Source organism: Ruditapes philippinarum, unplaced genomic scaffold (assembly GCF_026571515.1).
Source record: "Ruditapes philippinarum isolate M1 unplaced genomic scaffold, ASM2657151v2 ctg861_1_1_1_1, whole genome shotgun sequence".
NCBI classification, from domain to species: Eukaryota; Metazoa; Mollusca; class Bivalvia; order Venerida; family Veneridae; genus Ruditapes; species Ruditapes philippinarum.
Genome location: NW_026854651.1, coordinates 1 through 224,918, shown reverse-complemented (window position 1 = coordinate 224,918; position 224,918 = coordinate 1). Strand labels below are relative to the sequence as shown.

At 32.6% G+C, this 224,918-nt stretch overlaps 13 protein-coding genes and 1 pseudogene across 22 annotated transcripts; 8 read left to right on the top strand and 6 right to left on the bottom strand.

Annotated features, from left to right (window-relative positions):
• Nucleotides 1–8,535: 8,535 nt before the first annotated feature.
• Nucleotides 8,536–10,640, bottom strand: LOC132740671 (uncharacterized; annotated as a pseudogene).
• An 11,292-nt stretch (nucleotides 10,641–21,932) lies between these two features.
• Nucleotides 21,933–23,719, bottom strand: LOC132740675 (uncharacterized). Its single transcript, XM_060728619.1, has 2 exons — nucleotides 23,644–23,719; nucleotides 21,933–22,564 (listed from the first exon to the last, which is right to left on the bottom strand). Exons 1-2 carry the CDS (start codon nucleotides 23,717–23,719, stop codon nucleotides 21,933–21,935), a joined length of 708 nt encoding a protein of 235 aa, XP_060584602.1.
• A 6,730-nt stretch (nucleotides 23,720–30,449) lies between these two features.
• On the top strand, nucleotides 30,450–31,741 carry LOC132740674 (uncharacterized). The gene is made up of 2 exons (XM_060728618.1): nucleotides 30,450–30,483; nucleotides 31,203–31,741. The coding sequence occupies exons 1-2, from the start codon at nucleotides 30,450–30,452 to the stop codon at nucleotides 31,739–31,741; spliced, it is 573 nt and encodes a 190-aa protein (XP_060584601.1).
• Nucleotides 31,742–33,624: 1,883 nt separating this feature from the next.
• LOC132740682 (antizyme inhibitor 2-like) lies at nucleotides 33,625–47,577 on the top strand. 4 transcript variants are annotated; one of them, XM_060728630.1, is made up of 10 exons: nucleotides 33,625–33,889; nucleotides 34,221–34,317; nucleotides 34,645–34,721; nucleotides 35,438–35,610; nucleotides 36,830–36,967; nucleotides 37,381–37,546; nucleotides 44,219–44,378; nucleotides 44,929–45,068; nucleotides 45,240–45,445; nucleotides 45,976–47,577. In XM_060728630.1, the coding sequence occupies exons 1-10, from the start codon at nucleotides 33,788–33,790 to the stop codon at nucleotides 46,022–46,024; spliced, it is 1,308 nt and encodes a 435-aa protein (XP_060584613.1). In that variant the 5' UTR covers nucleotides 33,625–33,787; the 3' UTR covers nucleotides 46,025–47,577. The 4 variants fall into 4 exon arrangements, with proteins under 4 accessions (XP_060584613.1, XP_060584614.1, XP_060584617.1 ...); XM_060728631.1 differs by having other exon boundaries at nucleotides 33,826–33,931; XM_060728634.1 differs by having other exon boundaries at nucleotides 33,841–33,889; nucleotides 34,221–34,370.
• Nucleotides 47,578–48,195: 618 nt separating this feature from the next.
• LOC132740673 (ornithine decarboxylase-like) lies at nucleotides 48,196–51,611 on the bottom strand. Its single transcript, XM_060728617.1, has 7 exons — nucleotides 51,521–51,611; nucleotides 50,586–50,758; nucleotides 50,167–50,304; nucleotides 49,548–49,713; nucleotides 49,235–49,400; nucleotides 48,728–48,867; nucleotides 48,196–48,219 (listed from the first exon to the last, which is right to left on the bottom strand). Exons 1-7 carry the CDS (start codon nucleotides 51,548–51,550, stop codon nucleotides 48,196–48,198), a joined length of 837 nt encoding a protein of 278 aa, XP_060584600.1. The 5' UTR covers nucleotides 51,551–51,611.
• A 17,881-nt stretch (nucleotides 51,612–69,492) lies between these two features.
• Nucleotides 69,493–71,277, bottom strand: LOC132740672 (acetyl-coenzyme A synthetase-like). Its single transcript, XM_060728616.1, has 3 exons — nucleotides 70,294–71,277; nucleotides 70,050–70,134; nucleotides 69,493–69,650 (listed from the first exon to the last, which is right to left on the bottom strand). Exons 1-3 carry the CDS (start codon nucleotides 71,221–71,223, stop codon nucleotides 69,493–69,495), a joined length of 1,173 nt encoding a protein of 390 aa, XP_060584599.1. The 5' UTR covers nucleotides 71,224–71,277.
• Nucleotides 71,278–81,301: 10,024 nt separating this feature from the next.
• On the bottom strand, nucleotides 81,302–83,473 carry LOC132740670 (putative acyl-CoA synthetase YngI). The gene is made up of 2 exons (XM_060728615.1): nucleotides 82,479–83,473; nucleotides 81,302–82,212 (listed from the first exon to the last, which is right to left on the bottom strand). The coding sequence occupies exons 1-2, from the start codon at nucleotides 83,406–83,408 to the stop codon at nucleotides 81,463–81,465; spliced, it is 1,680 nt and encodes a 559-aa protein (XP_060584598.1). The 5' UTR covers nucleotides 83,409–83,473; the 3' UTR covers nucleotides 81,302–81,462.
• A 5,203-nt stretch (nucleotides 83,474–88,676) lies between these two features.
• Nucleotides 88,677–142,052, bottom strand: LOC132740680 (period circadian protein homolog 2-like). 5 transcript variants are annotated; one of them, XM_060728625.1, is made up of 24 exons: nucleotides 141,931–142,052; nucleotides 130,545–130,635; nucleotides 126,478–126,537; nucleotides 125,865–125,948; nucleotides 122,996–123,162; nucleotides 122,577–122,722; nucleotides 120,733–120,819; nucleotides 119,976–120,072; nucleotides 119,394–119,445; nucleotides 118,610–118,902; nucleotides 118,260–118,338; nucleotides 115,151–115,257; nucleotides 114,720–114,873; nucleotides 114,237–114,351; nucleotides 113,883–113,961; nucleotides 113,257–113,425; nucleotides 112,570–112,664; nucleotides 108,433–108,561; nucleotides 101,893–101,963; nucleotides 100,728–101,361; nucleotides 99,354–99,529; nucleotides 97,836–97,937; nucleotides 96,446–96,715; nucleotides 88,677–94,580 (listed from the first exon to the last, which is right to left on the bottom strand). In XM_060728625.1, the coding sequence occupies exons 2-24, from the start codon at nucleotides 130,613–130,615 to the stop codon at nucleotides 93,681–93,683; spliced, it is 4,137 nt and encodes a 1,378-aa protein (XP_060584608.1). In that variant the 5' UTR covers nucleotides 130,616–130,635; nucleotides 141,931–142,052; the 3' UTR covers nucleotides 88,677–93,680. The 5 variants fall into 5 exon arrangements, with proteins under 5 accessions (XP_060584608.1, XP_060584610.1, XP_060584609.1 ...); XM_060728627.1 differs by having other exon boundaries at nucleotides 96,446–96,700; nucleotides 141,931–142,051; XM_060728626.1 differs by lacking the exon at nucleotides 141,931–142,052 and adding an exon at nucleotides 141,673–141,697.
• Nucleotides 142,053–147,351: 5,299 nt separating this feature from the next.
• Nucleotides 147,352–152,379, top strand: LOC132740679 (dromaiocalcin-1-like). Of its 2 annotated transcripts, none has more exons than XM_060728623.1 (7): nucleotides 147,352–147,626; nucleotides 149,218–149,306; nucleotides 149,636–149,807; nucleotides 150,004–150,153; nucleotides 150,859–150,900; nucleotides 151,350–151,384; nucleotides 152,043–152,136. In XM_060728623.1, the coding sequence occupies exons 1-7, from the start codon at nucleotides 147,566–147,568 to the stop codon at nucleotides 152,061–152,063; spliced, it is 570 nt and encodes a 189-aa protein (XP_060584606.1). In that variant the 5' UTR covers nucleotides 147,352–147,565; the 3' UTR covers nucleotides 152,064–152,136. The 2 variants fall into 2 exon arrangements, with proteins under 2 accessions (XP_060584606.1, XP_060584607.1); XM_060728624.1 differs by lacking the exon at nucleotides 152,043–152,136 and adding an exon at nucleotides 152,188–152,379 and having other exon boundaries at nucleotides 147,359–147,626.
• Nucleotides 152,380–157,505: 5,126 nt separating this feature from the next.
• LOC132740678 (C-type lectin 1-like) lies at nucleotides 157,506–165,525 on the top strand. The gene is made up of 7 exons (XM_060728622.1): nucleotides 157,506–157,529; nucleotides 158,456–158,553; nucleotides 159,097–159,268; nucleotides 159,934–160,080; nucleotides 161,079–161,126; nucleotides 162,232–162,330; nucleotides 164,307–165,525. The coding sequence occupies exons 2-6, from the start codon at nucleotides 158,500–158,502 to the stop codon at nucleotides 162,291–162,293; spliced, it is 483 nt and encodes a 160-aa protein (XP_060584605.1). The 5' UTR covers nucleotides 157,506–157,529; nucleotides 158,456–158,499; the 3' UTR covers nucleotides 162,294–162,330; nucleotides 164,307–165,525.
• Nucleotides 165,526–168,544: 3,019 nt separating this feature from the next.
• On the top strand, nucleotides 168,545–174,771 carry LOC132740669 (uncharacterized). The gene is made up of 3 exons (XM_060728614.1): nucleotides 168,545–168,690; nucleotides 169,664–169,821; nucleotides 173,091–174,771. The coding sequence occupies exons 1-3, from the start codon at nucleotides 168,683–168,685 to the stop codon at nucleotides 173,504–173,506; spliced, it is 582 nt and encodes a 193-aa protein (XP_060584597.1). The 5' UTR covers nucleotides 168,545–168,682; the 3' UTR covers nucleotides 173,507–174,771.
• A 261-nt stretch (nucleotides 174,772–175,032) lies between these two features.
• Nucleotides 175,033–180,033, top strand: LOC132740668 (sex peptide receptor-like). The gene is made up of 3 exons (XM_060728612.1): nucleotides 175,033–175,473; nucleotides 177,297–177,433; nucleotides 178,730–180,033. Exons 2-3 carry the CDS (start codon nucleotides 177,322–177,324, stop codon nucleotides 179,920–179,922), a joined length of 1,305 nt encoding a protein of 434 aa, XP_060584595.1. The 5' UTR covers nucleotides 175,033–175,473; nucleotides 177,297–177,321; the 3' UTR covers nucleotides 179,923–180,033.
• An 8,675-nt stretch (nucleotides 180,034–188,708) lies between these two features.
• LOC132740677 (aromatic-L-amino-acid decarboxylase-like) lies at nucleotides 188,709–201,736 on the top strand. 2 transcript variants are annotated; one of them, XM_060728620.1, is made up of 15 exons: nucleotides 188,709–188,925; nucleotides 191,226–191,466; nucleotides 191,743–191,856; nucleotides 193,108–193,159; nucleotides 193,922–193,986; nucleotides 195,262–195,393; nucleotides 195,892–196,002; nucleotides 196,613–196,645; nucleotides 197,100–197,261; nucleotides 197,823–197,890; nucleotides 198,256–198,326; nucleotides 198,752–198,771; nucleotides 199,677–199,775; nucleotides 200,255–200,356; nucleotides 200,727–201,735. In XM_060728620.1, exons 2-15 carry the CDS (start codon nucleotides 191,266–191,268, stop codon nucleotides 201,234–201,236), a joined length of 1,740 nt encoding a protein of 579 aa, XP_060584603.1. In that variant the 5' UTR covers nucleotides 188,709–188,925; nucleotides 191,226–191,265; the 3' UTR covers nucleotides 201,237–201,735. The 2 variants fall into 2 exon arrangements, with proteins under 2 accessions (XP_060584603.1, XP_060584604.1); XM_060728621.1 differs by lacking the exon at nucleotides 188,709–188,925 and adding an exon at nucleotides 190,342–190,476 and having other exon boundaries at nucleotides 200,727–201,736.
• A 4,938-nt stretch (nucleotides 201,737–206,674) lies between these two features.
• On the top strand, nucleotides 206,675–209,749 carry LOC132740683 (uncharacterized). Its single transcript, XM_060728635.1, has 3 exons — nucleotides 206,675–206,963; nucleotides 208,500–208,640; nucleotides 209,639–209,749. The coding sequence occupies exons 1-3, from the start codon at nucleotides 206,814–206,816 to the stop codon at nucleotides 209,747–209,749; spliced, it is 402 nt and encodes a 133-aa protein (XP_060584618.1). The 5' UTR covers nucleotides 206,675–206,813.
• The last annotated feature ends 15,169 nt before the right edge of the window (nucleotides 209,750–224,918 follow it).

Here is a 224,918-nt window from a genome sequence, read left to right as displayed (position 1 = left end):
GGAAGATTACTTTAAAAAAAACTACTTCTATAAATAGATTTTCGGCCTTTCTTTATGTTAAGGTCATGTCTATTTATAGCTTTGTTCCCGTTTTCATTCATTAAAATGTCATGCTGCGGATCACCGAAGGGGAGACCAATATATGACTTTACATAATAGAAATCGAAAGGATATCGTGCTTCTGAATTTATTTTTAGCTGTATATCGAAGGGATTTAATGATAAAATTCGGGCCCATGGACAAAAAAAAAGTAAACACAAAAACCTCCGCGCCTGTGGGCGCGGGGCATTTAATGGATATAGAAAGATTAAATGATACACAACATATTGATATACAGTCGTTGTTCTAAACACACTGTAACGAAAACATTCCATAAACCAATGGCTAGCTATAAATATTCAAATGATTTTTAACAGTCGATTTTACTTGAATATGGATAGTAACCTCCCTTTGATATTTGATCGTCATTAATACTTCAAAATAACTTATTGTTTATGGGATTGTATTTGCTTAAATAGAAAAACCGTTGTTGTTTTCTTTTTTTTACTTATTAACCTTATTTACATTTGAATTTTAAATAATTTAATTTTGTTGTCATTTGTCAATAAGTTCAAACAATTATTATAGCTTTTTCATAGAATTGTTCAGAAGATGCTCGGAAGACGATCGTTATTTGAATAGCAACGTTAGCAAAACGTTTTTCAACTAATTAAAACTAGGGTAACCAGTTCTTCTAATGTAAAATGAATTTGTCTATGCATATAGATACCCCAGTTTTAGTGCAAGTGCAGAAAGAGTGGGTCGAGTTTGGGGTCTGGAAGAGAGCACATGATTAAAGTTAAGGAATATTATATCATTTTCATATTCCCGAAGGGTCATATTATGTTATACCCCCTGGCGCCCGTCTGTCTGCCCGTCCGTCCGTTAGCAATTTGGTTTCCGAAGCATAACTTAAGTTCCATTTGGCTCACAATATACAAACTTCATAGGATGATTTTCCATATTGAGTAGAAGACTCCTATAGATTTTGGGGTCACAAGGTCAAAGGTCAAGGTCACTATTGCCTTAAAACTGAAAACAGTTTCCGGGGCGTAACTTAAGTTCTATGTGACCCATAATAGTCAAACTTCATAGGATGATTGTCCATATATGGTATAAATATATATATTAAGACCCCTATTGATCAAAGGTCAAAGTCACAATTACCTTAAAAACCAAAAGCAGTTTCCAGAGCATAACTTAAGTTCCATATTGCCAACAATATTCAAACTTCATAGGATGATTGTCCATATTGGGTAGAAGACCCCTATTGATTTTGGGGGTAACAACGTCAAATGTCAAAGTCACTTTTGCCTTTATACTGAAAACAGTTTCCGCTCAATAACTTAAGTATTAATCAACCTACAGCTGTAAAATTTTATAGGATGAACAGCTAATTCCCATGTTTACAAATGCTTCATCCTTACTAAAAAAAGCACTTTCGGGCATATAATGCTCCGCCTAGCGGTGCTGTTGTTGTATCTTTGATGTAAAATCTTACTACCACCTCCTTTCCTGTATTCTCAGCGAAATAATTTCATCCGAGAGAGAATATTTATAGAATATATATTGATAACTATAAGTGTAATAGAGATTTATTAATGATATAGATTAAAGGATCCGGATCAGCTATATAATTTTTTATAGGTTATGTAAGAAGACTGACAGATCAGTTTGAGTTTTTTTATTGTTTTGATTTTTTTTTTTTTTTTTTTTTTTTTTTTTTTTTTTGTTACAGCTAATTAATTCCAGATCTTTTCTTAATTTCAAACAAAATTCTTATTTTTGTGAAATCATTTACGAATGTATTGTCTACCAATCAAGCACTGACGAAATTATAATTTATATTTGATTAACTTTTGTGGTAGATAAGATTATTGAAGTGTATGTAAGGCATTCAATCGGTGCAAGTTACACGTAGTTTGAAAAATGCTTCGTCTTTCCTTCACTCTTTACAATAACCTTAATAAAGGACCAATATAAAAAACAAACTCATAAATGCTTTGCCGGACAAGCATGTATTGTAAGATCACGTGGCTCATCATTCGACAACAGCATATTGGCATATGAATCAACAAATGATTGTTATTTCTCATGATACAAAACCATTCACAAATTTCACAATACTCTAATAATGATCACGGTTGACTCGCCCAGGAAAAACCAGAGATAAAAAACTTTTACTTTTGAAAGAAATTTACTCTGGAAACCTGTTCCCATTTGTCAAATGTCATACCGCTGAGTGTTGGGACTCACTCTTACATACATCTAACCCTGCTTATTATCTCATTTTTTCTGAACATTATACATATAATATAACATTAAAAAGAAAATGCAACATAAACCAATCTGATCAATTTAAATTGATAATATAATTATTTAAGCTCCATATGTTTGTCTACAATAGCGTAAAATGATGCCTGATATAAAACTTTATTTTTTTTTTTTTTTTTTTTTTTTTTTTATAATAATTACAGCAGATAATCAATATAGATATCCAATCCTTGACCTTAACCCATTACTTCATGAGCATTTTGTGAAAAATGGCTGTTTTCAAATTGAAAAGTCTCCCGTTACAAGTTCAAATTGCTATAATACTATAAAAAACTGCTTCAACACTAATCAAACTTGGCACAAATGTTGACTGGACCATTGCCCTTGCAACAACATGCTCAGGCTTAAATTTTCTGTTACCATGGCAACGAGGGGACATCTCAAAATTGCCAAATATCACTATTTTGAGTTGATTTTTTCCATCAAAATTGATTTCAAAGTGCTGTAACTTTTCAATGGATTGAGATAGAGTCAAATGCTTTTCAGCGTTGGTTACACGTTACCTTATAATCAATCTGGGGTCATTTACAGCCTCTCACAAGTCCAAAATTTTCCTGGCGATGAGGGGGACTCCGCCGCCCTTCAAACCCCCCAAACAGAAGGGGGCACATCCCCCTTCTGGCAACCCCCTGATGTATCTTTTGGTTGGGGGGCCGCGCCGAAAAAGAGGTCACTTTTTTTAACAACATTTTTCAAACAAAAACAAGTGTTTGGGGCCTAAATAAGGCATTTTTTCATCATTTGAGACAACAAAAAGGGGGGGTGATAAAGGCGTTAACACGTGCAGATACTATATACATTTCAAAAACTGACCATTACAATATTGTGTATACGCATCGTTAAGACAATATTTTCACGCTATACTTGGACGAAACGCGTGAAAATTTTAGTCTTTCCTTCACTCTTTACAATAACCTTAATAAAGGACCAATATAAAAACAAACTCATAAATGCTTTGCCGGACAAGCATGTAGACATTAAAAAATAAAGGGCTTTACGTTCACGTAGCGTTTATAAGTGTCCGAGTCAATTAAAGAAGAAGCATCTTAGAAACCTCAAGTCGTCTAGACAAAGAATCCGCAACATAGCCATCTTTACTACTATCGGACTTCCACCGACCATGACGCTTCCAAAACCTATCATTTACCCCCGGCATTAGCAGCTACGGTAGCTCCACCGGATCTAAGCGAGTGCAAGCCAATATTTAAATTACCCGTAAAAGGACGTAACCTTTCTAAAATGCACTCTCTAGCCCTTGTATAACTTAACGGCTTATTCTTGTAAATCAATTTACAATTATTTCCTGATCTAAAACAAGGTCTAAATAAAAACTTTTTCATCAGAAACATCTTGTTCAGTAATTAACAAATAACGTTTTTAACATGTTAAAAGGACATGCAACGGTTTTGCCTTTGGAAATAACAACTTCGCTACCTAAACGATTATTGATCAGTTTTACATTTTGAAATTTTCAAGAAGACATATAATCTTCAAAAAAATTTACATCATTACATTTCAGTGAACTAAGTTCATCAAATCTCAGAAAACCCGAAAAACCTAAAAAAATCATACATAAATCTCTTATAATTAAAATATCTCTTGAATTTTCAAATTCGTTACAAATGCTTATCAATACTTCTGCATTTTAAAGGCTCCTTTTTGTTAACTACTTTAACGTGAGTTCGTTTCGCAGATTCTAATAAATTTTTAACAAACAAATTGTCAGTGGGATCCGGAATCCCTTTAAACCATGTGCCCATTTAATGCTGTATACAGTCGCTGAGAGATAACACTAGCCGAATTCATTTTATCCAAAAGATCAGTCAAATATAAAGCTATGTGTATAGGTGACGCAGGTACAGAGTTTCCTCCCTTTTCTTTGATGAAATTTTCCCACTTTTTAAAATATGACAAATATTTAACGTTTCTATTATCACTACGGGAATTCGATAGTTGTCCAGCCATTTTACGAGGTAAATCACCAAAACCTTCTGGAGATACACCTGCCTCATATATGTTGTCGATGATAGCCTCTTCTATTTTCAAACCTGAAAAAATAAAACGACATTAAACACCTGTTTCTATTCTTAACGCCATCAACCCAAATTTTAAAGGCCTCCCATCAAAAATACCGTTCCTACCCCTACCACGCCTAGTCAACACGCCAGGCTTGAACTGAAAACTGTCTTTAATAAAAAACGAAGCATAATCTTTTCCTGTTCGGAAATATAAACGGCCAATAATTTGCAGATCTCCAAATGGGAACAATCAGCGTACAAGTACACCTATCTGAAATAGCTTTTTCTATGCATTTAATGATAAGCCTAGGTGGTGGAACCAACCAATTCACATGGCCCGTCCATGTTTGTTTAAAGCATTTATACCGCTTGTATTAGGACACCAAAATCTCGAATTAAAAGCCTTACACTTCGTATTAAAGTCGCAAGCAAACCTATCAATAGAGTGGTGCCCCCATTTCTGTTCAAGTGCAAAAAAATCCAATCAAGCACCGCCCAGTCATCGCTATCACAGCACCTGCTCAAAAATCTGCCTCCGTATTTATCGACCTAGGTACCCATTCAGGCAGTAAAATGATTTCACTTCTTCTGCAAATTTCATCTACATTCAAAGCTATTTTTTGCAAATGCTGCTTAGAACTACCAGTACTGAGAATAACCGGTACGTTTTTATTATCAGTCTTCCATATAACAGATTTCCCCTTTAGACCATTAAGATTACTTAATAGCATCCTGTTTACACTCTCAAGTTCTCTCCACGTGGAGCTAGTCATACTCTCGGACTCGGACCAACTTCCGGTGACCTCGCTATCGGTCACACCCTCTATATAGCCCCCAAAACCGACGTCACTTGCATCGGTGAACACTGTACTCTCGTACATACACGAATTAACTGCATTATCTATATCGCAAAAATTCAATTTTTTAATATGTTCCTTCCAGAACAACATTTCTGATAAAACGTCAGCATTTATAGAAACAAGAGCATTCCAGCTCGCCATTTGATTCAAACATGCATACATAGCACGTGACCTCAGTCTCACTATCTGTCCTAACAACACTTTTCATAGACATTAACTGGCCAATGAGACACGCCAACTTTTCGTGCATGAATCAAAGTTGTACCCTCAGTCACATTCTTAATAATAGAACATAAAAAATCTCAAAACGTTTTTATTTCTTTCATCTGTAACAGATATGTTGCCTAATTGTGTATTCCCAAACGAAACCAAGCCAGACGACAGTTTGAGAAGTTTTCCAAAAACATTTTATCGTCTGCTAATAAAAAACCCAAATGCCTGCAAGTCATGTCTAATAAAATCACTCAAACAGAAGATTTTGAAAGGAAACGTCCCCTCCCATACCATCATCTAAGAAAAAGTACAATCCTATGGCCCATAGAGCGCCAATACTTAACAACTTCCCTTAATACTTTTGTAAAGATATACCCTGCTACACATATACCAAAAGGCAATACATTAAATATGTAAAATGTTTTTATACCATCTTCTTCCCATGAAAACCCTAAAAATGTTCGATGGTTTCTGAATATCTCAATATGGTGGTAAGCAGACTTTAAATCAAATGTAAATAAGTAATTTCCAGTAGAAAATAATGATTTTGCTACCGATTGATCTTCAAATGTACATTTATATTTGAACAAATCAAGATTCACGTGTCTACAATCTAATACCAAACGGGGCTTCCCGGACCTGCTAAAAGCAACGGTTAAAGGATTAACTACATGTGGGGCAGTTGTAACCTCTGTGATACACCCCTTGACTAATAATTTTCTAATTTCTTCCAAAACAAAAATACGATTTCCAGCGCAACTTATTATTTTTAAAACTTTTTTCTTAGGTAAAACTTTCAAAGGCAGCTTAAAGCCTTCTTTTATAACCTCTAATACAAAGCTACTTGCGCCTGCTTTTTCCCAATAGGAAATATTTTCCCGCAGTTTGCCAACTGGAGATAGAACCTTTTCATTGTTCTCTCTTGATCTACTATCAAAAACTTTCTTATTTGACCAATTATTCAACAATGAAACAGGATTTACATAAAATCTACTTATCTGAGACGCTTTAGCATCCTGTACCTCCGTAGATCTCATCTTACAGTCCGCCTGCCAATGCCCTGGTTTCCCACAACGAAAACACAAGCCCGGTTTTCGACCCATCGTCTGAATACGTGCGCCTGAAGGTGAACTGGTTGCCGGAACTACATATGGAGTATTCCGCTTAGTCCTGGCCCGTCTTTCCTGCTTGGCTTTACGGTCCGCATGAAGCTGGGCTCGATATATCTCCTTTTCATCATCCGAATCTTCGGCTAGCGGGTGTGCCTCGTATTCATTTACAACCCTCCAGCCCAAATCAGTTGAGTCAGCTAACTTTATTAGCTTTTGACGGTGAATAAGAGTGCTCATACCTTCGACAACTTTCTGCCGAACTGCCTCTGCTTTTGACGAACCCTCAGCTGCCATGTCACTAAGCTGACCCTCTGCCTCACGTAGACTGCCCAGCACTTTGAAATTAATCTTAAACTGCTCCTCATTTCCTTTCTTTCGAAATTGATAATTGTCATTGGAAACAAAGCTCTGTTGAAATTTAGCTATCTAAGCCTCAGCAAGCTGTTTCTGCGTTTCACAAATCTTCTTTTCAAAAGCAGCCAACTTATTTGAAACAAGAGCCTCCATCCTAGTCAATAATTGATTTTCTTCAATCTCTAATGCCACGTGGTCCGCACAGCAAATATCAAAAATTGGATAAAACCGACTGAACAATGCGCTAGTGTCCGGTAGACTGAATTAAACCTACTGTAAAACCCCTATATATACTAACACGATATCGCACGCATAACACGTGCAGATACTATATACATTTCAAAAACTGACCATTACAATATTGTGTATACGCATCGTTAAGACAATATTTTCACGCTATACTTGGACAAAACGCGTGAAAATTTTAATATTTTGAAGTCTCGATCGGCATGTCCGACGCTTACCACATAGACCCATCTGTTGGAAGTTATTGTCTTAAACTTTCTTGAAACAGTTCCCTCTCCAACAAAAAGATAATCTTGTTATTCTCCCCGAGGTTGTTCACATGGGCCCAGGTTTTGCCATATCATGCTTATGAAAGTATTTTTATAACGCCTGTGAAACATTCTGTTCCTTATTTTATACGCTTTTTACTACTACACACCTAAACATAGCAAAGTGTTAAATAATGGCCCATATTTGATCAAAATTTAGCAATTGATATCATTGACCTTTTGACCAAAATTAATGTTGAATTGTTAGCAGGGTCAATTCTCAACGCTGAAAACTAACACAGGTTTAGTTATCAACATTGACACGTTCACTAATATTTCCAAAAACGTAGATATTTGGAGGGGTTGGTATGGACGGAGAATGGTCATGACTGAACTGAGGTCAATCGTTAACATTTTCAATACTGAAAGTCCGACAAATTAATATTCCGATGTCTGTTCTTAGTGATTAACAAAGAAGACAATTTGTTTCCTATATATACCAAAACATCCATTGAAGTTAATTATTTATGAATTCTAATGATTTTAAGTACGTTTCATATAATGATTTTAAAGTGGGACGAACCATCAATAATTTTGGGCGAAAAGTCAATAAAGTTGGTTGTGTCGACAATTTAGCAAATCGTTATCAAAAGGCATAAACTATTTATAAAATTTTAGATTATATCGCTTAAATGCCATGATGATATTACAACCTGAACGAATGTCAAGAGGATATTTTTTCGTTTGAGTCAAATATGGAATATATTTTCACGAAATATGTGGTATTTGATCATGTAAATGCTAATATAAACCATATTTCACGAAAAACGAAAAATTCACCTTTTCATTTAATTTTATTATAAAAAAAATGTCACGAATCCCCTTGCTTCCTACGCAACTGCAATAATAGAGAGCGCAGTAATATATTTATTATTAATATATGCGTCTTGTTTTGCACGCGATGTTTAGCGCTACTTTTTGACGTCACATATACAACACTTTAAACGTCTCTACAGCGTTAATGACTGAATTAAAGATATGTGTTCGTATTTATTGTCTTAATTAGACCATTTTCTATCATTCTAGATAGTTTTCAAAACAAAATTCAACAAAAAATTGTTGTTTTTTAATCATATTTTTTAAACAAGCATGTTTGTTGGAATAATGATTGATCGATAAAGGTTGCTATTACATAGCAGATGTGATGTCCTTTAAAATGTCCTTTGAAATTGTTAATTAATAAAAGATATCTTCAAAACCATAACCATTTTTGCCAATTACTTATATGGCTGGATATTTGTAGACTTGGCATTAGGTGAATATGAACAAACAGCACAGGTGAGCTCCAAACCCTCTCTATATGGCGGACATTTGAGTGACCCACACCCGCCACTAACGAAGTAGAATAATTTGCCATCATGATTGGCATAACCACCAGGTAACACTTCAGGCTCATCATCAATACAGATAAATTGAGATGGTGATGCATGCTTGTGATGGCTTGACATTAGATATCCCTTGTATTCCAGTTGGTAATTTCGTGGCAGATATTTCGTCCTGGTACCATCAACAAGTTATTCCTTGGTATTCTACACACTGAACACGGAATGTCTTGGTTATTTAAATGTTTCCATGCTGAATGGAGGAATGTTTCATACTCTGCACCGTATATAATACCATCAAAAACTCCAGGACTATATTTGTCGTATATAGGATTCTTTGGTAGACACAAAGGATCGACAGCGGTTCCACTATGAGAGTAATGAGATCCTGCTGCGTACCCAGTGTAAACTTGATATGCAGTCTCAGGGCATATTGTTCTCCCCCATCTTACGTATGTAGTGCCATCAGCTGCTTTCTGGTTTGTTTGAATAGTTTGGTTCAACTGAACGATAGTGGCTCTTGCATCTGGAATAATATACAAAATATATAAATTATATTTCGTAAAGCCAGTTATAAATGAATTCTGACAATTTGCTTTTCTTGCATGATATTATTGAAACGATTGTTACTATCACTGCTTTGAAATCCATGTATTCAAATATCTTGAATTCATCATTAATTGATAAATATTTTTTACACATCAAGAAGCATAAAAGAATCAAGTTAAATAAAATAAAATATTGGAAATGTGTAAAAAAAGCGTTGTAACGCGAAAGAAAGAGCCTTATAACGCAAATATATGAACTAAAAACGTTATAACGCGACAAAAGTCATAATATCCCGAAACAAAACGCAAAGAAAGGCAAAACAAAATGCGTTACAATGACAACTTAAAACATATTAATGCTAATTAAATAGACGGACCGGTTACGCGAAAACATGATACTTATATTGATATGAATTAATTGCACACGATATATTTGCTTCATGTTTTTAAATATCTTCGAATATTTCATAATGTCACAGTCTGTTTTTTTTATCTTTTATATGAAGATACAAACACGAGTTCACTTTCATTATTACTAATGAGATACTTTTACCTACTTTTACCTATTTTACCTATTCTATCACTTAAAAAGAGGATATGTCTGATGATGAGGACTTAACTTACACCGAATAGTCAAGAAAGGCATTCAATATCAGCAAACATTTATGATACCAAGAGTGCATGTTTTGTAAATAATAATTGTCAGTAGCGGTTAAAATAGAATCTTAAAATAACAATTAAATAAAATTAACTGTCACCTTGAAATCATACTATTAAGAATCACGAATAAGCAATGTGACTTAAATAGATACTCAAAATGACGTTGTAGCATTTACATGTACATACTTTGAAATCATAATTTTAAGAGTTACGAAATGGTATTAAACTGAATATATCACTAAAACACGTAAATTACTTTATAAAATGTACATGACTGGTACATAAAATAGCAAATTTAAACAAACCCTTGAGCTCTTCAATCAGCGATGCCACTTTTTTGCTCTGATGCGAAAAGTTTTCCTCAAGCTGAATCAGTTTCTTCAACACGTTATATTCGCACTGAAATTTGTGTTCACACAAACCATTTTCTGCGGAAGACGACGCTGCTCTTTCAATACTCAGCAAAAAGAAAATTTTTGCAGCCACATAGAAAAACATGATTCTGTTTGGAGTTGAGGACATCTATCACTATGATCCTTTTCAAAGCGAATATTGTTTTGTTTTACTCTCTTGTTAATATGCTTAATTGGTTTAAACTGGTTTAAAAACAAAACAAAGAACAATCCCTAAAACGTGGGTTTATTGTTATAAAAAGGAAGAAGGAAGAAAATGTCTTAAATCTTGTAACAAAAGGTGTTATTAAAAACATCTTATTGCATTAAAGACTATTCACGATACACATGTTTCAACACTTTAATGTTGTTATAAGCGTGAAAATGGCCATGATTTAAAGAAATCAAGAAAAAGATTATGATTATCGTTTTCCAAGGCCTAATTTAAGTCCTTAATAAAACATGTTACGGTGATGTGTATTTAACTAGTAATTAATTCCTTTCTGTGATAGGTACTTTTTATATTAAAGTCACATTATGCCCATTTTTCTCATTTTCGAGTTGAGCTGAATTGACTATATATTTTAAAAGATTGACTATTGTAATGATCATTGGACAATATTTGCTTAAGGAAAATGTTTAGGATAAATATAACAATTGCCTAAAAAATTCATAGGACTGTCCTATCCTATTTTAATTAAACAATAACGATATATTCTGAAGGATATTTATAGAATTTTCTGTGAGCTGCGTAGGTTATTGTTTAAACAAATGAACTAGAATATAAAATGAAAAAATAGAAAAATCTAAAGTTATTATGACTTTAACCTGGAAACCCCAAATTTACACTTGGATGCGCATTATGCTACTTATGCTAAGTAGACGGTAGTGATTTGTTTGATAATATAAGCAACACAGTCCAACTGCTTGATATTTATGCTTTTAGAATTTTATCATCACTGTTAAGCCAAGCTGTAGTGTTTTAGGTGTTAAAATGTAAAAATAAGCTTTGCAACTCATTCTGTTAAACAAACATTATACGAGTGTTCAGAGAATTACTTTTTAGATGTGTGTTTGCATATGTAAAAGATATTTATTTTATAAGGAACAAACTAGCACACGATTAAACAGTTTCTTAATTCTTACCAAATGGGCTTGTCAATGTTTCAAGCCTTCACTGCCGTAATTATACGTTTTTGTAAATTAGCTGAAGTGTCAATTATAAATGTTTCTATCATAGTGAATTGGTGATGAAATATAAGATAAAACGTTTTAGATCTACACTATTTGGGCGTGTAAGATATTTTCTAAATAGCTACATATTTTAGCAATCTATAAAGTAGAGAATAAAAAAAACAGAATCATTGAAGAACACCTAAAACGGCAAAACTTAAAATGTTGCAAGCTTGGTTTGATTAAGCCTGTTCATTGACGGTAGTGGTAAGTAATAAAATGTAATCGCATGTCATGGTTAACATGAATGTTAGTTTAAAATGCAATATGAACGTAGTGGAAACGGAATATCATTTTTTACTTGCTTGTCCGTATTACATTGATCTACGAAGAAATATTAACCTAAATACTACTGCTCTTGGCCAAATGTACACAAATTTAAAATGTTAATGAATAACTCACAACAGAATGTTATAAAGAAATTATCTCAATTTATTTACTATGCAACTTTAGCTAGAGAAACAACTGGTAGCTAATTTCAACTAATTTCAAACATTAATTATTATAGTCTTAATATTTATTTCATGACTGTGATATTATATATGTAATATTACTTTTCTCGTATTTAGATGTTTTATGCATTTGTTAATATGTTTATATGTTTATATGTATGTATACACGCCATTATTGTTTATGGCAATAGACATTATGTTTGTGCCTTAATAAAATCTTGAATCTTGGTGTAACATTACATTTTGATCCCGCTTAATAACCCGTATGTTTAATGACCCAATGGGTCATTTTCAACGGACTTTTCTGATCAGGGTAAGTAACCGCGGCGATAGGTGTAGCATATCAGTAACTCTTACTTCCCCTGATCAGTACTAATGAGTCAGCAGGTTGGTGAAGCAGACCTACAATATTTATTGGTATGAGATAAGAAACTGTTGACTTTATACATGAGCTTTGGGTTAAAAAAAAATGATGAGTAGGATTAGAAAGCAAGTCGTACATTAAAGCGCACAACTGTTATTACGTAAAACATAACGTGGGTCTATATAGTGGCAATGTAAAACCATCCGTTTTAAAGCGCGGGAAGATATTAATTCATAGGTAGATTAATTTATACGCAACATATTGAGCATATTGTCGTTCTAAACACAATGAAAATAGATTATTCCTTAAACCCATGGCTAGCTATACTCGATTTTCCTTGTTCGTAAAATGATCAATATCATGGGACAAACCTTTGATCATTGGTCGTCATTAATACTTCAAAATAACTTATTGTTTATGGGGTTGGTTTGATTAAATAGGAAAACCGTTTTTTACATATCAAACATAGTTACATTTTATTTGAACTTTGAATAATTACATTTTGTTGTCATTTGTTAATAAGTTCAAATATTTATTATAGCTTTTTATAGAAGAGTTCAGAAGAAGCTCGGAAGACGCTCGTTATTTGAATAGCAACGTAAGAAAAAACGATTTGATATAGTGTAAGCATAAAATAATAGGATAACCTGTAGATTTAATGTAAAATGGATTCGTCCATACATATAGATACCTCAGTTTTAGTGCAAGTGCAGAAAGAGTGAGTCGAGTTTGGGGTCTTGAAGAGAGCACATGATCAAAGTTTAAAAATATTATAATTATCATTTTTGTATCGTTGTTGTAAAATCTTACTACGAGATTCCTTCCCCTGCTCTCAGTGAAACAATTTCATTCGGGAGAGATTAGTTCTAGAATGTATCTTGATAACTATTAATGTAATAGAGATTTATTAATGATATAGATAAAAGGATCCGGATCAGATATAGAATATTATATAAGTTATGTAAGAAGATTGACAGATCAGTTTGAGTATTTTTATAAAGCTATTAAATACTAGTAGAATTTTTATTTTTATGAAATCATTTACAAATCAATTTTCTACCAGTCAAAGTGGCAAGGAAAGCCTGAAGAAAAATATAATTAATATTTGATAAACTTTTGTAGTAGATAAGATTATTGAAATGTCTGTTAGGCATTCAATCGGTGCAAGTTACACGTAGTTTGAAAAAGTTTCATCTGTGGAAGTCTCGATCGGCATGTCGGACTCTTTCCACATAGACCCATCTGTTGGAAATTATTGTCTTAAACTTTTGTAAAACAGTTCACTCTCCAACATACGAATAATCTTGCCTTTTTCCCGCCACAGTAGATCGCATGGGCCCAGGTTTGGCCATATTATGCATGTGAAAGCATTTTATGACGCCTGTTTGAGATACTGTTTCGCCTAAGCCTTTTTCTACTACATACAGACGTTTCCGTAAAATTCAACTGACTTAAAGAATGACCCTTATTTGATTAAAATTGAGCATTTATCATTTCATTGATCATTTCGCAAAGACTTTTTGAACAATGTTTAATGTTAAACATTATTTATTTTCAACTGAAGTACCCACTTATCACAGTCGTAGCACAGTTTCACACTAAAATACCTGGCCGTTCAAAGCAGATTGGATTTTAAAAATCTGGAGAAAAGGTGACCCCTCGGAAGCATTAATCGCAAAAGAGTACAAGAAAGACTCTGTTTAACTGAGTCTGTACATGAGAGATAATGAAAAAGTACAACATCACTGACACCTCTAGCACTGGCTTGAGCGGAATTCAATCTTTTTACGCTTAAAAATGCTATAATTAATTATTCCGAAGAACCAGAAAAACTTTACAACAACACTGAAGTAAAGTACGGAGTAACATTTTACAGCTGCCACACGGTACTTGACACCTGCTGTTGTGAAGTATTAACATTTTGAGAAAATGAAATCCATGAAAAGCATTAATTACAACAAAATTACATAAAAATTATATTTAAACCAACCTTTTTTTATTCGTTAAACTTTTCTATAAACCAATTTGTACGTTCGTCAGATTCTGGTTAATCTTGCTTTGCTGTGATTTTATTTATCTATTTATTTATTTATAATTCTTATTTTTATTTTCTTATTCATTTATTGCATTTATTGTCATCTTTTCATTTGCTTATCAAAGTACATAAAAATATTTTACGATCTGAGTATGAAGCTTTCTTTAAAAAAAGCTTTCTTTAAAACTATCATCGTAATCAATATTTCACAAATTTGTAAAAGATGGTTACATGGCTTTCTAGACATCTTCATTTGTTTGTTTCTTTTTAATCTTTTATTTTTAAATTTCAATGGATGATGAAATAGTTAATCTCTTAGTTCGACTTGGAGATCGTTCCATTCTTTTTTAATCGAAGACAGTAAAAATAATTACAGTAGAGTTGAGTTTGACAGAAGATATTTCAAGACATTATAAATGTAATTTGCAAATTTGTTAATTGTATTTTAATGAAATGTGTTCTACTGTAGGGAGGAACCACGGAAAAGATATTGTTGAGATAGGTGATTGAACATTTTATATAATAGTACAGTCTGTTAGTGTTTTAGCGCTTAACATTAAGAGGTCGTAAGCAAGTCATCTTCAAAACGATTTGAGAAAGAAACAAGGTTCGTTGTTACGGTTATTATAGGACAGGCTCCAAGTTTGATTTTCCTAGCTTAAATTCATCTTGTTGAGATATATTATCCCTGTCTGCACCTGAGTATTCAAGAAGAGGTCGGACAAAGAAAGATATAAAGTTTCAAGTGTACTGCGATCAATACTGAATTTTTGTAATGGATTTGTCCAGCTTTGAATTTCGAAATGTTAAAATTTGATGTATTTCAATATAGAAAAACAGAAAATTTCATATAAACAGTCAAAAGTTTGCCTTTATAAAGTAGTAGAGCTTGCAATACTCTTTAAGATTATGTGGGTAGTTACAAAAATATCAAAAAATGGCCTCGACGATATAAAACATTTGACACAAAACTTAAGACTTTTATTGATAACAATACATTCTGCGTTGGTTTCTGACAAATTGAATTGAGTTTGAGATTAATTTCTTTATAACCTTTGAGCCTTATATATGGTTCCAAATTGATGTGTCATCGATAAAATGGTTATTACAAATTCTTGGGATAGTTAACACTGCAGATGATCATGTGACAAAAATCGTACAATGGGCTCATAGAATTGCGGGTTGAACGCTCGATAAAAGCAATATAATAGGGGTAAGCATACAGTTTGTAAACGTTAAATTTATATCTAAAACTAGGACGCAAGGAACACTAGTATAAAAGCCACGTTTTTTTCTGTTATTGGTTACTTTGTAGCTCTCTCTGTTAACCCATTACTTCATGAGCATTTTGTGAAAAATGGCTGTTTTCATTGAAAAGTCTCCCGTTACAAGTTCAAATTGCTATAATACTATAAAAACTGCTTCAACACTAATCAAACTTGGCACAAATGTTGACTGGACCATTGCCTTTGCAACAGCATGCTCAGGCTGAAATTTTCTGTTACCATGGCAACGAGGGGACATCTCAAAATTGCCAAAAATCACTATTTTGTGCTGATTTTTTCCATCAAAATTGATTTCAAAGTGCTGCAACTTCTCAATGGATTGAGATAGAGTCAAATGCTTTTCAGCATTGGTTACACGTTACCTTATGATCAATCTGGGGTCATTTACAGCCTCTCACATCCCCCTTCTGGCAACCCCCTAATGTATCTTTTGGTTGGGAGGCCGCGCGGAAAAAGAGGTCACATTTTTTAACAACATTTCTCAAACAAAAACAAGTGTTTGGGGCCTAAATAAGGCATTTTTTCATCATTTGAGACAACAAAAAAGGGGGGGGGTGAAAAAGGCGTTAAAAGGCGTGTATATGAAGTAATGGGTTAACAGAAAATGATGAAAATACTTGAAATTACCCTAAATCGCGTTTTTTCATGTTTAAACATGGCCTCTCATATAAATTTGAAGAAAAATTGTTGTTTTGTAGATTTTTTTATTTTTTTCATAAACCCATTACTTCATGAGCATTTTGTGAAAAATGGCTGTTTTCATTGAAAAGTCTCCCGTTACAAGTTCAAATTGCTATAATACTATAAAAACTGCTTCAACACTAATCAAACTTGGCACAAATGTTGACTGGACCATTGCCCTTGCAACAGCATGCTCAGGCTGAAATTTTCTGTTACCATGGCAACGAGGGGACATCTCAAAATTGCCAAAAATCACTATTTTGTGCTGATTTTTTCCATCAAAATTGATTTCAAAGTGCTGCAACTTCTCAATGGATTGAGATAGAGTCAAATGCTTTTCAGCATTGGTTACACGTTACCTTATTATCAATCTGGGGTCATTTACAGCCTCTCACAAGTCCAAAATTTTATTGGCGATGAGGGGGACTCCGCCCCCCTTCAAACCCCCCCAAACAAAAGGGGGCACATACCCCTTCTGGCAACCCCCTAATGTATCTTTTGGTTGGGAGGCCGCGCCGAAAAAGAGGTCACTTTTTTTAACAACATTTCTCAAACAAAAACAAGTGTTTGGGGCCTAAATAAGGCATTTTTTCATCATTTGAGACAACAAAAAAAGGGGGGGTGAAAAAGGCGTTAAAAGGCGTGTATATGAAGTAATGGGTTAACAGAAAATGATGAAAATACTTGAAATTACCCTAAATCGCGTTTTTTCATGTTTAAACATGGCCTCTCATATAAATTTGAAGAAAAATTGTTGTTTTGTAGATTTTTTTATTTTTTTCATTAACCCATTACTTCATGAGCATTTTGTGAAAAATGGCTGTTTTCATTGAAAAGTCTCCCGTTACAAGTTCAAATTGCTATAATACTATAAAAACTGCTTCAACACTAATCAAACTTGGCACAAATGTTGACTGGACCTTTGCCCTTGCAACAGCATGCTCAGGCTTAAATTTTCTGTTACCATGGCAACGAGGGGACATCTCAAAATTGCCAAAAATCACTGTTTTGTGCTGATTTTTCCATCAAAATTGATTTCAAAGTGCTGCAACTTCTCAATGGATTGAGATAGAGTCAAATGCTTTTCAGCATTGGTTACACGGTACCTTATTATCAATCTGGGGTCATTTACAGCCTCTCACAAGTCCAAAATTTTCTTGGCGATGAGGGGGACTCCGCCCCCCTTCAAACCCCCCAAACAGAAGGGGGCACATCCCCCTTGCACAAATGTTGACTGGACCATTGCCCTTGCAACAGCATGCTCAGGCTTAAATTTTCTGTTACCATTGCAACGAGGGGACATCTCAAAATTGCCAAAAATCACTATTTTGTGCTGATTTTTTCCATCAAAATTGATTTCAAAGTGCTGCAACTTCTCAATGGATTGAGATAGAGTCAAATGCTTTTCAGCATTGGTTACACGTTACCTTATGATCAATCTGGGGTCATTTACAGCCTCTCACAAGTCCAAAATTTTCTTGGCGATGAGGGGGACTCCGCCCCCCTTCAAACCCCCCAAACAGAAGGGGGCACATCCCCCTTCTGGCAACCCCCTGATGTATCTTTTGGTTGGGGGGCCTCGCCGAAAAAGAGGTCACTTTTTTTAACAACATTTCTCAAACAAAAACAATTGTTTGGGGCCTAAATTAGGCGTTTTTTCATCATTTGAGACAACAAAAAAGGGGGGGGGTAAAAAAGGCGTTAAAAGGCGTGTATATGAAGTAATGGGTTAAGGCCTATAATTGGAAAAAGTTGTTTTTTAAGGTTATGAGTTCAATTGGGGAACAGTTTCTAAAACGCTTTGTGTTCGGTAAAAGAAACGCATTTTAAGCAACGACATCTTGTGTACAATTGTAATTTTGCCCGTCATGAACAATTTCCATCCTTTGTAAAGTTATATAAAGAAGTTGTTCTTCTTTTAAAAAACGAGTACAATAGTGGAACCATATTTAATGAGTAAAATGGTGGAACAATTTTATTGCCTTCCAATTTCGTCATTTTGTTTTATTTAAAATTACTTGTGACTCGCTTCCTGTCCTTGAAGTCATACAAATATGATATTTGAAAGTTAAAAGTAAGAAGAAGTATCAGATTGAATGAATTCATCATTCTCTTGTTTATAGTATTCTGCTTTGATAACGCACGTGTACACCAGCTTAAAGGTATTTACAAAATAGAATAATAAAGAAATACAAAATGTCAACATATAGAATTTATTTCACCAGCAAAATATCACTTCCATTTATATACATAAAATGTCATATGATTTTGACAATTATTTTGGATTTTTTTGTATTTAAGATGCAGAAAAAGCGTTTCTTTAAAAGATAAGCACATGTAATATGTATTGCATATTTTACAGTTCAATATTGCGCTAATATTATAGGTTAAATACTTCATTACACTATTTTAAGTATTTCAACGTTCTTCCAGGAATAAAAAATTCTGAGGTGTTTATTTGCCGGCATTGTTTCAAATCGTATAGAAGACCAACTTTATATAGTCACGAGCAGGTGAACGAGTGAAAAACACCCTATAAAACTGTGATACATTTTTCCAAAGTTCCGGTATTTGCAAAGACATAGGTTTGAAAATTACATTATATTACCTGAAGTACATAGCTGCCTGACATTTCTACAAACGACTTGTGTGTCAAAGATGGAAAGAACACAAAGAAATGGTTAAACAATAATAAAAAGAAACATTTAGAAAACGTGGTTAGCTTGCCATGGAGCAGTACATTGCTCAATTATTTGCTATTAGCAACTTAAAGCTACATACAATGTACGTTGTGTGTTGAGAAATGAACGCATTATACGAAGATGCATTAATAAATTCGTAAACTAATTCAATAGCGTCAAAACTACTGGTCCGTTTAAAATGAAACTTTAAATGCTGTGAAAACAGATTACTGTATGTGTAGAAATATTCGCGGGCTTCAAATTTTCGCGATCTTCGCGGTGACATTCGATCCGCGAATTCATGTTTAGCGCGAATATTTCTACACCAATAATTTCTTAATAGTCATATTTTCGCGCTCTTATAGAACAATGTATATCAGCGTGTGATATGCTTTCACACTTTTTATTTAAATCTTTACTGAGTAATTGTGTTTTTTTTTTCCAAGTTATTCATCATTTAAAATCGTTAATGTTTTTTTCTTCTAATTGTTTGTTCAGAAAAAACAAAACATGATCTGATCAGATGTCAAGACGTTTATGACGCAAACTGTGAAAAATTATGCACGTTAACGGGCATTCATTTGTTTGCTATCTGTCCGCTAGACAATGTTCTTTTTCTGTACAATATAGAGTATGGTTTGACACTTGGTATTGAAAATAACTGTGAACTCCCCACGATGATTACAGTAATTTTCCTTTTTAACCTGAATGGTCTACGCGAATTAATGATTTTCGGCAGTCACCTCCGCGAATTCAAAAAAGCGCGAATATTTGTATAGACCCCCAAAGTGGACCTTCCCGCGAAAATTTGCTTCCGCGAATTTAAATACACATACAGTATTTCAAATTGAATCGTAATATGAACACAACTTTGACGTCATCACTTATGACGTCATAAACCGTAAATAACGTCACGATATTACCGTCTGTTAGAAAATGGCGTCACACAGCGTCAACGAATAGCGCAAAGTTATAAAATTTTACACAAAACTCGGAAGGTCTCGTGAAGATTTGCAAAAAGTTTATGGAGAGGCAGCTCTGGCAAAAGATGCCATTTCAAAGTGGATCAAGCGGTTTAAAAACGATAGAAAAAGGCAACTGAAGACGACAGTCGTGCAGGTAGACCAGTGATTGTAATAGATGAAGAAACAGTGGCTGCAATACAGGAGTACATACTCCAAGATAGGCGAGTAAGTGTGGAACACGTAGCAGATAATTTCGCTATTTCATATGGTACAGCTCAGGGCATTATGACTGATAGATTAGGAATGCACCGCGTTTTAGCAAGATGGGTGCCTCGTTTGTTGACGTGGGAGCAGATGGGGGTAAGGGAAAATGTGTCGGCAGTACGACAGGAGGTATCGTGAAGAAGGCGATTACTTCCAAAATCGAGTGATAACATGTGATGAAACGTGGAATCACTTTTTTGAACCGGAATGCAAACGTCAGAGTTATGTCTGGAAGCATCCTTCCTCGCCTTCCCCTACAAAAGCGATAATTTCCAAGTCAGCCGGAAAGGTTATGGTCATTATATTCTGTGATAGATTCGATGTTGTGCCAAACCACTTTGTTCTTCCGAAATCGACAGTCACTGGGAACTATTATGCAACATTACTTTAAACGGAACTCATGGCGGCAATAAAGAGAAAGCGCCCACATCTACTTAGGTCCCAATTCATCACGACAACGCGCCGATCCATTCAAGCCACGTTGTCATGGATACACTAGAAAAACTCGACGTCGAACTGTTACCGCACCCACCCTACAGCCCGGACCTAGCAATTTGTGACTTCTGGCTGTTTCCAACTTTGAAAAAACAGTCTTCGTGGTACGAAATTTGAGTCAAGAGAGGAACTGAGGTGTGCCGTGGACAGACAGCTGCGGGAGATGTCACGTGACGGGCTACAGCACGTGTTCGAGTCATGGGTCGAGAGATGGGACAAGTGAAAATCGTGCATGGGACGTTACTTTGAGAAGGAGTAATCATTTAAGGTACTTGAATTAAATCATTTCCCCGCTATTGAATAAGTTTACGAATTTATTGATGCATCCTCGTATATGCTCCTTATATACTGGTCAGCAGACTTTGTTTTTGGCCATATGATGATATTTTCGACACGTTTGTCACATGCAACAACGCAAATAAAGTTCCACTGAGTTTGCTTTGATATTTTACAATCACCGTTGCCCTAGTTCGAAAAGCTTTGGAGCAGATGTTGCATGTTTCGCCGGAATAGGGAGAAAGATTATCAATCAGCTTTGCCCTAGTTCGAATAGCTTGGAAGCATCCATCACCCAAAACAAATCTTTCGACATTCAGACCTAAACAGATCGGGCTACAAAGTATCCAATAACAGAATTATTACATTGCTTTTATCCCATTTAATGAGCCCATTGTACGTTTTTGGTCACGCGACCATCCGCATTGGCTAAGGACAATATTGTGTTATGGAAATTAGCTGTTATTGCTACATAATTACTTAGACTTTGCTGTGCTGATGATTTATAATATATTAAGCTATATGTTTGCATTATTTTATGAAATTTTATTCACAACAAACAATGATTAATAGGTTTATAAGATTTTTGAAGAATAACAAAATAATATATTAAACAGATACTAGCAATTCTTAAGCAAACATAATATCGAGCATGTTAGTTCAAATAATGTTTGATGGATAGATTTCCCGATTACATAGCAGACACTAAGTACTCGTCTGAAGTGATGTCCATTCAAATTGAAAAATTGCAAATGAATAGACTGATATCTTTAAACCCATAACCATTTTCTAAGTTACTTATATGGCTGGATATTTGAAGACTTTGCATTAAATGAATATGAACAAACAGCACAGGTGAGCTGCAAACCCTCTCTATATGGCGGACATTTGAGAGATCCGCAACTGCCACTAACGAAGTAGAATAATTTGCCATCATGATTAGCATAACCACCAGGTAACACTTCAGGCTCATCATCAATACAGATAAATTGAGATGGTGATACATGCTTGTGATGGCTTGACATTAGATAGCTCTTGTATTCCAGTTTGTAATATTCGTGGCAGATATTTCGTCCTGGTACCATCAACAAGTTATTCCTTGGTATTCTACACACTGAACACGGAATGTCTTGGTTATTTAAATGTTTCCATGCTGAATGGAGGAATGTTTCATACACTGCACCGTAAATAACACCATCATAAACTCCTGGAGTATATTTGTCGTATATAGGATTCTTTGGTAGACACAAAGGGTCGACAGCGGTTCCACTATGAGAGAAACTAGACCCTGCTGCATACCCAGTGTAAACTTGATATGCTGTCTCTGGGCATGTTGTTCTCCCCCATCTTACATATGTAGTGCCATCAACTGACTTCTGGTTTGTTTGAATAGTTTGGTTCAACTGAGCGATAGTGTCTCTTGCACCTGGAATAATATACAAAATATGTAAATTATATTTAGTAGAACCAGTTATAAATTCATTCTGACAATTTGCTTTCCTTGCATGATATTATTGAAACGATTGCTACGACCACTGCTTAGAGATTCATATATTTAAATATCTTGAATTTAACATTAACTGATTAATATTTTCTTACACATCAAAAAGCATCAAAGTATCAAGTTGAATAAGATAAAATTATGGAAATGTGAAAAAAAAGGTGTTGTAACGCGAAGGAAAAGGCATTATTACACAAACTAAAGGCGTTAAAGCGTTATAACGCGACAGAGAGGCGTAATATTCCGAAACAAAAGGCGAAGAAAGGCAAAACAAAAATGCGATATCAAATAGACATACCGGTTACGCGAAAACATGATACTTATATTGATATGAATTAATTGCACACGATAATTCGCTTCATATTTTTAAATATCTTCAAATATTTCATAAGGTCACAGTTTGTTTTTTGATCTTTCATATGAAAATACAAACACGAATTACGAGTTCACTTTCATTATTACTAATGAGATACTTTTACCTACTTTTACCTATTTTACTTATTCTATCACTTATAAAGAGGATATGTCTGATGATGAGGACTTAACTTACACCGAATAATCAAGAAAAGCATTCAATATCAGCAAACATTTATGATATCAAGAGTGCATTTTTTTTAAATAATAATCATTAGCGGTTAAAGTAGAATCTTAAAATATCATTAAAATAAAATAAACTGTCACCTTGAAATGATACTATTAATAATCACGAATAAGCAATGTGACTTAAATAAATACTCAAAATGACTTTTAAGCATTTACATGTACATACGTTGAAGTCACAATATTAAGAGTTACGAAATGGTATTAAACTAAATATATTACTAAAATACTTAAATTACTTTATAACATTTACATGACTGGTACATAAAATAGCAAATTTAAACAAACCCTTGAGATCTTCAATCAGCGATGCCACTTTCTTGCTCTGATGCGAAATGATTTCCTCAAGCTGAATCAGTTTCTTCAACACGTTATATTCGCACTGAATTTGTTTTCACACAAACCATTTTCTGCGGAGGACGACGATGCTCTTTCAGTACTCAGCAAAAACAAAAATTTTGCAGCCACATAGAAAAACATGACTCTGTTTGGAGTAGAAGACGTCTATCACTATGCGCCTTTTCAAATATTGTTTTGGTTTACTCTCTTGTTATACTTTATTGGTTTGAATTGTTTTAAAAACAAAACAAAGAACAATCCCCAAAACGTGGGTTTATTGTTACAAATAGGAAGAAGGAAGAAAATGTCTTAAATCTTGTAACAAAAGTGTTATTTTAAACATCTTATTGCATGAAAGACTATTCACGATACATATATTGCACCATTTTTATGTTGGAATGAGTGTGAAAAATGGTTATGATCTAAAGAAATACAGAAAAGATTATGATTATCGTTCATTCACCAATATATGTTTAATGAAAAAGGTTAAGGATAAAATAAAGCAATTAGCTAAAATATGATAGGACTGCCCCACCCTAATTTAATTGTACAATAACGATATATTCTGAAGGATATTTATAGAATTTTCTGTGAGTTACGCAGGTTATTGTTTAAACAAAGGAACTAAAATATAAAATTGAAAATAAAAGAAAAATCTAAAGTTATTTTGACTTTAACCTGGAATCCCAAATTTACTCTTCGATGCGCATTATGTTACTTTGAGTAGATTGGTATGATAATATAAGCAACACAGTCAAACTGCTTGATCTTTATGATTTTAAAATTGAATCATCACTGTTAAGCCAAGCTGTAATGTTTTAGGTATTGAAATATAAATATAAGCTTTGCAACTTATTCTTTTGAACAAACATTATACGAGTGGTTAGAGAATTACTTATAAGACGTGTGTTTGCATATGTAAACAGTTGTTTAATACTTACCAAATGGGCGTGTCAATGTTTCAAGCCTTAACTGCCACCAGCTGGCTATGGGTTAAACATTTGTAATTCTCGTTTAAAAACGGCTCTCTTCGTTCCATAAAGTGTGAATTATATATGTTTCCATTATAGTGAATTGGTGATGAAATATAAGATAAAACATTTTAGATCTACACTATTTGGGCGTGTAAGGTATTTTCTAAATAGCTACATTCATATTTTAACAATTTATGAAGTAGAATAAAAAACATAATCATTGAAGAACACCTAAAACGGCAAAACTGAAAATGTTGCAAGCTTGGTTTGATTAAGCCTGTTCATTGACAGTAGTGGTAAGTAATAAAATGTAATCGCATTCATGGTTAACAACAATGTTGGTGTAACATTAAATTTTGACCCCGTTTGATAACCAGTATGTTTAATGACCCCATGGGTCATTTTTCAACGCAGTTTGATCTGTTCTGAACAGGATAAGTAACCGCTGAGATAAGTGTGGTGTATCAGCAACGGTTACTTCCCCTGATCAGTACAGATAAAGAGTAGTAATTTATCAGCAGGAAACCGTTGACTTTATACATGTGCTTTGGGTTACAAAATGTTGAGTAGGATTAGAAGGCATGTCGTACATTAAAGCATACAACTGTTATTATCGCAAGTATACCTTGGGTTTATATAGCGACAATTTTTAAAGGGCTGGAAGATATTATTTTATTAATAGGTATAGATAGATTAATTTATACACAACATATGGAACATATAGTCGTTCTAAACACAATGAAAAGAGAGCATTCCTTAAACCTAAACCCAAGGCTAGCTATAGATTTAACAGTCGATTTTACTTGTTCGTAAAATTATCACTATCATAGGACAAAACATATGTAAAGATTATGCATATTAACCTCCCTTTGATAAACGATCGTCATTAATACTTCATAATAACTAAGTGTTTATGGGGTTGTTTTGGTTAAACAGGAAAACCGTTTTTTACATATCAAACTTAGTTACATTTCATTTGAACTTTGAATAATTAAATTTTGTTGTCATTTGTTAATAAACAAACATTTATTATAGCTATTTTAAAGACAAGTTCAGAAGAAGCTCGGAAGACGCTCGTTATTTGAATAGCAACGTTAGAAAAACGTTTTTATATCTTGAAGGAAATAGTATTGAATAATAGGATAACCTGTTGTTCTAGTGTAAAATGGATTTGTCCATGCATATAGATACCCAAGTTTTAGTGCAAGTGCAGAAAGAGTGAGTCGAGTTTGGGGTCTTGAAGAGAGCTGCTGAGCACATGATTAAAGTTAAAAAATATTATATTAGTTATATTATATCAGTTATATTAGTTATATTATATCAGTTATATTAGTTATCAACATTGACACGTTTTCTTATATTTCCAAAAACGTGGATGTTTGAAGGGGTGGTATGGACGGAGAAGAATCATGACTGAACTGATTGATGTTAATCGTAATCAATTTTAGTACTGAAAGTCCGACAAATTAATATTCCGATGTCTGTTCTTAGGGATAAACAAAGAAGACAAATTATTTCCTATATATACCAAAACATCCATTGAAGTTGATTTTAAGTACGTCTCATATAATGATTTTAAAGTGGGACGAACCATCACTAATTTTGGGCGAATAGTCAATAAAGTTGGTCGAATCGACAATTGAGCAAATCGTTATCAATTAGCATAAATTATATTTATATTATAATAAATTGTATTCGCTTAAATGCCACGATGACGTTACAACCTGCACGGATGTTTCATCATATTTTGTATGGTGTCAATTTTTCTTTCTGATGGAGACGTAATATAGTCAAAAGTAGTAGAATGAGTTCTCATTATCTTTACCACTTGTATTAAAAAGAAATAGATTATTTTAATTTTAGAAACTTTACAGCATTTTCAATTAAGATTAAATATTTCATCAGTTAAATGATAATTAAATATAAGTGTATATAAATAGATAATAAATGAATATAAAATTTTAATGTATAAACTTAATTTCTTATTGAACATTTCTATCAAATTTGGCTGAATTTTATTTAATAAAAAACTGTTTTGGAAAACCACAACCCACATTTGTAAAACTGCCCCTTAAAATAAAGGATTAAATCTCAAACTTGTTCCAAATATCTCTAAAATTTTAATGTTATGATTAGCCAACGAAGCGGCTGTCAAATGACATGAAATTTCAGTTTTCCAGACATGTCTATCAGGAACTAAGCTTTTATGAACACAAGTTGGTTAGATCATTGTATCTGCTAGTGAAAAATTAACAGCTCATGAGTGAAAGGTTTCAGATATGTGTAAGGTGTGAGAATAGGTACATTTACTTTATATACAATAATGTTTTTCAAACAAAAATGCGAGAAGAGACAAAGAGGGCATAAAATGTTAAATGATAAATAACCTGTACAAAGCATTTTATCCAATTGCGTTGACTGTTATGGTGACCTTTTTAGCTCACCTGTCACACAGTGACAGGGTGAGCTTTTGTGATCGCTTTTCGTCCGGCGTCCGTCCGTCTGTCGTCTGTCCGGCGTCCGTCCATAAACTTTTACTTTAAATGACATCTTCTCATAAACCACTAAGCCAATTTCATCCAAACTTCATAGGAATGTTCCTTTGGTGGTCACCTTTAAAAATTGTTCAAAGAATTTAATTCCATGCAGAACTCTGGTTACCATGGCAACCGAAAGAAAATACTTTAAATATCTTCTTTTAAAAAACCCAAAGAGCTAATCTTAAATATTTGGCATGAAACATCTTCTAGTGAGTGTCTACCAAGTTTGTTCAAATAAAAGCCCTGGAGTCAATTTTGGCCCCGTCCCAGGGGGTCATTGATTTTCCCTATATGCTTATAGTAAAAACTTTAAAAATCTTCTTTTAAAGAACCCAAAGAGCTAGAGCTAAGATATTTAGCATGAAACATCTTATATTGAGTGTCTACCAAGTTTGTTCAAATAAAAGCCCTGGGGTCAAAATTGGCCCCTCCCCAGGGGGTCATTGATTTCCCTATATGCATATAGTAAAAATTTAAAAATCTTCTTTGAAAACACCCAAATAGCTAGAGTTTAGATATTAAGCATGAAACATCTTCTAGTGAGTGTCTACAAAGTTTGTTCAAATAAAAGCCCTGGGATCAAAATTGGCCCTGCCCCGAGGGTCATTGCTTTTCCTTATATGTGTATGGCAAAAACTTAAAAATTTTCTTTGAAAAAACCCAAATAGCTAGAGTTTAGATATTAAGCATGAAACATCTTCTAGTAAGTGTCTACAAAGTTTGTTCAAATAAAAGCCCTGGGGTCAAAACTGGCCCCGCCCCAGAGGTGTCATTGTTTTTAATTATATGTGTATAGTAAAAACTTAAAAAATCTTCTTTTAAAAAAACCCAATGAGCTAGAGGTAAGATGTTTAACATGAAACATCTTCTTGTGGGTGTCTACCAAGTTTGTTCAAATAAAAGCCCTTGGGTTAAAATTGGCCCTGTCAGAGGTCATTGTTTTTCATTATATGTGTGTAGTAAAAACTTAACATCATGAAACATCTTCTAATCTTCTAATGGGTGTCTACCAATTTTGTTCAAATAAAAGCCCTGGGGTTTAAACTGGCCCCGCTCAGGGGCCTATATACAGGTGAGCGACTTCAGGGCCATCATGGCCCTCTTGTTTGCATTTTGCTTTTGTTTGTGTAAAAATTATACGTTTAGTCTGGTTTCAGATGTAATTCGTATGTTTTTAAAGCACGCTCTTCCAGATTAACGCTTATTTTTTATGAAAATTTCAAAAATGTATAATATTGTACAGGTATTAAAGAAAGCAATTTACACATTGCAAACGGAACTTAAAATTCACGTTAATTACCGAAAAAAGGTCAATAAATTTTAACGTTTATAATTGATAAAAATCCGTTGAAAGGCATGCGAATACTTGTAAAGCGTTAAAGTGTCATCAGAATTTGCAATGACATTGTCATTTGCAAAAAGAACTTGCATCACCGTTTGAGACATAGAAACTATGACGTGGAATAATTGTTATATAAAATAACTAATCTAAATAAATCTACATTAAAAGGAACGTCACTCAAATATTTGTTTAATTCATTTAATGTATACTTTACCTCTGGTTTAAATAAAGTAGTCCTTGCAATGATATTTTCTATTTTTGACACAACATAATTATCCAAAACTGTAGTTTGTCATTATTCTATCACTTACATCACACAGGTAAGTTTAACCGGCTTTCTGCTTTACCATGTGATAAGGGCCGTGTACAGAATCTTGCAATTACCACTACCGACATGAACAGGGTAAATTAAACCAAGAAATTGGCCGCTTTGGGCGTTGCTTAATAATTCTGTATTTTCTCTACTTTATAAATTGTTTAAAAAAATGAATGGGATTGTAGCTATTCATGCCTTCACGCCAAAATAGTGTTGATCTAAAACGTTTCAGTACAAAAACAATTACTTCAAGATAAAATGTATTTGTGTGATTACTTCAGCAAATTTACATACACGATCGACTCATTAGTAAAAATGAAACCTAAATAGCTTTTAAGCGAAAAATTTAAAAGTAGCCAACCGGGGGCAACTGCTTTTACATATGCGATCAGTACAGGACAAGACCATGGCTAACGTTTGACTCGTTTTGTCCAGAGTGGACATGGGCAAGGCCATTTAAGATATTTGGCGTGGTAAGGATAACAAAACTGTTTAGTCATGTGCTAGTTGTTACTATCAAAATAAATACTCTTTATAAAATTACTTGTCTAAAAAGTAGTTCTCTGAATACTGGTAGAATGTTTGTGCAAGGGGATGTATTGCAAAGCAAAATGTAAAACACTACAGCTAGGCTTAACAGTGATGATTCAATCGAGCATTTTGACGTTGTTGATTTATCAGACAAATCCCCACAGTCTTCTTAAGGTAACATTATGCCCATCCAAGTTTAAATGGTGGGTGTCCAAGTTAAAGTCAAAATAACTTTAGATTTTGCCTTGTATTCAATTGTATATTCTTATTAATTTGTTTATACAATAAACTACGTACGTGACTCATAGAAAATTCTAATAATATCCCTCAGAATACATCGTCACAAAGTGGGGCACTCTTATATTTCAGACAATTGTTATATTTTATCTTCAAAATTTTTAACATTTTTTTTTTCATTGAACAAATTGGTCTATGAACATTAGAATAGCTAATGTTTTAAATATATAGCCAATTAAGCACAACTCCTTAATGAAATCAATTGGCATAATGTGACTTTAATATGAAAAAAAGAACCTATTGTAAAAAAGCTTCTTTAATATAACCAACTTTATATCATTATAACATAAACGTGTATAAATTTGTATCGTTAATAGTCTTTATTGCAATATATAATACGATGATTTATTAATAAATAAAATCTTTTGTTAAAGATTTAAGACATTTTCTTCCTTCTTCTTATTTGTAACAATAAACTCACGTTTTTGGGATTGTACTCTGTTTTGTTTTTAAAACACTTCAACCCAATAAGCATAACAATAGAGTTAAACAAAACAATATTCGTTTTGGAAAGGCGCATAGTTATAGATGTCCTCAACTTCAAACAGAATCATGTTCTTTTTTGTGGCTGCAAAAATCTTCTTGTTGTGGATGATTGGAAGCACTTCGTCGTCTTCCGCAGAAAGTGGTTCTTGTTAAACAAAGAATGTGAATATAATGTATAGAAAAAGAGGAAATCACTTCGCATCAGAGAAAGAAAGTAGCATCGCTAATTGAAGGCCTTAAAGGTTTGTTATAATTTTATTTACTTGTTAATGTTGCATAGTCATTTAAATATTTTTGGTAATCCCTTTAGTTAATTACCGTTTCGTAATTCTTAATGTTATGATTTCAATGTATGTTATTGTCAATGTTACATTGTCATCCAAGTATGTTGGATATTCAACACTTTGGTTATATATTTGGTAAATTTCGTGATTCTTAATGGTATGATTTCAACGTTCCAGTTTATTTCATTTAATTTATATATTTTAATATTATTAACAATTATTTTTTCAAATACATTAACACTTGAATCATATATGTCTACTGATCATGAAGGCTTGTCTTGTTGTTAAGTCCTAGTTATCATACATATCCTATTATTAAGTGTTAGATTATCTAAATTTCGTAAAGATATCTCAAACCTAAAGGTGAAAGTTAACACCTTATTGGATGTTACTATCTCCTTAAAGGAGAAAAGCAGTATGTAGCATAAAGAAAGATCCGTAGAAAATTGCAAATTTGAAGCATATATATCGTGAACAATAAATTCATATCAATATTTTTTTTCCTTTGTCGCGTCACCAGTCTATCTAATTAGCATTAATATGTAATTAAAGTGGCATCACAACGTCTTTTGTTTTGCGTTACTTCGCCTCTTGTTTCGCGTAAATGCGCCTTTCTTTCGCATTATAGACGTAATAACGCCTTAAGTTAGCGTTATATCGCATTCGCGTTAAAATACTTCTGTTCGCGTAAGAGATGTATGGATCTATAAGCAGTCGCTCAATAGTATCATAAAAGGGAAACAGAATCTTAGAATGAATTTATAACTGGTTTAAAAACATTAAAGATTAAGCACTTTTGTTTAAATCAATGCCTTCCTCATTCATTTCTCTATATATTTTGTATATTATTTCAGATGCAAGAGACACTATCGCCCGGTTAAACAAAACTATTCAAAGAAACCAGAATTCAGGTGATGGCACTACATACGTAAGATGGGGGAGAGACACTGCGTATCAAGTTTACACTCGGTACGCAGCAGGGTCTAATTACGGGCATAGTGGAACAGCTTCCGACACTTTGTGCCTATCAAAGAATCCTATATACAACAAATATACTCCAGGTTTACAAGGAGGTATTATATACGGTGCTCAGTATGAGACAGGTCGTCCTAATTCAGCATGGAAACATCTTAAAGACCAAGACATTCTGTGTGCAGTGTGTAGAATAACAAGGAATAACGTGTTGATGGTGTCGGGACGAAATACCTGCCAAGAAAATTACCAACTGGAATACAAGGGCTACCTAATGTCACGCCATTACCAGCATTCAGCATCTCTATTTATCTGCATTGATAATGAGCCGGAAGTTCTACAAGGTGGTTCTTTCGATGATAATGGCAAATCTTTCTACTTTGTTGATGGCACTTGTGGATCACTTAAATGTCCGCCATAAAGAGAGGGTTTCGAGCTCACCTGTGCTGTTTGTTCATATTCACCTTATGCTAAGTCTACATATATCCAGCCATATAAGTAATTGTTAATGATTTCGAAGATATCAATCTATTCATATGCAATTTCAAATCATTTTAATAGACATCACTTCAGACGAGTACTGCATGTCTGCAATATAAAAGCGACCTCTAACGGTCAATCATTATTCGAACTTACATGCATGCTCGATACAATGTGTATATATGTATGTATGTATGTATGTATGTATGTATGTATGTATGTGTGTGTATGTATGTATGTATGTATGTATGTATGTATGTATGTATGTATGTATTTGCCAAATATATGAATTTTCAGTCAGGTAAGTCAGTGAACTGCAGTCAATATTGACCTAAATGTGCAATAACTTGAGACAATATGATAAGGAGGTAGCCATTAAATGAACTGTTGCTGCCAAACAATGGACCTGTCTTTCCAGACGTCATTCGTACTAGAGGCTCACGCACCCTAGTATACCATCCTTTGTAGGGTCACTACATTCGGCTTTAATCAGGACACGGCAACTAATCTCATACAGTATTAGCCGTGTCGCCTTAGAAGTAACCGCGTCTGTAGAGTTGTAGAGTTTTTAAGCTAACAAGAGCAAAACTAAAAGATTATGAAATCAGACAACGCAATTGTAAACATTTGCATGTACTACCTATACTAGGTAAAACTGACACTTGTGATTTATCATTTAACATTTTTATTTACTCTTTTGTTTTGTTAAAAAATGAAATGTTTGCCCTTTTATTTAATAAAACATTTAGATGATTAAATGTTTATTCATAATTGAAAATGCCTCAAAGTTTCTAAAATTGAAGGTGAATGTTTTTTTTCTACATAACATTAGTGTTAATGAAAATTAAGGAAACACATTTTCCTAGTTTCGATTTTATTACGTCAATAACATATGTCCATTCAGGCTGTAACGCCAGCGTGACATTTTAACGAACTGATAACGCTTCTACTTTATTGACGATTCCCCCACGTTAGTAATGGTTCATTCCACTTTAAAAATAATAATCTGAAACGAACTTAAAATCATTAAAATTTATAAATGATTTAATTTAATGTATGGTTTGGGTATATGCGTGAAATAGACAGGCAACGGGCAATTAATTTGTCGGGATTTTAGTATTAAAACGATTACGATTTACTTCAGTTCATTGATATATTACGGAAGCTTATCAGGGTCTCCACTTATCTAAAAGTTTCACGTCAACACGTTTCTTCTCGTTTTGACATTCCATGAAGACAGTATGATTAATACGTCATACGTAAAACATTCCATGTAATACTTAATACGTTGAAGTTTTAATCATTGCCAAAAAATGTTGAATTACGTGGGCTATTTGTCAATGCAAGTAAAGTTTTTGCGTCCTACTAAATATTTCAGGAAAGTCGTGAACAAAGTATAATCTTTTTTTTTTGATGGATTTTTATCGAAGATACAAAAGCATCAATCATATCGAGAAAAGTTAAGTTGCAATGCCTAAAACCTCCTCATCTTTTTCAGTAAATTTTATTGAGATTTGAAAAAACATTTATCAATGCGAATAAAAATAAGTTGATTTAGCGGAAAACATCCCATCAACTGTAGTCCCTATTAAGCTTCCGTATTGACATATACAGTTAACGATTATTTTATTGTATAGTAGTTTTATTTATATACTTGTACGAAATTTTTTATGACGATTACATGTATACTAAAATGCCAATGGTGTACATGCTCCATAACATGCGTTCATTATTCTATCAAGTTGTGAAAGTAACATTATCTTTAAATAAGTGCACATACACTTTATGTAAACTTGTAAATTCTACAGATTAATATATGTTTTAGTTCGCGCATTATGTAAACGTAAGTAAATGGTTGACTTATTTCTTATAACTTAAATATAAAAAGAGGATATATCGTGTTTGTAGTGAAATGCTTGTTAATTTGTAACGATTTGTTATTTAATTCGCGTAGTGAACTAAAAGACACGATAAAACATTTCAAAATATGATGAAACTATTACTAGATGAGTGTCGTGTTAAGCTGTACAAGGAAGAAAGGTCGAATCGGGATATCATTAATGAAATAGTGACTGCTAAACAGAAAGAGGTATTTTCAGACGTTACATTTATGATACAATGAGCATTATAGGTGAATTTTCTAGTGATTTGCTTAAAAAGGATATATATTGACTTTTCAGTCAGAATATTGATACGCGCATTAAATCAATCGAAATGTTACTATTATTTACAATCAATGAGTGTTAATTAGAACACTCAATTTAGTTCTTATACTGCGTAATACTGTTTATTAGTTCAAATCTAGAAGAACAAAACTATTGTTAAATAAAACTATTGTTAAATAAAGTAAAATCAGATCTGAACATCTAAATGTCACAGAATTGAATACTTTTAAATTGTGTATATTTATATTTGACAAGGGCGATGACGACAGATTCGTTGTATGTGATCTTGGTGACGTCATTAGCAAAGTTCAGCGTTGGAGGAAACTGATGCCGAGAGTTAAAATATTCTACGGTATGGAATCTTTTATTTACCGGGGAAGGATTGTGCCTGTAACGAGACTCGAAGTAAGTTTTGTATACAAAGTGCTTATACGCAAAAAGTTGCTTTAATGCCATCAACTATTTGAAATAATATCATCAGAATGTTTAACATCAATTTGGTAATTAAATTAAAAAGTCTAAATATAAAGTATAAAGTAATACTAAAAGATTTAGTACAAGGTTTCAAGTATTTCGTCGGAATTATGTGGCTTAATGAATCAGTTTTGTTTCTTGTTGGTGTTCAATGACTTATGTCACAACGTTTATATAAATTAAACAAAAGTTATCACAATTTTAGCTGTGAAATGCAATTCTTCTGAACCACTGTTGAAAGTTCTTGCTGATATGGGTGTATCGTTTGACTGTGCAAGCAAGGTAAAATGAATGCAACACAAACATTTATTTCCATTTAATTTAATGTAATAAATGAACACTTTTAGATTATGCCCCTTGTGATTTCCTAAAATAAATTACTTATCTGTTGGGTCCAGTCTCGTTTTTACTTAACGAGTTAATAGATTTTAAACCTCTTCTAGCTTATTTATTTTCCGAATCCAAAGAAATCTATATGAAATATTTTTACTCTATTGTTTTTTTTTGTTTTCATTTCCGAGTTCAAATATTCCGTATCAAACTTTTATTGTACTTAAAGTAACAAAGTTAACAAAGTTTTGTGAAAATGTCAAAGCAAATGGTACTGTGAAATAAAGAGGTCATTATAATGTTGTTGACTAAAATACAATTTTATCGGACGAGATCAAAGCTGAAAAGCCTTTGTAATCCTCGATTAGCGCCTCGTTCAATGTAGGCTTAACAAAAATGTGTTAATTTATTTGTATTAGTTTGATTACGTGTTTCATTTTTTGAAGCAACATTTCCAATTCACCAAGAAACATGTTAGAATAAAATAAACAAATTACAAACAACGAAACGCTAGTACATTAGATGTTACTGTATATTTATTTACCTGCATTCGGTTTTAATTTTTCTATCATCGAAATGTTTTCAAAATATATTGATCTTGACTGATGAAATATTCCAAGCATTGATATATATACAGTATGTTTAATAGCAACGCCGTCGTTTTTTAGAATGAAATTGAGGCAGTGCTCAAACTTGGTATTTCACCGACTCGTATTGTATATGCCCATCCTTATAAGCCGGTATCAAGTTTACTGCATGCAAAATATAAAGATGTTTCATTGATGACATTTGATTGTTCTGAAGAACTTTTCAAAGTGAAGGAATTCTATCCTTCAGCAAGGTATACCAATATGGTTAAATTTATACATTTTTATGTGTTTCATTTTAATTTTGTTTTAGTCGCCTCATTCATTCATATTTTAAAGACATATGTTTAACTTCAAAATAGAAATATTTCATCAACTTATTCTATATTCCTATCTTTACGATGTTATTTTACTTACTTATATTAAATTACTACATTGTTATTCCTATACAGAAATTTAATACAATACAGTAGGCGTCCAATTTCAATGTGGTTATCCATTGCATATCGTTTATCACTTTAGAGTATCATATTTTAGGGACCTTTATGTTGAAAATGATCAAAAGTATACATATACATGGCACAGTGCGTTAACACGACTGAAGGTGTCAGTTGATTGGCCCATTTCTGCTGGGCTGACGGCAGAGAAAGGGAAAGCGATAGAAATATCATATTCAGATGCTCGTTCATTGGTTACATTTTTCTGGGGTTTCATATTGTGACAACAGGGAACGTGTTTTTATGTTTGACTATGATACAAAAAAGAAAGAAAATCAACACACACTAGGTGAAATTTCCCCAAATCTGATTTTTACTTCCCTTTACTAATTATTTCCTACTTACTTACCTACAATCAAATTCCATTACCCCAAAATAATTCAAAATTTACTATCAACTATTTTTAAATTAAATCAATTTCCTTTTTTCATTTTACAAAATATTTTAAAATTATTTATCTTCAAATTTTTTCCTACTTTTTATTTTACATCTATTTTTCCTACCACCTTTTTAACGAACATCAACACACAAACCCTTTTAGTTTATCACAAAAAAATCATTTATTAACATTGATTTATAATATCATAGATCCAAGTGAATTGGTCAATTATGGACGGTCTGTAATACAATACCTTTTTTAGATAATTACGTTGCTAGTATTTAGTATTACACATCACACAAGCCACAAAAGAATTATGCATGGATGTTGCATGATTCGATATTACATACTAGTAAATTTTATAGCAGATAATTAATTGCTCTAGAACAAAATATTATTATTCCTCAATAAAATGTGTATAAATCACTTATAACTTTATTAACATTTTTTTTCTTTTAAGGCAATATCCAAATTGTACATTTCTATAGTTTTTATCGTTATTTTAAATACTTATGGAAAATTTTGACTTTGTAGACCAATTCGCAATAATTTACTGGTCGATAACGAGTATACTTTAGAATAGTTAAAAAATTTCAGGTTACTTCTACGACTTTTACCTGAAGTTGAATTCCAGGCTGAAGTACAATTTAACGGCAAGTTTGGTTGTCCTTTGTCTGATGTAGAGAATGTGCTACGAGTAGCAAAACAACTGAACCTTAATATCGTTGGTGTCAGGTATGTCCCAGATTTTACACTTTATACGAACATTTATTTGCATTTATTTGAGTGTTCAGTTGTTATTTGTAGAAGTTTAAGTTTTGTTAAAGAAAAATGGTACATTTAGGAAATTTCCGCACTAGGTGCAAATGATCACCTTTACGTTTTCCACTTGTGGGCTCATATCAATTATCAATTTTTAGAGTGGGCTAAATGTCTTGGGGATAATAAATGTCAGTATGAGTTATATTTTTTACTATCAGATTATTATATATATTTATGGCTTAAATATTTGTCAACAATTACGATTGTCCCATTGTTATTTCATTTATGGTATGCATGATGACTGCAATGAAATTGAATGAATATCAATGTAGTCAAAGTGCAAAGTAATTGTTTCTTATGTACAGCTCAGCTGCTAATTGTTTAAGTTTTCATGTGGGAAGCGGTGTACAGGATCCCAAAGCTTATGTGCCGATTCTCCACCAGTCAAAGAAAGTCTTTGACATTGCCAATTCACTTGGATTTGTTTTGAATGTACTAGACATCGGTGGAGGTTTTCCGGGACATCAAGGATCACTTAAACGTTTCGAAGCGGTATGCAGATATAGCATGTATAAAATTCACATATAAATTGTTTTATGTTTCATTTAGTAGAATTAATATTTGTAATCTCAGATTTATGTTATAATGTGCAGCCGGGTGAGCAACAGATCATTCAGAAAAAGAATTTTTTACAGGACATGTTATACCGTTGCAAAAAATTAATTTTAACTATTTTTTTTTTCAAATTAGCACACATAAGTGGAAAAATAAACGAGACTTACCTGTAAGTTGAAGTTGGATTTCAATTCTCCGAGGCGCAAGGTAACTGTGATGGGCTCCTGTGAGAGATGCTTGTAGTATCCAGTAGGTCAAACTTTAACTTGTTTAGTGAACACTCAAAATATTATTACCACATACATTAGTATATATATCAGGGTGGGCAAAATAAGTTATCTCGGAGGTGCACATGAGCCCATCACAGTGACCTTGTGCCTCGGAGGATTGAAATCCAACTTCAACATACAGGTTAGTCTCGTTTAATTTTCCAATTCTCCTATCAGCACAAGGTCACGTGATGTGGCCCCTGTGAGAGCTTTAAAGGTGTTCACGAACAACCCAGAAATACAAACAAATAATGATTGTTAATCTTTTACTTAACTACTTATACATTTATATATAATCTACTAAAACTTATCATTTGAACATCTGACAATGATTAAGTAATATTTGTTGTAATAATTTGTTTAATCTAAAAATAAATTGTATTTAAATCAAAGCACTTTGCAGAATGCTTTTAGCAAATTCATTACCTGTCCTAACAGATTTTTTATAAAATTGCGCAAAAGTGTTACTTGAAGACCAGCCAGCAGCTGACATAATGTCTTTTTTAGGCACTCCAGCCCTATCAGCTGCACGTACGGCAGCTGCTGTAGTGCTATGTCCCTTAAATTTGCTAATATATATTCCAGATGTTGCCAAAATATCTTTAAATAATCGATTTTGATAAAGTATTGACTCACACTGTGCGGTTTTTGTATACTAATGAATAATGAAGTACAATTTCCTGTAAATTCTACTGCTCTATCTAGATATGCATTCAATACAAAACTTATAAACAAATCGGGATTATGAAAAAACATCAAATATCAATGGCTGTACATGAAAACCAGGTCTACTCTGCTTGACACACAGTTGTATATAAAATGTCTCTTTATCAGGTAACAATGTCATATGATTTATATCTAAGAAATGTAAAGATTGTGCCCGTTGGCCAGACAATAGTGCCATGAGCATAACAAACCTTCATGAAAAAGTTTTGTCAGGAATTCTGCTACATGATTGACACTAATGATTCATGTAATCCATTACATTCACAAAACTCCTGCCATTTTTAAAATACACATTGTACTGTTTTTTCGTGGTAGCTCGCCACGAATTAATAATAATGGAAATTGCTGATTTTGAAAATCCTGATTGCTGATACATGTCCCTGACAGGTGACAACAATCAATTGAAGTTTTGGGATAAAGAGGGTGAATTTGATCTAGGGCAAATGATAATGTCAACAGATCTTTCCTCCGTGGAAGGCGATATGGGCGCGACACACACATTTTCAGTACATTGGGTTACTAGGGTTGAGTTGTCCAATGTAGCTGCAGAACAAAAATCCCCTGAGTTTTGTCTATCAGAAGTTTTTGTAAAACTCTGTCGATGACACGGAAAGGCAGAAAAGCATAACAAATTAAATCTGTCCAGCATAGCTGAAATGCATCAACAAATAAAGCCCCCGGATCAGGCTTTTACGAAATATTTTTTGCTAGTTTTGCCTTTAATCTCGAAGCAAACAAATCAATTACTGTCTGATAAGAAAACCTTACTAAAATTTTCTAGAAAATAGTGTCATTTAAAATCCACTCAGTATTATCATGAAACACACGACTCTCTTTATCCGCTTATGAGTTTTCTTTACCAGACAAGTGAGTTGCTGTCAGCCATATATTACATTTCTGAGCAAACTGCCAAATTAACTTGGCTATTAAATTACACTGATATGAGCGCGTGCCCCCGTATGATTTATAAAGGCTACCGTAGAACTGTTGTCTGACCGAATCATAACATGTTTATCTTTTAAAAGTTCAAGAAAGGTCATCATTCCCAGACAGACAGCCTTGAGTTTAAGATAATTTATGTTACCAGATAGTTCTGATGTACTCCATTGACCCCCTGTGCTAACATTATTACAAACAGCTTCCCAGCCGATTAAAGGCCTCAACAGACGGTAGGATTTTGAAGTACAACACCAATTAAAACTAAGATGTTCAGGCAAATCTTAATGTGTGAAGGCTACTATTTCTTGAATTTGGAAACCTTAAGTCTAGATGTAAGGTATAGGACATGTTCTTTTTTGAAAATCTTGTCTTACATATTTTTACAGACTTTCCACGATGACAAGTAACAGATTACCTAATTATCTCCTGATAATGGGTGTAATGAATGAAATTCCAGAACAACTACAGTGCTAAAACGTAAACATAGTATTAAGATGGGGTAAAATGATGTTGAAAAAAACTTTCCAGGAGACCAAAAGTTGTGTTATGTTCGAATCCCAAATTATTCCGAAAATGATTATGTCACGGTACATGTATTGAACTGTTCTCTAATTAGGGGAGGGAAGGTAACCGAGCCGGATAGCTTAGTCAGTAGAACCGCAGAACGGTATTCCGAGGGGCCCAAGTTTGAGTCTCGGTCAGGCTTCACATTAAAAAAATATATATATATTTCTTTTTAGTGGTGGTGTTTCAATCATTGCTGATGACGAAAAAAGTATTTAGTGAGTAAAGTATGTAAAGGATCAATTGGGAGGGATTCTTTTTAGGGAAACCTCAACTGATTCCTACAGTGTAGAATTACCGTCTGAATGCAAGTGTTGTATTGCTTTGAAAAATGTACATCTTATCTCTAATTAATGTTGTACAGCTAAATCCTACGTCTGTTGAGGCCTTAACGGAGAGTCTGTTGTCAGAGTTATTTGTGGGAGAGGCTTATAAATAGGTGAGCCAACAATGTACACCTTCAATCGCTGTAGGTGTTAAGCACATTTTCCTATCAAAATTGCCTTTCGTACCTTTTAAAGCAGCTGATTGTTCTTGTTCTTTTAATTTTGTATAAACAAATCCAAACTGAATAGCGACACAGCAGGAGGCAAAAGTTCCTATAAGTTCTGCGATTTTGCGTATAGTTATACCCCTATGTTGCATAGCTAGTGCTTCCTGTATTTTCTTTTTTAGCTTTGTTTGGTTTGTTTCAATTCAGTCAAATATATACATAGTGATTGAGTTAAGTATAAACCCTAGAAATGTTAACATTTGCGTTGGTTGGAACAATGATTTATTTTCATTGATACTAAAGCCTAACTGTGAAATAAGATCTCTTGTACACTGAACATTGTGTTAACATTCTCGATAACTGTTACCTTGTAAATAGGATTCATCAATGTAAATAACTGACAGCAAACCTTGTGCACGTAGCTGACCATATACGAGTTTCATTAATTTAGTAAACAGTCTTGGAGCACATGCTAATCCATTTGGTAGACATACATGAATCGTAAATATTTTCGAAACCGTTTGTCAACGTTATCTGTATAATAAGCGTCTTTAAAGACAATTAAAGTCATGTAGCAAACGGGAGTCATCATTCTGGTAGCTGATTGCAAACATTCCATTTTAAATTGTACATATTCAACAGACTGATTTAATTGCTTTAAGTTTAAAATCATTCTAAAAGAACCGTCCTTATATGGGCACAGAAATACAGGAGAAATATATCCCCCTGGTTCATGCACGGCTTTCACAATCACACCAGCAAAGAGAAACTTTTGGATTTCAATATCAAGAATTTCGGCTTCTGATTCATTTACAACTGTAGTCCGATAAGAGCCTTGAAAAGGTTTCTGTTACAACCTTGTGCTATTTCTAAATTTTGTTTATCTGATGTAATAGTTTTCCACTTTTCAAGAAAGTCTGGTAGTCGACCAGCCTTAAAAGTGACACAGTGTCCACTAACCTCACTTTCTAATAATGGCGCGTTTTGATGAATGGACGGCTCGGCCCATTGTTGTGTGCTTGAGTTGCTGAAGTTGCTGACTTGCCTGCTCTCCCCTTGCTTTGAACATTCAAAAAAACCCAAGGGGAAGGCCTGTTGTGTAAAAAAGGCCTACGTCGCTGCACATCAACTGGTTGATATATATGGTCCGTACTGTGCCTGTTTTGTTTCCTTTTCTGCCCAACTTTGTTTGCTTCTGAAATAAACCGATGTTGTCGTCAAACAAATTTTCAGTGACAGGATTATGCTGAGAACAAGGGGATGCATAATCCTGATTCAATTTTTTCTGCATTTGATCTCTTCTTCTGGCGTTCATGTCATTACTGGCCAAAGTGGTAAATGCCAAATTGTCCACTAATAGAGCAACAACATCCTCTATATTCTCATGCTTTGCGTTTTGTTGCGTTTTGATCTCGTTTCTGATGATAACACCCTCCATATTTCAGGATTGACTTCTATGGTGTAAAGAAATGTTGTATTCTCCGGTATCAACTAACCCGGCTTTTTTGCTCTCGTCTAGGCTTGTTGCCATCAGATTTTGGACAAATGTCGACATTTCACCAAACACTGATAACCCTTTCACCTCTGATAGTGAAAGCGAGACTGTACACTGTCCCAAAATGGAGCACTCGTTCTTTTCTTCGCCTTTTTGAACTTGAATCGGATCACTTTCATAATTTGCAATGTTTTCATTAAATTTTGTAGTCTTTAATGTTTTAGAAACACAACATCTTAAATTCAACTAGTTCGAATAACAAATACCATAAAATCACTTTTCATATGTCACGTCTATACTCTACTGGAGCTAACCTGCAATTGACCAACTGGATACTACAAGCATCTCTCACAGGGGTCACATCACGTGACATTGTGCTGATAGGATTGGTATTTACGTCTTCGATAGTAATACAGGTTAGGCACTTGTTGGTGAAAATTTTATAGATATTTTGTTATCAACTTTTAATTTATACATTTTAAATTGCCTTATGAATCAATTCATTGCATTTATCAAATGTCAAATATTGTAACAACACTGTAAATAAAAAGGAGCTTGCAGTTGTGAGAGAGAGAGACAAAATTTGTTCCTCTTTTTATTAGTATTTTATTTCATTAAGATATTTTGTTTTATTTTATTTTTATTTTATTGCACACTCTACACTTTGTCCTTATTTGTTGCATAGATCTCTCTCAATAATATGATGATTGTATCTAAAAATGATTTCTATTGAAACATCACGTGGTACAAATGCTGAAAAGACATTAGTTATTCTTTATGAAGTGTAAAATAAATAAAAGCATTCTTAAAACATAAGATTCGGGTTGGTCCCCTGCTTTCCGCAAATGTCAATCTACAACATGTACGAGGGTTGTCCCAAAATATCGTAGACAAAGTCTGTTACTCAATCACTTATAAAACAATAGAGTCGTCAAGCTAGGGAAAAGTCAATACACCTTTTATGTGTGTCTATGCGAAATAAAATCAAAATACGTCCAAAACTGACCAAGTTATTAAAATTTAAAGAATGCTACCTATTCTTACCCGGCGCACGCCGTCATAAACGTCATGACGTTGCAAGATTTAAGAAAAAATGTTTTTCAAAGTATTTTCCGTGTTTCTCGATCCACTATCGGTGTCGGGCGACCCATTTATCATAACCATTTTCAAAATAGTCCTACTTTAATGTCTTCAACACTCGTCGAGTTTCCTTGCCTAGTACCCTGAAATTTTCGAACCTCAGGGTGACCTCGTAATTGTGATTTCACATAAGGAAACACTGCAAAGTCTAAGGGCGTATGGAAGTCTCTAAAAACCTATCAATTCAAGTTCAAGCTGTGTCTCCTGAGATCTATGGCAAAGTGCATTATCTTGATAAAATATAATGTTCTCCATGTTGTCAGTTAATGCTGGACGCTTCTTGAACTGAACACAGTATTCAATGACATCGCGCTGCGCCGCATTTTCATCTGACGTCGCCATTTTGGGAATTTTCAAAATAGCATTGCTGTTACATATTATGCTACAGATTTTTTCAAAGTAACGTTACATAAACGTCTGTTGGTGATATGACGTAAAAATGAATGACGTCATTCCACAGGAATGTATTTCCCATAATTATTATTATGCTGGAAGTTAAAGGCATATTTTTAAGAAGCATGCTCTCAACACTGACTAATATTTTATCGTGCTCCGGGTATGTTGTACTGTTTAATATGAAACCCTGATAAAAAGCGTTACCTTATATATTGGCTATTTACTTTAAGAAGGTAAATTAACAAATGACCAAGGAAGATATCTGGTAAATTTTATTAAGTCATGACGTCAGGTTGAAGAGAAAATAATGTAGTCTACGACATTTTGGGACAACCCTCGTAGATATTGTCTAGTTGAAACTTAATTTTGGACAACAACAATCGAAGTCTTAAGCTGAGTATGGTAAATGTAGTAGTAATAATATTAATAAAAATAAAAATAATAATAATTAATAATAATAATAATAACACTAATAATAATACAGAGTCCAGTAAATACTGGCAACATTGTTTGATAACATTTATCACTTGATAGCTCAATGATGCTTCAAAGAAAATAATATTTACAATTTTACTGTTTTCCTTCAGATGTCTACGGTCATCAACAAAACCTTGGAAGAGATGTTTCCACCTAGTATCGAAATAATAGCCGAACCTGGCAGATATATTGTAGCTTCGGCATTTACAGTTGTCGCTTATATTTTTGGTAAACGATGTCATAGCAATGTAACTTGTATGTATGGCAAAGGTAATTAAGTTATGGTTAAAATAAATAAAAACCTATCATACATATTTTGAATTTCCCCCATTTTTTCAAAGAAAAGAAGTGTAAAATTTAATTAAGTAAAGTTATGTCATATTAAATAAATTCGTGCGTTATATGGCATAGTTTGATAGTTTTTAATAATATGTTATTGTTTTATCCGTCATAGCTTAAAATAAATTCGTGATGCATCTGACACACTCCTAAATGAATTCTGTTTATCTGTTTCAGTTGGAAAGAGATTCGTGGTTTTATCCGTAATAGTTTGATATGAATTCCTGATTTATATGTCATATTTTGAAATAAATGTGTGGTTTATCTATAACAATGAAATGAATTCATGTTTCTTGGTATTAAACTGGTATTTAAGAAGTTGTGTATAGAGGGGTCGGTAAGTATAATGAAGGACATTTCCTTTTATTATCTCTAAAACGATTACGCAATATCCATTGTAATTCAATATCTTAGGTGTGGGTGGTTGTTCCTACGGTGTCACAATAATATAAAACATGAAATACTTCAATTTTCAATTCAGATAGTAATAGAGAAAATAGCATGTCTTCAAACCACGAAACTTCCACAACATATTTTCTTAATGACAGCATCTTTGGAAGTTTTGTTGATTGTTGTTTGTGCCGACCTGGTAGCGAAGAATATACTCCAAACATTTTACGGGTAACTTTAAAAATTTGTTTTTTACCGTCCGTCACACATGTCAAATTCCAAAAGATGTGTTTATCTTTTGATTAATAATAATGAGTTTTAATAGTATATGATGTGGAAATACTGCCTTTCTTTCTTTTTCTTTTTGTAAAGTTACAAATAATTTGTCATCATATTTTACAGCACAAATCTGAAGATAAACTTGTTGAAAGTACCATATCAGGATTTGCACCTTTTGATGTCCTGAATAAATCAGTAATGTTACCTGATCTAAATGTTGGTGATTGGATTTATTATGAGAACATGGGTGCTTACACCATGAGCATGGCAACATCATTTAACGGGATAAGTGTTCCAGATATCATGTATCATTGCCTTGAGAACTTATGGTAAATATCGATTACATTTTTCTGTCTGTGTGTATTCTATGTTTAATGAGGGTGCATCCGCCCAGTTAAGGCACTAAATGCAGCTTTCGCTGCCGAGTTCTTACGCCGGATATGTCAAAACGGTTTAATTTGGAAAAACAAAGTAGTTATAATTGACGTCCATGCAATTTCCATTGAGTAATAGCCAAAAATATGAATATTGAGCCAAAATTAGGTCACTGTGCATCGGTCAATTTTTCTAAGGTGATCAACATATTATATTGTCTGAATATCTAAATGTCATTTCATGATTTGTAAATACTTTTTCATATAAATCTATTTGTGTTATGTTTTTTATTTAATTTGTATTGAAGATCGTTCTTTTTTTATTTAAGCGGTAATCACAGTTGTCGGGTGAACACTATTCATGTGTAAGAGCAAAGATTCGTAAATTCTATCACAAAACCTATTTATATCTTCGAAAATATGTTATTTGCCGATGCACCTACCTGTTAAATATTGTCTTTAGATGATAATTTCTCATATTTCAGGCATGATGTTTATTCTGACCAAAGACTTTATTGCACGAAACGTCCGTAGATTTTAACGTTCAACAGAATTGCAGAGGATAGCAACAGCACTTTTTTATAAATTTTATCTTTATCTATATTGAAAACGGTCTTGCTCAATGAGTCCGAGACGATTGAAGATGATAGGTTTTAAGCGTTGTAATATAATACAAGTGAAAACATTTAAGAAATTTTAGTTTTATTATTGAAACAAAAATACTTTGAAAAGGAAATAAGTGTGGTCATGAGTATCATATAAGAAGATTGGGTAGACTGAGAAACATGTTGACAATGCAAAATCAAATGACAGTTATTTCTTAGCCAAGCTTAGAACAATTGTAGATTTTGGGTCCATGAATGATGTCAAAAACTATGCTTACATTTCCTATGTCATGACTTCAGAATTAATAATTATTATGTTTCTTTCATTTGGAAGTTGAAAGTTTTATTTCTTCACTTTGAACATGATATTCATTGTAAAGTACCCACATAAATATCCTTTGGAAATCATCAGTAATATCTATTTATAAAAAGAGTGGGCAGTATTTTCATATTTTAGGGTTTTTCTTTTATATTTTATCCTCAACATTTGTCATTATCCATTATTGTCAAACCATCATTTTAGTAATCAATCTTTTTAAAAACACAACTATTTTTCTCTCAGCCTAACTGAAACAAATGAGAGTAATGTCACTTAAAAAGTGCTTCGATGGATATGGTCATGTTTCACAAATTTGATAGTTAAATAGCGATTATTCTTGTGTGCTCTGAAACTTTTACTTTTCATAAATCTTCAAATGGTAACATTGCACCCTCAATAATATTTCGTCTTCTGTCAATACTGCTGTCACATTTAATATCTTTCTATTTTCTTTCTTCTCTGGAAAATATGCCAACTACTTGTGACATGAATAATGTCTGAAAAAATTCTTACATACTGTCTTCTATCTATTTATGTTATTTCCAGACAAACTATTTTTTGTCATTATTTTCCAGAAATGTGTTAGGTGTGCTATATCTTTGAAAGTATACATTAAAAATGCACACATACGGTTTCACAAATCTATAAATCACTGATTCTTGGGGCTTTCCTCCCTGTCTTTAGGATAAACTTGGTACCTAAAATAAGGAATGAGTATTATTATATTTCCTAGCAAACAATCAATAAAAAAATGACATACACAGGTGTATATTATTCTTATTTTATATATTCTTGTTCCTAAACAATTCTTAATCACGCTTACAGGTTAACATTTCAGAATAAATATATTGGCTGTTTGGCCTACTGCAGAAACAGAAATCTCCTACGATTTTAATAAAATACCATGAAACACATGAATAAAAGCCATTTCAACGATAACCAATATATATCATAAAGTAATCTTAAGACATTTTTACAATTTGTTGTCTTTTATCCTAGTTCATTAATCAATAACATCTAATTGGTTTTGGCATGGCAGTTCTGTTTAAGTGTAGCAAAAAATGTTCAACATTAGCCATTGGTGTTCATGCGTATTCTTCTTTTTCAGTCAAATTATTGAATGTTGTATCTGTGATTTCTTTTGGACTTTCTTGTAAAGTACATAATCATTAATATTGCAATGTTTCTTGTCTTTTTAAGTATGGTTTTAACAAATGTCCTGCTTATAATTATGCAACTATTGTTTTGACCTGAAATTATGCCTTTGATTTACAATCTTTTAATGTTAAAATCGAACTTAAATATTTGGCGATAACGTGTAATTGTATCTTTTTGTTGACGAAGAGACACGTTTCAGACATTAAAAAGGCAACTTTTAATGTGTCCTATACACCGACTAGGTTATATAATCAAATACGTAGCGGTATTGTATACAGTTATACAATATATAATACAGCTATATTGTTTACATGATATATGTGTCATAATAAAGCATAATAAATACATGAAAGTAATAGACAAGAAAAAGATCCAACCTTACCACAAATCTTCTAAACAATGGTATTTTATGTCAGGAACACCAAGACCGTTAAATGATGAAGTCAAACTGAGTGTATAAGCACCCATGTTTTCATAGTAGATCCAGTCACCTATACGTAGGTCAGGCAGCATTACTGATCTGTTTAGACAATCACCAGGTGCGAGGGTAAATCCTAATATCGTACTTTCAACAAGTTCCTTGCCTTTTATGGCCTGGACCAGAATAAATAAATAGTTATATATCAACAATCCAAATATACAAAATGCTAGGAATATATAATGATAAATGGGTTATTAAATACTGCAATTGCCACACAGAAAAACTATATTAAAAACTAACGTGAACCAATTTTTAGATTATACCAATAAAATGATGTAATTATTTGGAAATCAGAATCCGCTTGCTAAGCTAAATAAAGAGATCATCGGATATCTAATCTTGGGATTGCAGGTTCTATCCTCATACATGTCAAAATGTGGTCGTGGCAGTTGATTTCGAACATTTAGCCTCATGGATACTCATCTTCCACGGATTATTTAAACAATTATGGGGTGATAAGCAGTCAGTCACTTACAAAGGAATTGGTTATCAAAATATGTAGATTAGGTGAACCAATCGCCGAGATAGATCAATACTTTATATAAATCAGTGTAAAAATCAGAGGAACAAACAAATAATTGCATGTCAGATACTAGACTGAATAACGGTTTTACTTTTTAAAGTTATATATCATTCGTGAGGATAACAATATGAAAATATGAACTTAGTTTTACCTTGACTAACTTGGGAGTATAAATTTCGCTTCCCGGTTTGTAAAGATGACCGAACACAAAGTTGCCAAAGACACTGTCATTGATAAAATACGTTGTAGAAACTTTGGCGTTTGATGCTGTTTGAATTTCGTCATTGTCATCTGAAGTACATATAATAAATTATACCTTAATTTAAGTATAAATATTACATAGACACTATATAAAAACTGTATTACTCAGCTGAATTCTTAAATTTATATATTTTGATGATTCACATATTTTTGAAACAATGTGAGTTAATTAATTTGCCCAAATACATTAAAGTTAGCACGTTTGATAAACGATATTTAAATGACAAAGCTAGACATTTTACTATAATCGTTTAAATTGGAGTTAATACGGGAGATTTTCTCTTCCATCATTCGTTATAGGCATGCACACACATTCATTTATTTATAAGTTATATATCATAATTTGATTTAAAGAAAACCTGGAATTTCTCATTCATAAGAGCAATTTTTCAATTACCCGTTTCATTACCAGCTATTGATTTCTTGTAACATCTTTTGCCAATAATATTAGCAACCACAGTAAAGGCAGAGGCCACAATATACCTGCCAGGTTCGGCTATTATCTCGAGGTTATTGTCCGGTGGAAACAAGTCCAACACTGTTTTGTTAATGACTTCAGCGAACTGTAGAAAGTAAATGTTTAACATTTTTAACCTGAATAAGGTTTGCCAACGTTTCTGATGGATGAACTTATTGTCTATGATATATATACAGTATATTTCTTTGTATTCATTCTTTATAATAAGATAGTATTAAGATTGTTGTCATACCTTTGTAAATTGACGTGAAGTGTTATGATCTCCCGGAAAGCCTCCACCAATGTCTAAAATAGTCATATTGAATCCTATTTCTTCAGCAATATCAAATACATCTCTTGATTGGCTGAGAACGGAAATGTAAGCTTCGGGATCTTTTACATCACTTCCGACATGAAAGCTAAGTTTTAATTACAATATAATAATATATAATATGATTTAATAAAAGATTTTTTTTACGGATTTCCTGCAACAATTATTCAGTTATCCCGAATGTGCCGCGAAGTTAGCATGTGTGCCGTTTTGTTATAAATTTAGTTTAATCGCCACCATGTTCCAAACCAGCAAGGAAAGAAAATAGGTTTTCCTTAGCTCAACTGCTCAACTTCTGTAACCAGACTTAAGTTTTTGATAGGAGTCGCTCAGTGTTTGTGAGCAGTTGACTTTGCAAAAATAAAAAAGGCGGCACTAAGGTTTTCATGCTTAACCTGAAAACTGTCATGGAAATATTTTGATAAGCTGGTAAGCATTTAAGCGATTAAATCTAGTTTCTTACACAGAGTGAAAACATAACGTATTTTTGTACATATTTTGAATTAGTTAGTTCCCCTAATGAAGTATATAAGTGTTATACCTTACACCTACAATGTTAAGGTTCAAATCATAAGCCAAGCGGAGCACTTTCTTGACTTCAGACAATGGACAACCAAATCTGCTACCAAATTGTATTCTCGCATCAAATTCTATCTCAGGAAGAAGTCGCAATAGTAATCTTAATAGAAACCAAAGTAATATTTACAGTTTCAGTTTATCTAAGAATTTTTAAACAAAATAAAGAGCCAATTCATCCAGCTAACAATTGTATTTAAAAACTCAATTCGTTACAGTTACAATATGTGTTCTTATTATTATGAGAAACATGATAGTCATTTGCTCCGTAATTGTAAACTAGAGAAATTGTTTTGTATTTAACAAACAAATACAATGAAAATGAATCGCGAAAATAAAGGTCTTAAAGAGACACTTCAAACTAGATTATTTCGATTTCCTTACTTTGCCGACGGGTAAACGTCCTTTATTTTGTATAGCTCAATCGATGTATCAAATGTCATCAAAGAAACATTTTTAAGTTTCGCATAATTCAAACTTGAAACCGGTTTGTAAGGATGAGCGTAAACAATACGGGAAGGTGATACATCTAGACTCAACACTGCTTCAATCTCTCTCTGAAATCATTATGCTAACACTATGATTTCCAAACGTTTTCCATTATTTATCACATACCCGTGCCTCCTTTTTAAACGTTATTGCACGGCATGTATCTTGACTTGACGTCATTATTTTCAATCATATATTAACATAGACTAAATAGTAACACTAAATGCCCATCAACTTAAAACTGTTAACAGTTCTTATTTTGGATATGTGATAAATAGAATTTTTTATTTACTTACTTGATTAAACTCGTTGAATAAAAAATGTAGTGCTCGGAAGATCGTTAGAGGCTCGTATAATAAACAAATTTTCAACTTGTTTAATAAATTCAGTTTTAAACGTATATTTATTCAATATCTCTATCATTATAGTTTACGCTCATTTGCGGATATCTAGTTACCAAATTATAACGTTAAGCGTTCCATGTAACAATAATAATATTGATATTTAATAAAATTATAAAGCAACCATATCGTAAATATCGAAAAAAAAATGGTTAACACCTTGCAAGTTTTAAAGTTCTGTTCAATTTTGCATGCCAACAATTATGTTTTATGTTTGAATATAAGTGATCTTTGCCCATTTTAATTCGGGATCCGTACACAAAGTGAACTCACACCACAGGCATGTTACCATTCAACTAGGGTATTGTATGGTAGTTATAACAAATAATCGATGAAACTGAAACTTATTTCAGCTTACAAAATAATGATGTTACAATTTATATTAATATAACATGTATATGAAGTTCAGACAGAAAACAAAACATTTACCTTACTTGCACAATCAAATGAAACGCCCATATCAGCAAGAATCTTCAGCAAAGCCTGGTCTGTATTGCACTTCACAGCTATAAGAATGACTTTTACTTAACATCATTTGGTAAATTTTGACAATATAAGTTTTGGTTTGATTTAAAGCGACAACAGCTCAGAAAATTTCTTTTTGTCGAAATTAAGTATGTGTAGCATAACTGGAAGATAAAGACCGGACCTTTACGCAAAAAGAACCTAAATAATTTCTCAATCGTTTCATTGAATAATCTGTTTTATTGTTATTTAATAACGGTAATAATAGCATAACCCGGTGCAATAGCGGCAATGGTAAGCGACTTTGTATTCCACGCTATAATAATTGCTTCTTACTTAATTCTAAATTATCATATTTCAATAATCATACATGTATGTAAATGAATTCTGCTTAATCAGATACAAGGGTCGTTACAGTACCTTGTCTTAACAACACTGTATATGAACAGGCTAAATAAAACCGTGGCTACAATATTTTGAATTCTGACGTTTGGGCATTTTTTAAAGTATCCCGTTTTTGACTATTTTTTTCCATATCACCTTCAGGGTCTCTGCAACGATTATATCAAACAAAATAAATAAAATAACCACCATACCATAAAAGATCTTTATTCGTGGCATTAACTTTCTCCAACGCTGTACCTTCTCAATGACGTCACCAATGTCACACATCAAAAATCTTTCGTCATCACCCTTGTTGTAAGAAAAGATAGTGATCAGGTGTTGCATGTCTGACTTCGATAAACATACATGTAAATAATAAATCATTGTGTCTATTTAATGCATCTGTATAAATGTGTTTAATGTATCAATTTGCCGTGTGCCCTATCCTGTTTTTTTATTTGGGATCCTGCAGGGTTCCTTGCCGTTGGTCCTGTGTTGCTGGGTCATATGGGCTTTGCGTTCCTTGTTGATCATGTTTTTCATATTGTTCCCCTTTTATTATCATTTTCTTTTCAAATACTGACTGTCTAATTCTTTAAAGTTGTATTTAATCTTGTGTTCTGAAATATCTTAAGTCATATACGGAACAGATCATGTTTCCGTGTTCTTGTTAATCTGCTTATTGTACCTTTATCACATACAAATTTATTGTCGTTCGACAATGCTTTAATAAATAACTGTTATAGAATATCACACAAATTGGGGAAAATAAAACAGAAAATAAAGGAAATCATTTCAAGCTACTAGACTAAGTGGCAACAACCGCATATTACATTCATGAATCAGTACAGACTAAAATGTACTAAATCGTGAATTCATGAAGTTGAAATCGTGAATTCACGAAGTTGAATTCGTGAAGTTGAAATCGTGAATTCATGAAGTTGAAATCGTGAATTCGTGAATTTGAAAGCATGACTTCATGAAGTTTAAATCGTAAATTCGTGAAGTTGAAATCGTGAATTCATGAAGCTGAAATCGTGAATTCATGAATTCCGTATGTTGAAACGTGAATTTACGAAGTTAAATATGTGAATTCATGAAGATGAAATCGGGAATTCATGAAGTCGAAATGGCCCTACCGGTCTTTCGTACTACGAAAGACCGGTGGGGCCATTTCAACTTCATGAATTCTCGATTTCAGCTTCATGAATTCTCGATTTCAACTTCAAGAATTCACGATTTCAACTTCAAGAATTCACGATTTCAACTTCATGAATTCACGAATTTACGAAGTTGAAATCGTGAATTCGCGAAGTTGAAATCGTGAATTCGTGAAGTTGAAATCGTGAATTCACGAAGTTGAAATCGTGAAGTTGAAAACGGGAATTCACGAAGTTTCAATTGTGAATTCTTAAAAATGAAATCGGGAATTCATGAAGTTGAAATGACCCTACCGGTCTTTCGTAAAGATGGGCCGGCACTTCATGTCGTCTGATAATGGACTGCCCTGTTTGCTTTTCAGTCAGTATGTAAATACATTTAAATACTTTAATAATGTCACTAAAAACGATTAATGGGATTGTAAAGATTGAAAGATGGAAGACAACATTTAAGGTATTAACCGTGGTAATGGAAAAACATTACATAAGTCATACTTCTCTTTGTTTAACTTGTACAATTTCATCTATAATTTCTGTAACTGATATCCGTTCTTCATGCAGATCAACAACTTGATCGTCAATTAATCTTTTCTTCTTCATTCCTCAATCATAAATGCCAGAAGATTTCAAATTTGATTTAAAAAAATAAAACATACACAGTGTAATGATTTTCAAATATCTCTTTACAGCAGGACCTGGGGTTTTTGAAATATAAATATAAAAGATTTTGATTTGAAATATGAATCCTATTCCATTTAAATTGTGTACTTTGATAATTTAATATATCTTTGGTTATTTAAAATATACATCATGTCATTGCAAATCTAAGAGTTTTAAACATCGTGTTTTACAAGCATGATATTTTCAAAAGAAACATTGCAACAAACCTCTTGGGGAGTTCAACGTGCAATTAATAGTATTAATAGCATTTCCCGCTGCCTAGTCTTAGTATGTAGTTAACCATTAATTAATTCATTATGATTAAATCAAAATTAAAATCAAACTAAAATATATATCCATATATATATATATATATACAAACACATTCCTCCATTTACGGGGCATCGGTCTATTTGAGACCATACTTGTGGGGTGTATATTTAATGTGGGGCATACATAAGGCCTCGCAACTCTGGCATGTTTAAAAACGATGTATGGGGGCGTAGGCTACCCTTCTAACATAGTGCCCGTAGGCCGGTTTTAGTAGTAAATGATATATGTCCCACAAATGTATATATTTATTATGGGGTTTTATGTTATTAGTCAATATGTTTTCACCTATGGTATAATCAAATATATAGTTTATATATATAAATTAGTACCCTTAGTTCTGTTGTATGGAAATGTTCATTATAGGCCTATATAGTGGCGTATATAAAAACTGACTGCATGAAATAATGCCACTCAACTCGGTCTTATATATGGGCCCCGTAAGTGAAGATATGTGTGAATATATATATATATATATATATATATATATATATATATATATATATATATATATATATATATATATATATATATATATATATATATATATATATATATATATATATATATATATATATATATAAGTGCAAATGAGAAACTTAATATTACATCTTTTAATATCTTTTTGCATAGAAACATTTCTTTTATAAACAAAATATTAATGACTAAAACTTAAGATAAAAGTGATAGTTCTGATTTTTATATCGTTAATTGTCAACATTTAGGAGATGGAGATTTACATCATGCAACATCACAAAGGGTATATATTTCTCAACTAATTAAATTTGCTATGGCTTGAAGTCTTATGCATAAAAAACTCCATTTATTACTCACAAACTTCTTCAATAAAGCCATCTCTATCATAAATTGCGTAAATATATTAAACTCTTATATCGTAAATCAAATTTAATTTTAACATTTGTAATTTAAAAACCTTTCTATAGAGATGTGGCTCATAAACTTCGGATGATCATGGCTCATACAGATTTTTCTGCTGTCTTCATCAAAATTATCAAAGGTATAACGTAAGATAACTTTATTAATAGGCTTTAACAAATGGATATCTTTATATGTAAAAAAACTACTTCAATTGTGAAATACAATGCAAAATAATAGTGACTAAAACAATGAAAGACTTACCCATGTTTTCAGTTAATCATTACTTTGCATCCAATTTATGTTTCTATCATATTTTTCTATCCATTATGATTTCGTATATTGTAAGTTTAAACCTAATTTGATAAAAATGCAATTTGATATCAAACCTTTTTTGACCATGAACACGAAACCAGTGTGAAACGAAATACGAGTATGTTTTATAACATATAGTTTATAAAATAGGTTAAACGACGGTACAGAAAAATAATGTCATATATATACTTTTGTAGAATAATTTTAATTCACGCTGATATTTTAGAACATACATATAAGTAATGTTTAACTATTCAATAAATGGTATATTTTAATGTTTATACCTAGTTGACATGATAAATATTTATGTATTATAACAGTAAGTGTAATATATATAAAGGATAAATATCAAATTCATATTTACCATATATGAAGCACATTTTGTTAGTTAAAAATTAACTAGGGGTACTTTAAGTCTCTATGTTCCATACAGCACAGTTAGTTCCCCATAGATATCTTATAAACCCTGGATACTCTCAACACTCTTATTTCACGTTACTTGCTCAAAATATAATTGCTTTTTGTACAGCATGTCACACACATAAAGGTGACTCAAATCGCCATACTATGCACTATTTACAAAGTAAATTGGCGAATAAAAATCCTAGAACATTACATTTTAATCTAGCGCATTGTTGAATTCCATAATGTACTGATTTCATACTTAATGTTCGTATTAGCACGCTTTATAATAAAAGAATCAAAAGTCAATTTATCAATGAAAAAATATGTGACATATTATGACACCTTTTTAAATGTTGGCACCTGGTAAGTATAAAAAGGTCTTACACAGATATTTGAAAAACATTACGCTGTGTATGTGTTTTTTATTTTAGGAGTAATTTTGAAACCCTTTTTGACATTAATGATAGAGGAATGAAGAAGAAAAGATTAGCAGAAGATCAAGTTGTTGATCTGCATGAAGAACGAATAACAGTTAAAGAAACTATTGATAAGATTGTACAAGTTAAACAGAGAGAAGTATGTATTATATGTATTATTTAACAATTAACATTTAATGGACCTGTCTATCTTTTAATCTATACATGACCATCAATCGTTGTTAGTGACATATGTTTAGTATAAACCGATTGAAAAGCGAACAGGGCAGTCCATTGTCAGATGACATAGATGTGCGACCACATCTTAGTCTGAACTGATGCATGAACTAATATGTTGCCAGTAGCAGTTTGAAATGAATTTTTCTTTTTAAAATGCATTTAAATAGATAGTCAGTTTTCATTATTTTGCTTCATTTCTGTTCTATTTTTTCCACTTTATGTGATATACTGTAACAGTTAATGATTAAATTCAAACAACTATAAATTAATATGTGATAAAGGTACAATTTGTATACACTTAACCAGATTAACAAGAACACAGTGAACATGATTACTAAGATCAGAACACAAAGTTAAATACAACTGTAAAAAATTAGACATTCAGTATATGAATAAGAAAATGATAAAAAGAGGGAAGTAATGATGCATTAAAAATAGTTATACTCATATATTTAATAGACAAAATGATTTATTAATTATGTTTACCAATTTTTTTCTTACAACAAGGGTGATGACGAAAGATTTTTGATGTGTGACATTGGTGACGTTATTGAGAAGGTACAGCGTTGGAGGAAGTTAATGCCATGAATAAAGATATTTTATGGTATGGTATTTATTTTGTTGAAGGAATAACATCTGAAGTACATTAGAATATTAATATACATTCCACCTTATATATTCTGTTGGATATAACCATTGCAGGTGACCCTGATGGTAAAAATAGTCAAAAACAGGAAACTTTAAAAAATGCCCAAACGTCAGAATTGAAATATTGCAGCCACGGTTTTATTTAGCTTGTTCATACGCAGTGTGGTTAGGACAAGGTACTGTAAGGAACCTTGATTACCAGATTATGCAGAATTCATTTGAATATTGTTATTTAAATATGAAAATTAAGAATAAAGTAAGAATCTCAGATGCTTACGGCAATTTTATAGCGTGGAATACAAAGTCGCTTGCAATTGCCGCTGTTGCATCGGGTTTTGCTATTATTACCGTTATTATGCTCCCGAAAAAATTTCGGGGGAGCATATTGTCGTCGGGTTGTCTGTACGTACATCCCGAATTTGTGTCTGGCCCATAACTTTGTTATTTGAAGTCGGATTTTAAAACTAATTCACAGAAACGATCACCATATTGAGACGACATGTCGCGCGCAACATTTGGGTCGCTACCTTGAAGGTCAAGGTCACAGCATGACCTTGCAGCAAATTCGTGCCCGGTTCATAACTTCATTATTTGAAGTCGTATTTTAAAACTATTTCACAGAAATGATCACCATATTGAGACGATGTGTTGCGCTCATCATTTGGGTCGCTACCTTGAAGGTCAAGGTCACAGCATGACCTTGCATCAAAATCGTGTCTGGCCCATAACTTTGTTAATTGAAGTCGAATTTTAAAACTATTTCACAAACATGATCACCATATTGAGATGACGTGTCATGCCTAACATTTGGGTCGCTACCTTGAAGGTCATGGTCACAGCATGACCTTGTAGCAAAATTGTGTCCGGCCCATAACATCGTTATTTGAAGTTGGATTTTAAAACTATTTCACCGAAATGATCACCATATTGAGACAATGTGTCATGCGCAACATTTGGGTCACTTCCTTGAAGGTAAAGGTCACAGCATGACCTTGCTGCAAAATTGTGTCCGGCCCATAACTTCGTTATTTGAAGTCGGATTTTAAAACTATTTCACAGAAATGATCACCATATTGAGACAATGTGTCATGCGCAACATTTAGGTCACTACCTTGAAGGTCAAAGTCACATCATGACCTTGCAGCAAAATTGTGTCCGGCCCATAACTTCGTTATTTGAAGTCGGATTTAACAACTATTTCACAGAGATGATCACCATATTGAATCGACTTGTCGCATGTAACATTTAAGTCGCTACCTTGAAGGTCAAGGTCACAGCATGACCTTGCAGCAAAATTGTATCCAGCCCATAACTTTGTTATTTGAAGTCAGATTTTATAACTATTTCACAGAAATGATCACCACATTGAGACAATGTGTTGCGCCCAACATTTGGGTTGTTTTTTTACACTTTGAACTTTGTCTGTGACATAACTCTGACACTACAAGAGGTATACCTTCCTGTGTCCAAAACCTATTCGGGGAGCATCACCCGGTTTAACCGGCTCTTTTTGAATAACAATAAAACAGATTTTTCAATGAAACGATTTAGAAATTATTTAGGTTCATTTTGCTTAAGGGGCCGGTCTTCATCTTCTAGTTATGCTATAATTTCGTCAAAAAAAATTTCTGTGCTGTTGTTGCTTTAAATCCAACCAAAAAAAACCTGATATTGTCAAAATTTTAACAATTGTTGTTAAGTAGATCTACAAAAATAAAAGTCATTCTTACAGCTGTGAAGCGCAATACAGACATGGCAATACTGAAGATTCTTGCTGATATGGGCGTTTCATTTGATTGTGCAAGTAAGGTAAGTCTGAACTTATATTAATGTTGATGTTATATAAATATGAATTGTAACTTCATTTTGTTGTAAGATAAGATTGGTTAGATCGATTATTTCATATTTGTTATAATTAAATGTACTCTACCATACCCTAGTTAAATGGTAATATACATTCAGTATGTGTTCACTTTGTGTACGGATCCCAAATTAAAATTGGCAAAGATCACTTACATTTAAACATAAAACAAAATTGTAGGCATGTAAAATACAACAGAACTTGATTACTTGCAAGCTGTTTACCAATTTTTTCAATATTTACGATATGCTTTTTAAATTTTATCTAATATCAATATTATAATTGTTACATGGAACGTTAAATGTTATAATTTGGTAACTAGATATCTGCAAATGAGCGTAAACTAATATGATAGAGATATTGAATATCTATACGTTTAAAACTGAATTTATTAAACAAGTTGAATTTTTTTTTATTTGAGAGCCTCTCTCGATCTTGCAAGCATTACATTTGAGCCGTGTCACGTTCATACAAAGTTAAAACACTACCTATTCGTGTTTCAAAAAATAAAATAAAATATTTGATTTCTTTTGTTACCTTCTTAGATAAAATTTTCTATATTCCACCAAAATCTTCATGGAGGAATTTGTCAACGGTCATTACAATACAGAATAGTTTCGGATGTTAATACCTTTAATTTTAATGGGAGGTAATCTTTGTATCTATTTCTAGAATTGATTTCCTTCTGCAGAAAAATTTACAGTGTAACAGTACACCAACAAAATTCACTAATATATATGTTACAAGAAAACAAATTTTACAATGTAACAGGACAACAAATTTCATTATGCAACAGGACCATGATTTTTATTATGCAACAGGAGAAAGTCCACTATGTAACAAGACAACCACATTTACCATATTAAAGGAAAACGAATTTGTTTCTTTTTTTATATTTTCATCCCGTGTCTATTCATATTAAAGCATAAAAGGCCCATTATGCTGCTGAAATGCTATTAATTTTATTTTGCCTTGGTGGGTAAACATGCATTATAGTGTAGACATAAAATGTTTATCGCGCATAATATGACCGTGTTATTACGTGTATATATCTAAAATATCAAGTAGCGTTGCCTTTGTCCTCTCACAAATAGTTATAAAGATTATGCAAAAAATTACTTATGTCACAATCTGAATATACGTATTTTAATAAATGATCAGATGAATAATAAGCCATTGAAATATGTTCAAAACGATATATTCAACACGCAGTGTGCTTCAAAAACAAGATTTTTTTTACTTCTTAGGGGCAAACATTAATTTTATAATGTTAGGTGTTTGTTACTTAAAGAAATTAGCGGCACATGTGAAAATATTTGTAATGAAAGTATCAAAATATAAAACAAAGTAGTATTTTGACTTCCATACAAAATACTATTTCACTATAATAACTGTACTTATTGCCAAAAAGCAACAGATAGTCCAGGTAATTGACCTTGAGGCCTGATTAACATTGTGGCCTTGTCGAATCTTCCCTATTTTTTGTCAACACAAATTAAGATTTGACAAAGTATAACTCTTTTTTACCTTTAATCGTGTTATGTGTGTGTCTTTCTTCAGTGCCATATGCTGATGATTATTTTCATATCTGTTTCGGTCTATTAAGTTTCAAGTTTTCAAGTTTTATTGATATCTCAAGGCCAAATTGTGCATGTGAGAAAACAACAATATATAACAAATGATTACAAAACAAAGTAAACAAAGTAAAGTGATACATAATTGAAATGAAACCATGGCAATGTTATGAACTTAACAATTTAGAATCGGAGAATGAGATCAAAATGAAAAAAAAATATATATCAATATGTATTGTTAAGCACAAAGATAATTTTCTTACAGAATATTGCTAGATTGAGTAAAACATTTTTGCTTTCACTATTCATTAACTTTGAAAAATTAATAATGTTACGTCTATGAAAATATGAGTAACTGAGTACAAATAGTGTGTTTACCAAATGATATACTACTCAAAATTTGATAGGGATCACCTATTTGATTATATTTTTTTCTTGGGTATACAACAATTAATTAGTTAAAAGTGACATTTGGATAATTTTGATATTCGAGGGCAATAATTTGTTGTTTTTTGCTATGTTCTAATTAATCAATGAAGCGTGACAACGGTGCAATCTTGATAACAGCGGCTTTTTTTTAGGTTTTTGTGTATGGTTGATACGTCAAGTGGAATGAATTTGAAAGTGAGCCAAAATTGTAAAGATGTTGTCAATACCAAGTGTGGTGCCTATTTTCATTGATTACAGCTTGACACCGTCTCCTCATGCTACTGATAAGCTCGCGTTGGCGTCTTGTGGGATTAAAACAAACCCCTCTAAGAACGCCTGTCTTAGATCCTGGATGGTGATTGGCTTAACAGGAAGAGCTGATTTCATAAAAGAAAGTCATTTCTCTGTTTTTATGCTAGTGCGGTGAGGTAAAATAGTAGTAAAAAGCACCTCATAGCAAAAAGTGACGTCACAGTCAGACAGACTGTGGCCCTAGACATCATTCTAGGTTGACTGATCGGTCACTATAATCCTTGAGAGCGGTCAGTCATATTTACTATTTTTTAAAAAGTATGTTAAAATGAACAATACAATTTTTGATATTTAAAAAAAGCGAATATTTTCCGTCATGGTGCATGAAATACGTTAAAGGTTTTAATAATTCAATATGGCCTCGTTATTCAATGAAGATTCCATTCATTATTTTAGTATAATATTGGCATTAACTACACGATATTACTTAAATTTATCACTTAAAAAATTATTTTGGTTATTTTATTTTTATGACCACAAAGTGCGGGCGTTCGCCTGATGTTAAAAATTGCATATGTACCTGTGTAACGCGTTTACGGGTCAGGATTTGACCCCTAACTGCCTTACATACTTTTGGGTCCAACCCAAATTGACTTTGACCCGAAAATACTGTGTTACAGTGTTACGATGTGATTCTTTACAAGAAACACCCCAACTTGCTAATGACTCAGTTGTTATACTTAATCATATCATTCGCCTTTGACTTTAATTTGTAATCAAATTTCTCACTATCCTTTAAAAAAAGACTCGTATAATAAAATAAATAACTTTCTTAACAGCTAAAACAACAATGATCGTAAAACTTCAGCTCGTCCCCTCGGATCCTAAGACAGGAATAACGTTACACCAGCAAATTCGCCCGTGTTATAAGTCAGTGTTCGTTCGCGAGAAAGTAACGATCTCTTACAACTTCTAAAAACTTTTCTATGTCTGATTTAGAAGGAAAATTAATTGTTATCAATTTAAAAATATCTCTGAAATTCTTTCAGTTCTACTGTATAAAAAACACATATCTCTATCACTTTTGCCACAAAGGTGGCACGTGGAGGCCGCAATTTTACTATGTAACCAAAAGTAGTTCCAATATGTCGCGTTATTATGTCAAAAATCTATTGAAAATCAAACAAGCCGAGGAGAACAGATTGAGATTGACTGCCTTTTGTTGTGTGTTTAAAGCGTTTTGTTTTTGTTTCTTCTTCATAATGTGCGACTGTTCGTATGTTGGCATGATTTATCCAAATAAATACGGCGTTTAAATGAATTAAAGCTGCACAAATCCAGATGAGCCAAAATATTTCAAGAAAATCTACCTTGAGAAATATGTACTAAGTTTTTTTTTTAATCTAAAGTTAACATATAAACAATTCAAGAAATAATTAACATATTATATGCGATTAATGACTGATTTCGCAGTATTTTTCACCCCATTTCTACTGCGTGAGTAATGCACTACGGGCTATTCTTTCATATTCTGGCCTATTTCTGATATTTTTTGTAAATTTTAAGTGCCGTTTGCAATGTGTCAAGTATTTCAATTGTCAGTTTTTTACTTTTTATAAATTTCTTAAATATTTCCTGAAAATTATCATAAATCTGGAGTCTTGCTGCTTGAACGGTTAATAAAACGCTATTGAAAACAGTTCACGAAATAAGGATAGATTTTTTCAAATTAAGACCCTCCCCATTTGCCGATAAAGTAGGTCAAACCGTTGGGGCTTATAATCAAAGCAAGTAAAGGAGGTCTATGCCAACGTCAGCAATTTAACTATTATGTATAAGAAGTTAAAGTCGTCTACTATACTATAGGTTATTATACATTCATATATGTCATCTGGAATAGAAATCGATAGCCTCAAAAATGTATCATTTGCCTTGGTTAAAACATTCAAATAAAACTTGAAACTACATTATGTATATTCAAATGTATTGTTATCATTACAATTCATCTCAATCTTGTGTTTGACAAATTATTTATGTCATTATCCAAATTTTAGACAGATCACGTTCGGCAAGTGTGATATATTCTTTACATCAAATAAGTTTTTGCTTTGGCCTATTTATTCGACACTGTTTTTTTTTTTGTATAAATAAAGGCACATTATGCCTCTGAAATCAATGACTATTTTTAGTCACACATGTTTTTAAAAATGTGTCAGTGACGGATTTAGATCATTTTAAATGTTAAACAAATGATGATAGTAGCATTGAATGTGCATTTATGTGTCGGTAGGAAAGCACAATGTAAACAAAGTAATATTTTGACTTCCATACAAAATACTAAATCACTATAATTATAACTATTACCAAAGATCAAAAGGAGTAAAAGATATACAATATACCGGTACAATATAAATGGCCAAGAAGTAAGTGTTTGGAAACTGTAACAAAGTACCAAAATAAGTTTTTAAGGAAAATAATTGAAAGCATTTCCTATGCTTAATGTGCCTTTAGTATGTGAAAGAGACTACCAGAAAGTTTCAAATTTAGAGCAAACCGCGGCTGCCCTCTCATTGGCCAAAAAAGTAGGATAAAAGTTAATGTGCTTTAAAGGTACTGTCTCTTACAAAGTCCACTAGATAACAAAAAGATTAGTCAGTGTTATTTGTTAAAGCAGGATTTAAATGTTTTGGGGGTTTGTGTTCTTTTGGGGGGAGGGGGGGTTAAGTCATTAAGAAATTGAAAATGTACTTAAAAATTAAATATTTTGAAGTGAACAATGAAAGTATTAAATCTATGCTTACAATCCACGTAAAAGACCAAGAATAGGTCAAAATATGCAAAAGTATCCCTTATTGCGTTAGTCACGTAGTATAAATGTGTTGATAAATACTGCAAAGTCAGTTTTAACCGACATATCATGTAAAATATAACGTGAATGTTCAATCCTTTTACTTTTTTTAAAATCTAAGTACAATTTTCTCAAATTCGATTTTCTTGAAATATTTTTTCTCATCTGCATGCATGCAGCTTGAATAATAGTTGACAATAGAAAAGAGGCCTGTAATGTAGAATTCAATCAAAATATAAAACTGTAGAATGCAATCAAACTATAAAATTATCTTTAAAAAAACAATCGAAAAATTTAAGCATGCAACATCAGTTTTCAAAACAACTAAAGGTATTCACTTGATAAGTAATACATGTCTTGGGAAAACCACCCAAGGCCCATATTTAAACTCTGACATGGAATTTTGCAGATTTTGGCCCGTTGAAAGACATGTCATCGTGACCATATTTTGAAGTCATTTTCCAAAACCCATACCTCATGGATTTTGGACACGGATTTTGACACATTATGACCCTTTGTGACAGCATTCACACCATTCCCTTTTCTGGCCCGTTGCACCCAGTGTTGAAGAACCCAGTGCTTTCAGCACTTTGATTTTTCTGTTCTGTCAATTGGCGGTACAAAAATGGCGCATGACTCCGTCGAAAAATGTGTATTATAATCTAAATTGATCTGACCTGGTATTGATAGGAAAATCTAGCTCGAAAAGTAACTTTTGTAGCTATACACGCGTCAACATTTGTCTCAAATTTCATTAATGTTCTTGGGTATGTACTGTATTAGATTATACTGCCTACGGCAGTTTCGACATTTTCCATTTGACTCGTCAGATTTTATTCAAAATGTGTTAGGTAATTTGCAAAGGGGCTTTTAACGTCGAGTGTGTTGGTTCAAGTAACAGTTTTTTCAACAGCATTTAAATTAAAATGTAGCTTTACAACTTAAAATAGAAAATTAAACATAATATCTATTCAAAAATAAAATGATAAAACATATTTGAACAAAATTTTATTCAGTATGCAGTCTATTTTTTCGTCTCTTTAATAAAAAAAAATATGTTTTAAAAATGTACTTTGTACTTTGTAATTCAAATTTCTTCTGTTTGTTAATCAAAATTGTACGCATAATATTGAATGTTAAATCTACATTCAATTATATTAACAACATTCTTTGAATATTTTCAGTCGGGTTAAGAATGCTAAATTTTACTCTCTGTTATGCTTAAAGGTTTAAAGCAGCATGTTTCCAGATCCATGCTATTTTTCATTAAAAAATTTAAAAACTGATATATTTAAAAGTAAAATATTGTAAAGGTAACAAAGAAAGTAATTTACTCACAGCAAACGGCACTTACGATCAATCAACGTTAATTACCAAAAATAGGTCAAAATATGCAAAATATAGATCTTAATGCGTTAGAAAAGCAGCAGAAATATGGTTATATAAATATATATGTATATATTTGTTAAAGAAATTAGTATAGTTTAGAACAGTTAAATAAGGAGAGTTTGTTTTTAGTTATACAAATCAATGCCAAGTCATAATTTTGACACAACTACTGTTGTTATAGAACAAACTTCATACAGTTTAGCACAATACAAATTGTAATCTCTGAACTATTTTGTTTATGATTAAATTTTCAGCCCTTTTATATGGAATAGGCAGAGTAGTTTGAATTTTAACTTAACTTAAATATGACATACTTGCCAAGAGTTTTGACTTGCCAAAGTTATGATAAGAACAAACTAAGATGTAATTTAATTTCTTTTTCTGTATATGAACATTAAGTGAGTAGTCATAAAAAGATGTGATAGAGTTTTTAAGTTGTATTTTAATAGTCTCTAGCAAATCAAATATTTGATAGGTTTCATATATGTATGCCAATTTTTTTTAGCCTGTATTTTATTTTCATTGATATATACATATATGTTATTGAGACCTAGATAAATAAACAAATAAATATATACAGTAAATTCTCTCTATTAAGACCACTAACGGGTCTGACTCAAAGTGGTCTTAATAGTGAACTGATCTTAATAGTGAATAAGTCACTTTAACAGCCGACGAAGTCTAACTTAACTTCAAATTCAAATTTAATGTATACCTTGTATAGTTTTATGCACAAGGTAAATGTACTTAATTAAATGAGTAAAAAGATACACTTTTTTTTTTAAACAAAAAACATTTTTAATGCATGATAATAATTATTATACTATATATATATTTCATTAGTCATTAATCGCACATAGCATGTAAAATTTTTCTTAAATCTTGAATCTTTTTACTTTAAAATAATTTTTCAAAATCTTAGAAGTACATTTTTCTCAAGTTTGAATTTCCTGAAATATTTAGGCTCATCTGGAAGCATGCAGCTTTAAGTGTCTTTAATCTTTAAAAAGGATCGGTAAATGTAAAGCTGAGAGACTCAAAGATTTAACATTGAACAGTAACCTGTGAACGTCCGAAATATAGCTTTAATCAGATAATTTGTTTGACCCGAGTACCATTCAAGATCCATTTAAAAGATATATACATGTATTAGACTCGAATGTTGCTGATATACGGACAGACGGAAGTCGGACGGTAGGTCTGACGGACGGACATACGGATATAGCATAGAACATCCTTTCGAATGTAAACATTTGTCTAGGGAACGAACTTTTCTAAGTGATCTTAATATAAGATACTCCTACTTTTGTCGCAATGAATAAGTTTAATGAAATAAGTTTTTTTTAAAGAATGTCTACTAATTGTATACATTTAAATACGCAGGTAGCTTGCTGAGGCGTGAGCACAAACTATTCTAACTAGTGTTTATCCTAAAATTTGAGTTTCTTTTTCTTTTTCTTCTCATTGGTATACAAAGGAAATTTAATATTTCAAAATGTAAATTTCGAACGTAAACAGCGTCGCTAAGACATGTGATACCATGCTTGTGTACTACTTTTGAATGACATTATAATGCAAATGTAAAGCGAATTAATGTCGCTTAAACACGGGGCCCTTTTTTAACCGCCATTTGTTGCATGTTTATCATATTTCAGGCAAGGATCAACCGGATGGAACGGGACTGAATCCCCACCACCATACGACTTGCCTGTTGTTGTTGTTGTTGTTGTTTTTAGCTCACCTGTCACAAAGTGACAGGGTGAGCTTTTGTGATCGCTTTTCGTCCGGCGTCCGTCCGTCGTCCGTCCGTCTTCCGTCGTCCGTCCGTCGTCCGTAAACGTTTACTTTAAATGACATCTCCTAATAAACCACTAGGCCAATTTCATCTAAACTTCACAGGAATGTTCTTTGGTGGTCACCTTTAAAAATTGTTCAAAGAATTTAATTCCATGCAGAACTCTGGTTGCCATGGCAACCGAAAGAAAAAACTTTAAATATCTTCTTTTAAAAAACCCTAAGAGCTAGAGCTTAGATATTTGGCATGAAACATCTTCTTATGGGTGTCTACCAAGTTTGTTCAAATAAAAGCCATGGGGTCAAAATTGGCCCCGCCCCAGGGGGTCATTGATTTTCCCTATATGCATATAGTAAAAACTTAAAAAATCTTCTTTTAAAGAACCCAAAAGCTAGAGCTAAGATATTTAGCATGAAACATGTTCTAATAAGTGTCTACCAAGTTTTGTTCAAATAAAAGCCCTGGGGTCAAAATTGGCCCGCCCCAGGGGGTCATTGATTTTTCCCTATATGCATATAGTAAAAACTTAAAAAATCTTATTTTTAAAGAATTCAAAGAGCTAGAGCTAAGATATTTAGCATCAAACATGTTCTAATAGGTGTCTACCAAGTTTGTTCAAATAAAAGCCCAGGGGTCAAAATTGGCCCCGCCCTGGGGGTCATTGATTTTCCTTATATGTGTAAAGCAAAAACTTAAAAAATCTTCTGTGAAAAAACCAAATAGCTAGAGTTTAGATATTGAGCATGAAACATCTTCTAGTAAGTGTCTACAAAGTTGTTCAAATAAAAGCCCTGGGGTCAAAACTGGCCCCGCCCCAGGGGTGTCATTGTTTTTAACTTTATGTGTAAAGTAAAAACTTAAAAAAATCTTCTTTTAAAAAGCCCAATGAGCTAGAGCTTAGATAATTAGCATGAAACATCTTCTTATGGGTGTCTACCAAAGTTTGTTCAAATAAAAGCCCTGGGGTCAAAATTGGCCCCAGCCCCAGGAGTCATTGATTTTCCCTATATGCATATAGTTAAAACCTAAAAAATCTTCTTTTAAAGAACTCAAAGAGCTAGAGCTAAGAAATTTAGCATCAAACATGTTCTAATAGGTGTCTACCAAGTTTGTTCAAATAAAAGCCCTGGGGTCAAAATTGGCCCCGCCCCGGGGGTCATTGATTTTTCCTTATATATGTATAGCAAAAACTTAAAAAATTTTCTTTGAAAAAAACCCAAATAGCTAGAGTTTAGATATTAAGCATGAAACATCTTCTAGTGAGTGTCTACAAAGTTCGTTCAAATAAAAGCGCTGGGGTCAAAATTGGACCCGCCCCAGGAGGTCATTGATATTCCTTATACAGTATGTGTATAGTAAAAACTAAAATATTTCTTTTAAAAAATAACAAATAGCTAGAGTTTTAGATATTAAGCATGAAACATCTTCTAGTAAGTGTCTACAAAGTTTGTTCAAATAAAAGCACTGGGGTCAAAACTGGCCCCCCCCAGGGGTTGTCATTGTTTTTTAACTATATGTGTATAGTAAAAACTTAAAAAAATCTTCTTTTAAAAAGCCCAATGAGCTCTGAGAAGCATATGTTAGCATGAAACAATCTTAACTTTGAGTGGGGGTGGCTATATATCTAGTGAGCGACCTCGAGGCACATGGTCCTTCTTTTTTTTATTTTTTCTAATTAAATAAACGGACTACCAAAATTTAAATTTATTCAGTCAAAAAACTGCTTAAGATAAAGTTTGTACTCAACTACATTTCGTAACTGGAGGCCTTAAAAAAAACGAGCAAATAACTATAAAAAATTTATCATTAAAAGCAAATTTCAAAATAAGTATTCTCCTTTTTCAAGTTTGTTATATTAATGTTTATCATCTGTCTCTTTTACATTTAAATGCAAGTTAGATTTAATTCATACGTGTTAATCTAAAAACCATAATTTCTGATAATGATTTATTAGTATTCATCAAGTGTTGGTGAATTCGAGGCCGTATATTATAATATATTTTATAGTAAAATTAAGAAATGGTGATTGAACAAGTCCTGTACGTCATTCTACACCTAAAATGTATTCATATTTATTTAAAATACAATATACTGTACAACAATACGTAAGTAAGTAAATAGGCGATATTTGTGCACATAAAACCAGTACACTGGAACAAATAGTAAATTAGTATGACAACAAATGTAAATAATTTGGAGTATGGAGCAGGTATATTAAAATATCATTTGAATTTGTCACATGCGATTTTTATGATTGCTCGCCTGTCAATTTTCCCGGTATTAGTCTCGGGGAAGTTTATCTATGAACATGTAGAACTTTTGGTAAGAACAGTGAAAAGAGCCCTGGTTTATCACTATGGTTTGACGTCCTCTTCTCCAAACTTTCGCAACATCTCTTCAGTAAGATCACTTCCGGGTTTCCTCACTACGCATGCGCACACGACCTGGTAGTAAATATCGTCTGGTAAAGGAACGATGACAGCTGTTTCAACACCTGGCAAATGTCTTATAACTTCTCAATATTCAGGGCAAACTTTGAGTCCCCCAGATATGATCATGCGAATTTTTCTCCCTCCCTTAATACTATAAAAATAATAGTACCTTTCTATCGCTTAATTTCTCCAATGATCATCCATTGCTATACCAAACCGTCCGGTCATACAGCTTTGTTTCTCCTAGTCATTCAAAATACCCTTAAACATACCCTGGAGTTAAACAATATCTCTCCGCGTTGTGATTACAGTAACGTCTAGCCATTTTATCTCAAAATTCTTCATTTCAATTACTTTAGATTTACGGTGGTCCACACGCATATTCTGTAAGTACAGTATCCATCATTTCAACCATTAAAACAGTGTAAGGAATAACCCAATTCAGACACCATAAAACATGCAAGAAAAACGCCAGCTTTATCCAATGCAGCTTGCTAGACAATTTGTCATTGGCTGACCTCCAGTCAATATTCCCTTTAGTGGCCAATTGGAAGGCAGATCATCCTAGTTAAAATAGAAATTGAATATTCAATATTTTCTTTGAACAAATTTAATTTGTATTTCAAAGCTCGCATTGACATTTTTCACAATATTTGAAAAAACAATAGTAATCATCAAAATTCTGTAAAAGGCCTTGGACTTTTTATGTAATAAGATGTTTACCTGAGTTCTTTTAAGCTCGGCCATTAGTGGTGGTAGACCTAATGTTAAAGTGCATCCCTCTTTTAGTATAACATCCTTCATAAAAGCTACTCTATCTTTCGGTGCCTCACAAAATCCTGATACTGTTACTCGTGTTTGACCGGTCATAACTGAGAACGGATATCCTCCGATCCATGTAAACGGTCTATCATTGAAAATTATATGGTTTGAATCAAAGGCTATAAGATTCGTGCCACTTGCGGATAACAGAGTCCCGTGTGTATGTACAACAAGCTTTGGTATTCCCGTACTCCCGGACGTTTGTAGGAATGTCGCAACATCATCTGATTCTATATTGGCAAAATTTACATCAACCGATGAATCATCTAGAAACGAACCTCTGAAGTCTCTAACGTTGCCAGACGCATTTTCAAAGCCAACACCGAGAAGATACCGAAGGTAAGGTAATTTGGTCGATTTCACTGCGCCTGTGACATCGTGGTATTCGAGGAGCTTTTGCAAAATGTTCCAATTAACGTTGTCAAATCCGGGGTCCATTATCAACAGTGAGCAGCATTGTAGTTTTTCCATGGTCGCTACTAGGTCGCTTCCATCTGAGTATTTAAATGAGATACTCATCGGGATGGCACCTGCAATCATGGATCCGAATGTGGCATATAGCCATTCAGGACACGAACGAAGGTTTACTGCAACTATTTCCTTTCTTTTTACACCGAGCCGTATAATTGCTCTTGCCGCTGCACACGATCTCTCGTACAGAGCTTTCCATGTTACACTTTGTCTGTCTCCATCTGTTGAGACGAAAATGAAAGCGTCTATGTCCGATTTCGTAGAAGAATATTCTTTAATGCATTCAATTATGTTTTTAAAACGTACTTCTTTGTCGTTATCTTCAACCCTTACATAACTTGTTTCGTAAATGCGAGCCATTCTCAACTTGCAATGCCTTACTGAATAGAATGTATTAGAAAATAATCTTCTATTCAAACTCACACTATTTGAAGATCGTTGGCCGTGACGATTGTTGCTGTTTATCATTTAATAAAATAAAAAGGAATAAAAAAACGAAAATAGTGTACCTTTTTCAAATTACCTTGTGGACCTTCCAGAGTACAGACATCCGACTTTTTCATGCAAAAACGTAAGAAATGTTTGTTGGCTAATTAAAATCTGGTTATTGTTTGTTTTGCCCTAATAATAAAGTAGGTTTCGTAACTTTAAATATGCATTTCGGCCCTTTCCGCCAAACTTCGGTAAATAATTATGAATAATCGGTGAATGGTCCAAATGAAAACTTTGTTTTGTTTAAAGACCATTTAAATATGTTAAACATGCTGATATTTTTATGATTCTATATCTTTTTAGAAACATAATTTGATAAAATGTATATGCTTTAACGTTTGTTGTTATTCAAATGAAAGTTTACATTTAAACCAATATTTACTTTAAACTGTTAACTGAAATGGAACATATTGCGCAGCATTAAGTGCCTTTCCTTTTGCCACTGTTTAAGGTACATGTATTAGATCCATAAATGAAAGTTTTAGTAACTTTTTACAACGGCAAAGATGGAAAATTTAAAAAAGTGGTGATATTTTTCTCAAATTTGGCATGATTAAAGAGAAGCGTGATTGAAAAATTATGATTAATATAAAATGTTATCATCTTACTTGTTGAGTTATCTGCCCCTGTATGTGAGTGTTTTACGCTTTTCGGGCACTTTCGGGGCAGATAATTCAATATCAAGCATACCAATACTTTATTTTATTTTATTTCAAATCAATAAATTTCTTTATTTTCAGTTAATATGCAAAGGTTAAACAATAATATCACAAATATAATTTGCTATGCTTCAATGTGTCAACATATTACATTTTCCTTCAAAAAAGGGGCATAACTGAAAGAAATTTCATATCATTAAACTTAAGCAACTGCAGAATAAAATCTGTCGCATAGCATTTCAGCATTTTTTTGCACCATGACAGTTTATAAATTATCACAAATTTAAAATCAATTTAGGTATTGCTTGCCACAGTTTTGAGTTATCTACCCTTGCAAATGACTTTAAAGAGCCAATTACTCACATTCAGGGGGTAAATAACTAGTAGACGGTGACACCCAACTTTCTTTTCATCATTTAGTTTAAACAAAAATTCTCATGCAACATTTTAGGAAAATTAAACCGCTATTTTAAATTTTCCTTCTTTTCCTATGTAAAAAAATCGAATTAGAGAAAATGTTATAAATTCATTTACAGTAATTTAACTGGAAATTCATTAAAGCCGGTGATATACCTTCAATGTTACAATACAAATAAATACAGTTATATACAATAAAGTAATGCACTGCTATACAATAGTATGAGATTATTTTACATTGTTGAGTACAATTTTGAATTATATTGGACGACTACCCAGCTGTCAATCCTATATTGGGAGAGGCGCTATCCGAGTCTGGTATAGACTTTACAGCTGTGTATGAGCCCATTAGTCAGGATTGTTCTCAACAATCTATATTGACTGGTTTCATTTCATACCACCATTTGATTAACATTTTTGAAAGAACTTTTTACTTCAAATACAATATATATTTGATATAAATTTTTGGACTCAGAAATAGAAAACGAGGTGAGATTGAGCACGATATACATATGATATACATTTTTGGACTCTGAAAAATGCAGAAGAGGCTATATGGGATATGTTTTTTGGACTCTGGAAATGGAAAAAGGCTAAATTGGTGAGATTTCATACAATAATGATTTCTGTATGAAAATCACGTGGTTCAAACACTGGAGGTTCATTGGTTACATCTTATAAGGTGAGGAATACAATACAATACAATATAATGCAATACACAATACAATACACAATACAATACTACAATACAAAACAATACAATACTACAATACAATAAATACAATACAATACAAATTATATGAATGTCATGCAATGCAATAAAAACAAAACAAAACGAAACATATAACAAATGACACATGAACCATAGACATATCTACGAGGCCCCATATTGGATTTCATCGATTTTCAAAAATAGTCAGGGGAAAAGACCGCGTATTGACTGAAAAGTCATACTACAGATTCCGTTGAGTTTTTAGCTCCCTTGAATTTAGAAAACGAACGACATTAAAAGATAGAGATTTTAAAAAATCACATGAGTTTATGGGGCAATATTTGTCAATTTATTGTATGTGCGGAAAGAGAAAATTTACAGCAACAATATTTATAAATGACTTTGATCTGCGTAACCCACGGAAATGAAAATGATCAAATATAGCAGCAAATGTGAAAATATTTGTAATAAAAGTATCAAAAAGTAAACAAAGTAGTATTTTGACTTCCATACAAAATACTATTTCACTATAATAACTGTACTTATTGCCAAAAAGCAACAGATAGTCCAGGTAATTGACCTTGTGGCCTTCCTGATTAACGCCTTGTCGAATCTTCCCTATTTTTTGTCAACACAATTTAAGATGTGACAAAGCATAACTTGTTTGACCTTTGGTCGTGTTTTGTGTGTGTCTTTCTTTCTTTCTTTCTTTCTTTCTTTTACGATGAATAAAAAAATTATGCATTATAATTTTGAAACCTTAGACTGAATAATGATAAATGTAACATGTTACATTCTTAAACTACCCCATGCCAGTCGCTTGACTTTAATCTAAGATAACATTGACTTCATACGGGTCACATAAAAGTTTATCATACACGTTTTTTTTGCAACTTCATTTTGTCATTAGAATGATAAATTATTAAAGTTGGTCGAGAGAAAATAACAACATTTATATGTTCCGTTTAAATTTATATAGGGCATTACCGAAAAAAAAACATCCGTGTCATATGCTGATGATTAATTTTTATACTGTTTCGGTCAATTAATAAATGAGAAAAATAGTGGTTTACCAAAAAGATAAGTATACTCAAAAAATTTTATAGGGATAAAAATTTAATAAATTTTTTTATGGGTAACAAAAATTAATTAGTTAAAATTTATAAAAAGATTTTTCGAGGCATTAATTTTTTGTTTTTTGCTATCAAATGTTTGGTTAATCATTAAGGTGACAACGGTGTTTTGTTACTGGCTTTTTAGGTTTTTTGGGATGGGTTAAACAATTGGAATGAATTTGAAATGACCCAAAATTGTAAAGTGTTGTTACCAAATTGGGGGCCTATTTGCGTTGATACGCCGACACCGTCCCTCATGCCCCTGAAACTCGCTTGGGGTTTGTGGGGTTAAAACAAACCCCCCTAAGAAGGCCGTTTAACCGGATGGTGATTGGCTTAACAGGGCGAGCTGATTTTACAAAATAATGTCATTTCTCTGTTTTATGCTAGTGCGATGATGTAAAATAGTAGTAAAAAGCATCTCATAGCAAAAAGTGACGTTCCAGTCAGACAGACTGTGGCCCTAGACATCGTTCTGGGTTGACTGATCGGTCACTATAATCCCTGAGAGCGATCAGTAATATTTACTATTTTTTAAAACGTATGTTAAAATGAACAATACAATATTTGAAATTTTAAAAAGCAAATATTTTCCGTCATGATGCATGAAATACGTTAAAGGTTTTAATAATTCAATATGGCCTCGTTATTCAATGAAGATTCCATTCATTAATTTAGTATGATGGCATTAACTACAAGATATTACTTAAATTTATCACTTAAAATTTATTTTTGTTATTTAATTTTTATGACCACAAAGTGCGTCGTTTGCCTGATGCTAAAAAATGCATATGAACCTGTGTAACGCGTTTTCGGGTCAGGATTTCACCATAACTGCGTTACATACTTTTGGGTCCAACCCAAATAGAGTTTGACTCCAAAATACGGTGTTACAATGTACGATCACTAAAATGATACGATGTGACAGCAACTTTACAATAAATGCACCAATCTGCTAATGACACAGTTGTTATACTTAATCATATCATTCGCCTTGACTTTAATTTGTAATCAAATTTCTCACTATTCTTTAAAAAAGACGCTTTCAACGATCGTAAAACTTCAACTCTTTCCTTCGGATCCTAAGACATAAGGTACGTAGAACACAAATAACGTTACACCAGCGCCATTCGCACGTGTTATAAGGCAGTGTTTGTTCGCGAAAAATGCTTTTACGATTTCCTAAAACATCTAAAAAGTTTGTCGATGTCTGATTTAGAAGGAAAATTGATTGTTATCAATTTCAAAATATCTCTGAAATTCTTTTAGTTCTACTGTATAAAAGACACATATCACTATCACTTTTGCCAAAAGGTGGCACGTGGAGGTCGCCATTTTACCATGTAACCAAAAGGAGTTCCAATATGTCGCGTTATTATGTCAAAAAATCTATTGCAAAGCAAAGTAGCCGAGGAGATCAGATTGCTAAAAGAAGGGAGAGATCTTCATTTTGTGCGACTTTTCGTATGTTCGAATTAATGCTGCACCAATCCATATGAGCCAAAATATGTCAAGAAAATTTACCTTAAGAAAAATTTACTAAGCTTTTTTTAATTCAAAGAAAACATATAAACAATTCAAGAAATAATTTACATGTTACATTTGTATATGCGATTAATAACCGATTCCGCACCCTATTTCTACTGCACTACGGGCTATTCTTGCATATTCTGGCCTATTTCTGATATTTACAAATTTGTAAATGTGCCATTTGCTATGTGTCAAGTATTTCAATTGTCCATTTGACAGTTTTTACTTTTTTATTACCTGAAAATTATCATAAATCTGGAGTCGTGCTGCTTTAATGGTTAACAAAACGCTGTTGAAAACAGTTCAGGGGGTAAGAATAGATTTTTCAAATTAAGACGATAAAGTAGGTCAAACCATTGGGGCTTATAATCATAGCAAGTAAACGAGATCTTTGCCATCGTCAGCAATTTAACTATTATGTATAAGAAGTTGAAGTCGTCTACGGTTACTTTTATCATAAAGTATACATTCATTTATGTCATCTGGAATAGAAAACGATAGCCACAAAAATGTATCATTGGCCTTGGTTAAAACATTAAAACTAAACTTGAAACTACATTATGTATAATGTATATTGTTATTTCATTATAATTCATCTTAATCGTTTGTTTGACAAATTATTTATGCCATTATCCAAATTTAAGACAGATCACGTTCGCACGTTTTATATATTTTTAATATCAAATTAGTTTTTGTTTGACCTATTTATTCGACACTGGATTTTTTATAATTAAAGGCACATTATGCCTCTGAAATCAATGATTATTTTTAGTCAAACTTGTTTTTAAAAATGTGTTAGTGACGGATTTAGATCATTTGAAATGTTAAACAAGTGATGACAGTAGCATTGAATGGGCATTTATGTGTCGGTAGGGAAGCACAATGTAAAAATGTAGTATTTTGAGTTCCATACAAAGAACTAAATCACTAATTAAAACAAATACAAAAGCAAAGAGCAAAAGGAGTATAAATGGCCAATGAGTGTTTGGAAACTGTAACAAGGTACCTAAATACAAATGTAATAAGTTTTTGAGGAATGAAAATGAAAGTATTTATGAGGTCTTTATGTCTTAATGTGCCTTTAATAGTAACTACGTGAAAGAAACTATCAGAAAGTTTCAAATTTAGACCAAACCACGGCTGCCCTCTCATTAGCCGAAAAAGTAGGGTAAAAGTTAATATGCTTTAAAGGTCCTGTCTCATTACAAAAATCCATAAGATAAGAAATATATTCGTCCGGGTTGTTTGTTTTTTTAAAGCAGCATTTAAATGTTTTTGGGGGTTTGGGTTTTTTTTGGCGGGGGTGGGGGGTTAAGTCATGAGAAATTAGAAAATGTACTTAAAAAGTAAATATTTTGAAGTGAACAATGAAAGTATTTAATCTACGCTTACAATCCACGTAAAAGACCAAGAATATGTCAAAATATGCAAAAGTATCCCTTATTTTGTTAGAAATGTGTTGATAAATACTGCAAGTCAGTTTTAATCGACATATCATGTAAAATATAACGTGTATGTTCAATCCTTAACTTTTCTTAAAATCGTACAATTTTCTCAAATTTCATTTTCTTGAAATATTTTTTCTCATCTGGACACATGCAGCTTGAATAATAGTTGACAATAGAAATGAGGCTTGTAATATAGAATTATATCTTAGAATGCAATCAAAATATAAAAGTATCTATAAAAAACAATCGACAGCGCTATTTTTCATTGGGAAAAATATTTTCCCGGGTTTTACATTTACAGTTTGTTTTCTTTTCAAATGTTCTAATTGGTTTTTACAGCTGTGTACTCGTCAAGTAGGATTCTTCAGAATGTATAATAACCTCATTATCTGACTACACAAACTTTCCCATTGTCAACACAAATGAGGACTTTTAAGTGTCTATAGATTTATTTTCTCTTGAAGCATTTTACACGCCGCTTTTCAACTTGCATTAAAAGTTCCTTGATAACCGCCGTAAAAATACACGAGCGGATGTTTTGAATTTACAGTTTAAGCAATTCCATGTTTTAATTAAATTCTTGCTTAAGCGGGAGCTTATTTTCCACTACCGCACATGAACAGGCTCAATCAAACCGAGCCTGCAATATTTCAAATTTTGCCATTTTCGAACTTCCATTTTAGTAAATAATGTCTCAAAATCATTTAACAACATCCATTGAGGATTTTTAAGGGCCTTTCCGTATTATTTATACCATTACAATCATTATCTTCAGGTATTTTGGTTACGAATTTCGTGGGCAACGCCAATCTGTCAAGGTACTGAAGGTTTTACTTGAATCTTGATGCATGTTGTCGTGGTAATAATTAAGAGGTTAATATCCAAGGACCATAACTCTGACATTGTGACCGATAAATAACCCTTTCTGAACTTGGAAATTTCTTACGTAACATCAATGTACAGACAAACTGAAGGTATTTACTTGGAGCCATATATATGCATTCGGAACCAAGATTGAGGGTTGTCATGTAACTGAGACCGACGAATCTGAAATAGACTTAGACTGTATATAGCCCTTTGTAAAGTTCTTCTTGGTTACAGTTTTGCGAACAATTTCTATCTATCTATCTCCTATTAATGGCAAACCCCTCGCGGGGATGTAGACATTTATATCTAAATTTTAACATGCAAGATCAGTTTTCAAAACGACTGAAGGTATTCACTTTATACGTAATACATGTCTTGGGATCATAAATGGAGGACACGATCCAAGGCCCATATTTAAACTCTGACATGGAATTTTACAGATTATGGCCCTTTGAAAGACATGTCATCGTGACCATATTTAGAAGTCATTTTCCAAAACCCTTACCTCATGGATTTTGGACACGGATTTTGACAGATTATGACCCTTTGTGACAGCGTTCACACAATTCCCTTTTCTGACCTGTCGCACCCAGTGTTGAATAACCCAGTGCTTTCAGCACTTTGATTTTCCTGTTCTGTCAATTGGCGGTAGAAAAATGGTGCATGACTCCGTCGTAAAATGTGTGTTATAATCTAAATATATCTGACCTGGTATTGATAGGAAAAAACTAGCTCGAAAAGTAAATTTGGAGCTATACACGCGTCAACGTTTGTCTAAAATTTCATTAATGTCCTTGTGTATTGTAGGAGATGATACTGCCTATGGCAGCTTCAACAGTTTCCCTTTGACTCGTCAGATTTTATTCAAAGTGTGTTAGGTAATTGCAATGGCAGCAAATGGCGTTTTAAAGTCGAGTGTTGGTTCAAGTAACTGTATTTTCAACAGCATTGAAAATAAAATGTAGCTTTACAACTTAAAATAGAAAATTAAACATAATATATATTTAAAAATAAAATGATAAAACATATTTGAACAAAATTTTTAATAAAATATAAATGATAAAATCGGTGTATTATAAGGCAAACAATTAAATACATAAATAAAACGAACAATAGCAAAACATAATCAGTATGCAGTCTATTTTTTCGTCTCTTTAATAAAAAAATATGTTTTAAAAATAAACTTTGTAATTCAACTTCTTCTGTCTGTTAAATCAAAATTGTATCATAGTTTAGGGACCTTTCTGTTCAAAATGTGTCAGAGTTAAATCGTATACATATACATGCGCAGTGCGTTAACTGGAGTGCAGGTATTAGTTACCCGCCCTCCAGAGCATGCCCATTGATTGGCTCATTTTTTGCTGGGGTTTACTTATTGTGACGGAAGAGAAAGAGGAAGCGACAGAAATATCGTATTTAGACACTCGTTCATCGGTTACTTTTTCCCGGGGTTTCATATTGTGACAACGGGGAACGTGTCTTAATGTTTGACTATGATACAAAAGAAACACTCGGCAATCTGATTAATACTCGGGGGCTACGCCCACTCGTACAAATCAGATAGCCTCGTGTTTCGATGCTCTTTCTTTTACATATAAAATCTACATTCAATTATATTAACAACATTCTTTGAATATTTTCAATCGGGTTAAGAATATTAAATTTTACTCTCTATTATAAATTCGTAAATGTTTAAAGCAGCATGTCTCCAGATCCATGCTAATTTTCATAAAAAAGATAAATGAAAAAAATATGCATTTAAAAGTAAAATATTGTAAAGGTAACAAAGAAAGTAATTTACGATCAATCAATGTTAATTACCAAAAATAGGTCAAAATATAGAAAAATAGATCTTAATGCATTAGAAAAGCAGCAGATATATGGTTATATAAAAAATATATTCTTGTACTGCGAATTTTGTAATGAATCGCACATAGCATGTTCATTTTCTCTTAAATCTTGAATCTTTTTACTTTAAGATAATTTCTCAAAATCTTAGTAGTACATTTTTCTCAATATTGAATTTCTTGAAATATTTAGGCTCATCTGGAAGCATGCAGCTTTAAGTGTCTTTATCCTTAAAAAGGATCGGTGAATGTAAAGCTGAGTGACTCAAATACATGTATTTGACATTGAACAATGACCTTTGCCGATCAAAAATATGGCATTAATCAGATAATTCTTTGAACCGAGTACCAGTCAAGATCTATTCAAAAGATATATACATGTATTAGACACGAATCTTGCAAGCTGATATTTAAACAGACGGAAAGTCGGACGGTAAGTCTGACAGACGGACATACGGATATAGCATTAAACATCCTTTCGATCGTATAAATATCTGTCTTTGGGACCAACTTTTCACGTGATTTAAATTCAAGATACTCCAACTTTTGTTACAATAAATAATGAATCAGTTTTTTTTTTACCTTCTAAGAGCGGAGAGGCGATGCACGGCAGTTGTTGAGTGCTAATATACATAATATTAACCAGGTCGCTTGCTGAGGTGTTAGCACAAAATCATTAAAGTTCAATAATTATTTCATTATACTAGTGGATACCGTAAAAAGTTGCGTTTCTTTTTCTTTTTCTTCTCATTGGTATACAAAGGAAATTTGATATTTTAAAATGTAAATTTCGAACGAAAACACCGTCGCCAATAAAGAGGTTAAGGACATGTGATACTATGTTTGTGTACTACTTTTGAATGATAAAGTACAAAGGTAAAGCGAATTTAGGTGAACCATTGTGGTTTAAACCGCCATTTGTTGCATGCTTATCATATTTCAGGCACGGATCAACCGGATGGGGGCGGGGCTTAAGGAACTGAATCCCCATTCCCGTAGTCCTTGTCTATTTTTTTAAGGGACTTCAAGATTCAAATGTCAGCAAAACTGGCTAAAGATAAATGTACGTCACTATATCGTCGTTTATTGAAGCCTTAATTAAATTTCAAAAAAAGAAGCAAAATAATATTAATTTTAACCAGTAACATTTTAAAATAATTTCTTTTACAAGGATTAAATGCAAGATGCTTGTTCATACGTGTTTACAAACCATACTTTTATAATTATAGATGTCATTCAAATTTGGTAGAATTGGTGTGCCGGATATACTTTACTGTATTATATAGTAAAATTGAGAAATGGTGATTGAACAAGTCCTGTACGTCATTCTAGACTTTCTTACATGAGAAAAATGTATTCATATTTATTTAAGATACAATATACTGTACAACAATACGTAAGGAAGTAAATAGGCGATATTTGTGCACATAAAACCAGTACACTGGAACAAATAGTAAATCTGTATGACTACAAATGTAAATAATTTGGAGTATGGAGCAGGTATATAAAATATCATTTAAATTTGTCACATGCGATTTTTATGATTGCTCGCCTGTCAATTTTTCCGGTATTAGTCTCTGGAAGTTTATCTATGAACATGTAGAACTTTGGAAGAACAGTGAAAAGCCCTGGTTTATCAGCATGGAAGTCCTCGCAAACTTTTCGCAGCATCTCTTCAGTAAGATCACTTCCGGGTTTCCTCACTACGCATGCGCACACGACCTGGTAGTAAATGGCGTCTGGTACAGGAACGATGACAGCTGTTTCAACACCTGGAAATGTCTTTATAACTTGCTCTAATATTTCAGGGGCAACGTTGAGTCCCCCAGATATGATCATGTTCGATTTTCGTCCCTCTACGAAAAATAGTCCGTTCTCGGTAATTCGTCCAATATCATCCGATTTATACCAACCGTCCGGTGTCATGACAGCTTTTGTTTTCTCTGGGTCATTCAAATACCCCTTAAACATACCTGGAGTTTTAACATATATCTCTCCGCGTGTGTTTACTGGTAACGTCTGGCCATTTTCGTCAACAATTTTCATTTCAAGTCCTTTCAGTTTTAAGGCCGTGCCACACGCATATTCTGTTAAGTCTGTCTCATTTTCAACCAAAAACTGGGTAAGGAATACCACTTCAGACGACCCATAAATGCAGCAAAGAAACTTGCCAGCTTTTCCAATGCAGCTTGCTAGACATTTTGTCATTGGCTGACCTCCAGTCAATATTCCCTTTATTGGCCAATCGGAAGGCAGATCATCCTAGTTAAAAATAGAACATAACACATGTACGGATATAACAATAAGGGTTATAAATGAAGTATATGCTCGCCCATATATGGTCTCTTTCCGGTGGCGAGGGTAAACAAACGCAAACACACACACACATTCTTTGAACAAATTTAATTTGTATTTCAAAACTCGCTTTGATATTTTTCACAATATTTGAAAAAAAATAGTAATTATAAAAATTCTGCATCTAAATCATAACAAAAGGCTGTAATTAATACATGTAATAAGATGTTTACCTGTGATCTTTTTAGCTCCGCCATTAGTGGTGGTAAACCAACAGTTAAAGTGCATCTCTCTTTTAGTATAACATCCTTCATAAAAGCGACTCGATTTTTCGGTGCATCACAAAATCCTGATACTGTTACTCGTGTTTGACCGGTCATAACTGAGAACGGATATCCTCCGATCCAAATAAATGGTCTATCATTGAATATTTTGTGATTTGAATCAAAGGCTATGAGATTCGTGCCACTTGCAGATAACAGAGTCCCGTGTGTATGTACAACAAGCTTCGGTATTCCCGTACTCCCGGACGTTTGTAGGAATGTCGCAACATCATCTGATTCTATATTAGCAAAATTTACATCAATCGATGTATCATCAAGAAACGAACCTCTGAAGTCTCTAACGTCGCCAGACGCATTTTCAAAACCAACACCGAGTAGATATCGAAGATAAGGTAATTTTGTCGATTTCACTGCGCCTGTGACATCGTGGTATTCGAGTAGCTTTTGCAAAATGTTCCAATTAACGTTGTCAAATCCAGGGTCCATTATCAACAGCGAGCAGCATTGTAGTTTTTCCATGGTCGCTACTAGGTCGCTTCCATCTGAGTATGTAAATGTGATACTCATCGGAATGGCGCCTGCAATCATAGATCCGAATGTGGCATACAGCCATTCAGGACACGAACGAAGGTTTGCTGCAACTATTTCCTTTCTTTTTACACCGAGCCGTAAAATTGCTCTTGCCGCTGCACACGATCTCTCGTACAGAGCTTGCCATGTTACACTTTGCCTGTCTCCATCTGTTGAGACGAAAATGAAAGCGTCTATGTCCGATTTCGTAGAAGAATATTCTTTAATGCATTCAATTATGTTTTTAAAACGTACTTCTTTGTCGTTATCTTCAACCCTTACATAACTTGTTTCGTAAATGCGAGCCATTCTCAATTCGTCTTTTTTGCAATGCTTACTGAAAAGAATGTATTAGAAAATAATCTTCTTTTTTAAACTCACACTATTTAAAGATCGTTGGCCGTGACGATTGTTGCTCTTTATCATTTAAAAAATGTATGGTCGTATGAATACATTAGGCCAGCAAAAATTGATATTGAGTTGTCATGCTATAAAAACTGAAGAAGCAGGAATGAAACCGCAAATAGTTTACCTTTTTTTCAAATTACCTTTTGGACCTTCCAGAGTAGAGACATCCGACTTTTTTATGCAAAAACGCAAGAAATATTTGTTGGCTAATTGAAATCTGGTTATTGTTTGTTTTAACCTAATGATAAAGTAGGTTTCGTAAATTTAAATCTGCAACATTTCGGCCCCTTTCCGCCAAACTTCGGTAAATAATTATGAATAATCGGTGGGTGGTCCAAACGAAACCTTTCTTTTGTTTAAAGATTGTTTAAAAACGTTAAATATGCTGATATTTTTATGATTCTATATCTTTTTAGAAACATAACTTGATAAAAATGTATTTGCTTTAACGTTTGTTGTTATTCAAATGAAAGTTTACATTTAAAACCAATATTTACGTTTAACTGTGAATTGAAATGGAACATATTGCGCAGCATTAAGTGCCTTTCCTTTTGTCACTGTTTATGGTATTAGACCCATAAATGAAATTTTTAGTAACTCTTTACAAAGGCAAAGATGGAAAATTTAAACAAGTGGTGATATTTTTCTCAAATTTGGCATGATAAAAGAGAAGCGTGATTGAAAAATCATGATTTATATAAAATGTAATCATCTTACTGGGTGAGTTATCTGCCCCTGATTATGAGTGTTTTATGCTTTTCGGGCAGTTTCGGGCAGATAATTCAAAATCAAGCATACCAATACTTTATTTTATTTTATTTAAAGTCAATAAATTGCTTTATTTTCAGTTTTTATGCAAAGGTTAAATAATTATATCAGAAATATAATTTGCTATGCTTCAATGTGTCAACATATTGCATTTTTCTTCAAATAAAAAGGGGCATAACTCAAAGAAAATGTACATCATTCACCATAAGTATCTGTAGAATAAAATCTGTCGCATACTATTTCAGCAATGTTTTTGCACTATGATAGAACATAAAAAAATCACAAAATCGGTTTTTGTGTTGCTTGCCACACTTTTGAGTTATCTACCCTTGCAAATGACTTTACAGTCAATTACTCACATTCAAGGGCAAATAACTCCAAAAAAGTAGGACGTTGACACCCAATTTTCTTTTCATCAATTTGTTTCTATCATAATTTTCTTAAATCATGCAACATTTAAGGAAATTCAAACCGCTAGTTTAAATTGTCATTCTTTGCCTTTGTAAAAGGTCAAATTATAGAAAATGTTAATAAATTCATATACAGTTATTAACGGGTCAATTCATTAAAATGATACCAATGAATACCGTAAATGTTACAATACAATAAATACAATTTCATATAGCAATGCAATGCATTGCAATACAATATTGTGCTGTTATTGTACATTCTTGAGTGCAATATTGAATTATATTGGATGAGTATCCAGCTGTCAATCCTATATTGGAAGAGGCGCTATCCGAGTCTGGTCTAGACTTTACAGCTGTGTATGAGCCCATTAGTCAGGATTGTTCTCAACAATCTATATTGACTGGTTTCATTTCACACCACCATTTGATTAACATTTTTGAAAGAACCTTAATTTTACTTCAAATACAATATATATTTGATATGAATTTTTGGACTCGAGGTAAGATTGAGCACGATATACATATGATATACATTTATGGACTCTGAAAAATGAAAAAGAGTCTATATGGGATATGCATTTGATATACTTGTTTCGACTCTGGAAATGGAAAAAAGGATAAATTGGTGAGATTTGATACAATAATGATTTCTGTATGAAAATCACGTGGTTCCAATACTGGAGGTTCATTGGTTGAGGAATACAATACAATGCAATACACAATACAATACAATACAACCATACAATAAATACAATACAATACAAATTATATGAATGTCAGTGAATGCAATGAAAACAAAACAAAACGAAACATATCACAAATTACACATGACTAAGATTGTTATTATATTTTTTATCATCAACCAAATTTAACATCTTTTAACGACTCGAACTGTATAAATCGTTTATCTAAACAATCAAACCGCATAAAAAGAAATACAAGGCCTCATATTGGATTTCATCGATTTTCAAGGATAGTCAGGGAAAAAGACCGCGCATTGACTGAAAAGTCATACTACAGATTCCGTTGAGTTTTTAGCTCCCTTGAATTTAGTAAACGAACGACATTAAGATATAGAGATTTAAAAAAATCACATGAGTTTATGGGGCAATATTTGTCAATTTATTGTATGTGCGGAAAGAGAAAATTTACAGCAACAATATTTATAAATGACTTTGATCTGCGATAACCCACGGGAATGAAAATGATCAAATATTCTACCCATTGTGTTACAAAATCATATAAAACAAAAATGTCTATATTTTGTGACGGTGACATCTTATGCAGTTCATGTGATATGAAGCATTTGAGCCGCGTCACGACAAAACCAACATAGTGTGTTGGCGACCAGCATGGATCCGGCCAGCCTGCGCATCTGCGCAGTCTGATCAGGATCAATGCTGACCAACGCTTACCAACTCTATTACAAGTAGAGAAACTGATAGCGAACAGCATGGATCCTGATCAGACTGCGCGGATGCGCAATCCATGCTGGTCGCAAACCCATTATGTTGGTTTTGTCATGACGCGGCTCATTTATTTTTTTCTCACGTCACAAGATTGTTGCTAAACGTTATAAATAGTATCATTATCGCGAAGTAACGACTCATAAGATATCGCATTTACAACAAGAGCTGTCGGCTGGACAACGTGCTCGACTATGTTTGATAGTATACGAGAAGTATTACTTCGAAATTCATGAAAAAAATAACGAAAAAGTGACCTTGGACAGTGACCTGCAATTATAAAAATATGCTCTTAGTTTCTAGATCATAACTTTAACAGTTTATTTTTTTATTTATTTTTTTTTTATTATTTTTATTTATTTATTTTTTTTGGGGGGGGAGGGGGGGGTTGGGGGTGACAATGAATCGACCGTGTTGAATGGAGATGTCTAAGTTCACAAAGGGTCATGATTCAGTCAAAATCTATGTCGGTGTTGTACAACGGGCATTGGACAGTGACCTTAAGATTTTCAAACCACAATCATTATGTAGATGTACATAGCTTTTTTAAGTTGGCTTTTTTTAAATGAGCTGAGGTCAATGACCTTATGTCCTTACCATAAAATCGTGTAGTTATAAAAGTAGGATATAATATGTTTTTATGTCCACTTCTTTTGAATTGTATCGAAAAACATCTAAAAGTTGAAAGATCCATTTAAACCAAAGGTAATCGAACTAATGCCCAAGCTAATTTTAATTTCAAAATCGTTTACAATAAAAAAGCTACAACTCAATCCTCTGCTTTAAAAAAAAAAATAAAAAAAACTAAGACACAAAAAAACAAAAAGCACATACACACATACCGCGCAATAAGTACCGGAAACTATCCCCCGCAATGCCGCCATCCGCCATGTGGGCCGGCGGCAAATTATCGTGAAAGAATTATATAAAGTGACTATAAAGTTACTAACAAATGGGTGTTGTGATACAAAGTTGTACAAGAAGTTGGGCGCAAAACTGTAAGTGTTTTGATGACGCCCGGGTGAGTGGAATACCTACTCTTCAGCTTAAATGTATTTATTTATGAGAAAAATAAAGTCTTTACAAATTAGTTTTCTTCAATAGAAATATATACATGTATTTACAATAGCTCCAGTTATGAATATACCCAGTTGCAAAGAAAATTACTTTGAAATTCTAATCTTACTTGTGTAAAATGCTGGCAAATTTGGTATGTATTGATAACAAAACGGTTTATTTTGTATTGAAATCAGAATAAACAGCGGAGTGGGGAACTTGTGTGACAGTTAATAAATATCTGGGGAGTCCATCTCGTATGAGACTACCTAGAACTGACGTAACGTCACATGGGTTTGAATGATGTTCCAAAGGCACACACGCATTTCAATAAAGCTCAATTTTGCAACTCGTATTTATATCGATTTACAGATAACCAAAAATCAGATAATTATCAAAACTCTTATATATTAATGTAAAAATCGTGTATGCAAATTTTGATACAAAACAAGCCAAATTCAAAATTTTCTTAAATAAGTATACAAAATTTCCGTGTTACCATGTGCACACTTTCTTTTGCAAAAGCAGTGAGTAATCGATACATGTGACAATTGGTTGTTTACCGCCTGTCGGCAGCGATGATTTATCTATTCAACAAATATATATTGATAGAGTATGGCTTCTAAAAGTTATGTTATTTCGGTCTTGACTGTTAAGTAAAATGTATTCAGTATCCACTCTTGGGTTTTTAGGAATTATACAGGTATACCCCAATTATAACAAGGCCTGTCCGCACACGCACACCTACGCTCCACCAGAGTAGCTAGAAAAGGGTGAATAATTCTGCAAAACTGTTTGGCAGGCAAACATGCCCTTGATAGCGGGCAAATAAGAATATATTTTGGGGGTTTTGAAAACAAGAAAGTTAAAACAAGGAAACTATTATGAAAAATTGACATTGTTTTGGAATGCAATCCAATTTTAATGGTGATCAAAATTTAAAGTTCAAATATTTTGTTTTTCGTTTTTGAGAAATATAACTTAACTTAAAGGGTCCCATTGTCATAAAATACGCCCAGAGTGTCCTGTATTTTGCACATGCGCAGATATGCTGAGGATAATAGTTTCTCATGACCTCTAGTTTTGACCTTGAATTTTGACCCACAGACCTAGTTCAAGCACAATACGTCGAATTCAAACTTCAATACCTCCATGCATGTAAAGACAAATGTGGAAAAGCCTCTGCTCACAACGGTGTAACATTTTTTCTCATCTTTTTTGTTTATCAAACTACATGTACAATGTTTATCAACCAATCTCGACAATTGCAGGTTTCCATATCAATACTAGAATACATCATTAGTTATAAAGATTTTTCACAGGCCCTATATAAACTGTTGTTTGGAAATAAAACGCGAACTGCTTTATATAAAACTGTATAAACGTCACGATTATCCAATGAAAAGCGACGTTACAAACATGCAGTTTTATAAAAATCCATATAGGGTATCAAAAAACAAAAACAACAATTATTTTTCATTCACATACTTTATTCATATGCAAAGGTTGCACAAATGAAACATTTTAGGGTATTTTTTTGAAAGCCCCTTGTTCAATGTGATATGAAATATAATTATAAACAAATTGCAACAACAAAATACAAAAAAATAAATAATTCTGGTACAACAGAACCACGTTCATGACATCTTGGCAAAATTACAATAAATAACCAGAACTAAAATGATGATCTTGAAAAAAATGATAAAAACATATTTATAAATATTTACATGGTGTATCAAGATAGATGGAATGCAGATTCTATACTAATCACACCAGTTTTTAAAATGTCATCAATAATGAGTCACTTTTGATGAGATCATAATTCAGTTATGACATAACTCTCCTGAAATCTTTCTCGTTTAAAATCACTATTAAATTGTTTAAAGGGACTCGACCGAGGTCAAAAAAAGCCTAAATAAATACAAATTTGAAATTTTTAAATAGATCAAGTGAAGCATTTAATTTGGAAAATTCTAAAAAGAAATATGCTTAGAATTAAATTCAATATCAACATTTTGTGCAGGACTTGATTGAAAAGTGTTGATTTATATTTGTGCATCATTTTGCACAATTAAAAGATGATTCTGAAAAAACTGGGTGAGCAAATGATCCTTACACTTGCACACAAGTTATTGGTGAAACCTACATCAAATGGTACACAATACTTGGAAAAAAAAAAATCTAATTCTCTTATGTCATAAACCTCAGTGGAGTCCCTTTAACATTAAATTTAAATAGTGGACTCGCCCTATTCTAAAATTATACATGTTTACATTACATAAAAATTAACCCTTAATCTGCTGAATTTCTTAAATAGACTTGTCCACCTTCCATTTATAGAACTGTCCATTATCACTTTGGGGATATAAAATTATAAGATAATAAAATTTGAAGTTTTTCAGCATCTTACAGGTTTAACAATACTGATATGTTTCTTATGATGAAAGGTACTGGCCACAACAATATATAAATATACCACCATTTTTTCTGATTTCTGACTTAACAGACAAACTTTTTTAAATACTGTAGGAAAATAACTGAAATTTTTTATCTTTAGTAAAAAAGCACCCCAAACTTTCCCTTTTACATTGCAATATTTTAAAATATCCAACAAATACATAAAATCAACAACTTAAAAAAAAAAAAATCTGGAAGTATATCCAAATCCCCATTAGTTAAAGATTATTTTATAAAGTGCTATAACAAGCATTGCTAAATTCTAAATTCTTTAAATGAACATTCCAATTTCCAAAGGAACAAATCGAGATAAAAATCATATACATGTGGTTCATACACTAATAATACCAATACCAGGTTAAATGACATTTGAGCCGCGTCATGACAAAACCAACATTGTGCGTTTGCGACCAGCATGGATCAAGACTAGCCTTGCGCATCCGCGCAGTCTGATCAGGATCCATGCTGTTCGCTGTCAGTTTCTCCACTTGTTATAGAGTTGGTTAGCGAACAGGATGGATCCTGATCAGATGTGTGGATGCGCAGGCTGGTCTGGATCCATGCTGGTCGCAAACCCATTATGTTGGTTTTGTTGTGATGCGGCTCATTTGTGCATTTAATTATTGTTAAAAACCCGTTTAGTTACATAAGAATTAAAGGCCCATTATGCCTCAGATATACTTTTAATCTTTTTTCTAAAAAGCTAAAAAAAAAAATAATTTTTGACCCGTTATAGTTTCCAACAAGAGCTGTCAGGCAAAAGTGACAACTGCCCCCCAAAAGGTTTCATAAGTATTGTAGAAAGGTTTTATGAAAAGAAGAGAAAAAAAGTTGCTTAATATTGTTCATAGCAAACCACATAACAAAATTATTTTCAAAAGGCGGTATATAGCCTGCCCATACATATAATTTAACCTATCATGCTGGGGACATAATTTGAACTTATTTCTCTGGTGTAACAAATCACGCAAGCATTTCAAGGTTGGGGACAGCCTTAAGTTTTCATGAATAAGAGCAATGAGCCTATAATTTCCTGTACAAAGCCCGAACAGAACAGTTTGATCTGTGAAGTAGTTGTTAACTTGAAGATATCTTCTGCATTTCATGTTTCCTGTTCCATGTTTTTTGTTGTTGTTTTTTTTCACAAGTGACTAAATAGTGTGACAATTTCCTGTGAAAATGAGCACCTTCAAACTGTGTAACCATGACCTTGGAGATAGGGACATGGGCCTAGGGCACAACAAAATGTCTTGATGTGGTAGACATTTAAGCCATGTTATTTTAAAATCCTTCAATGCATGATAAAGTTACAGTCCGGACATGAATGTCTACCTCCAATCTCTAAGTGTGACCTTGACCTTTTAGGAAGTGACATGGGCCTTAACCATGACACATCGTCTTGGTGTGGTAGACATTTGTACCATGTTATTTTGAAATCATTCAAAGCATAACAAAGTTACACTACATATTTGAATGTGTCACTTCAAATTCTTCTTTTGAGAATAAGTACATGTACCTTCAAACAAGCGCGACCTTGACCTTGGAGGTAGGAACATGAGTCTGGAGTGACACATAATTGATTTGGTAGACATATATGCTAGGTTATTTAAAAATCCTTCTATGCATAGTCTGGACACAATTGTGTGAACTCTAATTGTGAGAATTAAAACCCGCAAACTTTAAGTATGACCTTGACCTTTAAGGTATGACATGGGTATAAGACGTGACACATCATCATGATGTAATAGACATTTGTGCATCCTTCAATGCATGACAAAGCTACAGTCCACACACGAATATTGTGTAAGTTGGGACGGATAGACAGACAGATGTTGCGATTTTCATATGCTGCCCTTTGGGGGTTAACTTACTGGCCAATTACATGCACCATCTTTGCTCCTATTGCTTTTTAGCAATTCATAAAGTTATACTGATTTGGTATTTTGTGTGGAAGTCAAAATACTTCTTTGTTTACATTTTAATACTTTTATGACAAATAATGTTATGTTCAGCACTACTTTCTTTAGGTTATAAGCATTACAAAACTTGTGCCTGCCCTTTCTAAAGAAATAAAAGTTATTTGTTTCTGAGACATAACGTGCCATTTATAATTATAATAATTTTGAAATTCCAATACAATTTTTAGTACATTAGAATTAGCTATTAGTTTAATCTTCAGTCTGCTTGGAAAGACTCAAATTACCGGTGCAACCAGTGCAGACCATGATCAGCCAGCATCTCTGTGCCATCAGTTGTGGTCTGCACTGTTCACTATTCAGTCTGTACATATTTTGAACTTTTCCCCTAAAAATGATGAATGATTTTTTTGAAAGATCAACTGAAAGATGGACAAGTCCATTTAAATTGCGTAATTCTATGTATCAGTTATCTTCAGTTTACAAAATTTTTGTTTAAAATTATAAAAAAAAAAAATCTTAAATGTATATATGAAAGCAATATATTGATATATTTCCTTATGAGCAAATGGCACGTCATATGCAAAATCATCGCTAAACAATTAAAATTCTACTTAAAATAGCAGTACAATATTTGTTTCGGAACAATTTATTAAGTTAATGTACAGAAATGTGTGTTAAATCACAGAAAAATTCTCCATTTTAACTCCTTCAATAATCAACCATAAGATTATGGAAATGACATAACGTTTTTCATTTTGCAAAAAAATGTCATTAGAATATAGCTGTATACCCTTAATTTAGCATGGTAAGACTTAAAATAAGAATTAAACCACATAATAAGAAATTATTTAATATATAGAATACATGTATTTATAAAACTCACCACTTTTGTAACATAATTAATTCATTAAATATTCAGCCTTTGGGTATATTGCTCAATGCAATCAGTGGGAAAGTTTGAAATATAAATTTTGACCTTAATCCTATTCTATTTGAACATAGCACCTGGGCTTTAAACTTGGGTAGTTTATTTTCATAATATCAAAGACTAATCACATTCACTTCCAGCAGAATAAAAGTCAAATAGCAAATATACACAAAATACTGAAAACATGTACTGGAATCTTTCAAATTATATAACTGAATGGTGAAGTGCTTGCTTTGATAGAAAACAAATGAAAAATATAACAAATGAAAAATACGACATTTTTCAGCATGATCAAAGGTCACTGAGCACATTGTTTGTCTATCATTATGCCATTAAAACCTGGTTTTCAATGAGAAGTAACAATTTCTTTTACAAAATACCTGTTATTATAATAATATGAATACATAAGCACCATTTTAACAAGTATTCTATGGAAGAAAACTTACGCATTTGTTAATTTATTAATAAATTATTAAGTTATAGAGTTACTCCCCTTTAAGAAAATTAGATAAAAATTTAATAAATCAGATTCACAACCATTTGTTATCATTATTAATTGAATTGAGCAAACTATTTCACTGCTAGAGTTTTAATTGTATAATATAAGACATTGCTTTGGACATTTCTATTAATTACAGAAATTTACTATTTTAAGTTGTTTTTTTTCACTTCATGTATAAAAAAATTTCATATGAAAGAAAATGAACACAGTTAATCTAAAATGATTTTTTTCCCCAACTTGAAAGGCAAAATAAATAAAATACCATAAAAAGAAAACAAGTTAATCAAATTATTTCAAATTCCAATAATGTGTATATCGGTTTAGTTGTCAAATCGATAATACTGTTAGTGGGACAAGTGTTCACATAGATCTTATACGCAGCGAAAGACTTAAAAATATTTAATAATTAACTACATAAATCAGTATTATACAATGTTAAAAAATACAATAATCCACTGAAAAAAGTAAGGCATTGTCACATGTTCCACACATGTTGAACACAAATAAAAGAATTTTTTATAAGCATTATCAAATCTAAGTACAAAATTCATGAAAAAATATATATAGCAAAAGTATGCAAAAAACCCCTCTGGAGACAACTTTGTTCAAAACATAGAGAGTTTTAGACTATGCCAGATTTACTCAATCGAATGGGGATAAATATTTCCTAATTATTCACATTCATACCATCAACACTTTCAACCAAGGCTGGTTCCGACTGGTCCATATTCGTCTCTCCGTTTGACATAATAGAAACAAGTTCTAAATTACCCTGACCAAGTTCCTCCATAAGTGCGTTCAGCTGAGCTCGCACCATATCTGGTTCGTCTAAATATTCCAATTGAGTTAAATCACTCCTTAGCACAGATTCTTTATCTTTGGGTTCAATTGTATAATTCATCTCAACTTCTTCATTAAATTCTACATCTAGTAACCATGGCACATTGTCTTTATGTAAATGTGGAAAACAAATATCGAGAGATGCAAATAACCTATCAAAAATATCCTCTGAACATTTGTTTTTGGATTCCGACTCCGATTCCGATGATAATAATTGTTTATCACTTGAACTAGAGTCAGATTTTTTCGACATCGCATCGCCGTCAGATTCTTTAAGAGAACTACCATTTTCGTTATTACTTCGTTGATCACTAGGAGTTACGTCACTACTATTCAGTGAATTTATAGAAGATGAGCTCATATCGCACCGAATGTCCGCCTCACCAGAGTCACTCTTACTACTACAGCTTTTTGACTCATTAATGTTTTCTAAAGTGTCCGTTTCTTGCACCTCGATTTGGGGCTGGACGGACACCCCTGTATCAGAGTCTACTTCCATCTTACACATGTCTTCTTCTGTTTGAACGGCTGCATTTTGAAGAATACTTTGCTGTGATGGTTTCTTAATGCGCTTTTCCTTTTTCTTACTGTGTTTCCGTAACCGCTTCAGCGCGTCCGATATCCCATGATCCTCTGGAAAGTTTTTACAGCAAGTGTCTCTGACGCACGAACACATTACACTTTGAGATACCTCGTCATCAAACGCCAAACAGTCATATTCCTGATCCTGAAAACATACAAACATATGTAATCAAAATAAGAGGAAAATGGAGCTAGTTGACGTTATTTATTCTCAACAGGTTCTGGTTCTATCAACCCTTCGATATCAAATATCATACTTGTATGGGTGCAAGTTGAAAATATCAGAAAACCTGAAAAACCTGAATTTAGCATAATTATAACTGGTATAAAGCAAAAGAGTGCTTTCAGGACAGACAAAAAAAACTGAACTTCAGGCTAATACTTGATTACTTGTACTCGTGTACAAACTAATTATAGTCATTTTGTATTGCGAAGCATTTACCATAAATACTTACCTCTTTTCCAGCATGTAAATGCCATTTATTCAGAAAGGGCCTCGCACTGGATAAACAAGGCTACTGTAACTTACTGTTTTCGCAGGTAAGGTTCAAGTTAAAATATAAAGGCTCCAAAAAAAGTACAGTGATCATAGGTAGCAGGTGCTTGTTAAGTGCAAGACTTTTAGAACCGATTGAATTGTATATACCTGCAAGAAATGGTATAACCACTGTGCGCTATTACATTGACCTACCCTTAAAACATATGGCCTTTATACTTTAAAGTAAGGAAAAGAGAGAATTTGAGAAAATTCTAGACTGTTCCAAATTCAAAAGGTTTTTAATTTAATCATATGGGCACTACCACATTAAAGAGACATTTTGCCCACTTTTTCATTGTCATTTGAGCCGATTTGACCATATATTTCACCATTACTGGTGATTGACCAACAGTTGATACTGTAAAATGTTTTGGATAAAATATAAATCTGCCTAGAATATAACAAGAGGGCCATGATGGCCCAGATATCGCTCACCTGACTATAAAAACTGTCCATGATAAGAAACAAGTAATATTGTAAACTATTAACAAAAGCTAAAAAGATTGCCCCACTCTTTTTTATAATTTGAACTTGACAGGTAAATTCCAGAGGATATTTACAGAATTATTCTTTGGTCATGAGTTAATTATTCATGCAAAGTAAAATTGGAAGGAATTATTGACTTTAACCTGTTCACTCACTATATACCCTTAGATGAGCATTACCGTATAAGTACTTTTTTCTGCGGGAACTTTATTTCTGCTATTTCTGCGGTTTATAACGACACCGCAGATTTAAAAACCGCAGAAAATTAAGCCTTTTGCTATGTCTACATGTATGTCGGAATATGTCAAAACCTGTATTTTATAATTACATTACCATGTACCGTTATCAGCTTTTTTAGATGGGAAGTTTTCTTTATGTAACCGTCATGAATAAAATATTAGAAAAAAAGTTACTTTACTTTTTCTTTTTGTTTAAAAAAATATCATGTTTGTATTATTTTCGCTCATCCTAAGCTTGATTTATTTTAAAATAAAACTATTATAGTTTGACGGGTGCAATAAACATACCCTTTTGTATTTGTACAATATATTGTGTCTACGTGCGATTTTACCATAGTTTATTTTTCACACTTCATATTTATACACATGCAGTATTACAATTAATTGTTGTCATTGCACGTTGTTGTTTTTTTGTTTATTAACGTTTATATACCGATACATGGTGACTACGATGAACACACATTATAAATCGTCTGTATGTTTACCGGAAGTAATGTACACGTTACTTCAACAAATCTTGAAATGTTGTCTGTTTCTATCGGTAAATTTTGTAAAAATATCTTTATTAAAACGCAGAAATAAAAAACATCAATGCGAGAATGATGAAACCGCAGAAATAAGATACGCAGAAATTTAAAACCCCTTATTTTAACAAAATCGCAGAATATTGAGCCCGCAGAAATAAGTACTTATACGGTATGTCACTTTAATGAACAGTATTTGAACAGTGTAAGTAAATGTACTTACTCTTATAAAACCGGGAGAATGTTCTGTATTTAACAATAACTCTTCAAACTGACTCATCAACAAATCGGGCTGCGTAATCTTTTCCATATCTTCGCGGTCTTTTTTCAACTGACGCTTGTGCTTTGCTCGGTACATGTGGTAACGATTCTGCAAGCCGTCTGTGAAGCACAGATTCTGGAGCCACGGTGCCGGGTCCAATCCTTTCGTCGGGTTCATCTGCTGGGCCAAAGACTGCATGACTAGCTGATTGTATGCCTGTAACATTGGATTCTATAATGGGGTAAGCATTATAAAACAGTACTTAATTATATAAATATTTCAGTCGCTAGTTTGGACTGAAAGTTTCCTACCTTGCTCAGTTCAATTTAATGAGCCAAAGAACATTTCTATAAACAAAGACGTAACCTTGAGTCCCTATAAGGAGTAGCTGGATATATCTCACCTGAAAGGACTAGCCCTTTTTCAAATTACTGTTTTTTTTGGGGTTTTTTTAGTACAGCTTTTTTATTTTACTGATTCAAACAATTATTATCAATTTTCAGAAGGCAGAACCTTATATTTACATTCTATTCATATTATACACAGGTCAGGAGTCAAACTGATTCCAAATGTATAGAACTTTCTGTATGTATATACTTGGGAGTAAATCATAACAGCTCTACTTTTATGTATCCTCAGAAGTAAAATATAACAACTCTATCTTATTGTATGATCAGGATAGATGTATAAACTTGGGGAGTAAAATATAATAGTTCTATTTTATTGTTTGATTATATATCTGTAAACATGGGAGTAAAATATACAGCTCTGTCATGAATTATAGATATACTTGGGAGTAGAATATTACTGTTTGAACATGTAATAAATATACAGCTCTGTTTAAATGAAGGATCATGATTCATGTACATACTAGGGAGTAAAATATAACAGCTCAATTCTATTTCACATTCATGTATATGTTGTTTGGCTACATACATGTATTAACATGGGTAAGGTTGCTAAAAGTGTTACATAAATTATAATCTCCCTCGAATTAAAGGTAACATTATGATACTTTGAGACTGTGTTGTTAAATGTGATACTTTTATTTCAAAGTCATTTAGTCCACAGCAATAATGATAAACTTAAAATATATGATATAAAAAATATTTAGAACAAAAAAAAATGACACTGAAAAGTAATTTGTCAATTATGAGTTAAATTAAGTAAACTAGTTTAAAAGATTCATAAAACGTTCAAAGATAATTTCTATACTTGGTGTGTTAAAAACATAAAAATGATGTCTTAGTTAAAAAAACTTTTCCCAGTGACCAAATACATCAATATATACATTATTCCAGCAATTAAACCGACACAAACAAACAAAAACAAACATGGTTATAAGACTTACTGATTTCATTTTATTCTCTGATGATTCCAGCAGATAGAACGTGGAACTGGTATCTTCGGTAGACGAAGATTCCGAGCTTGACTGCAGCTGACTCTTGGCCTTCTTCAGAAATAGAACGAAAAATTTTTAAATTATGATAGAAAAAATACAAAACTGAATTGAAAAAAATTATAATGTATATTACAATTAAACTGATGTCAATCCTGGTTAAAATGATGATTAAATTCCAATTTTGTTTAGAATAACATGAATAAATCACTGAAAAAATAATATTTTTTCATATCAGTGTCTCGAATACTAAAGTTATCTTGGTGCACTATTATATCTAAGGAACTGTTTACGTTCTGACTAAAAATTACTATTTTTCTTTAAAGATAACCATCCCCTAACCTTAAGTTCGGCTTTATATTTGCTTATTACACGTTATCTGGATGCACGTGAAAAATGCTGCGATACTGTAATGTGTCCGATGTTCACATGTTTACAACAGACAATTATCAAGTTGGGAGTGCACTATAAGGTCAGAAGAAGACTTACAAAAAACCAATGAAATGGTTTCAGTTGTTCTTGGTGGTAATTTTAAATTATTTATTTTTCAATTAATTTTTTTTATCAATTTATTTATTTTTTCTAAATTTTATCATAAAGGATTTATGATGAATTTTATTTAAAAAAAAGTTCTAATTCATTATTTTTTCTAAAATTTTATTATAAAGGAGTAATTTCCATAATGAATAAAAAATATACGGAAATTTGGATACAGAATTTTGGATCAGAGTTCGAGGATTTGAAAAGGTAAAATTACATTTTATTGCAGACAGGAAGTATTTACGGTTAATCTACTGGAACCAAAAATGATCAGCCTTTGATGGTAATACAGGGCCTTCATAACTTGCACATCTGTGCACTCTGACCAGGCATTATACTATTGACAGGAAAAATTGTGCATTTTGATATTTAAAACCCTATAAATTTAACCCTTTACGCCATTGATACATGTTTTAACTGATATGCGACCAGTGGAGTTTGTAACATTTTACACGTCCGTGCAGTCTGATCAGGATCTCCACTGTTCGCTGTTATATTCATAAAAATATTTCTGACTGAAAAGTGAACAGTGGAGATCCTAATTAGACTGCATGGATGTGCAGGCTGATTTGGATCTGCACTGGTCATATACACATTAAAACATGTATCAATGGAGAAAGGGGTCAAGACTGTATAAAAGGTATAAGACATCCATGTTTGCTACACAGCTAGTACATTTTTTGAAAATTTTCTCTATAATTTGATAAATGGTCTTGTTCAGATTGAAAAGTCAACAAGTCCATTTACAATATTTAGCTTGGTTATGTAGTTAATTTGACACACAACTTCCAATTTACAGGTCAAGTCCAGAACATAAAATCAGTAAAGAACATGTATATTCTACATTCTAGTATAATATTTTGCTTAATATCGTACTATCTTTTTAGAAATCCACTTATGCACCAAAATAAGAATTATAATGATTCATACCTCTTGCTTTAGTCTGGAAGGCCTTGTAGACACAGATTTAGGAACCATGGAGTTGGCCTGCTGCATCACATAGCTGTTCAGCTGATGCACAGGTATTGGCATACCGAGTGGCATCCTAGACTGACCTGTTGATGTCTGGTGAAATCCTACCATTACACGAGGCTTGAACGTCATTCCTATAATTTAAATCAGCAAAAATGTATCACTCACATCAACATTTTCACCTACTACTCCAGAATTAAACATTTTTTTTCACAGCTAATCTGGGGGTATAAACAAACTTTTACAATTACAGCTTCAAAAACAAGCGCTACAGATTGACTTATCTAATTTGAACTGGTGTGCCCCAAGAAGCTATAATGGTGAAAGCTTGTTTGAACGGGGGTTAGCTTGGAAAAACCCAGATTTGCTGAATTACTGATAACAACTATTATACCTGCATATCCTTCCAAATTTCTTGATCCTATGGAAATGTTTATTTCCACTTTGTACACACATATAAATACATTTTGGGCACATGTAGAAAACATATGAACACATGTTTCATTATGTAAACTGCTAAACGTGAATATATAAACATCAGTTTAGATCTGCCAGCTGATTTTTATCTGACAAGTCTATAAATAGCTCATTGAACATGTGACCATGAATGTCACCAATTCATTGGCTAAAAAAATGACTTATAAGAGCTAACTCAACATGTGACCCGTTATGGATCTATAAATAGCTCACTGAACATAAGACCATTGGCACTGACTGTTAATAAAGCACGCAAAAGAGAGCATAGACCCTGCCACCTTTTAGTCAATAATTGGAATGCCATATGAAAAGGTGATACAACGTGTTTGAGGTACACTTGTTTCAGTATTCTATGCTTAAAGTAGACCTAAATCTCTACGTGTATAAAAAAAAAATCAATGATCATTTTGTTTTTTCCTTTTTCCTTTAAACTTTTGTGGCCAGATTCCTTACAGATGATAAGTAACAATTAGCACATTACGTTGTAGCCTGTAGGCATAATTTTAGTGTGTTCAACCCACTTTACCCCTAACCTGCTGAAATTGTGTAATGCATTTATCCTGCTTAAGCTTTTAATTTAGGGCAGTCCAATAGAAAATTAAAGAATTTTAATATCAACAATACAAAATGAAAAGCATGTAGAGACAGGCATGTTAAGATATAAACCAGGCAATGCTACATAACACAAGGAATTGTAGTTTCACAAAATTAGACTTAAATGTGTTTTCTCATACAAGACACTATCAACTTAGTGACCCCTGGATTCAAGTTCACTTATGAATAACGCATTTGATAAATCACCATGCATCATTTTACTGTATCCTAAATACCACCAAAATAGTTTAAGATTCTTACCAGTTATTTGATCGTATGAGCATGGGAAAGCACTGCTCGGTAGAGAGCTCTGTGAATCTATATGACTAGCGTTCACGTGGTCATCTGATTGTATTGAGACGATCGGATACATCTGCATCGGGACCATCATCCTATCACTGCTTGTTGAATATTTATTCGGTCTTGGACCCGTAAATACAGTCTTGTAGGTTAACAGCGGAAAAACTGGGTTCATTATGGACTGCGTTACTGAGACTGGTTGACTCTCCATTGAATGGCGACCAGTCTTACATCGATCAATACTAGTATGATCGGGAGAATGAGAACGTTTTAAACTATGTCTCTGTCGTTTCCCGCCAGGATATTCCATTTCTCGACCCTCGTTCACAAATAATATGTTACGATCTGGACTGGCTGTAGCTATATATAACTGTTCTTGTAAAATCGTATGTTTCCAGAGTGATTCTCTTGTTAGAGTCATTATTTCAGGCCGATCTGTCGTGACAGGGGTGTCTCTAGTGCTCTGGGCGGTGATGACTGGAGACAAGGGGGTTGTGGAATCAACGAAAGTTGACGGTAACTGAAGCTGATCTCTGAGAACCATGGGATCCAGGAGTGTTTCATTGTCCCTATGTTCCTGTTCCGACACCAACACCTGAAATGATAAATTTATCATTTTTCCATTAATATAGTCCATGTTGTCAAAATAGATTCCAGCTTCGGACATCTTATTATCAAAACATCATTATCAGAGAATGTTAAAATAGTATCAAATGTGAAAGTTTCTTAGAATCTTAATAGCAATGTCTATTGACTTGTTCCTGGTTGCACTAAAGGGACTGGACTGAGGTCCAAAAGCCAAAACCCACATAAAACTTGAATATCTTAATTACATGATACATCAAATGGTGCACCTAAACTATAAACTTTTTGACACACTCTTGGAGCCTGGAACCAAATGTCAAGAAACAAGGGCTCTTGCTTTTACCAACACAACCAGAAATCCTGAAATTACCAGTCTGACGTGTTAAGCATTTAGCCGTGCCACAACTCTCAAGGTTATCTCCCAAGAGAGAAAAATATAACTAGGACAATATTTTCATTTAACAGTAAAACGAAATATCTATACATATGTCTTCTAAAATGAAAAGCCAACAACCCTACTTCCTATTTAAAGTTCACTCACCTTTGTACTACTCCCAAAACTCGGGGGTTTAGGAACGCTGATGTCAAAGTCAAAGTCGGAATCGGATAGAACTGAAAGACATAGAGAAAAGAAAAATTGCTTAGCAACTGATCTAAACCAAATCCAAAAGATACTGAAAAATAATTGTATAGCTGTAAAGGTTGATGTATATCCTGCAAATGAAAGGATTAAAAGCATGGACACTATTGTTCTGTGCCTGCAAAGATATAAGTAGCAATATTAATTTTTAAAGAATACATTGCTCACTGTAAGTCAATGTCTACTTGGCTCATAATGGCTTCATTATCTAGGTTACCTATTTTTTATTATAGCTAGAAATGTTATTATACTAATAACAAGGATATTCAAATGCTAATTGTTCACTGTATGCAAATATTCATATATAAAACATACACTTTTAAAGAAGGAAAATTAATACACAAAGTTAAGAGGAAATGGTTTTGTGTCCAATCTCTTAACCAAATTATGATCAAATGGACTGGAAAAATAATAAATCAATTATCACATATCATATTCTATTAACTGGTAAAATTCAAAAATTTAAAAGCCGCTAAGGTTGTTAGTTTACGTGAAAAAAAAGCTGGTTCAAGGATAATATACAATGTTTATTCTTCAAGTATGAAATGACACAGCTGGGTCTGCACCTTTTTAAAGTGTCGTGAGGGGAACTTAGCTTGCTAGCGTAGTTTAAATTCCCCAAAATGGGAATCTTCAATATATGCAGGTCCTTCCTGGGTCTCTTTGCCACATGCCACATTTATTCCGAAAAATTTAATATAGTATTCATTTTTCTTTTTTACTAACTTAGAATAGTGTCATTAAATGGTGTAACGGTGTCATTGGGGTTTTGTTCATGTAAAACACGATCATGACTAAAAAAAGTGTAAAAATTCCCTTTTTCAGCTCTTGTGTCAGCCCTTAACAAGCCAGGCAAAGAAATAAAACTACAAACTGAGAGAAGACGTGATCTAATGATGAAACATCAGGGCTGAACCATCAAAGAATGATTAGCATATCCAAAGTGTGGTGAAGATTCAACTAAAAGACAATGCCAGGTACCGTAATTATTAGATTAAACCTAGTTAATTCATTTCAGTCTGATCAAAACATTTAACATGAATGGATTATAACATTATCAATGCATAAACTTTCGCTATAATTAAATGGATAAAGAGGAGAAGTGTAAGGCGAGACTTTTCACCCTCTTCCCTTAGTCATGATTATCCAATGAAAAGTGATGTTACAAACATACAGTATCATAATGAGCCATATACAGCATGTAGACATTGACTTAAAATGATATAATGTTTCTTATCCAGGTATTTTTCAAGATCTAACAAATGTAGAAAATTGTTAAAATTAAAATGGCGGAGTAAGATAAAAAAAGTCTTCAGACTTGAAACAAAAACGTAATGATGGGTCAATATTCATAGCAAGAAAATTCTGTTAAAACGCATGTTTGGGACCGAGATGAAAAACGTTATCAAGGTTATACAAACATAGTGTAAAGACGCACTAAATGTTATCGTAACTAAAAGTTTGTCAATGAAAAATGACTCTTTTTTTTTTCACTTTAAATGGTCTTTATTTTGGGTGTGTGATGAATAGAATATTAAATTTGTGTAAGTTCATTACTGAATTTATTGAACTCCTTGAATCAAATAATATTATGCTCGCCTGAGGCTCGCATAATCAAATTTTATTCAACTCGTGCAATAAATTCAGTATTGAACTTACACTCAATCAATATCCTCTATTTAAGAAATCCATCGGCAGGAGCAGTTTGTAAATTATAAGGGACATCAACAACAACAACAAAATCAACATATTATTATTTAACATATTACCTTGTTTCATATGATATCAAATATAATATTCATGTTTTTCTGTACTACACTATTTAGTATCACCTGTGTTTTTGGTATTCCATCTGCCAGCTTTAAAGATGTGTACATTAACTATATCGTTTCATTTTAACATAAAAACAATAAAAATTCTGAAATAATTAAACTTAAAGATGCAAAACACAATGTTTTGCACAAAAAAAACCCAACTATCATAGCCTTGTCAACACAATGACTTTTCATTTCAATTTCAAATCATTATTCAACATCAAAGTCATTTTCAATAATACAAAGTATTGAAAATAAGTAAGATATATAAAAAAAAACGGTTTCAATGAGATATTTTCTATATCAAACAACGCTCACTGTATAATGATACTGTATTTCACAACTGTGCATGCATGGGGTGTTACTGGGAACTATTAACGAAAGGCTAAACATATCTAGAGCTCAAAACACATGAAACAAAAGCTTAATGTGTGTGAAAACTCTATGTTTAATTAAATACAAGCTTTACTTAAGGATATGAAATTTTACAGTAACATGATGAATTTAGAAGATTTTAGATATTAACATAGCTTCACCTTAGTGCAGTAACAGTTTAAGTCCTTTTAAATTTTCAGTAAGCTGCATGTAAGTTTTCAAGGATATGAAATTTTACAGTGACATGATGAATCTAGAAGATTTTAGATATTAACATAGCTTCACCTTAGTGCAGTAACAGTTTAAGTCCTTTTAAATTTAAAAGCAGTTAACCAGTTATTGCACTAATATAAGGTGACGATAAGGTATTGATAATCTGTCTGTAAAAAAATGGTGACTTATTCTTAAAACAGGCTTATTATCTTATTTTTAGGGTATGAGCTCAGTTACAACTCACTATCAAATTAAATTAAAGTTTAATATGACAAAAATAAATCAAGTATACTAAATGAAATTCACACTCAATTGCATTTAATATAAGCTGAAAATGACATTAAAAAAAGATATGTTTTATTAAAATGTAGTCATTTTCTAAATATTTTTTCTCACTAATTTTTCTTTGTCATTTAGCTCTGATATCATTTTGCAGAAAGTGTCTCAGCAAAAGTTCTTAAATTACACAAATTGTCTTTGAGTACAGAAAAATTCTGTATCAACATAACATAGAATTGCTTTATTTCTTTTTAGTTATTTTTACTCACTTGTGTTAAATTTAAATTGAAGTGTTTCTAATAACTCTTGTAACAAACCATACAAACACAAGTGAACATGCATGCAAAACCAGACACATTCCCAAATTTGTGAGCTCAAATAATTATACTTAAAGCATTTGTATATCAGCACCATTTTGGCAAACAACATTGACACCAATTTACCAAGTATGTCTTAAATTGCTCTTTAACTTTACTACACAATGCTTTTGACATGCTACTTTAAATTGCCTATTTAACTTCATTAAGTAACAAAGTTTTTTTGAATGTTGAACATTTTCTTATTACTTCATGCAGGCTTCTTTTGACTGTTCATTTCCCTATTACTTTATGAAAACTTCTTTTGAATGACAATTTGCCTATTACTTCATACAAATTGCTTTAAATGTCAGTTTGCCTATTACTTTATGCAGTGTTCTTTTGAATGTCAATTTGCTTATTACTTCATACAGACTTCTTTTGAATGTCGATTTATATTATTTCACACAGAATTATTTTGAAAGTCAATTTGCCTATTACTTCAAGCAGAGTTCTTTTGAGTGTCAATTTGCATATTACTTCATACAGAGTTCTTTTGAAAGTCAATTTGCCTATTACTTCATACAGAGTTCTTTTGAAAGTCAATTTGCCTATATTACTTCATGCAGAGTTCTTTTGAATGTCAATTTGCCTATTACTTCATGCAGAGTTCTTTCGAATGTCAATTTGCCTATTACTTCATGCAGAGTTCTTTTGAGTGTCACTTTGCCTATTACTTCATGCAGAGTTATTCTAAATCTTAATTTGCATCTTACTTCATACAGGTCAATTTTCCTGTTACTTCATACAAACTGCTTTAAATGTCAATTTGCCTGTTTAAATCTTACTAAATTCAACTGCTCATCAAATCTCAGTGCAGTTCCTTTTATATAATTATGTTGTACATCATCCCAAACTGTAGTTGTATTCAATCATATTATTTATTAAAACATCAAAAATGCAAGTTACATTGTCATTTTCCCCCCTTATTTTATCACTATTTTAGCATTTCTTCACTAAAAGGGCATACCCATTTCCTGTTCTAACTATACATTCATTTCCTGACAGTTGTACACAAACACAAATAACCAATTTATATAACCCAACAAGCATGTCACATGATGACTATTTTACATGTATACAATATCATTATACAGTTCATACAACATCAAAATTAACATGACAGCAGGTTATGCACACATCCCTTTTTCTGGACTTCAATTAATTAAGAGTAGGAGAGTTCATGTAATTTAAAAGCAGTTACATTATACTGTTGCATAGTAAAATTTAATTCTTCATGGCACTCAGGTGTTAACCTTTGGCCTGTTACACTGTTCCTTATTCAATTAATATATAAATATTTTGAAATGATTCATAAAAATGATGAATGATTTGGACCAGATTGAAAGATGGACAAGTTGCTTTAACAGTGTTTAAGTTATTAAGTGTTATAAGAATTTAACTTTGGGCTACCAGAGCTAATTGTGTTTCTTGACAATAACAATTTTACAGGTGTTTCTTGTTAAGGCATTCCTAATCATTTGGCCAGTTTTGTTGTCCTCCTTTTCTTATTTTTGTTTTGTTCTTCATTGAATTTGACCATGAAGAAATAAGAATATAGCTTACAATGTAAAAGTTGCATAATATCTATATATATGCATTGTAAGTTAATTGTGAGGCACTTTCTACATGCCAGGCATTCTTCATTTAAAAAAAAAAGTCACTAAATGATTTTTTGATTTTCAAGTTCAATATAAAGAAAGATCGGTTTTTGAAATCAAATGAAATTGCATTACTAATGACATGCGCAGTCTGACAGGTGAAGATACTTTTCTGTTGTACTTATCATGCCAGGAAAAGGGAGTGTGAAATACCCTGCCATCATTGTATCGCTGTATGTGCTCACGCACATACCTGGACCATAAAAAATAGCAGTTAAAATAAACCTATACCTTTTGTTTTCTCATTACATAATTCCTGGAAAAATCTTTTCATTCATTTTTCACAAAGGCTAATAAAACTATATCATAAAATAAGAACTGTCAAAGGGACAGTATTCTCGACTATCAGTAATGCTGGGTAATAAATCAAAAGCCATGCTGTAGGTTTAATACTCAAAAAATAAGAATGATTTAAACTTTAAAGTGTATAAAGCTATATATCTGTTGTCCGTGGAGTGGATTGCAATGAAAATGGTTATATACAGAACCAAGAAGGAAAGAAATTTTTCAGTTTATTGTGTTGAAAGGAAGTAGGGCATGCGAAAATGATCGCAAATTCTACTAAAAATAGCAGCGAAATATTTAATTTCGGAACATTTTATTTTGTTGAAGTTCAATATTCATGTGTTTATTAGTTATAAAGATTTTTGTCAGGTTATATGGCCCTATATAAACGACTGTTAAGAAATATAATCAGAGCTGCCAGGCAAGGGTTATATTCCAAACAACCGTCTATATAAGTGCATTTAACCTGTCAGGAATCTGTATAACAAATTGATAATACAGCAAACTTCCTTTTTTAGAAAAAAAGAAGTGAGATTTCTTCATAAATTCACCTCAGCTGTGTATATAAAACTAAATAAACGTCACAATTAGCCATGCAGTATTATGATAAACAACATATCATATTTCATCAGATACAGCTTTATACACTTTAATGTTCTTGATCACTGCCCTACAATTAAGAACCAGAAGAAATTTATGAAGTTTCAAGAGAATACCTTAAATAGATATTAAGAAGAAACCAAGTTGTATCAAAAATCTTAACTAAGTGTTACATAGATGGAGAGAAAGATACTAGCTCCCCTATTCTTTAAATAATTTAGCAAAATAAATTTTAAACTTAAAATACTTTTCTATATATATCTAACTAATTCTGGACTATTTTATGACAATTATTACTTAGTGTGAAAATATCTAAGCAATGTGCAGAAGCAGAAACTTAAATACCTAATTAATAGGCCATTAACAACTCTAAAATGTAATCAAAAATTACATCTGATCCAAATGCTAACAGATCCTATCCTTTACAAGAGAGTCAGGAATTACCTACATCACTCACCTGGTATTCACCCGCAGCAAGTAACTACGTAAAATTAACTTTTTGCTCTACCTGGGTATTTTTAGATAAACTCTTACTTCTATAACTAAGTTGATTCACAAATTACAGCTCTATTCACTACAACCTATTTAAGTGTTCAATATTCTACATTTGAGAATGTTTTTAAGCTGAACATAAGATTTGTAATTTAACTAATCTAGAATACTATTATGCTTAGTTGAGCAAAAAAAATAGGCGTTATGCTTAGTTTAGCTTAATATGGGCACAGGCACTTAAAATTTTTTTATAAAATATAATCAAAAACTTATTTTAACTAAGTAAAAGACTTAAATGCCACTACACATAACAATTTGTTTTAACACATATGAACACATATTACACAAAAAAAAGGGAGCATATACTTATGCGTTTTTTCCAAAAATCATCGTTCAAAGCTGGCAGGCTTCGCGATCCATCTGATGTGCGATGTAAACTTTTCGTGCCGATCAGGTCATCAAAACTGGTCGCTAACCAACTCTCAATAGATTTACCTGTGTACAGAAAAACATTGTCTCTCCCAAAACATATGTTTTAACAATTGCCAAGGCGTTACAAAACAAATGATATAAAGTAAAAAGCAATGGTAAAAATGAAAAGCAAAGATAATTATGGGATAAAAAAAGGAAATTATAAAGAAAAGAAAAACATTAATGACATTATCTAAAGATTAAGTATGAAGAATGATTAGTATATTGCTCTAAATGTAATAAATCTTATATCAAACAGATGTATGTTAAAACCTAATTTTAGTACTAAGCTATCATTAATATCAATATATATCTAAGCTTTTAACCACAAACTAAAAATACTTCAGACTTTTGATCTGAGTTCAAGCCTCAAATGTTTGATCCAAGTTTAAGCCTCAAGCTTTTGATCCAAGTTTAAGCCTCAAACTGTTGATCTGAGTTCAAGCCTCAAACTTTTGACCTTATTTCAAGGCTCAACCTTTTGATCTGAATTCAAGTCTCAAACTTTTAGTCAGAGTTCAAGCATAAGACTTTTGATCTGATTTCAAGCCTCAGAATTTTGATTTGATTAATTTTTCAAGTCTCAGTATTTTGTTCCGATTTCAAGCCTCAGTCAGACTTTTGATCTGAGTTCAAGCATCAAACCCATGTACTAAGTTCAAGCCTCAGGCTTCTGCTGTGTGCTCAAGCTTCAAACTTTTGATCTGAGTTCAAGCCTCAGACAATCAATTTGCGTTCAAGCCTCAAACTTTTGAACTGAGTTTAAGTTTCAGACTTTTTATCAGAATTCCAGCCTCAAACTTCTGATCTGATTTCAACCTCAAACTTTTAATCAGACTTGAAGCCAAAGACTTTTGATCTGAGTTCTAGCCTCAAACATTTGATCTGAGTTATTTTTGTTCAACCTCAACACCCAAAGACGCTTTCCACTTTGATTCCAGTTTTGTTTGTTTAACATTAAATTATTAAATTAACATAATTCTGATCATATGATGTTTCAGTTTGATTTGTTAATATGAAGAAAAGTTGACCCCAGTAATGTTATTATTATCATTTCAATCACAATTTATTACCTATGCATAACCAATTGCCCTTCCTTTCACTCACTGAGAAAATCCTAACTCAAATAATTGTCTCTTTCCCAATACCAATTCTCATTGCATGCCAATTAGCAATGTGGTGAGTTAGCAATGTTTCCATTAACGTCAAAATTAGGAATACATGTATAAAGCATAATCCACTCCATTTTCTTTCGTTCATACTTAATTAAAATTAATTTTTATGTTAAAATATACTGTCATGCCAAACTTAAGCTGTCTATGCAATTTGCTACTGCTCTGCAAAAGTAAACTTTGTCATATGAAAATCTTCTTCAACACAGGTCTAATGTTGGCTTACGTAAAATCCTTACGTCATAATCAAAGATCAATAAATTTATATGTTAAGCATATCTATTGCTAAATGTGCTAATAGAAAATCTATGTCTGCTGACATACTACCGTAACTATCCTTCTTTTTTATCTGTCATTTTGACGTAACTATGACTTAGAAATCTTTGGTGTAACAGTTTGTCTTTTTTTTAATAATAATAAGTTTATCAATTTTGGTGTTTTCTAATAAAACATCTATTTTTGTTGATTATAAATAGTTTATCAATTTTTGGTGATTATTAATAGTTTATCAATTTTTGGTGATTATTAATAGTTTATCAATTTTCGGTGATTATTAGTAGTTTATCAATTTTTAATGTTATTTAAAAGTCAGTAAACTTTTGTTGTTTGTCAAAATTAAATCAATTTGTGTTGTTTTTCATAATACACCTATTTTTGATATCTTTATTAATATAACAATTTTTGGTTATTTTTTATAGATCATCATTTTTTGGTGATTTTTAATAGATTATCAATTTCTGGTGCAATTCAAATAGTTTATCAATTGTTGGCATTTTTAATAGTTTATCAATATTTGATGTTAAGAGTATATAATTTTTTTTAGTTTTTTAATACTTATATCAATTATTTTTAATAGTATATCAATTTGTCTGTTACAGTACATACCTTTTTCTCCAAGGTAACTGTGAACATCTTCACATTTTTAAGCCAGTCAACCTCTTTGCACTTACTTTTACACTTTGGAAAGCAATTTATTTCTCAGAAAAAGTAGGTAACTGATTATGACCTTGATCTTTAATTCAACCCATTTTTATAAATGGTATCTGAATTTTGGTATACCATTTAAGAGTGTTATCTGCCAGTACACAGTCAGTCCCAATACCCAGGCATTTCTATCATAATAATAATTATAAATCAATTATCAATAGAAGAAATCTTGACCCACCCCCATACCAAAAAAAAAAGTTCCAAACCATAAACATTTTGAAAATAACTTACAAAATACTACACATTATCAATGAAAAAAAAATTTAATCTTGACCTAAAAAACGAACAAAACTTAAAACCAAATAAAAACCAAACAAAACCATTTCTGACGTATCTTCCTATACTAATTAAAAATTAAACCACACCCATTTTTAACATTTAATTCCAAAACTCTGTGTATAAACACATTTTTCCCTATCTGAGGATCGAAACTTTACAATAAAGTCATGTACATATTCTTTAACCTTCTGTCTATCTCAGAGAAAAAAAGTCCAGTTAATCATTAATCTTGCCTATATGATGGAACTAGATATTTACCTCGATTTCTATAGAAAAGTACTGCTGCAAAAATTATACATTTTCCTTTTTAATAATCTCCTTTCCATTTATTTCATAAATATTGATATTAAGCTCTATTGCTAATTAATTACATTTTCCCTTATTTTTTAAAATCATCTTATATTTTAAATTTATCAATTTAGAAATTCATAAACAATGCTATCTTTAAATGAACATTATCTAATATACACCTCCTTTACATGTATGGCTGCTATTATCTTTAAATTAGCATCTAATTATTTACATCTGATTTTCTTCTTAAAATATCTTAAACCTAATGACCTCATTCATTTTCTTCATCAGAAATAAATCCTTAAATTTCAAAACATAACTTCTCCCTTACCCAGAATAATAGCTATTAACTTATCCCTTATCCAGAATAATAGCTATTAACTTCTCCCTTATCCAGAATAATAGCTATTAACTTCTCCCTTATCCAGAATAATAGCTATTAACTTCTCCCTTATCCAGAATAATAGCTATTAACTTATCCCTTATCCAGAATAATAGCTATTAACTTTTCCCTTACCCAGAATAATAGCTATTAATTTCTCCCTTACCCAGAATAATAGCTATTAATTTCTCCCTTATCCAGAATAATAGCTATTAACTTCTCCCTTATCCAGAATAATAGCTATTAACTTCTCCCTTATCCAGAATAATAGCTATTAACTTCTCCCTTATCCAGAATAATAGCTATTAACTTCTCCCTTACCCAGAATAATAGCTATTAATTTCTCCCTTACCCAGAATAATAGCTATTAATTTCTCCCTTACCCAGAATAATAGCCAACACATAACTCTGTATTCATTCCCCTTATCCAAATATGTTAGTTTTCACAATGTATTTTTCATTTCCATTTACTTATTTTAATGTGATACAAGATCTCTTTTCTTCAAAGAAATCATGTAATTTGAAAAAGAGATACTCTGGGACTAAACAAATGCGGGTTTTTCCTGATCTAATCCCATAGTATAAATAAACAATTACAGTTACAACTTGCTAAATATATGAGTGGTAAGCGCGATGTCTTTATCACTATTGTGAACAGTAGTGCTTGTGAAGTTATAGAAGTCATTTTGATTGTACCCCTGAATTAGATGGGGAAAACCCACATTTGACAAGTTCCTGATAACATCTATTGTTAAGCCTTTTTGAGTGCTTGCAAAATGCTCCAGACTTTTATTGCAGGAGGATATAAATAATAAGTTTATTTAGTGTTAAATGCAATTAAATCTTAAATACACAAAAACTGGGATTAGCATTAGGAAACCTTCAAACAAGCTACCAAAGTTTTCAGAAACTTCAGCTTACCATTTGAATTCATTTCCTCGTCAAAACCATCTTCTGAAGAACTCTTCTTTGGGTCCGAGTCACTTGAGAAACTTCTAGGTTGACTCAGCAAAAATCTGAAACATCAATTATTTGATTAACAAAAGCTGTCTGTTGGACAAAAAGGGCCATTATTCTGTCAAAATCAATGTAAGAGTTATGGACCTTGTGAAGTGCCCGTTCAAGTGGCCTCCAATTATGCTCCAAAATAAGTGAGTAAATAACAAAATGCTTGCTTGGACATAAAATAATTTAAACTCTATCAGGTCTATCACTTGCTAAGTTATTAATTACACAGAAATCCCATAACATACTAAAAGTTTACGATTAATTATAATACATAAAAGAACACCAGACTAAAAGTTCAAAAGTAAAATTGAAAGAAAATTACTGAAGAGGTTAATAATACATGGAAGAGTACAACAGGAAGGCGATAATCAGCCCGATAAATTAATAATACCCTAAGAGTCAGTATTCATCAAGGTCCGATATCCCTTTTCAGCCTGTCTTAATTAGACCTGAAGTAATTCTTTAATACATTTCTTGATTAAAAATTATATTATTTTGGATATATATTTCTGTCTAACACTTCCTTAACACAAGTTATGTTTCAGTTTTAATGATAAAATCAAGCAATCTGTACCAAATTTACCACTCTTCTTTACTTACTTTTTTATACAATTGGTATAATTCAGCTGATCATAGGCCCGACTTATTGAGTTCTCCTTAAACAGTACACCAGTGCCATGCATGGCTGACTTTTCACGTTCACTCGCGTATATCGTCTTGTGTTCATTTTGGGGAATAACTTGCTCAGTGTCGGTGGATTCCTTCTCCTCTGTAACATGAAATAAATATTACATTTCTTCATTCTATACTACATCAAAATTTCTTACTGTTGAAAATTAATGTGTGCAACTGACAAATGCTTGCTTTGATATAAACAATTAAAACAAGAGCTCTTTCAAACTCTGATATAAACAATTAAAACAAGAGCTCTTTCAAACTCTTATGTTGTTAGTTGCTCAATTTTTGTTTCACAATACAGAAATTTTGGGAGAAAAGCAGCTTCTATATGGTATCTCTGTCAAATTATGGATTCAGACTACATTTAGTATAATCAGAAGTTAGTGATTACCCATGCTTAACCAAGATGTCACAGAAGTAGGGGTTGGGTGCAGAAGTGGAGGGTCCACTTTCTGAGCAAGACATAATTATGTTATAAATATCATCATTCCGTACAATAAATGCCAACCAAAATGCAACAAATATATAAACATGTACATATGACTTACCAACAATTGCCACAGATTTCCCGCCACTTTTTGCTGCTGTTTTGTCTCCATTATTACCAATATAGACTGTCTCTACAGGCTGAAAGTTAGATATATATCAACATATTTATTCAATCTAGTTTTTTCTTTGAAAGTATGTTTAAGTAAGTATTTCTAGTTTGTAATTTTTAGACATCAACATTAGTGCATGATTTAAGACATTAGCATAAGAACATTATTTCAAACATCAGCATGAGTGCAGTACTTCAAAAATCAGCATGAGTAGAGCAACTTACTTTCCTTAAGCTAACTAAAAATCTTTTCATAATTTTCAAACAAGTTAAACAGGATTCTACTTATTTTAGCCTAAATTACCTGTAACAGCAAGTCTTTTATCTTCTGTCGTGCAAGCCTGATAGCTTCAGAGTCTTCCTCTATTCTACTTGTGTGGTGGAAATTCTCACTAAAAACATCTGTGTTGTCTGGTCCCCTGTAAAACAAATAAGCATTGTCAAATAGTTTAACAAGTCTGTATACTTGACTATGAATGCATTTCCACGTAAAAACAATAACTCGAAAACAATTTAAGCATTTTTGAATAAAGATCGTGCTTCTAAGTTAGTTTAAATAAATAACATGTAGAAATTCAACAAATGAATATATGACGGTGAGTTTTAGGTAACCCCTTACCCTGCTAAAATTGCATGTTATAAGCTTTTGGCCAGCCTGAACATTTGGTTGTTCAATTTTTTTGTATTTTGACATTTAAATCCCTTAACTTCAAACGGACTGTTCCAAATTCATAGCAGGCCAAAACCATTATACAAATTTGGCAGGTTCAGGTTTTGAAATACTTACTTAACAACAGTATGTTTCCCAATGATAAATTCCAGTCGTTTTGACCACGGGTTTACAAAGCTTGACCACTCTGTCACACAGGAAATCCAGCTGCCATTCTTGGCCAGGAATCTGATTGGCCCACTCTTATATGGCACTCCTTTTAAAGCTATTACTACAAAGAGAAATAACTATTTTTAGCAGTGTGATAAGAGAAAAATTGTATCATGTCAATTAACGCTACTTAAATTTGGACAAGAAATTTTAAATTAAATGTGTTCTCAAAAAATTCTGAAAATTATGCTTGAGTTACTCATCTTTACTTGAATAACCTATCACAGTTTAGTAATAATGAAACAGTTACTTCCCTTTGATTTAAATGCACCATTTACTATTCTTTTATGAAAATGCAAAAGTTACCTATCTTGAATGTCAACACAAGAGTTACCTACCTTTAGTATAGATGTTAAACAGTCTAGATAGATCGTCATTATGAAAGAATTCGAAAATGGACACTCCTATCATCTCTTGAGGAAGGTAACCAAGTAATGGTATTGTACTGAAATATATACATACAAACATGTTAATATACACTAACACCTATATTGTCATAATCGTAAACAAAACTGTTTGTGGAAGCTGTTCAACAACAATCCATGCGCGTTTTAATCACATCACGTTATTTAGACAGATATTTGTTCGCACGGTCACGTTTACAGGAAATTGCTAACGAGAAAACTGTTACTAGTCACAGAGCGCGAATGCATACATGCTGTTACCATTTCCTGCGCTATACTAACTAAAGACTTCGAAAGTCAGCACGGCCATGTCTTAAGAAATAGCATAATGTAATAAATCGGTATGGCTAAAAAATGAATAATTTCAGTCGTTTAAACAAAAAGAGGACAACCATACTATTTGCTAAAAATAGAGAGACTTTTCTTTAATGGCAATGTGACCAGTATTGGTAAAACGTATGACGTACAAAGAGTGAATTCCAATTATTTAAACGGAAGAGAGTTCATTTTTACATTCCCTGTGCTAAAAAATATACTTTTCTTTCTAATTTCATATTGCCATGTGATCAGCATGTGTAAAACATATGACTTCAAAAAAGAAAATTTCAATTGTTTTAAAAGCAAAAGAATTCAAAAATTTCTTGCAAATTAAATCTTAAATTGTTTAATAAGAACAATAATTCAAAATTCCCTGCAAATAAATTGTTTTTCTTTACCTTGTCATGATATTGTTAACACAAGTAGTTTAAAAAGACATGGCCACGTGAGAACAATATTATTTAAAATGTTTTAAACTAAATACCAAGAATTCCCCTTTGTTCTCTTAACCCATTTTCAGTTATAAGTTTAAAATAGTTACAGAAAAACAAATTACTAAATAAGTTAGTAGCTCATTACAAACAATTTTAATTTCGATCTTTCAATTTTTAAGATAAAGGCCAAACAGTCATCAAATTACTAGAGTGGGTATTTTAATGCAATAATGTGTAATTGAAAACCAAATAAAATTGGAAACCAGAAAAATCAAGGAACGCCAAATGATGGATTTTTAAATTTGAGACCAAAATTAATATTAATAATAGGACTTGCATTAATTTTAAATCACTAGAACTGGTTCAATATCTACTTCATCATTAACCATTTGGTCAAATGAGCTCTTATTTACTTTCATTCAATCCCAAACAAACAAAGTGATTAATTGAAACAGGATCTGTTTGAAAAAGGTCTTGAACCTGTATTAAAATTCCATCCCTTTTGTAACCTTGTTACCTAAAAAAAACAAGACTCTAAGTCCAAAAGACAATAAAAATCTGACTTCAAAGAACAATCATTGAATAACAGGAAAATTATCTATCCCAAATTCCCATAAATTATAACAAACAGCCTTTCGGGTCATTGAGATATACTACTCCATGTTCATCCGTAACAAGAAAAACAAAAGCCTACACGCAACGGGCAGTTAATTCCGTTACCATAACGAACTCACACTCACATGCTCGGCAATGTGCTACGACTTCTCCCTTTCCATTCATAATAATCACAATTCTTTACAGCCTTCTGTTATTTTCATACACGACCATAAAAATAACAAGGGAGCAGTCATTAAACTAAAAACCCCCGCTCACTTAATTGTTATAACCAAACTATTAACAACACTCCCACTATAAACTTCTCATCTATATCCATAAACGATAAATTTACACAGGATCTCTATCGGATCTCATAATAAAGGCAATAAAGTAAATCACTGTCAATAAATTCTATTATTCGAACATAACATGAAAAAGCTTTTCTCGTATTACCACAGTAAACAATTATTGTCATTACCCATCATCCCCCTGATCTATTTTTTTCAAGGATAATTCAATTATACCACCACATCCCATTATTATTAATTTTCCGAGGCAATAAAAATAAAATTTTCATGTCAAAAATAATTGCTTTTATGAATGGGATTTTATTAGAACTCATTTCAAAACATTCAACCATCCCAGATAATTGCGATCAAAAGCTTTTTTCGAGATAATCTTCGTTTTTTCAAGGTCCCACTGTCTTATTATGAAGTTTTTATAAACATTAGTAATGAGACTAGCTTATGAACTTTAAGTCAACTGGAAATTAATCCCCGTCACTCCCCAAGAAAAATTAAAACATAACAGGTCCGTAAAATTAAACCATAATATTATGTAAGCTGACCACCTTCATCAGGACCATTACATAAACAAACTAATAAAATAGCTTCAACATTAATTGCCTGTTTTTATTCTTTCATATTAATTGCTTGTTTGAATTAAATAATTGTTATTTAACGGAGCACCTTTGTTTTGTTTTTTTAATTCAATTGCCTCGTTATTTTTGTTTTTCTCTCTCATTTTCTATGATACGTAGGCCGAGACATACATGGATCACTTGATTATTTTGCCTTATACCTGCAGTTCAAAACACCCTCTCGGTCATGTTTTCATTTGCCAAGATATATTAATATTGCATGTACTTAAGTCTTTACATTTAGGGTTGTAAGACAGTGTCACATAAAAAAAAATATTTTCTTCATCAAATTATCTATGCTGGAAAGATATTTTCTTACATTTTGTGTTCTATGACCTAGCGCACACATTAACAAAAGCATTTTATCCGTCGACTATCGAATCGTTTTTATAAGCAAGATGTATTATAACATTTCTTTTCTCTTGCGTAAAAACTGTACACACTGGTGTACAAAATGATGAAGAAATATGCATTAACATAAAACATCATTATGTGAGCACTCGCACTTCAAAAGCACTTCAAAAGCATTACGAAACTGGTTTCTTTACATGAAACCAAAATTACTAGCAGATATACCAAATTAAGACATACTTCTAAATATGGTCATCTACAAAATTATCACTGATATATATGTGCAAAATTTTGTCGCCACCAAAATATTTTTATTTTACATTTTTCCTTGCTTGGAGAATATGGACAGTTTAAACTTTACACTGGAATTAGGATTTATTGCCCTGAAAGTAAAAAAACACAAATATGTAGGAAAGTGTCTCACTTTGGTTGAATATGGCAGAAACTGCAAAATAATGTCTGTCTTGTCTCAAATGTCTTTACTTCTGGTAACAGACCACTCTCTGAAAACATATACAAAATCATTTATAATGAAATTGATTCAACATAACATGCCATTAAAATTAAATCGTATGAAAACAGGTTACTTTTAGCTCAAAAGTGAACATGAAAGAAGATACTTGAATATCCTCATTATAATAGGGGAAATAAGCCTAAAATAAATAAGTGATTCAGAAGTAGATAACTGTTTATAGATATAACAGCTTAATAATAATATCTAGTATTGGGTGCATAAAAATTCCCTTTTTTGCTATGCAAACAATCTATATCTACCTGAATATGGAGACATTAATGGAACACAATACATGATTGTGTACAACTTCTTCTCCTCAGTACATTTCTTCTCCCCTTGAGAACCGACAGATGACGACTCTGACGTCATCTGTATCGCGTCAGGTGAACCAGAATTTACTGACGTTGATGTCGATTCATACCAACTTGGATACGTGCCCATTCTTGCAACTTCACTCGTGGTCATTTTCTTTCGCGTGAACGTACATTGAAACGGAGTGTAATAATCTTGTTTACGCAAACTAAAGCCCGATGACCCAAGACTCTTAAACTTCCTGAAAACATAACAGATATGTAGATCCATCATTGTTTCAGTGCAAAGCATATGGATAAAAGGCTTATCAGGCAAAACAAATTTGTAGACTCTATACCATTGGATACTGTGTATACAATAAAAATCCTTGGCCACCAGTATAAATAAAGGGAAACAACCAATAGCAAAATGATTCAATATTTACACATGAGTTGTCTTTCTTTTCTATTAATAAAGACTTCCAAAAATCAAGGACAACAAAAACTGACAACAAAAAATTGTAATCGTTTTTGTCACAGAAAAACAAATTTTGTACTGTTTTAAGTCTTCTGTGAAAGAGATATAAACAAATTCATAACAGTCCCTATTTCATATTTGTTAAATACCACATCCTATATTGTTATCTTACAAGGGAGATCACTCAATGTCAAAACTTTCAAAAATTTACATTCAAAGTTAATAAATGACGTGGCATATAGGCAAATTTTAGTTAAACATTCCTGTGACACTTACCTGAGCCTGAAGTAAAAGATCTTTGATTCCCCTGTGACTTCCGAATCTGAAACTGATAGTAAACAAAGATATAGGTGAATCTTGAAAACATGAACTAAATTATTTAAGATTACAGTTTATTTATGTTTTTGGGTTTGTGTTCGTTTTTTTTCTTTGACTTACTTCACTTTTAACATATAATTGCACTCTGTTAACAAAAGAATAGTTTTAAGCCAAAGTTCAACTTTTTTTCTTAGTTCTTCTGTACAATAGACAATGAGCATCTGCCAAAGAAATACAACAAGACTTTAACATTATTTTTAGATAATAAAATTCCAAATAATAGGGTGGAGGATGTTCCCAGGTGCCTACCTTTGCACTTTTCTAAAAACAAGCAAGATATGCTAGAGAACATAAACCCTCAGCTGAATAACTTTGCAAAAAAAAGATTCAGCATCCCTGGTGGTTTTGAACTCAAACAAGTGTGGGACAAGAAGGCCAGAACCTTATCCACTAAGCGACTGTAGCTACTCAAACTACTTTATGCTATAAACCCCCCCCCCCAAGTAGTTTGTAAAAATTTTTTTCTTTGTACTAACATACCTTCAGTGCCATCATCAGGTGTACGATGAAAGCTCACAAACGTTATGAGGTCTTTCTTATGAACGTAATCATCAAATGACCTTCCAATCCAGCTTTCCTAATAAATAAATAAATTATTATAAAATTACAACGAAAAACCAATCAATATACTTATGTATCACGCAAAACATATTTTGAGTATATGTGGCATAAACTATGAACTAAATAAATGCTTGACAGGTTATATGTCCAAAGACAAATTGTTGTGGGCATATATGACCTAAGCCACTGGGAGTTTATATTGCAAGGAATTGTTTAGACAAGGTCATATAAGCTGTCAAAAGTAAATTGGCTGTTACCCACATTATATTTTCTGTACATACTACATAACATAGTATTCGCAGAATATATGATGTTGGTATGGAATATATATCGTAACTGACGATGTCCAAGTGTTATAATATAACAACTATATTGCATATAATCAACATAACAAACATGCAGTATGGTAAGTGCTTATTACCCGGTACTTTAACCTTAAATCTTCTGTATTTACGTTAAAGTCAAATCCTGATGTCATCTTTGAAACTTGCCATTGCTAGTGAAAATAGAATTTAAGATTAAAAATATTAAAATGAACCACCAACAGTTTGTGTCAGACTGCTTCTTGATATCAACAACAACATTTGCGATTTTATTTTTTTTTTTTTTCAACATCAATTTTTACTTCATAAGGACAAAAAAATTGTTAGACACAGCTGAAGACATTTCAACCTACCTTAGGATAGCCAAGTACGTATTTCATGTTGGCCGACACTGCCCTGACAATGTGATCACTTGAAGATATAATAACACGCAGCTCATCCTGTAATGACATAGTAAAACATAATTATAACTACATACATAATTATAACTACATGTATATAAATAAGGCCCAAACAAAATCATATCCCACAACAGATAGAATAATTCATGCTGCTTTTCAATTTCAACCTCGACCTTTACTTTCTAAATCCCTGCAATTACACTAGTCAAGCTACCATTTTTGAAACTGTCCATTATCTAATTTTGTGGTATATCAAGTCAGTTGGCCAGCCACCAGTATAGAGAGCCTGGTGTGATTGCAAAGACGTGTATACTGGCATGGCTCTCTATACTGGTGGTAAAAACCAAACCCTTTCAATTATTGATGGGTAAGTGACTTTAATTATTTTTCTTAGAGCCAAAAATTAAACATCTTTAACCACCACAGTCGCTCACTTAGCCCTCTTTTTGAGCTATTTATGTAAATCTTTTTTTTTTCTTATAAGTGACTTATTATTATGTATAATGTTGCTGAGTTCTTTCCCTTGCATTGCAATGCCAATAATTATCCTTAAAGTTCTATCAGAAAATAATTATCCTTAAAGTTCTATTAGCAGTAAACTGTATGTACACATAGCTATTTACCTAAATATAAAATGTTTTTTTTTCCATCTTAGAAATCTTTTGTAAATATGCAATAGAGGTATAGACCTACTTAAGAAAAGCTTAAAGGAGTAGTTTTTACTAACAATTTTCACTGAATCATTCTCATGAAGACAAGCCGAGTCTAGATTCCAGACAATGTCATAAACTAACTATTGATTACAGAATTAAACAATAAAGTTATCATGTAATTGCATACAGAAGCTTTTCGTGTACAATGGTTTACGCTAATGAAAATGTGTGAGGCTTATTGGCTCGACCTCCACAATAATGTAAGACATTCACAATTTTAATCTGCATAAATACATGTACGTAGATAGTAAATGGTAATATTCCCATTCCTTATATCTTTTTAAATTGTATTTTTATCATGCAAATCAAAATGTTGAAAAAACAAAACAAAAATTTGCAACGTGATTTTAATTTCAATACTTAAATTTTGCTACTTCTATTTTCAGACATATGGATAAAATGAGTTCTATCTTTTCAACTGTCTTATTAATATCAAGAGAAATAATAATGTATCGTATTTCTTCAAGATTGAAAGCTATCTCATTGCTATTTTTACAAGGAAACATTTTATATATAACCGCAAGAATTACTTCATAAAGATATACTTGTAACACTATCAAATTTCATTTCATTATTTTCCAACTTATGAAACGATGTAAATCAATACATATAAAGTAAACATCTTGTAATACAAAGAAAAATAGATGATGAATGTTTAAATACAGATAATTTATCTGACGAGTACAATAGGCTCGAAAACGGTAATTATGACACTAAGACCGGCCTTTATTTTGTTTGCCAGTCATCAGTTTATTGTCTGCATGTTAAATAAATCACTTAAATGGTGAAGTGGCAAACGTACTGAAAATGTATGAAATATATAGGTATACAGTAAACTCCACTTAAACTAACTCACAGGGACAGCCTTAAATCTGAAGTTTGTTGTAAGCATTAAAGCAAATTAATTTCTTAACAAATGGATTGTTTCATGTCTGTTCGACACAAAAATGTGTTTTACAATACTAAAACTAATTACCAAGGCACTAGATAATTCTTTTCCATACAGTAACCTTGCAACAGTTTCCCATAAAGTAACCTAGCAACAGTTTAACAAAGCCATAGAGGTCAATAAATAGGACTTACACTTGACTTGAGAGACTCGCACGTAAGACTCTCGTGAGAGTCAGATTCATAAACTGTGTGCGACAGATCGGCAGGTGGTCCCATATACTGATCCTCTCCCAGGTCAGGTAAAACTTTCTTCTGTGTTCTGCTCTTTTCTTTAGCATCTAAAAAAAACCCAACAAAACATAAATTTAGTGTCATATATCTTTGTCACTTATGATTTATAAAATAATAGATCTTATTTCTCTAACAAAATTTCTTACTATTATAGAAGCACAGACGAAACCAGAAGAACAATCTAATTTGACCTTTATGGATTACCTTGACATAACATTTCTACATTTAATCATGCATATACATGATAATTATGTCTAAATTCTGTTGATTGAAGATAACAAAGAAAAACATTTCTAAAAAGTTGCAGAAATCTTAAGTACCTTTAATTTTACGCATACTAGAGAGAACATGTTGCAAAGTTGACAAGGTTCCTACTCGACCCTCGCCTTTGGCCTGAACGATAGATTTGAGTTCTTTCAAATATTCCTTCACTCTCTCTTTCTTCTTAGCCTTACTGCGCTCCTTTTCCGTATGTGCCAGGAAAGAACTGAAAAGGACATTGAATAGATATTACTAATTCTGATAAAACATGCCTGAAGCTTGTTGGTATGTAACAGCACAATGGAACACCTTAGTTAAAGGTACTAGGTGGCAAAACATGTCTTCTTTAACTTTAAGACTGAAAATAACATAGTGAAAAAGCTCTCTGAACACAATTTAACTTGCTCAGAAGCTGGAATTTTCAACAATCCTGAATTTCATTACACAGTACCCAAGGGCTTATTAAAGTCAGAAAAGTAGAAAATCCTAAAATTCTTATACCCATGCAATTTAATAAAAATAATTATGTTGTTAAATATTAACATGGTATGTAAAACAATGTTGTTTTTTTCTGGAGTTAATTATGAAAAATTTCCCTTCTAGACCCACACACTTTTAATTCAATAAAGAGAAATTATTGGCTATCATATTCCTAACCATAATGTAAACTTTTCTTGTTTTTATAAAAGACAAATACTTGAGAAATATTCATGCTTAATAATGACGCAATAGCAGTATTTACACTGATTCAAATCATTAAATCAAACACGTACTTTGTAGCTATGGATACAAATGAAATGTCTCTTACATCAGACAACAAGACATAAATTGTTGGTGGCTATAAATGTAGAATAGTGAATCAGACATCAATAACTATACAATCTACTCCAAGAAAGAAAGAAATACACTAATTGTGTAACGTTCCAAAAATAGCGCTAAAAATGGAGACATTATGCTAGAGGAGCAATTAAAGAAATACTAAATTGATAAAACTTAGAAATCATTAACATTATTCAAGCATCAATTTGAAGTGAACTTAAATGTTTTATATTTAACTAGAATACAGTATGACTGCAGTATAAAGGTTTGAGTAGTCGTTTTTCCAATGGCCAAAGGGGACAATGAGAGAGCCATGGAAAGTGTGTGTGGGGAGGGGGGCAGATGGGGGCTCAAATATTTATATTATATAAATTTACATTATATAGTGAAGGAAAGTTTTTATCTTCATTCCTACAATATTGACAGGTATTGATAAAGTCTAAGAATGAAAAGTGTACAGAAATGTAACACGATAGAATAAAAGTAATAAAGCCGAGCAAAAATAACAGTAAATTTCCAAGAACAAAATAACATGTCTTTAGAAGTGACATGGCTTTAGAATTCTCTAGAAATAAAATGTAATATGTAGACTTATTCACAAATAGCTTGTGGTCTAACAACTACGTTTCAATTTTCATACATAACTTTAGATGATAACTTTTATGATAAAATTCAATACTGTTAAATCACCTTCACTTATCTGAAGTCATAATGGAGAAAGAAAAATCCAAGATTATATCTTTTGTTGTTGACATTTTGTTTTTTAATTTCATTTATTATTTTCAATTTTTTAGTCTTAACCTGAAGGTACTAAAGTGATTTGCCACCAGTATAGAGCCAGGCCAGTCTGCATATACATGTATTCTGACTAGGCTCTATACTGTTGACTCATACACCTGAAATTTTCATCTTGATATCCCTCAAATTGATAATGGACAGTTCCAAAAATGGAAGCTGGACTAGTCCATTTTAGGTATTCAGCAAGTCCGAGTCAGACTTCTCAGGTCAAGCATGACATATACTGGAATGTACATTTAGTAATAATTCTGTTTCTTTTAGTTGTGTTTCTTACACTACAATTGTTATTAAAGTCATATATGAACTCGTTTATAGAAATGATATTTAATGAACTCTATAAACTTTTTAGAAACATCATATTATGAACTTTTATGGAAGACCCAAGGTGTCACTTTGTGCATTTTTCAGGCATGATATGGGAACAAAATGTCAACAACTGTATTAAATCAGATTTTTTTTTTACAGTTTTTATACAATTTTCTTGATTATTTACAGTTGAGCTAGGAATACTTAATTCGATTCAATAATCTACCTTTTCCTTGTACAGTTTTATAAAGTACTTTGGTAAGTCTTATATCCCAAGCATTAACAGTTACTGTGAGTCTTATTTTGCTGTTCTCATCAATTTCATCACATAATTATTTCTATCAATGCAAAAAGTCCAGTTAGAGATGTAATTACACTAATCATTTTAATTGTATTCTGACACAGGACACTGTTCAAAACAAAATAATCAATAGCCATTATAATTATCAACTTTTTTGCTGTTTTATAATCCTTTTCCTTTGGTTTTGAGTTACGCAAACAAAGATAAATTCATATGTCAACTTTTCAGCTTTACAGGCTGAAGAAATAATCAGATATCTAAGTCTGTCTATGCAATACATAAATCAGGTACTTTATGGCTGACACACCCAGCTGGACGGACTCCCTACATGCATATATTCAATGACTGGATTTGAACCTCGCTCCTCCCTGTCACCCCCAACTCAGGAAGCTTTGAGAGTAAGTCACATTCCACTTCTAAGACAGGTATGGATTTTTTCTTCTTAATTCACTTTTATGCCCACTCTACACTGTAAACTTCACTGTGTAACCTGGAGGTTGAATAAAACCCTCAATCTTCCTTTAGCTAGTTGGAGAGTTTCCTCTCATGAAAGAATACGTTACCCTAAGCACGATTCCAACCTTTCTCAATATGGACCTTAAAGAGATTCAAACCTTTAACAATAAGGACCTTACAGCAACACGGATAGTTCTACCTTCCGAGTTACATAATTAACTATTATATGGTATGACCGAGTACCTTACCTGCACCCACTAGTAGACGGCTCATTCTCCTCCTGAGTGTCAACCCCGCTACAGGACATAGTAAAATTACTGCCACTGAAGAAACTGAAATGATAACACATTAAAAATATGATCATAAATGCTTTTAAACTAAGAAATTCTCATTAATCTTTTTATATACTTCATAAAGGAACAATAATTCTCCTCATAGCTTAGCCAGGCAATCAAACCACATGTGTGTAATATAATATGTAACTTTTTTTTCTATATAAACCATGTTTCTGGTATGTAAACTTTTGCATATTAGCTAGTGGCCAAAGAATTTATTTTCTATATTCTCCTGCATGTAGTTCTAAAATGTTGATAAGCATGGTTAACAGTGTTAACAAAAAGAACATTAAACCCTTACTCTGCTGGCACAGAACAAGATTAACCTTTGCCATGAATATTCTATTTTTGAAGTATAAATAACAAGGTCAAAAGCTCTAAAACAGACATTGAAAACCAGTCTGAAAAAGAAACCCTTTCATTGGTCAGAATTCGACATGTGATTGGAATCAACCAATCCCTAGGTAGGGTTTAAGACTGGTTCTCTGAATAAAGTTTTTTTTTCTAATTTGAATGCAAATCATACCTGGAGGTTGAGCTTGATTCCCTTTTATCTTCTATTTGCCCAGTTCTGGGTTTCCAATTGCTGAAAAAAAATGAAAACATCTCTCAATTACCTTAATTTCTACTACAACATTCAAATTCACTACTTTTAGTGGTGGCACAGGTATATCTCTTAACTCAAAACATTTACATAGAATATGACTTTTTGGTAAACGTTCAAGAGCAGATATAATAGGCCTAGTTTGTTCAATTTAAGGTGCATTAACAATTACATTTCCCATTAAAACTGAATATGGGTCAAAATTCTAAAGAACATCTGAGATAATAAACTAATAACTATTTGAAATGACAGCTCAGTACCTAATGCCATCAAATGTATATTAAAAACCTCAAAGGAAGGATCATTTTCCATATTTCGTCATTAAAATCAGGGGAAAAAAACACCTTCTCAGGTCATTCGGACAATCTACCTGCAAAAATTATTACGCAGTTAAATTAAGTATAATATTTATGATTAAATGCCGTGACATTGAACAATTGAAGCATCTCGCTCACATTTAAATTTTCTAGGCAGACCTCGTAGACGAGACTTTTTATTGAACTTGACATGATCGTGTTACAAGGTCATCAGTTTTACTTGTCAGCTCGCAACAGGGGTAACAATCAGAGACAAAGCACACTTAATGGAAATATGCTTACTTCACGTCTTAAATTTAAAGCAACGAGCATTTTTCATTTAAACATAATTTCTAACGAGAATTCTTATCATTAATGAAATTTAAGCCCGAAAAAAATGAAAAGGAAAAAATTGTGTTATACAAAGCTTATTTAAGTAGGTCAATAGACTTTAAAAAAATAATAAGCAAAAGACCATGATCAAAATAAATTAACTTCAGACAGTATTAATTTTAGACTGCAGTAATGCAACTTGCTTAAATTAGTTAAACATTCCTCTAAAAATATAATTTTTCAAGGTGATTTGAAGCTATAATTTTTCAAAGTGATTTGAAGTTATAATTTTTCAAAGTGATTTGAAGTTATAATTTTTTAAAAGTGCATCAAAGTGGAGAATTATTAAATAGGTGAAAATTAAAGTCCAAGTATTGATACATGCCAAAACCTTGGACTTCTCAGACTTGGTTTATTTATAGTTAACTGTGAGCACAGGCTATGAAGTAATAAATTGTTTAAGTATAACCTAAGAATAAAATGCCAAAAATGGGTTTGTGGGTCGGACTGACATCATAATGAATGTAAGTTCTCAGGTCAATGTGCTTTGATTTTATGACCAATTTTATGTTTTGCTATCACAACACCAGAGACCTGTACCCTTGACCTGCCTAAAAATGGGTGTGACATGTAGAACAAGTTTTAATGTAACAGCACTATGTATTAAAGTTAAAGGACCATGATCCAAAACTTAACCACAAAGGTTTGCTGTCAATGAGGAGTCATTTTATAACAATAGCTCAGCTGTTTTTCCTCAGAAAATGGACATTTCATATCACTTTACGTAATCAAAAGTCAACCTGACACAATAAGGAGGCTTTTACATTATCTTAAGTGTAAGAGCAACTAATATATAAGTTAAATTTGATAAACCTTATCATAAAAGATTATAAAAATGTGGCATTTCAAAAGCCTAAATACTGCCCGTTTAGAGCCAGACTGGCTTACATGTTCTTTCACTTTGAACTTAACTCTAACTCGTAACCCTGCCAAAACCAAGAGTGATTTAAACATTTGCCACCAGAGAAAAGGCTAGTCTGAATATCAATGCAGTCTGACCGGTCACTATGTACATGCCTCATTTGCCCAAACTTAAAACCCACACAACTGTGCAGCCCAACTAGCCACTCTGTATGTACCTTTGACTGTATCGCAATTCTGACTTTTTTCTTAATGGAAACACTTCGAAATGTTATCTAAGGCTCCAAATTCAAAGCATTAATATTTAAGACCGGTCATCTTCAGGCCACACTAGATAATTATAATCCTAAGTGGACTTTCCCATCTTTCAATCTGGACCAAACCATTCATTAATTGTAGGGAAAATTTAAAAGATATGCACTGACTGAACAGCGAACATTGAATTAGACTATGAGAAGACTACACAAATGTGTCACAGCTGATCTTGATGAGACTGCATAACGTAAACAGCTGACAGCAATGGTAAAAAGTTAAACATAACTTGATATATACTTAATTAATATCACTAGCTTTTCAATTTCATTGTAAACACATTTATGCAACATTTATCATTTTAATAACAGTACTAAAATACCTTTTTCTTGTCAAATTTTACAATTCATCTTTTACACTGAAGAACAAATATATTAATTTTGAATTTTATTAGCCAATATTTACCCTTTCATTTATAATTCCATTTGATGCTTAATTCAGTTTGAAGATTCAGTTAACCACTTTATTAATGTATCAAATTCTAATTTCCACCCAAATATAGTTCAACTTTATCCAGTGAAGAATTCTTGGCATTGAATATAATCTTAAAAAACATTTCCTTCCCTATAGTGTATTAAATTCCATGACCCACTATCAGGCATATGTTTCCGCCATGTGACTTTTTGATATCAACAGATCAATACGTAGATAAATGAGCAATTCTGCATTCGAATTGCTATTATTACGTACTAGGTGCGATATTGTCTTCTATTTTGCATACTGAAGTCATATGACATACTGCAAATACCTTAATAATAGTAACAACTTTTTGGAGAAAGCACATTTTGTTTGTGTTATTAAAGGGACTCCACTGAGTTTTTTTTTTTTGACATGACGGGACTGGAAATAATTTTTCTGAGATTAATGTTCCATTTGATGTATAGGTCTAGACAAGTAACATGTGTCCAAAATTTCAGATCATTTACACACTCCCTTTACCCAGAATAATTACTCTTAATTGTGAAAAATTATCCAAAGTTGATTAGGGTTGCAATACTTTTCACTCAAATCTGGTTAATTATAGCACAAAAATATGATTTTTAATTTGATTCTGAGTATATTTCTCAATAATCTTTTGCATATCTTTCTTGACAGTTTCTAGCAAATCAAACTCAGGTGTTTCTGTTTAAGTATCACAAAAGATAGAATTTTCATTAGAATATGGGGGTGCCAGATAATTAAGCAATTGACTTCAAAATGACATAATTTTACGAATGAACTATGACCTTTGTACTTTGGATGACTTTATTTTTGATTATGAATAAAGATGTAAATTCATATGCTACTAATATAAAGTAAAGTTGTAGGATGGTTTATAAAAAAAATAATTATTATTTTTTGGGGTAAACCCGGGCAGATTTAAAATATGGTACAATACACAAGAAATAAATGTATGTTTGTGGTTCATATTGTAATATACTTTAGGCATTAACTCCTTTGGGACGGTTATTCTGGATTGTAAATTATCCCTCCTATGGCAGGCTCGATTGGGACAACAGATATTAATTTATGACAAAAATTCCCCAAGCATAATGTCAGAATCACATGAGAAATGTTGGAGTTGTGCAGAGAAGAAATTGTTCACTACCTCTAATCTACCTGCCTCAGCCGTTCATCAGCCTGCCTGCCTGCCAACATACCCCAAATGAGCTGTGTCATGACAAAACCAACATAGTGGATTTGCGACCAGCATGGATCCAGACCAGCCTGCGCATCCGCGCAGTCTGATCAGGATCCATGCTGTTCGCTGTCAGTTTCTCCACTTGTAATAGAGTTGATAAGTGAACAGCATGGATCCTGATCAGACTGCGCAGATGCGCAGGCTGGTCTGGATCCATGCTGGTCGCAAACCCATTGCGTTAGTTTTGTCATGACACGGCTCAAATATTTTAAACAGATTTTTATGCCTTCTAACCTGCTTATTTAACCATGTGAAGAAGACTGTGGACATTAAGTCTTGACTGATGGCCACTGGTGATGTGGTGCATTTATATCAAATGCTCTAGATACTTAACATAAATAAGGCTTGCTCACAGTACAGCTTAAATTGTAGCCTTTAAGTTGAGCTTTATTACTTTAAAGTAGCTTTTGATTTCTGGAATATTGATCATGATATAAGATACATACCTTCCGACATGTTTTGGTTGTACATCTTGTTCATTAACATTTTCAACAGGTTTTTTAACATTTTCTTCCATAGCAATGGACAGGACTAGCTCTGAAAAAAATAACAAAACAGAAAACAGTATTATACATGTAACTCATTTAAAAATGCCATTTACAGCTCAAAAATGTCTAATTAAAAGTGCCCAATGACAGGATATACAGACAAATATCTTAAAAGGCCTGAAATAAAATACATTATTTTACACTTAATAAAATATTAACCAATGAAATGTCAGTGTTTGCATCACATTTATTATGTTCCAATAGAAATCAAATTATTTGATTCAATCTTATCAATTTAGCCTTTTTTCATTTTCAGAGTCCAAAACTTCTATATCAATTGCATATTGTACTCCAAGTAGCCTAGTTTTCATTTTCAGAGTCCAAACATCTATATCAATTGCATATTGTACTCCAAGTAGCCTAGTTTTCATTTTCAGAGTCCAAACATCTATATCAATTGCATACTGTACGCCAACTAGCATAGTTTTAAAGTTTAAAAATTCAAACAGACATGTTTTTGGGATATTAGGCCTGTTACAATATTAAATGTGCTCGAGAAAGCAAACAATACATGTAGAATTAATAATATGAGGTTTAATTTTCATACATTGTGTTGAGTACAATACTGAATTCTATTGGATGAGTACACACTACACAGCTCTCAAACCTGTACTGAATGAGGGTCAAGACTGTGTTCAAGTCCAACAGAATCAGAATAATGTTATCAACAATGTAAATTTAATGACCTCTTTATTTCACACTTTCATTTTTTAACAATTTTGTTTCATCAAGTACAATAATTAGTTAGAAATGGTTTTTTTTGTTTTTTTTTACTTTAAAACGAAAGCAAGGCAAGTTGAAGTACGATATGGATGTTACATAGATATTTTAAACTCTGAAAATTGAAAACGAGACATTTTGATATGGATATTTTTTACTCTGAAAACAGAAAAGAGGCTAAATTGATATGATTGGAACCAAAAATCCTTTCTAATGGAACATCACATGGTTCAAACACTGAAGGTTCATTGGTTATATTTTTAATTAGATGTGAAATAAAAACATCATAATGTATTCCAATAGATAAACATAGCTGATGAATACGTTTTATGTATTTTAATTCCAGTTGAAATTTTTTTATTTAAAACATTACCTAAAACTTGGCTCTTCATTAAGTAATTGTCACTATATATTAATTAGTTCCTGATTTTAACGTTACTCCTTTTTATAACATCATTACTTGATCAAATTTAATATAACACTGATCAATGGTAACACATTTTACAATATGTGAGTCAATGAGATACGTTTTATAATACTTCACAATTATCGTATACTTTCAATGTCTCAGCGAGTCACGTGCAATGTGTTTACTATCCTTCTTGTCACATGGCCTATAATTAGTTCACGGCCACAATTACTGGGAGAAACATTTCCCTTAAAGGGTGATGAGAAAACTTCCAATATTATAACACAGACGAATGACCTGTGGAATATCAGTGTCTTTACTTTGATGAGGTAAAATCATCAATTATTTATAATAGTATATTCAGAGATTATAAATTATTACTGAGACAGTTGACAGTCAAAAAAAAAGTGCATTTCATTGTTCAGCTTTTATAATTATATCAGTATTAATTTAAGTTTGAATATAGAAATCAACTCCAGTTTCAATTTAAAAATGTAATTATTTCATTTGAAAAATATACAACGTTTCGACTCAAAAGTCTTCATCAGGTATACTTTGTTTACAAGAAATGACGTCAATGAATAGCCACAAATTTGATATTAAACACTTTCCTGACACTATTACCAATGTATCTGAACATTTTAATTCTGAAGGGCATTCTATCAAAGATTTTTCATTTATGCCAATTGATAAAGTAAAGAATAATTGGCAAAGATTATTAAAAGAAACTTCATGGATGTATAAGCTAGGTACAATTATTCCTGATGGCATGAATTCCAAAATACTTTATTAATTTTGTAGATTATAATTCTTCATTTTAATATATATATTTTTTTTATTTTTTTTTTTATAAAAAATTGTATTTTCTATTTTTTGCTTAATATGACTTAAAACTAATTTCATGTCAATATGTAGTTTATGCTGGTTTTCTTATTTTACATTGCTATTATAATTATATCAGCTGATTCAGCCATTTCAGACTTTCGATGCCATAATTCAGCTTTGCCATATCTGGCTAACAATAATTAGCCATTTATCAGAATCGCCAAATGTGACGTCAAGTACATCTTAAATAGCCGTATTAACAGACAAGAAATACATCTTAATTACATCTTCGCACTTATTCTTTACACATATTTTTCCAAGTACCTTTAAGACATTTTCAATGAAAGTGAAAAAGTTTAAGGTGTGTGAACTCACCTAAAAGAAAATTCTTGCCAATTCAGATATCAACTAATAACTGTCAGTCGCCACGGTCACATGACCCATACTAAGTCTTATAAAGTGTAATCTATATGCATGGTCTATCCAAATCAGTTAAAATACTTGCCATGTTGAAAATATTTCAAATATTAATGTCTAAAATTTTCATTGATATTATAATTGACAATAACAAAAAATGTTCCCTCCCTTCACCCCCCCCCCCCCACAAAAACAATGTTTAAGCTTCATTCCCCCATGGTCTACTGGTGGCAACAGAGATTTAAATCTGCACATTCTGTATTTTGAAATTTTTGCTAAAAATTATCAATGGGCCAATTTTGGCCAGATTTTAAGACTGCTTAGGTCTTATAATTTAAGATTTAGTGTGATATTTATTTTAAAGGATTATAATTATAACAAAACAACTAAATTTAAATGCCAATGACAGTCAGCTACATGTGTACATGTATAAATGACTTAAAATTAATAACAATATTACACTGATTACTGTACACAACATAATTTATCATAGTACATGTACATTTTTTACAATAATGTGATGTTATGATCGGATATCTTAAAATAAACAAACAGTGACCTTATTTTGATTTGACCTAGTAACACCATTTAACATTTTAAATTACTGAAATGGATGAATTTAGAAATTACTAACCTATTTTACCCCCAATGTAAATATAAGTGTTGATATTAAACGATGATAATGTAACAGATAAGAGATTACCAAAACAATTACGTTAAATTTTGCATGTACCGGTACATCAAGTGCAGTACAAACAATTTCAATATCATTCAAATTCTATAAGGTGCAAAATCTAGGAACACATGTGTGAAAGTTGGAAATTTTAAAAATCCTGAAAATCCTGAATTTAGCAGTTTTTCTATAGTTTTACATAGGAAATAGAAGGCTTTCAGGAGACTGAAAATCTTGAATTCAGGAATAATCCTGAAAACTTTCACCCATGGCCGAACATACGTTTATTTACATACACAGCACAGTCTGTCAAAAGCTTGCCAGTACAAAATTATATGTAACCTCCAAAGGCTCACTGCAGGCACTACTTCCAAAAGCTCAGACACAACTTCCTAAAGATGAGACACTTTAACATTCAAAAGCTCTGAGGCACTAAATAAAAGCCAAAGCTCAGGCAGTCAAATTTCTTCTACTATACCCATTCAGGAATAGCTTAATTTGAGTGAAAAGCATTTCAATTTTATGTCAGTTTTCACAAATAAATGAATTATTCTGAAAAAACAGAGTGGGCAATTATTAAAAATTTTGAACACAATTAATTTCAATGGTCTAAACCTACATCAAATGGAACAATTTTTAAATTTCTCGACCTGTCAAGACAAATGACTTTAAGAATGACTACCAAGGGTTTAATACATGTGTTACCATTTAAATTTCTTCGAAACTGTCTTTATAACATGTAATATATCAGTCAGTGAAATTTCTTTTCTTAAATCCTGAACTGTGTTCCAAAAATCATCTAGCTGCATTTTAGACATGATATATGGCAATTTTTCTGTCTTCATTGCTTATTCATGCAGAGATCAATTAAGGTTCAATAAACATAGTTTAATGCCAGAGATATAGTCCTTCCAGAAACCCTCAAATGCTGTAATTGCACAAAATGGCATATGTGACTAAACTATTGTCACAAATAGGCATTAATCCAAAACAAACCATTAAAAACCTTTCAAAATAATTGTCATTAAAAAAGAGAAAGAGGCTATTTTTAGATCAATAGTGAATAGTCACATTGAAGTAAAACCTGTTTCTTGGCCAGATTAAGAAAATGTCAAGAATATATATGCTCTATCTAAAACAGCAAATGGTTGATGTTCTAACAGTAGGATGTAGACGTGAGATATGATTGCTATAAATATAACAATTAACATACAGCTTTTTTTAAAAATTTATTTATAACAATATATAACATTAAAAATCTATTTAAATCTTGACCTTTTGAAATCTTGCAGAGAGAAATAGTGGCTGCAGCTGTACAGAACTAAGCTTTATATAATCCACCTGCTCTTCTGTGCAAACTTCCAATCTTATGTCAGTATTTTGACAAAACATTAACATAAACAGCTATATTATCAAAATTTTCTTAAAGAAACTTGAACATCAAAAAATCCAAGGCTGAACAAGGCTATATCAACAAATTCTGTTGGAATTTATAGGACTAAAACTGACTGCAGTGTAAAAGCCCATGTTTTCTAAATGCATAGTCGCAGGTTCTTGATTAAGGTTTGATTTTTGATTTTCCTCTTAACTTTAAATCTCTTTTCGTTGCCCCGACATATAAATGAACTGTAACCTGAGTTTGTGTTGTTAAGGGTTTTTTTTTATTTATTTAAATTTTTTAATGTTTACATTTACAAAGTTGTCTATTATCTCCCTTAAATGTCCATTCAATTCAAAGCAAGGTCATACTGATGCTGTTTGCAATGTGTAAATTTCTTTCTTTGCTCACTTCACAATATTTTTTACCTTTAAATATATAACCTATTAAAAAAGTTCATGAAAATTAGCATGACTCTGGAGGCATGCTGTTTTAAACCTTATCCTACACAAATGAACTAAAAACTAAATTCTGTATACACTTAAATATGATATTAGGATTATTTTCAATTATCATGCGCTGCGCCATAAAAATAATCTGGGAGCATTCAAGAGGAAATAAGCCAACTTCCATTATTTTATACATTTTATGAACCTGTGCAAAATTTTCCTCGAAAGATTGATCTCATCGAAAAAATACAACAGTTTGTAGAAATTATAAGTCATTTATTATTAATTACCATTTTCATGAAAACCCAAAAAAATTATGATATTCAGTTACAAAATTAATCCAACTGTAAGAAACATTTAACTATAAATTCTCACTACCAGTCCATAAATATATACGGTAACATCGGGGATGTAGATATTATGTTTGTATATTAATATAATTATAAGACAAAAACAAAACCTGTCTTCGAATCCCCGGAATTTAGTTTTTGAATCTTTCAAATATTCCTGCATGAACATGTATATTAAGTACAAAATAATTTTCCTGAATATAACTTATACATAAACACATTATTTAAAGTAAAACCAATATCAATCCAAATTTAAATGATATTTTCAATATCTTTAACTTTTAGACAAAGTCACACTGTGGCCCTTAGTAATAACACAATAATTATATTGATGTTTCAATAATATTTTGTCCCTTTCTACCCATTCTACAAAGGAATGTGTTTTAACACCTTATCATTTTGTTCACGCTATCCCTGTTCAACATACATGTATCTATTATGGTGTTGGAAAATAATATACAAATTGTATAATATCAAACTGTTAAATCATTTTCATAATGCCTTGACAGTCATCTAGAAGAAGAGAAAAGATTTGATTTGTATGAAAAATAGTATTGTCCCTGAAAGGATGCAAATAAAAATTTTACATTCTTATTTAACACTTAAATGTACATTCAGCATTTCAGACTTGACTTCTTTTTGGTAATATAACATGTTTTGCAATTGATGCACTGTTGCAGATAAATGTCAGGCATGTTTCAAGAATGCACTAAAAATTGGCTCAGCATCAGTGTTTGTCCTTTCAATAAGACTTTGCTTAGTGATATTTTTACTTCTGGGCAAAGCAAATGCATAAAATGCTAAAAGTTTTGCAAACCTTTATTATGTCTTATATTTTGAACTACACTATACAGTGAAATAAAGGGGCCATCAGAAATATTTTATCTACCATATGCGCACGTGATAGCTTCTACGTGGGCATATAGAAGCTATCGTGTGAGCACATAGAAGCTATTGTGATAGCTATTACCTGGGCATGCAATAGCTATTAGTATTACTAGCACATTATGACATAATGATTGACAAACGTATGGGCTATTGCCTGGGCACTTAATAGCATGTACATGCACACATAGTAGCTATTGATAGCTACTTCATGCGCATGCGATAGCCCCTATGTTGGTTAATCATTATGTGCGCTATATGTGATAGATGAAATATTTCTGATGCCTCCTCTATGCCACTATACTACACTGACAAAATAACAAAATTATATATCAGTACCAACTACCGGGAGTGACCAACACAGTAAAAGAACTTTTCACTTACAAGAACCCTAAATTAATAGCAATATGTATTGCAATTTATAGGTGAAGATGATTATTGCAGTATATTGCAATTCACTTTTGACAATATTGTTATAGCACTAATAAATAACTATGTTTAGAGTTACCTTGATATGCCAGATAAGTGTACCATGATATATTGCTTTATGAACACATTCATGTTAATAGTATTTGGTATCATACATGAAATATCATATGCTGCTTGAAAGACATAGTGTTAATTATCATGCATAATTGGATCTTACATTAATATTATTATTCATCGTATAAATGTTCAGTTGTTCAATTACTACCTAAATCAGTTAGAACTCTATGAACATTTATTTTCAAGCAATAATTTCATAAGAATATCCAAATTGATACATTTCTAAGTTGTGTTTAAAATGTCTGTTTGTTTTGTTTAATCAGTACTTCAAATACTTAATATGGAAGATATTCACATATTAGACCAATTCACTTTCAATTTTAGACCCATCTTCACTAATTTGCATCCTGATTGGCAAGTTCATTCCAAAAGCAAAACAATATATCATGCAGTCAGCTTTGAACTAACAGTACTTAAATGTTTATAATTCAATTGATTTTGATGAAAATTGTCCCATAGAAAAAGAAAGTTCATCTCCACGAACATGCCATTCTTATGAAAAGCACAAAATATTGTTACCACGAAAGTTTCTAGGAATACACATAATGTACATAAAGATCATTGAATTTGAAACAAAAGGTTTTGTGCAAGAGGATACTGAAGTCATATGTATACACTAAAAATGCACTGAAGCCTTGTTTATTTCATTATCTTTGGGTCACGTACCATAGTCAGATTCATAACTATTAAGTGCACTGGTCCTTACAGATGGGAAAACAAAATACAATCTTTAATCATAAATATGATATTTTTAGTCATACATGTATCTAGCTAACCAGTCCACCTAACTGGCTTTCCTGGATAACTAACCAATGCAGTAATTAATTTCTCTGCAAGTATTTTAGCTTACTTATCCAACATGATTTCTGAATTAGAGACATACATGCATATAATATAAATGACCATTGACTTTCAATATTGTATCCAAATCAAAAGAGGACTGCAAGGAACAAACCAGCGACCCCAAGATTACCGGTCCATTCAGTCTGGCCAGGCTCTGTACTGTTGGCCGACTGTCTTATAAATTTCTATGCAACGTTTCTTATGACAGCTCAGCACACACTGTCATTACAAAATTCAGAATGTATAATTATATAATATAATAATTAGTATGACGTAAATAAACATAAAATCTGAAAAATGATTTTTAATACATGTACACCGAAAACATCAAACAGTTAACTGTTAACATAGATTTATCTATTTTATGCTTAAAAGAATGCCGCCAGGAATAAAATCAGCAATTAAAGAAAAAGGTATAACTCGAGACTAACAAACCTTGTTATACAAGTCCAAGATCCACAAATTTCCGTTAAAACCAGTTGCTGTTTAAGTGCCAGAATATAATAAGAATTGCTGCAACATTTTGTCGCCAAATGCTTTACCATTATTTTTCAGATATCTCATAAAAGCATGGCTGCAAAAACGGTAGAATCATAAGCAAGTTCCGTCCAATTGAGAATCAAGAGTACTGTTATGACCAACTGCTGATTGAATGCTACTTTTATAAAGCCAGCGTGGAGTTCCTCAACATCTCTATATTAAAGTCAATTATCTCGGTGCTGTTTACAGTCCGACTTTATCATCAACTCAATAGAAAAAATATTTGTCTGTCATTTTTTTGCGTAGGCTTGAAAAAAATTTAAAACTCCAATGAATTATGCAATAATAACTAGCCTATTATTTATCAGAACATAAACTCTAGTATTGTTCGGTGGCATTTTTAAAGCTTGTGTGTATTGAAAAATCATAATTGCTTTAAAAGCAGGAGTGAGCTCCCAGCAGGAATCCCCATGAAATTTATTTCTGTAAACAGAGGCCTAACATGGTTGCAGACACTATTTCTATATAACTGTCTAATTAAATCTTAAATAAAATATATTACTTATGAAATCCTTCTAATCATATTTATTACAGCTAAATTCCTGTAATGCATTTGGAATGTGTGAAATTCAATGTTAAGAATAGAACCTTCTGCTCCATATATAAGACAATAATACCAGCATCGCCGCCTACCTTTATGTAACTAATTATGTCTTACGTAATCCGTTTAATCAATAGACTTTAGATTATATTGATAATAGGTATGAAGTGGTTCGTAGTGCAAACAACTGGACACCATGGATCGCGGTCATTACTGACCTCCTGACAAAGTCTGTGATAGAAAAAAGTTATCGGAAAAGGAAAATCCACGCAGAGTATACAAGGGGCATATTTTAATAAGTGGCAATGGCAGCGTGTTTTTATAAATATGTCATACCTGTTAAAAAATTATTAGTAGAGTCCTTCAAAATATTCACCATTTATACACTGGCAGAGCGTGCTTCCAACGGCACTATAGGTTTCGAACCAGCCACTGTGAAGTATGGATTTAACCAAAAGTCATAAGGAGAGAGGTCAGGGCTATACGCAGGATATAGCAAAACCTCAATTCTCTGCTCCTTAAAAATGAGCTTTGTGAACCAAGGCTGATTGGTGCGCATGTGCATTATGATTATCATGGCGTAATTTGATCCTGCAGTGCACATCCCAGACCTTGGGTTCTTTGTAATGTAGTGATTAACTACAGCAGTGAGAACATGCCATGGTCACAGTAAAATGTTACAGTGACACTACCCCTTTTTTCTCGTGCTCAAAAAAAATAGAGCCATATTTCATCCCCTCGGGCTTCTAGGGTCTCGATCTTTGAACCTAGTCAATGAGACCATGGCTTTTTAAACCTGTTCCCTTTTCTGGTCAGAATTAGCAAATGTGGGATCCAATGGACAATCACACTTACCTCAATTTAAACTTTTCTTATAAGATGGAAAACACATAATACACACTATGGCCCAATATGTCACTTATCTCCTCCATTGTATAACTTGCATCTTCATCAACTATAGATGGCTTTGACAGTAGTCACAGCACAAATGCTTTTTTCGAAGTAGGGGAAATTGGCCGTCCAGGGCGGGGGTCATCCTTAACATTAGTTTTACCTTCCCTTAAACCTTGACACCCACCTGGCTATAGTACATTTAGGAAGGGCATTTTCTCCATGAACTAATCTAGATCCGTTTTTATTTCTGACACACATTTACCCAATAACCCATGAAGTTTGCAATATTATAAGCTCTTTGCTCCTCTCCAACTCAGCCAATTTATTGTTTACAACCAGTATACAAAACCACATGTATTTAATTGACCTGCTTAAATTTTATTGCACTTGCAAATCATGCGAAAATAGACTGTCTCTGCCAATATGCTGTTAATGCACAGCAGTATTTGGCATTTTTTCTTACTACAATTTATTCATTAATTTTAATATTTAAATATTCACTGATGATATTCTTACAGTTAACTGTTAGGTCTACTCATTTAATGTCATCATAAATTTTATTTAGGCTAAGTCTACTGTATGAAATGATAAAAATTGAAAACTTAATAATAAACTAAGTTCGCAATAAAATAGAGCCCTGAAATATTTCAGCAAAGCGATCAAGTGAAATAAAAAAATTGCCTTTAAGACCAGTTGCCAGTGTAATCCTTTGTCAATCAAATATCCTAAATGTGTGATAAACAGCAATAAATTAAGGATTTAGCTCAATACAGCATTGGAGCAGTACCTCTAGACGCTTGCAGAAATCATGATCACAAAATAGACAAATATCGTTTTTTTTCGCCGATTTTTACATTTTACCTTGATTATCGTACTTGATTCGGTGTGAAAAGATGAATTAGACCTGTTAAAGTTCATTCCGTTGGGTAAAAAGACAAGATTTTAGCATTTTATCATTCAAGCGCTTTGTCCGGTATATACCGGAATACGGTATTTAGTGTGGTGCTCCAATCCTTTTTTTAGTCACAGCAATAAATTAAAGATACCAAAAGTACTTGTGTAAGTGTAAAAAAGCTTGATCTTTATGTACTTTTATTTATTTTGTGTTAAGTCCTAGACCTATATATTTAAACATAAACATTTTTAACTTGATGGCCAAGTCTTCACTTTACTACATGTAACAAAGTGTTTGCCCTATTAAACCATAAATAAATAAAGTCATTATTTCTCAATTTGAAAAATAACATTCCCATCATATCAAACTGAACTTGCAAGACGAATTTAGGGCACCAGACAATAAAGAATAACGCATATTAGGTCTACTGTTTCAATGCATTTATTTCTGTTTCAATGCATTAACTTTTTCAAACAGTTACGGTAATGCTAATTTAATGCATTACATTTAAAAGTATATGTCTGATATATGGCCCTATGTCTCCTTTTCCCCTACTTGCATCATCAGTCTGTTTACAATGGGGGGTTGAAAAGCATAGTTAATGTTATTGTTACAGTGTAACATACATTTAATAACACAAGCATAATATGAAAGTGGTCACCTTAATCAAAGAGTGACAATCAATTGAAAATAAAAATAGCGAATAATTAGGTCGAACTTTTTTTCTGATATCATAACACAAACGTGAAAGAGATGAATTCACTGATGGCCGCTCGAAAACTATAGTAAACAATGTTAGCATAAGTAAGACTTAAATGATTTACAATCAGAAAAGCACATAATATACAGAGGACATTAGATCGTTGGTCATTGCTCAATTACTATGCTCTAAAGTTACGCAAAAAGTATAACTACAAACCTTAATGCATGCATTTATTTTCACAGCGGTAGACATCAATGTTTGTCAATTATTAGTTTACATCGTCATTTTGTAACACGAGTTGCCATTGGGCAGATTTTTATGTCGGAATCGATCATAATAAAAATTTATTTCTTAAACGAAATAATTTATAAAAAGGCATGCTAACGGACAATCTCCACGCAGTGATCTCCCCTTAATGCTTCGGCGTAGATCTCTGCCACCAAGGTCCCGATATATCAGAATTTCTGATATACTATATTTTTTCAAAAACTGTTTTATCTACTGCTTTTATCTATCAGATAAGTTTTCTCTCATTTATTTTACAATGTTTATGAATAAATAAATAAATAATATGAATATTTAGAAATAATTTTAAAAATTATGAGATTATTTTCCACCGAGACGATATTTTGATATTTTATATTTTTTAGCTTTTTAATTTATTTTTCGTTATTTTGTATACTTTGGATATTTTTTTGATAAACTATATCGAACGTAGGCACCAAAAGTTAAAAATAAAACAGAAAGAGAAAAATAACGTTAGAGTTTCTTTGTAACGGTCGATATTTACATTTGAATTTCGACGTTACGTCATGTGACTTTCATCATCATGTGACGTCTTTGAAGGCAGAGATCTACGCCGAAGAATTAAGGGGAGATCACTGTGTGGAGATTGGCTAACGGAAACTTTTTTAAATAAAAAAAATGAATGTATCAGTTACAAAAATATAAAAAATGAAGAAATATATAACATTATTATTATTTTTAATTAATTCATACCACCCTAATTGGTATACCGTGATACAAATGAATAAAACTGATTTGAAATGACAACCACTATCTTTTCGTTTCATTTGATTTGTATTTTGGTAATACATATGGCGTTGTCCGCATCAACCAATCAATAGGCTTTATACAAAATATCTATTTATAGATTCTATTTTTGGATTCACGTGGCGGTCCGCATGTTGTTACAAAAGCACACGGCAATGTGCGTGTCTAGCTCAACTCTTAGATGGATACGTCGTATTGATCAGAAACGTCAAGAATACAAATATGTTCCGTCCTCCATTTGATAACCAGGGGATTGTTAAATAATTACAGTTTTTACAAGACATTTTCCAGTTGTGTACTTCAAGGGGGCGGGGCACTCCGAGTGTCGTTATATATTACAGGTCTATGTACAGGTCATAATTTTACATGTATGTATTCCATATCATTTTTCAGTTAGCCTATATGTAAATTCTGTTTCAAACTTTCAAAAAGGGATCGGGGGCCTAACCATTAAGTAGTCTTCAAACCTCGGATATATATGTCTACAGAATTAAAAAAAAAGTTAATTGTATAAAGTCTATTAAATTATCGCTCGTTTAAAATTAACTTGAGGCACATTTTGCCTCAGAAATCTTTAATGATTAAATTTAGAGCACAGGAGCATGTACGATGTTTGAAAGCTGAAGAAAGAAGTGCTGATTGTGCAAATTTAAATTAATGTGTCGTAAATATAGCAAAATGTGAACAAAATAGTATTTTGACTTCCATGGAAAATACTAATGTAATTTATAAATAGAATTTGAAAGACCCGAGTTAACAAAGCATGCAAAAGAAGCAACAATATATAGTTCATGTACAATTAATGTAAATGGGTATCTTTTGGAAACTAATAAGATACCATTTAAAAATTTTAAGTTTTTGTGAAAAAGTTTAAATAATTCACAATTTTAAATAAGCAGCGTTTTTGAAAGCTTATCGATCAAGCATTAATGATAATTTGGAAACATACTTTGGAAGACTTTATATTACATGTATACATACTGTTTACATGTATTGTACATGTATATACTTATCATAACTTAAAACCATCAATGCAAGTTTTTAACCATCGTCGGATACCCACGATTGATAAACATGTCACATAACATGCAATCAATGAATGATAATGGTTCGGCCGTGGGTATCCGACGATGGTTTTTAACATATATAATTTTTATCACAGACGCTTGGGGGTCAGATCCTGCCCCCCAACGTGATACGCCCTTGTTAACACTCTACCAAAACTATTTTAATATTTAAACACGAATGGGACGTATATTACAACGATAAAAATGGTTTTCAAACAATTTTTACATATATGAAAAAAATACCGTATACCATCAAGTCTCAATACTTTATTGAGACTTGATGGTATATACGGTATTTTTTTCATATATGTAAAAATTGTTTGAAAACCATTTTTATCGTTGTAATATACGTCCCATTCGTGTTTAAATATTAAAATAGTTTTGGTAGAGTGTTTACAAGGGCGTATCACGTTGGGGGGCAGGATCTGACCCCCAAGCGGCTGTGATTTTTATATGTAGACCATATCAGGGGAAGTAATCGCAGCAGTTAAACCAAACTCCCCGCAGCGGTTACTTCGTCTGATCAGTACAGGCACGGATTTAAATTGTAATTTAAATCCGTGGTACAGGTAACCGCTGTGAGGAGTTTGCTGTTAAACCGCCCAAATTTATAACATATTTGATGTCATACACATTTATAGCTGACTTTTAATTTACAGTACTTTGTACGTACCTTGGCATGTAAGTTGTTTACGTTCTGCTTTTAGAACACATTATTTCACATTCAGCGTTATTAATTTACGATTTTAATATATTATAAACATGATTTAACATACTTTTTGTCCCTTCCAAAAGGGAAAAAAATATTTTATTTTTAGGCATAATGTGCATAACTTTTAATACTTATGATTTATCCATACGACAAGTCAAATTTCGTATAATAATATGGCAAATATTATCATTTCAAATATTGCTGCCCAGTTAATTTCTATCGTGTGGAATGGGCCTTTAAATAATGAGAAGAGTTGAAAATTGATAAATATTCCGTTGAAAAATGACACTGAGAGTCCATCATGACTTATCTATTGTTCTGATTTCACTGCAAGTTTAATGGAATATTAAAAGTAGGGGTTTCCATATCATGCCAGTGTATAATGCACATTGCGCTGGGACAAGAAACAATTTTTTCTTTATATTAACTCTTCGAAGGTTTCCGGATACCCCCGTCACTCACTGATTGTTCCTATTTAGTTTTCAAATTTGCCAGTAAAACAGGGTGGAATTTCCACATTACGGGACTATTCGTTGGTTACGGAAACCTAACTAGAAGTTAGTAATTTTTCATACCAATAATATAAATCCGTGCAAATAACAAGTGTTTCTTTCCAACTGTTATACGAACTTCACCAGCTACCACAATTTGTTTAATACTTTAGAAGTAATTTAAGAGATTAAGGTGGTAAACTGATCTGGCCTGCGGAAGTATGTTTTGCCTTTTTGTGAAAGAACGAACTACATCTTCAATAGAATTTGTTGCTAAAGTAAAGTAAATGCTTTTGCTGAGAATTGTATAAGGGGGCTTAACTACAGTAAAAGCTATGTATATATCAAATAGTGTAGTCTCCCTTATAAGGTATGATTCGGGGTTTCTTAAAAATTACTAGTATTCTGTTGTACATGTACATGTGTACTAAAAGAGCAATAAAAGATGTTTGAATCAAGTTTAAATTCTCTAGAAAGAGACAATAATTATTAACCTTCTTAAATGTCAATTATTGGAAAAACATCTTATTCTATATTAAAGGAACTCCACTGAGGTTTAAAGGCCTATTAACATAAAATTGTTATTGCTTTGATCAGCTGTGGCAAAACTATGTAAAAGATAATTAAGAAATGTAATTAGAAATACATTGAAACTATTCTCAGCCCGATTTCAGTGAAAAGCATTGCAACGCTTTTGATTGTTTGGCGATTTTTACAATTCAAATAATTATTCTAGAAAAACGGAGTGAGCGGATTCATGAACTGATATTTTGCACGAAAGTTGTTGGTCTAGACCTTAATCAAATGGAACATTAATCTCGAAAAATTATTTTCAGTACCGTCATGTCCAAAAAAAACCTCAGTGGAGTCCCTTTAATAGGTAAGTCGAGTTGAGTCCCTTTAAAAGGCCGGTCTAGTGTCCAGTCCTTTAATAGACCAGTCGAGTGGAGTCCCTTCAATAGACCAATGGAGACGAAACCGCCGGTCTCCAGAAGAGATACCTCGTAGAAACATTTGTCTTACTACAAATCATCGGGTTCAAGTAAGATATTCCCCGCTACTCCAACGAATATTACTATTAGACTTTTGGATATGGTTTAACCCATAACCTACAAATAGCGACAACAGATATACCCATGCGGCCGGTGCAGACCAATATCAGCCGACACACCCATCCAGTCTGATCGTCTTCTGCTATAAAATCAATAAATATTTTAAAATGGTGAATGATTTAGTCAATTTCAATAAAATATTAAGCGTGATAATGGTTAATAACTCAGGTCCCGTGCATTTCCACTCATGAACCCTCTTTACCTGCTGGAACTAGATGTGATAAGCCTTTGCCAGAAGTATGCAGCCAGTCCAGCCAGCGCGTCTGTACAGTTTGAGTTGGCAAATTAATTATTGAAATCCCAATCGCAACTTTTCGGTCATTTCTGTCAGTCATCAGATAGTCATAGACGATTATACATGTTCCGATTGAAATCACTTAAAATCTTATTAAATTGTTTCAAATCCAAAGCAGGGCGAATCCTTTTCAAAATTCAGTAGGTTAAGGGGTTAAAAGTATAAGTAGTGACTTCTGGAACATATATTTGTGACTAATTCTTTTCTTGCGCGAGTCGATCCTATTCTGGACTTCCAGTGGCGACTACAAATGATCGTACATTATACATACCAGTCTTATGACACTAACACACTACTTGAACACGAGGAAGTCATCTCTACAAGATAATCATCTTAACATAGAAATACACGTCTGGTGTTAACAACGGTGAGTAAGTTAATGGACACCGTCACATGGATACACCCCACGTATTCGACGTATTTCCAAAATCATTACTCGTGCATGTGTTGTTATCCGATTTGAGTGAAAAGCATTGTGCACAACGCTTTCGATTGTTTTTACTTGGGTCACGACCACAGATAGTGATTGAGTCACGACCATCATGGGATGGATCGCACTTTTGTAACGACCTTGGATAGTACTTGGGTCACGACCATGGATCGTACATGGCTCACGACCATGTTTCTTCATATGATATTTGTACATGGTAAGCCCAAGAGCGGTTTTAATATGTATTAATCATATATAGAAGCCGAACTTAATCAATTTTATGCTCCATTCGCATCTCAGTGAATACACTTCCGTTAAGGAAGTGAGCGATAGTGAAACATTCGACCGATGCGGAGGAGGGTAGATCAACTATAATTGCATGATAAATGGGCAAGGACTGCCACGGATAAGGACTGGCACGTAGATATAATAAACTTAAACTGAGACATTTCCTATGTATTGCTGCACTTTTTCATTTCAATTATTTTTAGCTTTATAACGTTTTGAGGACGTTTTTAATCACGTTTTTAATCATGTCTCATATTAATTACAACCGGAAGATCAGAAGTAGATTGTATTACTCAGTAGTTGATATATTAAGAGATAAAAGTCATTTTATGACAGTTGAATATGTCTAATAACTTACTATACAAGCAAAATTTTTAATTATTATCTACATTTTTTTACCATTATGATTTGGATTTATATATTTACTGTGTTAAGTGTGTGCTCAGACTCGATAATAGCAGACGGTAAGTTTCCTGGTGCCGTTTTGTTTAGGAAATTGTGCTGTATCAATTTTGAATACGTTTACATGGTAAAATAACGCGAGGTTCAAGTTAAAATTCACAGTGGCCGATACGGCTGAGTTATTAATTAGAAAGCATATTATGATAAACCGATTGACCATGCGTTAGTGTTCCAAACGCGAGAGAAATTGATATTCATTTCCATTTTAACATTCTCTTACTTGCCGAAGCAGTGGCTCCAACGCTATGAAATCGGACCCAAGGCGTTGAAATAAATTAATTTTGTCAACTCTTTTATATACATTGTTATGTACACTTAACAAATCTTATAAGTGTGCACCTTTTATGTCCTTATAACTTTTTTGTTCATCAATATTTCTTTACAAAATTTTGTGTTCTGACTATTGGCTGTATTTCCACACTTTTCCCGTGCTCAAACTTGAAAAATTTAAATATGCGGCGCGTTCAACCGTGAACGTACAAAATTCACACAATGCACGAAAAAATTGTGTGAATGCGTGAAAGAAAATTGCACATGATATTCTCGTATACAACAGAGATCCCCATATCAGAAAAACATAACATATGGGTACATTATCTATTCAACAGCGTGGCATAGCCCTAGGATTGGTCTACGCTGGAGTACACCAAGCAGAGATTGGTAAAAAATAATTTGTTTATATAATTATTTAAACTCCATTGCATTGTAAAAGCTGAAAATCATTTAAATTAAATTCCTACCAAAGACAAACATAATGGCATATTTGTTTTTTACTTATTACATGTTTTTATCATGTGGAGGTTGCGCAACGCATGGTGTTCACCGCAATGTAATAACAAGGCTTAAGAAGGCTTATCTTCATAACAGAGTAACTGGCAGCGTTTATAACATTCCTCGCCGACCCCAAAATTATCCCCAACGGTATGTTACATTGATGCGACGACGCTCCAAGGCTGTAATGCACAGTCAGAGTGGCACACACGGTTTAAGAACATTATTTTGCAACATCGACTTTCGACACGCACTCACATTTTTTAGAAATACATCTTAAAATTTATCTTGAATAAAAAAAGAAAACGAATTAAAATAATAGTCTGTCTCTTTTCTGTATTTATTGAAAATTTCAGCATGATCGGGCAAATATTGATACACCTATGAGACCATTTATGCATGCACACTTATAAGATTTGTTAAGTGTACATGTAATAACAATACCCGAAATAACAAAAATATGGTCGGCTTGTAAAAATTTAATGTGATGCCAACGTTATTAGAGGTCGTTTTGTACAAAATATTTCCGATTTTAATAACCCCAATTTGGCAAAGCGGCTGCCCTCCCTCGTCAAATTATATAAACAAAGGTGTTTGCATTAATGGCAAAGAATTGCATCGTGTCATTTACGTGGAAGTAGCTGAAAGAGAACATATGTTTAAATATATAGCAAAACTTTGTGTGACAGCAAAAGATCAAGTAGAAGACATATGTATCCACCGCTTCTGCGACGAATGCTTCATGGCCGCGGCGGTTGATCTGCTGCGAAAACTGTTTCCGGTGTGATAACTATAGATTTTGCTACTTTTGTTTACATTCAGGAAATTGCCCGGATGTGGAAAATAAGGACGATGTCACATTCACATTTAATTCGAAATGTTACGAATACGTTGAGAGTATCGACACAGAGGTAAACTATGAGCATACAAATACTAAATATATTTTTTCTGACGAGGTCCAGTCTTAATTCAGTTTGACTTGTTTAAAGTTTGTCTCTAAATTTAGATATCTGATATAATTCGGCTGAATGCACGGCATTTTCATGTGAGTACAACAATACAAGTATTACAGCCAATGCTACGTGGCTTGGTCACTCTGGATCATATCAAGGCTAATTATATAATTATAAGAAACGGAAAATTGCGGAGTGTGCCGAAAATTGTCAATTGGTAACTAAATTACTCCCGCCAATGTACATTAACAATATGTCACGTTGGTAATGTTTTACTTTATCTTTAGGTATCGTTTACAACTGCTGAGGAAGACTGCCGGCTGAAAGAAGGCCGTCTGGTTACGATACAAGACAATACTACACAAGTGGAACTGGTCGAACAACTTGAATACATTTCGGACAGCCATACAGTAATAATAGGTTTACGTATGAAAGGCAGTGAATGGAGATGGACAACAGGTATGTATTTTTGGAAAGGTGATTAAGTGTTGTAGGGTTTTTAAATTTTGAATTGCATATACGGACACTGGCACTGTCACAAGACAATTTTCTACTATACATGACAAGTAAAGTTTTGTTTATGAAAAGCCTTCGACATTAGTTTCTTATAAGTGTATCGTCACAGAAGTTGTCTATTTTAAGTTGTCTATTTTAGGTGACAGTTTGAGTTACAGTAATTGGGACAGTGACACGAGCTGCAATGGTACATGCGCATGCGCAGTGTTCAACTTGTCATCAGGGGGCACGTGGGAGAGATATAACTGTGATGCACCAAGCTGGTTTGCTGTCCATGTGTGCGAATACGGTTGGTAAATTTTTGTTGTTGTTTATCCGTTAATTTTTTCATACAGTAATTTTTGTTGATATATTATTCATGTTTATAACTACAACAGAGTGGGCTTCTTGCTGGGACATACTTTCAATTTGTTTATTTTTGTTTATCTTGCCGACTTTTAAAAAAGGGGCAAGTGCATGGGTTGGGAGACATTTATACTATCTGTTGTATGCACATTAAAGTGTCGCAGGCATGCCCTTAAAGGGTTAATTTTCAAGCACACAGTGGTGATAATTTACCTCCACGTAATTTCTACGAAATATCAGTCAAAGATAATTTTGAATTTTGAGCCAAAAGTAGGTCACTGTACTTTAGGCCAAGGAGAACCTAGGTGTACAGTAACTCGACTTTGTATATCTATCGAGTAAGCCAAGTTATTAACTGTTCCACGAAAGGCAAAACATTTATGGTATGATATATTCCCGAGTACAAGTAATAATCTCTTATGCATTTTAACTACTACTAATCGCAACATTTTGATCCTTTCCTTCATTTTTTGATAAAAGACATATAAGGGTATTACTAGTATTTACTGAAGTTGCTTTTTGAAGGTACTGTTTCTAAGAAAATCATTTCCGGTCAACCTGAGATACGCCAGCAATATATCACAGGTGGCCCATTTTTATTGCCCACTTTGTCTAAAGACATTTCATTTTTGAATTTCCACGATTGCAGGATCATCTAGCAGCAGTTTTTCCCAAAGTTACCAGCTGTTAGGTAAGTGGAACGTTAGATTCATGGTTGATATGTACACTTGACGAACTGCTTCATTATTTATGTTACATTTTACTGCTAATGAACTAGTAATGCATATTGGCGCTTTCCACCGCTAATGAACTAGAACATTATTTAAATGTGGCTTGTATAAAATCGTTATTCATGAAAACATTTTATCATTTGGTACATTGGTTACTTACAGTTGATCTGTCAGGAATTCAAACTCGGGACCCAACCCTTTGTAAGACAACACCGGGCCGCTAATTTGTATGATCTCATCAGGGCTTCCTTAATTTAAAATCTGAAAGTGATCCGGCATTTGGTCGCAACTATATAATTGTTGCATTATTAAGAAACACGCAAAAGATTTAAAATCGCATGCATATTTATACCCCATCCCTCCCTGAAAAAAACCACCAATACAACTCTTGTTTTCATTTCATTTTCAGCAACTTTGTTTTTCATTGTTATGAAAATGACTAGCGTAAGTATAACATAGTAACTTAATTATAAGCTTTAATTATTCCGATTACATGTACATGTATATTGCATGTGCATAATAGTGTATGATTAATGATTACATGTGTATTGTATAATTTATGATAACATGTATGTTGCATGATCACATGACTGAGTGTTGATTGTATGATTTATAAATTTATGTATGATTTATGGTTACATGTATATTGTATAATTAATGATTATATGCATATTGTATGATTACAAATATATTGTATGGTTTACGATTTTGTTTATATTGTCTGATTTATGGCTGCATGCATATTGTATGATTTATAATGACATGTATATTGTATGATTTATGAATACATTAACAGTGCAACATTGATAATAAATAGATAAATAAATAAATAAATAATCAAATTTATCTCCAATCATCTTGTGTGTTACGCATATTTTTTGTTAAAGCAGGAATCACCTGTATAAAGTACGTATATTCCATCTTTTTGTGCAATATCATTAAACTGTAATGCATTTTTTACATTAACAGGAAATTTAATTGTTATTTCACTAACATACTGTTAATTGATTTGAAATCTATGTACAAGGGTATATTTTTATCTCGCATTTCTTGGTCGACAGAACTCGTAGGAGTTTGCACAGTGCTATTATTTTTATTTCAGAGCCAAAAGGGATTTCAGTAACTTGATGGGCCAAACGTTGATGGGTTTTAATTCAACTGTCGTGAAGAGTATGCTAGTTTGGCCCAGAGATTGGCAATCTGCAACATGTGTTTCTTTTATTTAACCTGTATTTTATTGTTTTCAGGAAAGATAACCGCTGATACAATAGCCACTAAGCTTGTAAATCATTGGACTGATTTTGCCGCAAGTGTGACTTACGAATCAGTAAAAATGATCTTACAAAATCAATTATTATTTCATCAAGCGCAAGCTGATGTTGACTTTTTTCATTGTTTTGTTACTTTTAAATGAATAAATTATTCTTATTTAAACTATACATTTAGCTTTTCATGCCTCAGTGTTTTGTTGTTGATATTTAAGTATAAGTCGAAAGGCTCCCAAACTATACTGGTCGGAGAAAAACCTCAAAGCTCCTCCGTGCAATACATATATGGCACCAACTAACAATTGACAAAAACAGTCTACTTCTTCACATGTAAAAATTTACAAACTTCCTGTCGGCATTCGAAGTCTTAGTGACAAGGGACAAGAAGAAATATATTGCCATTAACAACTCGGCCAAGGAAAAATATAATTCATTCAATAAATATAGTACACATGTTTGTTTGTTTGGTTTTACGGCGCGCCAACACATTTTAGGTCATATGGCGCCGAAACAGGAAAAGATGATTTTGGTTTCAAAGTAAAAAGCAACACCAGGGATCCAAACCACCTTACCTACTATGTGGCGTCCGTGGCCGATTGGTTTATCTTATTGTCTGCAAGCCACTTGTTTCTCACTGTTGTGGGTTAAAATCTCGCCAGGGACTTGAATTTCTTCATGTTAGAAATCTATCAAGCTAGCTTAAGGAACTCGGTGGTTCTAATCAGGAACCCGTTCTTGCCTGAAATAATGCACGGAGGGGCAATCACCAACATTGAAAACGGAAAGTCGCCATATGACCTTTACTGCGTTAGTGAGACGTTAAATGCAACCAAACAAAAACCTCATCTGCTTGAGCTAAGAGATACATATATTCCAGTAACTCAAACCCTTTTAGTCGCCTCTTATGATCACGCCAGGAATGGCTACATCGTTAGTGCTTCAACCCTTAGAGCAGCCCTCGGCCACAAGGAGATAGGACACATGTTGTCAGTAAAGAATTGAGAAGTGAAATTTATATAAAGTAATACAGACATCACATGAAAAAAAAAGAAAAGATTTACATGTAAATAATATGGGAAAAATTTGCAACGGCTAAAAGACATCGGCATTGGCCAATATTACAGTGAGAGAAAAAAAAGATCATTTTAATTCGGTGATCAGGTTGTCAAAATGTTCTATACTAACAAAATGTCTTACGTAAGTAACCCTGCAATGAGCGGCATATTTGGAAAACAATGTGTAAATATATTTTCTTTAACTGTTATAGGAATACCGGTATATAGACCACCATCTCTGCCACCAACGTGGAAAAGTCAATCTCAAGATAAATGTAAACATACTTGCAACATTGGCACTTCAAGACTAACTTCTAACCATTGGGCTTGAACATCTTGCAATTTTCAGAACTCTTATTGGCAAGAACTTCGTACATGCAGTAATTATTGAAACAAATAATGGTATTCAAATTCAGTCATGTGGACCCGTTCCACTCTCTTCACGCCACTGTGTCCAAAGTAAAAAGAAAGGTATTAACCACAGGCGTTCGGCACTTTTGTCATACCAACTATGGTCAAATTATCAAAATAATCATCCCTCGATCACCAAGAACAAAATTACTAACCAGCATCCGTTTACTATGTAAAATATATACATATCAAGTGTGTATAATATATAGGAAATGAGGTTTAAAATTTCATAGCTTTACCGAGGCTTTGATATTTGTGTATATTCATCAGCATAACGAACTTCAATAAAGTGATGAAACTTTTGTGTTGACATAGATCTAAGTTTCTGCATATATGCCAGGACAAGTGTATCCCAAGTCCTAGGTCATAAAACCAACTTTAGGACAAATTTAAGACCGTTTCAATAAACATTTTAAAAGTTAATACAAGAAAAGCATTGATGCAAAGCATCAAAGGGCGACGCCAAAAGAATTTGATCCAGATTTGCACCTAAATACTTAACAAAAGATGTGTACTTTATAGCAGTACCTGGATGTGACATGTGACATGTAACCTGGAGGCTAGGGCCAGTTTAAGTTGAAACTTAAACCTAAAAAGAAATAGACTCTGTCTGCAAGATGCAAAGACAATTTATAGTCAATTGAGCAATCTTATAAGACTATGCTATAAGAAGAATTTCTTCAGATTTTTTTATGAGGACACAAGATTCCTGAGTCAATCAGCATATAATTCACTGGCACGGTATCGGACCTGGGAAGAAAAAATATTGACCAGATGACCAGATTGATAAAAAACTGTGTTTATAAAAACCCCAAAAACAAAAAGTAAATAATGATCCCCTTTAAAATATACTTTCAACTTTAGTATATTTTTAAGGGGGTCATTATTTACATTTATTTTTGGTTTGTTGACCACTTTTAAGATGAACCACAGGTTTTTTTTATCAATCTTGGCCATATTTTTCTTCCAAGGTCTGCAATACTTCGTGCCTATGCATTATAATAAAAGCTTATTGCTTTAGGGTTTGAAGACATGTAATTGACATATATTAGACATTAAAAGAGGAGCCTAAAAATGAAACATAGGGGGACAGCATAGGTACTCAGAGCCAGTAAGTAGAGATGGAGTACCAGCCACATCAACCAGCTTACTATCAAGATGATAAGACTTAAACCATGTCTAGAATGTCATTAATATTATGGGCAGATGCTTGAGTTCATGAAGAAGAATGGAAAAAAACAACTTCTTCAATGTGCAGTGCAAGTGTGTTCAACAGTATCAAATTGCCCTTTGTAGATCTAAAAGTATCATTGCCAATCACTTGCCTTTGCGTCCATTTCAAAATAATGCAATCTGTCTAAATGAATCGAGAACACATGTGTCAATTGAAAAAGCCATTCTAAATCACTGACTGAAATGGCTCTGACCGATGACCGAACGCCATGGACTGTTCGAGAGAGACCAACTGAGCGTATTCCGGCCTGCTACACATTTTCTCTTTAATAATGAGAGACAAGTGTTTAAAACCACCAACATAATTTCCCCACGTATATCGAATTTGTGTTCGAAATAAGAATTTCTTATGTTACAGAGCATACGAAATTGAACTGTTCATGGGCTTATATGCAGTCACAGGATGAGAAAATACTTTGCAGCGTGAACAACAAAGAACTCATAACCTGTGACCAAAGCGGATAAGAGAAATTTTATAAGGACTGATTTGTATTTTGCATCAAGGCACGCGGCAAAAACATGGTGAAAAATGCAGAGCGAAAAGCAAACCGACTTTAAGTGGGAGATGTGTGATTTTCATGTTTTCTCTGGCCGCCCAGTTACTTATTTTTACTGATGGTTGGTTTCATGTGGCACAAAATCACCCACTATAAAATGTAGTGCACACATTTATTCAAGCAAGTAACAATCTACTCTAGTGTACAGTCGTGTTGTCGCAGGTATAGAAGACTCAGGAGACCTGAGGTTGGAGACCGTGTCTCTTCATTACAAATAAGATAAGACAGGAAGCTGTCCGTTTCAAACTATGCACATGTTAGCAAAAAAAAATAGAATAACTATTCAAATATTGATCTTTGAGACTTATTAATTATATTGCTTGGATCCGAGAGGTTATAAGGACATGTTTCAATCAATACATGTTTTTATCATTTATAACTTAAATGAAAGTCTCATCCCTTAATAATAATGACATAACTGGGTATCTCTGTTAAATGGCAGTTAAAAAATTATAAGTCTCAACGATATCAATTACTACTGTCTTAAGTATACATGTTTATGCCAACATTAACATTAATAATTCCCAGTTTATATTTAAATAAATATTGAAATCCTAACATTAACGTTAAACATGAGCTCTCTTGATGACCTTATAACTGGTGAATTATGATACAACAAAGGAATGAAGTGATTATAAGTAATACCAAGATGAGACAGAAAAGAACAAATAATTTGAGTAAACTGAGTTTACTTCCCTTAAAATAAAGAAAACCTGAACCCAAAAGAAACACCCTAAACAGCAAAATTTATGAAATGCTAGCGAGGCTTCAGTTTTATCAAGCCATTGCAAATTAATGGTTAAAGTATTTCATAAAAAAATAGATGGCCATGTGTCAGCAGTAATTGCAGAAAATCGGATAGCTTTCTTCAACATCCGGATACTGGTACACTTTGTAAAAACACAACCCATTCTGCGCAACAGATAATGTTTAATAAGGATAAAATCAATAGGATAATCGTTGGTACAACAGTGCCATTACCATCCTTATACTCAATTGCAGTGAACTTTCTCTTGTTAGGAAAATTTTTTGAAAATGTTATAATGAATTGAATAACTGATACGGCCTAAATCTAAGACCACAACGATATTCGGAGAATCCGGGTTTTTTAGTTATTGTCATTAAAACTAAGGGACAAGCTGTTTAAACATTAACCTGCAATTTCGTGAAAAATAAGTATCACCATGCACAAATAGCTTTTTACATAAAGTTATTAAAATACAAATATAACAACACATTTCTTTACTTGATTTTTACGAATCAAAATAAAACTAATTAACACAACATGAAATTAACTGCTAATAATAACAGCTCCTTCCATAGGCAAAAATAAAAAGCATTCCATATTAGACGACGCCGCTCACCGGCGTCGCCAACAATGGCTTATACTTTTATACTTTTATTTGCAGTGTGTAGATGCCCATCATCATTGCTATTCAGTAATGAAAAAGTTTTTTCATATGAGTTTTTCTTTGAAACGCAAAATTGCCTTAAGATTGATTTCAGACTTATCATTATCGCGAGAATAAAAAGGTTGTTTAGAAAACAATTAAATGTGAACAAACGTCAATATACGAGTATAGTTTTACATACTTACTCTTCATATAGGTCATGTACAATGGATTTGTCATCGTCAGAAGATACTTCCTTCAAAGTGCATTGATCATCGGAAGAAGTTCTTAAATGAAGACACTTAAAGGGGCGGGATGGGGGTCGAGGTCAATCATATAGCCATATATAGACATGATTGGTCGTGGCCAGCTTTACTTAATCAGCTTGCAACAACATATTACTCATAAATATTTTACTCTTTGTATATATACTGTATATACAAATTATTATTAAGCACACTAACCATTTACACAGTGTATCGTATTTATTTTTCATTCAACATAAAACAACAAAACACAGAAATAGGTAGTTTATAAATAACGAGCGCATTTTTTAGATATAAAACGGGTTAAATATCCAAGTGACAATAAAATTGTACTGACGAGATGATTTCAAGGTTAAGAAGGGGCTCGGATGCCTCTTAGTTCTGGCTGTATAATAGAGTATATCAAAAATAGGGTAAGTGGTTTTTGTGGTTTCGTGTTTGTGCATTATGAATCAATTGAATAGTTGCTCCACTCTAAACCGCAACGGCAGACAATTACACATCGGTCAGTGGAGAGACGATGGACCGATGGAGGATATACCTTGCATGTAGAAACCGTGTGCACTTATTCACTTCTTTCACAAGACATTAATAAAAAGAGATAGACACGTATATTAGTGGTTTCCGTTTTAACCATATGTGCAATTGGGCATTATCTTTCTGCGCAATGTTTGCATCAGTTTCACATTCCTGTACGTGTTACCGACATACAGTTTGTTATAAAAAAAAAAGATATCGGCAGTTTATTTGTCATATTGGATCTCGCTTAAAAGTTTAATGCTTACCAGTATGTTAATCTTTCCGGTGGCGTTGGTAAATGTTAACTTTACCTGGAGGGTAAACAATTGGATGCCGTCCAATCATTAGTTCAGGACTTCCATAAGCTAGTTAGTTGCCTTTCTTGGTGAAGTTCATTGTCCCTTGCAGGATTCAAACATACATCAGTGAGGAGGCCAATAAACTCCGCCAATTGGAGTTATAATTGCACAGATTGTGTCATTGCATTTGATTGATCTGTCCATTACTATTTGCTCCCATCACCGCTGTTGGGTTCGAATTCCCGCATGGACTGTCGGGAGTTTTTCCCCCACGTGAAATTGTTACAGGACATTTTGTGAGGCCAGCTAACGCAAGGCTAGAGCCTGGTACGGAGCATCGGTTGAATTTTTCTACTACAGGTTCCCGTACCGTTGCCTAAAATAATTCGAGGTGGGGCATGTGAGGTTGGCTGGAAAGACGCCACATGACAATTACAGTGTTGGTGCAACAACAACAAAAACATTGCAAACAATACAAACGATTTACCGAACTTAATCTTTGTTTGTTTGATTTTATAGGTGCAGCAGAATGTCCAACAGTTGACAATAAAGATGAGTTTATGTTTGAGATAAACTCTATGTGCTATCATTACATTGAAAAACCAGATATTCAGGTACATACATACATTTTCTTCTTTAATTCCAATCTTTACACTTAACATTGTGCCGTTCTTTCTTTCTTTCTTTTTCTTTCTTTCTTTCTTTCTTTCTTTCTTTCTTTCTTTCTTTCTTTCTTTCTTTCTCTTTCTTTCTTTCTTACTTTCTTTCCTTCACTTCTTTACCTCTAACAGAACTTGCAAGAACATTATAGATCTAACGTACACTCAAGTATAATACTTGTCATAATATCAAAGGAGAAATCATGTACTTTTTGCTATAAAAAGGGATGAATACAAATACTTAATCTGTAGTCTGTTGTGAGGGACTGCATTGTGCTTTAGCAAATTCAAAATCCAAAAATACAGCCTACCTCAAAAAATCGTACAATGCAATCAATGTATCAAAGTTAAAAATAGGTATATTATCATACAGCTTGTTAAGAAATGATAAACAAATAATGTAACGAAATTTAACTAATATAGGCAAAAAGAAGATTTACCGACGTACACGCAGATATCATATAGAGTATAGAGTAAATTGGAGTGATTCTATTTTAGGTAACATTCGATATTGCTGAACCTGACTGTAGAAGTAGGAAAGGTCATCTGTTAACTATTAAAGACAATGCAACACAAGAAGAACTTAAACGTCAGTTAGCAAATGTTGGCGATGTGCATACCATACTGATTGGGCTGAAACGTGACGGAGGGGTATGGAAATGGGTTACAGGTTGGAACTCTTTTTGCTTTATTTGCCTAAAATAAATGCCAATTTATCAATAAATGAAAATAGATTAAATGTTATGTAACAAAAATGTTGTACATACTATTTGAATAAACCCGGAGAGGAGAGGGATGACGTAAGGGTATAAATAGAAAGGTCTTTGTTAACCGTTAAAATGCTTAAATGGTTAATTTTATTCTATAAACAAGTCCGTTCTTCAAGTTAAAATGGATATCATTATTGGAATTTTGTTGGGAATGTATGCGCACAATGCTAGGTGGCGTATTCATTCATTCATTAATTCATCCATCTAATCAATCAATCAATCCACCTACCCATCCACCCGCTCATTCATTCATTCATTCATTCATTCATTCATTCATTCATTCATTCATTCATTCATTCATTAATTCATTCATTCATCCATCTATTCATCCATCCATCCATCCATCCATCCATCCATCCATCAATCAATCAATCAATCAATCACTCAATCACTCACTCACTCACTCACTCACTCACTCACTCACTCAATCAATCAATCAGTCAATCAATCAATCAATCAATCAATCAATCAGTCAATCAATCAATCAATCAATCAATCCACATACCCATCCACCCGCTCATTTATTCATTCATTCATTCATTCATTTAATATTTTACAATTTTAGGAGAGAATCTACTTTACAATAACTGGAAAGAAGGCGAGATATGTAGCAATTGTGACTGTGCAAAACTGAAGCTGAGAGAAGGAGGAGTGTGGGAATCTGTTCCCTGCCAGACTGCAGACTGGTTTACGGCTTACGTGTGTCAATATGGTAAATATAATGAGAACCTTTCGTCTGCTGCATCATTTCCGGTTTCTAAGTTTTTTCTTTAAATGAGGGGTTAGGATGTGTGTGTGTGGTGGAGTGGATGAGGGAGGGGGCTTTACTCTACACGACTTATAGAGGCTGTATGGATCAGCTGGTCAACACCACTCTAGTAGTAAATAAACTGGTGTTAAGACTATGAAAATAACAATAAACAATAACCACTATAATAGTAAGCTATTAAAACACACAGTTTTTTTCACGTGATTATTTAAAAAAAAATGCATGTATATGTATAAAACCATTGTAGTAAAGTCTAAATTTTATGATTCTTTATATAACGACACGTATATAGTATTCTCTGGCCGTAAAATATTAAATATTAAAATTAAATCTGACAGTATATACCAGTATTATGTTATAATAAGAATTTTATATTTGTTGACAATTCGTATAAATAAACATTAACTATAGTCCCAGATTTCTCTCTACTGAACATATCTCAAACTCGAGGTTATTATTAAATGACAACTAATGAATTGTCCATTATTTACTTTTGTTAGTCGCGAAATGTTCGGCCGGATTAATTTTTTTTTCATGAATAAAATTTTGCCATTTAATACTTTCAGTGAGTTTTCTTTCTTTATATAAACTTTAAAGTTTTCACGATACTCGGAATTGTTTCAAATGAATCATTTGAGCCGCGTCACGACAAAACCAACATAGTGTGTTTGCGACCAGCATGGATCCAGACCAGCCTGCGCATCCGCGCAGTCTGATCAGGATCCATGCTGTTCGCTTACCAACCCTTTTACAAGTAGAGAAAATAATAGCGAACAGCATGGATCCTGATCAGACTGCGCGGCTCAATTATACTTAAGATTTAAAAAAAAAATTGTAAAACAGATACTCTATTCTTTATTATTTTTGTTAATACTGTATACGTTATACAATTTTCTTCATGTATACTCATTGATTAAATACTATTTCATTTTTTTTTTCAGCGCCAGTGGACGGGTCAAATGCCGCTTATAATGTACATCCGGTGCAATGTAAGTATATTAAAGTCATCAATTAATAAGACTTATCTTAAGGAAGTGATCTCAAAATTATAAAACGTGCTTAAGAATCATTTCCTTATGTTCTTTTAACTGCTTGATGGACAGATATTAATGATAAAATACCACAATTTTAAAATCTAAGTTCTGATTGGTACACTTTCTGTCACGTGACAGCTTAATATATCACGGAGATACATCGATCTGCTTGCTTCCTGTTGATATGGCATACATGACGGCAATCTCGAATTTCCGGCGGATTCCGTAATACTTCGGAAAGTAATTGTCGAGAGTACGGAATGACTTCTATATTAAGTATAAAACACGCGCATGAAAATGAATTCATGAAAGTGATTTATAGTCCACACAACATTTCACTGCAAAAATGCGTATAATGGACCACTTCATGGCTGTCTGAAAAGTCCCACCCCAAATTGCATTTTCTCGGCCCTTTCCGTCACACTTCGGGTAAGAACGGATAAGCTGCTATTGATAATGGCCGATATGTTTCCCAATTCGAAACTACGGTAATGAAGGGTCAAGTCGTAGAAATCAGTCACGGTTACTCGAGCGAGATCTCCCCTGTAACAGATAATTAGAATAGACTTCGAGATACTGAAAAAATCGAGAAACAAAAGTCGAGACACATACACATACGATTGTTTTTTGATTCAGTTGCATGAGTACAATCTTACTTGGAACATTGTAGTATTACCTTATCTGTAAGAACTTTCTGAGTTTTGAAAATGATTCTCGTCTTTATCACATACCGATTTAGTGATTTTCTGACTGACTGATTGAATAATTAAAGATAATTTGAATTTATAAATTAATCTGTAGATAAATTACTTGTACACTAATTTATCATTTGAATTCGTTCAAATAAGGACTAATTGATATATTAAACACCATAGAACCAGCAAATGTTGTTAAGACGAATATTGATATGAATATTAGAAAATATATATCCGAGAAATTGATTGAAATATTGATTATAGACTCATTTGTTGATTGACTGGCTAAATTTTGTTTGGTTGATTGATTGATTGATTGATTGATGTTGATTGATTGATTAAATCATTATTTTCCATTTTTACAGGGTCGGTTCTATCATTATTGTCAACACTTACAGCCGCTGTGGTTTTAACACTTCGTCACTGACAATAGGGCAGCGGGTTGGTTGAGATCTTAATTATTTGTAAGTATGCCATCACAGTTTTCTAAGAATCAACATAAAAAAAACTCATAAGTATAAGTATATTTTATTGTCATGTACATGATAAAAATGTCACGTAAATTTAACAGTCTGACCTCATTGCTTAAAATGATATCTTACATAAAAGTGTATATAAGTGTCGGGGGGGGGGTGTAATAGAATAGCATGATATTCACAATGGCTGCCTGAGTAAGCACTATTACTTTTTGTCGAACCGCTAAAATTTAGTGGCGTGTAACCACAAGGAATGTTTTATACACGCTGAGGTACTGTCAAGAGTACTGGAAATTTAACTTCCTCCACGGATTTATATTACATTTAAATCCGTGCTTCCTCGTAGAACTTCTACCATTATATTTTTGTAGTGTGCGGTTTATTATAAGAAATGGCACACAGTACTTCGGACATAATATCATTAGAGAAACCTCCTAGTCAGCTCCAAACATTGAAAAGTCGTCAGCGTTTAGTTTCCGTCCGTTAAATTAATGCGGGCTGACTGACCGGTCAACTATATACATGTAATGCTATAAGGCCCTCTGCTCTTTGTACTTTTTTTTTTAAATAGTGTTGCACCAAGCAAAGCTCACGCAAATTTATCCCTTTTCGATAGCTTAAATTTTAAATTTTAACTCGAATGTAAAGGACTGAAGGTTTTGAGTAACTATATATTATGACTGTTCAATCAAATTTCATAAAACGAAGATTACATATAGTACTCAACAGTAGATTCCATTTTCTGTATGACCGGAAGCTCTAGGTTAAAATAGGGAAAATGTTATCAATAACCATTTAAAGGGAATTATATAGCGTATTTATCATTGAAATTTATCTCCAGTTTATATTTAGAAAACAACAACAACGACAAACACATCGGCTAACATGGGTTATTTATCAGTACCGGTGTTCTGATTCACCCACTTATGTACTTCAATTATAAACATAAACCGATCTTCTGAAGCATGTACTTCAAAAAAAACAAAAACAAACAAACAATAAAAATGTCATCAACAACAATTAAATACTTATACATAAAAATACTGACTGACGAAGTAGATACTACTTAGAGTATATTTCCGACTGTATTGTTTGATTCGTCTGTTTCCTCGTTTGTCCTAAGATTGTGGTAAACAAAAGTCATGTACACAGTTTGTTAGTTTAAATAGCTACTTCCGGTACAAACTCCATGCAGCATTTACTTCCCTTTAAAAGAATAAGCGTACCAGCAATTCAATGGCAACTTCTCGACCCTTTCCGACTAACTTCGGATAAGGACCACGAACACAATTATGGTAAAATACCAGAGACTTATGTAACAGAGGGATAAGAAGCTTTTATGTAATACATTTTCACGTCCAGACCCACAATCCTTTGCGCCTCTGAGTTGTTCAGTTTCCGCTATCTTGTTTTACGTAACCTACTGTGTTTACTTTTTCATCTATTACTAAGAACAATTTACATTTTCCTAAACTTTTCAGATATATATTAATGTATATACATGACTTCGTGCATTTTAAACTACCTTTTTGATTCCTTTTAACGGATTCTGAAACTATTGTGGCAAATTTTCTCGTGACACACACATCAGAAAATGCAGAAGATTGAGACTAGACCTAAAAGACATCGTGCAATACTAAAAACTTGTATTGATATAAGCTCTACAAGAACATGAAGCTCCGAAAATTGCAAAATGTTATACTATCAGTAAATAAAATGGTGTAGGTCATTTTCGATGTGATCGATCATGAAATTCTTCGCGCATTCGTTCTATCTCTGCTCTAGCATGTACAGAATTTATCAGTTTCTTGCGAGTGTGAAGGCACTTAGTACTGCTTAACTGCTTGAAAATATGCCCAGGAACGATGCGTGATTGAACTGTGCTCGAAGTGGCCTACCCCGATGTTTTATTATATTTTCATTACATGCTGTTGAATTAACCAGTTGTTTCCATTATGTTTCAGATATAGTGAGGAAGGCTCTGTGAAGATATGATATTTTTGTGATTTGATGACTATAATGTTGGAAAAAAAGGAAAGGATAGCTTTTGGACGTTGAATTTGACGTTTATCACTGTCTTGTAAGCTAAGCTGTACGGTTGTAAATGCTTAGACATAAGTCATAACGGGAAGACACCCTTTATTTATAACGCGCAATAAGAAAGAACGCCAAAAGAGTTTTTTTTTTAATATTAAAAAGTCAATTATAAATAGGATAAAGATGATATCACTTCTCCGTCTGGCTTTTTTTCTGTTAGAAGTGTCACATATACCGTTGTACTGATTTCAACACAGTGTATAACCGTGATAATTATGATAGAAAAAACTCATTTCAAAACGACAAGTTTTAAAACGACACAAGGATGTGGCTTAAGCAACTCAGTGACACAAGTGTTTGAAATCTTAACTTGAAGCGCAGGATATCTGTTCTGTGTTTGATAGAGTACACGTCATTTGTAATATCTTCTTTTTTAAGAAACATTTCCGTGTCTGTAATTTGTTCTAATTGTTGTTGACTTTTAATTAAAACTCTATCATCATCTTAGATCACGTAATTCAAAATCGAAACTTAATACATGTATATCACATTTATTATTATCACGAGCAGCATTAATTTATTTTAAAAATTCATTTACTTATTATAGTTAAACTTTTTCTATTACAATATTCAAAACTTTATCAATATTGAAATTAATATCGACTTTAAAAAATGTAATGTAGCTTTAGTCAACATAATATCTAGTCCAACTAATTGTACTGCGCGACGAGATATTGTGCTATTTTCGTGTCTGGGCAATAAAGCGAGATTCTGCCCCAGAACGAAAATATCTCAGAATAAAGCTTTGGCACGCCAATATATTTTGACTACATAATATCGAGCAAATGTTGCGAATTTTGTCACGTGTTTTATAGTCATCAAATTAACGCCTTGTGACAGGGAACAATAAAAAATTTACCTCAACTTTATCTTAAATACAAATGCATTGAAACGGTCATCCAAGTACACATAATTTAGATTCTTGAATAATTTCACTTTTATTTTTGTTTTGTTTTTGTTTTGTTTAGAAAAAAAAACCATTATGATTTACATTTTTTATAAAAATGTTTACATGTACAAACAGTGAAAGATCATGACAAAACCTCATGTATATATCTCTCTGGTAATAAATATTTCATATTTTAAGACGTGTTGTTTGTCGTTTTCGTCCTGAAAGATTTTATCGGAAGACAATTGTAAAACCAATAATGGGATTATTAGCGAAAAGTTCATTACAGTTATAAGTATAGGAATAAAGCTCTGATGAAATAATCATTTGTGTACTTTTGGGGTTAACCACTTTTTGTTATGAATTGATTGCTTTTCCCTGAATCTAACTAAAGGAGCGAGTTGGCGCACCACACTTAATGCCGTATTCCGGTATATACCGGGCAAGGCGCGCTCAAATCTGGCCTTTTCACCAACAAAAATGCACTTTAAGACTCTACGATAGTGAATAAAAATGTAAAAATAGGCGTTAAAACGATATTTTTTTCTATTTTGTGATCACGATTAATGCAAGCGTCAAGAGGTACTGCTCCAACACTGTATTGAGTTAGATCCTTACTAAAGTTATTGCAGTGTTTTAAAAGCGTGTAAAATGTGTTGTACAGTGCACACTCGACAGAGCGGCCTCATGTAGAACAACAACCTTTTTGCAAGAAAAATTTCCATCAATCTTAGACTAACACATCACAATCAATTTAACCTCTCTAGAGCAAACACCTCTCTACAACAACCAAACGCTTTGTCTCCCATTGGTGTTGTTATGCAGAGGTTGCCCTGAATTAATTTTAATCATTAATCATTTTTCAGTATGTGAGGTAATTTTGTTCAGACGTATGAACAAAATTTTGTTAAAAAATACTCAATATTGCTGAACTTATGCAGTGTTCATACGTATGAACAAAAATCTTTACAAGTTGAGAAAAAAATTTGTTCATACGTATGAACAAGTTTGAAACTGCTAATATATATGTTTTTTATTTTACACTATTCTTATTTTTTGTTCAGGCGTATGAACAAAAATTGTTGAAAAAAAAAATATACATGTATATGTTATTTTTTACACTATTCTTACTTTTTGTTCAGACGTATGAACAAAAATTGTTGAAAAATAAAAATATATTACTAAACTTTTTCTGTTTTTGTCCTATTTTGCCCAAAAAGCAGTATTTTTAGTGTTTTTTTTTTTCCAAAGAAATAACTCTAAAACGGGCCAAAAAGAGGGACACTCGGAAAATCCTCTTTTATTCTGAAAGCAGATATTTGAAAAATCTTTTGGACAACACCACCATAATATGTCGGATGGAAGATGTGCATTTGAAAATTTACATAATCAGTGAAAATGAAATCAAAAATCAATTTATTACATACGTTTCTATCCCTATTATAGAAACATGTACATGTATATCATCATCATTATTATATGAGCCGCGTAACGACAAAACCAACATAATGGGTTTGCGACCAGCATGGATCCAGACCAGCCTGCGCATCCGCGCAGTCTGATCAGGATCCATGCTGTTCGCTTACAAATCCTATAACAAGTAGAGAAACTGATAGCGAACAGCATGGATCCTGATCAGACTGCGCAGATGCGCAGGCTGGTCTGGATCCATGCTGGTCGCAAACCCATTATGTTGGTTTTGTCGTGACGCGGCTCATTTAAAGTGACATTATGCTCATTTATTCACTGTCAAGCTTGGATAAAATAATTGTATATTGCAAAAGATTGACTATTTTAATTGACCAATTATTAATAATTCTAATGGTTTAGGATATATTACGAAAACTGCCTAAATTACATGAATAAAAAAGACTGCCTTACTCTTGTTATAATTTTTTTTTAAAGTACAGCTTTCAACACAGTATTTACCAATGATGTTATGATAAAAAGTACAGTTTTAAATTAATTCAACATTTCGATGACAAAAGATAAGTGTTTGAAATCTTGACTTGTACATGCATAATATCTTCTTAAAAGTGCAGAGTATTCGTCATGCTGTCCACAGCACGCTTTCGGCGTTTCCCGTGCAGTTATCGTTTGACTCTTTTATGATTTTACGATGAGTGAATCTTAAGTTTAAAGGGACTCCACCCAGGATTTTTAACATAACGATAATTTTTTGATATTAATGATCCTAGAAAAAAAAACTTGTGTGCGAAACATCAGACCATTTGCTCCTTTCGTTTTACAGAAGGAAAATAAATCAAAATTAGAAAATGACTCAAAAGTAAAATGCGTTGTGCGGTGCAACGCCGTTCACTAATATCAGACTAAGAATAGCTCAAAAAATAAATTTCTTTATTATATACTTATAAATGAAATATTGAGAAAAATTGATGAAATAAAATGCATATTTTCATTTTCCGTATTTTCACTGTAAAAATTTATTTTTCACTGCAGTGAAACATATTTTCCGTATTTTCACTGGTGTCTCGCCGGACTACTTTCTTTTAAATTCTGCCAGTACACAAAATTTAATGGAAAGTCTTTCAAATTTTATCGCAAAAAAAGAGAAAAATGTATATAATAAACAGAAAATTCAAGTTTTTTCTATAAATACATGATTTATTTTCATCTCGTGGCATGAAAATTATCATATTTCACTCGTGGCTACCGCCACTCATGAAATATTTATTTTCATACCACTGGATGAAAATAAATCATGTATTTATAGAAAAAACTTGAATATCCTCTATTTCTTATTTTTTTTTTCAATTATCTTTTATGTATCATTTCTGATTTTAAAAAGTGACACAGCTGATCTATGTAAAAATTCAGAATTAATTTTATGTTTTTAGACGCATTGGACTTCCCATAAGTTTTCATTAGCACTTGCTGAAATAATTGTTAAAAAGCATATTGCATTTTTTATCAATATTAACCATTAGATAGATTGTCAACTTTATCCGAAGTTAACCACGGCTGCCTTTAAACTTTATATTCGAACTTTTCATCACAAAGATGTTATAAAATAAATTGGGTCATAAAATTGAAATTCTTGTATAATGTCTTTTTTTATTCAGAAAATAAATAGAATAAATAATTATATGTTTCGTAAACATGTTTCCATATACAAAAACAGAAATGTCGTGACAGAATCTCATGTATATACCTTTCTAGTAATAAATATTTCATAAAGTTATACGTGTTAGACGTTTTAAAGCACAAAGACTTTCCTTGAAAATTGATATGAAATCAATGCTGGCTAATTAGCGAAATGTTCTTTTTTTCTCCGAAAGAAATATAACGTTTCAGTTTTAAATCCAGTGAAAGTCGGAATAAACCTCTGATAAGATGACAATGTATGTATTGCTTTAGGTTTTGTTCTATATCACTTTCTATTCTGAAAATACTTTTAAAACATAACAATAATGATGATGATGATGATGATGATGATGATGATGATGATAATGATGCCGATGATGGGGAAAATGATATTTTCAAACAATTATATTGTTTTTTTCTTAAGATTTTAGAAATGTGTAAATAATATGAAGTATTAAACGTAAACCTTATTACTCTGTCTCATTCAAAAATGTATTTTCTTGAAAGATTAATCTGCATATATACATGTTCTTTTTTAGTAAATATAGAGATGAGAACATCGATTGTTCAACAGAATAATATCGCAAAGTTTAGTAATTAGTTTAATCAAACGTCAACAAATTATCGAATCTTATTTTCAAAACATTTTTGGCCGGGTTGCACTGGTGCAAACCTGGGTTATAGTATGGTGAATGCCGGGCGGCGGGCGGGCGGTTGGCGGCGGGCGGGCGGGCGGGAAAAAACTTTTCGTAACAGTTTTCTCAGCAACTACTTATCACAGCATCTTGATATTTGGCTTCCAGCCTTGACACGTGGTCCCATAATGTGGGATTAAATTTCAGGTCTGTTGCTTATCCACTTCCTTTTTACTGACTTAGTAAAATTTTCCTTATTAATGGTCAATAGTAGGAAATTTTCGTAACAGTTTTCTGAGCAACTACTTATCACAGATTCTTGATATTTGGCATACAGCTTTGACACGTAGTTCCATACCTTGGGATTTTATTTCAGGTTTGTTGCTCATCCATTTCCTGTTTACTGACTTAGTTAAATTTTCGACATTAATGGTCAGTGGTAATTTTTTTCTTAACACCACAGCATCATGATATTTGGTATGCAAATGCAACCGGGCCTTTTCTGTCTTTGACCCATTTTTATTTTTATCAAACATCTACTATAAAGTGAATGGTTTTGGTAATTTTGGTAATTTTCGTTTTTTCTGATTCGAAGGATTCCTGACAAGTCTTACTCATGGGGAGTTTTGATTGGATGTGTGCTCCTGGTGGCAACTGCGCATGCGTTTAGCCATCATAGTAAAACAACGGCACGTGAGAAAGGTAGAATGTCCGATCCTGAGAATGATGATATCATTCTTTCACATGAACATGGTAAGCATCAAAGGGTTTTCTAGTGAAATAAATTTCTCCTTCATAGTGATCTTTTGTCATCACCCTCTTTGTCTTGTCCGTCATCCATCGTCGTGCGTAACATCTTCTTTGAACCGATTACTCCATTTTAACTAAATTTTACAGTAATGATCCGTGTTTATTCCCCTACCAAAGTTTTTAAATGGTTCCGGTTTGTTGTATAAGTGGGTTACAGGGCCAAAGACAAGAAACCAGTCAATAATGCAAATTTCAATAACCCTCTTGTCTTAATCTATTTGATCTAGAGCTTTTATATGATGAATGGTACGTCATTAAGTAGTCCTCTACAAAGGTTATTCCAGTAATGCCTCCAGGGTCAACATTTCCCAAAATACTGGGGTATTTGTAAATAAGAAAAACTGGATAAAAACTTTTTTGAAACCACTAAGGCTTGAGACTCAAAAATGACCCAGGTCCAGGGCTTATAGATTTACATTTTGTGTATAGGTATAATTAAAACATTTGAAATGGCCTCTAAAACAACAAGTGCTAGAGCTTGGCCATTTGGAATGAAACATTGTCTGGTAGACCCTCGGTCAAAATTTGTCCTGACCCGGAGGTCATGTGTTTTCTCTATGTATATGCATGCATGTAGTTACAAAATAAAAAAAAGTCTTTTGGTATAAAGTCATACGATTTAGTATATAGGTTGGCAATCAGTAGATGATCACCCCTATTGATTTTAAGATCAGTTGGTCAAATGTATAGGTCCTCGTTACCGTAACCACTAATGGCTTCTCTGAACAGAATTTTTGTAAAATAAATATTACAGGGAAACTTTGTTACATTTATTCTTGGAATATGATTTTGCAATAAATGTCTAAATATGTATACAACAATAACTTCAGTCCACAAAATTCTTGAATACAGTCACTTCTCATAGTAAATGTATGCACTTTGGTTCCTTTGATGCAAGTTGTTTAATGCTATCGTTTATGAAAAAGATGGACGAACTGGAAACAAACAACAACAAACCTCACTTAATAACTAGTTTCTTAAAAATTGTTGGCGTCCGCGCCGAAGCGCGGCGCCCTTATGGAATGAAAGCAGATTTTGTGGGCGACAGCAACTTCTCGAGCCTTTTAGTCGGTCATAATAAAAGCCGGTCATTCCGATCGGTATTAGGGTGCTTGATTATTAATTAAGAATGAAATGTCGCGATATGTTACAATGAATAGCGAACTGGAGAATTTTGCAATGCAAACATTTTCAAATGAAATAACCTTTTCCGTCAATAAATCGCGCTCTTCGGGGTTTTTCATTTATCATTTTGTAGTACACAGTGGGTTATCATGGTATGTTATTGTTGTACATGTATCCTAGAAAGATCAGTTGATGACCTAAATATTCCAAAAATCTATTTATAGATATATCTATTTATCACTCCTATCGGTAATTACCGGTCTCTCCCGGTCTATTTTGACCGGGATTTACTAGTGACCGGCGAATAGTACCACACGTTTATTGTCCGGTCTCTCCCGGTTTTGGAGTAGATGTTTGATATCGTTACAATTAGAAAAAAAACAACAACAATAGCATGTTTCATTTTATCTATATGAGATAAAAACAATAAATATGTACACGGATTTATATGTAATATAAATCCGTGATATGTACAATAATTGAGAAAAAGGTACATTTTTATGGTATTAAAATGACATTATCAACTTTGAAACATTTTATTTAATTTGTTATCCGTGTTTAGTAAAGATGCCGAGGAATTATTCAAAGTTACAAATTAGATTTTATGAATTATTCAATTGATTGATAATTTAAAAAATGATAAAGAAAAATACAAATGTACATGTACATGGTTTAAAAATAAACAATATTATATATTAAAAGATAAACCATAATTTACTGACTTTTTCCAGTTAAGCTTTGACTTATAATCGTCGGTCAATATGACAATTGAATTCTTAAAATTTATTTTACAATTTTAATAAAAAAAGTGTAGTAAAAACTCAGTATTAAAATAGCACATAAAACACAAAAAAGAAAAGAAAACAATATTCATAAAATTTGTATTTTTTTTTTATTAAAATTAATAGATATTACAATTATTGTATAATAAACAATTATGCTCAACATGATCAACATGGTAATATATTTACTAACTTAAAGTGTGAACAGATACCTTAAGAGGGGGTCTTCGCTAATAGCGATAACATAATAAGGGACAATTACAAAGGTGTGGTACGTGTTGATCATGCGTTACACATATGGATTATAAATGATTGCATACATGTATATCCGTTGCTATTAATAACCACGATCATAAAGAAATAACAAGTAATATTCTAATCTCTAGCATGCCAATCAAAGTTCATAATGAACAATGTCTTTCGTCCGCTCATTCATTAGTGATATACATTTCTGGTAGTTTATAAGGATATCTTGTCATCATATGTGTACTAGTTCATCTTCACTTGCTGCATTTCTTGCTTGGACGCCCTGTGATGCTTTGCATCAATGCTTTTCTTGTTTATTGCTAGATTGAAAATAGGACAACACTGGAATAGACGTATTTGTAATTATTTCTAAAGGAAATCCAATTATAATTGTTATATTTGCTTAGATGAGTTTATTTCGCTCTTCAACTTTGTCACCTTTTGCGATTTAATGATATTTCGGCGAAAGATTTTATATACATATAAATCTGTATCTGAAACTTTGTTACATGTTTTAGTAAATATCTACATAATTATATACATGTATATACATAACTGCTATTTAAAATCTCAATCTTTGCTATTGCATTTGTGATAAAGAACATACGTTGTGACTTTTATTCACAAGACAAACTTTGCACATTTACGCCTAAATGAGTTCGAATTATTAGAGTCTATACTTCTCTAGCAGGCGAGGTTGTTTGACCGCTGGTGTTGCTTTGAAAAATGCAACACCCGAGGTTAGCCAAACTCATCTTTCCTGTTTCGGCGTCATACGACATAAACTGTGTTGGTGCGCCGTAAAACCAAACAAGCAAACATTATGTACTTTGTCAGGGGTTCGAACAGAGGCTTTGATGTCGAGCATTTTCCCAAGTTATCCAAAATTAATGACCATCATATTTCATAATGTAATAAAACTGATCCGTTTATTTGCTTCTCGTTATTTGTAATTATTAGAGCAGTTAATCAAACATAAAATTATATTGAAAACAATGTTAATTCATGTAATATCACATACTGCCAAATGTTTTAAAGATTTTGTCTTTAATATTTCAGAAGACGATTCACTTGATGATTTGGTTGACAAAGTGATCCACCAAATCCGTTTCGAAAAGCACGAATTTAACCCTACATACCCCTTACAAGGTGTATGGAACAGCCCGGCTTCGAAGAAACATTTTCGCAGAGGAAGGAGGGAGGCTGACGGAACAGCTACGAACCGCATGCGCCGGTCAAGAAAATGCAATATGGCAAGGAAACATGCGCGGACAATGCTTCAATTTTGCCAATCTGAACCGACGTCGGAGCATAAAGGAGCTGAAAAAGATGACATTGCCGGAGGTCCAGCCAACGGAGGACCAGATAAAAACAATCCCCAAGCGAATGGTAACAAAGAATCCGAAGAAAAGCAGGCGCAGGGAGAGGACAGTAAGCACTCCGATGACGTGGAAAAGGAAAAAGATATAGAATGAATCGGCGAATGATTAACTGAACGTATGAAATCGTGTGGCTATAAAGACAGCAAAAAACTTCTCTTCGAATTTAAAACCTATGATTCGATTTCTTCCTTTTCTCTGAACACTGACAATCTGTTTTTTAGTTTTGAATGTTTGTAAAATTTTGGTAAATATATTATTAAAGGGACTCCACTGAGGTTTAAAAGCCTAAAAACATAACATTAGAAGTTCTTACATAAATGAACTGGGGCGCTTTAAACAGAAATATATGCAAAGAAAGTTAAGAAATATACTTTAAAATAAATCGAAAATCGTAGTATTATGCTTTTCTTAGTCTAATTTGAGTGGAAAGCGTTTAAACGCTTTTCATTTTGGGTCATTTTTTTACAATTTGAATAATTATTATGGAAAAAAGAAGTGCGCGAATGATCTGAAAGTTTGCACAAAGATTCGTGATATACACCTACATCAAATGGTACATTTATCTGGAAAAAATATTTTCAGTCCCATCATATCAAAACACCTCAGTGGAGTCCCTTTAACTAAATGTTTGCGAACTCTTATGGATGAGATGAATCCATAATTTGGCAGATTATAAATAGCTTTTTAAGCATTTAAGTTATAAATATAGAATAAAACAATATTATATGAAACATACATGTATGCATTATAGGGTCATCCACAAGAATCAAAAGAATACATTTAACGCTTGAAGTAAGTAAAATACTACTATACATTTATTACATTACATTTCCAGATAGGTATATTCTTAAAATACAATTTAACATTCAAGGAATATATTTACACTGAAAGGGAAACTCTATTGAGTTTTTTTTGACATGACAGGACTGGAAAATATTTTTCGAGAATTATTTACAATTTAATGTTCGTCTAGATCAATAACTTTTGTGCAATTTAAGATTATTCTCTCACTTCGTATTTCCAGAATAATTATTCTAATTGTAAAAACTGACCAAAAATTGAAAAGCGTTGCAAAGTATTTCACAAACCAGGTTATCAACAACACAAAAAATACGAGTTTCAATCTATCTTTGAGTATAGTCCTTAAGTATCTTTTGAATATTATCTATATCTTTAAGTGCTAAGCTGATCTATGTAAAAATAATCCATGTTTTATGCTTTTATGATTTTGAACCTCAGTGTAGACACGTTAACGCTGATATATAAGTTTCATCAGTATTGTAAATTGAAATATTAAACTCAGTATTTCTCTTTTTCAACATTTTGTCTAACTGTCTTTGAATAAAGTTCTTTTAATTTCTATTCTTGTTTTGTTTTATGATGTAAAACAATGGTATGAAGTCACATCCGTTCAGCACAATAGACACAGCATCGAACCTCGGTTATTGCGTCAAATGTTCATTTGTCGCTTTTTGTAGATTTGGATCCCTGACAATAATCATTCCCAGAACGACTGTTATTCTTATAAACCCTTGCCTTGCACTAAAGTATTCAATTATTATAAGGTGTTAAAAACGTATTAAGTTATAGAAAACAGGTCGGATGAACTTTGATCAGGTAATTTGCCAGTAATACTGTATCTAACTGTATCTAACTGACGGTTTAATAGGGAGCACACTGCTTGTTGAATCACAATTGACAGTTACTATTGCATCCAGTGCCAACTTATCATTGCAATCGCGTGTACAACACAAGACTGATTCTCCATTTGCTATTGCCTCTAGGCGGTGTAACGGTTCATTTCTCCTCTGTACAGTGGACTATGAGTGACTTTCATGATAATTAAATCTGACGTCGATAAAGCTGATAGTTGCTGCTTACGTGTTAACCACGTTAGCGTACAGTATTTTTGCGCTTAGCATATTAGAATTATAGCATTTACTTTTCTTTTATTCTTTTAACTCTTGCGTTGGCACGGATAATTTCCTATTGTCATTCTCGAAATTAAATGAATAGCACTGTTGGATTTTTGACCAAATAGGGACACGTTTGAACACTAGGTAAGTTATATATATATTATTTTGTTATTTTGTTATCATTTAAATAATATTATTATGTGATTAATTTTCTGTAATATATGATTGTCTGACATTCTGTAATCAATTGTGCCTATTTGAACGAACGTGTTCTGTACAAAAATTATTATGATATTATGTGATGAACTATACACCATCTACATTTTATAGTGTGTGTTTAACATACTATTGATTTCATGTGAAGTGAAATTGTTTTTTTTATTTTTAATGATTATCCATAATTTATTTGTGTAATTGTAAGTTGTTAAACAATATTTAATAATTAAAATACATTACATTACATTACATTACATTACATTGGATAAAATGTTAACTGCTATGAAGAATGTCTTATTTATATGAAAATCATATATTTGCATGTTTCATGAAAAGTGTTATTTGGTCAAAGTTTCTACCTTAAAACATTCCGTCGGTATGGTATTTCAAACACTTGTTTACGCGGTATATAAGCGAACTCACTTTATAAACCATTGTATATAAACTCTACCTGAAACACAGTGTTTAGCCTTATGTGTCATTTTTTCTTTTCCTTTTTTTGCAATATAATGAAATGAAGAAAAGAATGCGTTATCCCTACATAGAATAATTTTAGGCCTTTTGTGTCCCATATGGTAATAGACAATTTGATAGTACCGAAGGTAAACTTTCATTATTAAATGGTTTTATACACTTTCAATCAAACAGTTTTATCAGAATTGCAAACGTTTTCATTCTTGTAGTAAGGTCACATACAAATTCTACATCTAGAATTATGAACATTTTAAAGTTGGTAACATAATGCGGGTTTCTTTGTATCAATTAAAGATATCTTAATTGTAACCTTTAATGTTGGACATAGTTCAAACTATGTTTTAGGTTATAATCTCGTACTTTTCACTAATTGGTGGCTAAATTTGACCATAAATTTTTTAAGCATGATGGGCGAACACGTGAAAGGTGTAAACACACGACAGAATACTTTTTCGCCGCAAAGTCGAAACTGCAAATACACAACGTATATTATTTCTGAAATTATGATGTTTTTGTTTGTCGTTTCCAGCATTTTATATTTTTGACGAGATCAGTAAAGGGCACAAACTAGCTTCCATAATTTATCATAAAAATTATCGTTAACCCATTTGAAACTTGAGACAATGGTCCAATCTACATACTATTAAATTAGTGTTTGAAAACGTGCATGTTTAAGTAATCGAATGTAAATACCGACAATTATTAGTTATAAAATCGTAAATTAATACCACTGATTCACAGTTAAGTATATAAATTCTATTTAAATAAAACATTGTTTCTACACTAATACATGTACATTATATACAATTTCAATACACGCTACATTTTCCCCAAACTATAATTATCAAGAGATAGAATAATGAGTACAGCCATGACAAATCGGAGCCGATAATTTATAATGTGCGTGTTTATGTAATGACCATTTGACCGGTCATTACCGAGCACATCCTCGGGGACTCCCGCACGTGTCGCAATTTTCGCGGCATCAATTTGTCGTTGAATTACATAGCTAAATTACAGTGGAATAACGAAGGGCTATATTTAGGAAATACCATAATTCATTCCAGAAATATCGCAGTTGCTTCTATAACAACTGTACTTTTCTAAGCCATTTCCAGAACTACGTCATTAACAAAAATGAGCTGTTTATTTTTTCCGGTATTTTGGAATTTATACAGCATTAAACCAATGGAAAGCTTTGTTTCATTTGAAAAATGCGTATATTTAATATTTATAAACAAAAATAAATACACCAGTAATGTTATCTTATGTTACAGGTCACATGTTGCAATATCAACAACAATGTCAACAACACCAGATGGCGCTCCATTCGCACTTCCGCTTGTGTTTACACATTCCAAACATGCGTACACAAACAAATATACATGTGTGCTTGACAATGACTCCTTTACAGGTAATAAATTATCTTCATAATTATTGTTTTTCAATACACTTCATTACAATAATGGACAATATAATTTATGTACAGTGTATATATTTTGTCTCTTGAATTGTCCCCCCCGCCGATATTCAACACGGAATCCCTTCAATTACATTGTATTACAGACTTGATTTTTTTTATTTCCATAATACAGTTATTCTAACTACCTGTAATACCTGTAACTACCTTGTCACGTCTGAAGCAACCTGCTATAAAGGCCAACTATAAGACAGTGCGATGATGCACTTCCGGTATTTAAAATATGGCCATTTTGGAGATACATTGTACATAGTTAGAATGTTTGTTACGATATAAATTAAGAATATTATGTTTTCTTAATTGAAATATAAAACAAAATGACAAAAGCACTTGAACGAAATTTCGTCTGCCGAATTATTTCACGTAACTTCGCAAGGTAGACTGGCAGCTCTAATCACTTTTAACACTAGAATAATCTTTGGCCTGAGTGACATTCTTTTACTGCACAAGTCCATTGTAACCCTGACCCATCTCGGTACTGTGATGGGGATAGTCGGGAAAATCCCTTTCTGGGGGCAAACGTAACATGCTTATAGGATGTAAATTTTCCAATTCGCTGCCCGGGTGTATTTGTCGTGAATTTAATGATTTGACTATTACCGCAGGGCAAAGGAGTTGAATAAATTATTAGCTCCTGGCTTCTTGGCCGCAGATTTCTTTGAAGCCTGCTTCTTGGCTGGGCGTCGAAAACTCATCTTCTGGCACTTTTACGACGCCATACTTTATTGATTGTTTGATAATACTTAAAGCAGACACCTCCAGATTCATGTTAATTTTCATGAAAAGTTTGGAAATGTATTTACAAGTAGAATATTGTGATGTGAGCAAATAAAGTTATTTACATATTGCAATCGGCTCTTACAATCCAAGAATAATACCTAAAAGTGGCCAATATAATCAAGAACATCCCTTACTGCGGCAGTAGAAATATGGTGATGAAATACTGCAAAATCAGTATTAAACCGCACATAACATGTAAAATTTATCTTTGATCTTGAATGTTTTTACCTTTCTTAAAATGCTATGTTTCTCAATATTGATTTTCTTGAAATATTTTGGCTCATCTTGAGGCGTGCAGCTTTAAGTCTTTTCCTCCATTGTTTATAATAGATTGGCTTAAAACAGTTTTATAATGTATATTGATTATTAAATGCTAAACTCATAGACTACATTTTTCCCGTGAACGTTGTTCTGTTACAAGTCAAATTGCAATTTGCTTTCTTTTTTTAGAAATACTAAACGAAGACTTTGATTCCTACGTAATGACGCCATGGTCATGGAACAAAGATGACAACGTCAGTGACAAATTGTATCTACTTCCGGTTGCATTTGCTGCTGTTGTAATGAACATTCTCGTTATCATAACGTTTGTCAGGGAGAAAATGACGTCAGCACTTGACGTCATACTAATTGGAATATCAGTGTCGGATACATTAACAGTACTAATCCCATGTGCAGCAACCATGTTTATGTATTTTGATGGTATTTTTCCGGATTATGTTTCATACGAAAACTGTAAAATGTGGGGTTATCTCACGAAGTATTTTCCTACGATTACCCACAATGCATCGATCTGGTTAACGCTAGTTCTTGCGTATGATAGGTGTGTTGCTATACGTCACCCTTTCCTCATCAGACGACTTTGCTTACCTCGAACAAGCGTTTTTGCTATCGTGATTGTTTATATCTTTGCAACGCTTGGACATTTATGTAGATTTCTAGACACAGAGTACGTGCCTGTTAAAATAATCCCGTCAACTTATTTTGATAATCTTACAGTTTGGATACATAATGTAAGTGAAGAAATGGCAAATGCTACCATAAATACGATCGCTTCAGATGGATATGAACTAGACGAATTTTGTAACTATGTAGAAGGAATCGAAACGTGTAAAGCGGTGTATACACCAGTGTTCGGAAACTTCAAGTATTACGAATTCTGTTATTACTGGTTTGTTATTCTTTTCGTAAAGTTTATTCCATGCACATTTATGATAATACTGGATACTTTAATGTTAAAAGCTTTGCGCCACGCGGAACATATTCGTCAAGTTATTTCAACCAAAAACACCCATCATATTCAAGCGTCTCAGAGCAGAGTGCGATACTACGAGAGCAGACGAATGACGATTATTGTCGTCATCGCCATCGTCATCGTTATAGTAGTGGAAATTCCGGTCGGAGTCATTCTAATATTTTGGACGTTAGCAGAAATTCACGACAAAGAGTTTATCAGCGAAAGAAATTTGAATTATGTGGCCAGAATCGCAAATATGATAGTGTCCATAAGTTACCCAATAATATTTTTACTATATTGTTGTATAAGTGCACACTTTAGAGCTTCGTTCAGCAGACTTTGTTGTTGTTTACGAAACAGATGTTCGCGTTTTCTTTCCGCCAACGAGGAACCGTCTGATCTTTGATTCAGGAAATTAGAATGATGTCACAATATATTATTGAATGACACGGGTCTAGATTTTTATTTTAACTAGTTTGATAATAATGTAGTATCAAATAAAATCTTACGTTTTACAGTTGTTGGTTTCTATTATTTAATGTAATCGTACTTTTATGAGAAAAAAGAAATGGGTGGCCTAAATTTAATTCTAAACTGTACGGAGTTAAATCTTTTTTTCTTATTCGCAAGTAATTTTATAATGCATATAATTAAAATAAATATGGGGTTTGGATATTATTATTGCCTGTTTTCTAAGCACGAACAAGGAATTTTGCAATATGCATTACTATATAACAGATTTTTAATAACGATCATAACAAGAACATCCAAGACTGCAACCATGAACACTTAGTTACAACTATAACTGTAGGAATGAACAAGCAACTACAACCGCGGACTAGTTACTTTAACTGTAATCGTGTGAACAAGACCATGATGAAGTAATTATAAACGTGGATGAATAACTCTAACCCATGACAAGAACGTAACAAAGTAATTATAACTGTAACCGTGGATAGGACCGCGACTTAGTACCTATAACCTTAGACAAGTAACTTTAACCGGTGACAAGACCGTGATTAAATAACTGGAACCGCAAACAAGTAACTGTTAATGTGCACAACACCGTGACTAAGAATCTTGAACCGTGGACTAGTACCTACAACCGTGGAGAACTAAGTGTAACCGGGGACAAGACCAGGGCGTAATACCGACAACCGTGGACAATAAACTGTAACTGGGGACATGACCGTGAATGAGTACCTATTACCGTGGACAACAATCTGTAATCGGGGACAATACCACGACAAAGGAACTACAATCATGGAGAAGTAACTGTAATCGTGGATAAGACTACAACCGTGAATAAGTAAACTGTAACCAGGGACAAGACCGTGACCTAGTACCTTCAGCCGTGGACAAAAACCTACAACCGTGGACAATCAATTATATTTGTTCGATAAGTACCTGCAACTGCCGACAAATAACTTCAATCGTCGATCGATACCTAAAAACTTTGAAATGTAAATGCTGACTCTAAACGTTTACAGGGGACCGTTTAAACATCAAAACTAGACAATTCCGTTGACACATATAGCGATGTCACAGTAAAAACGAGTTCGAAGAGCTGTCCCGAAGTCCTGCTTGCAAAGCGAACTTTACGGTAACGTGAGTACCTGCTAGATAGTGAAGGTTTTGAAAATTTCGCCGGAGGTACTGTCAAATTATGGGAAATTTTGACCAATCGCAACTTTTCGAAATACAAGATAAGGATATAAGCAAAGGAATTCTGATTGAAAACGGATGCGTAGACTGGTCTCCTGCGCACTTCTATGGGAACCATTATAGGACAGAGAACCAGAATAAACGGAAGCAGTGAATAAAATACCGAATGACATTTTTAAATTGGAAAATGTAAAATAAAACTGAACGATTATATTAACCATCGTTTCCCGTTCATAGGCTTTGCCAAGTTTCAAATTACCCGAACTATACTCTGGTTCCCTGTCCTATTATGGTTCCCATATATGTTCTCTGACGGATGCATTTAATTTAGATATCATATAAAACATATAATGGCCGTATAATTAAGTGTGTGGTTGTGTTGTGTGCGCGGCCGAATGTGCAATTCTAAGTGTTTATGTTTTCACATAAAATGTGTAGCCGCCGATGGGTTTAAATTATAATGTACTTTAATTTCTGTCAAAGAGCTCACTTTGAAGCTTTGCCTTATTCAAATTAATTCGTCTTTTTTAAAGCCTGTATTTTTCCTTTTGCGCACATTCTAATATGACGATGCTTCAGTTTCACAACGCCAGCAAAATAAGCTGAAAAATAAAGCTTTTCACGGAATGAACACACACGTATTTCCGTTTCGATCATCAGATGAGTCGAGAAACAACAACCGCTTTCTGTGTATAGTAAATGTATTAAGAAATTGGTCTTAAGTAAGTCCACAAGGTAGAAAAAAACGAACATTTTTGTAAGAATTTGTAAATGATGAGAATTTCTTTATTATGATTTCATTATCAGTATTATTTGTTTTGTTTGGTCCACCTTGGCAATGCAAAATCCTAGCGGTTATAGAGTTGGTAGTTTTTACTCCGGATCACGGCAGTAAGCCACACACTGAATTTACCAGTACCAAGGGGGAGAATCACGCCGTTCGTTACCCAAACAAACAAGATGGCGGATGCAGCCAAAAAGTAGGTTTTCCCCTTTTTTCTCTGAAATTCGTGATGTTCTGATGTAAAGGTACATATAACAACCTTCTCCACAATTTTCCTGGCACACAGGATTTTATTTCATGATGTTTCGTCCCGTACTTCATCTGAAATGCGCGTCACCAGATTCGAAGCGAGAGAATTTTCCACCGGTTTGATCGTGGTAACGTACGGCTTTTTCTCTAAAATTCACTGTTTCTTTTACATATATCTATATTAACTGAAACCACTGACTTTAAAAAGTTGTAATATGTCGTCATCTAAGCATACATGTCCATTCTGGCTAGAATTACTGCTGTAAATATTAATATCGGGGCATTTTCCGGAAATGATAACGTATGGCGCACAAAATATCAATGATAACGTACGGCGCACTTTTCTACTTGGTGGATTTCAATTTGTCCAATCAGCTGATAATGAATTATTTTTATGTAGTAAATGATAAATATCTGAAAAAAATGTTGGTCAGGTCAGAAACAATTAATTGAACAATGCTTTACCATCGGATATAAATATCTTTCTAGCTGGTGGCATAATAGATATCCGTTGTTAATATACCAATTAAAACACACGTGTATAGTTTGAGAATATTGCAGAATGGAAAGAAAAGCCTCCACTTTCAGGAAACATTTGTGTAGTGTTGTCTTCACATTAAATTTCGCCAGCGTTGTGCGATAATTATGGTCTTATCCCCTTTTCTAAAGAAAATGTCTAAAATCATTCCTAACAAATTTCTGATAAGGAAATCTTAATATTTGAACCCGTCAAACATTTACCAAACGAAAACTGATTGTGACAAGCTTACACCCAGATGAGATGAGCCTGTGTTTATTCAAACTGGTCGCTCATTGAAAGAAAAATACATAACAGAGAAAAATGAATGAGTGTAGGTTCTATAATGAATTTATTGAATGAGTTAGAAAATAATATTATGCGAAAAATTTAATGAATTTAGAAAATAAGAAATGTTCTGTTTATTTGACGGGCGGTTAATACTGAAACGATACCATTTAGCGTGACGTTGTGCCACTATGACGTCAGGTATATTTACGCGACATAGCCTTACAGTTTTTCTGTACGAAATCTGCTGTGGTCATAGTATTATTTTTACAATAGCTTTAGCTCTTACATTTGGTTTGCTATTGCTAATCATGGTCATGCAACTACATAGTTAGGTAAAGAAGCAGACGCTTGTCTTGGTTGAGTCTCTTATGTTTTGTTTAAGGGGTGAGTTGTCATACACAAATTTACAATTTTTATGCATTTATTTTTTTCCAATGATTGTTATTATCTTAAATGCTTCTGGGATTGTTGTTTTATCAATTTATTTGTAAATAAGATTGTTATATGTCTATTAACGGAATAATTTTAATGAACACGAAATTAGTTCACACCTTTATGTGTATTGATGGTTTAAACCAATATTATTACAATCAGGCAGAGAAAAAGTTTGCAAAGAGTAAATCGATAATCTTTATGTAGCAAACAAACTTTGAATTGCAAGTGTTTTTCATATCTTTTCGGCAGGATAAACTGTCCGAGGAGGGCCAGGCATTTTCGTATCGTAAAATGGCTGCCATTTACAGTATCAAGTGATTATCCCAAGCACCACCGCGACTTAGCGCGGGAATTATAAATATAGCTAACCTCGGCGCGTCGCATAGGATGGAAAATACCTTTTTCATATTTTATTGTAATAAATATTTACAAACTGTGTCTTTCGGGTTTTTTTATAATCAATATATAACCAATAATGATGTTAATATAAATAAATAATCATATCTCAAATCTGTGACTATGACTTACAATGAAATTCTACCTTTAGTGTATTAAAAAGGTTTTTAATTTCCTGTAATTTTATTCTGTGATTATGCTTCAAAGTAGTCAAATGACCGTGAATTTTCTCTTCATATTTTGATTTCCTTGAAATCATTTTCTCATCTGAAGGCATGCAACTTTAATATATTGATACATTAATTACATTCCATAAAAATGTTCAAAGATATAAAATATCTCATGACATGTTTGTTCATTTTACATTACACCTTTAATGCAACAAACATAAAAAAAGTCTTCACAAAAGTAGTATGCAATCGTACCTATATTACATACGAATGTAAATAATATTTTTCTTGTTTATTATAGACAGTAGACATTTTATTTTATTCCAATAGGCTTTAAAGCCGATGAGGACATAAAACATGCACAATAACGAATTGTTCATATAAACATAATATCAAAAATCATGAAAAAGTTTGGAGAAGATCAATTTTGATTAATAAAGTAAATACCAGCCGAAATTTTCTTAAGGAGTTACATAATGAACATTTTCATATCAAAATTGAGCTTTAAACCAGCAACTGATAGGTCTCTTGTATAAACATATACATACACACATATACATGTACGTACATACAAAAAACATACATTACATGAACCATTAATGCAAAATTGTTGTATATTAATCGATTTTTAACACATAAACGCAATTACCATATGTTTATACACATATCCTTAAAAAATTCGCACCAATTGCGGATTTCATAATTGTAAATGAAAGGAACGTCATAATTTGATCAAAACAATTACATGCAAGAATTTGCCTATCATATTCTGGCGTTTTTTCCACAAACGCCCCCCCCCCCCCAAAAAAAAAAACAAAAAAAAAAACAACAACAACAACAACAATAATTTCTGTAAAAAAAGTATTGCAGGTATCAGCAATAAAAGAGTGACATTGGATTCGCTTATTAATTTCTAGTGTTAATTATAAAGTTTCAAATCGGATTTGGATTTCGATGTTTTTAACCATGTCGGAAAACTCGTCTGAAACCTTTAATGCCAGACCGCTCATGAGCTTAGATGACGTCATTATTATCTTTATGAAAGAACGGTTTTAAAAATGATTACGCTACTCTTAAACTAGTGTTTACGAAGTATATGTATGTGTCCATCCGTGTTGTTCTACAGAAATTAGAAACTTCGACGGGAGCGATAGCGACCGGAGAATATTTCTTATTTCCGTAGAACAGCTACGGATGAATACAAACATACTTAGTGTCAAGCTTTATTTGGCTTCATTAATATTAACTTTATTTCGTCACTATACCTGTCCATTTGCACAAACGCGGTTATATGAAACACAGGCTGCTATGAACGGACTTTGATGATATTATATCATCGACTTTTGTTCTTCTATAAAAATTTACACAAAGAATTTTTAAGAAATACAACGCTTTTATTGGATGACAAATAAAGCTGGGCACTAATATTATTTATTTCAGTTTCTTAATTTGGTTCTACACATCCTCTTATAATGTCTCGTTAACATAACTTTTCTATTATAAAAAAAAAAATCAGAAAAAAATGCGCCGTACGTTATCATTGATATTTTGTGCGCCATACGTTATCATTTCCGGAAAATGCCCCGATATTAATATTTTCAGCGGTTATTCTAGCCAGAATGGGCATGAATGTTTAGATGACGACATATTACAATTTTTTAAAGTCAGTGGTTTCAGTTAATATACATATATGTAAACGAAACAGTGAATTTTAGAGAAAAAGCCGTACGTTACCACGATCAAACCGGTGGAAAATCCTCTCGCTTCGAATCTGGTGACGCGCATTTCAGATAAAGTACGTGACGAAACATCATGAAATAAAATCCTGTGTGCCAGGAAAATTGTGGAGAAGTTTGTTATATGTACTTTAACATGAGAACATCACGAATTTCAGAGAAAAAAAGGGAAAAACCTACTTTTTGGCTGCATCCGCCATCTTGTTTGTTTGGGTAACGAACGGCGTGATTCTCCCCCGTGAGTACTGTAGTTGATTTCACTTTCGCAAGCAACTGATTACTTCTGTACATGCCAGAGCAGATGTAGAGTGCGAATGACCGTAGAAAGGATTTTATTATCAATCACAACAAAATTGACCTTGGCCATCCGGAAATGGAACTCGCGTCACCCGTTTAACAGTCAAACGCTCTACCTATTGAGCTAACCGGATGAGTTTGTAAAGATCATATGACTACTGTTCAGCTTTATAGCCGGGGATGACATCAGGAGCATTATTTCAAACACGAGCAGACACCTAAGAAATAACATCGATCTCTTATAAGCTAACCTGGTATTAAGCACAAAGGAGAGAATTTATAACGATTCGAACCTATTACTGTAAGGGACTAGCCATTGAAAGTCATAAACTTTAACCATTCCATCACTGACTTACATTAGAATTAAAATATATCTCCTTTCTACATACGACTACATGCTTTTTAGATTATAAGTTATTATATTAAAGTATATGTATTTTGATTTTAATATGAATTAAAAGAAGACAAAAATGACCCCCTCCAAAGAAAAATAACAAAAAACACAACAACTAAAAAACACACACACACACACACAGCCCCCTCCCGCCACACAAACACAACGTGTATTCTGCTGTATTTAAAAACTTAATTACCTGTGTTATTAGTGCATGCACTTCAGGTTGAATTAAGATAAATAAAATTAAATTTCATATGTAACTGAAGTAGATATTTCGTGTCCTAATGTCTTGAACGTGTTCGCCATTGGTTACATTGGACAATATTAGTTTGAACACGTATTTATTATCACGCATGTTCCATATGATATGTTGCATAATAGCATCTGGTAATTTATTGAAAAATCAATTTTAGTGTTTGGACTCCATAATCTAAATGACATAAATGCTTTTGGTTATGTAGTAAATGTCATATGTACTCGGGAATGGGACCACAGATTGCGGCTCATATTTCCTATCTTGTAACGGCTTATAAAAATGTTTCTCCTATATTTAAATATCGTTTCGAATTATCCGAATGCACGGTCTCAAAAATTATAATATCAAATAAACACGATATGCAACTTTAAAAATTGGCTAAATCTGGTATAGAAAAAATATATACCGTAAATTTGACCCATTTTTTAAACAAGCAGATTATGTTAAATTGACATTATATTTTTAAAGACCACCCGATGGATAATATGTAAAGTTATTCAAAGGTCCGACAAACAATATGTAAAGCCGGTATGGGGTTGGATTTATGAATGTCGAACGATATATGAAATCATGAAAACAACAAAGATATGCAAATAAGAGTACATTAGGCGGAACATCATTTCTATTCTGCTGTCCCTTGTCTTACATTTAATTTCCATAGTGTTTTCAATCTAAGAAAAAAGTACATATAATCAGATGCCCCGATAAAGAATGATACAGATCAATAAATCCTCAGAAGAGTTGTGTTATCTTAGTCAGGAAAATGTTATTAAACTAATCTGTGTCGAGATATGTTGAGCCGTACAGGTCCGATATGAAACACATGCGTGCTTTGGTCAAACAGTTCTCGCCTGATCATTCTATTTTTATTTGTACACTTTATACATGTATATCTCATGCGATATAAAGATGCGCAAGATTACAAATTAAGTTCTGTTAAACTGATTCAAGGAATAGTATTGAATATTTGGAAAAATCTTCTAATACCAAGAATTACGATTTCATATGCGCTTTTAATTCAATTCATGTAGTTGAAATTGTGAATTTATGAAATTCGAATCGAACAAAAAAGATGAATTCGTAAAGTTAAAAACGTGGAATCTTGAATGCATGAATTCAATACCTTTTAAGTTTAAACATAGATTATTTCAAACAAGTATACACATTTAACAATTTACAATTAAAACTTTACAACACATGAAATTAATGAAAAAGGATCAGAACCAAATGCTGATGCTTATATAGGTCTTATCCTTATATGTTTAAATCGTGAAAAGGTGAACTTGGATTAATAAACTCGGTCTTTATAATGTCATTGGGTCTTTGAATGATTCCAATCTCATGAATTGTCGAGTTTTAGAAAGCGATCGTCTAAAAAATCGACCGGACGCAGTTTGGTTTGAGAGCAGGATGCCTTTACCGGCTGGAACCTTTTCTTTTTAAAATCACGCTGCACCTTTAAATGGCTTAGAACAGCATTGCTGTAGAAAACCAATGGAGTGTAAATTACAGTGAAATAATAACGCACTGTCTGACAAGAATGATTCTGGCGAAAACGGATTCTATTTTATATCATGTTATGCAATAATATGTACGGTAATAGTGCTAAGTCTAGCCACTAAATGTAATCCGGCATATTTTAGGTGTATTTTACCGCTTAAATCACATCATATAATATTAACGTAGGATCCCATTAACTTACATGTTTACAAAAAGAAATTGAATAGGCTGCGCAGAATTTAAATTGTTCGCAAAAATCACTGACATTTATTTCTGCGCATGCGTCATTTAGGCACTCCCCAATCAAGGGGAAAGAATTTGAGATATATTTGACATTCAGATAATCATCCGGAAAATAATTTATTCAATTTCTATGTTCATCATTCAGTTTTTGCCTTTCCATATCATTCGCAGACGACATATTTTATCCAATCAGCCGCAACCATTTCTGCGGGATTAACTTCACCATGGCGTTTGCGCGCGCTTCATTTGAGATGCTGTCAGAAGCACGGCACTTGACGGGATGTCGTAAAACTTTTAAGTGATAGCAGAAGACAAATAAATTGTAAACCAATCTTGACCTTTCAGTACGATTTCCCTCTGTGGGTGTAGGCTAACCATATAAAGATGGCTGCAGAACGAACTAGCCAAATGTGCGAATGAATTTCATCTTACGCCGGAATAAAAATGCATGGCGAGATTTTACAATAATAAAGGTAGGCTTACAGAATACTTTTGAAACATAGTATGATATAAATATATAAATGATCTAACAAATTGAAGTTCGGGAGTTTTCGTTCTCAAGTAAATTTATAAATGTAACGTTAAAAAAATAAATAAATAAAAGTATGACAAATACGAACACAAAATACAATTTATATTGAGTCACTTTACATATGTGAGGAATAAGTAAGTTATTTACAAATACATAAAACAGAATACATCTATCTTTTACATCCTTGTGATACACCAGCATTTATCTATTATAGATTCAAAATATATGGCCAGGCGATTTAGTATTCCTTTTGTCTTTCGGTACGATGTAAAACACGGACATGTAAGGAATTGTTGTTTTATCGTCTAATAATTCTTATTTTACTGTGGTCTAAGTTCACAAGTTTTTCTTTTACCGAGGATAAAATTAAAATTAATTATCATTCGTCCGTGTAAAAACTTTGAAAAGAGAAACTATTTTACCTTGAATAAATTTTTATTTTATTATTTTTCTTTCTTATATTTTACCGTTACTAAACTTAACAAGAAAATCGTAATTTTAGTTAACGCTTAACTTCACGAAACGTCACTTTATCGCGACATAAGTTCACACGAAGACTTTTTGCCAACTTTTAAATAAAGTTTTATTCAGAAAAGGCTTAACTGAATATTATTGCAACTTAATTTGCCACAGCATACCTTTTCAATATCAAGCTCATTTTACCGGAGTTTAATTTTATTTAACTGCGGTTAACTTCGTAATAAAAACTTGTACTACCGCGGTTAACTTTTTAATAAAACTTATTTTCTCGGGGTAAACTTCGTAATAAAATCTTATTTTACCGCGGCTTAACTTTGCAATGAAATATTATTTTACTGCGGTTTAATTAAGCAATATAATCTTAGTTATTTTACCGCGGCTTAACTTTGCAATACAATCTTATTTTACCGCGGCTTAACTTTGCAATGAAATATTATTTTACTGCGCTTTAACTAAGCAATACAATTTTACCGCGGCATAACTTGGAAATAAAAGAAAATAAGTTAGGGTATATAAAAGAGAAACTGTTATTTACCTCAGCTTAACTCCATAACATGTTGTTGCCAGATTCCTGACAAAACCTTATTCTTTCAATTTACATAATGTTTTAATTGATATTTTGATAAATAGGCATGGAAGTTTTGATGGAACATACCCGATACAAAGACCCATCACAAAATGGTTTTAAGGTACATGCAATTAAATTACAAAATAAAAACAATACTAATGGGCGGGTCACTGTTCAAAGTTATGACTTACCGTTAGAACATATAAACTAAGAATATTTTAAACATCTGCTATATTTACATATCCATACAGAAAACTAATTATTATTCCCGGACACATACCTAAATAGTACACGCATAACAAAATAACATTTGATAAATAAAATGTGTTAAAATGTAGAAAAAGTAAATGAATTAGCCTGTAATTGCAAAACGACATGCAAGAAACTATGTAACACCATATGTTTGCACATAACAGCCACTGGCATTTGACTTTACTTTTGAAGGTAAGTTAATTTAGATATCAATTTTGCTGAAAGTAATTTTACTATGCAACAGCATGGAGCTAAATGTGTGCAGATCTGTGGCAACAGTTACAGTAAAATCAAAGGAATGCCCCGCGCATTTTGTTTATAAATAAGTTTTTAGGAAATGAAAAGAAAATCAATTATAAACAACAATTATAACAGTTTTTTTAACATTTTTATTATTTAATTTTGATTAAAAATCTAATATCAAAATAAATTGTTGTCAATTCCCATTTGCCTCCGTTGTGCACGTGATCTCTCTATATTGGTCACGTGATCTCTGTGTAATGAGTTTTGTTTAAAATAATAACTGACAAACTAAACTTTTCAATGCGTTTATGGACTTGTTAGTTATTTCATCATATGAAATATTTGAATGGTACTATTTCGCTACATAATAATAATGATTATGATAATAATGATGATAATGATGATGATGATGATAATAATAATAATTATAATCGTTATAATTGTAATAATAATAATAATAATTGTGGAGGTATTCAACGACTTGTATCTCTGTTATTTTTTAATAGAATTTAAAAACATCGGTAAAAAAAGTTAAAAGTTAGAAGTAGGAATATATCAGTACATTGTTATTGATAAAGTCAGGTCTTAAAGTTTCTTTTAAAAATGTAATCTTGTAAATTTGTAGCAATACAAACAAAATATAAATTTAAGTTATAATTTTGGTCACATCATATTAATGATATCATATTCATACACAGGTTGGACTACCTCACGGGAACAGGAACAACTTCATACGCAATGAATGCCGATGAGTTTGAAAGATATGGGACAGAGATGGTGAAATACATCGCACAGTATATGCGCACGTTACCGGAGCGCCGTGTGAGCTCAGATGTTGAGCCCGGATATATGCGGGAACTACTTCCGAAGCACGCGCCCGCAAAAGGCGAGAACTTCCGGGAAATCATGAAAGATGTCGAGAAAGTTATCATGCCGGGGGTTTGTTTTGAAAAATTGTTTTGTCTTTCATTAGAAAATCTTCCCCGTTAGTTTGTTTTCTTATTATAATTTGATATCAATGTGTAGTCTGATCACTTTGGGGTTGTTTTTTTTTTTTGCCTTTTCATCTTTGCTTCAGCTTAATCAATTTATAACCATTGTTACTAAACAAACTTGTTAAGTCACATTCTTGTCCGCTTCCTAAACTAAAAAGTACTGGTGTAATTTTTGGAAACATTGGGATTACTTAACATTACAATTATCATCATATTGCAGTTAACACATTGGCAACACCCTCAATTTCACGCTTATTTTCCCGCCGGAAATTCCTACCCTTCTATCCTTGGTGACATGCTTTCCGACGCCATAGGATGTGTTGGATTTTCATGGGTAATTATTTTCTTTTACATCATTCTTAGAATATCTAATTTGTAAATTATATTTTGTGTAATATTAAGTATTCTTACACCGATTTTTTCCACCGACTATTAATATTCAACGTGAAGATGTCAACATAATGGACAATAAACCAGCAATAGATAATAGATGGCAATAGATACCAATTATGACGTCACAAAAGTGACATTGAATCCAAGGCATGTCAGAAAATTTTCTTGACGTTTTAATTTGAAGTTAATATTCCAAAGATTATTAGTGTAATACAGTTCAACCTCGGCGGAGCAACACCTTGTTGGAGACAGATATTTTGATTGTTGCTGAAAGGTGGCGCTCAAGAGAGGTTCAAATTCATTGTTAGGACAAAATCTTTACTGATGTCGTAAAGAGATCTTCGCTCTGCAGGGGCCGTTATGCAAAGGTTGCACTGTAATAGAAGAATTGCAAAACTTCACTATACTATCCCTACACAACTTGCTAACAAAACGGAAGAAAATGTTGTATTAGTATCTTACTAGTAATATTGACATAAACAAACAGGTGTTAAGACAAGGAGCGTGACTGTGCATTGGTATTTTAAGTATTTAATGTTCACACGTTTTATATCAATGCTAATGTGAAGAGGTCACAAAACATGTAGACATATTTCTCGTAGTTAAAATTACGAATTGCTTAAGCACATCACAAAGGCCATACGTATACAAATAACTTAAAATGTTTTGAACGTAAGCAGTTCATGCCATGTATATGAAAAAACATTTATTTAAAAAACATTTAAATATGTTTGCATGCAAAATTCTCCAGTTCGTTAGTTATTGTACATATCGCTCTTTTTTTTAATAATCGGCATGATCGGCTATTATGCCTGACGAAGAGGCCCGAGATATTGCAGTTGCCCTTTCACAAAATCTGATTTCATCCCATAAGGGGCGTCGCGCTTCGGCGCGGACGCCAATAAATATGCTACACCAGAGACATAGATGTCTCTGGCTACACCAATGACGTTATCACGTACTTCAAAAGAAGTACTGATGAATAATCGTCACAGTTATGCAAAATTTGCTAAATGAGACACCCATGGCACCGCTTGCCGACATTCATGAACAATTTTGAAGTTGGAATCGATTAGGTGATACGAACATAGGTTACGGATATACTAGTATTCGTCCATTATTATATTGCACTTAAGTTTTTTCCGTCCAACATTCAAGTTATTTTTTTAACATTATTGCATTTTTTTTCTAGGCTGCGAGTCCTGCTTGTACAGAGTTGGAGATTGTAGTTTTAGATTGGATAGGTAAATCATTACTTTTGGAATGGTATTTGTACATGTTAAATTCAATTCAAACAAATGGCCAAGAAACAATCTGAAAATAATACGCCATCTTGAATACTGTGGATGATTTTTATAACATAATTGTGTTTTCTAATGTGTAACAGCGCTCTCTCTTGTTCAAATTATGATGTTTAAAAACAAATGAATTGATAAGAAACGCATAACAAAATATATTGAATAAAAGTAATTGAAAGAAAATGCATAACATAGTTATGAAGAATTGAATAAAAAATTAATTTCAAGATAATACATGTATATAACAAAGTTATAAAAAATTGAATAAGATTAATTGGAAAAGAAAACTGTGAAAAATTGAAGAAAAATTCATTTAAAAACATTAATATATGAGCGAATATTATTCAGGCACTGTAAAGATAAAGAGGCAACTAAAGGACATTCTCTACTTGGCAATAAGCACTTCTTGTATCCCGGCTGTATGCCTTTATGTTGTTTTTCACAAATGCATATCAAGACTTAATGTTGCATTTGAGAAAAATAATTTTGATGATGATGATGATGACGACGATGACTGTGATGATGATGATGAGGAGGAGGAGGAGAACGACTACTGGTACGGGGGCGGCGGCGACGACGACAACGATGATGATGATGATGATGAAGCAATAATACTTTTACTACTACTAGTACTTATAATAATAATTATTATTATTTTAATGATAACAACAATAACAATAACACATGGTTGTTTGTGTTTTCTTTTAGGAAAGCTTATAAAACTGCCGTCAGCATTTCTTCATGAAGGAGGTCAGGGCGGAGGTGTTATACAGGTAGGAAATACCGGAAGATTCCAGTAAAATCACGTAGTAATGATATTTATTGAAAGACAACCTGTTCAGTTGCATATCGCTTGATTTGATATTCTATTTAGATATATTTGTAAAGGCAGGTAAAATGTACTAAAAAAATTTCAAGCCTGTACTATCATACTTTTTTCAAACTCTTTTGTTATTTTAGTGATTCAGCAAATATGCTTTGTATTGAAACAATCACGTGAATCATAGAAGAAATAGAAATCAGTATAAAACGTTTCTTAACGGAAAATTTAACCGCTATTTTTACTAGGTTTGGAGATGATTTTTAGCATGCGCCCACTGTGGCGCCGTTATATGTCGCAACGCCGCTAAAAGTAGCTCTTTCCGTTAAATGTAGCACCATTGCCGCTAAATGTCAAAACCCCCGCTAATGTCGCAAAATCTTCTGTCGTTATATGTCGCAATGGTAACGTTAAATGTTTCTTTTTTGTTGTCGTTAAATGTTGCACCACTTCCGTTTAATGTCGCAATATGTATATTCATGATATAGTTAAGTTAGCTTGTGGTATAGCATTTCATAAATACCTATGTTACTATATTTAGTAACGCTTGTTACGGTATTTTAAGGCCATTATGGCAAAATTTAGGTCATTATTCAATTTGCTACATAACGGATGTTTAGTCTGGCTTATGTGTAAATTTATTTTGGTTCCAGCGGTGTAAAGGTAAGCGAGTATCATCAAGGATATTAATTAATAGTACCGACAAAGATGATTTGAATTTCAACCAATTATTGTGTACTTCACAGCAAATCCTTTCCTGTTTTATAGATAGCTAGTCCCTAGATCACTTATATAACGTTAATATGCTAACAGTTGTTTAATTGAATTTAGTTATTGCGACATTTAACGGTAGTGTTGTGATACTTAATGGTAAGGGATATTATTGCGACATTTAACGTCACCATTGCGGCATTTAACGTCAAAATATTTTAAGACATTCAGCGGCGGTTGCGACATCTGGCGGGAAATAGCGCGACATTTAGCGACAAGCGCGACAATAAGCGTCGTTGCGACATATGACGGCGCCACAACCCACCGCTTCTTTTGTAATTTACAAACATCTTTTTTTTAAAAATTATTAATAAATATTTTCATATTTTTTATTAGAATGAAATGTAAATAAGAGATAACAAACAACCAAGTTTTATTTGATGCCCTGTTAGGCTGAAATAGATACAAAATGTAGTATATAAAGGTAAATATATATTGTTTTTGAATTTGTTTAAAGGGTTCTGCTAGCGAATGTGTCTTGGTCACATTGCTGGCGTCGCGTCACGCCGCGATAGAAAGGGCGAAAACCTATCCCTATATTGATGATGGATACGTTCTCTCCAAATTGGTTGCTTATTCGTCAAAACTGGTAAGCCATTTTGTGACTTTAACCCTTAATAGGCTGAATTTCAAAAAATGAACTTGTCCAGCTTTCACTTTTTGGAACCGTCCATTATAAGTTTTGGTGACATTAAGATGAATATTTAAAGTTAGTCAGCCAACGGTGCAAACTGTCTTGGTTTTAAACCGATGTATAAATCGGTGCATGCATCATAAGTTGAATATCGGCTTTGCTAAATGAGACCCCCCCCCGAACCGTTTTCAAATGTTTATGATTATCTTGAAATTTACAACGATTACAATTTTGCTAGATTATGATTGAAGTTATGATGATGATGAGGACGAGAATGAGAAGGAGGGGAACAGTGAAATCTGGAAAGCAGCAATTTGATACAATTCGTTTAAATTGCCAAACTTAAAAATTTTATACGGATAGTTACGAAATATTCCGAACTTTTACGAACTTATAATAAACACCCTAACACCGAGTTATCGTGATTCTATCGTAATGTACAACAATTTGCAGGCACATTCTTGTGTTGAGAAGGCTGGAATGATTGGGTTGGTGAAAATGAGGCAGCTTGACGTAGATGACAACTATGCTCTCCGTGGATATACTTTAGAGAGAGCTATTGAAGTATTGCTTTCTTTCATTCAATTTTTTTTTTGTATTTATATTGCATCCACGTCGTTCAGAAGGAAATGTACTGCTATATGCATAATTGCCTTTTTGCTGGGATTAAAGACTTTATCTCATAGTAGGGACCGTGTTGCTGAACTATGGTAGACATTTTGTCTTCTTTTACTGTTTACTTTATGGGTAACAAAGAATATTTCCATTTTGTAATTATAATGATGATGATGATGATGATGATGATGATGATGATGATGATGATGATAACGACAACAACAACAACAATAAAAAGGGCGAAGCAAACGGCATTAACCACTCTGATTCAGATGCCTTGTCGATGTTGTAAATGTTTCGGTGTTGGCTTTGTACTAGTAAACATTTTTTCTAATATTTATTCAAAAACTATAACTTCTCATTGGTAATCATAACGCCAGTTTAACAAAAACCATTATCTAACAGAATCTAAATTTGAGCCACCAATATTGATCCCATATTATGATTAACCTTATAATTTAGAAATAAGAAAAGCTGAAAAATTATATTGAGCAATTCTGTTAAAAAAGGCTCTTGATATATTGATTAAAAATACTGTTCTTTTTTATACTTTGTAAAGGAGGACCGCAGGATGGGACTTATACCATTTTATGTAAGTTTTATCATTAATCTTAATATATAATCACTATCAATGACGTTTATGAATTAAGATAGTGATGAGAACAAAATTGTCGAAATTTGAAATGCCTTTAAGTTATTGTAAATTGACTAGATGTCGGTGAAAATAAATTCATAGATTACGTATGGAATTTCTTGAGGAATTAATTTTTCTACAACTTGGTTTATCGGAAATTCTCCATGACGTCACGGCAAAGTGCGATTCATCTTTAATAAGTATTGAACTATCGCACCCTTCTCCATTTAAATTAACACACTAAGTGGTTTGGAATGAAATTCAAAACATAGTTTTTGCTAAGTTTGACATAAAAATGAAGAAAACGCAGTAATCTTAAAAGTTGCCTTTGAGTATAAATGAAAATTAAAGAAAATGCGATTGTTCACATATGATGATGTTATCATCAGCATTTATATTTTTGATTGTTAAGGTTTGTGCCACTCTCGGTACAACAGGCTGTTGCTCTTATGACAACATACAAGAACTTGGAGAGGTATGCGCCAAGGAACGTGTCTGGCTCCACGTTGATGCTGCATATGCTGGGAATGCGCTAATATGCCCCGAGTACCAGCATTTACTTAAAGGGGTGGAGGTCTGTTTGTTCTTTTTTTTTTAAAAATCATTTTCCAAGCACGAAATATTTTGTGTATCTAAATGTAAATGTATTACATGTATAAATAGAAAATGATTTGTCAACACGTTTCTAAGAACATTGCAACGTTGTTTTTTCTTCTTATGATAGACACTTATCAAAATTAATTTAGTAAAGTGCTGAAATGTCATTTTCTTGTCCATTTTTTTCATGAAGCTTTTTACTGTGGCTCAGAATACTTGGCGTTAATGTACGATTTTTTTCTCGTGTATTATCAATTATGATTTTCCCATGGGATATAATTATACTATAACACTAATTGGTTACTATTAACTCTGCCTAATGGAACTTTAAAAAGATCATGCATTAATGAATCAGTCTATAAAAAAGTACATTTCAGAACACAGAATATTACTAGAAAAAAAGTAAATTTAAGGAATAAGACTAGAAATATATACATTTCAAAATAAGACTAAGAATATTTAAAGAAAAATAAGAAATATGAGAGAATATTTTACTCGCATGTACAAAAATAATGTAAAAACGTTTTGTATATTTCAGAATGTGTCGTCAATAAATTTTAACCCAAACAAATGGATGTTGGTGAACTTTGACTGCTCTCTCATGTGGTATGAATGTTTACATACGAATATTTAATGAATCTTTGATGATAAAATAATATATATTTATTTATATATATAAGTTATAAGCTCCTGTCGAAATTAAAGCAAAATAAATAAATAAATAAATAAATAGATAAATAATAAAAAAATAATGATGATGATGATAATAATAATAATAATAATAATAATAATAATAATAATAATAATAATGATGATGATGATGATGATGATGATGATGATGAGGATGATGATGATAATAATAATAATAATAATAATAATAATAATAATAATAATAATAATAATAATTACCGTGCTTATTATCTTAAAAGGATTTGTCCACCTTTAAATCTGGCCTTTATTCTTTTTTCCAGGGTGCGTGATCGCAAAGCACTCACAAGTGCGTTGACGGTTGATCCTGTATACCTGCAGCACGAGCATGATGGTACGTCACATCCTGTTACTATAAATAGATAATTGAATGTATTAAAAGATCACAACTTCAGTTTCTATGTAACAATACGTAACAATAATAAGTACACGATGCTGCGTCACATGTTCAAGTTAAAAATGTAGATGGTACCTGTAGACTGAATATAAATACATGTATCTTCACATACAATGTACGTGTATGTAATCGACTGCTGTCTCACGTTGAGCGGACATTATTTTTCTAATTCATTTCTTTTTATATATTATGTATTATAAATGTTTGTAGTAGGTCTTATACATCATCAGATTATTCATTGTTTGTTTGTTATACGTTACTCTGTCCATCAAGTTTGATAATGATACTATAAATGTATAATGTGAGAAGATAAAAATGGCGGATGATAATTTTCATTGAATTTTACATTTTCTATATTTCAGATAAAGAATTGGATTTTAGGGTAAGATAAATATTTTATTGAAGCAAATATTCATCAAAATCTATTTCGTTTACAAAGAAGTTTTTTGGACAATCAACTTAATTTTACTTCCAGTCATGAAAATGTGCTTGTCTTACAAAGTCTCAATACTACGGAAGCGTCCTGGTGCCAATTTAACATGTTCTATAAAAAAAGATAACTCCTATGTAGGACTTTGTAGCTCCTACGTAGGATTTTAACTCCTACGTAGGAGATAAAAAAGCCTAATTAGGAATTTTAAAGTCCAACGTAGGAGTTCATTAGTCCTTGGTAGGACTTTATTAGTCCTACGTAGGACTTTATAACTCATACGTAGGAGATATAAAAACCTAATTAGGAGTTTTAAAGTCCTACGTAGGAGTTTGTAAGTCCTACGTAGGACTTTATAACTCCTACGTAGGAGTTAAAAAAGCCTAATTAGGAGTTTTTAACTTTATAAGTCCTACGTTGGTCTTTTTAGCTCCTACGTCGGACTTTATAAGTTCTACTTAGGACTTTATAACTCCTACGTAGGAGATAAAAAAAACCTAATTAGGAATTTTAAAGTCCTACGTAGGACTTATAAAGAGTTAAAAAGGACTTTTAAAGTCCTACGTAGGTGTTATAAACTCCTAATTAGGCTTTTTTTATCTTCTACGTAGTAGTTATAAAGTCCTACGTAGGAGTTTTAAACACCTAATTAGGCTTTTCTATCTCCTACACAGGAGTTTTCAATTTTTATAGAACGTTAAATTGGCACCAGGACGCTTCCGAACGCTATATATGGAAAAAGATAAGTAGTCAGAGTTTCTGGTTAAGGTAACTAACTATGTCGCTTTCACGACCAAAAACCATATACTAGTTGTCTCCCTTATTCAAATGAAAGACGTTAATTATTTTATTTTTAGCATTGGGGAATTCCGTTAAGTCGGAGGTTCCGGGCTTTAAAACTATGGTTTGTTCTGCGAATGTACGGCGTTGACGGGCTGCAAAACTACATAAGAAGGGTAAGTTCAGAATTTCAGTGGTGAAACTTTACAATATTCTTATTTTACAACGTTTTAATAAACCACAATCGTTCCTGCGTAGAGTTACATCAAAACTTCCGGTAAGTATATAAATATTTTCAGACACACTTTGTAATCATATATTGTTAATGATGTCGGGTTATGACGTACAAACAGAAGACGCTCTCGCTTTCTTTTGGTCATTTAGTACGCCCTATTAGTACATATTTGTCACCAGAGAGTATTTTCTTTCATTATGACGTCATCATTTGAGAAAATATCAATATGGAGGCTTCGGTCCCTTAGTGTCCATAATCTTTATCGTGCATACATTGTTATGGAACTATGTTAAGCATAAAAAGTATAAACACAACCGTAAAAGTTGCAAATACAACGTCGATTATAAAGATTTATTTCTTTATATTATAAACATATTCACCAACAAATGATTTATCCTCTTTATATATTCCTGTTTTAAGCACGTAAAATTGGCGAAGTTGTTCGAGGAGTACGTGAGGAATAACGATCTATTTGAGCTGGTTGGCAAGGTGACAACTGGACTTGTTTGCTTCAGGTTAAAGGTTCGTAAAATAATAAGTTGATCCAAAGCTGTCATAATTTCACCGCTTGAAAGAAAATTGTGTTGTAACGAGAAAATATAATGTATATGCTATAGTGTAAATTATTTGAAGGATTCATTAACGGTCAGTCTACAAATAAGTTTTATAGCTTTTATACAAATTAAAAGAAAACAATCTAACTGACGCTATTTCCAGAACCTTCGTAAAATTATAAAATTAATAATACGCGTGCGTTTTTTATTTATGTGAAACAAACTAAAATTAAAATCCTTATCATTCATATTATAATTGAAATAAACACAACAGAAATGTTGCTGACACATGTGTATATCAAATAGAAATAATTATGTCCGTTTTTTCCTTAAACTAGGGACCAAACGCTTTGACACAGAGATTGCTGAAGAACATAAATGAAGGCCGTAGAATACACATGGTACCAGCCCTTGTGAATGAGTATTACGTCATCAGATTTGCTGTTTGTGCCGAAACGGCAGCCGAAGACGATATCAAATACGCATGGAAAGAGATTGCAAACGCAGCTGAAGATCTGATGTCATCAAAAAGTGAGCTTGAGAAAACGAAAGTGTTCGATAAATTCGATTTATGCGAGTTATCCGAAACAGAAAGCGAAGATGAAGTGTTCGACCAAGAATTATTTGACCCGGAACTGATCTTCGATCAACAGCGTTCCACATTGAAACGCGCGTGCGAAAGGCGGAACTTGTTTCATAGAATGGTCTCAGATCCAAAGGGATTTAATCGAACACTTTTGAGAGCCCTCAGCATTGATGGTCACAGGAAGATCAGAAGTGAGTCAGATCTTGAAGAAGAAAACCCCGAGTTACAAAAGAATAGCCAAAAGAAAAAATCCGAGTCATAAATAGACAAAATATTAAAACATGTAGCGATTTGTTTATAGAACAGAACATAATTCTATTTTGATCTGTACTGCGTACATAATCATACAAAATAATACAAAATATTAATCAATACAATATATTTTCAACACAAACTTAAAATACATAAGTATTATATTTTGAACACAATGTCAGGTAAGCATGTATGTGCCATTATTTTAAAATGTGACTTCAATTAAATAAAAATAGATATCTTGTTGTTGAGGATAAACTTTTTGTCATATAATAATTAATTGATAGAATAAAAATATGGATTAACATACCAAACTGTCATATGGAACATCCCAAGATAACAACAATATTATGTATGTAAATTTTCAACACAACTTCTTTTAAATACAAATATATGTCAAGTTGGCCAATGAAATACATACCCAAGTATTTTGACTTTTTATTCTTTTAAAAAGTGCTTACTTGACAAGTATTTTTGGTAGTAGCTCCTTGTGTGCAATGTTTTAAGATAATGCTCTGGAGTGACATACCCCCACCCCCTCCACCCTAAAAAACCCACGAAAACATCGGACAAAGCAAATAGTGGTCAGTAAAAACAATGTTATAATAGTTACTAAGTTAAACTTAAATTGACACTTAAACAATACAATATTTAAAGTGATCTATTATAAATGAAAAGGATTATTGCAATGCTTTTATTCAAGCATTTTGGAATTATTATTATTTTTTTAAAAAAATTCAAACAATATTTTTTGAAGCAGATATATAACTTTTTACACTTTTAGTATAAAACAATCAAACAACGTTTGCTGTATTGCAAAGTATCATACGTAATGGTTTTTATTTAAACACCTTTAAATATATTGTACAAGGCTACAATGTTAGTTTGGATTACTTAAGTGAATATTTTATTCAAAGACTGTAATTGAAGCTTTGAAGTTATTCAAGCAGCTTCATAGGGACAAAACAGGCACTATGGTCATATGGAGAAAAAATGGGCGTGGCCCATCAACAATCAGTTCAAATTTTTCGTTACATTGTTCGGTGTCAAATTGACACGTGTCACGCTATCAAGTGACTTCATCAAGAAAAATAGTAAAATTTTAAAATCAAAATGATTTAAAGTACTTGTCTTCAGAAAATTGAAACTACGTCATAATATACTGAAATCCAATAGTTTACTTGAATTTCACCATACATGTTGTTCTTTTTTTATACGTATATTTGTTGATTCCAATCTTAATCGCTGCTGCAACAACAACAACAACAACAACAACGACAACAATGAACAGCAACGTTAAATGTATGAAATAATTCAATAAAGTAGAAAGGAACGTCAAAGTTCTTTGTAACTTTAAAAAGCAAAGTTTCTTCACTAAATTATGCATGACTTGCTCGTATCAATACCAATACACCTGCGTTCTGTACTATTCAAGAATGCCTGACTGTCGTGAACATATAGTTGAAGAATTCCACAAGTTTTACCTGGAAATAAATCAATAACACATCATCGACATATATATGCAACTGGAGACATAAATGCAGGAAAAAAACAACAACTTCTTAGCTAAGTTAATGTTCATCAATAAAAAATACTGAGTTAAAAGAATCACATTGATTTGGAAAAGATGATTACTGATTTTTAAAGCTTTTAAGGAAATAACTTTGTTGAAATTATTATCATCTACTGTGAAATATTTGTTATATTATTATCTTATTATTTTACTACTCCTTATTGCAAGCAAGTGTTGGTCACGTGTCCTTATAATTCTGGCCTAACTTCGAACATGATTCGGCTGATTGTTGCATATGGCCGTAGACCTGCATGGAAATCAAACTTTCATATTAATTTTGTGTCATGTTGTGGGCGATACGAAAAATGAATTAATACATTGAGATTTGTGTGTATAACCTACACATAAACGTGGTCTGCTTATTTGATATATTTTTGTTATGACATCTTTTTCTAAATCTTTGAATTCCGCTAAAGGCGGTGCTATGGGGCGCCTATGGTACGTGTATAAACACCACTACACAAATCTATGGCAATTCAGTTAAATCTGAACAACCGGCGTAAAGGACACCCAAGCATACAAAATAACGTGATGTACCTAACCTTCATAATGATTTGATTTAAAAGTTTTGAGACATAAAACCAATAGCTGCAAACTGTCTAACAATGCGTTCCAGACTGAAAAAAATGTATAAGACTCCTTAATAATTCAATTTGAAATGTTCTTAAAGGCCCATTCTATACAGAAAATGTTATAACGTGTCCTTTTTGTATTTTATTCATACCTTTTAAATTTGGTGTTTTGTTTCTGAAACATTATTCATTGGTCATAAAGCTGACCGATCATTTCCAGTTAGCAATGCTAGCAATTAATAAAGTCATTGTGAATTCTGTTTTTATGAATTACAAAGTATCACTTTGATTACTCTTGTCTTCTTGTATGACAATTATTCCATATTCAATGATGTTTTCATCAGGTGGTGAACCGTACTTTATCTTAATCCATTATTTGACTATTATAAATGTTTGCCTGTTTTAGAAGAAAAAAATCAAAATATCATAAAAAGCCAAGTTTGCCTGTTTTAAGAGACAAAAATCATATTTATTTCTAAAGCGGTATGTTCCTTTTAGTGTAAAGACAATTTATGCTGAAATTGCATGGTGCTTAACAATGTTGAAACGTGATCCATTTGAAGTCAGTGTTACAGAACGGGAGACATTTAAATATTTCAGTCTGTCGGAAGGAATGTGCACAAAAGGAAATCGATTTCATTTTCCTGTACATAGGCATTTGGTTAACAAGTCCATGAAGTTGGCAAAGAGATCGACATTAAACATTCAGCTCGGCATTAGACTTATCAGTGTTGAACTGGTATGGGAAGCTGGCAAGACATTTAGCAGAACATTCATTCGACATTCGATTTATTAATGTTGAGCTGGGATGTGAAGCTAGCTACACATTCAGCACAACATTCAGCACGACATTCGTTTTTTCTCAATTTTTGAATGTCGAGCAGGGATGTGAAGCTGGCTAGACATTCAGCACAACATTCAGCTCGACATTCGTTATTTGTCAATTTTTAAATGTTGTGCTGGAATAAGAAGCTGGCTAGACATTCAGCACAACATTCAGCTAGACATTCGAATTTTGTCTATTTCTAGCCAGCTTCACATCCCAGCTCGACATTCAAAAATAGACAAATTACTTAGTTTGAGCTATTAAATAATTTTTCCTTCGTACTTATGTCAAAACGACAATACAAGCATTAAACAAATATAACCTGTAAATGTCCTTTATTTAATTTATGCAATTTAAATGCACCAACCCTCAGAAAAAAAAGTCTTGAGTCGTCGTGGCATATTGCCTTAATATACTGTTTATCAATCTTATCTATTTTGTAAATAAATGTTAACAAATGATGCCATATTCTTCTGTTGTCGTTTTGTGTACAATGCTGACATGTATTTCTAAATGGAAAAAGCAACCTCAAAGATGAACGGGAAAATCCAGACAACAGAAAAGTAGGTTTCATTCTTGATGAAAACACTGCGCAGTGTGTATTTTTAATTAGTTCTTAATGTCTGGGTTCATCATTCTGCTATTTGTGGAAGACAAAATGAACACAAGCAAAGAATTTGGACAAAGATTCACTTTAATCCACTGCTAAAATCGAGAGGTGATTTATCATTTTGATTTATTTTATAGAGAATAAACAAATTATTTTGCCTTTGTTTATTAAAATGTAAAACAAAGCAATGTATTTTTTAATGCAAACGTTTATTTTGCCCCATTCGATTGTATTTTACTTTACTAGCTGTGGTCAGTCGGTCAATCCACCAACAGTTGTCGTTCATTTTCTTCGCTGATGTTGCACATACTGAAATGAAATTTTGTATACAGATTGATCATAGGAATATCTAGGTCAAGGTATGTTTTGGGTATGATCGAGCACATTTTTACATAGATATGCCCCTCGGACTGAAAATTACCAAAGTGAAACCACTCTGTGTTGTAAAGTGAGAAGTAGAATAATATAGAGGGCGTTGGATACTCTTTCGTGTCTAAAAAGAGTGTCAATAATTGATCTCATTCACAAGAAAAGTAGAGCTTGGGATGCTGCTGAGGGAAACCAAACAAGGGTATAAATTCTTTCAATGAACTTACATGCAGTTCTAAACAATTGTCGGTGAGAAATAAAGAAGTGGTAAACTAGAAGGTTATCTTTCCTTTAGTAGGTCTTGCAAAAGGCCTCTAAATAAATTGATAACTTCTTGGTGAGTTATTAAATCAAAATCTAGGTGTTGTCCTATTTTTTCATCCGAAGAAATGGTTTGAATTTGCTTAAATAAAAGCATCTATTTTAATATTGAGTCTTCATTGTTACTCTACATATACATGTATAAAATGTATTTATCTTCGAACGGATAAACGTTTTAATTTCGCGCTAGCATCAAATCATTTTCTTATTGTTTTCAGGAATAATAGCTAAGAAGTCAAGTAAAAGATTTTGTTCCATTGCGGGCGATAAACAGCGACTGACGGACGACAAACGCAGAGCGACCACACTAGATTACCTTAAGCTTGTATGCTTAGTTTAGCTGAAACTTCGGTGGCATCTTGTTACCAAAATAAATTTTCCAGACAAGTCGAATGAATGTGACGACAGGATCATTTGTATCTGAAAAAGAATCCTATATACATTGTATCTATATAGTATATTATTTGCTCGAAGAATAAAGGAAAACAAGTAATTTATCATAAGAATGTACTTTTTTTCTGACCGTCTTGATACGTATAGCATACCAATCTGCTTAAGAAACCTAAACTTGCTCTAACCTCCAAAGTCTTCGTTTCAATATGAACTGTATTACTTTTTTGTTGAGTGATTTATTTGTAAAGTTTAGTTTTAGTAATCTCTCACCAACGCATCAGTGCTAGGGGCGTGACTTGTAACATACGTTCAACACAACTATCGCCTTTCATAAAACCATAAATTAGCTCAATCTTGTCGTATTGTCGGTCTTTGAGTGTTGGTGCTATATACATTCGTCAGGTTTCCACTTGCAGTAGTTTTGTTTTCTTTTTCTGAATATTAATTCGTTACAGAACTAGGACATTATTATTTCATATACTTAACCTTCTACAAATCCAAAATCTCGTGGTCACGACTTAGTAACTCGTGGCGACGACATAGTATCTCGTGGCCACGATTAAGCTATCTCGTGGCCACGAGTTACTAAGTCGTGGCCACGACATAGTATTTCGTGGCCACGAGATGAATAAAAACACACACATGTTACCTTTGGGCCACGCACAAATGGCATGTGCGCATGCACATGTATAATACTTCTAAATAATTCAGTTCTAACGCATTTCAACCCTTCAAAGACAAGAAGAAAAGGCTGAAGTATAATCTCACACGAAAGGTAGAATCAAACAGATTAACAAATAAGATTTCAGAAGAGCTTATAAATGAACAAGAGACCGACACTTATTTTTCATCTATGTCAAACCTGAGAACGGCGAATAAATCATTTTAGCATCGGTTTATCGTATATATTAAAGTTGTAGAAAATGGAGCTTAAATTGGACGGAACACAGATTTTACTTTTGATTTCAGTGAGTTTGTCTTTGGTAATTTGTTTCAAAATTAAAATCGATCGGTACAAAATTGAGCGACCAAATCCAGGGATAAAAGCCTGTGCGGTTATTCACAGTGGGAAGGTAAAACATTAATAATATTCATAATATTCAAAATTTAAAAATATTGTAACAAAATTGTATAGATATATACGTAGTGTATATCATATGACATTCACTTCAGTTATTCATTAAGTGACAAAAACTAGCATAGTTTGGTTTATATGGTTGCCACAAGTTTTTTAAAACTATGTTTGACTGTTCGAATGCCTGTATTAGAAAATCGACCAAAAATGCATGAAAACGCATTTTCTCTAACTTTATTTACAATAAAAAATAAAATGTAAATTAAGCTATGAACTTATGTTCATGTTTAAAACCTATTCTAATTTATTTCTTTACTATTTTTTATCAGCATGACAAGATCTAACTTAAACTAGAGGATGCTTTTGTAAAAAAGCGCATGTCTCCCCCACTGCTGAGAATAAATGCTGGGAAGAAAATGACCGCATAAGGGTGGAAAGATAAAAAAAGAACGGAGTATATAAAACCAGACAACTGATATATCACTGATATATCAATAATAGTTAAATGTCCTCACTGATAAGAACTCTAGTTATCATCCGGAAATGAGAAAATGACCAATGGTCACTGTGACCTTAACCTTTGACCTACTGACCCCATAAACAAGAGGGATCATCTGCTCAATAAGACCAATCATCCTATGAAGTTTGAGGGTTGTAGTCTAAAGGAACTCTAGTTATCATCCGGAAAGGAGAAATTAACCAACGGTCGCTGTGACCTTGACCTTTGACTACTGACCATTAAAACAATAGGGATCATTTGATTAATAAGACCAATCATCCTATGAAGTTTGAGGGTTGTCGGTCAAAAGGAACTCTAGTTATCATCCGGAAATGAGAAAATTGACCAACGGTCACTGTGACCTGACCTTTGACCTACTGACCCAAAAACAATAGGGATCATCTGCTCTCTATAAGACCAATCATCCTATGAAGTTTGAGGGCTGTAGGTCAAAAGGAACTCTAGTTATCATCCGGAAACGAGAAATTGACCAACGGTCACTGTGACCTTGACCTTTGAACTACTGACCCCAAAAACAATAGGGATCATCTGCTCAATAAGACCAATCATCCTATGAAGTTTGAGGTCTGTAGGTCTAAAGGAAACTCTAGTTATCATCCGGAAACGAGAAATTGACCAACGGTCAGTGTGACCTTTGACCTTTGACCTACTGACCCCAAAAACAATAGGGATCATCAGCTCTATAAGACCAATCATCCTATGAAGTTTGAGGCTGTAGGTCAAAAGAACTCTAGTTATCATCCGGAAATGAGAAATTGACCAACGGTCACTGTGACCTTGACCTTTGAACTACTGACCCCAAAAACAATAGGGATCATCTGCTCAATAAGACCATTCATCCTATGAAGTTTGAGAGCTGTAGGTCAAAAGGAACTCTAGTTATCGTCCGGAAACGAAGAATGGACGGACGGACGGACTGACGGACGGACGGACTGACGGACGGACAGGGCAAAAACAATATGTCTCCCCCCGAGGTGGGGGAGACATAAATGAATTTATATTGATAACTTTCAGAGTGATGTTATTGGACTGAGTGTTTCTAAGGACACGGGAAAATGTGTCGGAATATCTCGGCTTTCTGCCGAACCTCATTCCCCATCCATAGATGACGGATATGCTGAAAAAGTACATATTGAGTCAATCTTTAAGCCAGCGGTAAGCAGCTTTATCGTTTTACATGTTTTGTTTTAAAAACCCTTTATTCGTTATTTCTATTGAACTGCAATTAATATATTGATTCTTATTCACAGTTTAGTAATATTCATACTGCTTGTTTACTTGAATTTACAATTTATATATTTATTTACTTAAGCTCTATAAGATGATATAAATGGTATAAATGGCTCACTTAGATACTCCTATTCAAAGATGATATATAGCATTATGTAGTTTTGGATTTAATTCATGTTTAATTTAACTTTCTTTTTTTAACGAATATGTACAACTCTCTTAGTTTTGAAATACAGCAGTAGTGACCACATCATCTCAAGAGTTTTTGGCATTTTCAGTGTCTTGTCAAATGAAATTGTTTTTCTTACACATTTTGAAATTCAAAAACAAACAATAATCAAAAGAGTTGCTGCAAAAAGGTAAAATGTGGGATGTTACTATTATATCATTACTAATAAATATATTTTTTTTAAAAAGATTTTTTTTAAATACTCCTTTTTTTTACACTGATAACCGGCATAACCTCTCAAAATATGATTTTGTTTCAACAACAGTGATGGTAATTTGTTCTTGTTTAAAGTAATAAAGTAAAGGGATGAATGCAAAATCTATTCAGGATCTTAAGTATATAATCGGGGCTATTTCTAAATCTTTTAGTGGTGAAATTTGTGCAAATGTGTAAGACATTTTAGTAAAAAATCAACAATGCAGAAACATAGCGAAGTTCATTGGGTGAAGTCGCAAAGACAACCGAAGTAAATGTATTAATTAGAGCAATGAACAAAATAGGGCACATAGGGCGGAGCATAGAGTACATTGTACCAGTAAATGATAGCACTAGGGTAATTTTGTGTGTATGCAATTTATAATATAATTTTAACCTTACAAATAGAATGATAAAAAATATCGTTTAGTCTCAACAGCCTTCTGTCAGGTTATAACAAATTAGAAATTTTATGTATATATCCATTTTTATGTTTTAGTATGTTATTCCAGACGAATCGTATGTGGAATGGGTGGTACCGGGATTTCTTGGAAATAGATCCCAACTTGATGTCATTTTCTCGTTGAGACCATCGATATATGAAAAGTAAACTATTGTGTTGAGATAAAATCCAAGTTAAAGTTTGGATGCAAGTCAGTAACCGGTTTACATTAATGGAACAAATTTACTTACCCACTTACCCTTTACTATATTATCTTCAATAGAATGTATAGGTGGTCTTGAAGGTTTACAGGTGATCTAGTACATAAGGCAATACGTTATGCATTTAATACAATGTATAGGTTTTTGAATAACTAAAAGAAATTAAAGGCTTACATCTGTATAATTTGTTGTATATCCCGCTTTGCCTTCTATTTTGCAAGTACTGTTTGATATGGGCGAACTTTATACATCATGTGTGTGACGGATGTAGATTTATTTCGAAGTATAGAATTAATTTAGCCTTGTAACACGATTATTGTGGGAATAAATATTGCATTTTTGAATTAAATAAAGGTCGACTCACTATTAGTTTTATTATTTGAAAAGAATAATTTAGTACCATATCATAGCGTAACAAGTCATTGGAATCGATCGAGCTTTTTTGATTCATAAGTATCATGAAATAGTGCTTAACTTTTTCACTTACTCCATATCTCATTCATAAATATTCTGCATATAATTTTGTTCTTTTTGATTCAGTGATAGATATGGCAACAGGCCAAATTTTGATGTGCGGCTGTCGCCAAAATCGTTGAAGTTATCAGAAGGCTTTGGCGGAATTGTGCCAAATAAAACGATGGTCGTGCATTCATCGTAAGTAAAAATAACTATGAATTTACGATTGTGTACTTTGTATGGAAGACAAAATACTTCGTTGTTTACGTTTGGCTGCTTTTATGTCTTATTATGTAACATTCATCGCAGAATCTTTATGCATGCTTTATTCCATTATAAATTCATTATTAAACACATGTTTGTCCGTTCGGTAGAAGAAACATTAAAATGTAATTCATTTCGCAAGGATAATGTGCATATTACTATAATGTATGTATATGCTATTCATCATTTTATATGCATTTTGTCTTTTTCAAGGTTAAACATATAATGTCACTGAATTCAAATGTTTTTTTTTATTTTCTATTTAAACGTCCAATTTTATTTGTTAGTCAGGCATACAAAATGGTATAATAGAGAACAAAATAAAATCAATTAAATAAAAGAATCTTCTCAAATTATCGTTAAAATGGTATTTCAAATATTTGATAACATAGTCTTAGCGAGTGTAAAGAGAGAATTAGACAGAAAGATATATGTTTATGCTTTATATTAAAATGTTGGTTAAAAAGCTTATGATTGCATATTATTTTTCTAGACCTTCTTACGGGCTTATGTGTTATATCAGCGGCGGCAAACCATTACATCATGATTATAAAGTCAAGTCAAATCCAAATCACTTTGCAAAGATATCTTTCACTTTACAGAATGCATTTGTCAAGGTAAAATCATATTTCATGTTTCTAAATGTGTTTTTTCCTCAGCTTAATTATCTCGATTATATACACATATATTTGCCACTATAATAGGTTCCACTTTTGCAAAGTGTTTCTCTTTCTAGAATTTTTAAATTACTCTTACTGATTTAGGGACAAGTTGAGTACCACTTAAAAAACAACCTGTAAATCAATAAATACATCTAAACAGAACTACCTGTTTTGCATTCTTATACCTTTAATAATAATCAGCTTTTTAGCAAAATTGTCCAAATATAATTACTTGAAAAGTAGTGCTCAGTCATCAAATATATAATATCTAAATATCTTGAAAACCTGTTGCTGCTTGAACCTATAAATTTATTCTCGGCAATCTTGATATATCATTTCAATGCTACTTTTGCCATAAGATTTCATCTAAAAATTAGTAAGATTAGTATCAAATAAGGATAAATGTAGAAAAAGTATCTTTCATATATTTACATATACACGGTATTTGACTTAAGCGGACCAAGCCATAGAAAATATTGCAAAAAATTCACGTAACTATTGATCATGATTCAGATCCTGGTTGACGACACGGAGCAATGTAAACGCAGCCTTCAAGTCTTTGGAGATCATTTTGAAACATTTAACCTGCTATATTTCTACATGGAGTATGGTTGGATACATCGCATTCAGTTTGATGGAAATCAGTAATGGATGTCTGACATTAGCAAGAACTTGATTTGTTTGTAAAGTTACATATCCTTCTTTACATATAAACTGTTTGAACAGAAAATTATTAGCCTTTTGCAACCAGTATAAGTCATGTCAGCCTGCATAGGTCCGTGGAGTCTGCCCAGGTACTATACTGTTTTCATCATATGCTAGGTGTCATATTAAAGTTGTACGTCATTACAGTTTTTGTTTAACTTTCTGACTGATCATTGGACACTTACTGTTAAGAATCAAAACTTAAACAAAATATTTCACTTTAAGTTGCTGTAAATATTCTTTTATTTCTGTCCGATCAACCTTCACTTTCATAGCATTTGATCAAAGTCTATCGAGCTGACTGGTAAATTGTATTGTAGTTAAATGTCGCAGATTCTCTATACAGGTTTAGCAATTTAAGAATGAAATATACAGATAAAAGACATTGAACTATTCAATTATCGCTTTAATATTACAAAGTTTAACACGTTAAAACGATAAGTTATTCTTAATACATTGCACTGTTATTGATAAGTATTAGTTTTATAATATTTCTTTTATTCACTATTATGCAACATGGTATCATAATTTAACTCTTTTCATGCGTCCTAATTTTGTTTTGATACAATATGACTGAAATAATACCGTTTTTTCACATATCAGTATTTCAGGATACGAATGTTTCTTATGTCATACTGTAAATGAATTAGTGTGTGATGTGAAAGTGGCAATGATAATATGTGTTATTATGCCCCCACAGAGTGGGAGCATATAGCGTTGCACTTGTCTTTCCGAGTGTCCGTCCTTCCGCACTCACAGGACAGTAATTATGTGGCTAGAGGGACAATAGGTAACTGTTCTTTCTCTTTGATGTCATTCATTCCGTAATGCTTTTATGTGTGGCTATTTTCTTTTGTGTGGCTAAAAAGAACAATAGAGAGAACAATAGAGTAGCCACATAATTACTGTCCTGTGAGAACTTCCGTCTGTCCGTACGTCCCGAAATCTTGTGAACGCAACTCCTCTTAAACCGGATGGCAGATTTTGCTTAAACTTCCAGGGATGAACAACTTTAATGTGTAGATGGTAGTAAAGTAAGGAATTTTTGCTGCGACCAAATTTAACAGAATTATGGCCCTTTCTTTATTTTTTCACTATATACTATGAAGAAATTTTGTAAACGCAACTCCTCTTAAACCAGATGGCAGATTTTGCTTAAACTTCCAGGGATGAACAACCTTAATGTGTAGATGGTAGTAAAGGAAGGAATTTTTGCTGCGACCAAATTTAACAGAATTATGGCCCTTTGTTGATTTTTAGTTTTCAACTTGTGGTCCAAAAATATTTGACCTAGAGTCAAAAGATTGACAGAACAGTGGCGTGTGGGGGCATCTTGTCCTATGGACACATTTTTAGTTTTTGTTCTGTTTTATTGTTGTTGTTTTTTTTAATTGACTTTAGACTCCTCACGCCGAGGTCATATTCTTTTTGTACCTTTTTAACATTTTAATCATGATTCACATCTTGTTATTTCCTTATATATTTATCATCGTATCATACAAATTGTTCTTGTATTGCAGTTGTAACATACTTTGAAACACAACTATTTTTAGTATTAAGTAAATTTACTGATTTCTATTCTTATAATGGTTTGTATGTATTTGTATGAAAAGGAAATAAAAAGGAAATAAAGTTACTTTTTTCTATCATTGTACACATGCTATTGTTATCTTTTGACATTTAATACCCATAATAATATTGATAAGAAGTCTGTTGACTATAAAAAAATTCAGCTACGTTTATATTGTTCTGTTAGTCTGACTATTTTAGTTTTAATAACACTGTTTACATTTTATTGAGACACAACTGTGTTGACAATGCCCTAGTTACATACAGTTAGTTATGGTTGGCTTATTTCATTTTATTGAAGCAATGCAATTATTATTTTTCTCATAAATCTATTCACATAGCAATCACCCTTAAATCGGATTTTAATAATTATCCTGTGAAAAAACCTTAGCACTATAATAACATACAAAACTTTTGCAAAAATTCTCGACAGAGGATATTCACGTCATATGTGCAAAAAGGAGTATTTTTTTTAACAAAGTTCTATTTAGGCAGGGTCACAACTGATGGCCATCTTTGTCAATATATTTAAGGATGCTGACGTGATTTTGTTATTTTCATATAAATCATTCGTGCTCAAAAGCTTGAATTTCACCGTTTCTGTACTGTCAAATGCCTAGACGCATTTAGTTTCAAATGTCTGGCTTCTTTCCAGTTCTGAAAGTGTTTTGACGTCTTTCTCCTTTGTGTAAAATTCCTTTGATGTAAGATCTCAAAACACAAATCATGAATTATTCAAAAACATTGGCTATTATTTCTAGGATTCAGCGATTTGCAAACGTATTATGAGACAACGTAAATTCACGTTTCTGATATTGTTAACGCTGGTATACCAGTCAAGTGTATGGTTGGCTAGATCACTGGTATTCCGGTCAACAAGACGGTTTCCTAGATCACTGGTATTCAGGTCAACAAGACGGTTTCCTAGATCACTGGTATTCAGGTCAATTAGACGGTTTGCTAGATCTCTAGCATACTGGTCAACTAAATGGAAGTATGTGATTGATGGGCTCACTAGAATTCTGATCAGCTAATTGGTTTAATAGATCACTTCAATTCCGGTCAACTAGATATATTGCTAGATCTCTGGTATATCCGTCAGTGATCACTTGTATTCTAGTTATTCTAGTTAGCTAATTGGTTTGCTTTATCACAGTTTTTCTTGTGAACTAGGGTGTTGGCTAGATCCCTAGTATTCCGGTAACCTTGATGGTTGGCTATATTACTGGTATTCCGGACAAGTAAGTATATGATTTTCTTCTATTCTATGAAAGATTTGTATTAGCTCATATCAGTGAATATAAATAAAAGTCTTTACGCACAGTTTAACACAAATTATTTTATTATATATGTATATACAGGAAACAATTTGATACGTAAAAAGCATGTAATTGCGTATTAAAAAACAATGTGACATATTCATCATGTACCAACTTACTTTCATCTATAATCGGACTTTTATTTTCAGAAACATTGTTCTAGTCTAAACACCTTTGCATGGTTTTTGTTTTGTTTGTTTGTTTGTTTCATTTTACGCCTTTTTCCAACAGTATTTCAGTCATATAGGCGGGTAGTTTCCTAACCATCGTTCCTGGAGAGTTACACCAGTACTAGACTACCTTTCTTCGCGCTTAACTACTAAAGCATCTCCCAGGGATCGAATCCACGCAAGAGAGGTAACTGGATTAGAAGTCATCAACTCTAACCCCTCGACCACGGAGGCGGTACCTTTGCATGGAACATCACCATCTTAGACATTTATTAACAGAACGTGTCCTCCTTGTTTGCATATTTCAGCTCAATCTTGCCGTATCGTCGGTATTTTTAGTGTTGGTGCTATGTACATTAGTCAGGTGTCCACTTGCATCATTTATTTCTAAATATTAATCTATTATGAAACTAGGAAACTATAATTTGATATATAGTACAACTGAAATGGGCTTATAAAAATTCTTTAACAATCATATACACTGAATGAATACAACCTTAAGTATTGATATTTGAGGAATGACATGTTCTTATTAACAGAAAACAACACGTATACTTGTAGTGATAAAACGTTTAATGTCATGACCTTGCCGTATTGATTGTTCACTAAGAAGAAGCATTATAGGTCACATATTTATACAAAAAGTAGTAAAAGCGTCTCAATAGTGTGAACTGAATTCGCTAAAGAAATAAACAAAGCTTTGCTGTATATTAAGATATCTTTTCTAAAAAACAAAAACTAAATTGTGAAAATATAACACATATCATATCAAATATATAATAAGATGTTCAATATTTATTGTTTTGAGAGGCCAACTCCTTAGCTGGCTTTCAAGCTTTCAAAACCAATTACAGCATTAATGTGAGGATATCCGATATTTCTATCAAATGGTATCATTTGTTATACAAAAATGTTTAAATAAAATTATTGACAACAGAACATTTTTATCTTAAAGTGACATTATGTCCATTATGTAAAAGTGAGTGCACAGGTGATATAAAATACGTTACATTTTGCCAAGCATGTTTTTAAATACTGCACTCTGATCACAAATTTCTGGCATATGAACTCAATATAGAATTCTAACATCAGGCAAAAAAGATTTCTGGTAAATCAATTTATGAGCAAATAAATTTGAAAATTAAGACTTGTTTCATATGATTGCCATAATAACACATGGGCCTCTCAAACGTCTGGCATTTTAACTGGCAAAAAGTTCAACAATCTTTGCTTGCTTTGAGTAGTTTGAGTCCTTTAATGATATTTTGTTGTTGTTCTATATCTCTGATGGACATATTTAGAAAACCAAACAGCGGTTGCATGAATCATTGCTTTCATTTCTAGGATAAACGGATTTTACAAACATGTTTAGGAACAGCATAAATTGTAATGAAAGTTTTTAGTGGGAAATATATAACTCGGATTATATATGTTGATTTTGGATTTGTAGAAGGTTGAAAAAACTGTTTTTGAAAAAGAAAATTTATTCGTTTTTTAACCCGTATATAACTCACTACGAAAGCAATGAAAAATAATCAATATTATTTTAACGACCAGGTACCTGTTGCGGCTTTTATGTCACATTAGAAATGTGAAGGTCATATTGAGCGTAATTTTTAAAAACGTTACTCATAGGCCAATAACCTATTTACCGGAATAAACATTTGCTTCGGTTGCATTTGGCAATTAGTAAAAATACGAGGGGTGTTCAAATATGAATGCAACTGGGCCAATATCACACTTTTAACCACGTTTTGCACGAACTTCTGAAAATTGACCCAGTTGCATTCATATATGAACACTCCTTTTTTAAATGGAAGTTAAAATTACTAAAAGATTCCCTCCCCATAAAAAAGCACAATAAATAAAAAGAATAACGATAACAAAAGTTGGTCTATGTAAAAGCTCATTTGTGTCATTTTTACAAACTGTAATAGGGCATCATAATAAAATTTATCTTATTTTTTTCTTAAAAGCATTTCTTGGCTTCATTATGCCTTTAAAAATCTACCTTGAAATTATGGAACAACTCATTATACTTAGTGCATGTACGTATGTACATATGCATGTATAATACTTCTAAATAATTCGGTTCTTAAGTAGTGCGTAGAAGAAAAGTTTGACACATAATCTATACGAAAAACAGAATTAAACAAATAAGTCTTCAGAAGGTTTAATAAACGGACAAGAGTTATTCAAAATAATTTTCATCTATGTCAATCCGGAGAACGGAGAACAAAACATTTCGCATTCTTGTCTAGAAAATTGTGAAAAACAATGGAGCTTAAACTGAACGGGACACAAACTTTACTTTTGATATCATTATGTTTGTCTTTGGTAATTTGTTTCAAAATTAAAATTGATCGGTACAAAATTGTGCGACCAAATCCAGGGATAAAAGCTTGTGCGGTTATTCACAGTGGGAAGTATTTATAATATCTATAATATTTAAAATTTGAAAATATTGTGACAAAGATATCATTTTATATACAAATATAAGCAATGTTTTTTTATATGTTATACATTTCATACAAAAAGCACCTCAATTATTGAGTGAAAAAAACCCTAACATAGTTAGGTTTGATTGCTACAAGTTTTATAACAAATGTTTGAATGTGCGAATGAGTATATTTAAAACAAATTATGTTTAAAAAGTTTTCCGTTAAATAATTAATGAAATTGTAATCTGTTATAAACTGTTGAATAGGATGAAACACGGTCGCAGGTCTCAATCATTCGTTTTTTTATTAGAAACTTTGTTTCCGAAACTCCTTTAGATTACCTGTGCACAATTTAAAAAGGTCTTTTATATTATTTTACTATTTTAGATTAGCCTTTGAGATTCCCTGATATCTGTTTGCAATATTTAATGACCAATGCTAAACCTACCCATATTCAATTCTTCCCTGTATATTTTTCAGGAAGTCGAAGTGTTCTCTTCTTTCACTTTATGTACAATAAAATTAAGATCGAAAAAATTAAGATTGAAATTAAGCTACGACCTTATGATAATGTTTAAAACTTTTCTAATTAACGTCTTTATTTTTCTTTATCAGCATGACAAGATCTAACTTAAATGAATTTATATTGATAAATTTCAGAGTAGTGTTTTCGGACTGAGTGTTTCTAAGGACACGGGAAAATGTGTCGGACTTTCTCGACTTTCTGCCGAAGCTCATTCCCCAGATGACGGATATGCTGAAAAAGTACATACAGTCTCAATTTTTCAGCCAGCGGTAAACAGATTTATTGCTAAACAAGTTTTATTTTGAAAATCCTTTATTTGTTATTTCTATTGAAATTAATTTCAGTGTCTTATCAAATGATATTGCTTATGTTACACATTTTGAAAGTCGAAATCAATATTTTAAAAGGATATCGCGGCAAAAGGTAAAGCATGGAATGCTTCTATTATATCATTGCCAATAAATATTATTAATAATATTTTTAAGATATATTCTTTGTTTTTTTACACTGATACATGTAATTGGCATAACCTGTCAATTTTATTTTGTTTTACAACAGTAATGATGATAATTTGTTGTTACTTATTGAAAAGAGATAAATGCAAAATCAATCCGAGATCCATAAATCTCATCAAAATCGAGACTGTGTTTAGAATTTCTTAGCGGAGAAATAACAGAATGAAGTCGCAAAGACAACCGAAGAAACGGAGCAACGGGCAAAAAGGGCACAAAGGACGGAGCATAGAGTACCAGTAAATCATAGCACTAGGGCAAAAATTCTCTTGGGATTGCAAAAAGTCAACAACAATCTTGAAGGCTATTTTTGTGTTGGGGCAATTTATAGCATAATATTTGCCCTACACAAAGTATAATGAAAACTTATCGTTTTGCCTCATCAGCCTTTTACCAGGTTATTACAAACTAGAATTTCTTTTGATATCCATTCTTATATTCTCGCATGTTCTTGAAATCAATTCGTATGTTGAGTGGATGATACCGGGAGGAATGGGCAATGGATCTCAACTAGATGTAATTTTCTCTTTGAAACCATCGATGTTTGACAAGTACGATACTATTTTGAGATACAATCCTAAATTCAAAATGGGATGCAAGTCCATAGCTGATTAACTAACATGCAACAAATTTACCTACCTTTTATACATTATCTCTCAAAAATCGAGTTTTTTTTGCTGTTTCTTAATTACGTCATGCATTGAATGGAATGTATATGTTGTCTTGAAGCTTTACTATTGCATATGTAACTAAGACTTTACGTCATGCATTTAATAAAATTTATAGGGTTTCGTGAAGCTAAAAGAAATTGATTGGAAGGTTTGCATCTTTATAATTTGTTGTATATCCTAGGGGTAATTTTCATTTTGCTTTGCCGAGTAATTATTGATATTGCCGAATTTTATTTGTGTCACAAATGTAGATTTATTTCGACTAGACAACTTTTTAGTCATCTTACACGTTTATTTTGCGAATAAATACTGCCTTAAGATTAAATCAAGGTCGACTCATTTTAAGTTTTATTATTTAAAAAGAATAATTTAGAGCCATAACATAACTTACAACGCGACTGACTTTTCATTCATAAGTGTTATGAAATAGTTCTACCTGTTTTCTGTTAATTTTTGTAAATTTAATTGGTTGCAGGTATAGCTTTTTTGTGCACCTGTCGCCAAAACCGTTGAAAATATCAGAATGCTATGGCGGAGGGTTGTCGCCAAATGAAACGATGATCCTGACATCGTCGTAAGTGAAAATAAATGTGTAAAGTATGTCTGCTTAAGGCACATAAAACCAAAGAAATGCAATTGTTTTTGGTGTCCCGTCAAACTTTCCGAAAGGAATTCTCATTGGCAATATACATTGCCAACTTTTACAACTTTTTTTTTGGCAATAATTAGTAAAGTCATAACGATTTTGAATGGTTGGCAAATACTACGTTGTTTACTTTTGCCTGCTTTTGTGTCAAATGTTATATATTCATCACTGAATCGTGATAAGCATCAAATATGTTTTTTAACATTATTATATGGCAAGTAAAATTATTTTTTAAACACATGTTTGTCCATTCTGAAAAAGAAACATTACTGAGGGATAGATAGTGTGCCTATGATTATAATGTATATGTAATTCATCATTTAATATGTATTTGGTCTTTTTCAAGGTCAAACATATAATGCCACAGAAGTTGAATGTATTTTTTTTTATTTTCTAGTTCAACGTTTAATTCTATTTTGCATTCATGCAAACGTATTGGTTTAAAAGAGAACATAATAAAACTGTATAATGCCACAGAAGTTGAATGTATTTTTTTTATTTTCTAGTTCAACGTTTAATTATATTTTGCATACATGCAAACGTATTGGTTTAAAAGAGAACAGAATAAAACTGTCAATCGAATTTAATAAAAGTTTCTTCCCAAGTTATCCTTAAAATGCTATTTCACATGATTAATGATATATAGTTATAGCGAGTGTTAAGAGAAAATAAAAAATGTTCATTTTATTCGTTATATTTAAATGTTGGAACAAAATCGTTGTATTCATTTTTTGGCTACTCTTCTAAAGCAATTAAACAACATGATTACTTTTTTATTTTTCTAGATATATGTTTGGGATCCAGATGTGCTTTATTAGTGGTGGGGATCCAACATTTTCTGTCCACCAACTCCAATCAAATCAAAATGCAAAGATGTCTATCACATTACAGAATTCATTTGTCAAGGTAAGATTATAGTTCGTGTTTAATGTCAGTTAATTTTTCTCGATTATATAATTTTTCGCCACTATAATAAATTCCAGTTTTGCATATGTTTCTCTTTCTAAAGAGTTCATATAACGCTGACTGATAAGACTGGTAAAGAAAAGGTCTTTTCTTTAAAAGAAAAAAAAACCACAAAAAAACCTATTCATCAATGAATACATCTAAACAAAACTATCGGTATTTTGCATTCTTATCCATTTAATATAATCAATATTTTAGCAAGATTGTCCAAATATATTTAGTCTGTCTCTAACAATAATGATAAGTCATCAAGTATAAAATATCTAAATTTCTTGAACAACCTCTTGTATAAATTAATTCTCGGCAATATTGATATATCATTTCAATGCTACATTTGCCGTAAAACCTTATTAAGTGTTTTCATCTAAACATGGATTAGATCAGCATAAATGTAGAAACAATACCTTTCATACATTTTGATATCTTAAGCGGACCAAGCGACTGCGAAAGTTATAGTCACTATTACTCATGATTCAGATACTGTTTGACGGTGTGGAGCAATGTAGGCGCAATCTTCGAGACTTTGGAGATGATTTTGAAACATTTTACCTGCTATATTTCTATACAGAAGTTGGTTTGATGCATATCAATAAAATTCAAATTGATGGAAATCAGTGATGGATGTCTGACATTGGCAAGAATTTGATTTGATTGTGACGTTTCATATCCTTCTCAACATTTAAACTATTTCAGATGAAAATTATTTCCCTTTTCCATCAGTATATAGTCATGCTAGCCGGAACAAGTCCGTGGAGTATGCTCAGGCGCTATTATCGTCTTCATGAATTTAAATGTAATATAAATGTTGTGGGTCACTTCATTTTTGGTTTCACTTATCTGCATGATAATTGGACACTTACAGTCAAGCATAAAAACTTTAACAAAATAATTGACTTTATGTTGCCGTAAATATTCTCTTTTTGTCCGACCAGCCCTGACATTTATTTTGTTTGATCAAAGTCTATACAATCGACTGGTAAGTTTTCGTAAATGATCTAACATTGCGATTGGATTTCGCAGATACAAAACAAAACAAACCTGTGCTCTATAAAAGATTAGCAATTTGAGAGTGAAGTATAAATAAAAATTCACGGAATTATTAAAAGATTGCCTTATTTATAACTTATACATGTTTAAACGACAAGTTATACTAAGTACATTGCACTGTATTGTAAGTATTGTTTTTATAATATTTCCCTTTATTCACTATTATACAACATGTTATCATGACTGAATTTTTTTCATGCGTCCTATTTTTTAAAAGAAAATACAAGGTGACGGTAATAATACCATTTCTTGAAACATTAGTATTTCAAGGTGCAAATGTTTCCTATTTTATACTGTAACAAAGTAAGGTTGATTGTATTAACTTCAAGGAAAGAACGTGATGTAAAAGTAACAATGATTATGACTTTTTTTAATTATAATTTTTAATTTGAATTGAGCCTCCTAACGTCATGGTAATTTTTTTTACCATTTTTGACATTTTAATCATGCTTCACATCTGTTTAGTTCCTCAAAATGTTTCATCATATCATTTCATCTAAACATTTCATGTATTGCTTTGAAACTCAACATGTTTTAGTATTAAGTTTCTTTTCTTATCTTATTTGTATGTAATTGGATGCATACATTGTTACCTAAAGGAAAGCAAATAAAGTTACTAGTACTCTATTCTATCATTGTACAGATCTTATTGTTTTCTTTTTTACCTTTATCACCCTGGACAATACTATTAATTAGAAAACAATGAAGTTCTGTGAAAATAATCAGATACATTTAAATTGTTCGGTTAGTCTGACTATCTTAAGTTTTAATAACACTGTTGACGTTTATTGAGACGCAACTGTGTTGACAATGCACTAGCTACATTCAGTTGGTTATGATTGGCTACTATCATAACAAAGATTTACATTCCCAACGCATTGTATTCACTCACCAGTTAATTATTGTGAAAGAGGTCATTAGTTGATTATTGACAATAGAAGGTATCTGAAAATATATGATGTATTAGTAGTTAACCTATAGCTCTTCAGCGCTTCTTATGTAAAATTCTTCCAAGTATAATTTCCAATAACCGTAAATTATACCATACCCAGACTATGGTATAATTTTTAGATTTGAAGATCGAAGGAGTAAGTGTTTCTGAGCGGAGCTATAGGTTAAAACAGATACACAATTGGTGCGTTGGCGATTGCTGGGCTTGCGTAAATTATACCATAATCACGTGACCTTTCTTATGCAACCTCACTCGACTTCGTCTCGTGAGGTCAAGGCATAAGAAAGGTCACGTGATTATGGTATAATTTAGGCAAACCCAGATATCGTCAACGCAGCAATGGTATATCTATTACTTAAAGGGGCTACACTGAGGTCTGACAGGTAATTTGGTGTCCAAAAAAATGTAAACAAATTTCCTCACAAATCACAATATTATGACTAAAATAACAATAACTTACACTTTAACCAACCCTCTAACAACAATTATGCCAGAAAATGCATTTTCACATTAGCTTTTGGTGCAAAAATGAAAGTTGGTTTTCCCAGACATGTACAGAAGTTACTCACAATTCATCGGGTATAACTAAAATACGCAACGGACATTTTTGGAACAACAGAGTAAACGGGGGTAAAAAGGTCTATTGATTTTTTCTCAACACTTTAACCTATCATGTTTATATAACTTGAGTATAACGAAGAAAAACTGTATAAAAAGATAATCAAGGTAGCAATTTCGTTGTCTTGAAAAATCAAACGCCAGCGAAGCGGACATTTTCTAGACAAAACGGAAAGATATTATATACATGTACAATTATTTTCATTGACATTTCAGTTTCAATTTCAATATTCTTAGGCAAACATAATGCATCGGTGATATTTATACTATAACGAGTGTGGCGCCGTTATATGTCGCAACGCCGCTACATGTCGCACTTGCCGCTAAATGTCGCACCATTGCCGCTAAATGTCGCAACCGCCGCTTAATGTCGCAAAATCATGTGCCGTTAAATGTCGCAATGTTAGCGTTAAATGTCGCACGGATTTCCCCTACCGTTAAATGTCGCAACACTATCGTTAAATGTCGCAAGACGTTGAACTATTATGTTATATCAATTAAATCTGCCTACTCAAGACGAATTATGTCTGTTTGAAAACGAGTGATTTTATCATATATGGAAATGCGCTGCAAATAATACAACGATTATACTCATATTATAAATAAATGTATATTTTTTGCGCGTTCGATTTTTACCTGATCTTATACAAGTACATATTGATAAATTAATTATACAATTGTCTACCATTTGTATGAAACTGCAAAATTTACATTGTTATGTAAATAGTTTTGTACAAACATGTCTGTAAAATTAGCAAAAGAGACAGCCTAACGGCCAGTCTGAGTTTGCAGAATGATGGCCTAGTAGGCTGAGGAGGCAAATCGTCTCGCAGCCGGAAGAGAAGCCTAAATTGCTGACGACATGGGCCTTAGGAGTTTGCCTAACGCCCTAGAAGTCGGCAGCCCTGCATCCTAAGAGACAACCTGATATGTGTTAAACAAAATCAGTTTTGAAAGCATAAAACATGTTATTTGCACAAACAGTTTATATGCTTTTATTATATTTGCGTGTTTTATTTCCATTTTAACGCCAGAGAGGCAGTGCTCATTCATATTGTTTCTTTAATAAATATAAAAATGTTTACTTTACGCATCTGTTCCATATTTTATTTTGAACAATAAAGTTCTCTTAACATAAATACTCTATAGTGCCTATGTTTTGTATTTATGGTCATTTGAATTTTACTATGACGTTCTCGACATGCGCGTTAGAACACGATAAGAAATCAAAAAGTTCTAATCAAACTCGTGACAAAAAAAACTACAAGCATAAAAGTGGTTACAGATATAATCAATATCGTCGTTACCCATGTATAATGTATGTCTTGTGTTGTTTTTTTTTTTCGAAAAATGTCAGATTAAATTTCATTGAAATCGTAACAGATTAAGATTTTCATTACAGCAAAAGCAATCATGTGACAATAAAATATGAAAAAGCCTAGATTCCCTGGCCATTACGGCTAGCTGTATTCAACCAAATAGCAAGGCCAATCATGAACATAATTAATTATTGGTATTCTTATAGAGAATCTATCATAGTATAAAGCGGCGTGACGAGTGAAATATTAATATAATGTCCAAGCGTAAAAAAG

Coding starts and splice junctions, on each gene's coding strand:
- LOC132740675 (XM_060728619.1), bottom strand. CDS start 23,719: ATGTTTTTCTATGTGGCTGCAAAATTTTTGTTTTTGCTGAGTACTGAA. Junction 22,565..23,643: donor GTCGTCCTCCGCAGAAAATG/GTTTGTGTGAAA, acceptor ATATTATTCCAG/GTGCAAGAGACACTATCGCT.
- LOC132740674 (XM_060728618.1), top strand. CDS start 30,450: ATGTTGGATATTCAACACTTTGGTTATATATTTG. Junction 30,484..31,202: donor ACACTTTGGTTATATATTTG/GTAAATTTCGTG, acceptor ATATTATTTCAG/ATGCAAGAGACACTATCGCC.
- LOC132740682 (XM_060728630.1), top strand. CDS start 33,788: ATGATGAAACTATTACTAGATGAGTGTCGTGTTAAGCTGTACAAGGAA. Junction 36,968..37,380: donor CTTAATATCGTTGGTGTCAG/GTATGTCCCAGA, acceptor TAATTGTTTAAG/TTTTCATGTGGGAAGCGGTG. Junction 44,379..44,928: donor AACTTGTATGTATGGCAAAG/GTAATTAAGTTA, acceptor TTTTCAATTCAG/ATAGTAATAGAGAAAATAGC.
- LOC132740673 (XM_060728617.1), bottom strand. CDS start 51,550: ATGGGCGTTTCATTTGATTGTGCAAGTAAG. Junction 50,305..50,585: donor GACGTTTACCCGTCGGCAAA/GTAAGGAAATCG, acceptor GTTTCTATTAAG/ATTACTATTGCGACTTCTTC. Junction 49,714..50,166: donor CTTAACATTGTAGGTGTAAG/GTATAACACTTA, acceptor ATTAAAACTTAG/CTTTCATGTCGGAAGTGATG.
- LOC132740672 (XM_060728616.1), bottom strand. CDS start 71,223: ATGGCTCGCATTTACGAAACAAGTTATGTAAGGGTTGAAGATAACGAC. Junction 70,135..70,293: donor CCGAGCTTAAAAGAACTCAG/GTAAACATCTTA, acceptor TATTTTAACTAG/GATGATCTGCCTTCCAATTG. Junction 69,651..70,049: donor TCTAGCAAGCTGCATTGGAT/AAAGCTGGCGTT, acceptor AATATTGAGAAG/TTATAAGACATTTGCCAGGT.
- LOC132740670 (XM_060728615.1), bottom strand. CDS start 83,408: ATGGCTCGCATTTACGAAACAAGTTATGTAAGGGTTGAAGATAACGAC. Junction 82,213..82,478: donor CGGAGCTAAAAAGATCACAG/GTAAACATCTTA, acceptor ATTTTTAACTAG/GATGATCTGCCTTCCGATTG.
- LOC132740680 (XM_060728625.1), bottom strand. CDS start 130,615: ATGGAAGAAAATGTTAAAAAACCTGTTGAAAATGTTAATGAACAAGAT. Junction 123,163..125,864: donor CCGTCTACTAGTGGGTGCAG/GTAAGGTACTCG, acceptor TGTCCTTTTCAG/TTCTTTCCTGGCACATACGG. Junction 118,903..119,393: donor ATCTTTTACTTCAGGCTCAG/GTAAGTGTCACA, acceptor TTATGTTTTCAG/GAAGTTTAAGAGTCTTGGGT.
- LOC132740679 (XM_060728623.1), top strand. CDS start 147,566: ATGATTTGGATTTATATATTTACTGTGTTAAGTGTGTGCTCAGACTCG. Junction 149,307..149,635: donor TTGAGAGTATCGACACAGAG/GTAAACTATGAG, acceptor CTTTATCTTTAG/GTATCGTTTACAACTGCTGA. Junction 149,808..150,003: donor TGAATGGAGATGGACAACAG/GTATGTATTTTT, acceptor TGTCTATTTTAG/GTGACAGTTTGAGTTACAGT.
- LOC132740678 (XM_060728622.1), top strand. CDS start 158,500: ATGTTTGAGATAAACTCTATGTGCTATCATTACATTGAAAAACCAGAT. Junction 158,554..159,096: donor TTGAAAAACCAGATATTCAG/GTACATACATAC, acceptor ATTCTATTTTAG/GTAACATTCGATATTGCTGA. Junction 159,269..159,933: donor GGTATGGAAATGGGTTACAG/GTTGGAACTCTT, acceptor TTACAATTTTAG/GAGAGAATCTACTTTACAAT.
- LOC132740669 (XM_060728614.1), top strand. Junction 169,822..173,090: donor CATTCTTTCACATGAACATG/GTAAGCATCAAA, acceptor TTAATATTTCAG/AAGACGATTCACTTGATGAT.
- LOC132740668 (XM_060728612.1), top strand. CDS start 177,322: ATGTCAACAACACCAGATGGCGCTCCATTCGCACTTCCGCTTGTGTTT. Junction 177,434..178,729: donor TGACAATGACTCCTTTACAG/GTAATAAATTAT, acceptor TTCTTTTTTTAG/AAATACTAAACGAAGACTTT.
- LOC132740677 (XM_060728621.1), top strand. CDS start 191,266: ATGAATGCCGATGAGTTTGAAAGATATGGGACAGAGATGGTGAAATAC. Junction 196,646..197,099: donor TGGGACTTATACCATTTTAT/GTAAGTTTTATC, acceptor TTGATTGTTAAG/GTTTGTGCCACTCTCGGTAC. Junction 197,262..197,822: donor ATTTACTTAAAGGGGTGGAG/GTCTGTTTGTTC, acceptor TGTATATTTCAG/AATGTGTCGTCAATAAATTT.
- LOC132740683 (XM_060728635.1), top strand. CDS start 206,814: ATGGAGCTTAAATTGGACGGAACACAGATTTTACTTTTGATTTCAGTG. Junction 206,964..208,499: donor CGGTTATTCACAGTGGGAAG/GTAAAACATTAA, acceptor GATAACTTTCAG/AGTGATGTTATTGGACTGAG. Junction 208,641..209,638: donor AGTCAATCTTTAAGCCAGCG/GTAAGCAGCTTT, acceptor TTTATGTTTTAG/TATGTTATTCCAGACGAATC.